At 36.6% G+C, this 219,459-nt stretch overlaps 1 protein-coding gene across 21 annotated transcripts; it reads left to right on the top strand.

The window, feature by feature from the left end:
• Nucleotides 1-26,607: 26,607 nt before the first annotated feature.
• LOC148674791 (dystrobrevin beta) lies at nt 26,608-219,218 on the top strand. 21 transcript variants are annotated; one of them, XM_088625427.1, is made up of 25 exons: nt 26,890-27,030; nt 34,409-34,504; nt 51,090-51,139; nt 60,824-60,996; nt 63,049-63,111; nt 73,551-73,618; nt 74,965-75,045; nt 77,266-77,479; nt 80,047-80,132; nt 87,490-87,644; nt 88,388-88,493; nt 89,479-89,645; nt 107,739-107,863; nt 147,655-147,729; nt 161,874-161,966; nt 174,074-174,164; nt 176,750-176,835; nt 177,452-177,565; nt 180,188-180,284; nt 184,777-184,797; nt 197,187-197,346; nt 207,135-207,224; nt 211,193-211,246; nt 212,820-212,854; nt 214,708-219,218. In XM_088625427.1, the coding sequence occupies exons 4-24, from the start codon at nt 60,971-60,973 to the stop codon at nt 212,822-212,824; spliced, it is 1,977 nt and encodes a 658-aa protein (XP_088481553.1). In that variant the 5' UTR covers nt 26,890-27,030; nt 34,409-34,504; nt 51,090-51,139; nt 60,824-60,970; the 3' UTR covers nt 212,825-212,854; nt 214,708-219,218. The 21 variants fall into 21 exon arrangements, with proteins under 21 accessions (XP_088481554.1, XP_088481571.1, XP_088481570.1 ...); XM_088625428.1 differs by lacking the exons at nt 26,890-27,030; nt 34,409-34,504 and adding an exon at nt 26,608-26,881; XM_088625440.1 differs by lacking the exon at nt 60,824-60,996.
• Nucleotides 219,219-219,459: the final 241 nt, after the last annotated feature.

Below are 219,459 nucleotides of genomic sequence, written 5' to 3'. Positions count from 1 at the left end.
TCTGTAATCTACTATTTCATGAGTGCATTTTCTTTCTGTATAGGGCTCTTTCTTAAGACGCTTTTCAGCCTTTTCAAAATCCCTACTTCCAAGCCAAAAGCTTGACAGAAAAATCAGCTGTATTCTCTCATGTTAGACATTGCCATGACTATTTAATAAGCCAGGAGAACAGAACTCACTGACACCTTATGTGTCATTTTAAAAAGCAAAGGATACATTGAGTTAATAGACAAAAAAATAAAGCAGCCCAGGGAGCTGCTCAACTGACACAATGACTCAGTGCTGGTGTGGATCCATGGACAAATGTGTTGCTTTTACTAATATGTTACAGTATGTCAGCACAGACAAAGTCATAGTAGGTAAGGTAATGATGAAAACCATTTCCTGTCATGCACTGGGAGGACATAAGAAGACTTTGTGAACAGATATGTCTTGAAGCCTGATTGCCACATTGCTAACTAGAAAACAAAAGTGACACCTTCTGCATCTTGACTGTAGGCACAGTGACAAGTTGTGTTCTGAAGAGCAGCCACTCTGACAGGATTAGGATAGGGTGGTGATCCAGAATCTTGCAAGCAAAACAAGAAAACGTAACAAGCAAAACAATTTTCAAACCATTTTAAATTATGTTTTCAGTATCAAAAGGTGCTCTTTGAAACTTTTACGTTTTACAGACTTTTGAAACCTTTTTACAAGTAATTGCAAAAGAGCTCCAATGGAAAAGTAATCCCTCTTGTGTAATCTGTACTTTTACAAAAATTGCTTCTATGACTTCCCTTTTAAGTCACATCAGACAAAAATGATTCATTCCTCTCTGTGTAATGGAATTGGAAGACATTTATAAATTAGTAGCAACATTCATTGCTAGGGGTTGAGTTAAACAAGCTGCAGAATGGCACAGAATGTATGTTCACTACCCCAGGACATTGAATGGAAACCTGAAATACAGAAATTAGGTGAATTATTTTTCTCAGTGTCTTATCACAGAGTAAACAATTCTCTCAACTTGTAATTTTCTTTCTTTCTTTGGAATTGTCAGGTACTTTACTTTTTTGTACCTCCCCAATGTGGATTTGGCAGCTGTTGTACAATTTGGTTTTATTGTAATTATTGTGTACTTAAGCACATCTGGTCTGAGGTAATGATTTTCAGACCATTTGGCCATCTTTAACATTGCAGGTTCCACAGTGCCTGCATAAGTTATCAACATGTGAATGAATGACCACACTGCAAGCTCACAGGTGCCCAGAAAGTCCCAGGGGTTTCTGTTGCTTAGCAAGTCAGGTTTCCAACCCACTTGCTTGATCAAAAGTAGGCTAACGAGCCAAAGTGTATTGACCCAACAAAACAAATGGGTCAGTGTTGTCTCAGAGCTTGCTGGATATCTGGGTTGCATGTGTTTTAACTTTCTTTGCTTTTCCACAGCAGTTCCCAAGATTTGTGAGCCTGTGGACTCTTTTTCATTTCCGAAACATTGCGTGGCAAACCACGTGCCACTACTTGTTTTATACTCTGTTATATATGGACATCTAAACAGAATAAGAAAGAAATAATCTGCATCCATTAAAGATATGAAATGTTATTCATTACCTCAACAAATATATTGACAGGACAGTACATGTATATGTGCGTGAAAGTACATACTGTACAGTGTATTGAGTACATTAATGAGATAGCCGGCGTTGTATCACGATCTGTAGGCCACAGACTGTTTTAGTATTTTGTTTGCTGACTCGATGCCAGATCCTTAACATACAGTAAATGATTGTTTTGCTGCAGTAGTTACCATTTTGTCAGTTCCTGTCTTTTATGGTCTGGATCCTTGTCAGGTCTCTGAATCTGTATAAAAAAATCACACAGTATTTGCTCCCCAAGTAACTGAGTAAGCTGTCCAATTCCCACTCAGCCATCCATCCATTTTCTAACCATTTTAGCCGCCTTATCTAATTCAGGGTGAAGGGGGAGCCAGAGTCTTTCCTGAGAAGCAAAAGGAGTAAGGCAGACGGGACACCAATTTATCTCAGGGCACACACAGACTCAAACACCACTCAATCACTCCAGGGGCAATTTTCCCAGAAGACAACCTACCAGTATGTATTAAGAATCTGGAGCACCCAGAGAAATCCATGCAAACAAGGGTGAAATTGTAAAGATTAATTCAATTTCTTGTTTTAAGATATGGGAGAGATGAGATTAAATGATGAATTAGCTGCCAAAAACCCAACACGTTAAAAGGCCAAGACCTCCTCTCATTTGCAAATATTCTTATTTTCCTTCATTCTGTGTTCTTAAGCACTCTTGTACAGTAGCTTCATGTGCTTTTCATATACAGTACTCCAAGCTCCCTCATAGTCTCCTCTTAGATCTGTCAATTAACAATATCCATCCGAGACCAGAGATGACCTTGGTCACCTTCCTTAATCTTATACAGCAGGGTTTGTATTTCTGTAATACAAATTATTTTGCAATTGCAAGTTGAAGCTACACCAATACGCAAATCAAATTTATTCAGTATCCAGCTTGTTTTGGGGAACTAAGACAGGAGATAAATATCTTAGCTACTGGCATGGCCGCATTGTTCATTTGTGGATTTGTAATCTATTGCGTATTTCCTTTTTAAATATGCATGACCACATACAAACATCCAACTTAAATCTCTGGAGTCACGAAAGCATAACCATCTGGCATATTAAGAGATGGGAAGATAAGACCTGAGGTCATGATTTTTAATAATGGGTTTTAATCACAATGTGAGATGATCTATCTATGCCTCTGTAGCGAGTATCATTAAAATCAGGTATGTTGTGTACCAGTCCCCTCTTTCATTAACAATGTGCAGCTGATAGCATTGCGGGTGTTTGTATGATGATATGCTTTATGAACCTCCAGTGGGAGCTGGGATTTGGAAGTAGAGGTCACATAAATCTGATGAACCTACACAGAAAAATCCTATAAACTACTCAGTATGATTACAGCTGGGAGACTGAAAGGACTGAATGATTGCACTCTCAATAAAATGGTCATGATAGCATCTTTGTTATTCCCTTTTGAAATGTTATCTAGTTGAGATCACCTTCTGACAGCAAGCCTACAGAGGGATGTATTTTGGTTACCAATATTACTGTCCTTGAAATTTAAGCTTCAGAATAGAAGATACTGTATATACCTGTTTGAAAAACATTGTGTATGTAAGGCAATATTCTATTTTTATAGTAAGAAATACTGTACTTGAAGAATCATCAGGAGGGTTCTTTTTTGAGCTAAAGACAACTAAAGAAAAAACTCCCAATTTTATTTCATGAACGTTAAAAGCTGAATTTGTACTGAATTCTTACTGTACTATATGTAACAGAAGCATGTGCAGTAATTGAAAAGAACATGGGGAACATTTTAGCATTGATGTTTAATAAACATACAGTATGTGCAGCTAATAGCTCTAATAGTTTAGCCACCAGGGGTATGTGCAACAACTGTATTTTTTGCTTTTTCGCCAACCTGACTTTATAAAGGAAATAGCTAGCTTTAGACAACAGATATTTTAATGTGGTCTTTCCTTTTCAGGACGTTTGTTTCCAGAAAGAGAAGTGTCCTTTATGTTGTGTGCTCTTGTGATTATAAACCTCTTCCTCCACCCCATCTCCACCTCTGCATGGGGGTCCCGGCCTCCTCATGCCCTGGCCAGGAGGTCAGCCCTCAGCCAAGTGCGTTAAGCCAAATTTTGTTGTGATTAAAACACTCCATAAATCTTTCAATAAAATGAATGCCTGGGTGTTGTTATTCTTAGTAGAATGTTTGTTTATGAGAAACAATTAAAAGTTTTCTCCTTTCGAAAAAAATATTTATTTGCCTTTATGGTGTGGTTTTCTTGTTTTTTTTTCTAACAGTATCTGTCCTTCTTAGTAGTAGCTGCAATTTGAGCTAACTTGCTGTATATCTGTATATTAAACAAATTTTCCCTTAAAGCACAACCTTTGTAGTTTTGGTATTGACAGCAATTTTTTTTCCTTTGTAGTTGTGATTGTAAAGAAAATGGAAAAAAAAGATTTAAGGTACAGTATTTGACAGTCTGTGCAATATATGGAAGCTTTCACGCATCAGTCTTTAAACTCTTTGTGTTTAGATTGAAAAAAACCCAAAAGATGCAGTTTTATTTAGGTTAAAAGGGTACTGTACACTGAAACAATACATTAATGTTCCTGTGGGCAGACCTTGATCTCCCTTGGTCTCCCAGCATGCCTTTTATAACCCTGTTATTTCCTGTAGCAAAATCCTACATATTATTGTCAATATCTTAACTGATGGTGGCAGATTACACTACTCTTTATGAGAAAACAGAAAAATGGCTACAGTCCCAGTGAGCAGGCTCAAAATGGACTGGGCTCTGTTCTCTTAACATAGCATTATGTTTTGATTAATAAAAAGTTGTAGAAATCCAGCCATGCTAAATATGAAGCATGTGGTCACTTCATTTGCCTTTATTTTAAATCCTCACACTAACATATTTTCGAAATGTGTGATGAACAGTGTTGAGGTAACAGACCAACTTGTAGGTCACAGCAGCTGTGACTCTTTGACACTGTCTAAACCACATTGTTAAGCTCTTGAAATAAAACTATTAGAACTGAGAAAATAAAATCATGTTACACTGTGTGCAGATTGGACTGCATCTGTTTCTGATTATACAAATTCTTATTGTTTATTTTAAATTTAAGTTGACAAGCAAGGTCGTATAGTCTATATAAAAAAGGATTTTAAAGTGACAGCTGACAGATAGAGGATTTTCTAAACAAATTTAAGTATCTATCAGATTAGCATAACTAAAGACAATTTTTCAGGGTAACAAAAACTAATGAAATATTATTGGGATTACAGGTTTTCAACAGATTTATAAACAGCCTCATTCTGAAAACCTCATTGAAATATGGGGCTATACCAGAAAGAGAAATCAAATGTTAGTGTATTTGTACAACCTTTTATCTATACGTCATGCATGCAAAGAAAGGACTTTTTAAAAAGAAATCACATTTGGTCTTTTTTATATTCCTAATTTGAAATCATGATTTGTCCACTTCAGAGCTTCAGGTCATTTCTGATGCTTTGAGTTCTATGTTCTAACCTATCTTCAAATAGCTGATAACTAAAATGTGTTATTGTTATTAATATCTAACGTATCAGCCTGTTCACTATCAGAAAGCAATGGACCCACACTCCTAACAGTTACTGCAGGCTCAAAGGGCAGGACTTTTGCCTGGATAGAATGTCAGTCCACTGCAGAGTAAATACATTTACAAGGCACTATAAAGACCCTTGAGTTGAGTTTTAAATTCATTTTAATGTATATAGTTAATTGTTACTGTTAGTATCAGTTAATGATAATAAACAAGTACTGTATGACACTTTTCAGTAATAAATAAATGATCCTGGATGCTGTGCTATTTAATGTTTACCAGACAGTAAAACATAAATATTTTTAATGGAGTTTATTTAACTAAAGTTCGGGAGGGATGACAACAACCACACTCAATCATCCCCAGCCGACAGCGATTAGCAATCACTCCCTTCGTCCTTCCTACACCGAATGCTATAAATACCAAATGCGATATCTCCCTCTCCCTCGCGTGCGACTTTTGCATCCCACCTCCATCCCAACTCCACCTCTGCAGCTGCCCCTTGGTTACCTTGCGGGGGGGTCCTGGCCTCCTTGTCCTATGGCCAGGTGGTCGGCCCTCAGCCAAGCGGGTTAAGCCAAATATTCACTCCACAATAGTTCGCCACGCTTTGATTTTGGGGCGTTGTCATTCCTCCTGAAATTAAGAATGAGATAAGCTGTACCTGAAACTTGTAGAAAAGTTATTATAACATTTTGGACCGGTCTCATAGACTCTTGATTAGAATTAGTCCTGATCTATCTCACCTAGAATAATATTAGGTAGAGTAGTTCAAGTTGAGAGTTAACCTCAGGCTGTTCAAACCAGCACTTAGTCTTCTTATTTCCCACTTAATGCCCCCCTACATTATGATAGGATAGCACTGTACTTGTTTCCCAGTGTTAATTGGTTCAGGGATCACATCTTAGGAGTGAAAAGTTTAAAATCACACATAAAACCAATCTCACGTGTCATCGTGAACTCATGATAGAAATGGAACTCATGATAGAAAATATAATAAAGTCCCTAAAGGTGGACACAAACTCAGCATCTTGGAGTTTTTGGATAGTGATGCTTCAGTAACTGAAAATAATCATGATAATAAAAAATAAAACCACATTGCCTGTTACGCTAGTCTGTCCTGGGCCTTCCAAGACCTTGGCTTCTTGAGAAATAAAAGCATGCTGTGGAGAGCACTGATTAGACATGGTACTCCCTAGTGCCATGCAGAAAAAAAAGAAGAGCCTTTTGTGTAATCCATAAATTATTCTGATTGCTGCATAAAATACTGGTCTCTTTCTTCAGTGCAACCTAATGCTATGATCATATGATTGCCAAGAATGCTCAGGTATAGCTTGCCACCCACAGAACAATGTGACTTTGAACCTCACCAGCCAAAGGCTACATGTTTCATCTTGACATTCCCAGATGGCTTTGTATATATACTGTATATAATCCTGGAAATATCCAGACAGATTCAATGATTGTAGTCTTTTGTTGAAATGCAAACAATAAAAAGGGAGCAGCATGAAGAGGCAATGTTCACAAGCTTCTAAAGCTGTCTGAGCTTGCATATTTTTGGAAGTAATTGTTAACATCTTAGTTCATTCAATTGTTAGGCTCTCTCACTTGATACTCAATCTGAGCTCATATTGGATGGAACTGAACTGACTGCTCCTCCCACTGCACTATTTGCAATCCTGGATTACCTAGAAGGTGCAGAGTGTTTGTGTCTCTAAAGAGGTCTTACAGTAGCTTGTACTGTATGCATTACATTCTTGTGAAACACACAGGAGGTCTATTAATCAACATTATGAGATTCATGTGTATCAGTTTACACAGGTTAAACAAATATTTACTCAGTGCATTGTGCATACTGCTCTGATTTGCTAGGGATATAGGTATTTTGTTTTTGTTGTATAATGGCTTTGGGATTTACATAAAACATCATGGTTAGAGTGTTTTGCAAATCTAATTGACTTTTAAAAATAGGATCTTAACAGAATATGTGCAGGTCAGCAAGTCCCAGCTATTGCAGTTACCCCACATACACAATATACTGTACAGCAACTAAGCTGACCGGGCAATTTTTTTTGAAAAGCTGGTCAACACGTTTGTCTTCGCTAGAATTGATTACTGCAACTCCCTATTTGCTGGATTATCTAAATCCACTCTGAATAAACTTCAATAGATCCAGAATTCGGCAGCCAGAATCCTGATCAGGTCACGTGCAAGTGATCACAAGTGTCCTGGAGTCCTTGCACTGGCTTCCTATCAGGTTTTAAAATTCTCACACTCATCTACAAAGCTCTACATGGCTTGGCACCTCAGTATCTGTCTGCCTTATTATGTTCCTGCCGCCACCTAGCAGTCTTCTTTCAGTTGATTCTGGTCTCCTTTCTGTCCCCCAAGCCAATATACACTCTATGGGTGACTGGGCCTTCTCCTTCTAAGCCCCAGAGCTCTGGAATTCTATCCCCATGGATATCAGAGAGCCACCTTTCCTCAACGTCTTTAAATCCCAACTCACACCCTTCTTATTCATAATTTAATTGATGTCTGTCTGCCTCTTTGCATCTTCTATTACATTTCAAACCCTTCTGTTTCTTTGTGCTAATATTATCTCCTATCTTTGTTGCTGTTTTCATTGTATTAACTTTTTTATTTTTCTTTAAAGCGATTTGAGAAAGTGCTTTCAATAATATAGTTAATATTACTATTGTTGTTGTCATTGTTTTAAAATCTTCAGGTAGCCCCAAATTTCTGCATATTCAAGCAAATTTGTTTATAGTCATTCTGTACAATAAATTCACATTTAGAGGAAGGTTATTCTGTCAATGTTTTTAATACTACAATTGTCATGCATCAAGAAAAAAATAACAGGAATAAACTGAATTACAGATAATTGTCTTGAATTAAAACATTATTAAAGACTTCTCCAATTTCATTTTGATCATTTTTAAACAAAGCTATGCAGTATTTTATATTTGGCTTCACATTAATTGGATTTTTTTATTTTAATTGTTGCAGCACTTAATAAGGAGGCCATTATTGGTTTGTTTAACTTGTATCTGCTATCTACAGTATATATTGTGATGTATTAGCATATTCTTAGAAAGGAATCTGAAAGTGGAATTTGCATAAACTGTCATTAACTTTGTGGTTTGTTTATTTCTGGACTTAAAAAAAACACGATGAATATTATAGGAGTCACATCTGTGTTTTATTATGCTTAGACTGAGAAGAATTTTCTGCTGGTTCAAGAGACTATTTCTATGATAATAAACTGCAAACACAACTAACATCTAGTAAAATGGCAAAAGCAAGAAAGCTATAATATTGTGCATTCCTTTCCTCTCACTCATTTATGTGCATATAGATCAATTTAAAATCAAAGTCATATGTATACTAAATTATAAGTGGAATATGGTTTCAAGAAATATGGGTTTATTTCTATTTCTGGGGAGAAAAGTTCTTACAAATTTGCATCTGTTTTTTTTTCATTTGATGCTAAACACATTCAGTGAATGCTTTATTTGCAGTTAGATCTTCTGATTTTGAATTATTTCTTTATAGCATCTTGTCACTGAGAAGGGGGAAATATGAAATATTCTGAAAACATTGTTTTCTATTTCACCACAAAGTGCTTGTCAGTTGTGAATATTTACTACCGTACTGTGTAAAGGGAGTTTTAGAATGTGTTAGCAGTGTAGTTTAATTGTCTTCAACACTAAATGTGTTATTTCTAATGTGTGCCTGGAAATAGTTTGCAGTTGCTGTTGTAGTTCATTGTTGAAATGTTACAGAGTGCATCCTATATTTCCAGATGTGCTGCACATACACGAAAAGTATTCAAAACTGTATAAGGAAAAACTACCCCCTTTCTTGCAAAAACCACAGGAAAAGATTTGTTTAATGAAACACATGAAACTGTGTAAAAAGATAAAATTCTCAATGCATACATTACAGGGCTGAATGTGGAATTGTTCTCCTACATGCAAATCACAGGATTTTTTTTATTTACAAAACACAATATTGGCTTAGTTGTCTGTCTTTCTGAGCTCCGGTGTACCTTATTAAATAATCCACTAATGGGATTAAATGCAGGAAAAGGAAACTGATAAATATTCATTTACTGAGAAACCCTTTAATCTATTTTTCCCGTTAAATATTGACTACATAATACTGTGCTCAATGAGAAAACAGATATGTTTTTACATATTTTTATATCACTTCTCCTGATTCACACCAAATACATTTTAGGTTATTAGTAAGACACGGAAAACAGAGGGTTACTGTGAAGTAAGATGGTGTACATAACTGCATCTTTTCCCTTTCTTAATTCAAAACACTGTGTTTTAATAATGGGTACTGGTAAATCATTGTTAAAACCATAGTTGTATGGATTTAACTCATACTGAGATGAAGTTAAAGGTCTGTATATATATGTTACAAATATCTCAGCCTCCTCCATTTATTTAACTAATTTTCCTCCTATACTTTATATGCATTATGAAACAAGTTTAAAACAATCTACAGATACACCAAGCTTTTCCAGACAACATGTAGAACCGAGACAGATACTGTATCTTGGGTAATTTATTATATATTCTGCTCATTTATCAGATACAGTATAGAATGACAGCAGAGGATTTTCCTATTGAAAGACATTTATCATTACATTTGATGGTAGACAACAGAATCTCCCTGTGTGAAATGAAAAGCACAAAGCAAAAAGATCTCTTACAGATAGGCACTACTCCAGACTGTGATGATAATGCTTTCTTGGGTCTGTTTACTACCATGCCTGTCTACCATTTGGACTCACAGATAATAACATGTACTTCTTTTTAAATCAAAGGTGTGGATTTCTCTACAACTTTCAAATGCTTGACAAGATAATTCTGTGACAGCTCTTATGTTGTCTCTAGAAGCTGTTGTTTGAATTAACAGTTATGGTCACAGACTGCTAAACTACTTCATATAGAATCACAAAATAAGAAAAACAGCAAGGCTTTCAAATGACTGTTCAGAAACACTGCAACATGTGATTTTCAAAATAAAAAATAAGGAAAAATAAAATGAAATGAAACACTAAAATAATGTACAGTAGAAGATAAAGAAAGTCCTCTCTCAAATTTGTAACTCATACCTCCTGGATAGGAACCTAGTCCATTACAGTGTAACCTCTGGTAAAGATGATACACTTATCTTTTCAATTATGTTCCTAATACTCCTAATATTAATTATTTTTTCTATATAAAAGTGTAACCAATAACATGTGTTTGTTGTTGTTTGTGGAAAGAACCTCATGCTTCTCACTATATCACCCTGCAACTCACAACTGGCAACCCACTGAAGCTAAGCAGGTGTGAGCCTGGTCAGTACCTGGATGGGAGACCTCCTGGGAAAAACTAAGGTTGCTGCTGGAAGAGGTGTTAGTGGGGCCAGCAGGGGGCGCTCACCCTGCAGTCCATGTGGGTCCTAATGCCCCAGTATAGTGACGGGGACACTGTACTGTAAAACAGGCGCCGTCCTTCGGATGAGACGTAAAACCGAGGTCCTGACTCTCTGTGGTCATTAAAAATCCCAGGGTGTTTCTTGAAAAGAGTAGGGGTGTTACCCCGGCGTCCTGGCCAAATTTCCCGTTGGCCCTTACCAATCATGGCCTCCTAATAATCCCCCTCTATGAATTGGCTACATTACTCTGCTCTCCTCCCCACTGATAGCTGATGTGTGGTGAGCGTTCTGGCGCACTATGGCTGCCGTCGCATCATCCAGGTGGATGCTGCACATTGGTGGTGGTGGAGGGGAGTCCCCATTACCTGTAAAGCGCTTTGAGTGGAGTGTCCAGAAAAGCGCTATATAAGTGTAAGCAATTCTTATTATATTATTATTACTCTCCATCATCTTCTTCCTTGTGTTTTTCTGAGGGAAAGTTCATGGATCATTAATTTGGGGCATTAATAACACTCACACACAAATACATTAATGATGTGATTACATTTCAACATTTATATATGCAGGGAAGACTTAATTCATTTAAATGTGAATTTTTATTTTCTTTTAATTAGGATTTGTTAGCTATTTTCAGTATGCAAATCCAGTCTTTAATGAATATCCTAGAGTTGTGCATGCAAAAGAAAGACATGTGGGAAAGACCACTATGATAAATGATACACTTATGAAGCAAACATTGTAATACTTAGCTGATTTGACTAAATATGTGAATTTTGCTGGTAAATCTATAACAAATGTATGGATATGAAAAATTCAATCTACCACTGACCTTATCAGGAAAAACATTACATAATCTCTATAGATAAAAGGTGTATGCCTATGATAAAGCTGTCAAGAATAGTTTTTTATTACTGTAGTAACATTGCTTTGTATTAGCAGAGCACTGTTAATTCAGACACATAAGAACTGAAAAGTTCAGCATTCAGATGTACATTTATAAAGTTTCTTTGTTTAATATAACAAAGGGTTGTCATAACAACCAAGCAAACCCAAGAAGAAAGCAAAGCCCCAGTTAAGATCCAGCATCCTGGAAATTTAATAAGTTTAATAATAAATGAAGGAAAGTAACAGATTTGTTTTTTTTAGCTAAAATCCTGCTTGGCAACACTGTGATAGGATGTACAACAGAACAGGCACAGAACTGACTAGTGCTGAGTAAAGAAAATATAATACTAAATACTAAAACACAAAATATTATTAATTAAAATATGTCTGTTTGGTGGTGCAGTGGTTAGCACTAGGTTCATTTGTGGTCCTGGGGTGCTATTCGCATAAAGTTTGTATGTTCTCTGTGTATTTCTGTTGGGTGCTCTGGTTTGCTCCCACAGACCAAAGTCATAATGGTAGGATATTTGGCTCCTGGAAAAATTGGCCCCATCTGGGCCAATTGGTAAGTGTGTTTGTTTGTGTAACCTGTGATGGACTGGCATCCAATCCAGGGGGTATCCTGCCTGTTGCTTGTCAATCTGGCTCCCCCTGTGACCCTATATTGGATAAAGCAGTTAGAAAATGGGTGGATATACATTGTGTACTTAGTACAAAAAAGAAATGGAGAATTGTACATCTTTACAGTTGGATCTTTTTGAAAATCTGTTTTTATAGACCTGTACTTCTAGAGACTCTAAATCTAAAGGATTTGGGCATTGAGTTCCACAGACTTGTTGTTGCACTCAAAGAGGCTCCACATTGTAGAGCCTGGACTTTGGCTGAGGGCTGAGTATGAAGGCCAGAACCAGCAGATTTCAGGTGAAGAGCTAGACTATGCTCATACTGTGAGTCCTTAAAATAGCCTGAAGCTAAACCATTCAGTTTAGCCTCATATTGTACATGAACAAGAAAACTTTTTAAAACCCATTTTAAATTTCACAGGGATGCAGTTTACAGAAGACAGGAGTTATGTATGAACTGTGGAATACTTTTAGTTTGTAACAGGATACTAAATTTTGGGTTTACTGAAGCCTGTTGATTACCCCCCAGAACGGGTTGAAGTAGTCTATTCTTGATGAAAAAAAGGAAGACAGGTCAGGCCTCTATGGGTGTCTACGGCTGCATCCATTTACCAGTGTGTATCTGTACAGTGACACCTGGCCCCCCTCTGCGCATGGCAGAGCGGTTATCAGATCCTGCCAAGGAGAGAGTGCAGAAGGAGGAGGGCCAGGCAGTGTGAGCAGGAGGTGAAGAAGCTGCAATAGTGGGCGTCTCAGAATGTGGGTGAGCTCACCGTGTTGAGGGAGAGGGAGACACACAGGGCTCACTGGCAGGTGCACAGCCACATCACTGACTGTACTGCTGCAGCCAAGGCCTGCCAGCAGGACTGTTCTCTTTCCAGAAAAGCTCACTTGCATACTGTCTAGTTTAGATATAGTTAAGTCGAAAACAGAGAACAGTATGCTTTTAACTGACCTCTGTCAGTATTCTGTCACATGAAAGCCAACAGCAACTCAGCAGCTTCACAAATGTACTGTCAGACGTTTCTGGCCTCACTGTGTCTTGGCTGAACAGAAGGGAAGCTTTCTACATTGTTGCTCTGTGACGGGTTTTTATTTCTTAAAAAACGCATGACATCATTCAGTGTTCTGCTAAGGTGTAAGAGTGGCAAAGTTTTCATTAAAAAAATACAATTTTAATCCACACAGCCTTCATGAAGTATTATAAACAAGTTTATTATTAATTTGACACTAATACCTTTTCAGACCATTGCTTTCCCACAGAAAGTCACTGCCTGTAATCACACTGGCCCAGGTGAAACCCAGGGCCTGGCTGCTGCTGTGTCCTTCCTGGGACCCTGTGATCCACAGACCTGGATGGAAATGTTGGAACCATGGCAGGAGCTTGGCCACTCAGGAGAGATACGACTGGATCCTGAAGATTGCGGGTGAGAAGTCCTATCCATCCCAGGGACGTCTGCTGCTGGTAGCACATTATCTAGTGTTCGAGGCTGGTAGAGCTGCCTTTGTCCAGGGCTCTGAGCAGTTGTGTTAATGTGGTGTTTGTCAGTAGATCCAGAAGCCCTTTTGTCTAGCACTAGCTGGTGGGATGAAGTAGTTCAAGTAGGTAGCTGCCTCAGCATGTGTAGGCTGCCAAGGAACAAGTCAAAGGTTTATTCCATGCTGAAAAGAGAAGAAAGGAAACACAATGTTTCGGTTGTGGAGCCTTCTTCGGGTGTGGTTGTTGGTGGGATGATCACAGGAGACAACTTACTGTGCAGAGGCCCTGCTGGAGAAGTATCAATGACATCTGGAGACAGATACTGCACTGGAGCACATTAATTGACTTCAAGTCATCACTTGAGTGCAATCACCGTAATCACTTGAGTGCAAACTTTAAGACTATATGGGTATATCTGAATATTTCAACATCAGACAGGCAGAGTATAGTTTTAACTGAGCCGTGCTACAGAGGTGGAGGAAAATGTCCTTTATGTGCTTGATAATGATGATAATAATGACAATACAGGGTCATAGTTCTCTCATTTCCATAAGGGGTTTCATCAGCATTGTCAACATCAATGAATGAATCCACCAAGTTCACTTGTTACAAAGTTCAAAATTGCAAAGTTCACTCTTTGAGCCTGTGAAGATAACCTCGGTTGTGTCACACCTCACAACAAAAGCAGCTTAAGAAAAATCTGTGTTACATCCATATCTAAAGATCAGACTTTTGATGTGATAATTAATGTAATTATCAGAAAGTACAGAGTTGCTATGCAAATATATACAGTTCCATCAGCATAGTGGTAAAATCCAAGTCCACAAAATCTGACCTTGGTCAAAATAAGCTGACTGAGAAGCAACATTTAAATAGTAACAGACTCAACGCAGTAAGCTGTGGAACACCATCACATTCAAAGATTTACAAACTGGCTCCTGGCAGTCAAACCTGAGCAAAACCAGCAAAGGTACATTGTCTTGTACTCGTATTTTTACCAGTGATCCCCAGACAATTTTCCACACAATCCTGTAACATGCTGTGATTGGCAGTATCAAAAGCTGCACTGTGTACAGTATGTAACTGAGGTGCCTTTCTTAAAAACATGTCTTTTATAGTATTTTTACCATTCACCACCTATCACCACATTTTTTTGCAGAAAGGGCAAGCTGGATATATGGCAGTAAGAGTTAAGTAGTTAGGATTTCTACACAACTGTGATAGCAGCAGACACATTACCATATTTTACCATATTTCAGGAACTCACTGAAGAGTTTAGTAACAAATGCTCAAAAACCAGGGTCAAGTTAGTAAGTCTCTTTTTAACTACCAGTTAAAAAGTCAGTTATACTCAGTTATATAGGCAGCATATTCTGTATTAAAATAACAGAAGCTCTAGTTGATGAAAGTAGAAAAGTGCATTGTTGTCATGTATGTCTACTGAAGGTAATGTCAGTGACTGCTTACTTTAGGCATAATATATTTTGTTAAAGAACCATACAAATATGTTACATTGTTTGGAATGGGAGTTACCAATTGGCTGCTTACAGCATTTTTAGAGGAGAAAGGGATTGTATGACTATGAATGCTCCTGACAAGAGTGAAACAGATAAACCGAGTGGAAGAGTAGAATTCATGCTGTAAATTTAAAAAAATCCTAAATATGTAGTATTATCTGTCATTATAGTACACACAAGAATCCCGTGATTCAGATTTCCCCTAAGACAGGACAGTAAAACCTTAATTATTTTCATAGTTTTGCGTTGATTAATCACCTTACCACACTGAAATGATTGCATCCTCTTCTACAGTCCATGGTGAACTCTTTAAATGCAGTTTCTTAAAAACATGTCTTTTCTGGTATTTTTACCATTCATATTCTTCATAGCACAAAGGATTTTCAATGCACCATTAATTTCAGAGTTAACAATGATGCCAGTTTAGTTCCTGTTCTCAGGAAAAAGGGACAGGCCACCTAGTGTCTCAGTTCGCTGACTAACCGCCAGTTTGTCACTTTACCAAAAATCTGGCAAAGTTGGATTTATCCTGTGACAAATACATATCTAAAAAAACATAGGAAGAGCAAAGTGATCTTACCATAAGGAACTCACAGAAGAAGAAACTACAAGAAGAGGATTACCGGTGGAGCGTTGAGTGTGAGTTGTTATTAACCCTGTGCAGGTCTCTAAGAGAGACCGATGGCTTATGGGTCAGAGAAGGGTGAGGCAGCAGAGTGGTCAGTAGTTCCAGGCAAGGTCAAATCCGGGTCGAGAGATCAGCGAGGCAAACAAATCCGAAGAGAGGCGAGACGAAAGGGTTGTCAAGAGGTCCAAAACTAGATGTGTCTTCGTGTCGGTGGTCAGAGGTAGAGGACGATGCAAACTCAGGAGGCGGATAGATTCCTAATACCAAGTGAGGACTAGGATTGAACGGAGGGTTTAAATAGTGAAGGAAGAGGAGATTGAATAATGAGGATTAATTGATGCTGTCTGTGCTCCTAACATAGAGGTTATATAGTCCACCAGCCTTATTGCAACAAGCTAGTTGATTCCTTCGGACCTTTAAATAAATCAATTAGGTGAAAAGGTCAATAGCTGAAAATAAAACTTCATTTACTGGTGAAACAGCATCATGAATGGCAAGATCCAGTTAATGATTTCAAACTGCGTTTTGATGCGACACGCCCACCGGGGTATACCGCGAAATACCCCACCCATTTTGAATGGCTGAATCTGTATAGAGCAATCAGACATAGACTGTGTTAAAGAGTTTGGATTTGAAGTGAGTCAAATAATTTGTCTCTGTAGAGTCGGAGGAAGGGCATTCCATAACACTGGAGCAGCAACAGAAAAGGCACAGTTACCATAAGTCTGTGATTTAGTCCTGGGTACTGGGTGAGCAGAGGACCAGCCTCAGCTGAACGAAGTATAAAGACAGAGGAGGTCAGAGGTATCAGATGGAGCCAGATTGTTTAGAGCCTTGAAAGTCAATAACAAGATCTTATATTGAATATGTGACATTATAGGCAACCAACGTAGAGACTTAAGTGTAGGAGCGAGATGTTGCCAAGGTCTGGTGTGGGTTAGTAGTCTAGCTGCAGAGTTTTGAACATATTGCAACTTGTTGAGTAAAGAGGTGGAGAAATAAAGCCAATAAAACTCCGGTTCTCAGCTTTGGACATTGCTAGAAATTGCCTAATGCGGGCAATATTTCTATGGTGAAAGAAACATGTCTTAGTCAAATTGCTCACATGTGACTCAGAAGACAGTTGAGGATCAAGTGTGGCTCCCAGATTCCTAACTAAGGCTGACGCATGAATGGTGGAAGCCATCCACCATTACTGTGAAGCCCTTCATTCTTTCCATCTAAGATTTGCTACCCACCATTAACATTTCTGTTTTGTCACTATTTAGCTTCAAGGAATTTGATGTCAACCAGTTTGATGTCATGCAAACAAGAGACAAGTGACGAAGGGGGGAGTACTGAGGGTTAAGACGTTTTACCATAAACCTCAGAATAATCTGCATAAAAGTGAACCTAAAGACCATGTTTGTGTTTAATTTGGATAAGAGGAAGAATATAAAAACTAAAAAGCAGTGGGCCGAAGACTGAACCCTGAGGCACACTGTGATTGACTTTTTTGCCTTGGCCACGTACCCCCCCTACCCCCGAGCACCAGTGCACCTTGGACATGGCCCCCTATTCTTCTTCCAGCCCCGATCCTAGTCTTTTTCCCCGTGTTTGTCTCACTCCCCTTCTGCCGTCTGCATAGGGTCCTGAAAAACACTTCGTGACAATAAGAATACTTACAGTACATCCCCTGAGTCAGATGCAGTAAGTAAATCATTCTCAAGCCTGACAAGAGCAGTTTCAGTGCTATGATCTGAGCGAAAGCCAGACTGAAATGGCTCAAACAAGTCATTAGCTATCATATGAGCCTGTAATTGATGTGCAACTACATTTCTACCTTAGATAGAAATTATAAATTAAAGATTGGTCTGCACTGTAGTTTATTATATCATTATATCAGAATCCAAGCCAGGTTTCTTCAGTGTAGGAGTGATTGATGCTGTCTTTGAGGCAGCATGAACCACACCCAGAGAAAGGAAACTGTTGATGATGTTGACAATTAATGGGCAGATGTCTGGGAGGCAAGCTTTCAGCAGAGAGGTAGGGATGGGATAGGAAACAAGAAGTTGTTTTACAGGTGTTAATTTTTGTAAGTTGATCTGAGTTAACTAGGCTAAATTCAGAAAAATCTGGTACAGAGCGAAAGTCAAGGGGAAAGCTAGGGCTCAAATAGTTGAGCAAACATTTTAATCGTGCCATATTGACTGAGCTCAGTAAGGTGATCAGCTGAAATGCCAACCACTGTCCATTCTGAGAAGAACGTCTGTCCAGAGCTCCCTAGGCAAGGATTTTTCTTTAGTTTCCTTTTGATCTAAGTTCTGAAATGAATTCTGATGCCTTTTTAGATTCACACACCTAACTCCTCATATTTCACATAGTGCAGTTCTATAGACATCCTCCTTCAGGAAAGCAAAGTATTATGAAAAGTAAAGGGGAAAATTGTGAACTCTTTCTGTTATTAAGCATACCTTATGATGGTATGTACACTACTATACTGCAGTTGTTTTATATGAAGTGCTGGGACCAATGTCTTGCTTTAAAAGACTTATTGCCATACTCCAGTTTTTGACAGTTTAAGTCAAATCTCCAATCTAATACACAGGGATCTAATTTATATCAATATAGATTCTAGTATAGATAGCAAGCTAGTTAGTCGTGTCTGCAGGCGATACCAAACCAAGAGGATTATCAAATATTGTAGAAGATGCAAAGTATGCTGGGTGTTGCAAGAAGGCACTGTACCAAAAATATAAACCATATTTATAAGCTATGAGGAACATTGAGCTTGAAGAGACTAATGTGTTTTTGTAGACAAATCATTTTCACCTTCCAGGCAATGTGAGAGCAAACAATATTAAAATATATAGTCAAACATACAGAATTCAAATTAAGGGATGTTATCAAAGCTGTACAATGCAGTAGAAAGCCGTAATTTAGAATATTGTGTATAATTTTGGCCACCAGATATTGCTACTCTGAAATCAGTTCAGAGAAGAAATGAAGAGAGTCCTCATAATCAACAGTGAAACACAAACTAGAGCAGATAAATGGAAACTATGTGGAAGCGCATTTAAGCAGACACATTTTATTCAAATTTTTTTGGAACTTAGATAATGCAAAAAATACATATTTCTTCTCACAACATTTTTCCAGGTACTGTACATGATAACGCTATTATCTATTAAATACCTCAAAAAAGCCAGTTTGTATTCTTTCTTATAGGAGTGTGCCAGACCATATACTGTAAAACTAAATGAAGCACCCGCCTTTTCAGGAAAACAATGGGTTCCAAAAAGGCAGGTACTTCATTTAGTCCTGTATGGTTGGGTGATTTGCTGCATTAGCATTGCATCATTGGTTTCTTTATGAAAGATAAATGTAAGAATGCTTATTATAAACACTTACAACATATTGCTGAAGTGTTTCCAAAGCATATTTTATGACTGAATCAAATATACTGTACTCTGCACAATGCCATTTTCAACGTCCTTAGACTGATTAGAATTTTAATTGTTGAAAACTACTGTAATTCTTTTCATTGCGGCTTTTGCCACTGGTGATGACTGCAACTGAAATATCTATAAGCCGGAGAGTAAGTCTTTTTATTGCTGGGAATTTGACGAGGGACTTGTTTTTCTTGGCTACTCAGCAATTTTCTGACAGATTCATCACTGTATTCTACAACTCCGGCCTCTCGAGCACCTAAAGATCTTTTTTAAATCACATGCCACCTCTTTGTCTAAAAGCTAGTACCTAAGCTATAATTTATGTGTTCACTCAGTCATTCTTACATTACATTGTCTACCATTTGAGATTAAAAGATTTGTTGAATGTCCTAAGCATTGTGCCTGTCTTCCTGGAGGTTCTACAGCAGAACTGGTGTAGAGATCCAAAGAATGTAAATGGAGTAATTAGGAAGGCATTTACTTGAACAAGACTCTTTAAAAATAAAGCACTCCATACAAAATCACCTGTAACCCTTAAGGGCATAAACCTGAATTGCACATGTTAACATTTGGTCCTGCTTTAGTTTGTGCACTTGTCTGTGGAAACTTTTTTATTTATATTCCCGTCTCATTTATACGGTGGTAATGTGTGTCTTTAAGAAAAGGGGTGCCTAAGAAATGTGTTGAGCAGGAAGAAAGTCAGTCTGATTGAATGTACTGCAGCTTAACTTGTCCTTTGTTGCAAAATAATGAAGTGAACTTGATTGAAGTCGGTCCTTTGTTTGCAAAGAAGTAGACAGGTGAGCCTAGAGCTCAATTAACTTTCCATTACTGGATTTTGGCAGAGCCATCTTTTCTTCTCAGCAGGGCCTAAGCAGCACAATTTCTGATTAATTAGTGCTTCCTGCCTCTTTTATTTCCTCCAATGCTTTACTGCAGTGTTCACATCCCTCCAATTCCATATTTAAGCAGCAGCAGTTGGGGTTTTGGACTCGTAACTGGAAGATTGTGTGTTTACCTGTGGGAGTAGGACACAAGCAAACCAAGACTAAAGAGACACTGGTTTGGTTTTCCAAAACATTAAACCACATTTTTCGGGGGGGTTTGCTTCTATTTACACCAAATGTCCCTTTAAGGAATTGCAGAAGTTCCAGTGTACAAAAAAAAGGACATCAAGGAGGATAACTTCCACAAGAAGATTTTCAACAAAATTAAACTTACTTAAAAATTAATTTGATTGAGTAAATTGCAGTACCCTTGAGCGAGGTCCTTTGTTCGAATGGCTGTGGTATAATACCCTGCTGTATAAAGGGGTACAAATACGAGTTGCTTTGGATAAAAGCTTCAGCAGTAAATTAATAATGATATTTAATCACATAAGAGTGTAAATTGCCTTTTCACAACTGTGAACAAAAATTAAATTAAGTATGACTTATACTGTAGGTTGAAGCTGACTTTGAATACTTGGTGTTTCTTATTTAAAAATATTAAGTGTTTTACACGATTTCGAAACACTTTAAACTGTAATTTTCTTCAAAAATGTATTTAAGGGAAGAGGTTTTAGTTGCCTGAGCCCTTCAAATCTTTTGTTTCACCTTCAGTTGACTTCAAAAGGTGGGAAGAAGATAAGATATCTGACCCTAATGGTCGTCAGCCACTATTTCACACTCCTGTGGCAGTTGTCACTAAATTAGTGACTCTGGAAGACAAGAGATTGAGCTGAGTGTGCATTTAGCTAGTCTCAGAGAGAACTGGATCAACTCAAGGTCATATATCCTGTCTACAGGTCCACATCACATTCACATTTTCTCACCAGAACTGTCAACTTGAGTTAATCGCCATTTGTGACAATGACTGCATGTATGACTCACGTTTGTCTGAGTGGCACAGTATGTATCTCTTTAAAAGACATACAAAAATGTTTAAGTGGGGAGTTGTGTCAGATTGTGCCGGCTGGAAAGAAACAAGTAAAAGTTAATTCCACACTGAAAAATAGAAAGGAGAAACACAAAGTTTCGGCTGTTGTGCCTTCTGGTATTCACACCTGGTTTACACAATGTGATGTGTACAGGAGTATTGTTTTTCATTAATCAAAATATGTAAATACCCAGCTATGTACTATTCTTTTTCTGTTTTTGGAATAAAATGAATGACTGAATTGTAGTATTTGTAGATGCAAGCATATCATGCTATTTCTTTAAAGGAACAAAAGTAAAGCCATATTATTGCAACACACCTTCTAATGAAGGTGTACCATTGTTGATAACTGCATGTATGTAGGAATTAAATTAGACATTTTCCTTAAGTAGATAAGACTGATTTGCGTTTTGTAAATGGTCCATGGCTACAATCAGAAACCTACATTTCATACTAGACCTTTGTGGTATGTCTGCTCAGTCTGCATAGCTCCTATGCAAATACTTAATTGTGCTTTTTCACTCTAGGCTTAAATTTGCCTAGGACAATCACCAGACTCAGTCCAGCAATATGGAAGGAAGTAGGGGGATGGTTCTCTGGACTGCAGCTTTAAATGTATCATCTAACAAAGGATATTTAGGTGTCTGAATGGTTGTAACTGGAGCGGACAGGAGGAGGAGACTCCAAGAGTGAGAGATCTTCCCACAGTAGCAGGAATGTCAGCATCGAGTACAAAAGGGGAAAGAGAGAAGGTTTCTTTCAACTTAACAACAGGTCATTTGCTTTAGCTGTGCACAAAGACCTCAAAAGGGTTCCATAGCTACGTTTCAGGTACTGTTCAAAATGAAAAAAAAAATCTCTTGATCTCTTAAATTTATCAGCTTCATTGCTACTAGTCCTAAAGTTAACAAGATTGAGAGATCTGAAGTACAGATCAATATGAGTGAACCGTTTCATCAAACATGAGTAGTTTTTTCAAAATCACCAGGTTGGCTCCTGTCTTCCATTTGTATTTAACTTCGCTTTACTGACTGTTTACCCCATTACTACCTTGAAAGCCAGTGCAGCAATTATAACAGCAAATATTTGAGCCTGAACCCTGGGTGTTATGAGAAAAAAAGTGTCAGGCTAACTAGGTATGACACAGTAAATAAAACAGGCCTCTAATGAAGTGGTTACTGTTTAAACGGATGTTCCTTGAAAGTGTGCACAGATCAAGAGACAAAATTATTTAACAGGATAATTGCCCAGATCTGATGTGCATGCAGCATCAATTATCAATTAGCTTTTGCTAAGATTTCACCACAGGAATCACAGGAGATTATTGTCCTGTATATGACAGAAAAATATATGAGATAATTACGCTACTCTAAACCACGTACAGAGCCTAAATAAAGCTAATGATGATCATAAAGATGATGATAATAATAGTTGCAACAGCAGGAAAGATTAACTGTAACTATAAACATGTCACATCTTCTGAACAGGGGAAACACAAAATGCCCAATACTGAACAAGATAGCAATATAACATCCACCACCGTTATGAATACTATGAGCTAATAAAATTGGATTTGCCCAATTAAACAAAGAATATTATCTCATACACACTGTACACAAGACTTACTTCAATGTCTTAAAGCTGGTCGTTTAAATAAGGACAAAAATGCATTAACAAGAAACAAATCATTGGATTATAGCAGATCAATAACATTTCACCAAGGTGAAAAGATATGAACGGTGCCATTGAATGTTTCTGGGTACCATTGCTTGAGAAGGACTCCTGCTGAAGACAGCTGTAGAATGATCCTGCAACAATAAATACACCACCAGATGCTAAAGACATGGTGTCGATTGTTACAGAAAATAACATTTTTTAACGTGCAAAGACCACTTACTGTATTAAACCCACTCAAACGAAAGCATACATTTTTATGTAAGAAGTGAGACCTTTACAAGCTTTTTTCCACTTCGTTACTACTCATTTTTCTTTCCATTTGCAACATAATTTGCACATTTGCTTAAAATCCATTGTCACCACACATGCTGTCAGGAATTTTTAAACAAAGCAAACGGGCATGCAGAAGCCCAGAGCCATCACTCTGGGTCATACTGTTGGTGTTTTTTGACAAATATGGCATCTGATACACAGTGGATCCAGAGTAATGGGTAATAGTTTAAGTTCCTATGTGAAGGGGACATCATTTTATTGTCCACACCTGAAGAAGGCTCCACGGCCGAAATGTTGTGTTTTCTTTCTTCTTTTTTTCAGCATGGAATAAACCTATTACTTGTTCCTTTGCAACATTTTATTGTATTGTTTAAACCGAGCAGGAAGAACAGGGAAAGTCAGATAATTCTGAATCAGCATGATCTTTAAACCAATTATTTGCTAGTCGGGTCACATCACTCTGATGAATTTCACAGCAGCCATCCTGCTAAGAGGGTTTAGCGCACAAGTGACAACTTCCAAAAGCTATACTGGTGACAAGAGCTTGTCATAAATACCATAAGATAAATTGTAGTGAATTTTTTATGGAAAGTTCCCTCCTAAGAATGTCACTCACCACTTTCCTTTGGGGATGTGGTGAAATGAAGGCAACGCATCACCATCATTTCGTTTAGATGAGCTATGGAGAAAACAGCCTGGACTTGTTTATGGGGTGGCTCTGTTACATTGCTTATTTGTGTGTGTAATGGAGGGTTTGGGAGCTACGAAGGAGGGGGACATGATGCTGGCAGAAAATGTGGCACTGAAAATCTTTCTATTCTAAAACCTCAGAGAAACCTTGTGTTTTTTTCCTCTATTCAAGGCCAGGAACAACAAAAGCAACAAGAGCAAGCTTTAATTATTTGATGTTTTGAATAATGCAAAAAAGGTAACAAAAGCCTCCTGTGCTACGTTTAGAGGATGAATTAAATAGATTATAACTTTAGATTTAAAAATAAAAAGAAAAGATAGACAGATTACACTGCATCCAGTGGCACAAAAAGGTTAAATGCTTAATTACTGGAGTGACCAGTAAACTGATGATGTAATGTTGCAGTTAAGCTCTGGTGATGTATGGAATCAACAAATGTTTACTTTTCAACAGTTTTTTTCTCAAACAAAACAGGAGCTTTTGCTCTTCAATTAAGCTTATCGTAGGTTATTCCAAAGTCTTTGTTCTTCTTGTAATTAATGTTTTATTCTGGTTTTGGAAGCTTAACTGTATTGGTGACAATAAAACTGGCAGTAACAGAGCATTTGTTCTTGATTTCAGGAGTGGGGAGTGTCTTGATTGATATTAAATGTGCAGAAAAGTATGCAAGACAAGCTTGAGCAAAGGAAAAGTTTGGAGACGAAATGACGAAACAAAACACCTTAATCCACCATCATCATCACATCACTTTCAATAGCCACGTATCCAGTTCAAGGTCATGTTGGACCAGAGCCTATCACTGGAAGCACTGGGTGAAATGCTGCATACATCATGTACAGGCTGTGAGTCCATTGCAGGACACACGCAGAAAAACAAGCACACACTCAAGGGCCAATTTCACAGAAGCTAATGCACCTTCCAGCATGTCTTTGGACTGTGAGAGGCAACCCAGATGAACACAGGGAGAATATACCAACTCCATACAGCACCTCTGGAATTGAGCCCTGCACCCCAGTTCTGTAAGTCAGCAATGAAAACCAAACCACTGTACCATCGTGCTACCCCAACCAATCTATACTTCAATATTCCTTCAGCAATTTATGACTTGTATTGCTATTATGATAATCCTGTCCTGAAACTTAAATCTATCTCAAGTCTGATGAGTCAGCACTTGTCCCAGGGGCTGTTTAATCTTGGAGTACTAAACTGCATTCTGTCATTATTCACCAGTTTCCATGCATTGCAAAAGCCACCCTCCGCAGTTCGAGACAAGAAGAAAAACATTTTTTTTCTAACATCCACCCATTTCCAGTGACCACTTTATCCTCAGTGGATAGTACCACCTTTGTAGCATATTATACATAAAAAGAGTAATTCTGTTTTGTGTCATGATCAAATCTGATCATGAATTCACTGTTCCTAATTTCAAGTTTGGACCCCATTGTATCGATCTTGAGGTCAGTGCAGTGTGCATGTGACAGAGGGGATGTCACCCCCCTTAAAACAGAGATAATGTAGAACTTTTCAGAGGCAGAGGACCTGGTCTTTCCTACTGTACAATACATCTCAATTCCTTTAGACCAAACAATGTCTAGGGAATAGAGGTGTGTGGCACCTGGATTACAAACAGTCGGGATTGATCCCAACAGGGGCAAAGGAGAGCAACAGTACATGTGCTACACATGCAGAGACCTGGACAGTGCAAGGTGAGCTACTTTATATAAACATACTTCAGGGGTTTTGAATAGGTGGTGGGAGATTCCAGCTCCTGCCAAATACTACCCCTTGTGTCATGTCATGTCATTTGCCAAACCGCTTTATACCATACGGTGTTGCGGGAAGCCGGAGCCTACCCAGCAAGCAACGAGCCCAAGGCAGGGTACACCCTATACAGGGTGCCACTCCATCGCAGGGCAAGTGCAAGCCACTATTTGGAGGCCACAGTAAAGGCCAAGGGGGGAAATTTGGCCCAGACACTGGGATAACTTCCTATTCTTATTGAGAAATGCCCGTGGATCTTTAATGACCACTGAGAGTCAGGACCTCGGTTTAACGTCTCATCCGAAAGACACCCCTTGTGTCATCTTCAATCAACATTAAAGTATCACAGTAGTATGGCAATGGCAACAGATAATGGACAATAGTGTTGACTAGGCTGATACAGTATATTCCTTATGCATCCCGCTGATATGTGTGGTTGCCTGGGCTGCCTGGCAGGGACATTTGGGCCTCAGGTAGGACTAATGACGTTTCAGGCTAAGTTGATCTGGCCAGAGAGCCACAGAGACACAGAGGATTGGCAGGGAACTTCTTTATACACAGGGTACTTCTGAAGCCATAGAACTACTCTATGGAAGTTTCTTCTTGGAGGCTAGAATTTTAACATCTGGTTCTTGTCACAAATCACCCCTCGCATCGTCTTTCCTTGCCCCTTCAAAATATGTAAGGCCTGTTATGGGAGAACTGAATCTTTTAGCCTAACATTGTTTCTCTTCACCTGTGATGAAGCACCTGCTGTGCCAGAGGTAATTTTTGTAACCCTTCTTTACAAACTGTGTCTTGATCTTTAGAGCACTCTGGCATTAATTTGACAATAATTGCTTAAGAGCCCCCTGAAGCTGTTACTTTCAACACTAGAACGTGTGAAATTTCTTAAGCATAAACAGAAACTCTAAATGCTTACACATCCCATTAAAATATATATACTGTTGCTTGTTAATAACAAACTTTTAAAAAATACTGACATTTAAGGGAAACATTACCAATGCTACTGTACTGTATATCATTCCTAAGAGGCTTTTTGTTCCATTAACCGTGAAAGAATTACATAATACCCTGGCACATGAACTCGGTGGGACATAACGTTACAGTGCAGCACATTCAGGAACCCTAGTACTAATTTTCAGATCCTAGCCGGGTGACAGGTCAATGTTTGCAGCGTGCGCCGAGGTCTGTTTCTTCGGGGTCGCTGTTTTTTGATGTTCAGAGTGAGAGGCGTGTGGCGGTAGCAGCCGGAGCCACACTTGGTGTTGCTGCTGCTGCAGTCCATGCCTGTGCTGTGAGTGAAGCAGAAGGAGCGGGAGTTGGGCTGTTGAAGTAAAAATGGAGAATTATTACCGCTTTTCATGTTCCTACCGGGAAAACTAATGAAAGTAAGCAGCCAAGCCTCGGCGATCTGGGAGTAATCTTGACAGTAAACACCGTGATGAAATAAAGAGGAAATAACCTTGTCGCTCGTTTGCTTCTACGGTTTTTCGCCTTATCTGATGCTGGTACTACTAGTACCTGAGAGATTTTTCTGGTAAGTACATAGCGAACGTATTTGTATCAGTCCTACACTACAGCAACTGTGCTTGAAGAGGCTAGTTACAAAGAGGAACGATGGTTTCCATGTATTTGTATTTAAACATCGGAAATCCGCCCTCATATTCTGTGAGAAGATAGAACAGCTATATAGATGCATGCACTGGGCAATACTGGAAGCCATTCATTTTGGGCAAAAAAAGGTGAATAGGGAGTTAATTTCTTTGCAATATGGCCGCTCTTTGCGTCTTATGTTGGTTTTTGAAGTGAATTTATAGAAGTCGTATCGAGCTATTTTACCATTTCTGTTCGGGACTGTTTGTGTTTTTATAATGCGTTTTGTAAAATAAAGCGTAGGTTGACTCCGTTGAAAACGCAACGCAGCTTAAAATGCTGAGTGCTCTGCATGTTGATTCATTAAGCTCGTACTCCGCTGTCAAAGAATGCTACCGAGTGCTGCTAAATATGCTTTGCCACTGTCTGCATTAAAAAAGTGATAAAGAAAACAGACTGTAATGTTATGAAAACATACGTTTCTGGGCAAATAGCTTTTAAAACTGATTTGCGGAAGAAGTAATTTATCAGGAAATGAAACAATGTATTCGTGCGTTGCTTTAAGTGTTTCAACTTAGTTCCTCTCCCATTTTCGACTGGAATATTTCTGCGAGTGACTTAAAAGTTCACTATTCTTCAGCTACAACGTCTTTCAAAAAGTTACGAATTTATGCTTTTCAGTACAATCCGTTACAACGCGTTGTTCGTGTGTGGCGTATACCTTGTGTTTTCACAAGGACCATAAAACGTAGTTTTCGGTGTCCTGTAAACTAACAACGCGAACAGCATTACTGTAGTGTTGTCCATGCATTACCAGCGCATTGTACTGATGCATTGGAAATTTTACGTTTTAGTCAGTTGCAGCATTTTTAGTTATTAAGGTATTTTGAAGTTGCTAGTGTTTCATTTTTATTCCGTACGATCGATTTAAAATAACGTGATCCAAAGGAGCCGTCTTAACGTTCTTTCAAAAGTTTAATCTTTTAACCCGCCTGTCCCATTTTAGTCACAAGTGTAGTGACATTTTCCCTGTTTTTGGAGGATTTGTATTGTGTCCACAGGGAAAGAGTTTAAATGTATTTTTCTTTTTTTTTCTTTCACCATGGCAGGAAGAAAGCTGCAGTTATATGGAGTCCTTTACTCCACATAGCTAAGAGATTGGTCTGACTGTAAACAATCTCCTGTGATACAAAAGAGAAATAGCGGTGTTTGATTACATGAAAGCGCATTTGTGTACCTTTGAAAAATACCTGTTGAGGTATTTGTATTGTCTGAATTCATAATTGAACTTGTATATGAGAGTGCGTAGAAGGTTTGGGGAGATATCGAAAGTGGGGGTTTAAAAGTTTACAACTGTTGTTTTTTTTTGCTGGTCTAAATTGTAAAACTTTGGGATATACTGTACAGTAGATGAAAGACTGGAAGTCCACCCGGGCTAGTTGTAGAAATAGACCGGTCAAGTTAAGTAACTGCAACTCAGTTCAGACGAAATGGTACTTGCTCCAGCAAAGTCGCACTAACTTTCCTTTTTGTATCTCTAGAAATAAAAGTAATTATTTCAGCCTCTTGTTCCAACAGACCTTTTAATTAATTCCTTTATTGGACACATCACTATAATTAAACTTCATTTGTAGTCAATTTAAAAGTAAGGAATTTGAATTTATCCATAAACTTTAATCAGTAATGTGACTAACTGCTGGAGAGCTGAAACTGCTTTTTTAAAGACTAATTAAGCAAATAATGAGCTTAGTTATTAATTAAAGCTCATTTGTATTACAAACCAGTAGATCCAGTGCTCCCCAAGAGAATGTTTTGGCAAAACTTTGACTTTTGGGCATTAATGAGCCCAGTTTCATGGCAGAATCAGTGCATGACTGCACATTCTTGTAATGTTCCTGTTGACAGAGTGTCAAGAGTAACATATACTGTACAAAAGGCTTTTGAAAATTGTACTCTTTGTCAGGATTTTGTTTGACTTTTCCATTTAAATTATTCTTCTAGGGCAAATATTGGGATGTTTCTATCACTCAGAATGTGAGTTTGTCACTTAGTGACTCTTTGCCATTATGTACAGTCATATGATAATTGTAGAGGGTGGGGCAATGTATCTGTAAGCAGGTTTTCTTGTAGTGCCTTTTTAATGTCAGTAATATGAAGGTTAGGAAGACTTGTTGATTGCAATATGTTTGTTACCTCCATGTCAGTTTTTCTTTTTTTGTAAAGAAAAGCCTTACTTTTTTACATTACAGTAAATAGTCCACTCTCACTGATCTCATGGGGAATATACAGTATGCTGCAAAACATATTTGTCCTCAAGTGATTATGTGTAAGCTTATACTTCTCTGAAGAGCCACAATGAAGTTTCAGTTAGTAAAGTGTTCGGAATTTGCTTTGTGTGCAGCTTAATTTGTGTGAAATTGTTCATATAATGTATTGTGTTCATAACACAAAACAGATGAAGAAGCCAGACCCAGTCTTAGTTTAGGATCCTATGCTTTATGGTGACACAAATAGGTATGCTTTAATCCATTGAAAGTTGATATTTTGAAGTGATTAATTTATTTTCTAATTCATAAACTTAAGTGTCTTATACAAGTATGTGTTGATGTGTGTCTATCTGTTGTACATTTATTGATCAAGGAATGTGATGGTTTTGAACTTTTTAATCCGTAACCATCTTTTTTTTTCTAAAAAACTTTCCGATCACAGTTAAACCTAACATCTAACGCATACCGATACAAAATTGTGCCAAAAATAGTTTGAGCTAAAAGATCTAAAAAGAGTTGGATTGAAAATGCAAATGCTACAAAAGTGTTTGTCACGGTGAAATGCTTTTCTGAAGATGAAAGAGTTCTCCTAATGGCTCCCCATGCCTGCAACAAATTGAGAAGCAGACGGCCTCTACTGCTGTTCACACTATGAGGATGAGCAAGATTGAGAAGTGGCCCCCGTACAATAAATTAATAAACTTTTACACTTCAAAAATTAGGTTTAGTCTTTGGTATGAATAAAAGTAAATGTGACTGCTGTACTTATATTTTTTTGCAGGGCCCCTAAAACCAATGCATTCACTATACATAACCAAACGTATCCCCTCCATACTGTACCAAAGTGAGAAAACCTGATGGAAAAGTCTGATAGAGCAGCAGGGAAAAATGGTGAACACACGGATACATCTGCTTCAGCAGCTAAAGTGCAATTACATGGAAGTTCTGTGATAAAACCGGGCAATTCTAATATTTTATAAAGCTTTTCACAATAGTCATGAAGACTGGTTTCATGACGTTTCTGCCGGTGACAGACTTAGAAGACACATACTAGAGAGGTAGAGATTTTTTGAAAATTTTGGTCAGTATCAAAAATTACAGGACGTTAAAAACTTCAAAAGTACAAAAATGGCCAGAACAGACCTTTTATTACCATGTTCCAGTCTCAACTTACTTGCCACGGCATTGCCTATGCTTCCACTACTGGCTGTGGGTAGTTAAAAGATTGCTCATCACCGTTTCTCATTTAAATGAATTTCCATTCTAAGAAGTGTTGTAGGAAAAGTAGAGGCTGTGTAATCTCATGAGGATAAAGACACAGAAGTATAGATTCATATCCTCTCTTATGGGACAAAATGAGAATTGAATCCCCAAGTGACACTTCTGGTCCCCACACAGAATTAATTATCACCTTAGGCCAAAGGTTTTTCTTTCTGAGTCTGTGTGTGGGGAGAGGTGAGACTGAGTGTTTGCTGTCAGTTCTGAGATGTTACACGTCATCTCTAGGTTTGAACTGTCTTATCTATGAGGAATTTTCAGCTGTTCCTCTAGATTTAATCATACTTAAGTACAGTAATTGTCAACATGTCCTATTCAGCACCAGTATATGTTATTTTGATGATAAATGTATTTATTGTATGATTATTGTATGACTACAGCAGTTCATTTTACCCTATGTGATGTTTTGTTCTAAAATGTTACAGTAGACACTGTTTCTTTAAAAAAAGTCTCAATATTTCCAAAATTGACTCAGAATTTAATATGTAAATGAAGAAGTAACAACTCAATTATCCATTACAATTCAAGGACCAACAGATTTATTTTTACGGTTTTTAACTGTGGAAACATTTTTATAGAATGCCGTGCTTTGTGTTATGCTTTCTTAGCAAAGAAATACTCCTTAAATCATAAGCGTAATAGCAATTTTATATGAGGTAAGCTCAATCATGTTAATGTGACAGAATTAGTTTCTCTACATTTTTTAAGTCTTTTATATTGTTGGCTCAACAGGGCTGAGCTACTTTTAAGAAAAAGTCTCACATCCCTGACTTTGAATGTGGCCCATGGGCAGTGCTTTGTATTTGTGTTTTATTTAGTTAATTTATGGTTTTGTTTAATCCAGTATGTGAGTAATCCTTATAATGTTCTGCACAGATACCAACATAATGAGCATGTTAACTGAGGCTTAGCTTTAAAAGGAATCTGAAATGAGCTTTTTCAGCTCAAAGTTCTACATCATCGGAGAATAAATCTGTAAAAACCTACTGTATGTAAAAGAACACAAAAACTCTGTTTGTCTAATCCCGTTTAAGTTACGCCAAACCCAGTTATGATTTTTTATTGTTCCCTTCTGTCTCTGTGTCAGGCATGGGGTTTTGTGCACTGGATGAAGATGCAAGCGGATGGTGATTTGGCTTGCAGAAACAGGGTTGTGTCTTAGGGTCAGGAGTTCTGAGATGAGAATTATGAGGCTGTGCCTCATAATTCTCATCTCAGAATTATGACATATACTCAGATCCTTTCCAGGTGGAAGGGATCTGAGTGGCAGTAGTAAACAGTGGTCTCTTGTCACCATACTGTAGCTCAGTTGCATTGCCTTCTGATATATTCCAATGTGCTGTGCTGATTTCTTGCATAAGCTCTTGCCGTTACAGAGGCCTTCACCAGAATGGAATCCAGTGTACTGCATATGGAGTAATTTACTGGTGGTTTCTTTGATTGTTACATATTTATTTTCTTATTTTCATTGCTTGTGTTTTTTACAATGTAAGTTTATTGGTCTGGTAAATTTTGTGGTGGTCCGAAAAGAGATGGATTTTCTAAATTTACTGACTCCAGGGAGGGGTGGTTGCATGGTTGTGCTGCTGCCTCACAACTGTTGGGTCCAGGGTGTGGTGCTGGGCTGGAGTACCTTCTGTATGGAGCAAACATGCTCTCCACACATTCTTGTGGGTTTCCTGCAGGTGCTCTTCTTCCTCCTACCTATGACATGTTAGTCAGTTGTTTGGTTACACTTGCATTGCCTATTTCAAGAGGAGTGACAGTGGGGCCTTTTCCTCATTAACTGTCACTGTTTGGAGCAACTCTGCTGGTAGATAGAGCTGATTTCAGCTTGGTCAGGTTAAGGCCCATGGGAAGAAGATTTGAGGAATTAAATCAGTCACAATAGAGATAATAACACTGCAAATGAAGTAAAATGATGCACTGGGGATAGTACTTTTGTACTGCAAAAATACAGGATTCACTTGTGGTTCGCATTGCGTATAATTCTTTTGAAAAACGTGCTTATTTTCCTCACTTATCCAGTGAATTGTGGAAAGTAAATTTAGCATAGTCATTCATTGAGGACTTCAAAGGAAATGTCTAAAACATATAAAGTTAAAAACTCTATCTACTTAATATAAAATGATTTTCATAGAGCAGATTTTCAGTCTGCAGTAGCACTGCCCATGTTAAAACGTTTTTTACATGAGGATTACTTCGGTGAACTGCAGGTAATGAAGAGAAACTAATTGGGGCTGGTTTAAAATATTAGTGCTTTTTTTGCTTAAAAGATAAGTGAGAGCCTTATTGTATTCTATGATGTGTTAAACATGCAACTAGGAAGAGGTTGTGTGAAGATAGTGTCACTGCTTATTTAAAGCATGTTAATACTGTACCTACAGTATAGTCCTAGACAAGGTTTGCAGACCTCCTTGTAAAATATACATAGTGTCAGAAAAGTTTGATTATGTGCCACAATTTGCTTTGTAGACTGAATGCTTTGTTTTCCAGTTTCTTTTCTATTAATATTTTAAAAGCTTGTTTTAGTGTTATGCTGAAAAAGTCTTCAAATGTTTTTTCAATAACAGGGTGTTCAACTGTTCTTAAAGGAAAAATCTGGTATAAGAAATAGATGCATTTAATTTTTTTGCTTACAATTTAACCTACACCCAGCATCCCCATACTTTATCATTCATCTTCTATAAGATGTGGACGACATATAATGTATTTTGTCATACTGAGAAAAATAGCTTAGATACCATTTTTGCAAAGCAAACATTTTGAACTTTTTATCACAAAACGGTGAAATTAACTTTACACAAGTGAAAATTGGAAAAGAGATCTGAAAATAAAGATAATTTTGTTAGAAAGAATGTTAGTTGAATAATTGCAGTTTTCCAGTCTCTGCCAAATCCAAACAAAGAGAATATCATGTATTTATTGGAACTTCCTGGTGTTCGCTTACACTTTGAGCCTGATAAGAAATGACTTGATAAATCTTCCAGTCTGTGATGGGTTATTGCCTAAAAGTTAGCTTTTTTTCTTGCACTTGGTAATGCAGTGGCAGACAGCCAACCTTTTCTCTTTTTTTCCCATATAAGTCACACATTTGTATGGCAGGAATTCTCTACATGAATCAGGTCTTTCATGTCATAATTTGCAACCATTCCAGGACTCCATAGGCAAGTTATTCCTCAGAGAGTTGAATTGGAGGTAGACGGATACTGAGTATCACTGATGCAGCAGATAAGGAGACTTTGTGAGCTGCCTGTTTGCACACTAAATTTAATAGAAGTATCCTTTCAGCTGGCTGTCCTTTGCCTAAAATGACCGGATCACCAAGAATGAGATAAATCACTAGAAACCTACTATATTTGGGAATCTGAACTTATTCTGAAGTACTAAAGTAATGGCAAAAATCAGTTCCTTGCTCATTCACTCCAGTTTGTTTCTTTTAAAAGGATGCTTCATTTTTTGGGGATGACTTAACCCACAATGCAAACCTTTGGTTTCTGTTGATATTGATTTTGATAAAATTTAAACTCGCTGAGAATTAAATGAAATGTATGACTAATAACTGCAAAAAAGTTGTCAAGAAAATAAGTATCGATTAAAGTGGGTGGAGTTTCAATTTATTGAATAGACATGGAAAAACTAATTATGCAGAGTAACATATTGAAGGGACCTCCTGTGTGAGTCATGGCCTAGTAGTGCTGGAAGAAATATGAACTGTACAGCTGAGACCAGTCTACAGATGCTGTGTTGTGGAATTCTGTTCCTATCCTCTCATAGACCCCGGACAAATACATGAGGTCAAAGGTGTCTGAGCCCTAGTTGCAACATGTCGTCTTGGGTCTTCCCACAGATGTTCAATGGGGCTCACGTCTGGTGAGTAGGACATCAGTGGCATAACTGTCACATTCTTGTCTCATTCTTGTCTCACAATACAGCCATTGTTTCGCAGGCAGCAGAAGGATGAGGTACCAGGACTAGGACCAGGAGATTAATGTAGCACCATGTAGTCAGTGGAGTTCAAGAGAGTTCTGCAGCAACTAGACATCCTGGCCATGATGACCATTACACCTGGAATTCCCCATCAATCACTCTGTGATCACATGAAGGCCTTGCTTTTTTTATTAATTGGACATATTTGATTTTTTTTATTTTCACCAGTCTTGGCATACTGTACAAAAGGTTCAATCACTTCAACACCTCAGTCCAATCAGCTCTCGCTGATTAGGTGATTTGGTCTTAAAGCAGTGGTCAGAGTCACTTAAGTGTATCACAGTCATGAAAGATCAGTTCATGAAGATGAAAGCAAAAACATTTAGGCTTAATGAATAGAAAAAAAAATCTAATTGTATAGTATCTCAAAGAGTGATGCTTGTGTTGATGCTCACCATATTGATATATTCCTCTGAAATGTCTGTATGAAAGTTCTATGAAAATAAAAAGAAATATACATTTCCCATGGTTATTTTTTTCACATATTATAATAAGGGATATATATAGTGCAGTGGTCTCCATTTGCTAACCGGTTCGTCCAATTCAGGGTCGCAGGGGAGCTGGAGCCTGTCCTGCAACCAGTGGGCGCAAGACAGAATACACCCTGGACAGGACACCGGTCCATCACTGGTTATACACACAGCCATACACAACTTACCAGTTTTGCCAGAAGCCAGTTAATCTCCTGATATGTTTTTTAGACTGTGGGAGGAAACTGGAGCACCCGCAGAAAACCCACCCGAACATTGGAGGAACATACAGTACAAATTCCACGGAGATAGCACCTCAGATGAATAGGCTTTATTCTGTGGTGAAAATGTAGAGAAGACTGGTAATTGTAATGTTTGTGCAGACCAGATCTTCCTTGAAGCGATTCTCTAGGATGTGTTGAAATATAATTTTGAAGAGCTTAATAGTCATGCTGTACTGAATCAGTTTGCAAGTTTTAAGTGCGTTCCAGAAGACTTTGAGAGGACAGAAGCAAAAAAAAGGAAACTGAAAGAATGATAAACACGGCTCCAACCACTCTGTTTAACCTTGACAGTAACATTAATTATATCCCCACATTTACACAACCCTGGTAAGCCAGAGTTAGGTTTGTTCCTTGGTTTCCATACCTGTAGTTACACAGAAGTGATTTTTCTTTTAGGAAATTGATCTTTGTCAAAAATGTTTGGTCTGGGTTCTGATGATTTGATCGAAAGACCTGAAACATATTTTAGTTAAGGGAACATACTATGACACTCAGTGGTTCAAACCATGTACAGTAGGTGTTCTAACATGTTTTGGTACCAGAGGGAACAATACCACTGTGTTACACAGAGCTACAGAGTTACAGAGAGCTGACTTTATGCTTTAGCCTTTTGTTAGTCTTGTTGTTTCATCTTCCAAAAGCAGAAGCAGCAAGAGACTTAGACCATTACTATTTGGTGTCTTGCTTCAAAGTGCCTGCTGAAATTGTCGTTATTTGCTTTGAGAAAAGATTGATTTTGAAAGTATTTCTGGCAAGTTGCATAAAATAAGGCAAGTGGGTTTCAAGCTCATGTAGTTCTTCATCATTAGCTGATGTACGTCTGGGTCATCCTGTGAGCTTTGTTTTACCCCACCTGTGGGGGCCTCTTAATTTCTCACTACATTAAGAAACTTGAAGCTTCTTGATTGGAACTTCCAGATTCCCTCTAAGCAGGTTATTTGTCATGAGTAATGGGATTGTCAGGCATAACCAGAAAGGGGTTTAGTGCAGCTTGTAGAAGTAGTGAGTGGATGTCGCAAGGGAGAGGAGAAACAGGGAAAATAACTGGCCCTTATGTGCAAGCATGGAGGTAGTTAATGATCAGAAACCTGAACAGCGGCTTGTATATGCTGTGGCCACTCTTCTGCTCTTTGTAATGCAATGAGAGCAACAGATGTCTATATTTTGGGTTGCAAGTGCCACTGGAGGAATAAAACAGTTAAAAAAATAATAAAATTATCCAACCAACCAAAATCTGGAAAGATACATAAAGAGGCCTTGATTTTTTTGTTTGCCCATGGTAAAAGGTAAGTCCCTGGTTTCTGGCCAGTGCTTAACAGTAGTGAACAATACCAAACTAGTATGTACTGTAAATGTGTTCAAGCTTTCAGTAGTAAGGGCAATACTTTTATTACTGTAACTCCTTTTGCCTTCCACAGCATTGGTAATCTTAAAAGACTTGTGACTTCTTGGCTCCTGTCCTGTCTATCTCTGAAGATAAGTGAAAAAAGCACTGTATTATGCTAACCAGTCAAAGGATCATTGTAATCTTACTTCCAGTGCTGAAGTGTTACTCACAGCACTGTGGATGCTGTGTTTTCAAGTTGAACACGGCTCTTCAAAAGTACAGTTGAGTATTAGATCTTGGAGGAAGATCAATCAGGTGATTTTGATGCTGCGACAGGATGTGCTGAGTTGGTGGTAAATGGCTGAACGGCCTACATACGGGACATGCTTTGTCCCCTCCTAGGCTGGCATGGGCAGATCATAATGAAGGCGCTTGCTGGAATCCACCTGTGTGCTACGCAGCTATTTAATGCTGATTGTTAAACTATGCAAACAAAGCATGGATGTTTTGTCTGAATCTCAAGTCACTTCTGTTATTTATTTTTAAATTTCCTTTTTCATTTGTTTCAAAGATTAAATCTGCCTTTAGTACCCAGAGTCAGCTAAGCAGTAAGCAATAAGTAAGAGTAAGTTACAAGCTGTTTCTGCACCAACTGTAGGTTCTGAAAGTTTCTCAGACCTTGAAGTCTGAAGCCCATTGTCATTTATGTTTTGATGTATTGTTCTTAGAGTTTTAGTTTTAGAAAGGTCTACTTAATAATTCTTGTGTGTCAAGACAGTTCACAGGGTGAGCCACACAACATTTTGTAACACAAGAAACTCTTGCCTCATTTGTGCAAGACAGGTTCCTTTTAATTCAGCCCTTACACCCCAACCCCCCCCAGTCACCCCAACCACAGAACTGGTCTTCAGCAACTCTAACTAGTAAGCTCTAATTTTGGGTGTCTATGCTGCCTTCTTCAGGGCTGATGTGATCCTAGTTTAAGACAGAAAAAGCATGTTCCTTATTTCAAACAAAACATTATGGTAATGTAGCAATGCTGTGAAATATAGTGATTGAAATTAGTTTTAAAAATACTTGCTGGATTAGTTATGTAACAATATCTCATGGTGTTTTTGTTTGCTATCTGGTGATAAATTGCAAGTTTGGTTAAAAAAAAAATACATGACAGAAGTGCACAACAGAGTTACCACCTGTTACCACCGCATTTCCTCACCTGCAGGTCTCTCAGCTAATCCTGAGCCCTACTGCTATTCCTGTACAGAATGAAGTGCGTATGAATTCCTTTGGTGAAATGATGACTAAGCTGAGCGAAACAGGATGTCTTTCATGCTCCATAAACCATTATGAAATACAGGCATCTAATACCAAAAACAGGCCTGGCATGAAGTGAGATCATATACACACCTAGGCTTTGATTTGATCATAGCTGTTCTAATGATTGCGTTTCATTTGAAATACCAGCCAGCACTTTGACATCCTGCTTGTGCCTGTAAAATGATATTTTCAACATAGAATTTTTACAGTAAATTGTGCACTCTAATTTTAAGGGGTTGGCATCGACTTGAGAACAGAAACTTTTGCAAGGAAGTTATATGGCCCATCTGGTTCATTTGGCTTTTAGTAGCTGATTATTCCCAAAATATCACACATAACCTTTCTAGATAGAAGCAACAGTATCAGCTTTGACAACATAAAAAGGTGGTTTGTTCCAGTCTCTCATAACTGTAAAGAAGTGCCTTCTTTTCTCAGGTTTAAAAGAGCCTAAAAGAAAAAAACTCCTCTATTTGTGTCCTCTGATTTGTTGGTCTGGTGATTGAAGTTAATAGGGTTGACTTTGTCAGTGCTTTTGAGGATTTCAAATATTGTAATCAAGTCCCCTTGTAGTCTTTTCTGTTCTTGTATCAAAAACAATCAGTTCTTTTAGCCTGCCAAGGTGGTAAACTCCTTTGTCACTCTTATCTGGGCTAATTACAGAGTAGAAATATATTTTAGTATTGTGATGACTTAAGTTTTACATGACATTCTAAATTTGTCTTCATTTACTAAAGATTTTCACATGACATTCCTGTACCTATTATTGCTTTCCCACAGTATTAAGGAAATGATCTATCAACATGCTATACAGTGTAAACACTTAAGTCTACTTTATATAGTCCTTCCTATAGTCTATGTTAGCTTGCAGAGTCATATTGCCCAACAGGTGAATATCTAGTTTAGTAGTAATACAGGCATTCTTCTAGTTTAAATGTAATTACTATTTTTCATACAGAAAGAAAACCTAGTGTTCAATTTTGTCAGCCTTTTCTTGGATAAGTGCTACATTAGCAGTTCTTAAGTCTATGCATAATGAATACATGTGACTGTTTGAATCATTTTTGTAATGGTTTGTGAATGTCTTTTGTGTACAGGTAGTATAATACCATCGGGTCCTGGGGATTTATCTTAAGCCCTTCATGTGCCTCTAACACTTCTGCCTCTTCTGTGCTAATATGATTTAAAATGGAACTTTGTCTTTGCTCAGCCTGAGGCATGCTGTTGATTTCTTTTTTGCCGAACACTTAAGTGAAATATTCTTTTAATATATCAGCCATTACTTTTCACCGTCTAAACATTTTCCGTATCTCTGAGGCTGCACTTTGCTTCATCCTTTACTGGAACAACAGCAGCAGTATTGCTGTTGTAATAGTGGGGAAAAAAAACGCTTAGCCTCCACATCGGTATTCTTTTCTCTCTCAACCTTCCCATTTGTCTTTCTGGTTCATTATGCTTCTTTTCCTTTAACTGGATTCAGGTCCTTTCTAATCTCTTTATAAAGTGATTTCTTTCTATGTTTATTTTTTCGTTGATGTATAAAATCATGTTGACCATTGCTTTCTAACCTTGTGTTTCCCAACTCTTGGAAATCTGTTTTCTGCTTCAAGCAAAATATCTTTTAACTATGTATTCTCTGCACATTGCAGAGTACATTGTTATGGTATTCCATTCTACTCCTCTTAAACTTCCCTTAATATTTTATTTCCTGAAATTAGAAACCTTTGGTACAGTGTCAGCATGTATTGGAAACCCTACTGATATTGGGATTGCTGTGCCGTAATAATTGTCTCACCTTTATTTTCCTCAGTTTCTTGATTGTTTGAAAGTACAAGCTTGGTAGGAGGTGTCCTAACGAACTTATTAAGAACAGTTGTTGGCCATGTCTGCTATCACAGCTTTAGCTACTGACATCCCATATCGTTTATCCCAAAGTCAGAATCTCCACTTTCATCTTCCACACATATACTGTATTCTTTATTTCATTATGTAAGACTTTAGTCTAATGAACATCTGAATCACTCTAATTCAATGCACTTGTTGTTTCTGTAAGACTGAGACCTTCCATTACTCCATGTTTAGTTCCTGTTCCTGCTTGTTCTTTTTGGTGTGTAGTGCACCATCTCCACCTCTTCCGCCTTTCCTGTCTCTTTGGAATGATTGTGTATTTGTCACCATCACTCTCTCTTAGTCATGTTTCTGTGATTCCAATTACATTTGGATTGCCTGCGTAGGCAATAGCTTCAGTTTTTTGTATATGTTTCCTAATATTACTGGCAGTTAATTACAGGCACTGAAGTTTGTGGTCCTTTGACATTTTGTTTAGTCCCTGGGGTTCCATTCTGTTCTGCTGCATTTTTCCCTTGCAAATTTTTGTTGGATTCTCCCTCCTTCCTCTTTATTTTAAAATGATTAGAAATGCTGCAATAGATCCTTGTCTCCGAACCGACTGGAGCCTATCACATTTAGGTGTAATCATATCTGTATAGGTAGCCCTTGCTGTAGAAAGGCTAAGGGTTCCAGATGGGTACAAAAAAGCCAAATGTCATCCTTTGCTTTGTAAAGATTTAGGTCCTGTGTTGTTTTTACAGATGACCATTTCCATTTGTTCACCAGTGAGGACAGTATATCAGAGAACACCACAGGCGTAGTCCTATTTTTTAGTTTGTTTCCAAGGTTTCTGTAACATTTCAATTTTTAGTCATAATTCTATGAGAAACTTAACCATGTTCAGTTAAAATAAATACATAAGGAAGAACCTCCTTATGATTAACAGCATCTTGGTGTGCCCAAGTTTACAGAGGGAAATGGTGATATTAGTCTTGTCTTGTCAGTTATGTGCTATGGTCTTGACTCAGACAGCAGGCACTGCTTCACACTTTGTTTGGGCACTGTACTTCAGGCACCTGTACCTGCTGTGCAGTCACAGCGCCAAGGCATATTCGCAGATGCTCCTCCGCTTGTTGCAGAAGGAGGCAGGGTATGGTCATGTGTTCACATTCATAGAAGTATCTGTGCCTTTACCTGTGTTGTTGTAATGTGTTTTACTTGAACGGTGCCATCCCAAAGCAGAGCAGAGGTGATCCAGATTTGCCTTCTACTTGAACCATGTCAGCTAATAATGTAATAGTGATAATGTTGTTACAGTTCAGGTGGGTAGCTGCATCAGCATGCGTAGGCTGCAAAGGAACAAGTAATAAGTTTATCCATGCTGAAAAGAGAAGAAAGAAAACACAACGTTTCAGCTGTGGAGCCTTCACCCAAAGAGGGCTCCACAGCCAAACTGTGTGTTTTCTTTCTTCTCTTATCAGCATGGAATAAACCTATTGCTTCTTTCAGAATGTTGTTATTGTCCATTATCTTATCTTGCTGGTTGTCTGCTAGACATCCCCAGTGCCCAGATGATGCTGGACGATCCAAATGCAATATCAAGTGAGAGCACCCTAGTTTGTTTGGTTTATGAGTGCATGTGCAATCCTGCCAGCAAACCAATCTGTTCACAAAAAATATCCTGAGTTTAATCAAGGATTTGTTCCTTCAAAACAACAGCTTCCAGATCTAAAAATAAAAGATGGAGCAAGTCACTTCCTATTTTAATGAAGCTGTAATCCTTGTTATAATAAAAGCAGACTATGGAAGCAACAACATAGGCTTTGCCAAATCCAGATGCTTTGATTTTAATGTTATTATTGTCTTCTGTGATTTAAAGTGGGTTCTTTTGACAATCTTAATTTGATGTCTTTTCCTGTTAGAGTTTTTTAGATTTATGTACAGTGAATTTTATACTTATATAGTGGTCTTGATCTCCATGTTAGAAGTTTGAACACTTTCTAAAAAAAGAATAACAAAATGGTATAATTCTCTTAAAAAGCAAGATTTCTGCTCTCATACTATTTTAATAGAAAACGTGTCTGTGCATCCTCTTCTTTTATTTTTTGAAGAAAGCAGAATGCAGTTTTCATCAAATGCCATTCCACAATTATTTTTCACTTCATCAAGTTCTATCCTTTACGGTATTGACAATCTTGAAAATATATATGGTGTTTTTTCTTAAAAAACAGTGGTATTAAGGGTTCTGAAAGATGTGCGCCTAGTGGCTTCAGAGAGGCCTTTCCCTGGTTGTCTGAATTTATTTCTGTCCTCAAAGTATTTAATTATTTTCTTAAGTAGTGAAAACAGTAAACACTAAACTGTACCTAATCTGTTATTTGAAAGAAGTTTAAATGTAACAGATGAAGGCATACAGTAGTTATTTCAGTCCACCTCCAGACTCCATTCTCAACTCTATCATTATTATTTTTAACAAAGACTAAATTTAATTGTGTGATATTTAAAATTAGGGTAGCATGTGGTGCAGAAGTAAGAATTGCTGTCTCGCAGTGTTGGGTCCATGGGTTCAATTCCTGTGGTGCTGCTGGATCTACGTGGAGTTTGTATATTTTCCCTATGTTCATGTGGGTTTCCATCAGGTGCTCTGGGTTTCTCCCACAATCCAAAGACATGCTGGTAGGTTAATTGGCTTCTGGAAAAATTGGCTGTGGTGTCTTTTGTCTGTGTGTGTCCTGCGATGGACTAGTGTCCCCTCTAGAACTTAACCTGCCTTCCACCCCTTCAGCTCCCTGGTCTCCCTGTATTGGCTAAGCAGTTATTGAAAGCGATATAGTAATGAGCTACAGTATTTAAAACTTTATCATTCTAAATACAGTAGGTACACATTTTGCAGTGTTAGCTTTATGAAAATAATAATAGCATTGTAAAAGATTTCCACTATGCCAAAGAGTTTCTGAGTGCTCTATTATTTTCTCCTAATTTTCTAAAATGCAGCTGGTAGGTTTAAGACAAAAAGCAGCTCACACCATATGTTGCAGTTGCATTATATAACGGTAAGGAATTCAAGTGTTGCTTTATTTGCCTCCATCTCATCTGGTGATTGCTGCCTTCCAATTTTTCATTCTCTTACACATGCTGATAAGAGTAATGTGACGTAATACATTCAGACATAATACTTAAGTATTCATAATACTTTTTTTTTTTACTGTTAACCAGCTCCCAAGTAAATGTGTCAGAGGTTTTGTCTTCTTATGGAGAACTATCCTGATGCTGAAGCCTGGGCAGAGCACATGTAGCTCAGTGAGGGTCTAAGGTGAAGCAGAAGGGGTTTTGACACTCTCACTAATCTGGGGAAACTAGTTTTTGCTTGATTTGCCTTATTATTCTTTATACCATAGTTAGCAGTTTGGCTAACCCTCTACTAAAGTAGAGATCATCAATGTGTAATATCTGACATCATCACAGCAATAAAGATCCAGAGGATGCTATTTCTTGCTGTAGTAGTATCTCCACCTCCTTTGTATCTGACATGAAAACCCTGTCCAGTACTGGCCAGCATGCTATAATGCTGTATTTTCCTCAGATGTGCTTGTTAAACAATAAACAATCAATAACTCAAGCAAGCACAAATAAATCAATATCTCAATGTCAAATTCAAGGCACTGATTCCCTGTAAGCACTCTTGTGTTATGCAGCAGATTTTTCTGCTGTGCAGCCAACATGCCTTCTTACAGGAAGCCCTAAAGAAACCCCCTGACCACACTGCAGAAAATGAATATTTGAATATTTAGCTCCAGCATAGAACCATAACACCTGATAAAAAAAATGTACCATGACAAGGGAATACAGTGATACCTTACATTAACTGTTTAATTTGTTGGAGTGTAATAGAACATTTTCTATCTGATACTCTTTTTTGAAGAACCTTTGCAATTAAATAGCTGTGATGTCAGAACCATTCAGTTTTGTTTTAGGTTTCTTCATGTTCCTAAATTCTGCGTAGAAGGCAGACAATGTTGGATTATGTCTCCGTTATCTGGAATGATCTAAGGCTCTCGGTATATAGCAGTTACTCTAATTCCTAGTCTCCAAGGAATGTCAGATACAGTAGCAATACAAATTCTCCAAGGTATTGAAGCTGTTACCCCAAGAGTCTGTTCCAGTCCATTATTACTGTTTTTTAAGATTCATACTGCTTTTTGTATGAAAGGAAGAGATGGCTTTAGTTCAGGAAGAAGGCCGAAGAGATGATATGCAGACTGAGCCCCAGTGGGAGTAAGCAGCTTCTGTCAGTACACCCATGAGACCAAGGGCCAGAAATGACAAGGCTCAATGGAGCTTAGTTGGTTGTAAGCATTTCAGTTGTGGATTTTTCTTCACGCTCTAATTTCTTTAGTTTTTTTTTGTCTTAAGCTTTACACTATTCCTGCTTTTTATTTACAAATTCAATCTACTTTTTATAATGAAAAAAAAAGTTTATTTCCTTTTCCCCACAAAATATTGCACATGTCCAAATGTATGGACAAGAATAAGTGAACAGAGTTGTTATGGAGATAACGTTTCAATGAATTAGTCAAAACGAATGTTGTACTTGAAGGCACAAGAAGGATGATCATTACAGATGATTACACTGCCTCAAAAACATGCCCTATTAATAGCATGCGGAGAAGCACCTCACCAGGTTGGTAACCTTTGTTTTGTAGTTTGGTGAAAAGAACTCTTTAAAGCTATTATTTGGTTTAAAAACGCAGAATTTATGCTTTCGAAAAGTGAAGTGGGATCATTATTGATTTGCCAGGCACCAGCTGCTTTTGAATTCAGGTACTTGAAAACCCAGGAGTGCGAGTGAGCAGTGAGCACACATGACCCCTTGGAGAGACAATGGAAATTTAGGGCTCATTGATTAACTTATTTTTGGAGCTTATTAAACAAAACTGGACAAGAATAATATTTATCCAATCCTAAATATGAAACTCCCTATTGATTTGTAATTGAGGTTATTTTCAAGTTGTTGATATTACTCTTTCTTGGGTGGAATGAATAAGCTTTTGTTTAAGGAAGAAGATGTGCTGATAGGCATTTGCTTATTAAATCACCTGTTATCTTATTTTTTGAGCAATAGTTCTAGATTTTCGTTCTCCAGGGGTAGTGATAATTTTGAGTCTGTAAAGCCAGTCAGTAATGTTTAAGCAATTATCGTAAAAAAATCTGAATGCATACTGTAATAAAATATGTTTTTCCCTGCCTTTCTGTAGATATAGTTTCATGGTTTTATTTTTTCAAGCTTTAAAGGGGAACATTAACTGCCGATATTATTTGGAATAAGGAATACCTACTACTTCAGTCATGTGCTCTGATTAAATGCTGCAAGAAAAGGAGTGTGGGAAAGCCAAGAATAACCTCCTGTTGGTCATTAACATTACTGCCACCCCAAACTCATCAGGAAGTGTGCATTTGACAGCAACACTCATTTGATGCCAACTATAGTAATTGCTACCGACATATCCCAGTGGTGCCTGTAATAATTAGAACTCTGCAACGGGCAAGCAGCAGTGATGAGGGTCATCTTTGCAATTCTGCCGTCTTTTTGAATTGTCTTTTTTTATCGTTACATGACTCATTTTCTGTAACCTGTTTTTAAAATGTCAAATGGAACTTAAGTGAAATTACTTACTTGCTCGTATGTACGTTTGTGCAGAAATACCCTGTATCTAGGCAGTCAAATAAACAGCCTTCGAGAACTTCAACAAACTGATTAATTTATTTGAAAACAAAAATGACCTCCTCAGATGGAGTGCAGTAGATCAGTGTTCTGCACCTCCTTCCTAGGAGAGCCCCTGTCTTTCTAAAGTCTCTGTGAACATACCTTGACCAGTCAATATGTAAAATAATATGCTCAAGACAGTAGGCTGAACATTTGTCCATACCTGTGCCTAGAAGCTCATCAGACAAAAAGCTAACAACAAGACTAAGAGTATGACTTCCCTAAGTATGAGAGAGTGTTTTATTGCACCTGGTTCATCAGGGGTTATCCTTGTCTTGCTTAACTCAACAGATTTAATTGTCTTGGTGTTTTGAAGAAAGACCGAAAGAACATGCTGGCTTGGCACCCTTCGGGAGTGAAAGTGGGGAACACTATGGTTGACAGCAGAGAGGAGTTGGGGCTCAGATCTCCAGACCAGAGGGTTGTGGGTTCAAATCCAGAGTGGGATGCCAATTCACTCATGTTGCTCCATTAAGTTCCCTGCTGAATAAATGGGTTTCGATTTAATCAGAATAGGAGATTGTTCTCAACGTCCAGAGTTCTAGACCAGTGTCACAGAGGTTATTGAAGGTTAACATGCTAATCATTGGTGAAGGCCTACTTGCCCTTTTTTGTAATTGGTATAATGTGTGTAAATGGTAGTTGATCTTTGTAATTTTATATACCATCATTTATATTTTTGTTTGAACGTCTGGCTGGAATTCAGCTTAAAGAAAATGGGTATTTTCTGTAGCTTTGTTTGATCAATACGATTTATGTTCCGTAGATGTTTTTGGTTGTTATCTGAAACCTCAGTGTCAGATGACATTGATATTTGTTCTTCAGTATCAGGTTCATACTATGTCACAATCCTTTTGATCAGCCTCTGTAGAGATGCTAGTTGAACCACTCTTCATTCTTTATAGCCATAAACTAAATTATACCAAAATACGTTGAGCTTTGTCCTCTGCCTGTAAAGTTAAAATAAGAACATCTGTGGAATTCTAATTCCTTGTTAACCCCACAATTAATCTCTAATCTTTCTGTTAAGATCCAGTTCTTAACCTTAATAAGTAAGTCCTGTTGAAACGTGTATTTAAAATGCTTTACAGTACACTGTGTAAAGCACATTTTAATTAAAAAAGCCAAGAGTTCAAAATCAAAACCTTAAGGCCTTTTCTGAATGTAATAGTTGGTTGCTGTCCTTCTTTGGTCTACATTGTTTCTATGAGAAACAAAAATGCATAGGAGAAATTGGAAGACTTTTCATGTTTTTTTAGGGGTACAGACATATGAAAACATTAAATGTATAAAATGGAATTTGGATTTACAATTTAGAATGACATCTTGAAAACGGTTAAAAGATTTAAATACTAAGCTAGTAAATATTGCTCTTTTACTTGTTGGGTTGTGTTCCAAAGTAAAAGTCTTCATTTACTTTGTTGGTGTAAATGTAGATTGATTTTTTTTATTTTTAAAATGTAAATTCAAGATTTATCAACATCTCAAAAAGATGGATTGTGTTCAGAAAACTGTTGATGTTCTCTCTGGAGGGTTGATTTTAAGAGTTTAGCATAAGGTTGGATGAAGTTACTGTCTTAACAAAATTAACAGATATCCCCTGGGATATACTGTACTGTAGTTTTAGGCTTGTTTTGTGGAAAGCCACAAAGGTGTTGATCAGGACATCATTGTAAAACAGTTATTAATCTGTTTTGTACTGTGAAATGTCATGTAATAAGTATATTGATTAAATTTACAAAGACAAAATGCTGTTAATAAAAGTCACTAAGGTTCTTGTTAAAAAAAAAACAGAGCTTTTGATTATGATTTTATTTGTGGATTTATGTGGAGAGCAGACGTAGGTCTAATTGTGCAGTCTAAAGTAGTGTGTGCCAAGCCTTTCCTGCATTATTAAATTAAAAGCATTAGTTAAAAGTTAAGAGCTCCTAAACTATCTTCCCATTCAAAAATTTGTTGAAACATTTCATCCAAAAATTATCTTCCTAAATGGGAGATCATTAGTGCACTGCCTCTTCGTTCATTGAATAGAAATTATGCCCTAATTTCTCTCTTGTATGTGTGAATTAAATAATAAGAATCCTCAAAATGTACCCCTCTTTGTGATTAAGTAATGCCACAAAACTGTTCTTCAGTAGCTCTTGATTAATTTATGAATGGTTTCTCCATTAAATGTATTCAGTTTTTAAAAAAACAACAACTACTTAATAAAGGTCTTCCTATTAACAATTCATAAATTTTATTATTATTATTATTATTATTATTATTATTATTATTATTATTATTATTATTATTATAGGGTTAGTCATGTGAGGTTATTGTTGACATATCAATAATTCTTGATTTACTGTATACCCCTAAAACGAACTTTAGAATTAAAAATACAATATATGCAGGAATAAGAGGATAGCATGCATTTATTTAGTTCATAGTCCTTCTGCTTGCCTACTGTATGTCTTGATACAGATTAAGTGGATCAGGAAAATAGAATGAAAAAACAAAATGTATAAATCTCAAAAATGAGGGATGTGAGTTCATTCATGTGGGTTCTTTTCAGCTATGGTAACACAGTAATAAATTGGAGGCAAAAGTGAACAGACAATATAAGAAGACAATAACACAGCTATAAAATCTATAAAGTACAGAGCATTAATTAAAAACACATATACAGTACCACTTACACTACATTAGCTATGCATTTCAGAGGCTTAAGTCCTATAGTCCCAGAATCGCAGAATTCTACCCCAGTATTCTAAAAACATATTCAACTCCTTATAAGGCTAGTAAGAAATTACCTGTGCCCTTAAATAAAATTATATGGTCCAAAACTAAATCTCCCTTCTTACAGCAATAGTGAATGGGAAACAATCTCTCCATTCTAAAGATGCATCACCAAATTAGGAAGGAATGTCTTTAGCCTGAAGATTGCAACATAAAGGAAATCAGAATTTCCTTAAATAAGCAGAATAGCAAGTTCTCTGAAACAAGGTTCTGATTACAGAATCTGGTCACCTTGACTGACCAGAACAAGGTCCCCTTCTCTTGCTTAGAGGATGAGGAGGGTGATGGTTTTCCTTTTCTTTCTGTGTCTCCTGACTTCCTTCTGGTTCTCTCCTTCCTGTCCTTTGTATTAACGTTTTATGCTATTTCAGTGTTGAAATTTTTTGATAGGCATTTTTATTTGTTTTATCAAAAATTAAAAAAACTGTAATGGTAGATGAGGGAAAAACAAAGTGAACCCCCCTAACTCCCCTCTTCTAATCCTCCATACAACAGCAACCCGGAAAAATAAAAACACAACCAAAAACCCCACAACTACAACGAGTGGCATATTAAAATGGAATATCTACATATGAAATTGATTCCTAAAAAAAAAATAGTGATGTGACTAAGATTGCTGACTCCAGTGATGTTTTTGTCTGTGTTTTAGCACCACGGATACCGGTTATGGAAAAGTTCTAAAAATAAAAAGTCCAAAAAGAGAAAATCCACTGACGCCAAGAGAGAACTGGAGGTCAGCCAGCACTGTGTTGTCATTTTTTTAGCAGCCATAGTACCTGATAACCATATCCTTTATGGCAATATGGACAGTTTCAAAGATGAATCGCCATTAAGTATAAGTGCGTCTCTATGGTGTCTTAGATAAAGAGGAACAAAACGTGTGGACCTTCTGATGTTCCCACACCCACTGAAAGACGGTTCCAATAATAATAATAATAATAATAATAATTGCTTACACTTATATATCGCTTTTCTGGACACTCAACTCAAGGCACTTTACAGGTAATGGGGACTCCCCTCCACCACCACCAATGTGCAGCATCCACCTGCCAGAACGCTCACCACACATCAGCTATTATTAGGGAGGAGAGCAGAGTAATGAAGCCAATTCATAGATGGGGATTATTAGGAGGCCATGATTGGTAAGGGCCAATGGGAAATTTGGCCAGGACACCGGGGTTATACCCCTACTCTTTTCGAGAAACGCCCTGGGATTTTTAATGACCACAGAGAGTCAGGACCTCAGTTTTGCATCTCATCCGAAGGACGGCACCTGTTTACAGTATGGTGTCCCCGTCACTATACTGGGGCATTAGGACCCACATGGACCGCAGGGTGAGCACCCCCTGCTGGCCCCACTAACACCTCTTCCAGCAGCAACCTTAGTTTTTCCCAGGAGGTCTCCCATCCAAGGTACTGACCAGGCTCACACCTGCTTAGCTTCAGTGGGTTACCAGTTGTGAGTTGCAGGGTGATATGGCTGCTGGCTACTGGATCAATAACCCCCTGGATCCATAGTGTACAGTTCAGGGAATCAGATGCATTAAAATATTTTATGTGGGGATAAATGCAACCAGATTGACATAATAAGAGATAATTTATAAGAGTGTTCTAAGAGAAATGCATAAAGAAAATAAACTGCCAGAAGGTGTGTTTCTGTATAATATCTTATAAAGTGGGTGGGAAATTAATTCATGGAAAGTAACAGTGTCTTCCAGTACCTATATATTACACTCTTTGATCTACTCCCTTTGTTTTATGTCATTTTGAATGCCAGTCTCTCTGGAACCTTTTAATTATTCAGAAAAGCTTTGACTTTCTTTGCTTTTGATGGATGTCGTATCTCTGCCTAGTCTTGTATTGTACATCAATGACACCTCTTATCTAGGAATGGATTATTCATATGCCCTTTTTGATATCGAGTTCAGTATTTACTTCTGGGAAGAATTTACAGTACTGCTACGGACATGCTAGAGGTGATGCTCAGCATCAGTTTGAGGTGTAGGTTTGTCTCCCTTAAAATGAATTTAGAACATCATCATACTCAGTGTCTTTCTTCTATATATGTTTTCAGATAAGAGCATCATTTTCTATTATGCTGTTCTTTTTATATACTGTACTCTTCAACCCAAATATTCATCAAGAATGACAAAATAACACAATGTTATGAAATAAAACATTTTTAACCTACTTCAGCATTTGAAATTGGCGGCAATCTTTTGTTTTTGCCCTAGTATATTTTTAAAGAATTGTAATACCACTGAAAAGGAGCACTCTGCACGCTGTGCAGAAGAAGTATTGCTTTTTATAGTGGAAAGCAAAGCTTTTGTTGTGTCACATTACAACTGATGTGGCTGTCATAGCAACTTCTCTGTAGTTCTCTTGTAACCCTTGCCTAGTCATACTGATGGACTGCTTGCTCTATGACACCCAGCCCAGACCTCTTAATCCAGGATAATGGAGTCTCACTTTCTCAAGCAGGTTCATATACCAAACGCCTATTATGTCAAGTACAGAAGAGCATTTGCTTGACGGTAGTACAGTGCACAGTGAAACATGCCGCATCCGTAGATGTGTACACTCTGCTGCTTTCATATTTATTTTAGTTCATGAAACTTCATGTTGCTTATGTTCGGGGCGGGGTCACCAAATTCAAAAGTTAAATTTCTATTTAATGTGATTTTTCTTCTTGTTTCAGTGACCACTTCTGAACTATTACCCGACTTGAAGTTCCTTAGCAACTGAGAGGTAAATTAAAACAATTTTTAAAGGATGTCTGTTCTTTATTGTGTCAATATAAGTTCTACTCATTTTCACTCAGTCTCAAAGAAGATGGATTGTAGGTATTTGGGGAAAACACTCTGAAGAATAATAGGGATAATAATATTATTATTGTGAAACACAATATTATTTTTTTGAAAGGTTTAAAATGCTGTTAATATAGCTGAATGTTTAATAGTTCATATGACATTTCATATAAACTATTACAGTTTATGAGATCTCAAACTGCTTAAAAGTGGAAACAACTTCTTTTCCAGTAGCAGCATTTCTCATTATAGGTTTTGAGACTAAAGGATTGACGTTTATAAATAAAAATATAAATTTAGACCCATTATTGCACAAGTGACATAATATATCAAAACATGTGCAGTAACTATATTTTACAGACCATTGCATAGTGCACTATATGTATATGCAATTTCTGTGTGAAAATTAAACTAAGAGTGTTTATTCAATAGTTCCTATTACAATTTATACACAGAGACTGCAGTACAGTATATACAGAGACTGTTTTATGACAGTGTTATGTTAACTTTGCAAACAAAACAAACGTGACTTGATTTGACGTATGTCACAAACTACTGTACATTGACCAGTGGGAAAACGTGGATTCTGGTGGAACAGGAATGGAAGCTCTGGTGATGCCCTTTGAAAGCCATTGCAGTGGTGTCCTAATCAGTGATGGACATGTTAAAACATGGTTAAGGTTAAGATAATTAATTTCACCAGTAAACAATAGGTGTGAATGAAGATCTGTGTCAGCTTGTGGGCTGCAAAGGAACAAGTAGGGGTTAATTACTCTCAAGTCAAATAGAGGTAAACAGAATGTTTCAGCTGTTGAGCTGCCTTTAACTCTGCTGAACTTGCTGAATGCTCCTCTGTTTTGTATTGTACTTGTTTGCCCATAAACTCCTTTTTCTTTATGAGCATACTGTACAATCTCCACTATTTTGCAGACACACTTCATCATGAAATAAGCTCCAGGAAAAGATTTTTGTACTGCACAATCAGCTGTACTACTTCATACAGTAGCTCTTCAGAGTTGCTTTCTCCTTAGTTTCAGCTGCATAAAATAAACATTCTTTTGCAGACATCTTTGCCTCCAGCTCTTTTGCCTTTTAATTGCTCCACAGGCTTGATGAATATACACCCTGTATGCCATGCTTGGCCCGTGGGTGGGAATTTGGACAGCTCTAAACATGCTGGCTTGTGACAGATTTGAGTGGAAATAAAAGGGTAAAGGTTATCGTTATTTCTGATGACACTGTCATAGCTATTTTAAGCATGTCTTTAAACACCCAGTAATTAGGTAATTGTTACAAATCACGACAAATACAGTTATATGGAATGTGATAAAATATGGATAGCTCCATATATGCTGTTTCTTATGCCTTGGGGAGGTGACTGTTTAACAGTAGCATAAAGTGAATTATTGATGAACATTATGCAGCACTCAGGCTGAGCCTAGCCGTGTATCTGTGATACACTTTTTAACCTCTGTTGTTTTAATATCTAATATTTGGATTTCCCAAGGAAGTCTTGGATGACAAGTGATGATGCATACCATATGTATTGAAATACTAAACAAACATTACATATTACAGTACGCGTAACTTTTCACATTTTTGATGTACAGTACATTCATACTTCCTTTTAAAATGCAGTTAGCTGTCACTGGGTATATGCTAGATTCCAATCAAGACCTAGTTATTGCCCTTTTAGTATGATATGATAGTTAACATTAATTAACACAATTATTTTAAATAGTTTTGTTGTGGTAAAAAATGTTAATCTCTGCTCTGTTGAAAAGAGTATTGGCTGGATATCTCATTCAACAACTGGCAAAAATAAATGCATATACTGTACATACATTATATCAACTGGCAAACTGCAGGACTGAAATGCAATTTAAATGGTCTCTGGGATTAGTGATCAGCATCACCTCTGGACTCTGCTTGAGAGACCAATAAGACTTACTCTCGCTCTTATGATAAGTGAAAAGCAGCTTGCATTTTTACATAACTTGCAGAGTGTTTTTAGTATTTTTAACCAAAAAACACAAAAAGAAAGGTTAAAGGAACATTACATGATCAAAATGCAGAATGCTACTTATTCACAAGATATTACCAGTGTAGAAAACAGCAATAAATTAATCTCTACAGCTATTGCTATTGCTCTTGGGCAACTACGCTTATACCTTAATACCTAGATATTACCTGTCTGTCATACAAATGAAATATGTTAGTTTTCCAATCACTTTAATGAAGAAATATACATTTTTTTCCCTTTTCTTCACTTACACAACATTGTTCAACTATTTTTCTTGTCTTCGAAATTACAGGACACTTATTATGATGTTAAAAAATATCCTATTCAAATCCTCTAGATTTTGGGCAGTCCTGGCGCTCAGAAGCTGATGTGCTTTTAGGTTTCCTCGGTTTCTTCAGAACACCTGCAGCTGAACAGCTGGGAGAAGCTATTAAATTAGTCCCATTAAGTCAATAGTGAGGTTATTTAGATTATTAAGAGTGGAGCAGGAATGAAAAATGCAGATTCACTGATTCTATAGGACCAAAATTGCCCACACCTGCATTAGGTAGTGTTGCTCCACAATTCAGAGTAACCTAGAGGAAATGTATATGCTGATCTCATGGGGTCACATTTTTTTCCTCTATATTTTTGTACAAAGAGATGCCCCTGGCAAACTACATCTGTGATGGCATCAAGCAACATCAAACATGGATACTGCAATTGGACAGAGACAGAGAACTACAGGGAGTGCTGTGTTTATGAAACATTACATAGGGCTCCTGTTTCATCTGTGGGCTATACAGGCTTGGACAATGAGTATACTGAATCTTGGCTGAGGCCCTGACTGCACCTGCTACTGTACATAGCCGAACCAAATGAGCTTGGTGTGTCGAATCTGTTTGACACCACTGGTATACACATACAAGCAACTGGATGCATGCTTTATATGCATAGTATATAATTGATTGGGAATCAATTGCTTTAGACACCTTTTTTTCTGAAATTTGTACACTTTTTAATATGACATTGCAGTCAACATTGAGAAATCATATTTTTGTAACTGCAAGTATGCTGTGCTTACAGTACATGTTTCACTAATAGGTTTTACTATCAATTGTCAATTGCCAATTGCCAATTGCCAGCAGCCATATCACCCTGCAACTCACAACTGGCAGCCCACTGAAGCTAAGCAGGTGTGAGCCTGGTCAGTACCTGGATGGGAGACCTCCTGGGAAAAACTAAGGTTGCTGCTGGAAGTGGTGTTAGTGGGGCCAGCAGGGGGCGCTCACCCTGCGGTCCATGTGGGTCTTAATGCCCCAGTATAGTGACGGGGAGACCATACTGTAAACAGGCGCCGTCCTTCGGATGAGATGTAAAACCGAGGTCCTGACTCTCTGTGGTCATTAAAAATCCCAGGGCGTTTCTCGTAAAGAGTAGGGGTGTAACCCCGGTGTCCTGGCCAAATTTCCCATTGGCCCTTACCAATCATGGCCTCCTAATAATCCCCCTCTAGGAATTGGCTACATTACTCTGCTCTCCTCCCCACTGATAACTGATGTGTGGTGAGCGTTCTGGCGCACTATTGCTGCCATCGCATCATCCAGGTGGTAGTGGAGGGGAGTCCCCATTACCTGTAAAGCGCTTTGAGTGGAGTGTCCAGAAAAGCACTATATAAATTTAAGCAATTAATTAATTGGCTGTTGGACAAAACTGTGAAGTGGGCCAAAACATTACAGGATTTAAAATATTTTTTCACTTACTGTACATATTTGTAAGCATGTTCATAGTACTACAAATGTTGAGGTGCTATGGTTTCTGTGTTAAAGGAAATTTGCCTTCTATGTTGGTTTGAAGTTACAGCTTCTGAATAATTTCTTCGCTATGAGAATGCTTAATCAAACTTAATTGCCAAGTGACTGACAGTAACAGTGAAAGGATAATATGAGAGTGTACAGTTACCATGGTGACCAGGAACAGCAATGCTCTCATGTTAAGGAAGACTGTGTTAGAGCTGTTTAATGTACATTAACTATCCATATTTTTCAGAAACTAAAAAGCTGTGTTACTGTATACCTTAATGCATGCACTTAAAGGAAAGCAATTGTTACAAGTGTCAGGAATTGACATCTCCACTAGTGTATTCTAATCTTACAAACAGCTTTGTTTTTTATAAGTACAGCTTAGTTTGGGTAAGAAGAAACCAGACTTGTCATTTAACAGTTTTTTCTCATTTCTGAAGAGACTGATCATTTTGATCACAGTAACTTGAAGTAAATTGTACGTGGGTGGCCATTATGCAGTGGTATTGTAGCTAATCCATCACTTACCAGTCAAATCTGTTTGATTACTCTCCAAGTTCTCCTCAAGTTAACATAGTTTTGTTTTTTCTCTGGACACCCACAGAAGCTAAAAGGCAACATTTTTATACAAAATATAATGGTGTCAGGATTAAATGAATATTTAAAATATTAGTTAAAAAATTCCCATTAAATTCTTTATCTGCATGAATATGCGCAGATTTGCACAGAAGTGTCTATATAACAATATGTCCTAGTTTTCTAGTCTGGTCTCAACTGACAGGAAATTATCTGTTACTATGCTTGAGTGGGTAGTTTGCATGTCCAATCATTACAGTCTTGAGTGGAGCTATGCATAATAGTGAACCTTTGACCGATTTAGAGCTTAGAGGGTGGACGGTCTGGTAAGTTTGTAACAATTTATAAAAAATAGTTATGATGAATATTATTAAAATACCATTGTAAAGCTACATATGTTCTGCATGCTTGACATAACTGAGACTCACATTAAAAAATGAACTTGATTAATACCTTGGTTGGTGCTGTTTAAAAGTTTCTCCTTGATGGCTTTTGAAAATGCAGAGGTGGATAATTACCAGATACCATGATGTCATGATTCTGTTTCTCTTATCCCATGAGAATTGAACATCTGTTCCCTTTCTCCTTTTTTGCTTGTGGGTTTTTATCAAAGTACTTGCTGTTTGTATTCAGTTAGGTGTGTTATGCTGTTTATTTGGCAGGTCAGAACATTTGCTTATCAAAGCCAAAGCCAAAGGTAAATTTGGGAGTTGTTTAAGATGCATATATTGTGGAAAACAGAAAACTGCGTTATCTTGATTTTAAGTTACTGTTGGGAAGATTACATTAGCAAGTGGGCTTTTCTTTATGCTAGATTCAAAACCGCTTCTCTGTTGATTTGGTTTACACATCAGAATGTAGAATTTTTCTGAAGCATGATGTATGTCACTTGTAATCTATGGTAAAAATACCTTAGTTCTAAGACCATTTAGATTTTATAAAGCAGCAGGTGTTTTCATCCAATTTTCTTCCATTCTTCCATCTCTGCACATTTGTAAATTTAACATAATGGAACCTTTTCCTGTTCTTTTTGAGTCATTATGTTAATGCATTCCCATTTCAAGATATGCAAAAATGTCCCTGGGCTTGCTTTATGGAGCAAGTATAGAAGAGTTCACAGTTCTTAAAATTGCAGATCTTTTTTCTGTGTTGTTTTATTATGTTTTTCAGCGGTTGTAGTCTGTGTGCCTTCAAGACTGCTGAAAAACTAAAAAGTAGAATCCTTGTTCTCTGATTTCTCAGAAATCTCAGAAACTGTGAAAACTGGACTTAAAGTGTAAAAGAAAAGTACCTTTTCTTTTGTACTCTGTGTCTAATGGCGAAGGCACCATTTGTGCAGCATAGAAATAATTCCAATTAAATACAGTAGCTCTCTCTTGAAATGCAGAACTGTTTGATCCTTCAAAATCTGAAGAAAAAAACACAGGTGTTGGCTTTGCTATTTGTTAAAGGAAGACACTCATAAGCACCATTTATTTAACAAATAAACCAAAACTAAAATATGCTGAAATAAAAGCTGTTGAGACTTCTAACATTTGCATGAGTGTTTTTCTGAGCCAAGGGTGGGGTTTGTCACCAGTATTTGCATTTACTCTGTCTTGTGTGTTTCCTGTTTGAGTATGAATGACAACTTCAAAGCTATATCTTCATATTACATCCTGCATCCCGTGTTCTCCAGAATAAATTCATTTTCAGTCCACCTCTCTGTTTTCAATAATGGCTTAGTCCAGTCCATCACTGTGGTGGTCTAGATTTCTAATCTGGCGGACACTGGGTGCGAGGCAGGCTAGATCCTTGTTTGGAAGCCAGTCAATCACAAGACATGATGGGATTGTGATTGGGATTTGGGGTTGTGCGATAAAAATAAAATCTTCACCGTCACACAAAACATTTTCTGCATTTTGGAATGGGTTTTTACATTTGTTGCATGACACTTGTGTAACAATTGTACGGGTAAATAGGTTTCAGAAACACAGGAAGGATGCCTCAGAAACATCTTTTTGTACAAATACCTTCTGCCCATTGTCTAGAATGGTTGCACGGAGTTAACATTGATTGACCTTGCTCAGCTGACCTGGCATCTGCAAGAGGGGGCAAAGGTGGGCTCATACTGTACCTCTGGTGTTTGCCTACCCAATTGTACTGTGGGAATAAAAGGCAGGTCTCTACCCCTGACTCAACCATGAGGCCAGTTAGCTCAGTTGGTTAGACCATGCTGCTAATGACGCCAAGGTCACTGGTTTGATCCTCATATGGGCCAGGCAAACTCCTTCTCTTTTGGGTGGTGTAGTGGCTCTGTGGCTAAGGATCTGCGTCTGTGGCTGGAAGGTTGCTGGTTCGCATCCCTTGGTCAGCAGAAGAATCCTACTCCGTTGGGCCCCTGAGCAAGGCCCTTAACCCCAGCTGCTCCAGGAGCACCGTATAAATGGCTGACACTGCGCTCTGACCTCAAGCTTCTTTCCTTGTCTGTGTGTCTAATGGAGAGCAAGTTGGGTATGGCAAAAGACAAATTCCTAATACAAGAAATTGCATACGGCCAAGAAAATGCTCTCTCTACCAGGAGAGAAATCCTTTTAGAAAATGGTCATGAATGTGTTATAAAGATTGCATCTGCCAAACAGATTGTGCAAAAAGAATTAATTGATGATTTTGAATTTATTTTATTTTAGAATGCTTTATTAGGAATAAAAAATCAGCTTAATCTGTGGGTTGTATCTTGGTTGCAGTACAACTTTTTATACCAGTTTTTATAGCTGATGTTGTTTAATACTGCAGAAGTATTTAATAATATTTAGTATTCTACTATAAGGAGTAAATGAGTCCTTTGAAGAAAGAGGGCGAACATTGCTATTTTCAAATTGAGCTTTCAGTGCATTATTATTTGTGATATATGTGCAGAATTAAAGCCTTTTTTGCACCCTTACACTTTTTTATACAGTATGGCTTGTGTTGTTGTAGTTTCAGCTGAATTTGCAAAACAAGAAAAGAGCTGCCCTTGCTCAAGTCATGTGGGGTGATTCCTGGCAGGGCATAGACTTTTTTGTTCTGTGCTATTGTGAATGTTCAGAAGATTAAGTAATATTTTATGAAACCCATATGGTCTTTTGTTTGGTAAGCACTACTGTTTTGCAAACAGTACAGTACTTGCTACTGTAGCCTAGAAAGGATAAGGTGAATAAAGGTCAGTTTCAGTAAACACTTCTGCCTGAACACATGACTAAGCTCTACTGAAAGTATAAGAATGGGGGGATGGTATTTATCTGTACTGTAAATGTTTGCTGTTAACCTCTTTTGCTATGGATCCTTGAAAATGGTAAGCAAAGTTGAGTGGCTCAGCATACAGACATTCCCTTGATGATTGCAGCACTAAATGAGAGCAGTTTGTTTGTGTCACATGTCAAATACTGTTTATCTTAAACCTGAAATCTTGGGATGCATGATTATGCCACACATTCTGACATAATCACAGGCTCTGCTTTAAACCAGCCACAGTTTGGCCATGCCTCTTGATGGCTTGTGGCAGTGATTCTCATCCCTGTTCCTGAGGGACCACTGTTGTCTGCTGGTTTTCATTTCAGCTAAACTTTCAATCTCCTGTGCTAACTGACAGCTTCAATTGATCTGGTCGCTTGGCTGGACTTTTGGTTAAGTGATTTCAGCACTCGGTCCTAAGTTAAAAAAAACACTTCAAAGATACAGTTTCCTGTAACTTCAGCATTCAGAGCCTCAAATCAACTTGCTAACCCTATGTCTAAACAGTTCTTAATATGTTTATGAAAAACAGACACAGGCTGGAATGACAATGTATCAGATGCTCCCACAATCAGCTTTTTGTCTTTCTTAAGAAGTCCTGGTTACGTCAACATACTGTACCTACTGTATACTAGGGCAGTTTTGTCTCACTCATAACCAAATACAAATCCTGTTCAACATTTTAAGAGCTGAAAGGAATTTTTAGAATATTCCTGACTAGAAAACTAAAATAATGATTAAATGTATAATAATTAATAATAATAATTGCTAACACTCATATAGCCTTTTTCTTGACACTCCACTCAAAGCACTTTACAGGTAATGGGGACTCCCCTCCACCACCACCGATGTGCAGCATCCACCTGGATGATGCAATGGCAGCCATAGTGTGCCCGAACACTCACCACACACCAGTTATTAGTGGGGAGGAGAACAGAGTAATGAAGCCAATTCATAGATGGGGATTATTAGAAGGCCATGATTGGTAAAGACCAATGGGAAATTTGGCCAGGCCGCCAGAGTTACACCCCTACTCTTTTCTAAAATCATTAAGATAGAGAACAGGAGACACAGTGGTTCCCAGGACCAGAGCTAGTTAGCACTGAGGGGTACAGCATGTTGTAATAGCTTAACCTCTGGTATTTAAAATCCTAGCCGGATCTCGGCTACACCTTGCTATTTTAATTTCTAAGAAACTGAAGGTTGGAACTACAGCGAATAATGTGTCAAGAATTCAAGGATTTCTTCCAGGTTGGCAATTGTACAAGAAGCAGGAAGGAGAAAATACGTGTTTCCCACTGTAAATAACATCTAAACAGGAATGTGCAAACAACTGCATGTGGCCCTTATGGCCTAAACTAACTCTAGTGCAGGTACATGTTGAACTGTTGGTAAAGTAGTATATAATTAGATGAAATAGTTTGGATTGCTGTTGGTGAGTCACAGGCAGTTCTGGTATTCAAGGTAACATGTATGGTGATAGAGGGTGGATGGGTTGGCTTTGCTTTGAGAGTTTTGAGCTGCTTCACTTCACATTATGTTGTAGTCGGATTGATGCTGACCCTGAGGAGTTGTGAAATTCTGACACAGTATTAATGCATCTGGTTTACTTGCCTTAAATAAACAACGGTTTCTAAACATTGCAGAAAAACAGGCTTTCCAGTGAACTAAATCCACTAATGAAACAAAACTTGATTTAGCAAACTGGCTTAATAACAAGATGAATGTTTTTTACACATTTACGAGGGAATATCACAGCAATATTTTTCTATAGGCTTACTGACATACCTTTCTGTTTTTTGAGACTTGTCACAGTACTATTTATCATCATAAAATTAAAGAAGGAGAAAATTCTGCATTAATTCAACACCAAAATAATCTGGATGGACAGTTAGGAAGGGTGTTTAATGCTGGAATACAGGAATACTTTTGTACTAGGACGCCTATTCTGTCAGTTCTTATTCTTTGTTTCAAAGTGAGCTGTTTTTCACAGAACGAATGAACAGCCAGTGAGATGTGATGGCAACCATGACAGAAGGGACAGTTAGAAAATCATCTTGTAGAGTGGAGAGCTGCCCAGCTCTATCTGTATTAACTGGACTCACGCAGGCATAACTGGAGCCCTGAAGTGATAGTGTGGATGTATATAAAAATGACGTTCATAAGGTAAGCGTAAGTTCTCCTTTCAGCATTAGTCAATATAAAATGGTCATACACTGGCACATGCCAGAAGGAATCCAGTAATTTGAAATGGGGTGCATCTGTGTTGTTAAGTCTAAAATGAAGGCTGATGATATAAACTTGTGTTTGATATCCTTACCAGGGCAGCGTCTAATGAAACATGGCACTGTTTTTATCTCCTGTGTTTCACTCTCATTTAATAACCTTAAATTATTAAACTATTGTGTGTGGTTTTAAAGGATTTGCATTATCATAACTCCTTTAAAAGGCCTGCAATCTCTCGAGAATGGAACTGTCAGCAGTATTTATGCACATTAAGAGTGTAATTACATCTGGGTTTCCAGGCGGATTAAAAAAACAACAACTGAAAAATCCCACATGACTCAGTGGTCAGCCTGCAGTTTAGAAATAAACCCCACTTATAACCTTTTAGTGTATGAACCTGACCTTTTATAATACTGCACATGGAACCTGTATATTGTATTTCTAATGATCCTTTCTCTAGGATATATAATTCAAGTTTTAGTGTATAAATCCTTTTAGAAAATGGTCATGAGTGTGTTATAATAAAATGGTAAATTGTCGATATTCCATTTTTTTCAAAACCTGGAGGTTAATTGCACACTGTCAAGTAGAAAAATAGATATGCAGTGTTTTGTCTTCAAGTGGGTGAGGGAGGTAATGAGGACAAAGGAAATTAATCCTAAAATGGGTGTGGAAGATAAGAAAGAAGGTCCACATAAATGGGCTAGTAACCCAATTCTGGTTAATTCCAGGAGAAATGTGAAAAGGCAAAAGAGATTCACAACAATTAGTCTTTGAAAGCATGGGTAAATGCGTGATCCCAGTTTCAAGATAATTTTGACTTCTTAGCAAGGGTCCTGGAAACCCGGTGGAAAAACACAGACCAAAAAGACAGTGGTAGTCATGGCTGGTATACAGTAGGTAAAGTGTCAGAGAACTAACTAGGTATAACATGATAATTGCCATAATGAACTACATCTGTCTGTGTGCATTAATGAATGAATGAATTGATGTGGTTCACATGATTTCAGAGTAAATACACTTGTCTCTTTAAGGTCCTTTAATCAGGTAGTGAATTTCAAGTAGCGTTTCAAACACAAAGGCCAAGGACCTTTCAAAACAGCTCGGAGATTTGTAGAAATTATAGAAAAGCACAGAAAATTCGAAAACATGAATGCATCGAAAGTTGATATTCAAGAAGTGGAAGCATAGCCGTACCACCTAGACACTGCTTAAATCAGGCTGTCTCTCTAAAACGAGCAGCCAGCCAGCGAAGAAGCTGATGAGGCCAACAATGACTTTGAAAGAACTATGGTGTTCAGTAGCTGAGATGGGAGAATATAGATCTGAGATAAAAGTAAGCTGGACACCCCACAAGTCTTTTGTATGACAGAATGGTAAACCCATATGCAACCTACATAGCATTCAAGTGTAACTGCAAATATGCCGTCAGAAAAGACACAATTGAAACTTTTTGGTCTAAAAACGAAGTTTTATATCTGATAGAAAGCCAACATAGTTCATGACTCAACACCATGCATACTGTTGGTGGCATTATGTTTTAGTTATTCATATCAGCAGCATTTGCCAAGGACACTGGCCAAAATTGCTTAACCCAGTATGCAAAGTTGATGGAGATGTACCCTGAAAGACTTGCAGCTGTAATGGTTGCCAGAGGTTCTAACACCAAATATTGGCTCACAGTCTGAGTACATACACAATCAATGTGGTTTTCATGTTGATATCAGTTTCCATTTTTTTCTCTTTTGTTTTGCAGATAATTACTGTAACATACAGTATTTTTACCATTAGAAGGTTTAGGTTTGGGCATTCTGTTCTTTAATAAAATGTTAAGATTAAAACTGTGTATTATTGTGATTTTGCAAAATGGGAACTCGGCAGAAAGTATCTCCATACTTTTGCAAGGCACTGTACTGCACATAACCCATTTGGATTTCTTTTAGGAAAATACCCAATGGGCATCACATTTGTCCATAATTTATTGTCTTCTAGGAAAATCCCCTGTATTTGCTGTGTTGAGGACAACAGGCCCAATTCAGCAAACATATCAGAACAGTGAGAGTCTGCCTTTGAATGAAAAGATCTCTGATGTTTTCACTGAAATGGTTGACCTGTGTTGATAGCAGCCCATTTTATATTCTTGGGTATGATTACAGTGGCCTTTCTGCATGTACTTTTTCTCAGGGAAGTACTCACAAGCCAGACTTATTCTTTATTGCATTCTAAGTTTAATTACACCAAAACTAAACACAGGATGACGATGAAGCTAAGATACATTGACTTAGCATGCACTATATTCAGAGCCATTAAGCTATACAAACAAAAAGAGCACACCAGATACTTATGCAGGTAATTAATTGTATAATTTTGAATCCTGACATGCAGACTTTGTACAATAACTAATCAAATGAAGGCAGTAGCTTCCTTAACAAAAAGATGGCTTCTTAGAAATCTTTTTAGAATATCTAACCTCAGTTATTTTATCTGTAATTAAGTACACGTAGGTCTCTTAACCACAGAATAAAATTCAAAACCTGTGAGAACATTTAATGCTATTGTAAGCATCAGATATTCAAACCTTTTTTTGGTCCTGAGTAGTAGATTAGGGATTTGATTTTGATCTGAAACTTTCAGATTCTTATAGTTATTAGGTATTACTGCTATATTTCTTTATCCATCACATCTGTACAAGGGATGTGTGATACAGTATACTGTATACTTCATCAATTTCCCTACAGGATTAATAAAGTATTATCTATCTATCTATACTGTATATAGGAGAACACAATGTGAAAGGAACCAAGCAAAATGTCTTCATATGTCTAACTCTGGTAGATGTTCAGCCTTTTGAATTTTAATAAAGTAGCTCATGTTAGCAAATCAAAGAGTAAAACAGAATGCATTACACAGTTGTTTTTCACAAATGCAGTATGGGAAGTACAAAACTTTACATTTGCAAGGTTTTTACTTCTATTTGGCCTCTCCAAGAAAGAAAGAATGTCTTTGAATATATTATCCACATCTGTGGATTAAAGAAATGTGTAGGCTCGCATAAGCCTGACCTTGTGTTATGAAAGAAAAGAAAGTCTCTGTTTCAGCAAGAAAAAGGGAGAAAAAAAGTCATTTAAAATGCATCTCAATTGTAGCGTACATGAACATTTTTAGGTGCCTCTTCATGATGAATTTACAGCTATAGCATAATTTGTCTTGCTTTAAATATAAAATGCAAATTGCCTTTTCTTCTTGTTTTCTTGCCCGTGATTACGCAAGGCCTAGTTATTATGTCCTTCAACTATTTGTTCATTACTGCAAGGGCAAAAAAGATGCCAACCACTCCTCTTCTCTGTATTCAGCCAGCAACAACTGAGCAACCTGCTGGTGTTCTGTAGCGATGCCTTCACTCACAAAAACGTTGGGTACTTTTCAGCCTGGCCTTGTTTGTCACACAGTATTTGCAAGCATATTAGTCCTGCAGGTCTTTTCTGTAGTACTTTTTAAAACACAATTTAGCTTTAACATTTCTAACACAGTCTAAAGAGTAACTTCATATGGGTTTATATGATTTTTTCCATTCCTTGTGAACCATCCAGAAATGTATTGATGAGATCCATGAACTGATAAATAACTAGCATCTTGCAGCGAGATGAGTCTAATAGCATCTTATTTCAAACCTTTCTTATGTGTTTCTGTTGTTCTGTACTACTATCCTGTCCCTATTAGAAAGACAATATATGTTGTAGTACAGTATATTACATATACAGTACTATTACATAGTATAAATGTTCATTACGAAAATAGTGATAGTAGTTAATTGCTTCAAGGATCTCATCCAACAGTTTCTTCAAAGAAGCCAGGGTATCAACTCTGAGAATATGACTCGTTAGCTTGATCCATACTCCCATAACTCTTTAGGGATAGAAGTGCTTACTGTTCTCAATTTTGAATGCACCTCCATGTACTGTAGTTATCTCCTGTTCTCTCTGGTTTGTGTTTCTCTGTACTTTCTGAAGGAAACTGTTATGTTAAACCAGCTGGATATTTCAAAGTTTCAGCTCCAATCAAATGGGTGGGTAGCTTGTTCCATACTCCTGCATCCCTTTGGGTAAAGATGCACCTCCTATTCTCAGTTTTAAAATGCTCTTACACGTAGTTTCCACTTGTGTCCTCTGATTTGTATTTCAGTGTTCATTTAGAAGAATCAATGTCTTTGAAGATTTTAATACTTATATGTGGACCTTTCATAATCTCCTCCTATCATTTTGTTTGCCTTTCTAACTGCTTCCCCAATTTGTCTAGACAATGGAAATTATATAACTATATAAACACCTCATTTTCATGAGTAAAATACTATAATGAACTCGAGCACCAGTATATTACCTTTGCTTAGATCATACTGCATATCATTTTTATGTCTTGTGGATCTTCTGCCCTGGAATGTGTCCATGGATTATACCATGCAAATGAGAGATGGAGCAGTTGGCACAGCTTGAAGCATAGCACTGCGTATTGTTGACACGTGCACAATTCAGAGGCCTTATTGTGATCATGCTCAGTACAGAGTTGCATGTCCTTGAAAATGAACTCTAAGTCTTGCATCTCTCCTTAGTATGGAGTATCAGCCTGTTGCCATCGTGGTCATTTGGGAATAAACAGCTATTAGGTTTTATCAGCAGCATATGTAATCATGGTAGAAGGATCATTTGTACAGGATGAAAAAAAGAATAGTTTGTGAAACAGTTATCAATTGAATATCTCTATAATGGTCACTTAATTAGAGGGAAGGTATAAAACATTTCATAAACAATTAATACTGTATCTCTTTGAGCGTGGCAAAGTTGATCATTCCATTGTGGAATATACCCTGAGTCTGCCTGGATCAGGCTATCACTCTAAACTGAGTGGAAATTGAATAGGAATGCTGCAGTGAGGCCTACAGTGACTTGTGGTGTTCAAAGTATCAGTTCAGATGATACTCTGAGAATTAATAATGCCCATGTGTCAACAATATCCCAGTCACTTTTAAATTAATTAAAAATTTCACTTTTACTTAAAGTATGGATGACTTAAAGTATGGAACTTTAAAAATCTGAGTGGAATGTAAGAATTTGAATAACGTAGGAAGTGTTTAGGGGAGAAGTACTGTAGCATTAGGTGTACAATCGCATGCGTGTCTGTGTCTCTGATTGTGTCTATGAGTGCCTTGAGACTGAATAGTGTCCCGTCCAAGGTGTATCCTGCCTTGTACCCATTGCTTGCTGGGATAGGCTCTGGCTCCCCCATGACCCTGAATCAAATGAAGCGGTTAGAAAATGGATGTTAAAACTAAGACACTTTCAATTTTGAAGGCAGGCAAACTGAGTGTTATGCTATAGCATTCTGAAGTGAAGTGAACCAAGTGAAGGCTTCAAATTCCTTATGTTGTGTTTTCTCATAATGGGGTTGGATACCCTTTTCATGCAGACTGATGGGCTTATACAGAAAGTTATGTATAGAAGAACATGTGCCAGTGTTTTATTTTCCTCATGCCAGTATTTCCATTAAAGTGCAAGTAAACAGCTTTGTTTGGACCCAGTTATGAAGCTCATATACAAAATTGTGTGGTCCAGAGAAAATCAATTGAGTTATTATAAAGGTTAATGAGGAAGTAATAGTAGCATTACTGTGGTTTCATCTAACAAGGCTTTTGTGTGTCACAGAATATAAAGTTGTGAATGGTTAGTATAGTCACTCATAGTATTTATTATGTAACATAAGAGCCTTTTCTTTAGACATTTGGAGCCTATAGTTTATTTATCTTTCTCCAAGCATATCTATACTATAGGCTATAGGCATTCTGATCTCTACTGTCATGGAATCTATGATTAATTATACATTTAGGAACTGAATGAGCTGTATTTATTGGTGCAATTAATTGATTAATGCAATGAATGAAAAACAGAAAGTACATACCACTGTGCATCAAAAAGCTGTGAGTGAATGCAACAGTATCCACCTGGTATACTGTATACCTACAGATCTAATTTGCTATTTTTAATATGTCAGTTTTTAAAACAAAAGCTAACATTAATACTTGTAAAAAGGTGTACTGTGTTAAACAAATAATAGGGAAAAGACAGTTTGGTATGCAGGCATGCATGTATTTCAGGATTTGACAAAGGAAATACAGATTAAAGATAATTTCCCAACATAACATGAAAGGCTAATAAATATCAGTTTTATGAGCCGTTAAAGATTATTTTAGAGCATGGTTAAAGAACATTATATTGGTGTAAAAAGGCAGCTTGGTTTTGTGGAGTACAAACAGTATGTATGTACAGTAATGGAATAGAAATTATTCAGAGAATGTTTAAATATTATAATGACAAAAGGGTTTCTCTTAGTTCAGATTTCTTCAGTCTGAACAAAGGGTTATAATTTAATAGCAAATACTATATGATATTCAAAGTATGTAGTTTTTCAATTGTACTAGATTTTTAATAGGAGAGATAAAGATACTGTAATACATTAATATAGAGACAGAATACTGTACAAACATTAAAATAAATAAAATATCTGCGAACATAATATGTTTGAATGCTTTCACTGAGGAAACGATTCAAACATACATCTCTTTGTATATCAAAGTTTTCATAAAACAGGTGCAGTATATACAATCCATAGGAAAATGGGATATGTTGAGAAAAGATAAAACAAAGATACAGTGTGTATTTTTTTATTTCAATGTGCATTTTTTGTAGGGGCACAGGCTTTGGGGACCACTGTAAAAAATGTAAAGTAGAGGTAGCATGCTGACAAGGTAAAGTGGATGTGAATAGCAACATTGGAATAAATTGTGTTTCCTGGTTATGGCAGAAGAAAGCTGTGCAACAATAAGTTGAACTAAAAGAGAAGACCAGTAAAAATTATGGAGGTCATTCATTAATAATTTAACTTCTGTAAGCCTTCAGCTACCGCTAATATCATTAAAACATTTAAAGTAATATGTTTTTTTTTTAAATCAAGAATTTCCTTAAGCTGAATATTAGGTAAAAAGATTGAATACTATAAATAATCTTAACTCCATGTTTCATTGCTTTTCGTAACCCCTGAATTGGTGTGAGCAGTTTATTTGCAGAGATTTGGAAGGTTTTTCATGCTGGGTCAGTGACTCAATGCTTGAGTGGAATCCTGGGGTGAAATAGTCATTTATTGTCGGGTCACATAGAAAGAAAGGTTATAACTTTCTTGACAGTAAGACACAGGACCAGATTGCAATTAGAACGAATGCCAGATGAAGCAGCAGGTTGCTGGTCATAAATGTTTATGAGTCAAAACCACTTAAGAGGCTATTACTCATAAAAATTTAGCAACATTTACACTAAACGGCTAATGTGTTTGGAATTATAGTAATTCTAAATGGTAGAGATCTTCAGTATCATAAAGAGAATGCTTGGTTGCTTATGTACAGTAGCTCTGTTAGCATTTCCTTTCTCTATCTTTAGTGCATAGTTCAGCAGATCTTTTTCAGATCTTAGCTTTAATGTCACCTACACCTTTAATGTCATCCAATACCTTGCATACTTATTTTGTGTGCTAAGACTGAGATGCACAATAAGTATCTATGCCATACTGATCCTAAAAAGGGGTAAAACAGCTCTCCGTCACGTCTAACTTTGACTTCATTGAAAACAGGAGACTCCTTTTTTGCACAAAACATTATGGGACTCTGGTTTCTTTGAAGAAACTGTTTTAAAGATCAATTAGCTGCTAGCAGCCAGACAAGCTAGATGGGTTGAATGGCCTTGTCACACTTATAATGTTATATTATGATATTATTTTATACAGCTTGATACAGATGAAAACAAACCTGTGTGTTTTGAAGTGGCTAATTCTACAATGCCGCTTACAGTGAGGGGAAATGCCACACCTTCATACAGTACATATACTGAATTGCAATCGCATGTAATGTGTATAATGCATGCAATGCAAAAGTTTTGCAAACCAAAAAAACGTAAAAATTTCGAAGTGTTTCATTTTGTTTAGTTTAAATTTTATTCATGTTGAATGTAAGAATGGTTACAGATGAGAAGAGGCCATTTGATCCACCTAGCCTGTTTTGGTATGGTAATAAGCTACACAAATTAGAAAGTCAGTTCTGAAAGTTGAACCTGCTCTTTCTGAAGCCCTTAAAGCTTCTACATTGTTGTTTCATAACATTTATTTGTGTGAAACATTTTAAGGTCCAAGCTTGCGCCTTATAGGGTTTATAGGGTTTAAGTTGTCTGCAATTAGTTGCATTCTTAAAGTCAACATTGGCTGTCTTATGATAGCAGCTGTAGTCTTTGCTTTTGAAAGAAGCTATAAATTAAGAGTTATCATGCAGTTTAAATCAATGAAGATATTTTAGTACTGTTGCTTAAATGATTGTAGCCAACTTATTTATGACTAAATGTTCGTAGCATTTAGTAAATATGTTTTTTATTTGGTTTAATATGATTGATTGTATCATTTTGGATTATATTGCTTAAATTCCACTGTATATGGGAGATTTTGAAATCATTTTACCACTAAAAGCTACGTGTTAGGCCATATTCATATTTTCGAACTAATGCCTAAACATACCACCTTGTTATTTTATCTCATTTACATAGATCTTGGCTTGATTTCTCCAGAAAGTGTTAAAGGGTTACCAATATAAACTGCAAAAGCAATGAGGCACATACTGTAGTGCCAAATTTATTGCTGTCAGAAGGTTATGGTGTTAAAGATATACAGTGCAATATTGTAATGAAATTAACATTCAGCATACATGATATGTGTATATACTTATTCTCCTTTCTGTATGTAAATGTAAGGTGTTGAGAACCTCACTGTTGTTTAAAACATTGCAGTGAGATGTTATCATGAAATACGGTGTAGAAACTGTAGGCTGTACTGTATGTCTCTTTTGTCATTATTTTCTCTTTCACTCTGGCTGTGCATATCCATGTCCTGAGGAGACAAAAAGGCACATGGGTTCACTGAGTCCTTCAGGGGCCAGAGCTGGTTCATCACATCTAACTGAGCAGGGTTGTCAAATCCATGAAGCCACTTGTTTACTGTGGCTGCTACCAGAGTCAGCAGTCATGGGAGGCACACAAAATGACTGCAATTATCAGGTACTTCTACAATAGTAACATGACTCAGCATCACAGGGCTGTAGTTCTTATGTAAATATGTCTGACAGCCTCCTGGATCTTGACAAATGGTGTGTACTGTTGAAATCTAGTTCTGTGTCTCATGTTGGTGTTAGTAAAGCACACGTACATCAGATGTGAGATACATACAGTTTTTAGGAACAACTAGTTTTTGAAAAAAAAATCAAAAGTGTAGCAGAAAGTATTTTTAAAAATAAATAACATTTTTATGTAATTAAAAATAGTTTAATAAAAATCCCAGAAAGCAACTATTCTTTGAATGCATTTCAATGCAGTCTCCAGAGAGGATTTATGATTAAAAATAGTTATGTATTTACAAATCAGTCAAATACATTCATCTTGAGAATACAAGACCTTCATTTCTTATCCTCAATTTAAAGGAAGCTATGCCTTGTTGTTGTCAACCTTTTTAAAGACTTCAGCAGCTATCAAGAGTAGTTCTCAAAAGACTTAAAACAGATAAACTTACAGTTAGGGAGTAAATATGTGACGACGATGATTCAAAAGGTCCTACTTTGTATCAGCCTCCTCCCCATCTGCAAACTCTGCAGTATTTAAGTTTTTGGGAATTGAATTTTGTATTTTATATTTTTTCTACTACCTAAGAACCTTAATTTCTTATCCTCAATTTAAAGGAAGCTATGCCTTGTTGTTGTCAACCTTTTTAAAGACTTCAGCAGCTATCAAGAGTAGTTCTCAAAAGACTTAAAACAGATAAACTTACAGTTAGGGAGTAAATATGTGACGACAATGATTGAAAATGCTAAATGTCCCTGGCTGTTTTCCATTTTCAAAAGGTCCTGCTTTGTATCAGCCTCCTCCCCATCTGCAAACTCTGCAGTATTTAAGTTTTTGGGAATTGAATTTTGTATTTTATATTTTTTCTACTACCTAAGCAGTTTATTTAAAAAAATCTGTCTTTTTTTTGAAAATATTATTTGAATATTATAACAAGTAATCACTTAGTTGGCCCATATATTATCTTATATAATTGAGCCCATATATTTATATACAGTATTTAATCTCTTTAGAAAGTATGAATTTTCCAATAAAATGTCCATTTGAGTGGAATATCATTGTGGAAATAACATTTTGAGACCTGTGTCCCATTTGTTGATGCAACACTGGCTCCAGTAGTGCTTCAATCTTTAATCAGAATAATATTTGTCCCCCTATAGGTTTAAAATACATTTATCTTGAGCTTGTGGATCTTTCCTTGGTCCTCCATGTTACCAGTATTGTTACTCCAAACAACATCTTGTGAAACGAGTCTAGTAGATGTGTGGCTCAACCATTTTGTTGAGACAAATGTGTTCATGACAGGGTGCCATTATCTTGTAAAGGGAGAATAAGAATTCCTTGCTTATTCATCCTCTGCTCAATGAACTGTCCATTGAAGAGCTCAACAGTCTTTTGTTCTAACTTCTGTTTCAATGAGGACAGTTAAAGGTCTAGCATCAGTCATCACCAAATAACGTCACAGATCTGACAACTTAATACAATGAGAAGAATTGAGCTACCCAGGTGTTGGTCTCTTATGCAAGTGTATTGGAGATGTGATGTATTCTGTAACATATATGCCATATGTGACTTGCAAGGTTCCTTCTCAAAATTCTCTTTACAGATGATTAGATATCAAGTCAAAACACACACAAAAAAATTCTAACTGCATCCCAACTAATATAAATTGGAAAGTAATTTTAATTTTAACATTATGTATTAGTATTATAATGAAAAATGAAGCATCCGTGTATATGAGGACTGTATAATACTACTACATTTTCTAAATCAGCATACACTTAATTTATTAAAACCTACATTAAAACCTAAAATATACTAAAAAGAGAACTTTTTCTGTTTAACAGTGGTGAAAGGCATTGTTGATACTGTAGATGAAGAAATCAGAAACAGGTTTTGACTGCTTACTTGTGATTATACATAATGAAATCCATATGATCAGAGAGCTTAAGTTTCAAATACTCTGTGATTAAGTTGTTTGAGCACTTGTGATCTTAGTTCCATATACAGTACTGTAGTTTAAAAACTAGTGACAATCTGGTGTTCTGCCATTGTTATTATAAGTACTGTATGCAAACTAACTTGATTTAAAGAGATCTTTTTACATTTTTAATATCAAAGGTTTCTGATAATGAAATATTTACCATTTCTTGTTGCAAATGATAAATTCAACGGGAATGATACTTTCTGTACAACTTCCTGTTGCTTACCAACTGTTTAAACTGCTTACTTGATGTAGTTTGATGACATAGTGTACCATACAGCAGGTCACATTGACTAAATCTGATGGCTTAACTTGTCGTGTTTTACTAATGGGTTATGCTATTTCAAGACATTTTTATCACTTTGATGGATTCTGCTGCCTCAAAAGTGGGGAGGGAGATGTTTAAATTGAAGGACCGGGTAAAATGAAATCTGATATACTGGATAGCATTCTTTTTTAACTCCTCTTTGGAGCCTGTGAGACATAAGAGAGAAGGAAAGGTCAGCTTTTCACATGGTTTCATTTTTTTCTGCCACAGAATATCCTCGGTATACAGCTCAAAATATTACATTGGCACAGTCCTCGTCCAACCCAAAGACAACTGACACAGCAAGCAATAAACTGAGAACCCATGAATCGGTTCAAACTGAAAAGTCAAAGAGAAAAGTGGTGTAAAGCCAACCTGGTAGGAGACTCAGTCACTTAGTCAGTTTTGTATACTGGACAATTGATTCCCACATACTGTAAACTATTGTTATTCATTCTTGCACTACAAAGACCTATTTCCTGTATGATGTGCTGTACCTGGCATTTCACAGCACCTTTCATAATCTGCAGAGCCAGAGAACAATATAAATAATAACAATAACAACAATAATAATAATAATTATTATGATTATTATGATTATTATTATTATTATTATTATTATTATTATTATTATTATTATTATTCGCTAATAGGAACTTTGCCACTGGCTTTCACCTCAAATCATGCACATTCAGATAAATCAATGAATGAATGAACTGGTTAATCTCAGTGGATGTTTTTTCCTATTTTCAATCCCTCTTGTAAGTGAGCACAGCTTGGCTGTGAAGCTTCCTAGCAGCCTGGTAATGAGCTGCACGGGGATTCTGGGATCGGCTTCAGTTGTGCTTGCTTTGGCTGTGCTTAATGGTGGGCAAATCTGTAATTCCAACCTTTCATGTGCAAACAGAATACAAAACCGGCAACTGTACCAATTATGAAATGAGAAAAAAAAAGGATTGTTAAACCCAGTGGAGCCATGCATTCAGTTAACAATATTTTCTTTCCCCAGAATGATTGAAGAGGGTGGAAAAAGAGGCAAGACCATGGCCGAAAAGAGGCAACTTTTCATGGAGATGAGTAAGTACTGAAAGGAACTTGACACTTGATAAGAGTAAATTTCAGTTTGATAGGACAAAAAGCTTGGAAAAGAGTGAAAAAACTCCTTCAAGGCCAGTGGAAGAGAAACATATTTCAATAACCTGAGTTGCACAGTGTAGCACAGTGTGAATCACAATGTTAGCTTCTGTGTTTGCATCAATGGTACATATTGTGCAGAACATTTACACTGCAAACCATGGGTAAGGGGAGTGACCATACAGATAACGGAAAAAGTGCTGTTGTCACTAAGGGCTTGTGTTCTTCTGAGGAGTCATTCCAGTATTTTAATCAGTGTTTCATGTCAGATCCGTCAAAGCAAGGAGTACGTCTCTGGAGACAGCACCTCTGAAAACACACAGGCTTTTGTGTGAAAAACAGCAGCAAGGAACTTTACTGATTGTGACAATCTCTGACGCAAGCCTCACTGTCATTGCAAAATTATAATGAAATAAAATGTTACTTTTTGTATATCTGTCCTTCCAATTTTAATTGGGTTGAAATACAATTCTAATTTAAAGTATTGGAAGGATGTACAGTAAGGCTTATTTTCAACTGATAGAAAAGTTCAAGGTGAGAATGGATTGGCCTTGAGGAATCTCATGTGAGACTTGGGGTAACATTTTTTTAAAGAGCAAAGATGAACTACTCCTCTGATATGTATTGATACAAAATTTAGTACCTTTAAAATATTAGGCACAGTTTCTTCTTCTGACTTTGTACAGTGGAGGTCTTAGATCTACACGACCACAAAGATTGTTTCTGCAATGTGGTTAATCCTGCTTTAGAATTCTGGAAGATTTGCTTAGAAAAGGCTTCTGTGGGGAAAAACAAATCTGTATAATGTACTTTTTAATTTGTAAGAAAACATATGACTGTTTAATTTAGGTAATGTTTTTCTCTAGAAATATTCTTTAAGAAGTTGAAGGTGTACAGAGTACATTTTGAAGCTGGCTATCAACATTGTGAAAATTGAGTGTGGAAATTGTGTAGACAAGGAAATGGGACCATGAGAACATTTTCTCATACCACTGACATTGCAGCAGAAGCCACTTAGGTCATCACACGAATGCTGTCCACTATGTGCAGTGTACTTTGTGGAGATAATGGATCTAGTACAGTACATTTGTCAATTACTACAAAAATGTTTTTTAAAGTTTACAGTTATAATAAGGTCATCTTTGACAAAATCTTTGTGTTGGAAAAAAACCCTGTTTTGAGTTCTAAGAGAGCTGTCCTAAAGGGTAGATTTGTGGAATAGGGCTACAGTATTTATTACAAAATTGGTATTGTTTTCAAAAGTGGCATCTTGGCATGTTTTTACCCAGGGGCCCAGAATTATGATGTCATCAGACTCTCAACCTATCGGACGGCTTGCAAGCTGAGATTCGTACAGAAAAGGTGCAACCGTAAGTAGCATCACTAAATCGCATCTTTGTGCTCAGTTAGACTATCAGCTGTTTTGAACGGTCTTAAAATTACTCATCTCAGTGTACACTTGTAATTTATAAAGACTGTATCTATAAATCATGCAGTTTTGTGGCTCCTTACCCTCAAACGTATACGTACCTGCACTATTCAATTCAATTCAATTTATTTTTATATAGCGCCTTTCACAACAAGGTTGCCCCAAGGTGCTTAACAAAAGGGTGATTATTACCACAAAATTACCACAAAAGGGTGCTTATCCTCCCATTATCAATATCAGTTTAGCTCAGTAATACAGTAGGTCACAGGATGGGTGGATTCCAGTCCTTTACTCTTAATACAGGGGACAGTAATGGAAATGGCTGAGGCTGTGGAAGGAAAGCAGAGCGCCTAGACAAAACCTACTGTACATGGCCACACGGAAAACATGCAACCAAGTTGCAACAACAGCGTTTTACTTAAAATGGTTGAAGAACGTTGTACATCAGGGCATGAAAACTTGCATACAGTACAGTAGCACATCAGACTGCTTCAAAACCCCAATTTTCATTACCGAAACCTATAAAGAAATGAAATTGTGTCATGTTTAGCACTGAATCTAGAGTGCAATCGCTAAGAAGGAATAAAAAGATATCATGTAATTTAATAGTAGCTGAGCAATTCGTTTAAATCGAGCGCAGTTATGTTCTTTTGCTACTCCCGCCTCTCCGCGGTCTAGCTATTGGACTTTTTGCCAGAAGGCGAGTCTGATCAGAATTGACACATTTGTTCTTGGCTTTCCCCTTAGTAGCCTTAGCCATAATTTCGGAGATAAATTTCAGACTTCACTTGAACAATCCCTTACCAACTCTACCATGTGGTTATTACAAATAGAGTAATACAAATAAAGTTTGTGCTCATTGTAAAGCAAAACAGAATGTAATTTTCTCTATACATTCATACACACTCACGTACTGTACAGGTAAAGATTATTTGTGTGTAATCTCTTTTCCATCTGGCATGGTTATACGTTACCATAATATGACTGATGGAGTAGCTGCCCATATTATTGAAGCTAACCAATTCATTTGTTATCTCCTTTTGCTTAGTGGACAATGAGAAATTCCACATCTCTAGAAAGGTGGAGATTTAGATACTTTTATAAGGGGAGATGTTGTGGATGTTCCAACTTTAAATCATTTTATCTACCCGCTATCTAACAGTTAATGGGTTAAATATTGAATTTGATGCTGTGAGATAATTATTTCAAATGTAATTGAAGAATTTATGATGACCTGCTGTAATTAAGGATATTCTTTAATAGTGATCTATTAGTAAAAGTGAATATATGACATGGGTAATTAAAAATAAACGATTCTGTATTTCTTTACCGTATTTAGCTAACAGTAGCGTGCTCTTTGAGTGTTTCATAAATCAATTAAGCAATACTTAGAGGGGAGAAGTTATTTTTATATTCATACTTTATATGTTTTATAGTGGGTAATTTGTTGATGGGTTTGTCACCTAGAATATAAAGTACCCATTTGCATACTGGATGAAAGCCTTGAAAATGCAATGAAAGTCATTTGGATTTTTAAGAGATGTTGACTTGTATATTACTCTTTTTTATTTTCTTTAACTGGTAAATGAATTGGATTGGTAATGTGTGTTTTGATGCTGCAGTAATTATACAGTATATACAACTTTTAAGCAGAGAAGAGACATTGCCTCATTTTAATATGTGATGTATATTATATATTTGGTAAGTCAGTTATTGAATTCTGGCACTAGGATAAAAGATGTATATCTGGTGTTATGTTAGTTTTCAAGCTCTGACAATTGTACGCTGTTGTGCTGAATCCTTGGTTTAATCAAATGCAAGAAAATTGAGGAAAAAGTGTACAACTCTGCTAAATCCTAAATATTCAGGCATGATTTGTGAAGAGAATTAATACTACTGAGGCAATGTGTGAATATGCATTCTTTTAGAACAGTGAAAAAATCTTTTAAGTTCTAGAAAATCTTAGGTTACTACTTTTAGAGTTTACAAAGTAGCATCGATCAATAAAAGAAGGTTAGAGGTTTGGATAATGGTTTTTAAAATTGGCAGTAATTTTTAAACTTGTCTTGAGTGTCAGTCTGTTTCTGTTGTTTCCCACATTTCTGATTCTCCAGGTGCTGGTGTAACTGAACTACTGTTGTCTTCTCTGTTTCTTTCACAGTGCATCTTGTAGATGTCTGGAATGTAATAGAAGCCTTTCGTGATAACGGCCTCAACACACTAGACCACAACACGGAAATCAATGTCTCCCGACTGGAAACAATTATCTCTTCCATTTACTATCAACTTAACAAACGGCTTCCTACCACTCATCAAATAAGTGTGGAACAGTCAATCAGCCTTCTCCTTAACTTCATGATTGCTGCCTATGACAGGTAATTAACACAGTGGCTAGATTTAGGTTTACCAGTGTTGGCCAGAAAGGATTTACATCTGTGCTCCGTAGTTTTTTGTCAAGTAAGAAATTCATGCCTGGCAGTTTGTGATTTTGTTTCGTTATTATTTGACATGCAGTGACAATTTGTAATGCACAGAGGTTCATGAGTGCTGTCAGGCAGTAGGTTTGAAAGGTAAGTTGATGTGACATGTTGTCCACTCAGTAATATTTAAGTGTCAGCAAATGTAAAGCTGACAGTAAATTCAATTGAGACACAGTGGAATTTTTAAGCCTTTTTTAAATTTTAAAATAAGAATATGTTCATTAGTTATTTCAAAGGTCCTTTGCACATACTCTGTGTAAGAGTAGTTAAGATTATACAGTATATGTAAACCTGTTGCCCTGGCAGAAATTAATTTTGCTCACCTATTTAGCATAAATTGAGCTTCCCAACTAAACTACTGAAGTAGCTAGGACCACCACACTGGTCAGCTTGGGTTTACAACTGAAACCAGTATCTGTAACAACTTTTTATCACTAAATTATTTCACTAATGGTTATATGCAAATTACCACATTAAAACATGCTATAAAATTGTTTAACACTACTTGTTTTCACCAATGCAAATGATATGATTGAGAACGTTATCGGATCTTGTGTAATTATTACCTTTAATGATGGAGCCATACTGTAGGTTACGCACCAAATCAAACTTTATAAGTAAACAAAGCCAATTTTTTCACTAGCTTTTTTTTGCATTTGATTTTATTAGTCTTTTTTGAAAGCAAGAAAGAAGTTCTTGCCTTGACTTTAAAGCAAGACTAATTACTTTGCTTAAACGCTTTAAATACCCTTTATTATTCCACTAATGCTGGCTTGTCAATATGTGATACTTAAAATGAACTGCTATTTTCCCCTAGCTGTCGGATGTGTAAAATGAACTGCACATAGCCTTAGATATGAATCATGGCCAAGCGTCATTCACAGATTCATCATCAGATCAATTCAGTGCAATTATCTGTCTGCAATGACAAGGTACTGTCTGCTCTGTCTGTTTTAATTGATTGAAGAGATAGAAAGGATAAGGGCAAAAGAAAATCTTTAGAATTAAGCCCAGGTTTGAAAAGGCAGCTGGGAATGTTAATGATTCATGGAAGAAAGAAGGTAAGAAACAAGACTTGCAATTAAATCTTTGAGTGAAGTGAAATGAAAAGGTTCACAATGCTTTGATGGTTAGAGGTAACTTGTTACTGTTTTGACTCTTGTTTTCTGGGATTTTGTGAAATGTTTAATGTTTTTTTTAATTGAATAGAGACAACAGTTGCCCTTAACTATTACGATATTTCTGTATTTTGAGGGGAACTCAAAATGCACCACTGGGGCTCTTGTCTTTGACCTCTGCCCCCCCAAAAAGAATATACTGTATGTAATGGCAAATGCTACATATAATCCCTTTGCATTTACAGGAAGTGTTGTCTCTTAGAAAAGTAATTCACATCCAATGACCTTGTCATTGATAAGCAGTTCAAATCAGAAGGTCTTTTCGGGTCATTTCAGTAATGGGGAGAAAAACTTGCTAAGACACTTCCCTCTTCTGGTGTCCCAGAACAACAGGCTTGTGTGCAATAGATTTAAAACTTCCAGTTTATTTTGAAAATTGTTTATTTTGTGTGAAATTAACGGTTCAGATATTACATCTGTCTGTGTTATGCTGTCACCTGGTTGGCTCCTTCGCAAGTGAGTTTAATGTTATGTTACATATTAGCTGCAAAGAAAGACTAGAATAATTACTGTATCTTCACTAGTATGAAACCATGAAATGCCAACAAGTTACTATTATAAAATTCTGTGGTGGTTAGCTTTCTATCAAATGCTTGCTGAAAAGATTAATTATTGGTGTCTTCAATAACAATCTAGCTCATCTAACATCTAACTCATTAGTAGTTTAATGAGATTGGCATCAGTGTCATAATATAAATGATTTGTATTTCTGTCAGTGAGAAATGTGCCTGCTTTTCAATGTGGACATTCAGTGGCTAACAAGTGGCTAACAAATCTTGAATTTTATGGCTTTTACATTTATTTTGTTATGTGACCAATTTTAATGTACTATTTTGTTATGCTGGACCAGAGTTTCAAAAAGATAATATCGTGTTGTGGTAGGGATGATGCCTGCCAAGTTTGGAGTTAAATATTTACTCTGCCTTTGAACAGTTAGCAGTCACTTTTGAAAAAACATGGCTGTCAGATGTCTACTGGTTTATGTAGGAAACTCACTTTGCCTTATTTTAATATCATTGTCACAAAGAAGATACAGTACCTGCTGAGTTTGGAATTAATTGGTAAAACAGTTTCTGAACAGGAGCAGTTTAAGGTATGGCAACTTTATATTCAGAATTTGGTGGCCCAGTTTGGATATATTGTAACCTTTCAGTGTAGATCCAGTATTCAAAAGTTCAATGGTTGCAGCAAAATATTCAGAACAAAAGGATGGGCATCTTTATCTATTCAGGATTGCTCTGTCCTTTTTTAATTTTCTGGTGTGTTTTTGTCTTTTCTTTCCAGTGAAGGCCATGGCAAATTGACAGTGTTTTCTGTTAAAGCCATGCTGGCTACCATGTGTGGTGGGAAAATTGTGGACAAACTACGGTGTAAGTATGTTGGGACGCTACATTTTCCCCTTTTCCTGAAATGTACTTCAGTTCTTCAATCCAGGGGAACGCCTTGCAGGTCCTGGAGGGCAAGTTTATCACCAGGTTTTAATTCTGACTTAGTTCTTAAAGGGGAACTGCAGTCCCAATTTCTAAGACAGGTTATCTAAATTCAATAACCCAAAAAATTAATTGATGTTATAGAAAACATTTACAACTTTCAAGTTAAGCACAAAATCATGAACCTTATGAAAGTACTAATTTGTTGTCACAAACCCCTGGTCTCACCATGGGCGATAGCGAAAGTTTCCACAAATTGCGACGTGATGCAGCCCTTCCTGCTCACTAGTGACGTAATGACTAATGTAATTAGGTGTATGAGTTATTTAAGTACTGATTGTGCAGCGGGCATTTCACTGCAGGAAGTTTCCAACGTGATCTTCATGCGTATTGATAAGCAGGTTCCATTTATCAGCAAAACCGTCTTGAAATCGTGAGCAATATTTCAATTGGTTTAAAACACATTTTTTCTCAAGCCTGCTGTTTTCAATGTAATAGGGCTGCTTCACGTCACTGGAACTTTGGTTGCCTTGTTCTGAATTGCAGAATATGGTGCCGCACATACCTGGAAATTATGTCTATATTGGGATGCAAATTGGAGGTTTTACAAGTTACTGTGTAGATTTTACTTTCATTGCGGTTTGAAATGCACTCATCAAAGCTCATTCTTTCTAACCCTGAAAAATAAAAATAGTGTTGCAGTTCCTCTTTATAACTAATTTAGTTAATTATTGGCTTGATTGGACTAATATGGTAGTTTTTCTGTGCTGTACTGTAAAACAGGGGTTCCCAATTCTGGTCTTTGAGGCCTACAAACCTGTTGAATTTCATTCCAGACGAGCTTAATTACCTAATTGAAGTCTTGATGGAACTAATAGGTTGTTTGATTGGAATGTTTTTTCACTCATAAACTTGGATTTTTCTCTTACTTATGAAATACAAGTAGTTAAAAGCAGGGTGCGAATTATATCTTGGCATTAGGGGGAGCTCACCCCTGGTTGGGGGGGGGGGGCACATCACTCTTGAAAGAGATTTCTTCAAAAACTCATCAAAACCCACGTTACTGAGGCTCCTTCTCAGACAACTGTAAATTGATTCTGCGACTGTGCCATCCGTATTTTAGAGACCCCCCCAAAAATTTTGCAAATGGTCTCCTCAGGGGAGCTCGTGCCTTATTCAGGGGAGCTAAGCTCCCCCGTAATTTGCACCATGGTTAAAAGGCAACTCTCAACATGTTTAAGATGTGATAAAACAGTTAAAATTAATTGTGTTATTGAGTTAATTACTCAATAATTCTCAGTTGTTTAACAGAGAGGAATACAAACCTGCAGGACTGTGGGATCCCCTGGCCTAAAAAACCTGCAGAAACCCCAGCCCCCCCGACCAGGATTGGAGGCCACTGCTTTATTTTTTTTCTACACAGTGATACACCCTAGTGAAAGATATATGCAATTACACAGGACATTACTACACTGTCACTGGCCATGTGCAATGATAAGCTAGTGTTTCCTGATAGTGTTTTATTTCGAACAGACCTCTCTCAGATCATTGCTTACACTAACTGAAACTCTTTGGGTCATCTTTAACATTTCTTTTTAGATTCATTTTGAAAGCAAGATTAAGTACAAACACAGGTGGCGAATTACAGGACACTCACATAAACTGAAAGATTTCAGGTGCTTTAGAATCAGGCCTGTGTTAAAGAGCACTATTGTGCCAAACCTTTGCTGTAACTGCGAATCTGATTTTCAGAGTCTTGTTTATAGACCTGTGATCTGTAAATCTGAACTGAGCTCTTTAGTAACCTACATTTTGAATTCATGCTGAAAAGAGAAGAAAGAAAACACAACGTTTTGGCCGTGGAGCCTTCTTCAGGTGTTGACACAAGAGGAGTGATGAGGTGGAATAGAAGGCTCTAAAGGTTCAAATACCATGCACAGCTTTTCCAGTAGTGCTTGTAGAGTGAGCACAAGGAATTTGTTCTTTTAGTTGTAGGCATGCCTGCAGACCTGAGATCATTGTCTAGTGATGATACCAGGTTAAAAAGTGTCAAATAACAAAACAAAAGTGACGTGACATTACATTAATTACAGTAGGGAGCAAAATGAATGCAAATATTATTTTTTTGTCTGTATTTGCCCCAAAACTGAAAATTATTTTTTTTTGTTCTGTAAAAATACATATACTGTGTTTTATTGTGGCAAATTTATAACTTTAAATGGGACTATGAATCATATTCTGCAGAAGCCATCACAAAGTAGTGTTTGTGAAAACAATGATGGTGTGCATTGATATTCAGAGAGTAAGGAAATGTGTGATCTGAATTAAACAGTCAATCTCTGCAGTTTGTGTAACTTTATCATGATGAATCCTAATGAATCCTAGAACATAGACATGATTAGCAGGTGATCCTATTTGTGATATATAAAAATGAGGGTTTAGCATGCAGATTGACAGGATGACTCATTATGTGCGTGAAGATATAATTCTAAGATATTTGAAAGATGGGTCATGCTACCTACAGGGTATACAATTGAACAATAACATCATGGAAAATCAATATACACATAAAAACAGGTGAAAAGAACCACAATGTTTCGGCTGTGGAGCCCGGAGGCTTCACAGCCCAAATGTTGTTTTTCTTTTCTTCTCTTTCCAGCATGGAATAAACCTTTACTTATTCCTTTGCAGCCTACGCACGCTGATGCAGCTACCTAGATGTAAAAACAGGTGTTGGTTAAGAACATTCAAGCTTTTGAGTACAATCTAGCAACATTAATTAAAACAATCAAACATGAGTTTAACTAAAGTTTGCCTGACCAAAGGCATATTTCAGTACACTATGTGTATGTTCTAGTGGCTAGACTTTGTTTTTACAAACTGTGCCATAGATTCTCAACACTAGTGTTGGAATGTTAAAAACAGATCGTGAACAGGAACACTTGAAAAAAGAAAAACTATAGCAATAATTCAGAAGAGACAATTTGCCTGTTACATTTAATAAAAGAAGTGCAGTTCATGGTTTTGCTGGTTCAGAGTAGTATATTGATATCTACAGTATGGTGTTCCAAGTCATACGGGCTACAGTTACATTAAGCAGCCACCAGAGGGCAGAGTGAGTCAAGTTTTCTGGCCTACTGTATGTCAGGGCAGTCTCAAATAAGAGGAAGCTATTAAAGTCCCATAGCCAGTGCTGGGAACTGCATTAATTCCATCAAGCAATATATATTTTTATACCACTTCAACCTAGCAGGCATGTATTTGATAATTGGAGGACACTAGAACACTCAGATTAACCAGAAGTGAGGAACATGTAGGCTCCTTTCAGGGAGTCCCACAAGCTGTAATTGAACCAGGGCCCATGGAGTTGTTGCTCTTTTTCTGAACACTCATGACAGGCACATTAGGTAGGGTCAGATGTGATATTGTCATAACCAGTGCCACCCCTCAGGAAACGGAGTGACCCAAGAGCGTACTGTAGGTACGACAGGCCAGGGGGAGTGGAACAGTGGGGAACTGGAACGGTGGCTCAGAAGTGAAGGTCAATGCCGGATCTCCGGGGAGACACTGAGTAGGTTTTAAACACTCTCAGAGCACCTGCTGCAGTGAAAGCTCTCTATAGCCAGGTGCTCTGCATCACTGTCTCCACGGCGATCAAGGCCGAGCGAGGGCATGGCTGCCAGACACTGAGCTGTGACATCCCGTGGAGTGGCAGGGCGAGTGTAACAGATACAATAAAACTGAAGAAAATGGAAGGGTCGTCTTTTAAAGAGAAATGGGGCCCCAGCAGGAGGCACTCACCTTGTGGTCCATGTGGGTCCTAATGCCCCAGTATAGTGATGGGGACACTATACTGTAAACAGGCGCCGTCCTTCGGATGAGACGTAAAACCGAGGTCCTGACTCTCTGTGGTCATTAAAAATCCCAGGGCGTTTCCCGAAAAGAGTAGGGGTGTAACTCCGGCATCCTGGCCAAATTTCCCATTGGCCCTTATCAATCATGGCCTCCTTATAATCCCCCTCTATGAATTGGCTACATTACTCAGCTCTCCTCCCCACTGATAGCTGATGTGTGGTGGGCATTCTGGCGCACTATGGCTACTGTCACATCATCCAGGTGGATGCTGCACATTGGTGGTGGAGGGGAGTCCCCATTACCTGTAAAGTGCCTTTAGTGGAGTGCCCAAAAAAGCTCTTTATAAGTGTAAGCAACTATTATTATTATTATTATTATTATTATTATTATTATTATTATTATTATTAAATGTGAGCCCCATTAAGAGAGACAGCTGCAGTCTCAATATGTCATGCCAGTAGCCTTGAATGTGTCAATTCAGGAAGTGTAAATTAACTTTTACTTGGGTCTTTTTAGTCTGTTTTTAAAATGTTTATCTATAACCATAAACCATCTTTCTAATGTTATTTCAACAAGATATGGATTAAACCTACAGTATGAATATTGTTTGGTTAGTGGAAGTTGTCTCTTACTTCCAGGAATCTACATACAGTAGAGTCAAGAGTACCTTATTTTTTCTATTCTTACAGTACACATTCCTATCCTCAATGTGGCACTAATGAGCTGCGGAACCATACAAACACTCCTGTTCGTGTTTAGCAATAGGAATATCTCACATGTCTCTGTGAGCAGTCTGCTTGTTGATTTTTCAGGCAGAATCATGCATGTCTCACCTTCTTGTAACATTTTATAATGAATGTAATGAACTGCTGAAGTGCAGTGGTAGTGGTGATGAAATGATGTGGCACTGAAGTTCCAAGATGTTTTCCTTTTAGAAACCCCTGTATGCCTTTTCTGTCATCTTTTGTTATGTTAATGAAGGCTATACAGTACATCACCTAAAATGGCTATACACAGTTAATATAACTTCCTTTGCATATTTCATTTCTTTCAAACTCCCCCTTCTACAGCTTTCTGGGGGCAGTTTTTATATCGCAAAACTATATAAAATGAATATATAAACAGACCCTTTAGCTCATCAGCGCTCGACACTTTCCAGCACACTGTGATTTCTGGCTCAACACCGGGCTTGCTGATGAAAGGTACAAATTCTGGCCCCCAACTTCCACAGTTCTGCCTTCTCAGCCAAGGAAAACTATAACCATGTGATGTATAGGGGCTCCTGGGGGCTATGGAACGTCATTATGCCATCTCATAAAATTTAGGATTTTCAATAGTCTGTCTGGTTTAGTTAGTTTTTGATTGCAGGGACGTTCGATGTGCATATGGCACTGGAAAGAATACACAAAAAACATTTTTTGCTTTATTATTTCAGATCAATCACTGAAAAAGATTTCTGACTTTTTGTGTAAAAAGTATTCAGTGAAGTTCCGGCGTACAGAAGGAACCAAAGTTAAAGTGGCTGTATACTGTACGCATCTGTTTAGAGGCTGGACATTTTTGGCTTTGTCTCATTGTAACAAATCATCATACACTAATGGAATATTTTTATCACAACATATTTAGAATCCAGGAAATGGCCTGATAAATCTTCAACCAAACAGGTTATCTGTAATTTTCACAAAGTACTTGGCTTTTGTAAAGATGCTAAAGTATAGCTAAGCACCAGTTCTAGCTGGTTCATGGATATACTGGCACTGGATATTCTTTGCAGTGGCTGTACTTGACCTATGTCAGTGAACATCAGGAATTATTTCCTACTTGGAATATGACTGCAAAGTATTGATTCAACAATAAAGACGGGGTGAATTTGTAATCCTTGATGTACTTTATGATACTATCATACTGGTTAAATTAGTAACTTTATGATTACTAATTCCTTAACATACAGTAGGAGATGACAAGTATTTTGCTTAACAGCCAGAACTTCTTGTTTCATACAAGTATATAAGTAGGGGATCTGCAACACAATTTTTACATTCTGGGGTTATAATAAATCAGCAATGATGAGTGCATTTCAAACCACAGTGAAACTACCAAGTACACTGCGACATGAACAACCTCCAATTTACATTACAAAAGATGAAGTTTCATTGTATGCATAGTGCCATACGGCTGTCTGCATTTCAAAACGAGGTTACAAAACCAGTGATGCAACAGCGACCCTATTTCTCTGTAATCATGCTTGTGACCAAGCAGAATTTGCTACTATGTAAATTTTTAAAAAGTTCATGAAACCAACACATAAGGCAATATGTTTTTTTAGATACTTTGCCTGACCATTACAGAAAATGAGCAACCCGCCATCGAACAATACAGTACAATCATGTTTATTTTCAAGTTTTTCAGAAGTGCTCTATCATTTACATTGATGGTTATTTCATGGTAAATCACAACTAAAAGAACAATTCTAGCTGGACTTTTAGTTTTGGAGGACTTGCTGCACAATGCTGTTGCATGAACTGCTGATTTCAGTGAGAGCAAAGGAATCAAATTCAACATATCGACCATCATTATGGAGATACAGAAAATATTTATAGTAGACTCTGATCTCAGCCTGACGGGACAATGTTAATCCTGTATAACAATTTTGCACAGGCGTGGCGACGTCGCTGCCTTGGCTGTTGTCCATCATGAGTTGAATCTGTCGAACTGAATCACGATTGCCAGTTGTCATTGTCAGCCAATGTCGGGTGATCCCAGACAGTAGCATTTTTACTCTCAACATCCCAGGGGCCTCCTCCCTAATACGTTTTGGCAGTTGTGGCATTTTGGTTTGAGCGTAAGTCAATATATCCCCTGGGTTTTTTATGCCCCCAGTCAGAGGTGTAGTAGCACATGAATGCTGCCACGATCACATCCATATTTGTAAGTTTGCGAACCACTCGACTATATAGTATAGTCTGTTACACAAGTCACCAAGACGTGTTCGTGGCATTTAGTTAATTGTTTAGAAAATTAAGTGAATTTAAATATTTTTTTACTGAAAATTTGTGAATAGGATGGACTCACCCCCCAAAAAACCAAATGCTATTCTGGATGAGAGTGCAGTATGTGTATGCCATTCTCATTTAGCACATAATAATGCATGCTATGCCATCAAAAGGTGAAGAAACAGCAGGAGGACTTTCCTCTTATAGTGCAAAATGTCACATTCATAGGAATTGCTCTTGAAAAACATTGAACTGCTGTAGAAGAAGAAAATATGTTCACAATTGGAAATCTACAGTATACCCTGCCTGAACACATAAAAATAAAATAGCTGCCAAATGTACCCATACTTTTAAATAGTCAGTGATTCTGTTGTTTATAAGTTAATCTACTTTTTCAGAAATGACAAGGAGACAAGATTTGACCTGCGGTACTGACTTTTTTCTTCCAGATGTGTTCTCTCAGATCACGGACTCCACAGGAGCCATGATGTTTACAAAGTTTGATCATTACTTGAGAGAAGTGTTGAAGCTCCCAACGGCTGTGTTTGAAGGTCCTTCTTTCGGTTACACAGAACATTCAGTGCAAACGTGCTTTCCACAGCAGGTAAGACCAAAACACTGATCTACAGTAGGTCAACACCACCACAGAACTGCCAACTTGAAATAACACTATTCAATACAACATTTCAGGAGTTTTCATGCCTTTTGTTTAAAGGTGTCCACTAATATATGAAGCAGTTTGTAAATGCCAGTTACAGTGATGGTAAAGTGAAAGTACATTTTATTAAAATGCTAACTTGTCAAAAGAAACAGTATTTGTAGCACATTATTGTGGAAAATGAATACAATCATTTTTAATTGATTGTTTTATGAATATTTGAATTTCTTGGCTGGCAAGTAGGTACCATGTCTTGCACAGTATTAAGTATTGAGCCTCAAAACGTATAGCTCCTAAAAGCTTATTGTAGATATTGTGATTTGTTCAACATGGGATCTTTTACAGCTCAAGAACCAAAAGTGACAATACAGTTGTATTAAAGGTGTCTTTAAACAGGTCCTACTGATGTCCTTGTATAGGCTCGTCATTTCATTTTATTGCTAAGAGACGTTCTGAAAAAGGGATATTTTCTATAAAAACTGTTATTTACAGATAATGTTGAAGAAATCCTGCCAGTTTTAGTCTTATAAATATATACTGTACAGTAGCAGGCTGTGCACTGTTTTGAATTTATTTTCGGCGTTCATGTACATAACGATCACACTACTAAAACATCATTATACCTAGAAGTAATACAATCCAGTGGGACTCTGCACACAGTCATAGCTGTTTTGTCTTTGTGTTCCCAGAAGAAGATTATGCTGAATATGTTTCTGGATGCATTAATGGCTGATCCTCCCCCACAGTGCCTGGTTTGGTTACCTCTCATGCACCGACTTGCCAATGTGGAAAATGGTAAATGTCAATCAGCATCTCTTCATGGAGAGTACATTTCATAGTTCATTTTGAAATACTGTCTTGTTTTAATAGTGTTTGCACAAGCCTTTGTGCATATAGTGTCTTGGAAAAGTATTCACCCCTTTCCAATAAAGTTCTATTTTGTTGAATTACAGTCATTTTCTAAACTTGCCATTTTTAAATGAAATCTTAAATCATAAGCTGAACAGTTTTATGGCTGAAGGAAGTATATAACCAAAAATGGCAAAACAATTGTCACGAAGATGTCCATTGCAAAAGTATTCACCCTCTTTGTCAGTCTTAAGAAGTGGAAGGTGTATTGTGTGTCTTTTTTAATTGAACAAAATTGGACATCATTGAAAGCAGGTGAAAACTTTTTGTAAAGCAAAAAGTTGTCTATGTGAGAACATTACAAATGAGAGAAGGCCATTCAGTTCTCTTTAATATACAGTACAGCATATACAAATATAAATATGTATAGTGTGAAATTTCATTTATATAGCAAATGTATCGTTTGTTTAATCATTTCTGGAAGTATACTGGATATACAGTAGTACGTTATATAACCATGTACACTGTATGTACTGTACTGCACAGAAGAAATGTATATATAAAAAAACATTTTAGACTTATGGATTTTATGGCTGTCCACATTATGGGTATAGTTGAAACTGGCACATCAAAGCTTTATTCATTGAATTATCCTTGATTTTAGTACTCATCACATTTTTTAACAGCCTTCCAGAATTGTGATGCTTTAATTCAGTGTGTGTCTGCAGTTCAAAGTGGTGAAGTTTTAAAATCACAGACAAAATCACAAATAGAAGATTAGTTTCTTCGTTTGGAATTTAAAAAGCAACTCCTGTCACTAAAGAATGATGCACCTAACTAAATGCATGTGTGTACAAGATATGAAGATGATTATAACTGGTTGTTAGTTCGTATTGAGGTATCTTCCATATTCCTGTGTTTTATCTTCTAGTCTTCCACCCGGTGGAATGTTCTTATTGTCGTAGCGAAAGCATGATGGGTTTTCGATACCGATGCCAACAGTGCCACAATTACCAGCTCTGCCAGAACTGCTTTTGGCGGGGTCATGCCAGTGGTCCCCATAGCAACCAGCATCAGATGAAGGAGCACTCATCTTGGGTATGTAATTAGAAAAGGTACCACACAAGAGGAGGCCTTTCAGGCCCTTTAGCTTTTTTGGGAATTAATAATTGATCCAAAACTATCACTTAGCGATTTCTTGAAAAGAGCCTTTAAAAAGAATTAAAAAGAACTTTAATTTAAACTATAAATTTGTAAAAGAAAACTTCATAGTGAATTTGTATAGTTTTAGCATCCCTATATTTACAGTAAAGTCTACAATTTTAACTTTATGTCCTAATATTTTGTTTGTGTTTTGTATTGCTTTCCTACACAATCTAGACATATACAGTAAACGTGTCTATTTAATTACCAAGGCTTTATTCCATAGTAACCCCTTTAATGCACAGTGTAATGCATTATGTATTTACTACCTTTGGGTAATATTCTGCACTTGTCTACATTACACATATACAGTGCCTTTTTATTAGTTAAAAAAGTTTCAAAAATCCAATAGATTTCGTTCCACTTCACAATTGTGTCCCACTTGTTGGTGATTCTTCACATAAAATAAAAAAATTTATATCTTTATGTTTGAAGCCTGAAATGTGGCAAAAGGTTGAAAAGTTCAAGGGGGCCGAATACTTTCGCAAGGCACTGTACCTGTTGTTTACCCAGTCTTAAATTGTATATAAAATGTTTATCTAAACAGCAATTTTCATTCCATGCTGAAAAGAGAAGAAAGAAAACACAACATTTTGGTCGTGGCCGAAACGTTGTGTTTTCTTTCTTCTCTTTTCAGCATGGAATAAACCTATTACTTGTTCCTTTGCAGCCTACGCATGCTGACGCAGCTACCCACCTGATCTGCTACAGCAATTTTCATTTGCTGTTTCTCCTGTACATTGTTTCCTCATCTTTCTATTTTTGGATCATTTGCCAACTTGACTAGTTTAGGAACAATACCAGATTCAAGATCACTGGTTTAAATTAGAGAGTGGTGTTCCTCTAATTACATCAGTCCTTACTTGTAGTTTCTGTTTTCTGCAAAGGAGCAACTAAAGGTTAATTCCACATTGAAAACACAACATGTTGAGCCTTCATCAGGAGTGTGAGAGAGAGTAAGGTGGCTGGAAAACGAAGCACATGAGAACAAAGCACTGCGTAGATGAAAGAGTGGACAAAAGAGGGTCTGAGGGAGGGTTGTGAAAAGCTGAAATCTTTGATTTTAAAAAGAAATGATTACTCATTTAGAGAAGGGCAAGGTGTGATCCACTTTTAGGGTTAATTTTGGTTTTCCTAGGGTAGGAGTCCTGAAATCATTGCAAAAGGGTGCAAACAAAAAGGTCAGTGAAATGGTTTGGGGAGGTGAAATGGGGAACTGTTGGCTTAGAGAGATCTAAGATCCTCACTGCAAGTTGCTGTTTTCTGCTATTCTGCTGTTTCTTTTTTCTATTAAACATTTTGCAGTCCATATGCACACATTTCTTTGAATGCCTGCTGCAATGAAGTGAAGCCCATGGACGCAGAACAGCAGTACATTAATAATAAAAAGTCTAAAAACTAAAGACTTCACTAAAATTAACATTATCATGTTTGTTCATTCATGACTAAAATTTATTTACAGCACACATATACAGTACAGTACAACCGTACAGATTCCCTGGATGCTTGTCTACAGTTGATTCCTTGTAATTTAAATATAGATGCAGATTATTTCAGTACTTTATCTTGCAGTGATTTATCTCTTCACAGTTTGTTTTTTTTTAAATGTGATCACACTAAATGTTTAACCTTTAAATTTTATTCATGAAAAAATCTCCCCCTTGGCCTATCCATCTCTTGCTGGAGTGTTTCAGAGTGTGGATGAAAGATCTGTGTAATTAAAAAATCTTAATGAGCAATAAGTGATGTGTAATGAATTTATTTGACTAGCAGTTACAGGAGTTTCTCTCAAGTGTGCGTAGAAAACTTTTAAGTAATATGTTTAATTTTAAAAAGTAACTTCATTTTGTTTCCTTTTTAATAAAACACTGTGGCTAACACATATACTGTACAGTACAGTACCTACAATATATAAAGACACTGTTTCTTTAAATAAAACTTGCTACATGATTTATGTCTGTACTCTGAACTGACCAGAACTAGACAAAAATGGCAAATATAACAATATACAGTGCCTTGCGAAAGTATTCGGCCCCCTTGAACTTTTCAACCTTTTGCCACATTTCAGGCTTCAAACATAAAGATATAATTTTTTTTATTTTATGTGAAGAATCACCAACAAGTGGGACACAATTGTGAAGTGGAACGAAATCTATTGGATTTTTGAAACTTTTTTAACTAATAAAAAAATGAAAAGTGGGGCGTGCAAAATTATTCGGCCCCCTTGCGTTAATACTTTGTAGAGCCACCTTTTGCTGCGATTACAGCTGCAAGTCGCTTGGGGTATGTCTCTATCAGTTTTGCACATCGAGAGACTGAAATTCTTGCCCATTCTTCCTTGCAAAACAGCTCGAGCTCAGTGAGGTTGGATGGAGAGCGTTTGTGAACAGCAGTTTTCAGCTCTTTCCACAGATTCTCGATTGGATTCAGGTCTGGACTTTGACTTGGCCATTCAAACACCTGGATACGTTTATTTGTGAACCATTCCTTTGTAGATTTTGCTGTATGTTTGGGATCATTGTCTTGTTGGAAGATAAATCTCTGTCCCAGTTTCAGGTCTTTTGCAGACTCCAACAGGTTTTCATCCAGAATGGTCCTGTATTTGGCTGCATCCATCTTCCCCTCAATTTTAACCATCTTCCCTGTCCCTGCTGAAGAAAAGCAGGCCCAAACCATGATGCTGCCACCACCATGTTTGACAGTGGGGATGGTGTGTTGAGGGTGATGAGCTGTGTTGCTTTTACGCCAAACATATCGTTTTGCATTGTGGCCAAAAAGTTCGATTTTGGTTTCATCTGACCAGAGCACCTTCTTCCACATGTTTGGGGTGTCTCCCAGGTGGCTTGTGGCAAACTTTAGACGAGACTTTTTATGGATATCTTTGAGAAATGGCTTTCTTCTTGCCACTCTTCCATAAAGGCCAGATTTGTGCAGTGTAAGACTGATTGTTGTCCTATGTACAGACTCTCCCACCTCAGCTGTAGTTCTCTGCAGTTCATCCAGAGTGATCATGGGCCTCTTGGCTGCATCTCTGATCAGTCTTCTCCTTGTCTGAGCTGAAAGTTTAGAGGGACGGCCAGGTCTTGGTAGATTTGCAGTGGTCTGATACTCCTTCCATTTCAAGATGATCGCTTGCACAGTGCTCCTTGGGATGTTTGAAGCTTGGGAAATCTTTTTGTATCCAAATCCGGCTTTAAACTTCTCCACAACAGTATTACGGACCTGCCTGGTGTGTTCCTTGGTCTTCATGATGCTCTCTGCGCTTTCAACAGAACCTTGAGACTATCACAGAGCAGGTGCATTTATACAGAGACTTGATTACACACAGGTGGATTCTATTTATCACCATCAGTCATTTAGGACAACATTGGATCATTCAGAGATCCTCGCTGAACTTCTGGAGTGAGTTTGCTGCACTGAAAGTAAAGGGGCCGAATAATTTTGCACGCCCCACTTTTCATTTTTGTATTAGTTAAAAAAGTTTCAAAAATCCAATAGATTTCGTTCCACTTCACAATTGTGTCCCACTTGTTGGTGATTCTTCACATAAAATAAAAAATTTATATCTTTATGTTTGAAGCCTGAAATGTGGCAAAAGGTTGAAAAGTTCAAGGGGGCCGAATACTTTCGCAAGGCACTGTATAATATAACCATAAGGAAGAAATAAGGAAGATTCAGACAGAGATTCATACAGTATATATTTTTTTTTGCTGTGCAGCAATTTTGTGTTCTATTATTGTAGTGTTGCTGCAAACATTAGCATGGTATGTTTTTGTGTGTTTGTTGAAGGTTCGGACCTTCAGAACAGGGCTGTAGACAAACAATGAGAAGGATGAATTAGACTTAAGTGTTTTCAGAGCTTCCCGTTTCTAAGAAGATTCAAGTAATAATACTACTACTAATATTACTTATATAGTGCTTTTATGGAAACTCCACTCAAAATTTACAGGTAATGGGGAATCCCTTTAATCACCACCAATGGTGCAGCATCAGTCTGGATGAGGTTGAAGTCATAATGCGCCAGTATTCTCACCACACATCAGCTATCAGTGGGGAGGACAATAGAGGGATGAAGCCAGTTCATACAGTAGATGGGGATTATTAGGAGGCCATGATTGGTAAAGGCCAATGGGAAATTTGGCCAGACGCTGGGGTAACACCCCAACTCTTTTCTACAAAAATGGGATAAATCAAGAAAACACAGATAGTCTAACTTGTATTACAGTACATGTAATAATAATTCCTTACACTTATATACTGTAGCACTTTTTCTGGACACTCTACGCAAAGCGCTTTACAGATTATGGGGACTCCCCTCCACCACCAGCGTACAGCCCCACCTGTACACTGGAGCAACCATCGTATGCCAGTACACTCACCACACACCAGCTATCAGTGTGGAGGAGAACAGAGTGATGAAGCCAGTTCATAGATGGGGATTATTAGGAGGCCATGATCGGTAAAGGCCAATGGGAAATTTGGCCAGGATGCCAGGGTAACACCACTACTCTTTTTGAGAAACATGCTGGGCTTTGTAATGACCACAAAGAGGCACGACCTTGGTTTTGCATCTCATCCAAAGGATGGCGCCTTTTTACAGTATAGTGTCCCTGTCACTATTCTGGGGCATTAGAACCCACACAGACCACAGGGTGAGCACCCTCTACTGGCCCCATTAACACGGTTTCCAGCAGTAACCTTAGCTTTTCCAGGAGGTCTACCGTCCGGAAACTGGCCAGGCTCACACCTGCTTGGCTTCAGTGGGTTGCCAGTTGTGATTTGCAGGGTGATATAGCTGCTGGCAAGTGAATGATGATTGGTCTCTTCCTTGTTAATTATGCCTGTTATGTTAAAAACTGAGTTATGAATATGATATTTAGACAGCAGTGTTAAATTAACAATAAATTATGTGTTTTGTTTCTTTAAAAAAAAAATTCTAGCCACGCTTGATAAATTATCCATCACATTTCCCAACGTAATACAAAAAAACATACTCTTTCTCATTATTACAAAAGGAATGTACAGTATGTTGTAGACTTTCATGATTACAGGAACTGCAGAGCTCTGAGATAATTTATATTTACTAACAGGGTGCCAATAGAGTATTATGTAGAATGAGGTGAAATGTTTTACATCTTCAGTCTAGCTTATAAAAAATACAGATAATCTCACACAAAGTGCATCAGGTGATTGGTGTCGGTGAAAATTTGCCAAGCAGTATTCTACTGCTGGTGGTTTGTGGTGGTAGTTTAACTCATTCAGAACAATGTTTTGATTTTTTTTTGCAGAGAGAGAATATTTCAAAGCTGGCCATAAGCAACTCTGTTTTTGAGCCCTAGGACAAAATGATTGGATGGCCTAAGGAACTAAAATATCTTTGATGTGCACTTGCATGGTGTATGTCAAGATTTAGCCAGCTGTTGTTTGCATTGATTTATGGCACATTAACATTATTATAATTTTACTGGTGTCTCAATAGTTTTTGTATTATTTTTTGTACATCTCTTTCTATTTATGATACATGAGATGCAAGAATAAAACAGGCATTTGTTTCTTGTAAAATTCCTACTCCTTTGTAGTTTATAGATGATAATAGTTGTAGCAATTAAGCATATAGACAGAAGAGTTATAGAAAACAATAGAAGTCCTATCTAATATAACTTGGATATGGGATATACAGTAGGTAGGTCTCCTTTTCAGGCCATAAAGGTAAGGGCCACCATTTTTCTTGACCATCCAACTGGAGGTGGAGGTGATGTGGTCAGCATCATGCTCTGGCCAGCCTATTACCCCTGGAAGGATTAACCCCCGGTACTCATTTGGAAAACAGGCTGAGTGGACCTGGAAGCCATCTGGAAGGAATTAGAGGAAGCTACATCGCTTGCCCCTACCTGGGATTGAACCCAGGACCTTCCAGTCAGGAGCTAGATGTCCTTGTTGTCTGAGCTACCACAGCTCCAGATATTGGATATAATATTACTAATATTACAATGTACTGCTGATTGGAATGTCTTGAGTTAAAGTACATTAAAATTAAATATCCAGTTTTTTGATACCTTAATATTTTTTCACCTCTGTTAAAAAAGCAGTGAAAGCTTGACAGATATTCAAAGACATTATGCACGCTATTACCTAATGATTCGACCCCACCTTGATCCTGTTGTGCTAGAGGGAATTACTGTATAAAAGTGGCAAGGAAAGTGGCAGTGAGTCTGCATGACGTACAGTACACTAGATGGTTCTGCCCAGCCAGCTGTTCCACTGCCCAAAGGCAAAATTACCTGCTTTTTCCTATCTTCGGTTTTGTGCTGTTAATTTGACCCTATAAATATTAATTATGAGAATTTTATTTCTCTTCTCCCATAAATCATTTTATGTTAATTCCATCTGAGCTTTGTTGGTTAAGGGCTGGTTTCAACCACCTTACGGTGGTTAAGACTCATATACTGTTTCTTTTTTTGTTCTTTGAAGAAGTCTTGTGATTATGTGCATGGTTGTTGAAATACCCTTTTTGTTTTGTACTTCCTGTAATTTACATTCCAGTGGTGTTGTACTGTGAGTTTTGCCACTAGCACATTGTTTTAGAGGGTAAGCCTCCCCATAGCTCTCTTCACCATTTCACGACAATTTCTGTTTTTTTAGGTAGCTATCATGCAAGTAAAGGTCCCACGCTGCCACATTACTGCAGTCTATAGTTTGTTCACATGTTTGTGGAAGGGCAGTTGTGAGCTATTGTTTCTTTACACCTAGGGGTACATCAATGAAAGCACAACAAGACCACTGGCCCCTCTGCCTGTGCTGCTGAGCTTGCTGGCTTCATTGATGCTGTCAGAGGCTTATCTTGTGGCTCTGTTAGAAAATGTCAGGAGGACAGATAAAGCAGGTTTGCATTGATCAGGGGCCAAAGAAGATTTCCTTCAGCAGATAGTGTAGTAGTCCACATTTGCAGCTATGGTTCAATTAGTTTTGATGAACTGTTTGGAGAAATTCACCAGGAACAACAGGCTGAGAATGTAGGCTGGCAGGGCCTGTCATCGAAATCTGCAGTGTCTTTATCCCCTGCTGAGGCCCTTTAAATCCAAAATGGCAAAGGTGTTGCTCCTCCCAACACCACTTGCGATTTGAATCTGTTGTGGTATCTGGGTCCTCATCACCTTCTCTGAAAAAACAAGAAAAGGACTCAGATCCAGTTCCATTTCGACTGGATGAAGGGGAACCTTGCAGGAGAAGACCTGGAGTCACTCTCGTGCCAGGATGCCTGGGCAATTAAGTCTATTCCACCATCCCCTTCCACTTCCCCATGTTTGAACCCCTCGTTTTAACCTGTTAAAAAGTTGTTAAACCTGTTGGGTCATCAAAGGAGTTTAAATTGCCATGCAAGGAGGGAGAGCACAATTTTAATGTTTCATCTTAGCCTGTATCTTTGCTGTCAAAAACAGAAGAGCTCCACGTAAAAATGCAGCTGTCTATTACAGAGATAGTGGTGCTCTGGCCACCAACCACTGTGCTCAAATTGTCCAGGCTCTGCACGAATGGCAGTGGGTTGAGGTCGCTGCACAGGTCGACTGACTCCATGTTTATCCTGAGAAGCGCATGACCCAGTCTAGGTTTACTTTTCCCAATTTAAAGGCTCCATGGTCTCCCTGGCTACCTTGACAGGTCATGTGACCTACAGTATGCTGCTGAAATATAAACTACTTTTTATATATAAGGATTTATATATTCAATATTTTTATTTAATTTTATGTAAAACTTTAACATGGGTGATTCAGCTCAAGAGTTGTCATTCTGCCACACCTGGGCACAGTTTCAAGTATCTGTCAGGTCTGAGATGTGTATGTATATATGGCAGCTACATGTCTGCAGACACAAAAGATAGGCACTGGGCAGGTCCATTGCTGGGTGCTTTGGTTGCCTCAGACAGTATTCTGGAACTTTCTTCCATACATTCCCAGTATGGTGTCCGTTGGTAGATTTCCTTGGAGCAGGGTTGAAACTTTGGCCAAAGCCCAGTGTAACCAGCTTAATGAGTAAATACAGATCTCTGTGTATGATGAATGTGTGTCATTAAATACAAATTGATGATGTTCTTGGGTGCTGCTTTTTTAAGCAAAACCATTTCCTCATTTTCCTGAGCTCCTCTAAAGGGGATCCTGTTCTGCAGCAGGAGCTCAGTTTAGCCTTCATTACTCTCGTGAAGCTCCTATTTGAATCTCCTCATTCAGATTCTCTGGAGTTCCTTTTTAGTGGAGATAACTTTGCTATTAGCCATTGCACCTGCTCAGAGAACTAGTGAACTATAAGCCTGTTTTGGTGCTAAGAATGCCGCTGTTTGGCTAGACAGGTGTTATGGTTGATTTTTTACCAAAATGCATTTCTCTTGAGCGTTATGTCCTCTTTGATTTTAGTTAACGTCTGAGAGACGGCTTCATATTATGTATTTGAGGACCAAGAGTCAGTGACCAAAACGTTATTTGAGTCCTGTGGCACACAGTTCCAGGGACAGGCTATGTCTAAGTAGTGCCTGTCCATTTGGATTCTTAAAACTTTTAGGCAGGCTTATAATATTTTTATTTTGTCTCTGCCTCTGAAGGTTACATCCACATGCAGAGACCTTGTAGGCTTTGTTTCTTCCATACTTCTTTGATTATTCCATGAAAGTTTTTCATTCCCCAGAAACCCTTTACAAGTTCTTGAAACCTGTGGGTGCATCCAGGGTACTGAAGCTGACAAGGCCGAAGAATTCCTTCGAAAAATGTGGATTTACCTTCAATAAGTTGTTTTGCAGTAACTTTTTGATACTCCCATTTGGTAATGGTATCAAAAGAGCAGATATGTCGATAAGTTGACACTGTTACCCTCCAAGGCAGCTGTTTTTCACAACATGCCTTTGGAAAGACAGGGCAGGTATTGTCTTTGTGCATACAATGATATACTGTATCTCGCTGAACAATTGCCGCCACTGTACTGTACATCACACAAACTCATCAGGACATTAGTATAGAGCATTTGTCACCAGGGAATTGTGTCCGTGTGTGTAGGGTTAACCAATTCAGCAATGGTAGCAACTTTTTTTCACGAAGCCAATGTTTACCTTTTAACCAGTATGTTCCATGGTGTCTTCAAAAATTACTCCATATCAAATAGAGCTGTGGACAGTAGCTTCGTTTTTACATACATAAACATTTTGTTTCATTAAGTCTCTTTCTTGGCATTTTATTATGTAGTGGGAATTGAAATTGTTGTCACTCTTATTGCATTTTCTTATTATCAATGTCAGTTTTACTACTTTTTATTTTTGGGAAATGGTGCCTAACAATAGTTCAGGGTGCATTTTTGCTTCAATCACAGGAGTTATTTTCCTGCTGCTTGCAAAGTATGTTTTATTGATATCTCTTTTCATAAAGGTTGCACAGTAATTATTTAGGATGTCTGTCCTTTATACTGGAGATCATGTCTCACAGCAATTATTTGTTTCAGCATATTTATGAGGAGAAATAGAGGGCAGTGTGCACTTAAGAAAATGATTGGTCAGATATTGAGTTAATGTCCATATAGAGGTACAGTATGCATACATAATACTGGCTAGGTACTGCCAGGGACCTTTCTAACAATAATATTTTTATTTGCTTTAAACCATGACAGACAAATTGGTGAATCTGCTTACTCATGAGCATGAAAATGAAGGAAGTGTTTCCTATTTCAGTATTGTATATAATAATAATGATATGATGACTATGATTTCTATTCAGCTACACCCTATTGCAGTTCTCACTAGATGGCAGTAAAAATTGCTTGTCAAATTAATAAAAATATTTATTACAGTACAGGTTATAAAATAAATGATTTACACTGTTAGTATTATGATTAATCTTTTCCTTCCTCTCGATGAATCAGAATTGCAATAAAATCGCTTTCAATGGCAGTATTAATTAAAGTTTTAAGTTTGTAGCTTTTCTTGCTGTTTCAGATCTTCTGCACTCAAGAATCAGGATTTTTTTAGTGTTCAAAGATGAAGAATAGAGCTCCCTTGCCATGTACTGTAGCCGTATAGGAATGGACCTGATTCTAGTATTCAGAATTTTCAAATGTAAGATAAGATCACTTTATTGGTCATATACAATTTCTTGTATTAGGGAGTTTGTCTTTTCGCATACCCCAACTTGGTCTCCATGAGACACACAGACAGGGAGAGAAGCTTCGCATCAGAGTGCAGCGTCAGCCATTTACTGTATACAGCGCCCCTGGAGCAGTTGGGGTTAAGGGCCTTGCTCAGGCACCCAGCAGAGTAAGATTCCTCTACCAGCTGCAGGATACGAACCAGCAACCTTCCAGCCACAGGCGTAGTGACAAAGTCAGACCAAAGGGCATCTTCAGAATCGGCACTGAAAAACAATCTTGACAAAGAAGCTGAAATTACAGGGAAGTGTACTTTTTACACAAAGCGTCGTGGGAAGATGGAACAATTTCCCCAGTTAATGACGCCGATACTCTGTCTTCTTTCAAGGAATGATTGGATTAGGTAAATCTTTCTAATCAATTAGCTGCTATAAAACAAACCAGCTAGATGAATTTCCATCACATTGTTACAAGCAGTTTCTTTTCATTGAACATGAAGTCAAATTTGGTTAAATAGTAAGTGATGTAAGAATAAGCATTTATTTCTGGCACCTGTATCATTTGATTTCTTGTTGCTGAGAGGCCTTTGGACATTCGATTGATTTTGTTATTAATCATTGACAGAACCAGGGAAATTCACGTTATCCCCTGAACAGTGGGGAAATCAATTGCCTGCTTCGTCTCTGCTGGCACTGTATTAAGAATCCTCTGAATTTTGAAACTGTTCAGTGGTGTTTGTTTTTTCAGAAGAATGGCTGTTAAACTGACACTTGGGTGGAGGTTATGGATTTTTTTAAACATGATTTAAACATTATGTCATAAAAAAGTTGAATCATTCAAAATAAACATAAAGTTAGTATGGGACCCAGTCCACAATTATTGAGCTTTTATTCCCAAGTGTTGTGTACTATACTGTAATGTTTGTGTTTTTGTTCAGTGATTTTCCACTGGTATCCAGTCCTGGTACTGAGTGACCACTGTGAGATTTAGTTTTGTCCTAGATGTGTTATTTATTACTGGCTAACTGATCTCCTTTTTTTATCTGGGACATGTTCATAAATTTTCGTTAAGATCTTAAACATCAAATGGAGCTTGTAATTGGTACGAATCTTCTCCCGGTTTGGGTTTTAGAGCTTTCCTCATTCAAACATGTTGCATGAATAGTAACTAAATGTGGTCCTCTTTGAAAGGAAAAAAAACTCATTGTTGGAGTGTTCAATGCAGTCACACCTCTGTTTATCATGTATCACCTATTAAGAGCTATTTAATAAAAAAAAATCATGGTCTGCCAATTGAGTAAAGCCCGATTAAGGTTCTGTATGCTGAAACTACTGGAAGAAGTAACCCTGAAGTATGGTAATTTCGGTAGTTAGGTGCCAAAACTAAATCACCAAAAGTCTAAACAAGCAGATCTATTAAAGTAATCAATTTGATTGGAGATTTAGAGCTCAGCTGGAGCTCTAAAATTTGAGGACACACTAGTCCCCTAAGACTGGGCTTGGGAACCACTGCTATTCTAGTTGAATTATGTCATAGCCTTCTACATATCCCTAGAACCCTAGCAGCGGGGAACTCCATTAACATGTAACATGCTGTGTGTAATTCATAAAGTAATTATATATCATTTTTCTTCTACTTCTTGGTCCACTTTAGTCCTAACACTAGAAGAACATTCTTCTCTTTTCTGTGTAAGTGCCTGTCAAACCTTCTAGTACCTGGAAAGATTTAGTGCCCAGAAACAAATAACACTGTCTTTGCCCAATCTTGTCCTTAGGCCAGCTCAGGCCAAGTTCAGAACAAAGTCTTCTGCTGAAGGGCTAATTGTTTCACCTAGGCTGAGTGTTTTGCACTGGAGTCACTCAGGAGCTCTTGATTAAGCTTTTAAAGCTTCTATAGGCTTGTAGTGCTGCTTCTTTTTTATTTTCAGGCCTTAGTGACATTTTCCACCTATTATTCCCTCATTTGAAATTTACAATTTTGAAAATTAATACCCTCTTTCCATTGCAGCTGCAGCTTTTAGACAATATACAACGATTATTTTAGTTTTGTCTCCTCAGATTGTAATACTTTTTCATATTTTGAACTGGATGAATGGTTTGACATGCTATGCAAAATGCATAGTTGTGTTAGATGCCATAAATATTTTGATTCTGCCTACAAACATGCAAATACGGGTATTTAATCATTTGGTCATAACATCCAAAGAAAAGCATTTTTTTCCTAAAAATAATTACACTGAAAGTTGTTCCCAAGCTGCAAAACAATTTTCTCAAAGATGGGTTATAAAAAGCATGACTGAAATAAAGAAGCACCTATTTAAGGAATGTGGTAAAAATGTACAGTAGTGTACCCCAATAAAGCAAAAAATTGAATAAATGGTATACTGCCGTATTTCATTATTATTGACATCCTTAGCTGGATTCTGGAACCACTGTCTGCTGGGCTGTACTTGGGACAGTCAGAACCAGATTATTGGTGCAGATTGGGCATGAAGTACGGAATAGTTGGTTTGGGTTCAGGAAAGAAAAAAAGGGTATGAGAGAGCAAATTGAGCTGTTCCTGAGGGTAGGGTGGTAAGATAGTAACTACTGTAAATTTGGGCAGTGCCGGAATAAGACTGTGAGTAGTACAGGCTGTCGACTTCAATTGAGGGAGGGCTACAAATAAACACTTTTTGTTTCTGTCCTTGACACTGTAGCTCAGGCTTGCCTGTCATTTCAGTGTTATTTTAAACTGATCGATTTATGTCTCTGTGGGAAGTGGAGCACAACTTATCCCGCAGAATAACCTCCTGATAAACGTTTTTAATGTTTATGGACACAGATGTTTTATTTAAATGTTTCAGGAGGTTGGAGAGGGCAAGGAAGTCTCAAAGTGTCTACTTTAGATGTAGCTTTTATGGGTTTCTAGCCTCTAACAAAAAGTTACACTTTTTCTTTTCTGTGGATACTATGTATTTAAAAGGGGCTTCTATTTCCTTCTGTCGATCTTCAAATTTTATATTTATTTTTTTAGCTATTGCAAAACAATTGCATTAGCCTTAGATAGAATAATATGACTACACTAAAAGGATTCAAGTGAACTATTCATTTTCACATCCGTAAGGACATAACCAGGACAGTTTGTGGTACAAATCTTACATCTTGTGTAAAGAATGTTTTTCTTTGCAGGCTGGTCTTTTGTGTTTAATTAATTCTTAATTTTACATTTCTTGTGGAGATCTGGCTGTTTATCAATATATTTTTGAAAACTATATAAAACATTTAAAATGCAATGCAACTTTCATATACAATGCAAGGAATAAATGAAATGCAAATTTCAGTAAAAGAAAGTTGTAAACCTGAATTATAATTTCACTGTTTTGTTTTTTATTTCTTACAAATTAAAAATTCTCAGTGGAATACATTTCTTATATTTAAATTTATATTTTAAATTTGAAGAAATTACCAGAACAAAGACTTCATTTTTATCTGTTATCTGTACTGTAGGTCCATACCTCTGAGAACAATTTAAGGTTTTTCTATCTACTGAAACAAACATGTAGCTCCAATGGCAAAAGACTTATGAAAATATGATGGTTTTAGAAAGTGTGTGTACCAGATATAACAGTCATCTTCCTTTTAGTCGTTGAAAGCCATGTAGTTTTAGTAAAGAATGAATTTATTGACTTTAGTTTTTAGGATTGTTTTGTTGAAGAGATGCACTACTAACCTTCTGTGTTCCATAATAACATTGGAGTTAACGTGTGTCAGATTTGACAAGAAATGCTGAGCTTTTAAACAGTAAGTATTTTAATTTCAGAACATTTTTGAAGAAACCCTCTATGGATAGTATACGCATTTGAGGTTGTATGTACAGTAATTGGGCAGAAATATCCATTTCAGTCTCTTCAGTACTGCTGCAATTATTCCAGATCTCTGTCTAAATGTATTGACCAGTTCTTCCTCATTATTTAGTTTTTACTAGATTAGGCTGTATCTAGGCACAGAAGATAACACTGTGTTACAAAAAAGCACTATATTCGAGTCAAGACTAAAGATGAGTCAGCCTTTTTCTTTCTTTCTTTTGTGATAAGCATTTTTATTGCATTTTTAAACACAAAAACTATGTGAGAGCAAATATCAACACTACCATCAACAATACAGTACTGTACCAATACAGTCAGACAACTTTATCGAAAGCTAATTTAATACCGTTTAATACACATAAATATAGAACACACTCTACAGTATGTTTATTTTATATTTTAAGAATTTAGCATATTTCTAATAGCTGTGGAAATCCCTTCCCAAATTTGGATCGTTTTAGGATTTGCCTTATTAATTCTGGCAGATGTAGAGTCAGCCTTTTTCTGAGACAGAGTAAGTGGCATTTTAAAGCAATTTTCACATTGTTCAAAATTCAAGGGAGCTCTGTGGAGGAAAATGGAGAAATTTACTTGAAAATGTCACCTGCAGATGTCCTTCAACAGAAAAGCCTGGGAAGCCTGCTCTCAGCATGATTTGTGTTTTACAGCCTCAGGGTCTGCAATGCAGCCTGATTGATTGTGACAAACAAGATGTGAGTGCTGACACTTTCCCTGAACAGAAATGGCCTTCCTTCACATGCAATCCTTAGTCATCCACAGTGAAACAGATAAAATGTTAAAAACAGCTGCATTTAGACTCTGTTCTTGCATTATTCAACCCTTATTTTTTCATATCTTTTTTCTTCTAACTGATAGATCTAACAGTTCCCCATTCTTCTTACTGTCAAGTTAAGAGTTTTTATTCCAGGATTATTTTGATTATAAAGTATTTTTTTCTTAATTTTTCATTAGGGTAAAATAGAAAATAAAAAAGGGAAATGAACATGAACAATCTAGGAATATACAATAGAGTTGCCAGTTTTGGAACAGTTCTTTGCTCTTTGTCCATTTTTTTGCACTGGGCTTTTGACCAATTCTATTTGTCTGTTGTCGGATTAGTGGAGCACACTGACTGCATGTTCTCACTGTAAGCTCCAGGCGTGGATTCTGCTGGTCTCCTACATGGAGCAGATAATCAAAAAGTTTTTGTAGTGTACTGTATGTCTTACTTTCTGCATTTGTAGGATCAGTGGACTTTCTGTACTCTGCGTCTCCTGCACGGATGAATTGTCTCCCTGTCTCAGATGCATTCGGCCTGGCCCTGATATAATCAAGAAACCTGAAGCTGGTTCTGTTCAGAATGCTTTATCTTAAGGTCACTTTATGCCAGTAGCACTAAGCAGTATGGAATGACAATGCCAAGAGATCCCCTGGCTAACAGAGATAAAGCAAATTAAATATTTTGAGGACTTAATACTGTACATTAGTTTGAATATAGACCAGGAGTCATCTCTATTTTTAAGTCTGCCACCATCTTTTTTAATTCACCCCAAGTGTATTGCATGTGATATCTTACACTATATTGTTAATAAAGCATTTTACAATCAAACTGGGAAATTCAGCCCTAATAATAATTGTAATAATAATATTATTTTAGAAGATATTTGAAACATAAATGACACACAAGCCTGGGTTTTTAGTGTATTTAAAATGTTGAGGTCTACATGATAATGTCAAATTGATTTTATGTTTATATGTTTGTTTTTGATTCACATATCTTTCCTTACTGGAAATTGCCAATGTATTGATTGCAGTTCGTACTGGGGAGGGACAACCTTCATTGTTTTTTTTTCATTGTTTAATAACTTAATAAACATAAAGTTTAAAAAATATTGAGGTCTTTTAAATATATCATAGCACCCTAAGAGGCAACATTTGTTTGTCAGCTCTCCATTCCTTGAAAATGTTTTTTTTTGTATTTGGGGATTTATTTGTTTTTTATACAAAAATATCTAGTCATCAGACTTCTAATTAATGGATAATTTTTATTTATTCATCACCATTTTATTTATTCTACTCTGTACCTACGATATTGTTAAATTCATTCAACTTTCAAATTTTAAAATACTTTCTGTTTAAATGTTAATTTCTCAAAAGTGAGCATAATTATTAATTTTTCAGCTGTCCTTGTGTGTTTATATTGTGTGTGTGTATAATAAAAATCTAAATATTTAAATGTAGTTGCTAGGTGATCTGGAAGTGAGGTGAAGTTGCTGTTAAGATCTTAGAAACTCTTACAGGGACCTCTCAACAACAACAGTATGGTTCTTCCCTTTCTGTGGAGTGCTTTACAGTGGCTGGCCATAGAGTACTGTACAGATTTAACATAACAGCCACAATATAAATCTATCATCTTAACTATAAAGCAAGACTTTGATTTTTCTTGTTTTCCTATGAGTATGAAAAAAGATAAAAATGAAACATCTACATAAGTCTTTCTTGTAATCAAGGTTTTCAAACGACACGTTTTATTTTATGATTTTCTAAAAACCAACTCTGTGAGGACCAAACTAAATCCTAAAGAAAGAGGGCTACCATATGGACCCAAGACCATCATGTCTTCCTTATCCATCTGCGTGAATTATTTTCATTGTGCAGCGACTACCAAGAAATATTGGGCAGAAGTAACCAGTAAATCTACAGAATGGCTGTAAATTGTTGTCTGTTAAAATGAGCTGCAAGGGGGTAATGCTGAGTGCTGAGAGATTAAATGTATGGTGAAATCATGGTGATTGATAAGCAAACTGGTGTGAATGATTTGGCAAAAAACAAGAATGGTTTTGGTACAGATTGCAGGCATCCTTACTGCTCAGCAACACATTGACAAATTTCTTCATCTTACAGTTTTTACTTCTTCTTTAAACAATCAAGAAGTGTTGATTTTTGAGAAGGACAATCCAAGACCTCACAGTGCCAAGTTATAAAGGCACAGCTTCAAGAAAAGTATGTTGAGATGCCATCATTATGAGGTTTTTGTCCTCACTTGAATCCAGTAGAAATACTGTACAACTATGATTGACTAACCTTTTAAAGCTGAACGCAGATGCACAAGTGGGACTTCCCCAGAGACTGAAGAGGTCTATGGAAAAGTGCTTTGATTCAGTGATATGATTGTGTTAATGCTTATGGAGGTCAAACTGAAGAATCACATAATGACATTTTGCCATGTTTCATACTGCACATTCACCATTTCTTGCCCTGTATTTATGCTCACATTTTCAATGATTGTCTGTGATATCTATGTTTAAAATATTTTATTAAACCCAATAGATCTGGATGTTGAATTTATTTTGTGCATTCATATATGTACTGTATCAGTCTATAGACAATTTCACTACTACTCAGCTATGATTTTGCTAATAGTATGTCATTTTAAACTACTCCAGTAAATATGGGAAAGTAAGTCGTTTAGAACTTCTGATAACTTTTATCTCAACTTATCAAGTGTAGACACCAAAAGACAGCTGAGTTTGTGCCTGGTATTGTAACAATGATTAATTTTATAGTAACAGGAGGGAAGTCTATTCACTCTATTGCAAGGACAACTGAGTATTATATAATAAGATTGCTCTGACTGACCTTAAGGCTGAATCACCATAGTCAAAAATTCAAGCAAGGAGGCACAAGTATAATTTTATGTCTTTGAGCCTGGGGGGAAAATATATATATATATTGCTGTGCTTTTGTTTTCTATCATATCTTTTTAATGGCAGATATTGTCTGTCATTATTTATGTAAGCAAAGGTCTGAAAGTAATCCTAAAATCTCTGTTTATTAAAAGCAGAACAGTGTATACTATTCTTCCATATGGGCATGGTATACAAGGACTCCAGTAAAAAACATGTACCGTATAGGCTGTTTTGTCATTTGAATTCCAAGTTTGGTCTAAATGCAAGTACTCTACTTAACGTGTGACACTGCACAGGATAAAATGGGCACCTGTTTGTCTTTGTGTTCCCCAGAAATCTCCTGCAAAGAAGCTAAGCCATGCGATAAGCAAGTCGCTCGGATGTGTCCCCAGCCGAGAACCTCCGCATCCTGTGTTCCCTGAACACCCAGAAAAGCCGCTTGACCTGGCGCATATAGTGTAAGTACTACCTTCAAGTAAAGAGATGCTAACCGAGTCTCATGGGATACTTTAATTTTCTTACTGTGCATCTAGAGCCATGGAGTTAAGGCACAGATTATTCAAGTGTCTGCAACAACCTCCATGTCGATATAATATCTCTCCCAGCCTGAAAAAAAATATTAGCTTACAAAATATGTCAGAGTCAGAATAATCCTTTAAATCGCATGGTAAAAGCTGAATAAATCTTAAAAGAGGATGCTTGTGAATCAGACCTGTAGTAAAAACAGGTTAAAGCATTACACAAACCAAGATAAGTCCTAGAAAAAGAAAGCCTGCAGTATGTATGACTAAGGCTACTGTACCTGCTTTGAACCGCCACAAGAATCTTAACCAGGGGAAAAATATGATAACAGCTGAAAGTTGCAGATGAAGGAAATCCATCATGGGGGATTATGCTGCTAGGTGGTTTGTCTTTTGTAAATCTGTTTCTTCTGAGAGGTTTCAGAGACTCATCACTCCCTTAATGTTCCTCAAGTATTTCCTTTGGCCCTGTGTTCCACTGAACCTGAAGGAGTGATTGAGGCTGACATTGCAGTCTCCTTCATTTTATACTGTAGGTCTCCATCAAAACATGAATAAGCACAGAGAAATGGTAGAGGAAAACAATGTTAGGAGAAGACAGCTTAGGCCAGATTTAATTGAAGTCTAAAATATTAAAGAGTATTAAAATAATTAATGGAGATCACCATTTTAGTCTCAAGCTAAAGTCAGAACTGCAAAGGCAGTCTAAGGCATGAATAATAAACTTTCATAGAAGAGTCACAATGTTAATGATAGGTTTAAGAACAAAATACAAAGACCTCATGTTCTTGTGAGGATAAATACCCAAAAAAAACATCCTTGTATAAGATCTGCAATTTATTTTTTTTATTTAGCAAGTGATTTGGTTAAATGTATTGTGCTCCTCTATCCTTTTATGGTCATTAGTACTGAACACACCAGTATTTCACATAAGGAATTCTATAACAGAAGTCATTCTTAATTAGAGGGATCAAGGGAAATGTGTCCCAATCACAATTAGCGGTGCAGCTAGAGTTCAGAAAGGCATTTTAGGAACAGTTGCGTTTATGGTAGAATTTGTTCAATATAATATTTAGGGGACCAGATGAGTATTTTCACAAATCAAAGTACAGTATAAAGCTTTTGATGTGTTTATTTGGAGAAAAAAAAACTTTTGTTGTTTTAAAATTCCTCAAACAGAAAAAAAAGAAATCTGTGGACTCTGTAGTCAAGGTGAACAATTACGGTTGTGCTTCACTCACAGCCACACTCATTTTACATTCCCTCTCCCTTTCTGGTGTTCCACTGGCCTGGTGTGTGTCTGCAGTCTTGGCAAAGGCAGGCCGACTTTTCCTTCTCCAACAATTACCTCACTTTAAAGTCAAGAAGACTTTAGTCTTAGTATAAATCACACAAGTACAGTAATTAGAATGAAACACTATTTGAATTAATTAGAGATCATCTGACATCTTTTGACATCTTCACCTTTGTATCAAATATTGTTTGGTATCGTTTTTCCAAACTAAAAATTATGTTAAGGTTTTGTTTCATATGGTAGCTATTCTAGATTATGTGAGTGGAAAGAAGCGGGGTCATTGTCCTTAAGTTCCTTAAAAGCTTTTCAAAATATAAGACATTATATAAGAAATATAAGTCTATAGGGCAGTGTTATGTTTTCACAAGGAAATATATCACTCCTTTAAATGTATAACTCCTGATGTATAGTCATATATTAGAATTATATTACTGCAGAGAACAGGTAGCTTAGAAAAGCCGAAAGAATATGTTAAGTGACCGCAGATTTCATACACTTTTCAAATAAAGACAGCAACTTTCAGTGTTTTTTTATGACAACAGCTGAGTTTTGACCAAGTTGAATCCATTATTCAGTTTGAATATTTTTTAAAAAAAAGCAATTTATTACTAAATCACTTGGTGGAGCCTTTAAAAGTGAAGCAGACATTTCATGTTAATAACTGGAAGTGAGTCTCTCTGTTGCCTGTATGTATAGTACACTATGTTGTAGTGTTACTTATTTACTGTTTTTTTTTGTCATGCAAAGAATATCTCACCCATGCTCACAATAAAAAATGCTGCTGCCATTTGACATTAAGGAGAGAGGCTTAGTATCTGCATTATGAAAATAAATGATTGGGATGTTTCCTTTTAGGCTTCTTGAGCTCAGTATAAGTGCTAGTGTGCATATTCAGATTATTTCTACCTCCTGAGTTAGAAATTTGCCTATATACCTACAGTATATAAATTTATTCACCTATTTAGAAAAGTATGCCTGCATTAATATAATGTAACATTGTTATTTTTTTAAAACTCTTAAAATGTAGGGTTTTCAATAATTTCAGAATTTGTACAACAGTCTCAATTTAGGAATCTAGTGGGAATAGGAACTATGGTTTAAGTAACAATCCTGGAGATTTTCAGCACAATCTTCCAACTCAGTATTAGTGTTAGGCCTTACACTATACAGAATTTCAGCACTTTGAGGTGAGCTGAAGGCACACTGAGCATATTTCACTTGCATGTCACTTTAAAAAAAGAGCAAAAATGAATTCTGTGTGCTTTCATTTAACTTTTCTGACATATACTGTACTTGTCAAGATTTTAGCGCTGATAGTCCCACAGTGACAACATGTGGGTTAATGTCCATTAGAGGAGTGATTCAGATCTAACTGAGCTCGCTGTAAACCTGAAAATTCCTAGCAGCTCCCAGTTGTAGAGATCATTGTGCTCCTCCCTATGGGGAACTCCAGACACAGTCAGTTAATATCACACTTCAGATACTGTATCTGGGCTGAAGGGCACGGCTTGCACTCTGATCAATTTCTGTTTCTTCAGAAAACACCCTGTGGGACAAGTGTGGCTTTGTCCCTTCCTGGATTCAAGCATGCCTTCTTTCAGACATCTCTGGATCCAGCACCACACAACCCCACTCCCCAGGCCGATCAGATTGCCAACACACCAACAGGCCAGGCTGTCCATGTTCTAAGGGTGTGAAGTCACCTTCTATATATAGGCTCAGTACAGACTGAGCCCTGTTATATTCTCCATCTCTAAACTCTTCCTCCTCCTGCAGCACCATTTCTGCATGAACCTCAGTGACTGATAAGCATCAGACTTGGTGATCAGGGCCATAACACCAGTGTAACTTATCCAGCTCTGATCATAAGTGCTCACCTGCAACTTTAGCTTCAGAGCCACAAAGCACCACTTCCCAGATAGCAGAGATATCCTTCAGTCTCCTTTTTGCTATGGCAAAAGGCAGGCCTCCCGTTTCTCATGAGTTTGATGCTGTTCATGTTCCAAAGATTGACACCACCTTTTGTAACATAATACTTAAAATTCAATAAAATGAATAAACCCTGCAAACATTCGCCTCTTACCACTGTATAGCTGTCTGTCTGTGTCATCATATCTTCTCTCTCCTGTTGCTATTTGGAGGAAGAGCTGTGTGCTGATGTGAGTCTAATCAAAGGTTCTGATCGACTGCCTTTTGCTGCAATTTATCATTTTCTGCTCACAGGTGCACAGTATTTGAGAGCAGGAAACCTGCTGTCTGATTTAAAGAAACATTATGGGAATTGTAGGCCATTGTGGTTGTGGTGTGATCCCCAAGTGACAGTAGTTAAAGTTCCCTACATAAATGAGTCACAACCACAATGATATGTCCTAAGACAGGGGTGTCCAATCCTGATTCTGGAGGGTTTCAAGGTTGGTTTTTAAAGCAGCAGTATCTGTAGTGCTGGGGGTAGCTGATATACAGTAGTGTCCCAGTTAAGCCAGAAACCAGCTGTTTCTTTTAGTTAAGAGCTGAATAGGAATGAAAACCCACACACTGGCCTTCCAGGATGAGGATTGGACATTCTGCTCCAATGACAGCAGTCACTACTGATTTCTGTTAAGCTGTGAGTAAAATAACACTTTAGGTAATTAATTATACAGCAAAAGAAGAGGAAATAGTTCTTATTGTTTGGGGGGAAACATAAGATATTTGAACTTTGATCAAAGTAACTGTTTAGGACAACAGATGAAACAAGTTAAAAACCACTACGAAATGCCTCCAACAGTCTAAATTTGTAAATTATATTAATGTTTTGCTGTAGTCAGATTTGTTATTGATATATGAACCTTTTTGTTAGACCACAGAAAAACAATTAAATAATGTAAACAAAAGAAATAGAGTTTTTCCAGAATTATCCTACTTTTTAGTTTAACTATAGAATCCAAAATAGATTAAGTGACATCAGTGTCATTACGTACTGAAGGACACTAGTAGTACTAGTATACAAAAATGTTGAGTGTCTTGAGGTATCGTTATTTAATGAATTACTATACGTAAAAATAATAAGTAAAAAATACACTGCATAAGCACCCATAGGTAGGGGAAGGCCTGCAGAGTTACACACATTGAAAAGAGAGCCTTGATCGACAGGTCTGGAAAGCGCGTGGGTTGTAGGCAGCACTTGTTGAGATACCGTAGCTGCTGTTTGTAAAAATCACAGTTTGGAAGTTACAATAGAACAATGAAAGAAAAGTGTTGAGACAGTACTGTATTCCTGAGGGTGCAATCAGAGGCTGGAAGGAAACAAAACCAAATTAAATGGAGTGCCTAGGCAGAATTCCCATACTTGATGTAATGTTTTGAGCTGATTTTCACTTTTACGATTTTTTAGTGTGTGTGTGAGCAAACGGGAAAGTGGTGGTTCTGACACCTTTGGTTTTTCTCTCTTGTAATTAGGCAGTAACTTTCAGGTTTTAAGTGGATCCATCACTTCCAAAACTGTTGGTACTTGACATCCACCTACAGTGCTTGCATCATATCATGTTATTGAGCATGTCTTGCCATGAAAGACAGCATTATCACAAGGATGGTTACAAAGGAGAGGATGTCATTCAACCCCTCTAGCCCCTTAGTTGTTAGAAACTTACTGATTCAAGGATCTCATTCCTTGAAGGAGTCCTCCAGAGATCAGCTGGATGTTTCGAAGTATCGGCTTCAACTTCATGGCGGGGTAACTTCTATATTCCTGCAGCCCTTTGGTTAAAGAGGAATCCTTCTGTTACTTGTTTTAAGTGCACATCCACAGAGCTTCTGCCTCTGGCTCGTGTTTGGCTATTCATTTTGAACAAGTGCACTGCTTTTATGAATCTGGTTTAGCCTTTGAGGATTTCGAATATGTGTATCGGCTTCCTTTGCGGTTGTCTCTGTTCGAGACTAAAAAGGTTAAGCTTTTTCGTCATTGCATTCAACTAAGCACATAGCTGCTCTTCTCTGGACTAATTTTTTGTAATATGTTGCTTGCCTTTTTTACTGCTTTTACAAATTCATATGGAGTTTCTTCTAGGTCAATGTTTCACATTTTGTATTTATAGTTTGTTTAACTGCCTACATACAAAATCCTGTATTTGTTAGTTACAGATGCAGCCATTCAAAGTGCGCGGTACAGACACGTACCGGAGGTAACTGGATACGGCGTCGCGCATCGTGACGCAAGATAACGCGGGGTACCGCGGTACGTGATTGATTGACCGACAGGGGCACTCGTGGTCCGTTGGTCTGTCGTAGAAAGATTTACAGTAAACGTCTTTACTGTGCCCGTTGTAGTATTGAATATTCATATGGAATTTTACCACTGAAGGGAAATCTTAGTAACTGAGCATAAAAAGAATAGGAGCATACTGCAACGCGTGTGAAGGCCATAAACGATATTAATTTTGGAACATAAACATACAGTATATGGCTGGTCTCGGTACTTTAAAGAAAACATACACGAAACATGGTTTCATTATGACCAGTATCGGTCTTGAGATATTTTTTACTTGATTTACAGTATTTGAGAGGTATGTCTTGACACTGATACTACGTAAATACTGCTCACGTATATGTTTCTAGGTTTATATTATGCATTTCATACGGTCAAATTACTTTTGAGCAACTGATAAGAAGTGCGAAACGGTATGCCCAGGGCGTTTTAGTTTTAGTTTTGTTTTAATGCAGTGCAGTGGATTGATTAGAGATATCAAGTACATACAAGTCATTTTTTAAATGTTGTAGTTCGTCTTGTAAAAATGTTACGAGTACATCATCTGTCAACAATTACACAGGTTCTGTTTCCATATTGCGGATTTTGGTTACGTAATATTATTTTCTAATTTCACGTTGTGAATAAATGATTTGGGCAAACAGAGCCGCAAAGAAGTACATTATGGGTTGTTGTTTTTTTTTGCAGTTTTATCTAGAACAAGCAATGCTTAAACCTTTGTCTGATTCTTGTGAAACTATCCAAATGACAGTTACCTAGGAGTTGACTTCAGTGATGTCACTGATGGGATGTTTCTAAAAATCCATCCACTGTAAAACGTCTTCTCCACTTGTCCTGCATATGTATTCGCTAATGAAGCTGTGTGTTCTGAGCCTGGTTCTCTACATTTCTGTATGAACCAGCTTAGAGGGCTAAAGACAGCTTGTGTTTAAATTGAGTGTAAGGTAATTTATGCTTCTAAAGTCATGGTCAGCATTTTTTATTGTACTGTGCTGTAAACTTGTTCTGTGCCTAATTACATTATTTTATAGCTTTATCGAATCTGTACATTGTCTGTCGATAATGTTTCTGTAGTGCTTTTTCAGCCCTCAGCATGTGACTGCGCCGGTGGCGCTGTGGGTTAGGTTCCTGACTTCCATGTCACATGGTCTGTGATCGAATCCCATGGAACTATGACTTTATTTTTTAACAAACATTTCTTTGAAAAAATAAAGCGTTTCCCTTGGTCAGAGATTAAATAAAACCTCACTCGCACCCAACAAATTTATATTTCTAAATATCACAACATGATCGAATTTAAGTCTTTTTAATAACAATGAATACTCACCTATGCGTTACAAAATAAACATTTATATTGATTTGAATCGCGTAAATGCGTGTTTAAATATATGTGTTTAAAGGCGATATACTGTATAAAAGCGCTGATTCTTATGGAATGTGTTCCGCCGGGGATTCAAAAAAATTATTATTTTTTTAATCGCGTATCTAAGGAAAATTGCAGTATAACTTTGTTCATGCACATCATTATACTGTATCTCATTTTGTATTTCTATTTAAAAAAATCGTTTGCCCAGCCACTATTGTTGTTATTGTTTTTATCCTGTAGCGCTTTGAGGAGCACAGCTTTCTCACCACTTAGATTACTTTTTGACACCATCCTTACACAAAGCAGAAACTGATTGTATTTTCCGACGACATACAAGTGCAAAGATTACAGATTTTAATCGTCTTTTTTCTGAACCAGGGAAAATATGATCATGTTTCTCTATAACAATAATAAAAAACTTTATTTTACATATCACCTTTAAAAGTGGCATCTCAAAACAATACAGTAGATGTAAACCACAGGTTACAAAGTAAATACCCAGACAAACGCAAACGCGTTTTTAATAAAATGCTTTCATTCATTCAACAGAGAGAGAGTGTAAAACCTGGGTGTAACAGCTGTTCCTTTTTCTGATCACTCGCTCTCTGGATAAACGTCTCGCCTGTCCAGTTCTTTGTTTTCCTAATTTGCCGATTATGCCTGCTGCGATCCACTCCTACCCTCACACCTAAAGAAGACTATTTTAAATTTCTTTGCGCATCCTTAAGGTGATATCACATAAAGGTGATATGTAAAATAATGTTTTTTTATTGTTGTTATAGAGAAACATGATCAGATTTTCCCCGGTTCAGAAAAAAAGATCTAAAGTGTACTAGTTAAGGAAAATAAATCTTAACGGGGAGAAAGCTATGCTGAAAGTTTAAGATACTTAGAAGACAAAGATATCAATTTATTTTAGTCAAAATTTTATATATCACCTTTAAAAGTGGAATCTCAAAGCAAAGTAAATACCCAACACTGATTGTACCCAATGGTCATGCTAATAAAACACCTTGAATTGAATTGAATTGAGGGAGAGAGGGGGGAGGGCGAGCGAGATAACCAGGACGCAAGGCAAATAAGATACACTCCACAGACATTCACAACAGCAACATATGAAACGTTTGCACATATAGTTAAGTTATTACTTGGTTTTCAAAGTGCAATGAAATACAATATTGTTGTTGCTGTTCTTGTTGTTTTTATCCTGTAAAGCGTTTTGAGAAGCCACCTTTAAAGGCGATATATACTGTAAAAGCGCTGATTCTTATGGAATGTGTTCCGCCGGGGATTCAAATTTTTTATTTTTTTTTTAAATCACGTATCTAAGGAAATCTCAGTATAACTTTGTTCATGAACAAACAGTGGCATGTTACATTATTATTAGTTTTTTTGTTAACAAGGCTCGCCAGCTAATGTGAATCGAAACCTGTCTTTCTAGCTTTTAAAGTCGTGCGATGTGTAAGCCACAATTCAAATAGAGAAAAAAGTGCTGACTGACAAGATTAAAGATGTGGCTGTCAATGTTGGATTAAAAAAAACACATTGCCCGACGTTTGTTGCATTGCTTGAAAAATAACTTTATTTCGAGAAACTGGATAAGTAATTCAAGTGTTTTTTTTAACTTCCTGAAAAACAACTAATAATTTAACTATATGTGCAAACGTTTTATGATATGTCGCTGTTGTGAATGTCTGTGGACATGTGCTGGCTGGACAGGAGGCTCTACTGTACACAGAGAGGGGCGGGAGGAGGGGACAATCCGATACATACTCTTAGAGTTTGATTAATAGGGAATATAATACAAAAATATAGTACTAAAAATAAGATACACTCTACAGACATTCACAACGGTGACTGTCAGAAGATAGGACACAGTGGCTCAGGCACCTGCTGAATGGAAAAGGGGCACTTTAATGTTCTGTATGGCTAATACTAAAGCCAATACTAATATTCAATACTTTAATATTCTTTTCTGTATGTTTAACAATAGTGGGTACTGGCCTAATTTGTCCCTGCTCCCGTTGTTAGGTGTTAATGTGTTGTTAAGTGTGAATTTGTACCTGTTTCCCTGAGGTCTGGCTTTTTTTCTGGAAAACCATAACTCTGGTCTTGTCCAGATTGACTGTCGGCGCCCGGGTCTGACAGTGCTGCTCCAGCAGCTGCAAAGAGCAGGAACTCGATTTCCATAATTAATGCAGATCAGTAAATCAAGGGACAAAACAACTATTGCGCCCGGGTCCTCAATGGGCTTTGACGTGCTAATGCGCTGGTTTAACAGTCCGGGTGTGGCAAGCCTCTAATGTTTAACCTTTAACTGTTTTTCCATCTACTGTATTGCTTTGAGATGCCACTTTTAAAGGTGATATGTAAAATAAAGTTTTTTATTATTGTTATAGAGAAACATGATCAGATTTTCCCTGGTTCAGAAAAAAAGAGCTAAAGTGCTACACCTAACTTTCTTAATTCGATGTATTTAAAGCAGTGAACTACTGTAGGTGTAACATAACATTCAGAAATACAATCGAGAATAGTTTTGTAACCTTACCAGGTTACCATCTGTAACCTTGACTAGTTTACTAAATACAGTATACCAGAATCTAGATTATTGAAATAAACTGTTAAAAGAAGTGGTTCTAGTACAGATCCCTGTGGTACTCCTCTAATTACCCCCAGTTTGATCATTTACCTCTTATCTTTACTCTGTTTCCTATTTACGCACACGTTTCCTTCTCTAATCAAGCACTTCTTTCAGGAATCTCCAATAGAAGGTAAACTTATCAAAAGCCTTCTAAAAATCTAAATAATACTACTCTTTGTGTGTCCATTATTGTTTTGTTTGTTCAAGGACCTCTAACAAGTCAGTTAAGCGAGACCTATCTTTTCTAAAACCATGTTGACAGTCCTCTAGTTTAGTTCTAATAGTTGTTTCCATTACCGTACATGTAATAATTAAAGATAGACTTAAATCACAAGTTTTGTCACCCTTATTATGGGTGGGCACTACATTAGCTGTTCTCCAACTCTGCAGTCTGTGGGTATGTGTTTTTTGTCCTTTTTTTTTACTTTTTTAATGAACGCCTCCACTTTCTTTGTGTTACTATTTGGACCGAGCATTGCTGGGCTACCCACAAGTGTTTTAACAAGCCATCATTTTCTTTCATTCCGAACTGTCAGGGTGTGCAGTGAAACCCTACAGTAGTTGTGAAATGGAACTTTGTAATGACCTCCCCTTGGTATTAGATCCGCATGGCCTTGTTTCATTTGAAAGCTGGCCAGACTGACATTAATGTGTTTAATGGCCAGTGGCTCAGGCTTGGTGAGCAAATATTGTCATTTTTCATTAAAATGCCAGGTTCATAAATTTTAAGAATGAAACTCCAACATACGCCACCTGCATGCTGAGAAAAAACATAGCAATGCACTTATTGTCAAAGAAGATGTGATGCAATTGATTCAGGATTAAACAGAATCCTCTGCATTGTTTTAATACAGTGTTTAGAGCAGGTTATTTCTGTTTCTATCACATTCCTATTTTTGTGAGCAGGGGTGTAACCCTGGTGTTCTGGCCAAATTTACCATTGGCCCTTACCAATCATGGTTGATGAGTGTTCTGATGCACTATGGCTGCCGTTGCATCATCCAGGTGGGGCTGCACACTGGTGATAGTGGTGGAGGGGAGTCCTCATTACCTGTAAAGCACTTTGAGAGGTGTGTCCATAAAAGCGCTATATAAGTGTAAGCAATTATTAGCAATTAATTATTATGTGAAATTATCAAGACGAAAGGATGTGGATTCATTTTTTCCAGTTACAGTATGATCACTAAGAAAAGTGTTATTTGAAAAAACTCAGTGCCTGATATCTTCACAATTCTTAGTATACCTTTTATGTCTCCATACACACATGACTGTGTGTACAACAAATATTGTGTTCTGTACATTGTGTGCAAATGCAATATGCAAACAAAGCGATTAAATTGAAATTTTTCAATCATTTTATTAAGCATGTGCCTAATTTTACAGTTTCACAATATTTCATGATATGATAATTGTTGATGATGGAAGTACAACAGATGTGAAGGAAAGCAAATATACTTATAAAATGTATCTATGGGGTGAATAGCACAAGCTTATTGTACACTTCTTATGAACAAATGTAAAAGTGTATCGATGGAAAAGCATAGATATATGTTAACACATTTTCCAAAATAGGTTCTCAAAAGAATATAATTGGTTGCCATATTTCACACGTCAACAGGCATGAATTCGTTAATCTGTACCAGATGCTCTTTCAAAGCTAAATGGCTTTTCATTACTCTTGGCATTTTGACAGCATTGCAATTTTCTGAGGCAATGATTTTTTTTCCACCGAAGATTTAAAAACCTGAAATATTCCTTTTAGAAGGCCTTTAAAGCTATAGTTTTAAAGGTGTTTTGGATGGATATTGATATCCTCTCCATTGTAGAAGAGTCTGAAACTAAACTGCTGAACATTTCTGTGCTGTTCTTTTGAGATCTTTCTGTGTGTTTCTGTCTGTTGTGTCTGCTACCATTCTTCTTCCGTAGCACAGCTTGACAGCCCACGGATGTGCTCTGCCCTGGGATCACTAAGGGCTTTCTCCTCATTGAAGTTGTCTCCTACAGTATGTACTGTATTTTACACCTTTGAGAGATCATATCATCATGGTGTTTCCCCAAGCAGAGTGGTTCTGTCAGTCTTCTTTACAGTCAAAGGAAGTACATGTTTTAGATTTTTGACAGTTCTTTGTCTTTGTATTCCCTTTAGGCAGGACAGCTACTTCATTTTAAAGAACTACAGGACAGTTTGTGTTTGCTTTTTTGTACTTTTAAAAAAACCTACATAAAGTAGCACCCCCATACACACATGTTTTACCCTAGGCTTGCTGTAGAGAAGGTTAGGCTACCTGTCTTATCAATGCTTTTCTATACAGTCTGAATTGGTGGGCTTGTACATCTCAGAGTAACTGCTTGACTAAATATTCTATATAATTTTTCTAGAAAAATGCAAAGCCTTCTCTCTATGAGACGCAAAATTTATTACGATTACCAAATATTGAGTATTGAAGGACAGGGTGTTCCCCTTAAAATCCACTCTTGCATGTTAACCCAGGAGAAAAATTATCGAGAAATGATATCCCCTGAATTTGTCTGGAGAATAATGGGGTTGAAAATTTTTTACATTCACTGGCATGTAAACCTGTAGACAATTTACACAAAAATCTTAAACTTCATTAGTTTTATGTGATAGTAATGTGGATTATTGCAACTTTATTTTAATATTTTGCTGCTTTCCATCCATTTGCTTCTTTTTATAGATATACAGTATAAAAGTGGTTGATGGACTGAAAAGGCTGCAGGCAGTTCTTTCAGAGTTTTTACCCAGTGTTCTGTTTCATTAACATCAAATTGAAATCGTTGAAAAAAACAATAAAGAATAAAAAGCTTTTTTTTATTCTAAGCAAGATGTAGTATAATGCTTATGTGTGCTGTAAACACTTGGGGTTTATTTGTTTTTAATTTTTGGAAATGGAGAAATGTCAAGAGAATAGAATATACTGTATAATTTCTCTTCTTCTTTGTTAACCTTTATTTTTTATTTCAGTCAAAACAACCTTACAAATCAAGCTTAATAGGCCACAATTTAACAGTGTTCATCATCACAGAAGAAAGTGCGTCTGCATTCAAAGTTAAGTTTACAAGAGAAGTAAGGGTAGGTACTGATTTAAGAGGTAAACCCCCAGTTTGCAGGAGATGAAGATACTGTGCATATCTGATCATTTTATTAAGTGAAGTGAGCAGTAGACTATAACCAGTAGGTCACTTTAATAGGGCTTACAAGTGTACATAGACAGGTACCTCTAGGTCTGTCAAGGCAGCTAAATGCAATTGGAAAATGCATTGGAAAATATATTTGGTCCTGTAAGATAAGATCACAAATCCATGTCATATTTTGTATTTTACAGGCTAGTACAGTAAATATCAGCAGAGCTCTATCAACCTTGCACAAATTCCATAATAGATTGTAGGTAGGGGGGATGCAAGTTTCTAAGCATATTTGCTGTGTATATTGGGGTACTGTAAGAAAAAGCTATTTAGATTGTATTCAGTTTTTAAAAATGTAAGAAAACATTGTAAGACTACACATTTTCAAACTATTACAAAATGTAATCAAGTGCAATCTACACTTTCCGCGATTAAGTAAAATAGTCAATTGTTATAAAAATTATCTGCTGTATGTGGATTCTTAATCATATTATTTTTTCATCAATAAATGTGAAAATGTGATGACAAGCATTCTTTACCACTGAGGATGTTGCATGTTGCTGAGATCTCATTTTGTTAAGATGTGTTTGCTAATTGGATATAGGCAGATATTTCTGTTTTAAAAATGTACATGACAATCAATTACTGTACTGTATATAGTATGTTAATTACAACAATCAGGGAGATGTAATATAGACTGAATTAAATTTAAACTGTTGTACCGTTCTACGAATATACCGTAATAGTAAAGTTAAGAAAGGTATTGTGCTTCAGTGATTCAATATTGTGTGCTTTTAAATGCTTTTTTTATTACAGTTTTAACTGTATGAAAAGCAGGAAGAAAATATTAACTCCTTCTGAGCCGACATTATTAAGCAATAAATCTCTCTGACCATACTGTAACTCTACATTCATGAAATGTTTTTAATTTGTTTTTGGTGAGCCACCTCTGGGGTCAGCATCTTCTGTCCCCGTAAATCTGATATTTTCTACTTGACGAACCACAAGTGGTAATGGTGATGGATAACAATTACTCAACAGCTGCAAATTAATTTCCCTCTAGTCACAAAGATTGTGTACTACCCATATATTTTACAGCAGCATCTATTTTTACTCCTCTTATGTCCTCCCTATTTCACATCCAATTTTCTCATACAGTATATTGCATTTTATTAATGTCTGACATAAAAGACCTAACCAGCACACCATTCAAAAAGAGTTTTGTTTGGGTAGAGAAATACTTAAGGCTAAATGTTTTTGTTAAAAAATGTGCTTGTTTTCCTCCAGTAATGGTATGGTTTAATAAGCCTGAAAATGATAAGAAATCAGTAAATCAGAAATCAGTTTATGTCAAGCACAGACTACTTTATCTCTGTACTAGCATTAAAAATAGTAAATTAAGGAAACATGCAGGAAAATGAAGGAAAGTACAGGCAAGAGTATTTAAATACTTGTGATTTCCATAATGTCGTCTATATAATGTATAAATAGTTTAATGAAATTATTTCCCCTTTTGCCAATGTGGAATGGGTACTTTACCATCTGCATACAAATGTCTCTGAAAACTGGGCATTTAGTCTTAGCATCTGTTCCATTTAGGTCCGTCACAGGGATCTAATGCTGAATAAAGTAGGAGCAGCACAATACACAGATGTATGTTTAATATGTTAGAAGACAAAACGGAGGAGGCTGTTTGATGTTATATTAAGGATATGTCTGAGTAAACATTTTTGTTCTCTCAACTTGTCATTTCTGATGTTTATGCAAATACTCCCAGTAAAACAGTTCCATTTACTGTAGGTGTCCCTCCCAAAACACTAATGTGAAGTATTTATAGAACAGCCAGGAGTAGGAAGTGTTGTCAGTGAAGAGCTTGAAGCAGCTGCTTGATTGTGAAGCTACACACAACACTACACAACACAAGAAGTTGCTAGTAATCTCTCCCTTCAGTGAAACGCGGCTCACAATGCTTTCGATTTTTTAACTGGTTAACTGAGGTGTCAAAACCAGCAAAGGATTGTACTTAATCCTATTATGTATTCAGCAAGGACACTTTGAAACCCATTGTGTACAGGCCTTCCAAGTGTGTAAAGTGGACTCAGGTTCTTTGTGTTTCACCTTTGACATTACTAACAAAACATAATTTGGAAATTGTTCACCAACATAAGACAATCGCATCCTGGAGACACTTGCTGCTGTTTGCTGTTACAGAGTATGATGGTAAAATGTGCCTCAGGCCATAGAAATTACATTCAGATGATATATAATGTTTATTGAAAGAGATTTAACATCTCTTAATTATGAGTTGGCTTCAGGTATTTGATTCTACAATATTTACTTCCCATATGAATGATTGCTAAATAATTCTGGTGTTAGATACTGCTTTAAATAATTGAACATTTTCCAATGCACCTTCTGATGGGTTTATAGATGAGCAACATTTTTGTTATTTTATATATCATGTTGTTCGTCAGGCTTAGCCCAATGGAGAAAGAATATGCATAAAGAAATAGATTGATTTGACATCCCTTTTCCTGGTAAATTGAACTTTATTTCTGTTATACAGTATGTTGTTATTATAATGTTACCTGTTCTTCCCTTAATGTGCTATTGACAACCACAACCATTTTCGAGACACAAAATACATGTGATAGATAGATAGATAGATACTTTATTGATCCCGTGAGGGAAATTGCAGTGCAACAGCAGCTTAACACACACAACACAGCCACAGTGTAACGAATTATATACTAATAGTACAATACATACAATACAATACAAGAGTTACTCACAGTCCGGACACACAAGAGGAAACTAGAACAGAACAGTACACAGAAAATCGTATCACACGTATGAATATAAATATAGATGTAACCATAGATATAAATATAAATATAAATGTATTGCACAGGTCCCTGGCATATATTGCACAAAAGTGGTTGTAAACGGGAAAAAGAAAAAGAAAGAGAACAGATGTAGCAGTATATGTGTATATGCGTTTAGTCCAGAAACAGGTCACTGTCGCTGTTGCCTCTGCCAAGACGCAAGGTGGATGCGTTGTACAGTCTTATGGCAGACGGCAAGAATGACCTCCTGTAGCGCTCCCTGTCGCACCGTGGATGAATCAGTCTATTGCTGAACGTGCTCTTCATTCCTGCAAGCCTGTCATAGAGGGGATGGGAGAAGTTGTCCATGATGGCCTCCAGTTTGGACATCATTCTCCTCTCAGCCACTACCTCCAAGGGGTCCAGGTCAGACCCAATGACAGAGCTCGCTGATGCATAATGAAATGCCATTTGAGAAAACTACCAAGCTTTTGCAAGTCATTGGAAATTGTCATATGGTAAATGGAGACGTGTTAAAGTCAGTAAAGCTCATTTTACTTTATGTCAAATGTTTTCAGAAGTAACAGCAATAGCAAGAAATGCACTAAAATGCACACTAGTAGATTATCTATCTGTTATATACAGTGCATGTGTGTTCATAAAGCGATTATGAGAACAACCAGATCTAACTTGTATACAGACAAAACTGTTTTGGAGGCTGATCTGAGTACCTGTTTAAATTGTGTAAGGTATGAAAAAGAGAGTGGAAACGCTTTAATCATTATAATTGCATTGACGTTGAGGTTCTCTTTCCTGATAAATTTCCAGTGAACTTACTTCCTCCAAGTGAAGATTTTTTACGGAATGAGAATGACATTATCATGACAGAACGATTTTGAATGTTTCCTGCCTCTGTAATGATACTAAAGGCACAACTTTATTACTGATAATAATTCATTTACGTCACAGCTAAAATGGATTTCCACAAAACCCCTCAGGGTACAGCTGCTTTAAAGCTGATCTTATACAAACCTTGCTTGTTTAAAAACCAAAGCCTTTCTGACATTAATAAAATACTGTTTTGTGTGTTTTTCATCACAATCTAAAATTACAGATACTAGTTGCTACAGGATACCTTGTCATTCTTATGCAGAAGTCAAGATATTATATTTTATTTTTATAGATATCACTTTCCAGTTAACACCAGTTCTACTTTCAATAATGCATTCTTACTCTAACCGATTCTATCAGCTTTATTCTTCCTCAAGAGGTGTGACTACTAGCCATTTCACAATCAGAAACTATTAAAAAGAACACAAATACTTTATGTAGTATTAATTAAGGCAGATTCAAAGCCAGATATGAGGGGAGACAGATGTAATTCTCAGAAATACAGTAGGTGATGCGGAGGCCGGAAGTGTGGCACAGTTGTTCTTGGCTGAGTTCCTGAGGTACTGTACTATCTCTGTTGAGTTTGTATTTTCTCCCTGTGTTTACGTGAGTTTCCTCCGGGTGCTCCGGTTTTCTTCAAAGTCCAAAGACATACTGTACTGGTAGTACAGTATGTTAACCTTCTGGGAAAACTGGCCCTGGTGTGAGTGTGTGTCTATCTTTTGGTGCCCTGTGATGGACTGGTGTCCTGTTCTGTTCTTTTGGGTGTATCCTGCTTTGTGCCTATTGCTTGCTGGGATAGGCCCCTGGCTCCTTCACAACCTTGTATTGGATAAACCTATCAGAAAATGGAAGGATGAGTGATGCGAAGAGCAAGTGACCATGCAAGGAAAACAATCTGCCTTTAGGCTCCTCATTCATTATATACAAAAGTATTTATTTCAGGATTCTCCCTTAAATTCAGAGGTGGAAATCCAATTAATCTTGTAGTGGTGAAACCTTTACTACCTTAAAAGTACATTTTATTTACAGTACTTTTCATATACAGTACATTATATTTCATAGCATATGTTTATTTACATAAAGTTTGGATTACAAGTATTATCGCTAATAACAAATACAAAAAAGTATTTAGATACTACAGTGTGTTTTTTTTCATTTTGAAATGATCCAAATGTACATGATTTAATAATTAATAGGTTCATTTTCAGGTCACCTGACACCTGAAGAAGGCTCCATGGCCGAAATGTTGTTTTCTTTCTTCTCTTTTCAGCATGGAATAAACCTATTACTTGTTCCTTTGCAGCTTACGCATGCTGATGCAGCTTCCCAGGTTTAATAATAAGCTGCATAGCTATTTTATCCCATTCCTGTGAGTAACAATAAATCATCACGTTAATGATATAATAATGATGACCAAGCCCAGCCTTGCTTATCTTCTGAGAACCCATGAAATCAGGCTACAAGGTGGTAATGCTGCTGTTTATAGCCCTTACTAATTTATCAGGTGGTTTTCCTACAGCTGTAAGATTTTTTGATTATATGGGACTTAACCTTTGATAGAGAAATGAGTTTTATTCCACTTCAGGCATTCATGTGTGAATACATCATATCCTGGGCACCAGTAGCTGTAGAAAGGCTGTTTCTTTGATTTGTGCAATCCCTTATCTTTTTCAGGGTCTTTTGTGTGCAAGTGGTTTTTATAAATTGATTTTCCATTTAGTTCATACATTTCCAAGGATTAGATTGCAAAAGTTTTAGGGTCTTGTGCAAATGTGTCAGAGACATATATTAAAGATCAGCATGACATTAGCAGTTTCAGATTGATATCTAGTTTAAGAAATGAGATGATGTTTTGTTCTTAGAATGCATCATTAGAGTGTTATTTTTAAAAGGTGATTACAGTTTTTCAAAAGCAATAATATGAAGGTGGTTATATCACAGAAGGAAAAATGTATGGATTGTGGCTAGACATTTAATTGTTTGTAAGCCATTAAAGCCAAGAATATGTATATGTGCTTAGGGGGAAATTCAGAGGTTGTTTAAACTCAAAGCTTTTGTGAAAATTGCAAAATGTGCAAAATGTTTCTACCTACTTCAGTTTTGACAATTTAAATTCTATAATTGTCCAGTCAAGTTAAAGGAACAATGTGTTGACTAGACAGTCTGTAAGAACTGGCAAATGACATTGGGAAAGATGTTATGACTGCTTCTTTAGCATTTTTCTTCTGATGATTAATGCATATTTCAGGATACAAAACTGTAGAATTAGAATAAATCTGAAATGAAAAAAAAACACATCAATTTAAAATAGCAAAACTTCAAAAATGATCCTAGTTAAGTGCTTGGTGTAACAGCAAAGAAGGTTTTCACACTTACTGGGATGTGTTTATTGTCGTTTTTCAACAGAAACCATTCATGTTGATATGGTGAGGATAAGCATATATTTAAAAATATAGAAAAAAATAACCATAGAAAATCAAGAAACTTAATTCTGTAATTAGCAAAACAGGACAAGAATTCTAAATAGATTCTAATTTTGTATACTCAATATAATTAAAATACTCTGATATTTCTGTAGCTGACTAGGACAATATACAGTATATATTCTTAAGAAGATTGTTTGCATTACCTAGGGAGGCAGTGATTGGGGTACTGGACTTGTAACTTGAAGGTTGTGGGTTTAAGTCCTAGGTGGGACACTTCTATTGTATCCTTGATGAAGATACTTTATCCTAATTTACTCTTGTAGAATACCTGGCTTTATACTGTAAATGGGTGCTCATGAAGTTGCTTTGGATAAAAAGCCAAATAAGTTAGTAGTAGTATAGACATCAGTTACTGTATTTGCATGAAATGTATGTCAGAGTTCTCAGAAAACAGTGCATGTATAGTACTGTATATATTTTTTCTTTAGCCTTTCATTTCTTCTTTATTGTCTTTATTAATAATAAATAGTGTGTTCTGTGGCAAAGGGCTGCCCTAGCTGTGTTCTCCTCGGCTGTGGCAATTGTGTGTTCTCTGATTAAGGCTGGAAGTGGGTAAAAAAAATCTTTGGTTTGACTCTGTGTTGCCTTAGACATGACCAAGTGCAAGAATGTAAGAAAGGTTACCAATCAGAATCAGAAGGGAATAAAGGCAATTACTGGCAGTATTAAAAATGATAATTTAGTTAATGTCAATAATGTTGTTGATGATGATGATAATTGGAAAATGTGCTCCTATCTTTGGAATGTATTTGCTTATTTTTGGCTGCTCTCTTCCCCTTTATTCTTTGTATAAATTGGAAGTTAGCTTTCTCATGCTAGTTGTAATTGGTGTTTCTTACGTAAAAAATGAAACCCATTTCACAAGACATAGAGGCTTTAGTCCAGTGCAGTGATGGGGCTTCATTATTTGAGGAGTTGAAACAAACCACACAGGATCCATTAGTGTAATGGATGTGACCTGTTTCTGAAGACTTACAAGACCTTTTATTATGTATTCTGAAATCTTAAATGAAAACATTAAACCTCCCTGGATTCAGCATTGTGTGCTTGGTGGAACATTTACTGTCAGTTATATAAGATATTCCCTATTCATGTTTTTACAAATGGGCTCACATTAACCTAAAAGCACATTAACGTCCATGGGTTTTTCCCAAAATTATAATGCATTTCATTTGTCCATGCAGCAGTGTGGGTAATGCTATTTATAGTATCTTCATATCCCTATGTATGGTGTAGTCACCTCACTACACACTGCTTAATTAAGAAAATAGTTTGATCTTTACAACTCCCCCAAGGCACAGAAGTATCAAAAATGCAAGAGTTGTTTGCATTCAAAAGGTGCTATTTAAAATTAAATCACGTGATACAGTCAGATGCTTCTTTGCCTTTTTCACTGGAAATACAAAAAGCTTGTTGATGTCAATGTTTCTGTTATTTTTATATGGAGTTCTTTAATGGCTTATGAAGAATCAAGAGCGACATTTAATTGCATCTTATTTTACTGGACATAAACTTGAAAAATAATTGGGTGAGCTTACAAGTAAGAATGGACAACATATCGTGCAACCCTAAAATCCTTTAAAATTAGTCAGGAAAAGGTTTTTGTAGCTTTTCTCTTAAGGGTTGCATTAAATAATCTTTGAAAGCTAAAAAACATACATGAAATACTACAGTTGTTTGACACAGTGAGAGAAAAGAGTGCATGTACAGTACAAGATCATTTAAGTGTTAGACCTGAGACATTAGAGAACCTCTGGTCCTGGAGGGCAACAGTCTATACATGGTGTTACATTATACAGTAGGTAATTTATAACTCTCAGTGACTAAATATGGGAAAGCAGTAGTAATAAATCCCAAGCGAATATTTGATTCAATTTGGGTAACATCAAGAGTCCAGGCTGAGTCATTAAGAGGCCTAGAAGATATGGCAACTTTCTAGAAGCAGGGCTGATATATTAGTCCTGTATAGGGGTGTAGAGAAGAAAGCATGCCCGCTAAACTCTGCCTTATCAGCCTGATGGGTGGGCAGAGGGACCTTCTGATCCTGTATTGTGCCAAAGCCTCTTTCTCAACAAGAGTGCTGTCATAAAGTTTTTGAAGAACTGGCTGATTGGGATGTTAGGTGCAGTAGTCTGCTCAAAGGGACAATAACATCTGAAGGACTCTGTACTGAATGATGGGCAGACATGACTAAATCAGTCTAAATTACATTAAAATGTTACTACTAGAATGTTAGAAAAATCTTTAACCTTATAGAACAACTTTCCGAAGATGTTTTAACATCTCTTTTGTTAACATGTATGCCTGTTTCTTACATTTCAAAATTTAAGATCTGGACTTATTTTACTGGTGGATGTGAAACAATCTCACATTAATAGCTGAGGGCCCAGCATGAGGAGGAAAACTGGCCTGAATTAATGGTCAAAGACACTTCCAACACATGATTTCCTAACTCTATCTAAAAAGGATAGGTTAGTCCAGCCTGATAGATATTTCTTATTTAGTGTGTTTTCAATATTGGATTCTGGTGGTTAAATGCTGATACATATGTTGAGCACATAAGTTGATTTTTGTGGAATAGAATACTACTGCCTCTTCAGATGTTTTTAAAATATGACAGCTTCAGATATATTTGGAATATTATTAATTGTGGACATTGTGGACATTAAATTGCAAATATGTTCAGGAATGCAAAACAATCAAGAACAGCGTAACCCACAGTATCGTGTATATTTGGTGATCTTGAAAAAAGTAATTGTTTGAGCCAGATGAAATTTCCCTTAATATCCATAATCATTCTCTCTTTACTTAGTTTTTGTAGTTCAAATGTAATGTATCCTTTGGGATGGTTTATTTATATGGAAGCTAAAGTATATAGTGAAAGGGCCACCATATACTAGAAACAAAACATCACAAAAGAAATTATCCCTGTATAACAGAGTTCTTATTACTGCTATTTGTTTTAACGTGAATTAAATATTTAACATGTAACACAATCGTTTGTTACAAGTTAAAAAAGTGTCAATGGATATATTTTAACAGCAGTAAACAATGAAGAATTATAAATTAATAATGTATAGATATATTGTATATATAATAGCAGGTTAGGGTGTAAGTAACAAATCAAATTTCAAAAGAGACAGACTGCGGTCCTTTATGTGTCACTCATTATAACTGTAAAGTCTTTTGGGCAACCATGAGCATTAGGGGTTATTCATATTTTAATAGTGTAATATATTTTTATAGTATATTCACGGACTATAAGACAGGTATCCATTTTTAACTCAGCCAGTTGTTTTTTGGGAGGTCTGCTAGCAGCCACCAGCAAATGAATCTAAACCACTGACCTCTGGGACAGGGGAGGGCAAAGGTTTCCCGCACGCATGTTCTTGTCTATGCCATGAGTTGTCTGTGGTGGAGGATACAAAAGTTGAAGTGAATTTATTATTTCAAGAAAGGTAATAGGAACAGGCTCGGCCTTGTGACCTCTATGTTCAAGCCCCCTAAGGGATGTATGGTTCTTGTGGTTCACTCAGTATGACTGTAGTTCAGCTGGCAAAGTAAGCAGTAGAAGAATGAAAACTATCCATCTCTGTGATTTTTTTTCTGCTTCTTTAAATGAGTGTTATTGATGGAGATTGATAGTATTTTCATCACCCTTCTTTTTTGGAAAATTGATTAAAACACCTTTAGAAACAGGCTCTAGTGGGTTCGAAGTCTCATGAAAGGTGAGGAGTATTTATGGTTTGACATGTCATAGTTGCAGACATATTTCACAGTAATGTAGTGAGAGCTAAAGGTTATTTCTAATAACAAATGGCTCAAATATGGGGAGAGGGGGTTGTTAAACGTGCAGCAGATTGCTGGAAGAGGTGTGATCGAAGCACATTCAGCCAGTTCACTGACACTGAGGTTTCACAAACTCAACATTATCAATCCTAGCCAAATTTATTTTTTTCATGCTGTTCGAGTCTGTAGTCAGTAGTCCCCCAGTCATTATCCTCTATGCCAAGGTACCCTGAGAGCACAGCAGGAGGACTGGTATGTGTGAAAAAAACAGACTCAGGTGCAGAATGTCATCATGGATCTGGGGCCAGATCATGAATGTGATAATGCAGAAATGAATGGGTTGTGTAAATAAAGTTGGGAAGGGGAATTCAGTCTTTCTTGCAAGACATCCACTGCAGTCAGTTAATTCTGTTTAAGTTTTTTTTCCTTTTGTTTAAACTCTCCAAAGACATCTATTACCATAGCCCACCAGGAACTGATTTTTTCAGGAGACACTTCTGTCATGGGTAATGGGTAGTGCCTGGCTGATGATGACAGAATAAGGGTAAAAGATGATGGTAGATGGTAGATCATGTTTATACTGTAATTGGAGCAGACAGTATCTCCCAAATTGTCCATTTTCATTCTGTTCTGGACCCTGCAATGTGTACTTCTGAAAGCATAGAGTAACCACTAAGGGCGACTTTCTCTCTTAAGTTGGTCTTGTTACAAAATAGAAGAAAGGGTATTTTAGAGGACTAACTCAGAAAAAAAGGTGCACAAACTTATAGTTTTACAGATGGGACTTTTAGAGCTTTGTGTTACAGAGTAGAATGTGTTCTTGATTTATACAACATTCTGAAACTTTGAAGATGTCACTCATAGTGTTGTTTTGAATGTTCTTCCATTAGTTATGTGTTTCAGTATTTAGTTGTGGGGTTTTAAGATTAAACTAGGAGTCTGCAGATGGATGAAAGGAAAAAACATATTTTGATTTTATATTCATGCCACAATTTAAGTATTTGTGAATGTTTTTTTTGTCTTTGTACTAATTAATTGCGACTTAAGTTAATCTGCTATACTGTATGCAGTAGGTACAGTGTTAATCAAATGACAGATATACTGTAGTTTAACTGATTATGTATTTTAGGTTTTTGACATTGCAGTTGGTTGACCAATTACTATTTACATTTTTAATTAATGTAAGTAAATATTTTCTCATAATACGGTTATACCTAAATAGACACAGAACCTAAAATCTCTTCTTTTATTTTTACTCAATTCTCCCTGTAACAGGACAGCCCTAGCTTCACAGTATTATGCCTGTCTTCTCCTTCTAAGGCTACACACTTTCAGTTTAATATTCTCAGTGCTGTTTTTACGGAGACTGTCTTTGTCAGATTTATTTTTCTGAAAGATTCAGCCTTGGCAGTGTGTTTATTCATTTCAATTAAAGGGGTTTTAGTAAATGGTTATTTATCAGGAGCTACACTGGAATTAATTTGTTGTGATTTATGTGAAGTACATACTGTAGGGACCATTTTCCAAGAGGAAAGTTTTTTGTCAAGACAAGCAGATCTTAAGGATTTACAGTGGCAGTTATAGGATGTTTAGAATAGTGCTAGGGAAAATGTAAAGGAAATAAAGTTGTTTGTAAACCACAGGATATTAATAGCTTTTTTTCTGTTTTTTTTTTACAATTTTGAATTCCTGTGTCAGTGCTTTGGTTTAATTTTTGACTCTTGCATTTGCTTTTAAAGTCTTAGAAACAGATTAAGCTTAATTTTTATGCAGAATCTGAAAACTTCATTTGGTGACATTTTTTATAACTTGACCTCATTTTATGGGCTCCTTTAGTCTGCTTACATCAGCTCTCAAGTGCAGGTCCAAGCAATCTGTTTAGTTATTTGTATTTATTTAGTATTTGTTACCATATGCCCATCTGCTTAGCACCTCTTAACTCATTTTTCATAACATAAGTAGTCAATGGCATGGAAGTACAAGTACAAGAAACACATTTTGTGAACGGTCATTATTCCACGCTGGTTAAAATAATTTGCAACTAGCATCTTAATTTATATACTGTAGATTGAAGCAACATCATTAATAGTAACTACGTTCAGCGTGGTTGATATTGCTTTAATTTCAAGGTACTGAATTCTGTAATTTATTTAAATGCCTACACAGAATTGTATATTATACACAGACTTAAACCTGTAAAAACCTTTTATGTTTGAAAATAAACTATTATAAGTATTATATCCACATATGTGCAAAAAAAAAAAAGATTTCTTGAGACGAATGTGACAAATGAATTAATTATTGGCATTTTTTCACAGTCTTCCCTGCTTTCTTTTATGTCTTGTCATTATGGTGCCTATGAAATATGGAATATATGTGGCCGTTTATGGTCACAGATTGACATTGAATCTTTCCCTGTGCAACCCAGTACCGGCACATACAGTATGCCACTGAACATTAAGTTGTTTTTTTTCCCATCAGCAAAAAGTAATAGGGTTAGGAAATGAGCTGAGAATTGTATTTAAAAACTGTTGGTGACTGTATTCAAACATGCATAAATCCATAAATCCCCTAGGGAAGGAATGGAGATTTAGCTAGGCCTCCATGAGCATTTCCAATACAGAACCCTGTCTTATTAGGGCTTTTTATAGCATCTGCCCAACAGCAGATGATTGCAGTGCTGGTTGATCAAGATGCTCAGTAACAGTGCAGTTGCAGTGTGGTGAAAAGAGAAGCTTGTACTGTAAGCTGTGTGATATGTTCAGAATGAAGTTCAGGGGTGTGCTGTTTTTGCTTCAGTACTGTATGTGTCAAAATATAAAATGTGTGAAAATGTATTGATACTAACCAGAAGGACTTTTCTAACAGCAAGATGCCTACTGATTGTATGTACTGTAGAACTGTGACATACTGTATATGAAAGTTGTAGTGAAAAGGTTGATATGCATTTTACATTTACATACTACATTTTATATTTCCAGCAACCACACTCTGGGAACTCCTGTTTTCAAAATAATGCTTTGTGATTATGGGTGTCATTACCTCTCATACAATTGTGATCCTGTTCTCTTGATGCAGTTTGTTTTTGGATATAGTTCATCATAACTGAAGGAAAACTTATCCATCAGAAGAGTTTGCTGAAAAGGTCACCATAATATATTTTTGGTGTATATGTTTTGCAGCTTGAAAGGCTGAGTGAATGGGGTTTTTCTTTCCAATTATTTATTCTTAAAATATACAAGTTAATCTATTCAGAAAGGTGGTGGTATTTGAATTGTCTCAGTAAAACTTTTGAGTTGTTCTACTTTGTTTTCCTTTTTTTTCCACACCTCATGATTTTTTACATCATGTGAAGAACTGGTAGTCATGGACTAGTAGTAGTCCACTGTCCAAAACCATAGATCCGATGCAGTTTTTTAATCAATTCTCTGTGCCCTCTGTGTCATTGTCAGGCATGTTATCAATGAATCCATAAGTTCTGTGTTAAAAAAAATAGAATTTAAACTCCATACTCTAGCCTGCTCAGTAGTTAGTAGCCTGAATCTACAATACTGTTTTTGACAAAGGTCCTAAAGCAAGCTATTACTGTTCCAAGCTCACAATCTGTAGAGTAATACAGTATGAGTCTTAGTAGTCTGGGTTCAGATTAATGTACAGTGCAGAAATATCTCTTGTTAGGGTTTCTGATTATCCTTTTTAGGCCTGCTGGACTGTTTGTTCAAATCTGTTACTGTTCCTTCTTAACAATGTTGGTCACATCTTGAGTCCCACAAATCTCTGTTCTCGGTCAAGTTTATTTTTGTATATGTACAGTACATATACATACTGTATACTTTTGTATATGTATATGTACTGTACTGTATTGGGTCATTTTCTTTGTGCCATCAGCTTTTATTTCTGTGCTGACAACAACTACATCTCTGTTCACATCAAACCTCACACTGTGTTGTCACTCTCCTTAGATGATGTTAAAAATTAATAATTTGCCCATGTGAGCTCTGGCAAGATCAGTTTGACTGTTGATAATCCTGGAATCAGTCCAAGTACCCAGGTCAGGAAGCTTGGCATCATTTTTGACCCAAGGGTCACATTTGAAGTTTATATTCAGAGTGCTGTGAATGTTTTGTTTTCTTAACATTATTAGTACAGTATGTGTACGGACTTTAAGCTAATGACCAGACTCACTTCTTTTAAAAAAAAATGTGTGTCTTAAAAGAGAAAAACTATAGGCTCTACTAGGTACCAAAATTCCTAGTATTCCTAAAAAGCCCTGCTGTTGGCAAAACTTTCTTTTTCCTCCGGTTCAAAGGATATGGCTTTGAATCATTAAACTATTATAAGAAATAGCAAAAGGATTGAGAGATCACTGAAATCACTTGTGCGTGCTAATGTGAAAAATATGTACTGTAACTGAATGCCTAGCTGAGTAGAGAAGTGCGTGCTGCTCGAGAGAGAGGCAAGATGACAAGGAATTTGGGAAGACATGGTACATGAAAAGGTACAAACGAGTTCTGCAATCGGCATCAGAAGGCTGTAGAGTCAATATGGATAAATAAAATGGATTTTATACAGACAATATCCTATGAGTAAAGTTTTTTTGTAAAAATTAAATTAATTATTTCAGCAAATAACCTGTAAAATTTGCAGTCACAGAAAAATTAAATGCTCCCTTTATGAAAGGGACATTTTCCAAACTAGACGAAACTCTGTAAAAGAGCTTAAATTAGAAGGGTCTTTAATAGATTAACAGATAATCATTAGGAAACACTGTGGCTTCTTGAATTATACAGCATCTGATTGGTTTCTCCTTGGGAAACTAAAAGCCATTAGATTAATACTATTCTTTATCTTTCATGTCTTAGTAATAATGTCTACCTGATTATGATGTGTTAAAATCAATGGTTAGTTTCCACCTGCTTACAAAAGACACATGAGAAAATACATATTTTTAATTTTTCAGTAAGGCCTGAAACATTTTAAAGTTTTAAATTGTGATGTGTTGATAACTTTGTAGAAAACTATAACCTGTTTTTTTCACCTAACCATATGTAAATGGTATGCTGTTAGCTACTGTACATGTACAATTTAATTTTGAGATGACATCCATATGCTTAATAAACTCTTAGTGTCAAGTGAAATACCATCATACAGTATATACCTTCAACTTCCAATTGCAGTATTAAGAATGTAAGGGCTATGCACCAAACAAAATCCAAACTTTTGCAACCATTTGGAATCAAAAGCCTATACAGTACAGTATGTCAAGCAGAATAAAACATCTGGGTACCAATCAGAACACAAAGCCTGCACCGAGATCACAATGAAAATTCAAGACTTGTGCAACTGCTATGAGGTGTTCAGGACTAGCGGTGCATAAATTCAAAACAACAAGGGATTCTGGTATAGCCAATTCCGCTTTTAGGAACTACAGTACCAACCCTTTTCTGTTACAATCAATACTAAAGTCTCTGGGTGTGTTGAACTCAATACTTTGAAAGTCTTGTTGATTAAGCTTGACAAGAATACAGTTACTGTACGTGCTTCTACAGTGCTTGACTGTGTATGACATCTTTCATCTGTGTTGAAATAAATTTTACTGTAACCAAAAGTCAGCTGATGCAGAGAAACCTCAACAATGAGATTACATTAAAGTGTGTTGCTATTTTCTGGCCATCTTGATTTCAGGAACAGCTGTCTGGCAAGGTGGATAAAGAAGCTGAAACCCACATACATCGGTGCTACATTGACGCTGGCACTGGGGATGATGGGGATGACGCTAGCATAGCAAACACTGGGGAAGTAACAGTTTGCAGACATATATTTATATCCTAAAGAGCTATGTAAATAAACTAATTATAGCCACAACATATCCACATTTTCACAACCATTATTTTAAATTTTGTTTTAAACGTTTGATTCTTAAGAGCCTGAATTTTGTATGAAATAATAGTCAGTCTATGCTCCACAGTGAGCATTCTTTTTCAAAAACAGACAAGAAGTGGAGGATGTATGATCACTTGTATGTACAGTACTGCTTTGATCTCAGCATGGATTGGACAAAACCCCCTGCAGCTGGAATATTAAATCACTGCCTTATCTGCTGATTTGCTGTGGCCATGTTCAAATAGTAGTGACGGAGCTTCTACCAGTGTTCAATCACTTGTTAATCTAAGATTTAGAAAAGCATCAAAGAAAAAGAGTTACTGATGAACCTTTAGGTTAAAAATAGGACTGGAACAAAAGCTTGGGTGGTAAATATTAGACACGGATGTAAAATAAAATTGTAGATTGATATGTAGTTAAGCCCCAAAGGATTATTTGAGTTCTGTGGGGAAATTTATGACAGAAAATAGATTAATATACAGTATATTCCAATCATATAGTTACTCCTTTCATACATTTTTAAAGCCCCTAATGCATCTCAGTGATTGTTCAATTGAAATATGGGTAGTGGACAAGAAAATGGTAACACCGTAAATGATGGATACCAAGTATATTGAAAGCAGGGGCTACACAAAAGCTTAAGCTTATGTTACGTATATACAGTAACATCCCAGCATGCCTAGAGTCATGTATAATTATGCTGGACAAGCCTGGTTGCTGAATTATGATTAGCATGGCTGCAAGAGGAAACCTTAATCATTGTGAAAGAGGGGTGATTTTTGGGGTGTGTTTGGCAGGAGTTTCATTGACAAAGACAGCTCATCTTGTTGATGTTTCATGAGTAAGGATGTCAAATGTGAAGTCAGCATGGAACTCTGAGGGGGAAACATCATCAGCAAATGGCAACAGGGGGCAGAAACATGATAACCATACATTCAGATGCAGTGCAACTGCAGATCAACTGCAAGTATCAACTGGGCAAGTAACCAGTTTCATTAAAAAAAACAGCTTTTGAGAACTCCACAGAACAGGATACCAAAGTTGGGTTACAGTCCAAAAACCATTATACCTGGCAATGCACACTTGTGAGTACATTGGTGCAAAGAGCACAGGCAATAGACTTCTGACCAGTGCAGAAATGTGATATGGTCAGATGAATCATTCCTCACCAAGTTCTTCCAAGGGTTTTGTAATGTGGTGGGGCACATTTTCCTAGCATTGTTTGGGTGCTCATTCCTTTAGAAGGTAGGGTCAATGTTAATCGCTACTTAATGGTATTGAGTGATCATTGTTACTCCATGTCACAGCATTCCTCTCCTGCTGGAAGGGATGTGTTCCAGAATGAACCTGCCCCCATCCACAGAACATGTGTGATAACCAAGTGGTTTGATTATCTTGTCACTGATGTTAATAATAATAATAAACTTTATTTTATATAGTGCCTTTAAAGGTGGCTTCTCAAAGTGCTTTACAGGATGACAATAACAATAAATAAGAAGACTACAACAATAAATAAGAAGATTTCACAAGATAAGACACAATTACAATTACAACAATACAACAATAACAATAGAGGAGACCGTGGAAGGTGGTACTAAGAAGAGCAGAGGGGTGAAGAATGGAACCAGTTAAGTAAAGGCTTTTCTGAAGAAGAAGGTTTTGAGTCTGGATTTGAAGGAGTTTAGAGAAGGTGACTCTCTGGTATCCTTGGGCAAATAGTTCTAGAGCTTGTTGGCATAGCAGGAGAAGGCCCTGTCGCCCATACAATGTAGACGGGCTTGGGGGACAGTAAGGAGGGCAGAATTTGAAGAGCGGAGGTTGCGAGGTGGGGAGTAGGGCAATAAAAGCTCAGACAGGTATTGAGGTGCCAAGCCATGTAAAGCCTTATAGGTGAGCATGAGGATTTTAAAGTCTACGCGGAATTTGACCGGAAGCCAGTGCAAGGACTCCAGGATAGGAGTAATGTGCACACTTGCACTAGACCTGGTCAGGATTCTGGCTGCTGAATTTTGGACATACTGCAGTTTGTTCAAAGTAGATTTAGATACCCCAGCGAGTAGAGCATTGCAGTAGTCAATTCAAGAGAATACAAATATGTTGATCAGCTTTTCAGCCACAGTTAATGATAGCATAGGACTAGTCTTGCAATATTTCTAAGGTGAAAAAAATAAGTTTTGACAGTATGCTGTACATGTGGGTCGAATGTTAAGCCAGAATCGAATATAACCCCAAGATTTTTCAATTTTGATTGAAGCTCAAGTACAGAGCCATCTACAGATAGGGTTACAGGACTGGCTTTACGAAGTTGATGGGGGGTACCAATAAGCATGACTTCAGTCTTGTCACAGTTAAGATGAAGGAAGTTTTGAGTCATCCAAATTTCAGAGATGCAATTAGATAGAATTGAGACAGCCACATCAGTGTCAGGTTTGGTATGGATGTATATTTGAGTAAAAATGAAAGCTGAGGGGATGTGATCTTAAAAGCTGACCAAGTGGGAACGTGTAAATGCTGAAGAGCAAGGGGCCCAGTATTGAGCCCTGGGGGACACCAGACTTGACAAGACCAATTTCAGACCTGTACCCATTGAGAGAGACAAAGTGACAGCGATCGGTGAGGTAAGATTTAAACCATTTGAGGGCAGTGTCAGAGACTTCAAACAGTCTCAAGATGAGAAAGTAAGATGTTATGGTCAACAGTGTCAAAGGCAGCACTGAGATCAAGAAGGATGAGTATGGAAAGAGAACCAGAATCAGAAGCTATTAGGAGATCGTTGGTGACTTTGACCAGGGCGGTTTCTGTGCTGTGAAGTTATCCATGTACATATACAGTATATCATGGCATTCACCAAATCTGAACCCAATCAATCATTTACTGTATGGGATATTGCTGGAATGATGGCTGGAATAACATTCCACCTCCACCAACCAGACTGACTTTCTTGTGGAGGAATTGTGCCACATCTTTCTTGCTGAATCCCAGGCGCAGGTGGCCCAACACCCTATTAAATGATTTTAGTTTTTTTTCACTCTATATTAAAGAGTAGATTGATAAAAGTTGACACATTGTCAAATGTTTCATTACAGTAATGTGCTTTTCATTCCAGTCTTCCCGGAAGTAATTATGTAGGTGAATGCACAATGCCATTTTTAGAGATTGTGAATGCACAATGCCATTTTAAGAGATTGTAGACATTTTCTAACTCCAATTTGGTAAAGTAGAAATTGCATGTTTTCTAGATCAACACCCCAGTTTGTACTCTGTCTCACGTTACCCATTCCTTTTTGCTGATGACTGTTTGTCTCACTTGAAAAGGTTGATGTACTGCCAATGGATATAGTGCAAGGGTTTCACACAAAAAGGTGGCTGAGTTTGTAAAAACAGAACATAATTTTAGTCTTAGTAATGGTCAAGATGTGTAAAATTATACATTTAAATAGCTGGAAATCATTTGTTACAGAAGTGAAATGAAAGGCATCAGTATCAGTATCATTTCTGTTTTCTTGGTAACTGGAAATGCATGCTAACGTCTGTCCTGGTGTCTTCATTAAAGCTTACCTGAAAGTGTAAATTCCTGAGTTCCAGGACTTGCAAATTTTACCACACCTATGACATTAAGAGGTATGGAAAAAGATAATACAAGGGTTGAGCTTATATCCATTATTCTGTAAGTCACTTACAAAAGCAATGGGTTCTGGATCCCATGAATGAGCAGGTTTGCCCTCACAGTGGCCAATACTGGTGTAAAGCTTATACTGTACATATATACTGTACACTGTAATATATTATATTTATACAGACTTGGAGTCAAATGCAGCCAATGAATTACTGGTAAAATTAAAGTTTTAAATATGTTATATTATAATGTTTGTGTGGACAGGCCTTTAAAAGAACATTTAGTTTAATAAATCACATATTAGCATGTACTGTATATTTGATTGTGGTAGTGAAGGTACTCATACTCACATTTCCAGTTTTGACAACGGGACATGCTTTTGCATTTGAATGCCTTTGACCCCAGGTCTGCATGAAACCTGCTGTCATTCCAAATAAGCTCAGCTTCTCCCCAGGTGCCAGGCAGAACATTGTCCGAGGCAGCTGAATTGCTGCAGTGTGTGCTCTCACTGGGAAGGAAAGCAAATCACAGATGTTCAGCACTTCACCTTGACTCTGCGCTTCGTACATTATCAGGTGAAGGGAGAGAACTTCCCAAAGCCTGAAAAACTTAGTTAAGAAAGGACTAAAGCATTTAACATGGTAGATTTGAATTTGCTAAAACATCTTTAGATGAAGTCCTAAATATAATATTAATTTTCAAATTAAATGGCATATGAATGCAAGGTAATGTACATTTGTGGAACTAGGAAAAAGCACAAAACCACTAAAAGATTTAAGCGGGTCTTTTTAGGCATTATGATGAAGGCAGTGCAGGCTTTCCTCTCATGACCTCTCTTGAGGTTGTAATTTGTTGTTCAACGGTCTTGATTTTTCTTACCTTTGTGGATACACAGTCTGCCTTTAGTTTTTGGCCTCCATTTTGTGTCAGGTAACAGCGCCGGGCCCTCCCTTGGCTGAAATGAAGAATGCTTGCCAATCAGGGGGAGCTGGGGGTGGAGTCTAGGATATTTAAACCTGGCACTGATGGCATGGAAGAAAGTCTTGTCTATGTCTATGTGGAGGTGTGTTTCATTGTGGACACTTTTTAAAAAATATATGTTTCTATGATCTTGTGGCCATCCCTGACTTACCAGCAAGGTGGTTGTTTTCACAGGCCCATTTCTATTTCTGTATCAGTGATTGACATTTTGTTATAGTTGTTCAGGTGGGTAGCTGCGTCAGCATGCGTAGGCTGCAAAGGAACAAGTAATAGGTTTATTTCATGCTGAAAAAAAGAAGAAGAAAGAAAACACAATGTTTTGGCCGTGGAGCCTTCTTCAGGTGTCAGATGACCTGAAATTAAACCTATTAATTATTAATAGAAGAAGTCTCCACAGCTGAAACGTTGTGTTTTCTTCATTTTGCTATAGTTGCCCAGCTACTTAAATTTGCAGACAGGACACAAATAGGTAGCCTGACAGAAACAGTGGAAGGGGAATTTAAAAAAGAGACTTAGACAAAACCATAGATTGCTTTTAGATTGGTCAGACACCTGATGTATAAAATGTAATGTTGATAAATGGTAAGTTATGCACATAGGAAGTAGGGACATACATTCTGCATGTCTCACAGGTTATTCTGAGGTGCAGGAAATGTTGCATGAGATGGATCTGAGTGTTTATGTAGTCTTTGTCCTGTTAAGACGGTCATCTTAAGGGGACTAGTAAGACCTTGTTTAGCATAGTGTATTCCTTTTTCATCACTGTACCAATGAAGGATAATATAGCCTTAAAAATAGTTACAAAGAGAGAAATATATTTTAATGTAGAAATGAATATATATAGGGTCACCTTGGAACTGTTATATGATTAGTTGTGAAATACAGACACAAGGTCACAACTGGAAGCTCAAAGGGACAGACAGTGGTTGAGGTGCATTGCAGCTATAATCACTGCTGGAGGTGGATATGGAGGACCATGTGTTATAAATATACATTATTTTTTTTTAAAAGGTATAACAAAATATGTATATCAAGTTGGATGAAAAGAATGATATTCTTTTTTGAATGAACCATTTTATCATGGCTTATTTAGTTTCTTCTGTATTTTTTAAGCACCAGCAAAATTAGACAATTTTTTGTGTGACCTTCAGTCTGAGTTCTCTTTTTGTAGCTCTCACATTTATAGATAATAAACAGAAGCTTTTTAAATGGGAACTCAAGGCATTAACACATTAAATATTTGTACTCTTACTTACTATGCAATATATCCAAAGGACATTGGTGCATTATCTAGGATTTTGTTGAATAAATGCACAAAATAAGTAATTTAGACAGAAATACCTTCCCTTGGAAATACTTCACTCTGTTTAAACTGATTTTCCTGAGCCGCGTTTTCATGAAGACCATATAATATAATAAGCTGCATTGAGTTGTGTAAACAGAGTTTAAATAATTGTTACTCTGTTTAGGATTCCATTTCTGTCTGTGAGAGTTCTATTCAGTATCTTTTTTGTTAGTCCCACTTTACTTAAATAGCTGTTTTCCCAGTGAATCATCACACCACTATAAAGTGCATTTTAAAGATGAATATCATTGAAAGCAGGTGAAATAAAGATGTCAGCCTGCTGGGTGAGAATCAACAATTAACCAATATGTTGTTTTCATTTCAGCCACTACACTGCACTCAAATGTTTCTTTTGATCCACAAGAGATTTCAGGATAAGTTGTAACTGTACAATACATGTCAGTAATACATTCTGTTTCTTAGGATGCTGATGTGTCCTTACACATGAGAAATAGTACAATGTTAAACAGACTTTGCTTGATGCTTTTAACACTGCTGGATGCTGTATAATTGAACATTCTTCATAAAGTTCAAAGCGCATATAGTGTATACTGTACTCATGGCTCATTTGTTATATGTCAGTGTGGCCACGGTTTCAGCACAGTTGAGCGCAATTTAGTTTTTTTTTGTTGCTGTTGTTGTCATTCTGACCTAACAAGGAAGAACACCTTCCGTAAAGATTTATCCAGAGCAGCTTCTTTCTGTAGGAAATTAAGGGGATTATATACTGTACTGTAGACAACCAATTATGCTTGAGCAGGGAAGGCAGTACGCATAATTCAGAGGAAATTGGGAGAAAAAAAAGTATTTTGCTGGAATACCACAGTTAATAAATGGTTTTATAGGGTTCATAAGATGTGCAGCTTTGTGCACCTGATAAACCGCAGAATATTAGCAGTTAATCTGTCTAGATAAAAGTTTAACACAGAAGCATTTGATAGACTTCTGTTCTGCTGGAGGGCTTTCATGCTCTTTACAGTTCGGCTGCTGTATCAGCTGCTTGACTGGTCATGATCACATGTGCTTTACTGACTCTGCAAATTTACCTGAAGGAAAAAAGGAGGCTTTTTTAAGAGGCACTTTAAATACCCTCCTTGAATTCTTGCCAAAAACACGGAAGAAATAAAGGCAATTGAAGATTTCAGTTTTTTTCTCTCTGTTCCATTAATACCAAAAAAGGTAGAGCTGGGCATTTTCATACTTCAATGGGAAGGCTTGCAAGAATAACCTCATGCAGGAAGGTAAGACTCTTTTCTGTAATTGCATAAGTGTGATCATTTTTTTAATTCGTAGTATAATTAAACTTTTTTGTTTTTCGTTCATTGGGTTCTGGATAAGAATGCTGGGGAATTTTGTAGACATTCTTGAATGTTTTGGAAGATGCATAGCCTAGCTGCTACCGAAATACCAAGGAAGTATAAATCACTTCTAATCACAGGGAGAAAATATCCCACTATTATTGTATTCATTTTTGCTTGTTGCTATAGATCCTTAGATTGTGAAAAAGAAATATGTGATCTAAGAAAGGATTTATTATAATTCTAGATTTCTGTTCATCTATTAAGTTGACTTTTTTGCAGTTCTTCTTAAATCGGCTTATTTTGGAATTGGAACAGCAACTTAAGTATTGAGTTCAAGATGAGCAATAAAATATACTCATTGTTTGTTGATTTCCTTTGTGCAAGAGAAAATCAATGCATCCAGGACAGTAAAAATAAAAATGCCTTTTTTTATTTTTATATAGTAACATTTTGATATAGTGTCGCCAACCAAATATACCTTCTTTTAATTGTTTTATGTGTGAACATGAGCATTAATGGGTATTTAAGATACTCCGAAAGGATGATACACATTTTCTTAAGAATAAAACTCAAAGATGAAGATGAGACTGGCTGTTGAAGAGGAAAGTTAAACCTGTCAGATAAAGGAAAGGCAAACCAAACATATTACACTTTGTTAGAGTGAAGGACTAAAAATACCTTGCAGGACATTAAACTCCAGAGGTCAGATGCACTGCATTGTTTTATATTGTAACTAAAGCTACAATTGTATAAAATGTACATACAAGTTTGTACAAGACTTTTCATAACAAGAAAAGATATAAAATAAATAAAAAAATAAAATAAAACAAGGAATGCTTTTTAAGTCGTTGTTTCACCAGAGTGATAAATTAACCTCTTTAACTAATCATTTTATCTAATATTATCCCTTATGTCCACCACTTTGTTATATCGAGATAGTTACCATTGGGGGACATATTTTAGATTGCTCCAGTCAGCAATAAAAATACTTTAGTAAAACAAAAATGTATGTTCCATTTCAAACATTATCATGATATTTACAGAGTCAAGCTTGTGACCCTATACTTTAGGCATTTAAAAGGGTTTTAAAACATTAGACTAGCATGACCTTTCCTTTATTTCTCAAGTGCAGGCTGAATAATATTGATTATATTGACTGAAGCAGTGTACAGTATGTAGAAAGGTAATTGCATATTCCTGCTACCTCACTGTTTTTGTCTGAATAGGGAGCCCTGAGCCTGTGTGCAGTTCTGTAACCCTCCTATCAGGCACAGCTTACAACCCTCTTTTTGATGCAAAATACTATTGGCTGCAGTGTCATGTGACTTTTTTTTTTTGCCCTGTTGGTCATGTGACTCCTCTGTTTCCTTAGAGACAGCAGCAATGTAGTGCATTAAGATGCTCATTCAGTAGACTGTGAGTCAGGGATACGTTTGGCACACAGCTGAGAAGGCTGGATGTGTTTTGGTAGCCTGACAAGTGCATTACAGTCAAAGGAGGTTAGTAAGTTGTTCTCTTGTTTCAGTGATCTTTGATCCTTCTATTTGTCAGAGTTGTGTCAATAAATACCTAGATTTAAGTCATATCTACAAAGGCTTGAATGCAAAAATACTACTTAGAACAGTAGAGTGTAATAATGTTTTTGTATGTTTTTTACAGTATGCTTTATTTAATTTTAGGTAATTGAAATAGAACATGGAGTGTCTAGTTTTAATTTTCTATCTTCCAAGTATTATCCAGTCAAAGTTTGCAGTTCTGGAAAATAAGATATCAAGAGTTGCTACATTAAAACAATATACTGCCTACTATCACTTTCAAATTAAATAACTATATGTAGTTTTTCTTCTTTAAATTAAAAAATATAACCGTTGTGTATAACAACTGTGAAGAATGGATCAGAAAATACAATGAGAAATGAGAAATGTCTAGAGAATCTCTGATAGAATGTATATGAATTGTGTATCATTAGGTGGTTGTAAGCATGTGAGTTTGTAATACTGTTAGATCCTTTTAATACGGAAGGCGAGTGTGGAACAGTGTGAGAGAATAAATAGGTTTGGCTCAACTTGAGCATTTTTAAGCTCCATTAGCGTGACAAAAGAAAACCACACAAACCACTGCGTATCAAACCTGAAGCAAGTATTTGTGTTGGCATAAAAATGAATGAATTTTTCTTTTGGTGTCGAACTGAATATCAAATCAAAAGTTTCAGAAACAGTTCAGTAATAGAGATCATGTGTAGCACCACTTTGTGTACATTGTGCATGCTAGACCTGCGAAATGCATGCTGAAAGTATTTTCATTGAGCCAGATGGTACTTTATTACTCGAGTCAGTGATGTCAACATTCCTGCTGTCACTAGTCGCTGCTATATTCAAACATAGGAGGAAAACAGTTAATGGGTTTAATGCATTGCCCAAGCTCAGTTGATAAGTTTGATGTCTGTGCTTCCTTCTATAGCGGTAGGTTTGACTGAAGGGCAAATGTGCAGTTCCAAAAACAGAGCATCAGAGTAATGTCTAGTTTTATGTAGTTATCGATTTTCATGCTTATTTTCTGAGATTTACATCAGTGGCTTGGTTAGACTGACGAGTGTGTTCTATTTCAGGAAAGAGAATATCGAAGGGAGCACAGTGAGAGCAGTGCCGCACGGAGAAAGAAACCACTTTAGCGTGTTAGTGTTAATAGCAGCAACAATGACAGGGCTGTTGCACGCTCTCAATATGGCAGAGTATGGTGATGTTTAGAGATGCAATGCACATAGTGTTTTTAAACAGTTTTTCGTTTAATTGTGGTACCAGGTGCAGCTGTGGTAGGAGCCACTATATGTTTCAGGACATGCTACATCAAGGGCAGATGGTCTTTTGCCTCATTGGCTTTCAGGAAATTGCTTCTGCTGAAAGGGTTCTGGAAAAGCTATGCAAAAACAGACTACTTTCATTCTTATTCTGCACCTGTCTGTGTTTGGCCTGTTTATTCTTCAATTTAATTTAAACTGTTTCATCATCCTGTATTGCCTGTTGAAAAACATTGTTATAAAGTACAATGACTTACTGTATTTGGTATTGTCACTTTTGTACAAAAGCATATTCCTTATATTAAAAAAAACTAACTCAGTTGTCCATTCAGTGGCGAAGGTTTTATTTTCCAGAAATTCAAGGAGATTGCAGCTCCTCTTTTGGGAGTGACCACCCCAGGGTTCAAAACCGAACGGAATCTGAGAAGAGACTCTCTATGAAAAGAGCACTGCTGTGTTTTATTTTGGTGAATAAACTGAAATACAGTATGTTCTTGCTTAAAAGGATGACTCCCCTTTTCAAAATTCTGTAATAACCTCAACTTTTCTGATGGACTCAGATGTAATAATTAATCATATTTGAGCTTATCTACTGTTAGTGAAAAACTACAAAGCTAGTTATAAAAAGGAAATATGGTTTCTGGCTCACAAATACAACTGCATACAGTATACAATATTCTAACACTCTCATCATAGATAAAAGCATGGGTTAAGAATGTCCTTTGCTTGTATCACAACAAAGCAGCATTCATTTGATCATGAAGTCATTTTTATTTTTTTTATTTATTTGATTGTATTGTAAAATAGGGCGTTTCGAAAATAAAATTGTTTTGGTGGTAATTTGTTTACTCTTCAGGGGAAATTGTCTTTTTGAGTTTGAAAGACACAATTAAATCTTTTGGCAGCTCTTCTTTCTTCTTGTCAGTGTTTGTTTCTGTCATTTATGAATGGTACAAGCATTGCTTCTGCATGACTTCACTCCCCATTTGACTGAGCCATTGCATTATAAAAGGAGGTAAGGGTGGTTAAATAGGAAATTCATGTAGCAAGAGAGCATGGCTAGTTCTGAAGACGAGTATGCTTGCCGTTGTAACTCACTGTTGCTGAATTGTTTCTCTTTTAGCCCTCCACGGCCACTACCAAATAACATGAACGACACCATGGTTATGTCTTCTGAGGCACCCACCCCAACCAAAAGGTAGGAAGAAACCTTCTGATTCTCTGCATATTTTTCTGGTCTGTCATTGTCAATGAGTCTGTGAATGTGACTGAGGTTTTTGGGAAAGAAATGGTATAGTAAATTACATGTAAAAAACACAGTGCTGCCAATCTGGGAAAAGTCTGACTCAAAATAATGAACAAGCTTACATTGCAACCATAGGCAATATTACAAGTCTTTGCATCTCAGAAAGGGCTGTTTATCTAAAAAAATAAGCAAGGAGAAGTTAATGTTTAATTGCAATTTGGGCAGTGTAAACCATTTGTCCTTGAAAGGGTAAAGCTGAGATACCAGCAGTAAGAATTACTGTATGCTTGATTTTTTTTTTGCTCCCCGTCTGCTGTTTTTGACTGTATAACACTGCATTTGTGTTTAATAAAATAGTTTAATTGTGTTTAGCTTTTTTAATAAAATAGCATTTACCCTCCTACAGAGTACATTTAGAATCATAATTCAAGAAAAAGGGCTAATTAACATTGCTGTGGGATGTTTTAATTAAATAGTTCAGATCCAAAAGACATAATGACGGCAATGTAGTGATCAACATGATCCATAAAAGCCCACAGTTGATGGATAATTTGGTTAATTTTGAAGTATTTTTAATCATCACCACTTTGGTGACTGGCACCATTGATCTCTTGGTATTTTAAGAAAATATGATTTCTTTGGAAATGCTGAATTTGCTGTTCTGTGCTGTTGAAATATTGAAAATACATTCTTTATAAATTTAAGTTGTGCACATACTGTACTGTACTGTAACTTATTTCAAGAAAAGCCTGACTGAAGAAAATGGGAAATTCATTTTTTCAGTTTAGCAAAATATCAGACACCCTGTTTCTGAAACAATAGCAAATTTATAATGTTTTTCAATTTTTTGGTTGAAATATGTCAATGATAGCATATTTATAGAATAATTTCAAGTGATAATTTAAATGCACCTGTGAATTAAAGGGGAACTGCAGTCCCAATCTGTGGCTGGAAGGTTGCCGGTTCGTATCCTGTGGCCGGCAGAGGAATCCTACTCCGCTGGGCCCCTGAGCAAGGCCCTAAACCCCAGCTGCTCCAGGGGCTCCATAGAAATGGCTGACCCTGTGCTCTGACCCAAAACGTCTCTTCCTGTCAATGTGTCTGTGTGTCTCATAGAGAGCAAGTTGGGGTATCCAGGTGCTCCGGTTTCTTCCCACAGTCCAAAAACATAATTTCAAGTTAGCTGGCCAGTGAGTGTGTGTGCAAGGCGGGTACACCCAAGTGTGTGCGTTTGTCTCTGTGTTTGTCCTGCAATGGACTGGCACCCAACCTTGGGTGTACCCGCCTTGCTCCTGTTGTAATGAATGGATGGAAAAAGCTTGCAATGAGTATATACAGTAGTGGCACTTAAGTTCTAATAATGAGTAATGGTGTATGGTAGTATATGTAGATATTAATGTTGTTTTTTTATTGAAAATATCTATGTCAGACAGAATTATATTGGAACAACATTTTTCAGATTGCATAAATCTCAAATCAGCACAAGTTTTTGTAACTGCTTTTAACTGTAAAATGAAGGTGCTGTAGAGATGAACAAAAGGAAAAAAAGGCAAAAACAGAAACAAATTTTTGTTATTGTATTGTGAGTGTGTGCTGTTCTTGTGTTGTGCCTTTCTGTTAGTTTTTTTTTTATGTACTATATCTGCCTCAGTAAAGAAGACATTATTGGCAACTGAATGGTAAAAGTTCAATTTGCTGGCTGACAAAAATCAAGTCCATTGTTCAATAAAACCAAATTAATAACTTTAAAAAGACTGTGCACATTGTAAAGTATTTACTGTATATTGAATGTATAATTTAATTACTTTGAAAAGCTCTACAAAATAGAACAGTACATCAACTGATATTCATTAATAAGGCATCACAAATACATCATTTAGAGTTTTTCAAACTCTCGCCAATGATCACACTGTATGCAGAGTAACTGATTAAAAGGCTCAACTCACCTGGGAAATGGTGGTGATTAAGCAGGTAGATGTGTAAGCAGAATTCCCACAGCAGTTTATCATTCAAATATGACATCTGATTAATGATGTTTACTTCATGAATAATGTAAAGAATGTTGGCCTTCAATTGCTTTAACATCATCACTTTATTAACCCTTACAATTTCTTGCATTAGGAATTATCTTTTCGCATACCCCAGCTTGCTCTCCATGAGACACACAGACACACAGATAAGGAGAGAGCCTGGGGTATGTGAAAAGATAATTCCTAATGCAAGAAATTGTAAGGGTTAATAAAGTGATGTTTTATGCTTTCCTTTAAAAAATAATAGAGAAGGACAAAATAAGGCCTGCTATGTACAGTATCATTTATGTGGTGTGTTGCTCAAATTTAAGTAAATTGTTACATACCGTATAAATTATTTTATTGTCTTTGAGAATGACCAAAAACCCAAAGGTATATCTCAATTTCAAGCAAGTGTTTTAAAATGGAAAGTTCGCACACCAGTGCTAATGAATAACAGAAGAATGATATTTGGAAAATGTGTGGCGACAGGAGAGAACCTGCAGTAAAAACTGTGAAAATCTGTGACAGTAATGTGTTTGCTGAAGAGCTGGATGTAGCCAGCAAAATGCTTTCCTGAAAAGATATTCCATTCTGAGAGTGGAACCCTTGTTGAAAGGCTCAGCATGAGTTTCCTTTGCTTTTACTTTATGGGGTGTCAGATAAGAGAAAAAAGAAATTGCTAATAAAGTATACCACAGATATAAAAAATAGGGTACAGTGATCCCTTGTCAACGCAAGGGTGACATTCATGAAAACCCTTGAGGTATGTAAATTTCTGGTTGGTAAACGTAAAACCTAATAGGGGAAACAGGGTTTGGGGATTCCAATTATTGAAACAAAACATTTTTTAATATATAAAAAAAGTAAAGCAAAAACATCAGTGAAAATAAAAAAACAATATATTTGGAAATAATGTTGTATACAGTAGATACTTTTTAAATGTGTTTCTGGCATAATCCTTACCTTTAATCCTTATGTGGCATGTACAGTACAGAACCTTAAAGCGATGTTGCTGTTCCACTTCCTGCACTCGCTCTGATAACTTCCCCCACTTTCCAAGCACTTTTCTTCAATCTTTTTCTTCTAAGTTCTTCACGGATCTAGATTTCTTAACGACACTGGACTCTTTGTCCTTTCTCATATGGTTAGGAGCCACTTAAATTTATTATTTTTAAACCAATGAGTTTTACTTTTATTTAGTAAATGACTATCACTAAGTCTTCTTTGCACAACCAAGTATTAATAGCCATCAAAGCCCAGTGAAATAATGTACATGAAAAAGCGCCGAACAATTTAAGAAAGTGAGAGACATTGCAGGCGAGTCTCGAGCCAGCATGCTTTGCAGCTCACAGATACTTCTGAAGCTTTAGGATACTCATACTGGGGGTCCCACAAGGTTAAAGGCGAACAGCAGTCCAAATTTATCAGATTTGGAGTTATTAAATCTTGGTAACAAAATAAATTTATTGACAGTATAGAAAAATTTTACAAAATCTCCCAAATATGAAATTAGCTTTGCAGTTCCCCTTTAAACTCTGTGGATATGAAATAAAATTATCTTCTTCTTCTCATTATTATCATCGTCATCATCATCATTGCACAAACAATTCAGCACAGATGTCATTTAGGACAAATTAAAGTTTTCCTCTACTTTTTCAAACATTTAATGTCTCTTCCTGTGCATGACCACACAGACAACAGAGGATTAAGGAGTTCTTCCTAGGATGACATCGATATGATGCCTTATAATTTAAAGCTGTCAAACTATTTTCTGTTCAATAAGTTTCTCAAAAAGTGGTGTTAAAATAAAATAGCTGTCTTGTTTATTAAAAGTGAGGTTTGCTAGGTACTTATGTTGTTTGCTGCATTCAGACAGAGAAATTGGACTCATGCAGACTGTTCAGTGGACTATAAAAAAATAAAAATAAAAATATTATTCTCCTCTTTTTAGGTTAAACAGTATTTATTTTGGCCCAGGCAGCCTCAAGAATCATTACTCTTGAAGAACAGCTCCATGAATCACAAAACAGAGAATATGTATTAGTCGTTGTTTGTGTGGGTCTGAGAAGTTTTTATTTTGAGAGAATGAAAAATTAGAAATGTTGTAATTTTGAAATGTAAAACACTCACATTAAAAAGAAAATGGACTTGTCTCATAATAGAATAGTACATTTCTGTAAATGCAGCAAAGTGAAAACAAAAAATAACTTTTCTTTTCATTCTGAATACCATTTACTGTATATGTCAGCTTGTTCTATTTATATAGCTTACTGATGTGTTCATTATTATGTTGTTATTGCTGGTGTTCACTCCCTTACTTTCAAAGACCCAAGAGCAAAATGCTGTTGACAATTATCTTAAGTGTGACATAATTGGACAGAAATCAAACAATTGCTAAGTGATTGTGTCAGCACCACAGAGGTGCTTTTGCCATGAATTATCCATCTTCCAGTGATGATATTACAAGCATCTCTCATCTGTAATATAACTCAATATGTGGATCTGCATTTAAACAACTGTGTAGATATGGACTTTGTAATCTGTATTTGCGTGGCCTGGGTATTTCAAAGCCTTGTCAAATTATTTACTACGCTTTCACCACTATTTTTTTAAACTTCATTGTATTAAAATACACTAAATGGTCAAAGTATTGTTTTTCTTAGCTTGAAGTAAATAATGACCAGTGGAAATCTATCTTTCTAGATAGATGTACTGTATTTGGTTTCAGGAACCCATTTTTTGGAGAAACGTACAACTGTGCTGCTATTGCTTTTAGTGGACCTAACAAATTCTGTTGGATGTTATTCAGTTGTATAGGTGGCATGTTCTACATTTAAAAAAGGAAGAATTGTAGTTGCAGACTTAATTAAATTAACCTTTAATGCACTTAAATTAGCAAGTTAACAATAGATGGAAGACTGGCTGAGCTGCAAAGACACATAGAACAGTGCTTTGAGATTTTTTTAAAGGATGAAGACATTCAACTTGCAAATGAATCTAAAATATTATTCACAGTTCACACCTATAATGGCTGATTTGGAAACATCTTTAGTTGCACTCATATTCTGATGCCACTGTCCACATGATTTCTTTACTGGGAATCTCTTAGTGTTAATGTTTGTGCGGTACTTAGTACTGTAGATAAACAATTAGTTAAATGTTAAATGCAGTGTGTGGAAAGAGACTCCAGCTCTTGATGTGCTGTGGTCTGAAAGATAATGCAAGGAGACAGAATCAGGAGGTGCATGATGACGCAGCTAAATGAATGAAAGCATCAAGCATCTCTTGTGAAACATGAACACAGAGGATCAGTTAAAATAATTAGCAGGGGAGTTTGCTTTGCATCACATGAAAAATAATAAATCAGCCCTAGTATGTTCTGTTATATAAAGCAGGGACTCTTGGATAATTTAAGTCCCAATGTGGTTCATGTACAGTATGAATGCAAGACGATCACAATCCCAGCTCTTCCTTCCAGCCAAAATGCTACTCCTTCTCAATTATTTTCATCTAACACGTCTCATTAAAAAATGGTGTTATGCTGATCATATTGGATTCCATCTCACCTTGCCATATTCCTCATATGTGTTCATGAACAACAGAGATGATTTCTGTGCATTTTCAGTCCATTCATTTCCCACTGCAACCGCAAACCACAGAGCCAAGGCACTGAAATGAAGAACTTTCTGACAACACTACAAAACCCTGGTGTGCAGTCATCTGCAGGGGAGTGGCTTAGACTAAAAGTAGAGTAACACTTTACTGACTCTGGACTCCCACTGCCCCAGCAGTGCCTGTACAGTATCTTAGTGCTTATGGAAGCCCCTCAGTTAAAAGTGAATGTTAATGTGGATTCAAGCACTATAAGGTCCAACCCATGCATCACATCGGGGCATTAATTGCTTTAGCCACCCAGGGGTGCTGTAGTATTTCTGGTACAATGTCTCAAGGGCTTTAGGTGCCTGAGACATCATCATGCACATAGAGTCTACATGGTTGAGAACCTTTACCATAGGTCATAATTGTCCTACACAGCTACCAAATCTTCAATCTATTTGATCTAATGTCTATTATCTGATGTCATTTCTGCTTGCAAGTGGCAAAGAGGCAACAATCAATTGTATATTGTTGGTAAAATCCTTATTGCAAATACAGATGTAAGGCTCGCCTGTCTTTAAAGATGTAAATCAAGCTCAATTTGGACATCTCTTATTTTAAGCAATTCTGTATTTGCTCCAGGGGAAACAGAATGCTGATCTCTCTGGGGCAGAGTGCTGATGTACTCCCTGTCAAATCGAGTTTCTTAAATATGAAGCAGTATAATTACCATAGTATCACTGCCATGACCGATTTGCATAATCCGATGGGTTAGTCAGTGGTGAATGTCACTGCCGTCAGGCAATAAGGAAGTTGTTTTCCACCTGGAAATTATTGGCATTTTCTTAAAGTAATTTATCTTTGATTCCATGCGTAGAAGTACTGTATGCAGTGAACTATGCAACTCATAGGTCATTGTTTCTAAGTTTATCATTTATGTGTTTAGAAAATATATAAGTTTGAATTCTGAAAGTGGTACTTTGGTGGCTTTAGTTCCGTGCTTCTATTAAAGAGGGGGTTCTGACTGACATCTGATGGTATCCTTAATATTCATAGCTGGGTATGGATTTTATATTTGGGGTATTTTTTGGAGGATAAATTAACTGAATTAAATGTTGGTATTTTATGTGGCACACGACTTCCCATTAGTGATGCTGTGAATCTTTTGTCAGTGAAAAACAAATGCTGATTTTATGCTGTCACATCCTCTTCCATGCAGCATAATGTCTTTTTAAAAGCCCATAAGCCATGTTTTTTTTATTTCTTCTCAGAAAAAATGTCAGCTTTTCTGTTTTTTTTCTTAATTCATTATTCTGACTGTACTGTTTATCAGAATGCGTCTTTGCATTTGCAGTTTTGATTAGTTATGCATATGAGTCAGGGATCCAACCCATCATAAACCAGGTTCTACACAAAAAGAGGTATTCAACAGCTGATCCACATTATTTCATGATGGGGGGGAAAGGGGAAATCACTCTTTTTTCATTTTCTACGCAGACACTAATGACAGATACTGTATCTGGAGCTAGTGAATACTTGTCTGCCTTCGTGTAACCTCTGCTGAATATGGCGTAGCTTGCCAGTTTCTCTGGGTTTGTGTGAACCTTTTAGATTAATAGAAGAAGTGATGTCCTGGTTCTAGATGGATATACTGTACATTTACAGTATCTTTCCTCTTTATCTATGTTGAGCCACAAATTCTGGGTATCATATTATTGTTAGTGAGGTTAAGCTGGTGCAGTCCTGTTTTCTGCTTATAAAGATAATGTTTATTTACCAGGAGATGCTTTGTTTAGATTTTTCTTTTTAATTGTTATACTTATTATAACAGCATTCTTTTAAGAATTTTAGAAAAAAGCTCACAGTAGCATAAATATTTACTAAGGAAATGCACGGAACCACCTTTTGAAAATGCAAAAATCAATGCTGTACACTTTTAATTATCTGTAATGAATTGTCAGAAAATTCCCTTTCTGAAACCTCTTTTGTAGCATAAAGTCAGCAAACCATAGAACAAATTGCTGAATTTCAATGCTGTGCAAGGACAGTCAGACACTTATTGGCTTTTAGGACTGACAGCTGTTAAGGTGGTTTTCTGATTTGTTATGTATGAATTCAGCTTTTTTGTAACATTTGTCACTCCAAATCTATGTAAGGCCGCCTACATCAGTAAAAGCAATGTTAGGGGTTTCCGAAAGACAAAAGGATAAATCCTGCTTCTTTGCCTTCAGCTATGGAGTCACTCATTTTTCAAATGGAGTCAGGTTTTAGGATTTAATTTATAGCCTGTCCTCTTCTTTTGCTTCATTTAGCCAAGACATTACACTTTAAGTATAGTTTTGCAGGGTGTCTAACATGCAGTTGAAACACTTAACTGCTTCAGTTTACTTTAACAAACGATCATTACCTTGCAAAAGCAAGATTTTATTTTGTTCAGCATACAGTATACCACACTTGCAGTCACATCATCCAGGTGGGTGCTACATATTGGTGGTGGTGCAGGGGAGTCCCTTTTACCTGTAAAGCGCTTTGAGTGTAAGGAATTATTATTATTAACTGTTTTTAAATGAGAAAATCTGTATCTTTATTCTGAGAAAAGGAAATGAAGTTCATTAAACATAGGGGTGAAGCATCCTTTAGGATGGAATATGCTTTATGCAAAACTGAACATGGGATAGAGCTAAAAGACAAGCACCAGTTACTTTCTGACATATAGTAGTTTGACAATACTTCCCAGTTTGTTCTTACTCCTCATATTCAAATTCCCAAACCAGCAGATCAGAGCAAAAATTAAAGCACTTTCAGTAAAAGATTGATAAAAGATAATCAACAATGACTGATCAAAATGTCTAAGATATCTTAAGACAAATAGCTGTATTATGAAAATAGAATTACCATTTGTCTCAAAATTTAACTTGCATTCCAAATCAGTCCCTAAATTCTTATACAGTACAGTTTTTATCTTTTATACAGTATTTAGAAGTCAGGGCTCCCACCATTCATTTCCATGTCTTTGTTTGTTAGGCCTGTGGCTTCTTTAGAACTCACATGATGACAAGTGTCATTACACATAATTTTAGCAATATTTTTAGAATTATTTTTGTCTCTTTGCCACAGGAATTTTACCCGTCACTATTTTTTAAACACTGAAATGTTTTTGTGTATTGGACGGAGGTGTAAAAGTGTAAAAATATTCACCCCCTTCCAATGCTGTCTCTGTTGAATTACAAATGATATACCTGTATACACATTTTTCTTAAAGTTAGTATTTTAAAGGAAAATTTCAATGAAAGCTGAGTATTTTTATGGGTGAAGGAAGTTAAATGTCAGCAAAAACTATAAAATAAATTGGAAAAAAAACTGAAATATGTTGATTTAATCTGTAGAAGGAACTTTGTGAGAAATTACAGCTGCAAGTCTTTTAGGGTTAGTCTCTACTCACTTTTAACACCAGGATGGTGCAAGTTTTGTTCATTTTTCATTGAAAACCTGCTCAATTGGGGCTTACAGTATACAGTATGTACCACTCAAGTTGATTGGTGTAGTTCAAGTGTAGATCAAGTGTAGTGATGCCAGGATTTTAATTTACTGTAGCAGAAATGTGAATAGTAAATTGCTAGAGCTCTTGATTGACTAATTGACTGTTAGGAATCAATCACACATAATAATTTACAGTCTCACACAATGATTCAAAATATACAATACAGAATTTATTGATATAAAACCAAAAACATGCACAATAAACAACAAACATAAAACATAAATTCTGCTGTGTAGAACGTGTATAACCAGTTATAGTTATAGTGTGCCTTATAGGTTTTATCAGTTTCATATAATGACATCCCATTCATATACAAGTAAATGTGCATTTACTATTATGAACTACACAGTCAAATGCATTTGAAATAATAGTTCAACTCTTGAGAATTATAATATGAATAAAGAATTTTTAGATCCAAAGATCCCTTGGCCAAATATCCCCGATGAAGTTTAACCACATATATTGCCACATGTTTGCAGTATTATTGTATATGCTTTATTGCAAACTCCATTGAGTATTTAAAGTTAGGCTTGTCACTGTGCTTACATGCCCCGATTTGTAGAGGGATTGGAATATTGTTAACTCATGGACATTTTCTCCCATCTCAGCCATTGAATTCTGTTGCTCATTCAGAGTCACAGTTGGCCTCGGAGAAGCATCTCTTATGAGTTTCCTTCTTACCTCACTGCTCATTTTGATCAAGGCAGTTTCTGGGTAGTACAGTATAATATGGCTTCCCCTTCTTAATGATCAAGTTTACCATGCTCATAGGGATATTCATTGTTTTATTTTTTTTTACCATTCTTCTGCGCCTTTGGACAACTGTATCCCTTAGTTGTGGTTTTAAGGTCCTTATCTTCATTTTTTAAAAGCTTACTTGAAATTCACTGCCTGACTAAAGGACTTTACAGTCAGGCAAAATAAGGTATGCTTATTCTAAAATCATTGAAACCCCTTTATTGCAATGTGGCTATTCAACTAATTTTATGACTTGTCAAAGTAATTGTTGTATACTTTAAAAATGTGTTTAGTAAGCTGTGTGAATGTATACTTGTATGCAGTCAACATGTTTATGTTTTTAAGTTTTGTTTACAGAGCGTGTTGATATGTAATTTTTTTCACTCATAAAATGTTCAGTTTGAGCATTGAAGTGTTGATTTAAAATTTTAGCTTCTAAAATTGAATACATCAATAGTAATTCAACAGAATGGGACACTGTTAGAAGGGTGTTAATATGTTTTCAAGCTATGTATCCTCATTATTTAGGGCAGTGACGGAAAGCCAGACAATGTCGTGCTTCAAGGGATGAGTCTGATTAGACACAAAAGCTTTATCCTTCATAAAGAGAAAAGACAAGCAGACTCGATTCAGCTCACATCATGTGTTTGGAAACATTTATAGTATAAACTATACTTCTATTAACTCGGTACCTTCCAACAAGTAACATTTATCACCACTTGGAATTTAAAATGATTCAGCTTTTCCTTGCACATTAGATTGTAGAAGTTCCTTCTTGTAAAATGTCAAGACTACTTGCTATACTCACCGTTCTCAGTTCCAAAGAGTTTCTTTATTTTCTGTTTCATTTATTTTAGTAACTGTTGCTACCAAGGAAATAAATATAAGGTTATTAGCTTAGCAAATCTCAAAGAGCCTCCAGTCATTTTAATTAATTTGACAAGAATGCCAGGACTCTGGCTGAGAGATTTTAGACAGATGGAGGAGTGCAGCCTTCACAATTTGCAGCTAACGGTGATGTGAAATGCCTTAAATGCAACATCAAAATGTAAGTAGCATAACAGCAGAACAAGCTAGAACATAATCCTAAATGCTTGAAAATCCAGGACAGTGATGCTTGGATTTGTTATTAGTCTATGTATCTTTACACAAGACCTCACTTTTAGCAAAGAAAAATAAAACAGGCAACTGTCTGAAATGGGTAAATTATCATGTAGGGATGATCTTTTTATTTTCATTTATTTGCACAAACATATGATTGATTTTAAATTTAAATATCCAGTGGCCATAGTTATCCAGTGAACAAGAGTTTCACATTGAAAGGCAATCCTGTATTGTATATTAAAAAAGACAATTTTAGATACATTTATCCAAAGTTTTTTGTTTTATCCTGCACACCAGCAAGAAAAACTTAAGGTGATAAAGGGTCTTTTATCTTGTATAGGAATCTCTTTTTGCCAAATCTCTTCTAGATTTATCGAGACATGTTATAGTATCTATACTGAATATACAGTGCCTTGCAAAAGTATTCAGACCCTTCCTATAGTGTCCCTTTAAAAATGATGAGTTTACATTATTAAACTTTTTTTTTAAATCAGCACCTGAATGCTCAGTACAAATGTTTTTAGGAGATAGATTTAATTACCAGAAGTGTCAGCAAAAGCTGAAGAGAAGCTGATGGAAGGGCAACACAGTATCACAGTGGTTTTCCTTCCTGGCATTGCTGGGGTGCTATTTGTATGGAGTTTCTGTGTTCACCCTGTGTCTGCATGGGTTTCCTCTAGGTGCTCTGGTTTCCTCCCATCGTCCGAAGATACTTTTTGGTTTATTAGCTTCTGGAAAAATTGGCCCTGGTTGAGTGTGTCTGTGTATCTGTTTGCCCCGTGATGGACTGGTGTCCTTCCAGGGTGTATCCTGCTTTTTGCCCATTGCTTTCTTGGATAGGCTCCAGCTCCCCGGCTATCCTGTATTGGATATAGTGGTTTAGAAAATCGATAGATGGATGCTGATTGCATAAGTATTCAGACCCATGAGCTCAGTATTCAGTGAACACTTCTTTGTCAGTAATTAAATTTGCAAGTCTTTTGGGATAAATATCAACTTTGAACACTAGTTTGATGCAGTTTCTTTGCTCAAGCTCTCTCGTACTGCTTGGGGAGTGCTTATGGACAGATGTTTTCAAGTGCTTGTACAGATTCTCAGTAGGATTCAAATAAGTTTGTGAGTTACTCCAGGGCATTCACTTTCTTTCTTAAACCATTCTGTTTTAGCTTTGACCTTGTGCTTTCCATCATTGTCCGGCTGAAAGGTGAATTTTAATCTAAAGTCTGAAGCAGATTTTCCTCTAAGAGTCACCTTTACTTTGATCCATTTATGTTCCCATCAGTCTTGACAGGATTCCCAGACTGCTGATGAGAAACAGAGGTATAAGATGCATAACATGCTTGACAGTGGGGGTGAAGTGTATTGAGTGATGCTTTATATTAGGTTTGTGTCAGATGTAATGCTTTGTATTTAAACCAAAAAGTTCCAGTTCTGTTTTGTCTCACTACAAAACCTTTTGCCACATGTTTGTTTTATCACTTATGTTCCTTATGGTCATGTGTGATTTGAGATGGTTTTTCTTTTTCAGTTCTATGCATCTCCCTTTGTGGAGTGAAAAAGATACTGTCAATCTGTAGAGATTTTCTACTATCTCAAGCACTAAATTCTGTTACATTTTTAGGGACTTTGAAATGTGAAAGGGTCTGAATACTTTTGCAAGGCTATGTAGATACATACAGTATATAAATTCAAGTTTATAACTGTTGCAAGTGTTATTTAAAGGGATTTGATTATCATGAATTAACTTATAGTATGGAATATTATGTCCTGGAAAGATATGCAGATTAAGAATTTCTTTGTTGCTAGTGGAACAGCTCTTGCTATGAACAGACTACCAGTTCATCACTGTGGAACTGCTGGTTTCCTCTTAAGAAATGCTCTGTAATTATTATTTCCACATCCATGGTTTATATTGTATTAGTTTATGTGGTTGGAGATTTCTGGGGTCTGCATGCTGTACAGTCACTTATACTGTTAATTTGCCACTATGCAAAGCAATACAGGAAAATGTCAAGCACAGCCTTCCTAATGAATGTTACCCGCACAGATTTGGCATCAGTGTGCTGTGTGATGCTATGCCACATTTTCCTCTGCTTCCTTTATTTCATGTTTCCAATGGGCAGCTGGATCAATTTATAAAATCTGGACAAGGAACAGAAAAGGCTTCTGAAATAAAGAAACTATATTATTCTTTATTTTAATTTTATTAAGATGGCTGTTCACAAATTTAGATGTCATCTGTTGAGTAGCGTGTCAGCAATTTCTTCTTGTGATTATTGAATCCAGAAAGCGCCCATCTGTTCTGTGTTTCTCCAGGCTGCCAGTATCCATGCCACCCTTTTCATTGAATCATTGTTAGTTTTTCATTGCAGCGAGTAGTGTCCAGAATGAAGGGAACACCTAATAATGTTGTATTTTAACATTCTCTAAGCCACTCCAAACTGCTGTATATGCAGTACCTAGGTCATTGAGTTTTGTGATTTTGACTCTCTGATGTGGTAGAGTTTGAGATGAACTTATACAAATGCAAAACCAATGACTACAATTCAAAGAATTGAACAAGAGTTGCCTGTTCAGGAGTAGCTGTCCAAAAGGGAGCTTTCATACTGTAAATTAGCATTAAACACCGAAAAGACTGCTCTCTATGAATGCAAGAGTAACGTGATTAGGCAAACGGCAACATAATTAAACAGCCTTGAGTAAGATGTTTTTAGGAAAAAATAAAAGTTATGTCCCATGCCCTGTACAGTATCATCCTATTTAATTCGACAGGAAAGCATTCACTGACAGAAATGTTAATAAGCTTTAAGGCCGATAGTATGGTGTGCAGTAGTTGATCCTTTGGTTTTACTATAAGGAATGTGCCCTATACTGCTGTAAGAACAGGGCAGTGTTTGTATTAGAGGAGAATTAGAGTCAGATCATAGATTTTGCAACATATGAACATTAAAAATAAAATTGACACAAAATCATCTTAAGCCATTTTTACCGTACATGCATGTTAAATGCCCTTTTATTTTCATATTATTGTGCCCATTCCCAGAAGTCACTCATTAACCCCATTTTGTTTCATTGCCTTTTATTTTTATTTCCATCATCACTAGGTTGCAGTACAGCCTGGATATGACTAATCGAATGGCTGATGATGAACATGCTCTGATAGCTGCGTATGTGAATCGGCTACAGAATGGCAGACGGTCAGTGTCGGATAATTTGGAAGATTCCTGAAACGTTTTGAATGTCAGTATGTGTTTGTGGTAAAGTCTCCAGTTTGCACAAAGTTGGTCTGAAATTGCAGGTAAGATTTATTAGGTATTATAATAGAAAGACCACTGTAACTTGAAACCTAGTTATTATTCTTTTCATATTCAAAACAATAGAAAAAAATCATATGAAAAAGCAAAAATGTTGATAATGTAGAGTTAGTTAAGAGTTGTTAATTCTGTTGTTACTTAGTTTTTCCTAGGTGTCTGCCTAATTTGTGAGACAAAATCTCACAGAATACAACAGAATAGTTCAAAAGAAGAAAAGGTTTCTTTTTATTCCCTTGTATTCCTATTTTTTGAAGTTACTTTAATTATTTAGATTAATTAATCCTTCAAAAAAGTAATTTAAAAGTTATGTTACACTGCTGCTATCTGAATTGTAACAGCCAGGTGAATGACAGATGTTTAATATTATTTATTTGAAGACCATTTTCTTGTATTCACTTACTTGTTCCTCTCTAGGATAACTGTGGTATTTAATCCAGACTGATTTATAACAATCAGCATATTTCTAAGACAAGCAGAAGAAACATTTCAAAGAGCATAAACACTGAAGACACTGCAAACATGCACATTTTCATAATATATGTAATCAGTACAATCCTTTGTGTCTCACAATACGGATACTACAGTATATCATCTCAGTGGTGCAGTAAAAGTTTTGCCTGAAAATTTTGATGTAGAAAAATACCAAATCTGGTGAACCTTTGAATTGTGCAGATTCTATTATACAGTACGTCCACCATTAGGTGGGTTCCTGGGAGTAATGACAGTATTGTACATCCTAAACTTTATAAACTACTACTATCAGAAGTTTAATAAATGCATATCTCCATTATAAATATAGCTTTGGGAAGCCCTTCTTATCAGCCTCTAGCAACTGTTCATGACTCAGAAGGAAGGAAATCCCAATCACGTTCAACACAGATGTTGTGTGTCTGCTCTTTTTTTGTTTTTAGTATTTTTTGTGTGTGAACACTATATGTCTATGTGATCTCAGCCCTGTTTATGTAAACTGAATGTGAAATACCTCTTCCTGCAGTTCTGTGTTTCTGAAAATACCACACACTGAAGCACTACTAATTTTCCAATTTACTCTGCCTCAACCTTGTATTGGCAGTTTATTCACTTTGTACCAGTAACATTTGCCACTGTTGTAAATAGAAATAAAATGTTAGTTTTAGATCAAGACAAATATGGATGTATCAGGTACACAAAGGCACTGTAACAACTAAGATTTGAATTTTTACTTCTATTTGCCACCACCCAACACTTTCACAGTACATACTGCTGCTGTGTAATGCAGTGATAATAGACAGTTTGTTTTTTATTCAAGGAGGAATTAAATTCCGATTTCATAGTCTTGCAATCTACTTAATTTAGTAACTTAAGGTATGACTCACACCACCATAGGACATTGGAGGCTAGACAGATACAGTAGGTGGCCAAAATAGTGTCCCAAAATTGTAACCTCAGGTTATATGCTTTCCAAATCCCCCCCCCCCCTTAAAATAATTGGCGAGTGTTAGATAAAGTGGATATCAGCTTGGCAGAAAAAACAAAATTCAACTTCCTTTTTCTTTTTTAAAAAAGGATAAACAGCAGTAGGTTCCTAATTTTTCTTCTATAAGTGAAAGAAAATGCCTTTGGGAGCAGTTAATATTTGGTCCTTTATACTGTGGTATAATGTTTTACTTATCTTTTTTAGTATAAAATTGCAGCTAGTTGGTTGATTTGCAGTGACATTTTTAGGTTAAGACTGCAACTTCTTATTTTGAATTTTTTGTTAGATCCATCTGGCTTCAATTATCTTGTCAAATGTATTTCTTGATACAAGTAGATCAGTTTGCAATAACCAGGCACAATGAGGATAGAAAAGAAGTAACTGACCTTTTAGATTTATCAAGGCAAGAAATAGCCTCTCAGATTTTACTGTATATGCAGAATTGTTCTTTCTTTTCACTCTAGCTGTAGAATATAGACAATAGGTTTATATTTGCAGGATGTGCAGTTACTGCTTTTTTGTTCTCAAAGAACTCAAAACAATGCCTGAAAATAGTTATCTCTAGGTGTGTTTACTAATAATAAAACAAATTAGATACATTCATGGATCCAGTTAACTCTACAAGCAGCAGCCAACAACTTGAACAGAATTTACCATGCATCCTACAGATGCAGCCATTCAAAATGGGTGAGGTATTTCACGGCATACCGCGACACGCCCACCGGGGTATCACGCGGTATCACGTGTGTCACGTGACTAGCTATCCGGCGTCGCCTTGTAAAACCGCCAGGGGGAGCTTAACCTCTCATGTACAGCATTCGAGCCTTTAATTTTGAACTGTGTATTACAGCATGTTAATCATCAGTCATTCAAATGTTGGTATATTTTATGAAAGCAAGATTGCTCAGTTGGACAAAAGTACACAACCTACCTTTATCAGAAATATTTATGCATCAAAGCCTTTACTGAAGATATTACTAATAGTATTAATAATGGATGACTTTGGACAAGCTGTATACTCAAAGTATAATTTCTTTAGCACATTTGTACAAGCACTTGGAATCTGTCCAAGCCATACTTTGTCAGGCATTTTGTTTTACTTCAACGGGCATAAAAACTTCCTTGCTTTTAACAGGGCGTTTCATAATTCCTAACTACGAAAATGATTTAAAATGCGACACCTATCATGAAAAGAAAAAAATACACACCAGTATTCCATTTCTCCCTAAACATTGTAAGCTTTGAAGTCTTTAACTAACGTGATACCGGAGTCAACAAGCATACTTTTAGAATTTGATTAAAAGGGAATATAATATGGAATCGCGTATCTCAAGAATTTAATAACGGTATGATTATATCCGTGTACTGCGGCAGGGCTGTTTCGCCTGCCTGCTTATGCGAGCTGTCTTGTAGCCTACTGGTCTATGTGTGTGACTACCAACTGGCAGGTTGTTTGTTCGAATCCAGCTAGTGCTGGACCTTTCAGTTTTATTTATTTATTTTTTAATCGCGTAACATAAACATATTACCGTATGCAAACTGTACTGTATACAATATGTATATGTATATTTAATGTCTTAACTGTGCCCGTTTAAGTATTGAATATTCATATCTAATTTTACCACTGAAGGGAAATCTTAACATAAACATACAGTATATGGCTGGTCTCGGTACTTTAAAGAAAAAAACACACACCAGTATTCCATTTCTCCCTAAACATTGTAAGCTTCGAATGAAACCACTAAATAAAGACATAAATATAGAAATCTTAAGATTTGTTTTATTTAATGTTGGTAGCAGGATGAACTGTCAGAGTGTATATTTTGTCGCAAAGTTGCTACAAGATGTTAACAGTGAAAAAGGTATTTAGAAATGAGTTATTTCAAGATGAAAAAGAAAACATACACGAAACATGGTTTCATTACGACCAGAATCGGTCTTGAGATATTTTTAACTTGATTTACAGTATTTGAGAGGTATGTCTTAACACCGATACTACAGTGCTTAAGTACTGCTCACGTATATGTTTCTAGGTTTATATTATGCATTTCATACGGTCAAATTACTTTTGAGCAACTAATAAGAAGCGCGAAACGGTATGCGTTTTACTTTCGTTTTGTGCTGGAACCCGTGGATTGATTAGAGATATCAAGTACATACAAGTCATTTTTTAAATGTTGTAGTTCGTCTTGAAAAAATGTTACGAGTACATCATCTATCAACAATTAGGTTCTGTTTCCATATTGCGGATTTTGGTTAGGTACAGTATTATCAAATCCAGTGGCGCTGTGTGTTACTTTACTGAGTCCCAATCTGTGATTGAAACCTGTAAAACCGGTTTAATTCGTCACAGCCAGCACTCTTCAGGTGTGAGGGTCTTCTGCTCAGAATGAAACGCTAAAATGTTTGTGTATATTCTAATGGTAGTGGGGGCAGGGTGTGTGGGAACAGGTTTGTTCTTCACACCTGAAACATTTTCTGTGAAAGGATTTTCTTCGCAGTTAACAGATCTTGTAACAGCATGTTACAGTTTACTATTATTAACCATATTAATTTTAAGTGCTTAATGTAAAATCTTGTAAAAATATATTTTCATTGTTCAAATATACATTAATATACATTAAGTCTGACTATCATATAATAAGTTAAATACAAAACTAAAGAAAAAATAGGGTTAAATATAATTCAAAATATTTTGCTAACAATGTTAACTGTTTATGAATAAAATGTATTAACTAAGGAGTAGGATGGCACAGTTGTTAGTATGTTTTTTGTTTTGTTTCTTTTTCATAAATACAACAGTAGTACCTGATGTCTCAGTGGCTTTCAAAATTAAATTATGCATGCAAACCTGTGAACTAGAAAGATAACTAAGATTTTAATACTAATTAAATGACCGCGGGCACTTCCCACCGCCTCTACATTCTCAGAGTAGAACAGACTAACCTTCTAATGAAAGACGGTCCACCCCCCACGGACAGGAAAAGTGCCCACAGGCACTTAAACTTAATATGGTCAGGAACGGTAAACAGTAACATGGTAAGAAGGAGCACGTACAAACGTTTTCGAAATAACCACATGTAAGACTCTGATCCTAAAAATGGGATTTCTATATGTCTTTATTTAGTGTTTACATTAGTGACAAAGGCTAAACTTTTAGCTTCAGTAACGTGTACATATCTCCCCTTTTTATAAAACGACTTGGTTGAAAACTGTTCCAGAGCCACTGTTGTTTCATCAGTGAAAAGTACATCATGAAATGCCTCTCCCTGTTCAATCCACTGGAAAAAAGAAAAGGAGCATAAAGCTTCTGATGGTCATAAACGATATTCATTTAGGAGCAGCATCAGAGGTATGTTTTTAACTGCACTGCATTGGAGAGAATACCATAGTGTGTTTTTTTTTTTACTCCCTGGCGGAAACTGGCTTCCAGAAGAATCAGTATGGCTCAGAGATTAAATAAAACTTCACAGACATTAACGAAGAGCATAACGCGTGTACTGTATGCACTGCAAGTACAACCCAACTCTCTGCAGGAGTGCTGGCTGTGACGAATTGAACCGGTTTCACGGGTATTTTCAAAGTAGGAGGCGAGTTTTCCAGCGAAAGACACCCCCCCCCCCTCAAAAACCCAGTAAATACAGTACTTACTAGTTAAAGGCTAGGCGAAAGGAACCCTTCTTTCATTAGAAGACAATGAACATATTTTAGCCCTGAATGAATTAATAGCAAACATGGTTTACATAAAAGACATTTTTCCAAGAAAGTTTAGCCTTTGTCACTAATGAAACCAATAAATAAAGACATAAATAGAAAAATCTTAAGATTTTTAAAATACATGACTTTGCTAAAATTTATTTGAAAATAAAAACAATTACAACCGCCAGGGGAGAGAGAGAACAGGGGAGGGATGTTGGTTTTGCATAAGGGGCGGGGCTATGTTTGGGTATGTTTGGGAATGTGTAGTTACATGTTCTGGCTGTTTGTGAATTATCGTTGTTGAGTATGGAGTGTTGAGGTATTGATTTTTTGTAATGCTTTATGTTGAAAATTGAGGTGGATTTTGTTTATGATAAACAGGATAAACTGGGATGGGAGGAAGGTTTGGTTTTGCATAAGGGGCGGGATTATGATAATTGGAGGACTTTGCAAGTGTAAAATGGTTTGATTATTTGATTTTGTATTGTGGTTGTTATCTATGTTTTTGGTTGGTATTATGTTTATATGGTTGTTTTTGTTGGTTGGTTGTTATTATGGTTATTAATAATACGATCTATAGTTGAAATCTGAGCCTAAATAAAAAGAAAAAGCAAGTGATTAGGTTTATGAGCAATCTAATTACTTATTCGTTTAAAAAGCTATATAAAATAAAGTTTATTATTAATTTGCTGGACAGAGCGGTGAACATTATTATGCATAAGACAAAGATAACGATCCTGATCAGTTTAGAAATCTGTGTACGCTGTAAGGTTTTTACTTCTTAAACTTTTAAAATACACGTTTAGAATTGAAAGAAATCCTCTTCCTGGTATAGCAAACCAGCACGTCTTTTTTCTCCAATCAGAGGGGTGTCAGATGGTGTCAGCCAATCACCATTCTGCGTTGGGTAGCAACGGGTGACTGTTCTCAGGCGGAACATGTAAACAGCTTAATGTTCGTGTTAAATTTTTTTTTTTAATTAAAATTCATTCTATACAGCAATCGCATATTTGGGTACCGTTTCATAAAACTTTCATGCTTAAAATGTTTAGGGAGAAATGGAAGACTGGTGTGTATTTTTTCTTTAAACTACCAAGACCAGCCATACACAGTACAGTTTACATACATACAGTAATGTTTTAAATTAATATCGTTTATGACCCTCAGATGCGTTATGCTCCTCTTCTTTTTATGCTCAGCTACTAAAATTTCCCTTTAGTGGTAAAATCCATATAAATATTCAAAACTAAGCGGATTAAAATGTGCACAGTAAAGACATTAAATGATTAAATCTTTGCACTACCAACCAATGCACCACGAGTGCCCCTGTCGGTCATTTTGGCCAGCCAATCACTTGCCCTGCGGTATGCTCCGGTGCCCCGCGGTGGCTTGTGGGTAGGTTACCGTACCGTGGGTTTTTACCGCGCATTTTGAATGGCTGCATCTGTATGAGATCTAGAAATACCTGGAGCTTAATCCTGCCCCATTCCTTTTGAGCAGTTGATTTCAGTTGAAGCTGCGATAACGGAAAGGGCGTTAGGGGCAAAACTGCTCATTTTACCAGTACCATCAGTTTTCCATAGGATTGAGATGTGAAAATAGCTCAGACCAGAAAGTGTGGCCTTGAGTTTTGGGAAAACTCTAGATTATTTATTTTATCCACCAGGATTGTCTTTGGAAAATAGGGACAGTGGCAGCACCATTACCACTTTGTAGCCTGATCTCTTCAGGAAACTAAGGAAAGCTAGGCCAGGATGGTACAGGGTAGGGAGGGTTTCTGTTGTACATGGAGTTGAGGGAGCAATAGGCAGCATGCTTCTCTCTGCACCAGAATTCCCAAGCCGCTGCCCCAGTGTGGTGACAAAGGACACTACTTTCAGAACCCTCATTCAGAATGAAATGCTAAACTGAGATGCTGACTAATTGGTCATCCCATGGCACTGTTTGTAAGAGAAGGTGTCCTAACACTGGAGTCATGGATTTATGCCACTCTGGACTCTGGAGGAGAATGCCTTTTCAGTTCAATTAGTGAAGCAACTTCTCATTTCTCCACCTGATTAGGCTGCTTAGTGCTTGTTGTCATATACAGTAATGACTACCATGTACCCACATAAGGTGGGTGCTGCAGTTCATTGACGAATGAATTAACCTTCTGTTATTTAAGTGCTTTGAGATTCTTTGTAAAGAGAAATCCTATGTAAATGCGAATAATTTTTTTTATTCCATTGAAAAATAACCCTAATTAAAAAGCCAATTATATCCTTTCTCTGACTTGTATGTGTCCTTTCAGTAACTGCTAAACCAGTGTGCATCTTCTGTGAATTTACCCAAGAACAACTATAAAATCTGAATAAGTGCACTGGCTTTGCAAACATATTCACTCCCAGCAATGTCGCATTTTGTTAAATAACACAATTGAGTGGCCTCAGTCTTTGTGCAGTAATAATGGTTCACATGATTTCAGAATAAATGCATCAGTGTCTGTAAGGTTCCTCTGTCAAGTAAAGAATATCAAGCAAATATTCAACCAGGAAGATCAAGGAGTTTTAGAACAACTCAGGGATAGATACTTTATTGTCCACTACTGTGTGAATTTGTCTTTGGTTTCTCCCATAAAAGTACAAAACACAACCAAAACATAAAAGTCACATAAAATCACAAAGTACATTAAATCACAACAACAGTACATACAGTAACAATACATAAATATGTAGTGGGGTGAATACATTTACATGCATTCATTGAGCAGTTTTATTGCACAGGAGACAAATGATTTCTTATTAATGTTTTTCTTTTAATTTGGTACCCTATACCATCTCCCTGATGGGAGCATTACAAATTGAGAATAGAGTGGATGGGTGGAATCAGCTGTGAAAAGAAAAAAAGGTTATAGAAAGGCACAGATCAAGAGAAGGATTTGAAAACATTCCAAAGACACTGAATAGTACTTTGAGCATGGTGAAGTCGATCATTAGGAAGGTACAGTATATCGTACCACCCAGAGAGACAGTCTAGATCAGTCTTGCAAGGAGAAAACTGGCTAGGAATGCCACTGTCAGGCCAATAGTGATTTTGAAATAGTGAAATAATTGCTTCAGTAATTACAGAATCAAAAGACAACGATACTGTGAAACAAAGCTCAACTCATTCTACTAGTTGCGTCAGTTGGTTATAAAATCAGGCTGTTCTGTAATAAACAGATTAATTACAGGAAATGCCCCGCTATCTACATTGGGGAAACTGGAAGGAGACTAGGAGACTGCTTCAGAGAACATGTTAGGGCTGTGAAGATTTAAGATTCCTCCAAGCCCACATTTTCTCATTTCACCTCAGACGGCCATGATCACACTGATCTCTCCGTCTGCGTTCTCAAAGAAGGGTTTCTTAACTCCCATAGCTGAAAGACATCAGAAACAAAAATTATCCTGAAACTTGGTTCAAACCTTCCCCCTTCTGTCTATGACAGACTTGTTTTTGTGTAATCTTCTCTATTCACATGCAGGTTTCACCCCTCTCTTCACCTCTCCCCGCTTCGCACCACCTGAGTGGCCTCTCTGCCTCTCCCCTGCTCCCGCCTCCTCCTCTCTCCTGGCTTTTCTTCTCCTGTGCTATTAAATCTTTGCTGTCTTTCTCACACCCGAAGAAAGCTCCACAGCCGAAAGGTTGTGTTTCCTTTCTTCTCTTTTCAACATGGAGTAAACCTATTACTTGTTCCTTTGCAGCCTGTGCATGCTGACGCAGCTAGCCACCTGAACTACATAATTAAACAGATTAATGTGCTTAATCATGAATGGCATCATAAATACAAATATACAATATCAGAAGCGTTTCAGAATGGTGCGCCTGCACTGCAAATATACATGAGATTGACATAAAAATAAATTAAATTTCTAAAACAGAAAATTGAATATTGTATAGTTATCTTATCCCCAACTTATAAATGGAAAAGAGTGTAGAGTGCCTCATCTTTTCAGAGAGTTAATGAAATTAGAGAGGTTTGTTATCTTTTTGACACATCTTTTAAAATTTATAACAAATAACGGTTATTACAGTATGTCATAATTTTATGCTTCATGCCTTTAGCAGTATTTAGCATGCAAGGTTTTTGCATTACATACTGTACTATTCAATACAAGAATTTTGCATGTCTGTAGCACTTTTGTGAATCATTAATATTTACAACACTAGTTCTTCCCTAGCTGAAGGGGACTAGCTATGGTCTGTTGCAAAGGGATTTCCTTTATTGCTAATGCAGAAGAAGGTACAGTACTTAATGGTTAGAGGCTCCCCTTAGAAATAATAAAGACTCTGCCAGCTGCCTTTATCTACTCTCTCCAACCTACAAGGTTGTAATAATATCAGGTCACCTTAAAACCAGCTAAGTCTGAATTGTTGAGTAGCAGGGAATGTTTTCTTCCGAGAGAACAGTAGTTGCTGAGGAATCAAAAAAGGAAAATATGAGACTGTAATGAAATGCTGCAATGTAAATCAAACACATTGATTGATCGGTTGTCCTTCATGACTTTTTGATTATGCATTCGTGTCTAACAATAACACAGTCTCCAGTGATGCTTTTAATTGATTGTAGAAAAGTAATAGTTATACCAAAACTATTGGCAGAGGGGCTAGCCTGAGGGCACATTTCCAAGCAAATCTGTTCCCAGTTTTGGTGACCTGCGTTGTCTGAAGAGCAGCTCAAATATCACGCCTCAGAATCCTAATGGTGTATCCTGCTCTCATGTATTAAAGCCATACTTTCTGTCACTCTCTTTCCTCATCCTTTCTATTGCCCTTGAGCTGTTACTCTCTGAGAACAAAGCCTGGAACAATATTGTAGAAAATTACTTAGAAAATGGTACAGAGAAAATCCATCACTGTGTATTAATAACAAAAATAGAAATGATGTTTATTTTTGATATTCCCATTTATCACGGCTGAAACTCACCCTTGGTGCCCTTGATGAACAGTTAGAACTCTAAGAGGGCTATAACCATATTTCTTCTGGTACACAAAACCAGAAACACTAATGGACTGTATTCTCTAAGCTGTTCTTAAAGTGAATTGCCTTTATTGTGCTTGGCTTTAGTCTAATCTGTTGTTTTTTTTCCACTTCAGGCTCTTTTCTGCAGACATTTTCTCCTTAAGGCTTTTCTGCTACAGCAGTGTTATAAGAGCAGCAGAGCCCCATTCGAATATTTCATTGTTTGAAAGCACAGATTACTTGTATCTACATCTTTCACTTTATATTGTTTGTTATGAGCTGAGCTTTGATGCAAAATCAAAGAAAAATAAACATCCCCAGCTACATAAATACAACTTTCGTTTGATGTGGAAAGTGAATTTCAGTCACTTGTTCTAAACCTTACCCTAATCAACATTTTACATGTTCCCTACTTGGGACTCCCTGATACAGAAGTGGCCTTTGCAGTTAACTGCAGTCATTCAAGCATAGTTTTAATGTTATTTAAGCAAGATGATTAAAATTAAACTTCTCTGCATTAAGCCAAGCTATAGGTTTCTTCATTTCAAAGTAGTGCAAAAGGAAGGTCAATTTTTTTTGTTCAGCATGTGAAGGTACTTTGGCAGCTCTGAAACATTCCAGAATAAAGTGTTTAGTCTTAAAATTGATTGAATGATTAAAAGGTGTGCAAGTAGCTATATTGGTGTTAAATTGAGGAGTGGTTTAACATTTAACCTCCCTAGCAGTTCAGGGGAAAATGCTGTTTGTCACCTTAATGTTAGCAACAGTACATGTATTCCTTGCAGTTAACTCACTCCAGCAATGCCAGCATGAACGATCAATTTTATTTATCGAGCTTGTCTGTGGTGTAAGCTTCTGTTGTACATGAAGCTGTGAACTACATAACTCACGCAGCATTCATCTGAACCCTCATCCTCGCATGTAAAATCATTTTCACACGGATAACACGTTTTCATTATTTTCTTTGGAATGTCAACCCAATCTGAAGGCACGTGAAATAAAGCATACCGTATCTTAATGAGTCTGTGCAATAACACTGCGCCACAAATCAGTCTTTAAATGACAATTAAGATGTTACTGAATTTCAGATCCCTAAGTGGCTCAGTCAGTAAAGGCACAAGCCTGAGCACAGGTTGAACTTTGTGATCCAGGTGGCATGGGTTTGAGTAGCCTACTGTGACCAGGATTCCCCAGGCAATGGCGCATGTTTGACTGAACATCAGTGAGGCTCTTAGCGACCCCTGAAGGTATCTCAGGTGTTTCCGGGAGGGACACCCATTTCTGTTAGAACAGAAGCATCTCAAAGGTGGGCAGGTTGGAGAAGTTCTCCTCCAACACCTCGTTCTCTTCCCATGTGCAGTTGTGGGGACAGAACTTGGGATCAGAGATGTGAAAAACTGGCCATTCCAAATTGGATGGGTATAGCAAAAAATTGGTAAATCATAATTTAAAGTAAATTGTTTCAGGGTAACCCAGCATCTCTGTCTCTATAATTTCCCTAGAGGTACTACTTAACCTTGACACAATGGTTACTAATACTCTCTTTTTATAAAGAAAAGGAAAGTATACAGTCTTTTTAAGCAGCTTTCCCTTACACCTAGTGTTATACTTTACTGCTCAGAAGATGTTTTTAACTCACAATTAGTTAACTGATGAACTAACAATTAATTCAGAATTCTTTTCAGTATTAAAAGATCCGATATCATTTATCACTGCATAGTTGGGGAGAGTTAAAAAAAGTTTATAGCAATAAGAACAACATTTGTACGTGTTGGTACAGTAATAGCGAATAAGAGTTTCTGTTTGTGGGACTTCTGATATGCATTTGAGTGTTGTCTTCCTGTTTCTCGACAGTGTCCTGGACAGTCCAAGCCGGCTGGATGAAGAGCACCGGCTCATTGCCAGGTATGCGGCCCGACTGGCAGCAGAAGCTGGCAATGCCACTGTGAGTACCCGCTTCTGGACAGCAGTGCGCACTCCGCGCGTTCGTGGTTTTCTTTTGCTCTGAGAGTCAGGTTATTTATGGCAGCACTTTGTGAAAAAGCCATCTGCGTTCTTGATTGTGCAGGCCCATTGTTACTCCTGCCAAGAGCTTTTTTTTTCCCCTTGCTGCTGCAGGGTTTTGCCATTTCTGACGGAATTAGAAATTAGAGTTTTGCTGCAGCTGAGAAGCTGTAGGACGCCAGGCAAGAGCTTTGTCATTTATTCCTGCTAGATGAAGACGGTGCTTCAGAATTATGTGGGAGGGTGAAATGTGCTGACTCTGAAGTGGACCGCCAAACTGAAAGTTCCAGGAAGATTATTTGTCCAGGGGCTCTGACACTACCGACTGTACTCCAGCAGTTCGGGACATTCCTTTGGCCTCCATCTGCTTGGTTCAGGGATGGACAGTCTGGCCATCAGATTGAGGTTATCAGCACCTCCCTCTACTTGCTGGATTGAGGCAAGGAGCTGTTGGGAGGGCAACCATGGTGATGAGTGAAGAATGTGATGCATCAAACTCTGGACATTGTTGCTCGTTAGTCTAAATTTCTGTTTAGAGATTTTTCTTCTCTCTTTTAGTTTGGAACACCATTAGAAACTTTTGAGTGTACATCATTATGCAATAGGTTGTATTAATTGCTTGATTAATATAAAGTAATATGTTGAACAAATATTCATAGCAAAAAATCTGAATCCACTTATAGGATCTTGGTGCTCTGATGGCACGTGTGACAGCCAGGATTTGATCCACTTGTCAAATTTCCCAATTAACCCCTAATTTAAGCTCAGCCAGGGTTCTTTCAGTGTGAGCCTTTTACAATATCATCATGCAAACAAATACTGAACATAGAACTGGAAACAGTACAATTGCTCACGCAAGCAAACTAGGAGGAAATAAATATTTTTTGGGGAGGGGAAGAATCAATAACATCAATGCGTCTTCCAGTTCCGTTTATGGCAAACATTGAGGTCACTACAGCAGTTATGAAAGATAATGCTTTTTATACTCGACTTATCACACAAAACACTTGCACTGTATTAGACTAGAAATATTGCCTATATAAATACTTAGAAAATGAGTAATGAAGAATAAGTTTCATAAAATCTAATTTTATGATGTTAAGCTTTAAAAGCTATTAGTCTGTGGATTGAAGATCATAGATTTTATTTAAATGCTCTGTCTGATGTTACTTTTAACAGTGTTTACTTGATGTACTGAAAGCTTCTACTGATAACTTCTTCAAAAATTATAGTCCAGCCACGTGGTCCTAAAACATATCTAGAGCTCTGTGTGTTTCATCCCAGACATAGGCTCTCTGTGCTGCAGAACCCTCAGCTGGCTATGAGGTTTCACTTTGTTTTGCTTCATTTACTGCAATTCTTTCTCTGCAGTGTGAAATGTCTGTTTCTCTCTGCTCAGTGAAAATGGTTAAGCGCTACAAAGGTCTTTCAGTCTTCACTCTCCCCACCCAGTTTCTCAACCAATGAATCAATTACATTTTTGGAGATTTTGCCAGACATCAGAAATCCAAGGAATTGAAGTGCACATTTAGTGTAATTACAGTATGACCCCATATGCTGCCTGCTTAATAATGGTTGATATCTTCAATCCTAATCCATTGTAGAATGAGTTATACATTTAATTTGCTGTGACTTGATCTGCATCCTAGCCTGGCACAATTTAGAACAGGCTATGGCTTTGGTGCGTTTTACATCTTAGCATGTCAGCTTAGAGAGATTTAGTGCCAAGGAAAAAGTCTAAAAAACTTTGATGTCATAAACTCAGAGAGAGAGCTCCTTCCCAACAAAAAAGAGATGTAGTTACAGTATTAGTATAATGATTATAAGAATAATTTCTTTCTCAACTATAGTTTGCATTAATAACTGTGCTCCACATAAACCGCCCCAACAGGAACAGTGTATGAGCAACCTCTTCAGATTCCTTCATGGTTGGGTAGTGATCAAATATAATTGGTTTGAGAGGTAAAGAAAGGAGCTTAGTTTCCCAGAGGGGAATTATGATTAATTTCCATATTAACAAAATCTTAATTTCAGTTTTTGCAGTATTCAAAGACCAGCATTAGTTAATGTAATTTGGTATTGGTTATGTTGCTTTTTCTCATAAGAAGAAAATGAGTTAAGCCTCTTATCTTAATTTATTCTATGTAAATTATATTATGCAGTTCAAATTTCAGTAGTATTGGAACATGATTGCTAGGAAATATCAATAATATTGTTATGAACTGAAATAACTGAAAACAAATAGGAAAAAATGTTTTTGTTTTGTTTTCTGGCATTTGGTATCTTCACGTTTACAATAAAATGATTGAGAGAAAAGTTCTGGTTTTGTCTGTGGCATGTAACATCTTGCTAAACAAAACTCCAAAATGCAACTTATAGGAAGACAAAACTTAAATTATAGCAATTTGTCTTTTTCTGCCCATTTAAATTAGTGTATATATGAGTTTGTTTCTTCATGCATTAGTTTAATAGTTTAACAATGTAGTATCTTTAGTTAGTGCTGTAACTTCTACTTTTTTCTTACAGCAACGCCCTCCAACAGACTTGGGATTTAACTTTGATGCCAACAAGCAACAGAGGCAACTTATTGCTGAACTGGAAAACAAAAACAGGTATTAGTATTATTTTTGTAGTTATTAAATTAACTAAATAATATGATAATTGTTTACAAAAATAAGGAACACAACATAATACAAAACTTGCTCATGGGCTCCTAGAAATCATAGAAATCTTGCATAATTAAATTACAATTATGTTAAATTGTTAAATTTGTGTCAAAATCCATTTATTAAATATGACTGAATACATTTAATGGGAAATCTTTTTGGTTTTGTTGTTTTAAGAAAATAATTGCTTTTAAAGGATTTCCTGTTTTTTTTATTTGCCCAAGATAGACTGTTCTTCACTTGCTTTATTTCCTCCAAGACCAGTATGATGGCCAGTATGATAACAGCACAAATATTTTCACTGGGCTCACAAAAGCTGTGTCCCTTTAACTCATAATGGTAATAGTATTCCAAAGAAATGAAGAGTATTCTAGTTGTGAAATTACTCTGTTGACTTTTATTTCTCATTTTAGTCTTCTAATGGCTGAGTCATTTGTTCTATTCTTGAATATTTGGGGGAACATGTTTGGGGAACATGTAATGATTTACCCCCTCGTTTCTAAGACAAATGTATGTCAGTTATTGAAAGGTAACAGCACAGCCTGGGTGAACTTGTGTTCAGGGAGATCTTGCAGGAGATCCAGCGACTGAGACTGGAGCATGAACAAGCCTCCCAGCCTACCCCTGAGAAGGCACAGCAGAATCCCACGCTGCTCGCTGAACTCCGGCTCCTCAGGTACCCTCATCTCCTCCACCACAGGCCCCTGCACGAGATGGCAATGTTGTAGCTCTTTCCTTCTGCGCCTGATCCATGTCCAGCTGATCCCTGTGGTCACATTGCAGCCACCATACCTTACCTCAGGAGGCTGGAGCAAAGGAGGGATTGTGCGTCTGAATGTGCCACATTTTTCTCTCTAGAATTTCATTATACTGCTTGTCACTTGTACAAGGGCTCTGCTGTTGTCGGCTTCATAAAAGATAAAGCCACAGGGAACATTACTCTTCATCAGCCTTGCTCAAAGTCCACATAAATCAATTACAACATAGATTACTGAATGCAAATATGATATTACCTTTATAAAAAGATTAAAACATATTTTTCATTCTTTGTCAGGTGCTGTTATACACATTTTCCGCTACATTGATTTTTTGGTGAAGAGTGGAGCACATCATTTTCTGTTTGTTTTTTTTTAGAGTTCTTTAATCTTGAAGATAATGAAATTGGTGGTGAACGTTTCATTGAACTATTCGCTATGTACAGTATTGTGAGTTTTGGTTAGCTGCACAACCCAACCTTGCAGAGAAAGCTACTTTTGCATTTCTTGGAAAGTGATAGGTATAAATACACCTAACATACTGAAAAAGAAGTGACCGTGTTAGACACTGGACAAATAATTTAAATTTTAATTCTGCTACAAAACTTACATTTGAGAGACTTTCTGGTTAGATCTGGATTTCAGTGGTTTGTTTTGGTTATAAAGAATATATGTTTGTTAGCTACAGTACAGCTTCTATGCTGACACCTTAAAAAACACCTTTAAAACACCTTAAAGGTTAAGTTAAAGAAAATGGAAGACAGTAGTGTGGTCCATTTTGTTTAAACAGACACAAAAATTGTTACATTTTGCTCCATGTTTCCCTCAGCTGTATGTTCTTCAGCACATGTTAAAAAAGCAGAAAATACCGTAGAGTAAATTGGTGGAACAGAGCTGGTGGAAGAAAATAGTTTTGTATGAAAGTAATTCATCTTTAGTAATGTAGCTGTTATTGCCTTTCATGTAAGAATAAAAAAGTTGAAAAGGGATATTGTTTGTTGCTCAAAGTTTTCTGACTTGACAATTTAAATCAAATTTACATTAATTACTTCTAGGAAATGTACAGTATATGTGGGCATGAAATTTGTTTATAGTCTCACTTTATACCAATATTTGTTTCTCTTTACTTGATCCACTAAGTTATTATTTGTTTATTGAGTTGCATGTTTTGGAAAGAGCAAACATGAACTGCTTTGTAAGAGACTGTTAGTGGTTTATGCCTGATGTACTCTTCAGCTCACAACCACCTGATATTCAGCAGATTTTTGCAGCCATTAAGATTGGATTATAACATTTTAAGAGAAAGAACAGTAAGACAGATGAGTTTTCAATTAAAACTTCTAATGTAACAGCAGTTTTGAAGTGCCTCTAATGAGTCGAGGTTGCCTTATTACTTAACTAAAGGCAATGATGAGTCATTTCTCAATGTGTACCTCCTCAAGACAGAAGGTAAATGTTTCAGCATTAGCAATTTTCATGGTTATAAAAAGACATATTTACGGGTATTTTAACTGCTCTTAAGGGCTGATGTGATCAACTTGTTCCCTGCTTGTTTATGATAAGAAAACATCTTTAAATTTATCACGTCATTTTCAGTAACGGTTCCCTTGAAATTAGGAAGTGGTTCTGGTGTGTCCTTCAGCACAGTGTAAAATGTAGGGCTGGTTTGTCTCTTGTATGCCCTTTAACACATAGGATTCTGTCCCACAGGTTCTGGGACAATTTTAGCTTATGTTACACTTGTAACCACTTATTAACAATGCACCCGTGAGAGGCATTATCTACATTTAGAAAATTCTTATTACGTCTGGATCTATTTCTTTTATTCATGTATTTTCACTTACTGTACTTCATATCAGTGATGTTGTAGATTAAATTATCAACCACAGCTGGTCTGATTTTGAGCGTAATAATGAAATGGCAGAAGTAGCATGGAGGTCTGTTGGCTTTTATGAGGTGTAGCAACAGGTGATATCTGCCAAATAATTACTAGATGAGTAAAGGCAACACACACTTTAAGCCATGCACTTTGTTTAACCAGGTACTGACAGTGTCCCTCTTTGTATGAAAGAGAATCTTATATGAATGTTGTTTATGTTCTGGGAGGAATGTAATAAAATATAATTTCAGTACATTCAGGATAAAGAGACAAACATATTTAATATTTTGACAGCTTATTTCATATTTCCATAAAGTGCTTTTCTCAGTAGAAAACTAAGGGCCCTGCAGTATATACAAAAAATGGCTTCCTACAGAGATCTAAGCACCTTTTCAACGTTTTTTCCAGCTTTTTCATAGACAAGAGTAATTCCACATCAGCCAGGAGTGTTTTGCAATGCACCTGGGATGTTTTTACTTCCTGTAAAAAGGTATAATGGCTTTATACCACATGTGCTGTTTTTCATTGCCAGGAAGTATACAAGTCTGTTTTTGAACCTAGGAAGATCAGGTTAGAATAGAATGGTTTATACTGGTTTCTCCTCTTGGATACTCAGTAGCTCAAAAGACGTCACAGTGTCTCCATTTCTGTGTTTCTCGAACAGGCAGAGGAAAGATGAGCTGGAACAGAGGATGTCGGCTTTGCAGGAGAGCAGGAGAGAGCTGATGGTGCAGCTGGAGGGATTAATGAAGCTGCTGAAGGTAGGACATATTGCATTCAGGCCCTGTTTAAGTCCCAACCATCAGCTCCTTGAGCATTTTAAGCAGGGCGGTCTTCTCTGGTTGTCTGACTCACATAATTTATTAAATTATATGCAAAACCAGAATGGCTAAAAAAAGGAAAATATTACTAACAATATAACTATAACTATAGATATATAATCCCAGTTATATGTCAGGTTTAGGGATCAGAAAGTTGTCACTTATAGCAAATCAACATACTTTGGTAACAGGGACTGTAAGGGCATAAACTATGCCTACAGTGTATGCACTGGCCATGTGATGGGATTTTCCCATAAGAGTCAATGGAATAGAGTAGGGTAGGGCACCGTAACACTTAGTGTGTGTTTTACAATATATTGTTGTGGATACATCAAACATTTTTACGCCTTTGATATACTAACTTTTCACTAATTTTATTATCTTATCAATTTCGCTTAACATAGTTATATTTTAATCTGAGTTTAAGCACTCATTTATATGACCTTTCCTTGAGAAGTGATGACTGATTAATTGTTAATGTTACTGCGCTAATTATTGTAAAAATAAAAATAGTCACATTCACCACCAGCCACGCAAAATTCAAGATACAATATTTTTTCTAAAAAAAAGCCACTAAGCTGAAAACAACATGCTCAAGTATGGAGAGGTTCTATGTTGTATCTCCAATATCTCGGTAACCTTAGTGTAAGGAAATGTATATTGGGGTTGACTTACAATGGGAACCCCATATGTGATGCTGGTGCACTGAAGGGGTCTGACTCTTAAACAGTCAAGATTGCTTTGTTCTTTTTTGCTTAATATCAATAAAAAAATATGATCATCATCTAACATTAACCTAAATCCATTTTACTCCTTTCTTTGTACATTTGGGAATTATTCTTCTAGAAAATGCATGCGGTACATTTCCCACTATTTAAAATACCATAGGAAACGAGTTCTGTGCTTCTTTGTTTCATAGAAAACCATTGTGTTTCATACATTGAAGGTTACAATAGCTGGATCTCTTGAATTGCTTTCAGCATTCATTGTTTATTAGAATAAATAAACACGATTTGTACTTTTTATTGTAAATATAAAGTGACCACAGAGTGCAGTGATCATGCACACACTTCCTGTACACAGAGTGCTGCAGGAGTAGGGCTTACACTGTCTCTCTCTGCACGGAAGCTTTTGTGTCTGTCCAGCATTTCAGATGCATGTGACACTTGCCAAACAAAACCTGACAAATGGAAGATAAATAATTTAATGAAATCATGCTGTGAATTATACTGTGAGGCGAAGGCAAACTGTGTGATAAAATGAGTGAGGGTGAAAAATTATTACTAAAATGGTGCCATCATCATGTTGAGATGTTAAACCAGTGAGAGCTGGTTCATTTCGGAAAGAAAGCACTTAGAGCTTTTTGCATGGAGTTGGTATTTGCATGGATTTTGGTATTTGGTAATAAATATTAGCAACCAGAAACCTTTGTTATCCTATTTTAAAGCCTGGATTTCATTTTCAATAGCATTGCATTATGTTTTGTTTATTTAGGAGCTTCATCATTTTTCCATCTTTCATATGTTCACTGTTCGTTCTGTTTCACTGCAGTATGGTGGAATGCTGTGCACCTAACTAGAAGCTGTACAGCTACCTGTGAAAAGCACACACACAAAGTGAGCCCCGGACATTATTGTAAATCAGTTATTTCTTCTTTGAAGACAGGAAAGCAGAGCTTTCCTAATAAGTAATAGGAAGAAAATAAGTCAACGTTATACAGATATAACACAGTACATTCAAGGCAACATCCTCTGTTGATAATATGTCTTAGAAAGCTCAGTTTGAATCAACTTTGAGCTCTTGTGAGATTACAAAGTAGTGTGGCATTCCTTTCAGTAAAATATCAGTGTTCTCTTGTTTAACTTCATCACCATAAGAAATTTCCCAGAAATGTCCCAGACGAGTTTGATTTCTTCACTCAGAGAACACACGTCATACTGTAGAATTGTCCTGCCTTCAAATTACTGTTAAATTGCTGAGCAGTCAGCTGAAAATAATTTGCCCTGGGATCTTATGTATGTCATTGTGAACATCATACAGTACACATACTATAGGAAAACTGTATATATTTTTTCACGAGATCCAAAAGAAGATTGTTGAAAGCAAAATTAGAATAAAAAAACCCATGATCTGAGTATTTAGAAGCAGAACTGTCTTGGAGATCTGTGGATTGTAGCCATACATATACAATTGAAAGTACCCTTTGTTTTTAAATATGGTTGCAGTGTGCTGTTTGTGGCACTAGAGGGCATTATTTTCCTCTCGAAAGCCAAATACCCGGTGGGATATTTTTTTAAAGTCTGTGCATAATCACTGACTCATTAAAAGATTTTATTGAAAATGTGTTTTCTGTGTTCCTGTATTTCTTGTTTATATGCATCTCTGTGAGATTTTTAACACCTACAGGAGTCTCCAAATGTGTTCAAATTTACACTCAGTAATTTTTGATAGAAAAAGCTTAAGGCTCTTAGGAGTTTCAATCTTCTATGTGCAGTATGCATAGAATGTGTATTCTAACACTGTCAAAATAGTTACATATATTTCTATACTCGAGATGTTCAGATGTATTCATACCCTTGCAATCACTATTTTGTTGACCCCCTTTTGGCTTTTAGAACCCTCAAGGTTGCCCAACCTGCACTTGTGATCTGCTTTCCACAGTTCATGCTGTAAATGTGCTACTAGAGACTGTGATAGCTAATCAGGAGAGACAGGACAGAGATAGAGATAGCTCATTTTTATGAGTTTTCTTGAACTTTTGGGCTCTTAAACTTTTGGATGTTGAGTTTCATGTTGTTGAGCTTATATTAATACCCTATTGCAATGTCCAAGTTGACAGCAGCATTACCACCTTCTGTCCTGATCTCGACAGATCTCAGAAGCTAAGGCAAGCCTGGGCCTGGTCAGTACTGGGATGGGAGACCTCTCATGAAAACCAGGTTGTTGCAGTAAGTGGTGGTGGTGGACCAGTAGATGGCACTCTTCCTTCTGGACTGGAATTTCCAAAAACCATTGCCCCAAGTATGGTGCCCAGCGGCACTGTGTTGTGTGAGGTGGTTATCTTCGGGTCAGATATTAAACCAATAAAAGATGCCATGGCATTATTTGTAAGATTAGGGGTTTTAACCCCAGTACACTGGCTAAATGGCATTTGAGCTGCCTGCTTCCATTTAATTCAGTTGGTGAAGCAATTGCTCACTGCCTAGTGACACCCATCACCCAGGTGGATGCTACAGTTCAGAAACTGGAAGTAGTTTCCTTTCCCCTGGTAAAGAACTTTGGGGGCATTAAGCACCATATACAATAAATGGCATATTTTATTAATCATGAGCTTCAACTTTCTGTGCTTAATCATTATTCTGATGAGATCGTCCAGAAACTCAGTATGTGTTTCATGCAGCTACATCATGTGATCCCACTCGATCACTTCGTGCATGTCTTTTTTTTGCCGTTTGCTTTTGTCTGTTATTTCTAATTTTACAATGCTTGCTTTACATTAGACAGCTTAATTTACAGTATATACTGTACTATTAAACAAAATGGCAAAAAATGAAAAATATCATTCTCACTACAGTAAATGGAATCATTATTTTCAGGCAAGATCTTTTGTTTCATTCATGCCCTACAATTCTAATTCAATCAATTACAAACTCCTCTAAGGCCTGAAGCAGTTATTTAAAGTAACTGAATAGCAAAATAAATGACATCTTTTTTTAATCATGAGCTTCACCTTTCTGTGCTTAATCATTCTTCTGATGAGATCGTCCAGAAACTCAGTTTGTGTTTCATGCAGCTACATCATGTGATTCAACTCGATTTGGGAAGCCATTATTTTTGGTTTCGCAAACTGTCTTGGAACTTTTTCCAAGATTTTGCAACTCTTCCTGGTGGTGTAGCAACCACCCCATTAGCCTTGAATTTCTTGGTTATTGACACCCCAGTTGAAAAGTCACTGTTTTCAAGATTTTTATAGCTGTCATTAGCAATAATTAGTAGAGTTATTAGCCTTAGATCGAACTCAGGCGTTCCCTGCAATGACGTGATTCTGAATATTGTGCTTCTGTGTCCATACCTCGTGACTTCAAGAAGCTTCTATAAAGCTGAACATTGTGTAATTAGAAATATATGTGATTTGTTTTTTTAGTGTTACTGTCCATATATGTAGTACTTCTTGTCATACTGTACATTTCATCACATTTAAATTACACATGTTTAAGTCACATGATATACACCCTGCGTTTTCTGTTAGATCAACTTTGACTTCCAGTTCATCAAGAATATCAATAAATTTGGAGACTACTGTATTTGTTGCTACTGTAGGTTGGTTCTCTGTTTATTGTATTTTCCTCTCCTGTTGTTTACGTTGGTCTTTCATTACTCTTACCAAATTTTCATGTTTCTCTTGTTGCCTCCTTTGACTGCTGACTGATAGGATGAAGAACAAAAACAGGCAGTAAGTTTATCCTTTAAGTGTGTACTGTAATTGCTTAACAAGCAAACTGCATGTCCTAAACACTTGGAATGACTCATTTGAATGGCTGTAAACATTTTGCTTAGTTTTCAGTTTTTTTTTCTCCTAGAGCATCGTATGTAATGCCATTTTGCATGTAAAAAAGATTTAATTGGAATTTGAAAGTGAGGCTGTAGTTATTACTTTGAGATTTTCTCAAATTGGTCTAACATTAAAAGAAGAGTTGTCTAACGCAAGCGATATTGTGAGTAGCTCCAGCAGTTTTGTGGCATCTTTACTTGTAAATGTACTGACATTAAAGATGTATAATAGCCGTTCACTTTATGCATGCCTTTTTTTTTACATTTGCTTATGTCTGTTATTTCTAATTTTACAAGGGTTGCTTTACATTAGCCAGCTTAATTTACAGTATTAACTGTACTATTAAACAAAATGGCAAAAAATGAAAAATATCATTCTAACTACAGTAAATGGAGTCATTATTTTCAGGCAAGATCTTTTGTTTCATTCATGCCCTACAATTCTAATTAAATCAATTACAAACTGCTCTAAGGCCTGAAGCAGTTATTTAAAGTACCTGAACAGCAAATAGATAATCCTGTAATATAAAGGACCATTTCACATAAATCCCAAAGCACTCAGATGAAAATACTCTGCAGTGCATTGTGTATCTTTAACTCTGAGCACATTTTTCTTAATTGAAAAAAAGAAAAAAAAAAGATAGCAGTTGAAGCCTAAACTGAAATGTGACACTGTGGAAGCATAAGCTCTGGCAGATAAGCCAGTACTATAACTTAATTATGAATCGCGTGAGGCTCCTAAGCAAGTTGAAATGTAAGATGGATAGCAGGGTAATTAGAACAAGATTTAACAAAATAGTTTGAACTGTAAGAATATAAGAAAGGTTATAAACAAGAGATGTCCATTAGATCTTGAATGAAACCATGGTTTCAAGCAAGTGGCTGGATTTCTTGTTATATTCCTACCACTCTCTGTGTAAATAGGATTTTCCTGTTCTCAGCTTTAGCTATGTCCCTTTGTTTCATTTTTCCATTTTGAATCCTTCATGATTTCTTGCATTTATGTGTAGCAGTGAATATCTGCTACACATAAATGCAATACAATATGTACAATAAATATTGTATTTATTTATACAAGAACTTTATAACTAGAAAATTAATGCATGGGATGAAAAAACAATAGAATAGACAAATTGGGAGGTATTTAAAAAGAGGGATATTGAGTCTGTGTACTTATAAGCAGATTTATGTCTGGTGTGCAAATGATTATTGGAGCCACTACATACCACAGACTAATATATATTTCCTGAAAAATATTTTATGTATGGGTACAAAACTAAACAAGTACCTTTGATTTGTTTTCCCTTTCTTAGCTGCAATGAAAGTGTGCTGGAAGCTAATTTTTAGTAACAGACAAGTTTTTAAAATAACTGTTTCACAGCTCACAGCAGGGGTGGGATTAGCAAACAGAAAATGTTGAGAAAGTTAATTCACATCTGTGCAAAGTCGAGTTCTGTGCCAGGAAAAACAGGGAACCTGGTTTCAATTTACCATCAATGATTACTATGTAGAACCAAAATAACACAGTTATTATCTCCACCTGTAGTGCTCCAGCCCTTGCGTGGAAAAGTAGTTCGGAGTCTTGCAGGAGATCTGTCTGCCTGGGTATTAACTCAAGACTGGCCTAGCACGCACCTCCAATAAGCCAACGTCTCTCAAAGGAGAGTAACTGAACTTAAACATTCAAATGCAACCTTAAACCTCAGTCTTATTTTTGTTTTTTCTCCTGTGCAAATCTACAACACCTGTTAATAAGAAAGACCTGTATCCTGAAACTACTTAGAGGCCTTGTCAGTCTTCTACCCACATGTCTCCCTCCCATATAGCAACTAAGGGCCTTGCTGAGAATTACTGCCACGCAGTGTTGGGGCACTGTGTTCAGTTCCTGGGGTGCTATCTACGTGAGGTTTGTAAGTTCTCCACATGTTTGCGTGGGTTTCCTCCAGTTAGTACTAGTTTCCTCCCAAGCTCAAAGACATACTGGTAGGTTAATTGGATGCTGGGAAAAATGGCCCTGGAGTTAGTGTGTGCATGTTTGTGTTTGTGGGTGCCCAGTGTTGGACAGGCATCCCATCCAGGGTGTACCCTGCCTTGCACCTGTTACTTGACGAGATTTCCCCTCAGTTCTGAATTGGACAAAGTGGTTAGAAAATGGACGAATAGATATAGCAACATAGCAGAGTCTTGATGAAAATATTCTATTAATTTCAAAGAGCTTGTAGAACACTAACTCAAGAAAGCCAGTTATCCATCCATTGTCAGATTATTCCTGCCTAAGGGTCATGGTAGCCTGGAGTCCGTCCTGGAATCATAAGGCACAAAGTTGGACCACACGCTAGACAGAACGCCAGTCCCTTGCAGGGCACATTTGTCACATACAGACAAACACAGAGGGACAATTTGGAGAGATCAGTTACTCATGGCTGTAGAATTTGTAGACAAATCTGGAATCGTGAACACCAGAAAGGAAAACATCTAAATAGTGCTTTTGAATGCATCTCAAAACAAACATTGCTTGTGCTAACACTCTATTTTTTACTCAAATGCCTTGTGGTTAGTTATTATACTGAATGTTTTTTAGAATCAGATTTAAGAAATCCAAATGAAAACACAGTTCAGCCTTTACATCCTTTTCTTGATTACAGAAAATGCAACTGACCATGGTTTCAAATCAATCATTTTTTCTGTGTTCCCAACCACAGGCTTGTAATTTCTTGTTCTGTTTTCAAGTGTGTCTTCAGTATTTTCCTAAATTGCGTCACGTATCATAATCTTTCAATGGAAAGAGAGAGGTTTCTAGTGTGTTCAACTATGTACTCTGCCTTTTTAATAGTATTCCACTTTGTTTCACTATAAAGTGTACATATTCAAAATCCAAAAGATATTCCTGTTCTGAAAAGAAATGTAAAAGGAATCAGTATAATTCAAACATTGCTAGAATTGGTTACTGGTTAGTTATTTGTTAACAGAAACAATATTTTCAGGGCCAACAGATGAATAAGGTTCCAAGGACCAGAAGCAAATTGAACTTAAAGAGTGTGTAATGCAGAATGTAAGAAGGTATGACTTTGCACAGAGGAAGTGTTTGGAAATCTAGGAATCCAATTCACTGGGGACATGCAGGACTCAATTTGATGAGGACCTTAGACCAAAATGCCAAGATGGACTAAAAAGTTTTCTTTTGTAAGGTTTCTTATGTGATCTCTTCTCAGTGATGCACCTGAGTACAAGGAGGTATGATTCACATTTGACATGAAGCTCAAACAACTAATTAAGGAATATGTGATATAAATACAAAAGCTCGGTACCTGGATCCTAAAACTAAGGCTGAAACTTATGGATTTCACTATCGCATTGATCCCAGTTCATTTTATCTTAGCAAACAAACCACTGCAAAATGAGGCTAATTATGCCCAGTGGCCATCTGCTATGTGGCAGGCTGCCATGTGCCCAGGACAGATGATCATATGGACAAAGTGCCCCTTTCAGTCTGTTGCTGAGTTACAGTTTTAGCAGCATTAGTTAATGCCAGAAAAAAGACAAAGCTATTAGCTTTTTTTTTGCAAACAAGTCTAATGGTGTTCTTATCCTTTTAAATTTCAATATGCTTTCAAGCAAAGACGTGTGCAAATCATTAAAATAGGCATTCTGTACATTTGGGTGTCAGCTGTGTGTAACTGAGTTGTGTTTTGAGCCTTGAAATCTTAATATGCTTCCCTTTTGAAGACAAATCACCATAAATGATGTATTTTTCTTAGACAGCTGAAAGATGTCTTCTTTTGCTTTTAATGGTTTCAGTGGGGTTGTTTTTTTGTTGTATTTCTAGCAAAATATTACTCTGAAGCTTTGCTAGCACATTTGTCAAATCCACAAAGAAAACTGCCATTATATTTCTGATTAGAGGCACAGTCTGCATCTGTACAAAGACTTTAAGATAAAATAACTGAAGTTTCTTTGTCCTTTTGTGACCTTGTTCATGTTCATTGGCCGTTTCACAGGCTTTTGTATCACAATGAAAAATGATATTCAAGTTGAAATAGATGGTTTGCTCTCTAGTGTAGTTTTGTAATGTGGAATGGTAAGCCTGTTGTCTTGTTATGTCAGGAAGTACTGTAAAAACCATAGCAGTGTTTTATTGATTTCTTTAGTTGTCCCCTAGCTTCAGTTGCAGTTTTAAACCCAAATGAGTGAAAAGAGAGAAGGAAATCCTATGTCCAGTTATGAATCTGAAACTCAATGCCTTTGAAGTGCTCAAAATACATTTTAGCTTTCGTATAACATCCTTTATCCTTTACAGATCTGTTCTTTCAATTAATCCCATCCATCTATGGCATCTATTCTCAATCTGTCAATATTACAAAAATAAATGTCTGATGCTTAAGAGTTAATTTGTATATCCAGTCTGTTACAGTATGATACCTGTATGTGAACAGTTGAGAAATTACATATGGTAAGAAATGTGTCCCCGACAATGCTGAATACCATCTGGTTTAATTTTTTTTTTCATAGGGAATAAGAGATCTCCGAAAATGACAAATTTTCTGCTATAAAATACTTTGGACTACTATCTTGTTTTAAATGTATTATGGCAAAAGATTTTCCCCTTGGAAATTGGGATTTTATTGTCGCATTTATGTTTGTCAAGAAAGTAATAAAGAAGCTACATCTGTTTTGCCTGTTAATACTCACTGGAGCCAAAAGAAATACATTTGAGTGCAAAAGTGTAGGAACCCCTGGTCAAATTGGATGTTTCAGCGAATCTCTGTTTGAAAAGAAGTTGACACATCCTCTGTGTAGTAGAAACTTAAACATAACATCTTTCTGCAATTGTAATGCACAATTATTATTTATTGGTTATTTTAAATGATTTCTCTACAGGAAAGACAATACAAGCCTTTGCCTTTAGAATTATGGGAATGTACGAATTATAATATTGTGCAGAACGCTGTTTTGTCCCATCTTGGTGGAGATTTATCACCAACTCTTCAGTGGAGTTATGCCTACTGCAGAGGAAACTCCTAAAGGACTTTTTTCACAACTCCAGGATTCCTGCTGTTGATGGCTGCGTCTTATAAACGCACTCAGCGGAGGAAATAATCGACAGGAGCAGTTACTTTCAGTTCTGCTTGTGCAGTTGAAGAAGTGGGTTGGTGGTCATCAGCCCCTTACTGCCAGGGAGGTCTGTCACTCAGCAAAAGTTTATCTCCGGATAAACAGCAGAGAGAGGACTGATCGGCTTTCAAACAAGATCATTTACCACACTCATCAGTGCAGGGACACAAACTGGTGAGTCAGCTAGCTTGTGCTGGTGGGCGGGATGTCACGAGTCTTCCGCCCAATCTCAATCACAAACACTTATCGTGCCAGTCGTTCACATTATTCTAAATCTTTCCGCAGCACGATTATAAATCTGCTTTGACCGTTATTTCTTTTCGTTTCATTTTTGCCATGTTTTCCCTCAAAAAAAAAAACTGAGATCCAATTTGTCCTGTGAAACGTAATGGAAATCCATGGCCTCGGTGCTGTCAGACTTAAGTTAAGTTAAGTTCTTTAGAGGCCTGATAAAACTTCTCAAGCGGAGTTTAGTAGCCACTGTATCCCTGTCAACAAAAATAAATATTTCTGTATTGTTATTTTAAAAATATTAAACCAGCAGTAATGATATTAGGATCACTGCAGCACTTTTATGGACTGATTTGTCAATTCTAAAAGGTGTGCTTCCCTTCCAGCCAAGACAGCTGTAGTCTCTTCTCTGTTGGTGTGTTTTTGTAATTGATCAGTTTGTGTGTGGTGAGATAAAAAGTTTACATTTATAACCATGTAGCTAGGGATATTCTTCATGTGTGGGAGACTATTTTTGCTCTTCTGCAGACGTTTCTTATAGCTGGTACTGGGACAACCTAGCAGAGCACAATACAGTCAGGGATTTCTCATATTGTGCCAGTACTCAAACACTGAGTGATTATTGACCACTTATTGACATTTCTACTGCCCTGCTGAGACAGTACAATGAATATTTTGATTCTGACACAGATAATAAGAAAGCTACGCTAGTCAGAAAAAGAGGAAAGAAATGTGGTGTGCCAAAGACTCAAGAAATGGGAACTAAAGACCGTAGCCCTCCCTTCTATTGGCAAACACATAATCACTCAGGAGTAAAATAGTGCCAATCCTAAATTTCCACTTCAGTATAGAAATTGCCTGTCTTTTAGCATTCGCAGAAACATGGCTAAAAGAGCAGGATACAGATACCGATCTGGAAATCGACAGCTTTGGAACACCTGAATGCCTGGACCAAGATGCCTATGAGATCAATAAGTAGCATGGCGGAGGTGTCTGTTTATAGATAAACAAACGCTGGTGCAACATTGTGGTCATGAGAGAAAGTGTTTGCAAGCTTGACATCAAAAGGCTCTGTGTGTGATGTTATCAGTCTCGCTGCCTCCATTTTACCTCCATAGAGAGTTTCCTTACATTTTTGTAACTATCTTAAAGCCAACGCATTTAGGGTGGCAGAGAGAATTGCCCAGATAATGCAGCATTTTCAAAACAACTTTACCGAAGCTCACAGTTTCATCATGGGAGATTTTAACAAATGAACCCTACAAAAGTATTTTAATTATTTTCATCAGTATGTTACCCGTCCGGCGAGGCATAATAGAGTATTGGACTTGTACTACAGATCAATGAAGGAGGCGTACAAATCCAATGCTAAAGCTCCACGGAGTTCATCTGACAGCAACGTGGTGTATTTGTTTCCGACCTACGAAACTGTTCTGAAGAGAGGCAAAGTCTCTCAGGATGGTTTTCATCTAGACCAAGGAGTCTTTACAGCGACTGCAGGATTGTTATGAGAGCAGGGATTGGGATATATTTAAGCATTTACATTCTTGATGAACTGACAGATACAGTTTCAAGTTACATAATCTTTTGTGACAACACTGTTATATCTCTGAAATTTTGTGCTATATTCTAAGCAAGAGCTTTTCACAAGCAAATGTTTCACCAAGGGGATGTAAGGAGCCTCCGAAGAATGTTAAAAGAGAGATTAAGCTAGCTGAATTAAGGTATAAGGATAAAGCTGAGTTTAAAAATTAGCAAAGGTAATTAAAACTCTGCATGGGAGGGTTTCAAGTAAGTGGTTGGAATGTATAAGAAGGGAAGCAGGGGGATTAAACCAGGTGGAAAATCAGATACTGAGTTTGCTGATGAATTGAATCAATTTTATCTTTGGTTTGATGTACTGTACATGATTTTGTAAGTGAAGTCAATGTTTTAGAGGCAGGATCACTTATTGTGCTATGAACATTGATTATTTTAAGGTTTGCAAGTTGTTCTGTCATGTTGAAGCTAGGATGAGTCCAGATCCTGATTCTGTTAAAAGTACTGAAAAGGAGGTGTGCTAGACAGCTGTGTGGCATTTTATTTTCTTTATTTTAAATTTGTCATTAAACCAGCTAAAAGGCTCCGAAGATCTAGAAAGAATCACCTGTGGTCCCAGTGGCAAAAACCAAATCTTCTAGTTCACTCAATGATTGTAGACCTGAAGGCACCTCAGTGATTAACTTGTGAACAGGTTGTGGAAAGTGAGATTGTGGCAAAAGTACAGGATCAGTTAGACCCACTTCTGCTTGTTTATAGGCAGAGAGGGGTGTGGAAAATGTCACAATATGCCTTCTTAACCTTGTCCTTCACCATCTTGAGAAATGTTCTGTAAGACTCGTGCTAGGCTGCTCTATGTAGATTTCTCTTCAGCATTTAATTGTATTCAACAACATTTACTGGCAACCAAGCTATTGTCTAACTGTGGTACGGCCTTGACCTTAAACTTGTCAGCTCGGTTACTGATTTCCACACAAACAGAACTCAGAGGGTAAGAGTCAATAATGCTTTGTCTAAAAGTGACATTCTTCCACCAGCTCCCCCCAAGAATATGTGAGTAATTTCCCTTACTCTTTGTTTTTATAACAATAAACAGTGTTATATACTCTTTGTATATAAATGATTGTAAGAGTTATCACCACTCAAAACACGGAATTAAATTTGCAGACAATTCTGTTGTTGTTGTATGAGTCTTTGATTCTTTGATTGATTATAGTTATTTGATTGCAGCAAGCACATAAGGGCTGCTATGGGACACTTCTTGATGAGTTTGCCAGCTGGTCTGAGCAAAACTATTTGAAGTTGTATGTCTCTAAAACCAAAGACAGTTGATTTCAGGAAGAACTATCAGGCCCTACTCAAACCTGCATCCGAAAGTCACTAGTGCGGATCCTTTGCCCTTGTTGTATCTCAAATCTTATGTAAAGCATATTCCATCCTTGATGACCCTTCACACTCTCTGTTTAATGAATTCCAACTGCTCCCCTCAGAAGCAGGTATAGATTTTGCATTTTAAAAACAAATAGTTTTAAGTTCTTATTTATGTCTGTCAATGTTGCTGTGATACAGGGTCGAGCAAAAGCAATTTAGGTGGCCTTGGAGGAACGCAACCTCCTTTTCTGGATGAAGCCGAATTAGAAGACCAGAAAAAGATCGTGGAACCACCTAAAGAAAGCTGCTAGCATTCAATGTATTCAGAAATCTGCTTTAAACTTGCACTAAGCTCATTTCCTGTTTGTTGAAGTACAGAAATCTGATAAAATTAGCTCAGTTTTTCCAATTAGTGTATTAGGGAAAGTACAAATCTTTGGATGGATGCAAATTCATAATCGGACAGGATTTATGGTTTAGTGTTAGTGAGGATGCTAAAAAGGTCCTGGTACCACAAAGTGAATTAGAGAAAGTGTTGCATTTGTGGCATTCTGTCCTTTATCAGGGCATTTGGGACAGGTGAAAACATATCAACAAATAGCTGCTAGTTTTTTTTTTGCCAGGAATACACAAAGATGTGGTGAAACATCATAAGTCTCATGTCACCTATGAGTATATTTCTCCTAAGGATTGAAAAATAAAGTAGACCTTTAGCACTGTTGATATTCTGTTCGTACATATTGCAAAATATATTGCTGGTCTCTTAGAAAACAGCAGTTCTGGCAATCACTTTATTTCAGTTGTATTCATGTAGCATATATGTGACACAATCCAGAGGTGTTTCCAGTGTACAATCACAGCCAAACAATGCAGTGATTTCACAGGTAGGGATACTACAGCCAATATTTACAGATTAGGGCACTAGCTTTGTCTATCTTGCTAAAAAATACATAGGTTACTGGGCATTAAGGCTTTATACTCTAGTCCCTACCATGCACAAATGTTGGTTGAGAAGTTTAATCAGTCCTTTAAGAAGATGCTGAGAAAGGTTGTGTCAGAAATTGGCAAGGACTGGGACAGTCAGCTGCCTATTTACTGTATGCTCACTGAGTTTTTGCTCTTTGGACTATTGTATAAATGAATTTTGAGGGGACCACTCAATGTGCTTCAGGAGACCAGGGAAGAGCCAGAGAAGTTGGTAAATCGTTCAGTCGTTGATTATATTTTTCAGGTTAGCAATCACCTTGAGAGCTACTCAGAAATGACTTAACAGAATCTTCAGAAAGCTGATATGCTAGGTCCAGAGAACTAAGACCAGAAACTACTGTTACTCCTTCCAACTTTGGTGAACAAAAACGTTTGACTTGATAGCAAGGATCCTATGAGGTTCTTGGGAAGATGGGACCAGCTAACTAATAGACCAGGAGAAGCAAATCTTTAATATAAAATTGTTTACGCCTTGTGAGAAACCTACTACAGTTTGCCACTGTTTGCCACTGTTTGCATGTTTCATCTCAGAGAATGAATAAGTGGAAGCCTTTCTGCAGAGGTCAAACACCTGAAGGGCCCCCAAAATATGAACTGGCAACTGTCTTCCAACAGTTTATGGACATTTTTGGAAATCGTCTGGGTCTTTTATCTGTCATGTCAAACCACCTTGGCACACAGCTAGAGGAGCCTCATAAAACCCTATCTGCAAGTGTGTGCACCAGATTCTGGAAGGGTTGATGGCTACGCTAAAAGAGAGTTAGCAAAGAGATTACCATCATTCTGAAGTTGGCTGAATCATCCAGAAGTCTTTGGACAAGTTTGGTCATGCTGTTACCTTAAAGGATGGAACAGTGAAGTTAGTAACACAAGGCTAAATGCCAATAATGGACTGTCATATATGTCTAATATCTTGACCAGCTCTTTTTTCAAATAGATATCGTGGTCTTCTGACTGATATTTCTTTATATATCTAGTATAATACATGAGTTAATTTTGGAAAAACAAAATTAAAATGGAAATGTTATTTTCAAGTTCACAAATATATGTTTTCTTTTGTAGCTCTCCCATTAAGACATTTCCTCACCTTTGTTTTATCACTGTCACTAGCATACTCGTGTGACTAAAATGGACATACAGTATCTGAATTTTTTCCCCAAGTACTTACCATCATTTAATTTTTATGAAACTAATAATGCCGTGTTGCAGATTTCGCAGATAATTAATAGCACTCATGTATAGCATACTGTATGCATTTGCCAGAATTCAAAATGTAAAGAAGGATGGTTGGCTTAATGCTGCATGTGGTGTGACAATTCTACATAACAGAAGGTTTTTTAATTTATTAGATATGAATAACAACAGAAACATCTGGTAAAGATCAGTTGCTACTTTGCGTATTTCTGTGTCTTCACAGAATTACAGGTCATTCTTTTTCACTTATGTCTGTTTTCTGACAAAAATGTGAGGTATAGTTCTTACAAGGGCTAAATCAATCATCTTGAAGTCTATCTTAGACTCCCTATTTTTCAATCTAATACAGTGTCCCTTTATATTCCTTAAGTATACTTTGTGTCCTACCACAGCAGTGTTTGAGGTTTTCTGAGCTCACCTACAGGCCCAGTTTGTCTCATCATTAGACTTTAAATTTGCCCTTTTCCTCGAAGCTTTTCACTTCAACTGCATGTGCTTTCACAATGTGATACATCCTGTGATGTGTATACAGGAGTGCCTAGGAAAATCTAAAATTGATTGCAGTCAATTACTGCTTGTATGAACATGAGCATTATTTTGCATTTTTATCAGTGTGACATTTGAAAAATGCTTGTACCTCCCACAAATCAGCTGGAATTAGTCTTAATACTGGCGTGCGAGAGTTTCTTCAGAGTCCTAGGCTGCAGGAATTCAACAAGACTCGGACTCAAGTACAGTACAGTTTCAGACTGTCAGACAGATGGAAATTAATGGAGAAGACAAATGAGAATCGGCAATGCCCACTATATTCTCCTTCCCAAGCAATCATACAGTCTACTTTGACCACTCATCTCCCCTGCTACACAACCCTGCCCATACTCCTCTCCTGCATAACACTGTCCATACTCCTTTCCTATACTGCACAACACTGCCCCTACTTCTCTCCCCTGCTGCACAAGACTTGTGTCCCTCTCTTTGAAATGTATCTGAACTTTGGTGGAGTTGATTGTTGTTATTGGTATTACAGTCTAATAAAATATGTTTCCATAGCAAAAGCAGCTAGTCAGTAAGTGACATAGTATGAAAATTGCTTATGTAGGAAATTCTGATCATTCCTATCCAAAAGCTGAATAACATACTACCGCTCTCTATAGCTCTCAGAATGTTGCCAGTACTTGTTTTCACATTATTTTGCATCAATCTTTGTTTTATTTAGTGTGTTTCTTAAAATGTATTATTGAACAAAAATTGCTTTGTGTTTCTTGTAAAAAGCTTTCAAGTTTTATGTTCCATGTGTTTTTTTGTTTCATTTTAAAATTACTACAGTGAACTAAATCAATCATGAACTGCATAAATATAATTACAGTGATGACAAATGTCATTGTTTAATATCTTTGAAGTTTCTCTGCTGATAGAATTAACTTAATGCACTATGTTTATTCTCAAGGAAATTACTAAGTTGTAAAATGCAGAGTGATCCTGTATTGAGCATAATATAGTTGTCAATATATGGTACGTACATCTTTATAACAGAGTCAAACCAATCATCCACAGGTGTTCAGTGCCTCGCACAAGTATTGAGCATCTTCCAATGATGGCAATGTTTTTGAAATACAAATACTGTAATATATACCTATTTTGTCAAATTAATATTTGGAATCAAAGCTTGAATGCTCAAACTGAAGACCTGTTATGGGTCAAAGACGTTAATTAAACAGTGTCAAAAACTAATTAAAAACTAAAATGTGACGGTTGCCAAAGTATTCACCCCCTGAGTCCACTCCCAACATACCCATGAGTGGTCCTATTGTAAATACTGTCAGGTAATATTAAAGTGTATTGCTTTGTTCTTTAAAGGCTCAGGCCGCTAGCCCTCCCCACTCCTCGCCCAGTCATGGTGCCAGTCGCCCGATGCCCATGCCTGTCAGGTCAACCTCTGCCGGATCCACACCCACCCACGCGCCTCAGGACTCCCTGACCGGGGTCGGAGGGGATGTCCAAGAAGCTTTTGCGCAGGGTGAGTCTCCCTTGTCCATCCTGTCTGCTAAACCTTCATGAAATCACTGAGGGGTCTAAGGAACACTGCCATGTACAGTACATGGTGATGATGAAGTGAAGTATGGAATTGGGAGAAGAGAAAAGATTGGTACACTTTATTATTATTTAAGTATTTAAGTGTTATTATTTAAATTATTAGTTATTAACTGTAAATTGTATCGTCAAACGATTATCCCAACAAATTTGTATCTGTTCTACGGTCCTATCCAGTTTTAAGAACAGCCAAGATGATGGATGAAGCTTTCTCTGAACAAAGTGGTTTTCTATTTGTCTCTGTTTCTAGAAGTATTTTTAAATGAAAGCAATGTGTTTTTTCAAAACTTTTGTACCCTGACTCTTCCTAGATTTACACCCTTAAATATGCAGTCTCTTAACAGATAGCAAGAAATACAATTTGTACTAGAGCAAAAAATTTGAAAATCACATTGGGAGTCTAATGTATTAAGAAAGGAAACGTTCAGAAAAAGAGTACATACAGAGTACAAAAGAGCGCACCAAAGGGTTTTACATTTGGATATTAAAATTCAAGAGATAAGTAAAGTTTTATTGGGAGATACGACTTTAAGAATCTGAGACTACAAAAATGCTAGCCTTGCATTTCTGGATAACAAATTTGGAGCCTGTTCTTGGAAACTTTTTTTCTTGTGGACCTTAATGTGATCTAAGACATAATCGCTCAAAACCAGCTGAGCTTCTTTGATTTGAATGATCCTTTGATTCTGCACTATAATCAGTCTTCTTTTGTTTTTTGTTTAGATTTTGTTTTTTTTTAATGCTAGACTGCTTTAAACTTAATTAAAATCTTCCCTAGAAACAGGAAAACCAGCAAATTCCTCAAAAGTTAGACTGTGCTCCAAGATTGCAACACTTTTCCAACTTAAGGGGAACATTCACTATTGGATTCCGGAATAAATACTCATACAGATGCAGCCATTCAAAATGAGCGGTAAAAACCCGCGGTACATTAACCTACCCACAGGGCACCGGAGGGCACCGCGGTAAGTGATTGGCTGGCCAAAATGACCGACAGGGGCACTCGTGGTGCATTGGTTGGTAGTGAAAAGATTTAATCATTTAATGTCTTTACTGTGCACATTTTAATCCGCTTAGTTTTGAATATTTATATGGAATTTTACCACTAAAGGGAAATTTTAGTAGCTGAGCATAAAAAGAAGAGGAGCATAACGCATCTGAAGGTCATAAACGATATTAATTTAGGAACATAAACATTACTGTATGTACATAAACTGTACTGTGTATGGCTGGTCTTGATAGTTTAAAGAAAAAATACACACCAGTCTTCCATTTCTCCCTAAACATTTTAAGCATGAAAGTTTTATGAAACGGTACCCAAATATGTGATTGCTGTATAGAATGAATTTTAATTTTAAAAAATTATTTAACACGAAAATTAAGCTGTTTACATCTTCCGCCTGAGAACAGTCACCCGTTGCAGAAACACAGCCACTAACTAGCAAAGACAGGACATTAGCTAGCCAATATGATAAAGAAATAAATGATTATTTTGTTTATTTCTTTTGCACATTTATTTGAACATTTCCATCGATTGTACAAGCACTTGGAAACTGTCCAATCCCTAGTTCATCAGGCATTTACCGGTCTGGCGCCGGTCTGTGTCTTCTAGGATATAATGCCAGCGAACTCTTGTTTTTATGTCCACTATAACTACGCTGGGTAAACGTTCCGAGGTCAAATTCTTCCAGCACGGGGGTACCTTTAAAGCGGAGACGACGGCACCGAAATTTTTTGGCGCGCCTTCTCTTTAAAGCCCTGGCCAAATATGAAGACAGTACGTACAGTTATAATTCAAACGGAATTAAAAACTACACATCCCAGTTACCATGGTGGTGCTTGTGATCATTGCGTTTAACCAACGAAACAGGGCGAAAAATCAGTCACATGACTTTGGGGCAGAGTTTCGAAAGCTTAACCTATCAGCAACAAAGCGAAATTTACACGATAGGCTACCTCAAACTGTCAGTTACACGACTGTGTATGTCGCTTAAACCACTCCTATTTGGCATTTTAGTTATGGAGGCGAGAAGACGCCCCCCCCCTCTCTGGGTGTCTGATTTGCCGCCATCTTTAACTGTTCGGTGTCCGAATCGGAGTAGCTATGCGTACGAAATAAAGTTAATCCCAACTACAAAGCATATATTTTTGTGGTAAGAGGGCACAAAACATCAGTATTTACTGCTATTAATTACTGTACGATTTATAGTTGAAATCTGAGCCTAGATATAAAGTTAGATATAAAGTTAAAATCTCGACAAAGCAATGTAGGAAATACAGAGAAAATAAATCCTTTCTGACATCTAAAATCAGTTTCGATCAAGGTCTCTAAAACAAACAAGAAAAAGAGGATTTTCGGAGGGCAATTACGCTGTGTTTATATAGAATAACTGATTTATGAGCAATCTAATTTCTTGTTCGTTTAAAACAGTGAAATGTCAGCTGCAAAAGATCGCACCAGAAACAGCACTCTCTCTGCCTGTCATAGACGTTCAGGAAAGGCTGAATGAAGTCATGTCAAGTACAATAATTCGGTGATCAATAATAACAGTTGTAGGACAGTATATAAGGAGGATAAGGATTTTGAAGTTGACTCGAAATCTGATAGGTAACCAGTGCAAGGACTTGAAAACAGGTGTAATGCATCCCTGATAGGATTCTTGCTGTCATATCCTGAACATATTGAAGATTGCTCAGTGTGGATTTAATTTCCCCAGTGAACAGGATGTGCATTTATTAATTCTAGAAAAAAAAGCCTTTCTTGATTTCTCTAGTTCTTAGTTTCTCTAGTTCCCTTTAAAATAAACTATTATTCCACAATGCAGAGTATTACATGGCCAGTATTTACACATGATATTTGTGATTTAAAGAAATTAACACAAGGAGCTTTTGGAGATTTAAGTGTTGGCTGAGTTATTGCAGGATAAAAGACTAGAGATGTTGGTAAGAAGAAGATAATTTGGGGAAAGCTGAGGAATACACTTATAACAAGAACACTTCCTAATGGGGTTAGGCATACTTTTGATGAAGATGATGAAGTTAACAGACTATATGTTTACATAGATACTGAAATAAGGATTGTATTTTAGATTATGTGTAGTTGCTGGCATTGAACTGTGTGTTGGATGCACATGAATTGAAGGAATGGGCAAACATAGCTGATGCGGATCCACAGAGCCAGCATATTAAGATGTTTATAATTAGAGGCAATTTGTTTAAATAACTAGGTATGGATACTGATGTGCAAGAGAGGTGGAAAGGCTGTTTCCTTAAGCCAGCACTATAAAATATTTTATTCTCAGTGAGATGCTGCCATTTCATAGTGGGTTTCTAACACTGTGTATAGTTCCATCCACACAGTGCCTTTACTTCCATCCATTTCTAATCTCTTTATCCAGTACAGAGGATTTGGAGCCTATCCCAGTAAGCAACGGACACAAGGCAGAATACACCCTGGACATAGCACCAGTCCATCACAGGACAGACGGACACAAACACACACACACCAGGGCCAGTTTTCCCATAAACCAATTAATTTACCAGTATGTTTTGGAGTGCGAGAGGGAGTCATATCACACATATGGAGAAAAACCATGTAACCCAGAGAGAACATGTAAACCCCACACACACAGGATGGCAGGAATTGAACCTAGGACCCCAGTGCTGCAAGATAGCAATGCTAACCACTTCGCCACCATTATAAATGGATGGATATCTTAGTTATCTTTCTAGTTCACAGGTTTGCATGCATAATTTAATTTTGAAAGCCACTGAGACATCAGGTACTACTGTTGTATTTATGAAAAAGAAACAAAACAAAAAACATACTAACAACTGTGCCATCCTACTCCTTAGTTAATACATTTTATTATTCATAAACAGTTAACATTGTTAGCAAAATATTTTGAATTATATTTAACCCTATTTTTTCTTTAGTTTTGTATTTAACTTATTATATGATAGTCAGACTTAATGTATATTTGAACAATGAAAATATATTTTTACAAGATGCGGGGGAAAGTGCAACAGCTTATTACAGTGCTAAATTTAATATTATTGATTGCTAATAGTTTATGCTAACACCTAACTTTCTTAATTAGATGTATTTAAAACAGTGAACTAAGTGTAACATACTATTCAGAAATACAATCAATAATAGTTTTGTGGTGTATGTATGGATGAAACGTTTCTAAAATGTATAACGTAACAAAATTAAAGACGATTAAAATCTGTAATCTTTCCACTTGTAATGTCATTAGACAGAACAACACGTTTCTGGTTTGACTAAGGATGGTATCAAAAAGTAGTCTAAGTGGTTAGAAAGCTGTGCTTAATGATAATTAAGGGACTTAAAAGTAAAAAGAGATGCTTCATATTGCTTGATTAATTTTAAAAACTAAGTTATAAATGCAGACGCGATTGCTGCCATAAGCGCTCCAGGCAGCAGAATGTTCGTTCTGTACTGCTGAGCTCCGCGCCTCCTCCCTCTCTGTAAAATCCTGGGTTCGGTAAAATGTTTCAGGCATTGATGTGAAGGACAACAGAGCTTTCACTGGCCAATTATCATTATTATCATTATAATCATTATTATTAATAATGATATTAATTTAAGGGTCTAAATATCTAAACATATGTATCTGTATAGCAGGTAGTATCACTGTATTCCACTTTCTTTGTAAACACGGAAAAACAGATTCACAACGCAAAGCTTTATCGCTGTGTAAAAAAACCCGGTTTGTAATGAGCTGTTGAGCTAAGAATAGGAATGTTCCTGCTGGCAGAGGGGGTGGAAAGTGCCTGCGGTCATTTAATTAGTATTGCAATTCGCACTGATTCCCTTGCGAAGATATGGACTTAAGAATATTCGTGCCTGGTCAAAAAATGGCATTAAGCACTTAAAATTAATATGGTTAATAATAGTAAACTGTAACATGCTGTAACAGGATCGGCTAAACTGCGAAGAAAATGCTTTCAGGTATGAAGAACATAGATCTCCAATGCAATTTCAACCAAACCTGTTCCCACACACCCTGCCCCCACTACCATTAGAATATACACAAAGCACTGAAATCTTTCGAGCTAATGATCAGGTGACCCGAGAGAGAGCGAGAGAAACACCAAGGGGTGTGGAACCAGGGAACTATTTACATGGAAAACGGGCGATCTCCCCAGACTGTCCGCCCGTTTCACTGTTACCTGGATACCTCTTTATTTAGAACTCACTAACACTGATTTTTAGTTTAGAAGGATTCAAGTAGGGTTTTAGATGAAAGGCAGCGACCTTTATCAAGCCCAAATCATAATTGAACCCATTCAGAGCCTACATTACATTTTAGCATTTCATTCTGAGCAGAAGACCCTCACACCTGAAGAAGGCTTGCGTTTTCTCTCTTCTCTTTTAAGCATGTGTACAATGTGTAATACAATTACAATGTGTAATTACAATGCTGTAATACAATTTGAATAGTATGGGGGGGGGGGGGGGGGGGAGGTGTCTTTCGCTGGAAATCTCGCCTGCTTCTACTTTACGAGTACAACCCCCTCTCTGCCGGAGTGCTGGCTGTGACGAATTAAACCGGTTTCACAGGTATTTTCAAAGTAGGAAGTACAGTGTTAACTGGTAGCTGGTTCAAAACGCGATTCAAATCAATATAAATGTTTATTTTGTAACGCATAGGTGACTATTCATTGTTATTAAAAAGACTTAAATTCGATCATGTTGTGATATTTAGAAATATAAATTTGTTTGGTCCGAGTGAGGTTTTATTTAATCTCTGACCAAGGGAAACGTTTCATTTTTTCAAAGAAATGTTTGTTAAAAAATAAAGTCATAGTTCCATGGGATTCAATCACAGACCATGTGACATGGGAGTCAGGAAACTAACACACAGCGCCACCGGATTTAATAACGCTATAAAAACGCTATAAAATTATGTGACTAGGCACAGAACAAGTTTACAGCACAGTACAATAATAAATGCTGACCATGACTTTAGAAGCATAAATTGCCTTACACTCAATTTAAACACAAGCTGTCTTTAGCCCTCTAAGCTGGTTCATACAGAAATGTAGAGATCCAGGCTCAGAACACACAGCTTCATTAGCGAATACATATGCAGGACAACTAGAGAAGACGTTTTACAGAGGATGGATTTTTAGAAACATCCCATCAGTGACATCACTGAAGTCAACTCCTAGGTACTGTAACTGTCATGTGGATAGTTTCACAAGAATCAGACAAAGGTTTAAGCATCGCTTGTTCTAGATAAAACTGCAAAAAAAAAAACAACAACCCATAATGTACTTCTTTGCGGCTCTGTTTGCCCAAATCATATATTCACAACGTGAAATCTAGAAAATAATATTACGTAACCAAAATCCGCAATATAGAAACAGAACCTGTGTAATTGTTGATAGATGATGTACTCGTAACATTTTTACAAGATGAACTACAACATTTAAAAAATGACTTGTATGTACTTGATATCTCTAATCAATCCACGGCGACATTGTTAAAAGCAGAGTCTCAGCGCAAAACGAAACTAAAACGCATACCGTTTCGCGCTTCTTATTAGTTGCTCAAAAGTAATTTGACCGTATGAAATGCATAATATAAACCTAGAAACATATACGTGAGCAGTATTTACGCACTGTAGTATCGGTGTTAAGACATACCTCTCAAATACTGTAAATCAAGTTAAAAATATCTCAAGACCGATTCTGGTCATAATGAAACCATGTTTCGTGTATGTTTTCTTTAAAGTACCGAGACCAGCCATATACTGTATGTTTATGTTCCAAAATTAATATCGTTTATGGCCTTCACACGCGTTGCAGTATGCTCCTATTCTTTTTATGCTCAGCTACTAAGATTTCCCTTCAATGGTAAAATTAGATATGAATATTCAATACTTAAACGGGCACAGTTAAGACATTAAATATACATATACATACTGTATACAGTTCAGTTTTCATACGGTAATATGTTTATGTTCCTAAATCAATCTCTTTTATGAGCATGTGAAAGGCATGGTGAATCGGTTCTCAAAAATTACTGTACTTTGCATGATTGGAAACAAATGCGTGATTGCAAAATGCTGTGGTGTTACTTTTACAAAGACGGTCAATGAAAAAAAGAATGTTGACCAGGGCAATACTTTGAGTTTACACTTACAGCTTGTCCAAGGTCATTCATTATTAATACTATTAGTAATATCTTTGTTAAAGACTTTGATGGCCACAGCTCAAACATGAGAGGTTGAGCTTTATTAGCTCCACCTTGCGGTAATTCCGGATACTATTATTTTGCTTGTCGTATTATAGGAGAATTAACGGTAACTCGCGGTATTTACCAGTAGCTTGCGGTAGACTGCGTACAGCGTACCGCAAAATAATGCGGTATCGCCGGCGCATTTTGAATGGCTGCATGTAGCTTAGCTTTAAATGATGATTAATTAGAATATTTTGAGTACTTGAGGTTAAAGTCTTTGGAACCTGTGCTTAATGACCTCCACTTTCTTGGAGTATGCTACCTTAACTCCATCTCAGCCGACAGTCTGAAAGAGGCACAGTTTATGAGATGAGAATTGCAGCCTTTGTTCTTTTTGAAAATTTTACAGAAGTGGAATGAAACATCCATGCTGAGCTTAAATGAAATAAGTTTGTTTTCTTGGGTAGAGACATTTGTTTCCGTTTAGGGCTACAGCTCTGGTTACCTTGCATCTTAATGTGGGTAAAAAAAAAAGGGTTTTCTTTCAAGTTTTTCTTTTTGCACACCTCCATGTGTAACATTAAATAGTACCACAACAGTACGCAAGAAAGCTCCAATTCTCAGTTGATAAATTATCTAAGTCTGAGACTGTTGGCTGAGAGTCAAGATTGTATGTTCCAAACATAGAAACCTCCACAAATCATCTCTCAAAATATTACGAGTCATCATTCAGTTAATGGAGTAGAATTAGTTTATCATTGCCACTTTCTATAATAACCTAAACACCTGTACATGTTCATGCACAGATATCTGAAATTAACTTTAATCTTGAATCCTAATTAATCTGTGAACACTTTGTGTTTATTGTTTCAATGCAGAGGAACATTATGTCATTTCTTAAATCACTCAAAGTATCAAACACTATGGTATCAAAGGAAACATAATAAATTGTGATATTATGTTATGCCAAGCAACAATAGAATGTAATATAGCAGAGGAGCCAATAATAATAATAAATAATGTGAAAAATATTTTTCTTTGAGCATGAAACTCTTTATAAAACTCTTCACACGGTCTCTTGAAACAGGGATAATACTCACAGACCACTAAATAGTAATTTAGTGTCCATCCATTAAAAGGGTGACAAAACTAAAACAATTCATTATAGACGATCATATTTTCATTACTTTCATTTTTATTTCATTACATAAACAATAGTTAGAAATAAATGGAGGGATCACCTGTGCTGATTCTAAGGGATAATCAACAAGAGCGTAGAGAAGTTAGATCCTGCTGATGTGCCTGAGTTATTGAACAAGCAAGTAGAAAGGGATACAAACAACATACTGTATGGTGTGTTTAGATTTCCAATATTTTTTTGGTAAAGTTCCTCATAAAAAATGTACTCTGAAGTCTTAGTAGGTATTAGGTATTCAAGGTAATGTGTAAACAAAATAATTGGTACGTAAATTTAAGTAACACGGGAATCTGTATTTTGATTACCTATTTTATTTCATGATCTAGATTCAGGTAAAGTTAGTAAACTAGTCACGTTTGCAGGTTATAATAAACTAAGAGGCTACAAATGTTGAAGAATTTATAAAATATATTCCTAGGGATGTAGACTGAACTCAGGACTACTGTGCAAACTTTTGACTGAATGATCTTAGTGCAGGATGTCTCACACAGATGTTAAAAGTATGAACTGTCAATATATAAAGAGACACACTGAGTTTGAGGTGGCTACATATTAGAAAGACTTAGGAGTTTATTAATTATGATTTATTAATTGTTGGGAATTCTTTTAAAAGCTCAACAGAATGTTAGGATGTGTAAAGAAAAAAACATTTAAATCAAGGAATGTTATGCTAAAACTGTAAAATGTATTAGTAGACCTAATTTAGAATGCAGCGTACAATTTTTGTCACCACAATACAAGAAAGATATTGCTGCTGTGAAAACAGTTCAAAGAAGAGCAAGCATAACATTTCTGGGATCAAATTAATTTCAAACACATGACAGGATGAAAGAACTGAACCTTGAGCAAAGTAAGACTACAATTCACATATTTAAAATCCTTAAAGGCAGTGGTGTAGTCAGCTCAGTGGCCTTCTTAAAAATCAACAGTAAAACACAAAGCAGAGGACACAAGTGGAAACTGCATGGTAGTGCATTTAAAATGAAAACCAGGAAGTCCAGTACTTCTTTACACAAATGCCTGTGGAACCACAGAGCAATAGGCACCGCCATGTTGTTGTTGCGGATGTTTTCTTTAGAAGAACTGTGGGATGAGATATTTGAATCAATAACCTACTGAAAACAAAACAAACAAGATGGACCGTATGGTCTCCTCTCTGTTTAACATTTCTTATGTTCTTGAGAGGATCAAAGACGCATTTGGAATTTGCAATACCTCTAGACATGTACTGTATGGTTGTACCTCCTGTGTTGATGTTTTGTTTTTACAAAAAACAACATCTTCTCATCTGTTTTGTGTTATGCAGGTGCCCGGAGAAATCTTCGAAATGATCTTTTAGTAGCAGCTGATTCAATTACAAACACCATGTCATCGCTGGTGAAAGAACTTCATTCAGGTAGGTGAATGAAGAGGAGATTTGATTTCCCACCTGCTTCACAAGCTGAAAGTTTAGTGTCATTTGTAAAGCATGAACCAGATATTTAAATTAGGTATTCTCAGTATCTCAGAATTTTCTCCAAATCTGGCAAGAACTTTAATTCATTTGTATTATTTTAGAATTTAAAATTCTAGTACAAATTTAAAATTATTTTAGAATTTTTTTATTTTTAAAGATACATTAAAATCCATTTAATTTATCTTTAAATGTTTCCAAACACCTCTGTATCAGTGATTCTGTTAGTCTAAAACTGTCAGCTAACAGCTGTGCTGTATTAGCAGAAACAGGATTCTTTAAATAATTATCATTTTTATTCACCCTTAATCTATTGCATTAGTGATACTATAGCAGATATAATGACAGTTGTTCAGGCAATACGTTCAGCAAGGGCTATTCAGTATTCAGTACAGTATTAAAAGTATTCATATAAGGTGCATTTTAGTTTGATGATTTGATGTAATAAGATTTTTTAACGATTAGAAAGTTACTGTATATGGAAAAAAGCCCCATTCCTTTTTTTAGTGTTTTACAAGATGATCGTATTCACCTAAAGTAATCAAGATTTTTTTCTGTATTGGTTTTTTGTGTATTGGATGTTTGGATTGGATTGGAAGTTGAAGTGGTTTTCATGTAACAAATTTTAGTCATGCAAACCACTGCAATAATATTTTCAATCTTAGCAGATTGCATCAGTTATCATTGCATAACCATTGTGTCCATCAGCAGAATTTCAGAATCTTGCTGTGTTACTTCTATTCCTCTTCCAGATCTGATGAATCTCAACACTCACTTAATCATGGCACCTCTTTTATTGTCTATACTATTTTCTAAAAAGGTTTCTTTGCATGCTCAGCCTAGTTTCATGTTGTCTGGGTTACTATTATATATAATATATATGTAATATAACTCAACTTCATCTGAATTAAAGTACAGATCTGAAATTTGGTGCATAATCTTACTCTTATATCTGAGATTTGGACGTCTACTGGAAAGATGGATTGGTCACGGTTTGAATCATATTGAATTCATCGAAATTCATTGAACATATTCAAAAATCATTTTCTACTATTGTTCTTATCCAGTCGGAACAAAAGTTTGGTGCAAATAGGCTAGGATATGCAGCCTCTTAAGATGATTCCAAACAATTGCTACATCAAAAGACAAGACATGAAATCACACATTTCTGGTGTGCTTATAATATGCATTTCCTTATGTTGAGACAGAAATCTATAGTAGGGGTTTGAGCAGGCATGTGAGCAGCAAAGAAACAAGTGGAGATTAATTCCCCAATGAAAAGCAAAAAAGAGATTTCTCATCTTTAAATCTACTTTTGTGTTACAAAGGTTAGTTAATCCTACCCTGTCAAGTTGTTCATAAAGATTCCCATTAAACGTTTGGTGTTTTTCATGATAATGGTTTAAACATATACTACATTGATTACCAGCTGATGTCATGTAGTTTATTCTTCTAAGCCTGTGGAAGAACACAGCCCAGTAAAACCTCAGAAAGTTCCTTTTGGAATTACCTTATAGATCTTGTTTTATAATATTATGCTCAAGTATCTAGAAGAATCTGGGTAGCAGTTGGCAAAAATAAAACAAATCAAAAGTGTTTAACTGATATTTCGTACAATTTGGAGAAAAAAACTGCAAGTGATGCCACACAGCCAACAGCAGGCACATGATAACGTTTACAATTACAATAATAATGAACAGTATGATCTTTATTCGCTGAGAATGTGACCATTATCTCTCTTGTGTCTTTTTCCCTTTGCTAAAAATCAGTATCTATACACGTGGTTCATTTTATAAAACTTGTGTATTATTATCATTATTATCACCAGTAGAAGTTCCTGACACTTTAGTACACTAAACTAAAACCTCATTGTCTTTCACAGAGGAAATGTTTAACTATGACCAATCATTAAGTAAATACACTAATACTTAATTGGGAAAACTGAGAAATGTTTACAGTACTAGTCTTCAATCGCAATTTCTAACAGTACAGTAGGTCAAAACACTAAGTAATACCAGAGTGGGACATTGACAAGGAGTCAAGGCCAACACTGACATAGATTGGCTTCACAGCCTGTTTGTGCTCTGCACCCGGAGCATGAAGGTTCAGTCTCTATCACCTGACTACCAGTACTGGTGCCATTTTGCTTATCTTCCATGAATATAATAATCATCAACATCATCATGTTTACACTTATATAGCGCTTTTCTGGACACTCCACTCAAAGCGCTTTACAGGTAATGGGGACTCCCCTCCACCACCACCAATGTGCAGCATCCACTTGAATGATGCGATGGCAGCCATAGTGTGCCAGAACACTCACCACACATCAGCTATCAGTGGGGAAGAGAGCAGAGTCATGAAGCCAATTCATAGATGGGGATTATCAGGAGGCCAACATTGATAAAGACGAGAGGGAAATATGACCAGGTTTCTTGAAAAGAAACACCCCTGTTCTTTACAAGAAATGTCCTGGGATTTTTAATGACCACAATTTTACGTCTCACGCAAAGGACAGTGCCTTTTTTACAGTACTGTATAGTGTCCTCGTCACTATACTGGGGCATTAGGACCCACACAGACCTCAGGGAGAGCACTCCCTGCAGGCCCCAATAACACCTCTTCCAGCAGCAACCTTAGCTTTCCCAGAAGGTCTCCTATCCAGTTACTGACCAGGCTCACACCTGCTTAGCTTCAGTGGTTTGCCAGTTGAGAGTTGTAGGGTGATATAGTTGCTGGCTCTAGTATTCCAGTAATGCTGTAAGTACTGGATAACTGAGGAAAAAAAAGTTATAAGTACTTCAGTCATCCTGCACCATTGCAGATAGACCACTAACATTATCTTGGTGTTTACATTTAAAAATGGACCAAAAATGCAAACCAAGAGATAGTGTCAGACCTGATTCTGTATCAGAAGGAAAACACTGACTTAATTGCAACTCTGAGAATTTTGAAATTAATTTTGTATGCAAGGTATTTTCAAGTGCAGAAATACAATTGAAAAAACCATATAAATAAGTTTTAAGTAGCTAAAAAAGGCTTCTGTCTATACCAGCTGTGCAGAAGAATGCTACAGTGTGTTCATCATTTAATTTCACTGCAATTTATGTATGACCCTATAACTAAAGTATTACCATACTAATTGGATATCTTTTATCATCCAGATGGAGAGACTAATCTAATAAAAAAGGCTACAATTAAAACCTCTTGTTTTTTACTTGTTATTGTTGTTGTTAATTACCAGAAGCCATGAGACATTGAGTTCTGTGTAATTAGAATGATATCCTAGTAATACAAAATACTGTATCCCTGGGCATTTAAATCATATTTATATGATTATAAAATATATAAGGCCCAGCATATAATAAAAAAAAGTAAAAGCAAAAACAGCATAATCTTGGCAGAGATTCAAAGAATCTTTCTTAAGCTGCTGTAGTAAAATAAAAAAAACTCATGGAGGGGACTAAAATGGTTCTATTCCTGTAAATCAGTAGATGACACATTTCACCTAAGCTGTCGTGTGTATTTGGCGACAGTCCTCTATTTGGCCTGACATAGCAATTAGAAACTGTAGGCTAAAGGTAGCTGGAACACACTCACATTTCTTTTAACAAACACAATTGCAATTGACGTTTTATTAACAGAAATGTGTTTCTTCGATAACATGACTTTGCCTTAAGTGGTGCATTGTGTTACAGGTGGAACCAAAGTCTCTCTAATCAGTCTAATCTATGTTCTTTTTGAAAGGGAAGTGTGATGTAATTGAAATGCCAACAGTGCCATTCATCCCCAAAAAACACAGCCTCAACCTATAAGTATATGCAGTTTGTATAGGTTAGATTTTTGATTGCTTGTGTGCGTGCGTGCACTGTGCAATAACTCTGATTTCTGTGTCATGTCTGGCTTCTAAGTAGATGAAGGAGGCGAGGAAGAAGAGGAAAAGATGCAGAATGGCAAAGACAGAGGTGAGCCTCACCTTTTATATAAATTTAATGAAGATCTATTTTAAAACATTCGTGAAAACAAATATACTGTACCAAACATATTAAAATGATCGAATTCTAGGTGGGTAGCTGCCTCAGCATGCGTAGGCTGCAAAGGAACAAGTAATAGGTTTATTCCATGCTGAAAAGAGAAGAAAACACATTTCGGCTGTGGACCCTTCTTGGGGTGTCACACAAATTGAAAAATAATTTAGTGGTGTTGTAAGAAGTATAATATTTCAACTGGTGTACAATCATTTTTCTGGTGAATGACATGCTATAGTTCATACCTGTAGTCAGTGTTTTGATATTGATTTAGTAAAGAAACCTGTACATCTGTTTATGAAGAAACTTTCATCTCAATTTGTTGACATTAGTGATTCTTTACTGGTAACTAGGCAACAGATGGCTATTTGTTTAAAGCTTTAAAAGTAGAAAAATACAGATTTATCTTTCTTTTTTATTTTAAAGAAAAGTAGAATCTCCTCTGACTAAAAGAGTCTCTCTTATTGGGTCAGTATGCTATTTGTTTGTGGGTTTGTCTGTTTATTTAATTGCTAGTTAGAGAAATACAGATTTTTCTGATGAAACAAATGACTTTTAATTTATTAATTTAATTGAATTCTTAATTTGTTTGTTTGGTTGGTTGTTTTTTGGGAAGTGTCCAAGTGTTCAGACAGCTGTCACCCACTTCAAAATTGTTCATCATTTCTCGCCATTTGCTTTACTGAAAACTGTGTGTAAAAAACATGGCCTTCCTTAAGCTGAGCATACATTTCTATATATACTTCTGTATGATACTATATTTCTGTATGATACTATTCTCCATAGACTGCAAAAATTGAATTGTGGAAGAGTGAACTTATTTAGTTATGTTGATGCCTGGTCAATTCTCTGAGAAAGTTTATTTTGAAGTTGTTAAAATGTTAGGTGCAGAAGTTTTCTACTGAGCTGTTGTGTCATGCCTATTATTAAGTTATACAATAGATTACTATACTGTGTACTGACTATAAAAAACAGTACAATGTGCATATTGAATTTATCAAGGCCAACACTTATGCAGCTTTATTTATTGTTATGTATTCAAAATTAACATACTGTATAAAATGTGAATAGTAAGAAAGGATTCTGACATACCGTTTCATTGTTTAATTGTCTGACTTTCATTGAATTAGCTGAAACATTTTAATTACATGGGCACTTTGCCTTGGGTTGAGTATTAACCACAGAGGTGTAACAGGCCAGACAAAAACAGACATACACACATTTTATAAAAATGAAGCTAGTGTGCTCAACAAGGGCATGGTAAGGGCTGATGGCTGTCTGCGCTTACATCATGTTGCATGAATTCAAGCATGGCACTGGACTGGCTTATAATAATGATAAAATTAGTTTGTTTAAAGACAAGAACCTCATTCATGTCTTTGAAAATGTCTTGTTTGCTCCAGAAGCACTCAAAATATTTGTCATTCAGTACTGTGGTTAGTGCTTACTTTAAAAATCTGTTTAATTGTTATATGAGTTATGGTTAATGGAACACTATCTTATGTTGCAGGTTAAATGGGACAAGGCAAAGATTTAATGATCTAAGTAAGTATATAAAGAAACAGCTCATATTGAAGTGAGAGTTTGCTTAAAACAAATAATCTTGGCATTAAATAAACTATAGCATTGTGTCTTCCAACAAAATGATTTAGACAAAATGGCAGCCCTTGTATTGTAAATTTGTACATTTCCAAATTTACAGTACTGCTCATACAAAACTGGTTTTAATCATATGACAGTAGTTTTAACTAACACAGCCAAAAGCCACAGTTTAGTGTCAGAATATTTATGGATCGACAGAGGATCTTTAATGTGAAAAGGAATAGGCACTGATAAATTATTCTGAATATGTTTAAAAACTATAAAAAAGGGTTTTTATTGTTTATTCAAATTTAATGGGGTTGATTGCACCTTATAAATTAAATTAATTTCACGTAAATATAGAGTTTCTACAGTAAGCATTCAAATAGGGCATCTTTTTATTGATTCATTAAAAATAACATTAAATGTGGAGGCTACATACAACAAACAGTTGATTCGTGTTTAGTACATGTTAAGGGAGCTTACAAGAAAAAGCTTACATGTTTATTCTAATGTTTTTAACTTGAGATGTAAGCCAATGATTGTTCAGGATCGCAGTCTTTTTGTGACTGTTTGCCAAACATTCGGGGCTGAAGGGGTAAGGGTATACCAGTAAGGTACTATCCCAGGTTTATCTGGCCAACAACAATTTCTTAGATCTTTTGCACAGTGCCCATGAAAAATGAAAGCTCACAAAAAGGAAGGGTTGGGGAGGCCAATCAAAGAGTTTTGAAGATTATGAAAAGTTTTTACATCAGTCTTCATGTTTAGAATTTAGGCAAAGTTCTGTATCTGTTCTGTATTCAAGCAGTTCAATCGTTAGATGTCTTTCTCTTTGATTCTCTTCCATTTGTGTTGATACTAGCAGATGTGCAACATCTAAAGCTCTGAATTTTCTGTCTGTACCTCACTGAGTATGTCGTTCCACATTTATATTTCTATATTTTTTTCCAAACTATCTGTAAGATTACTTATTTGCTTATTAACTTATTTATAGGACACATATTCTGTATATCTCGTTATAGAAGGAAAACTGTATATGACTAGCTGTTGTTAAAGTTTATTTAATTTTATACAAAGAAATGTTAGCAAGAAATAAATCTTAGAGTAAGATTTCAAAGTGAACTTTTACTTAGCGAGAAACAGCAACATTACAGCCTATAGCATACTGTCCTTCACATTTTAATGTTTCTGAAACATCTTGATTATGGTATTGTGCATGTTTCATGCATGATAACAATTATTTTCCAATTACACTTTTGTTTTTGTATGTGTCAAGTTAATATGATGGAAGCTCTTCATTCCAGTACAGCTCTTTACTACTTTAGCCCTTCATTGAAATTTAAGTAATTCTGATTCTTTCTTGAAATGTTTTATGGAATTCCTGTTTTAGTTTATTTCTCTGTCTCTTCAATTAGGACAGCATCTTGGATCATCATTACCTACTCCTGTGCCTATTTTTGTGAAGGATTTCAAGTAAATGGGGATTAGTTAACTAGTTAAATTAGTTAACTGGGCTATACAGTGTAAAAAAAGAAAAATTAGTTAAACCTAAAAGATATGTTTTGGTTATACACTATTCAAAAAGCATTTTAAAAGGAAAAAGGAAAAAGCCAGGGAAAGGGCATTTATTTGCATTTAGTATCTATTTAGGCAACTTGCAAGAATTCAGGTATAGTAAGGGTCTTTTGGCAAATGTTGTACTTCTCTGGGTTACTGTATGTGGATTGGGGCAAACGTGAAATTACGGTGTATAGGCAAAAAATGACAAAATTTCAATCTGTGTCTTTTGATATTATTTTTGTTTTTGGTTACAGGCACAGTGACAGTAAAAAGCAACTCAATCACTCTGCAGATACTGTATACCCTCATCTTGTGGACACTCACATTCAATCTATGAAGACACTTTGATGTGACTCAAAGAGCAAACAAGAAAAACCTTTTGCTAAAGCAATTTGTCTCTTGTTTCCATTGAACAAGATTTTAATGAGAATACACTTTTGTTCCATTAGCGGTTAGATGAATGCATGCAGCATTTGTTTTTTCCAATTTCAGTTTTTCACCTTTTAAAGGTTCTGTACGATTTGTAAATGATTTGCAGACAATTGTTATGTGTCAATCAGGGAGCTTCAATGTAAAATCCATGTGTAGTTTCAATAGTTTCACATACTACTGAAGCAGTCTCCTTTCATGCTCTTTTTATTTGTAACTCTTAAGATAATTTAAAAGGATTTAATTTTTATTTCAGAACCTTAACAACTCAAAGAATGCATACTGTAGACAGATCTGCAGGTCCATGCATGAATGTCTCTCCCAGCTTTCTAAGAATATAATTCTGTTTCAGAAATCTGTTCTATTAAAAGTCATATAACATTTGCATGAGGCTGTGTAACAAATCAAGGGGTAAATGCAAATAGGAAACCTGTGTCCCCTGGCTGCTTTTCTGTGTCTGTTGTTACAGATAAGATAACCTGTGGTTTGCATTCATAGCCCCTTTATAGTCCTGCTCTTTCATCTATGAATGTGGAGTTAACAAAACTATTCTGTTGGTAGCGCCATTATGCTGGGATTAAAAAAAAACTTCAAGAAACGTAAGTGTGCCACACAATACATGGAATTCTTTGCAGTGAGTTCTTGGATAATCAGTGACAGTTTTTAGTAAATTTGTGTTTTCATTTTTATTGAATTGCAAAGTGCTGTGTCTCATGAAAGCTTTAAGTAATGATCTAAAAAAAAACTTGCCCCAAAGATATTAGTTGTTTTTAATACATTGTATGTCATTTAGGAAAACAAAATGCTAAATGTTTTTATTTAAGTTGTGTGCCGAAACAACAGAAGTCCAGAAATACCAGCAGAAGCCACAAGGCCGCCAACTACTAGTATATCGTCTGAGAGCTTGTTTATGCTCTCAGGTGTCCTTCATCCTTTGCAAGTATTAAGGAACAGAGCTGAGAGAGAACATATGTCTGTTCACGGACTCAAAAAAATAGGCTGACAGATGGTTAATCTCTATTCTTTTGATAAAAGAAAGAAATTCACAAAATTTGTTTCAGACAGCAAAGCAAATAGGAGAAAAACGATTTATGGCTTTGAGGATCACTCATTTTAGTTATTTAGATACCTGATGAAGAGCTAAGATTGATTTGTAGCATAAACTGAAGCTTAAAGGAAAAGTACACCCTCATATTTAACATTCCCAATCGGAGTAATAAAAATTAGTTTCCTGTTCAAACATCTGATTCTTAGATGTTTCAAAATAATAGCTAAATGGGTGAGGATTACTCTGTCCATACTCTACTCTACTCCAGACACTACTCTGTCCATACTTTGGTGGTTAGAAGAAGGACTCTACACAAGTGGTGGGAAAGGTGGTTTATAATCCCTAGTGACTGATCTCAAAGCAGTGGCTAATGTTGTAAAGGTCTTAATGCAATTGGTAAGAGGCTAAACGACTACAGCAGCTGGCTGCTGAGGGAAACCTTCAAGATCAGATTGCTGCTTAGCAAGAACCCAATAAAATCTATCAGCATGCACAGCAAAACCTGTAGGCATAAATTAATGCCCAAAGCTAAGGCTGCTCAGGTCACACCAGAGGCTCAGACCCAGTGTCCATAGACATAGCTTGACATGAATCAAAGTGTTGGGCAACAATCACTGTCACTGAGATTGTATCTGGACTGCTTACACATGTGCTATAGAAAAAAATGACAAGATGCTTATTCAACTTAATAATATAATACTTATGTATTAATATATAATAAACTACTTCAACAGTAATATAGTTTCACAGAAGAACATTGGTCTGGTCTGGAATCTCTCACAGCAGTGCTGATGCTCTATCACGGGTCTGATGTCTCCAAGCACCTGTAGTTCAACCAAGTCATTTGTGCTAAAGGAAAGAATAAATGGCAACATAGCATCAGAAAAAGGCCAGAAATAGATCCAAAAGCCACCACAAGGTGCCAACAGCCACATTGGCTGTTATATGCTTTCAAGAAATGTTCATGTTAAAAGATATTTCAAGTGAAATTCTCAGTTAAGCTAGTAGATAACTATCATCCTTTGTATAAAAGAGTAGAGCTGCGGGAGTATCAGTCTGTTCACAGACTCAAAGAGAAAACGCTGACAAATGGCAAATGTCTATTCTTTTGATAAAAGAAATTCCCACAGTTTGTTTGCAGCAAAATAGTGATTTTAGTACTCCTACTGAATAGGGGAAAATAGTTTTTTGGCTTTGAGGATCCCTCTCAAAGTTTAGTTATTTACCTATTAAAGACCTAAGACTGATTTTTAACATGTGCTACAGCTTTGAGTGGAAAAAAAAACTCCCTCAAGCTTAACAGTCTTATATGCATTAATAACAAATTATTTTATATCTTATATCAAATGTATATATTATTTATATCTGACTGAGACAGGGGTATTTAGGAATACTAGGAAGGAAGGAGAGGGTTTCCCACAGACTAATTTGTTCAGGTTTGATGATTCCAAGCCTGTACCTTTCAGCCATAACCAAGTTATCAAAAATCAAATTAAAAACAACAGACCCCAAAGGCGCTACCATACTAGGAGTTATCTTCTCATAGTTGTTTCAGAAGTAGGCTGAGCTGTGATAGGCTTTTGTGGAGTGTGTCTTGAAAACTTTCTAAATTATAATATGTGAATAAAAGGTTATTTTTAATGTTTATTAGAAATACAATATTTCTTTCTTTTTGTTTGAGGGTGATGTTATCAGAAGGAAGCGTTTTGTTTTGTAGATTCAGGGAAAAATAAAAAATTAAAGGCCGTGGCAATTGTGCTAAGAATTTCTCTCTTATTTCAGTGAAGAAGTGAAGTGAAGAGAAGTGAAGGTTCAACTTGCTGAATTACTGGACAGGTCTTTTTATGATCTGGAGAAATCAGAGAAGAATGAATGTTCTGGGTTAAAAGGGGAAGTTTGAAGTTGGTTGTGAAAGTGTACCTGAAGGAGAGCAGCTCACATTAATGCTTATGTTTTTAAAAATGCTTGGATGCTATGAAATACTGCGCTCAGGAAAAGACAGACCTGTTTTGACCTTTTTCTTTTTTTTGCCTGCTAATCCTTGCCACCCCAGATTTTCCTTACACCCTTTTAAAGTAGTCATATTATCTGTGGATTTTATATCAATAAAAATTGAGTTAAACTATAGAGTGTACACAGGAAGTCAATGTTTTAACACCCACACAGATGAAAGGGAACTGTACAACAAGCGGTCTGTATTTTACCGGCTTCATTTAAAAGCGGACATTTTAGAAAATGGTAAAGTGGAGTGCACCAGGAACACATAATCGTCAAAAGGGGCCTTATTTAACTGGTCTTCTCATCTCAGTAATTTAAAAGCTTTTAATTTACTATAATTTACTTTACCCCCGTTCTACAAAGTACCAAAGGAAATGTGTGAATGGTTATTCAACTAAAATACATTAGCTCTAATTAGGATTTGATTTGAGGTTGTTATTAACTTTCAAACAAATTTATGCAATGTATAAATTATGAAACTTACTGTATGTGCAGTTTTTTTCGCTTCAAAAATGTTCCATTTTTTTAAAGTCTTTAAAATGTCCTTAGAGAATACATATGTACTGTATGCCCTTTGCTTAATAAGATGAGGAGTTTGCCTTAGCCACTGGCCTAGTGTAAGTGGAAAAAACACCCATTACATCTAATTCCTGTCCATAAGTTGAGCATAATGGGGCTGATTAACTGTAAAGCCTGTAAATTGACAATTGTTGTAAAGATTTTTCTTTTTGTGCAATTTTTGTGCCAAAATTATTCCTTCAAAGGTTGACATTTTTATTGCATCTTGTTTAATCTCTTTTTGTATTTTTTTGGAAATGTTTTGTTAATTTATATGAATTTAATTCAATAGATTGTTCCATAAATGCCACTTATTTAGCTTTATAGCCCTGTAGATATTTTGTGGGGTAACAGCATATGAGCTCAAGTGCTGTTTAGGGAGAACATCAGTGGTACAGTTGAAATTAGAAATCAGATTTTCTTCGGATTGGAAACTCAGCCAGCAAACTAAACCTTGTGGTGTCTTTGTTATGGCAAATATAATTTGTGACGTAATGTTCCAATATGCAACACTGTTGTTACTGATCATACAGGAAGGTTAATAGAGGTACACCTTTGGTGTTTTTAACACCATTAAAAATGTATGAATTCCCTGCTGTTTATTTTAAACAACGGTTTTTGGTGCTGGATGCCATTTGGTTGATGTTCACTTCATGATCCTGAGTTTTGTCACCGGGTAACTGTGTTTCATAATTTAAAATGTGAAATAAAGAATGCAGAAAAGCAAATAAATGTTTTTTTTTTCATTTACAATAATTCTATTTCAGTATAAATGTGATGCTTATGAATTTAGTTATGTTCTCCATGTACTATACAGGGTTTTCCTGGATTAGAAAGCACACAGTCATACAGTATTTGAATCTAATATCTTGCCTGTTGCTAATATTGTGAAAGTTTCTCTTGGTTTTTATGTGTTATAAAGACTTTATGATCTATCACCTGTTTGCCAGGGAAGGCATGGTATTGATCTACA

This window comes from Lepisosteus platostomus, chromosome 3 (assembly GCF_059453375.1).
Source record: "Lepisosteus platostomus isolate fLepPlt1 chromosome 3, fLepPlt1.hap1, whole genome shotgun sequence".
NCBI classification, from domain to species: domain Eukaryota; kingdom Metazoa; phylum Chordata; class Actinopteri; order Semionotiformes; family Lepisosteidae; genus Lepisosteus; species Lepisosteus platostomus.
This window is presented reverse-complemented; position numbering and strand designations above follow the sequence as displayed.

What these genes read in the sequence shown, in the direction of transcription:
- LOC148674791 (XM_088625428.1), top strand. Translation starts at nt 60,971, where the DNA reads ATGTATATAAAAATGACGTTCATAAG. An exon ending in TGAAGGAGCACTCATCTTGG is followed by an intron (nt 89,646 to 107,738) that starts GTATGTAATTAG and finishes TGTGTTCCCCAG; the next exon opens with AAATCTCCTGCAAAGAAGCT. An exon ending in CAGAAGCTGGCAATGCCACT is followed by an intron (nt 174,165 to 176,749) that starts GTGAGTACCCGC and finishes TTTTTCTTACAG; the next exon opens with CAACGCCCTCCAACAGACTT.